This window comes from Prionailurus bengalensis, chromosome D2 (assembly GCF_016509475.1).
Source record: "Prionailurus bengalensis isolate Pbe53 chromosome D2, Fcat_Pben_1.1_paternal_pri, whole genome shotgun sequence".
NCBI lineage: Eukaryota > Metazoa > Chordata > Mammalia > Carnivora > Felidae > Prionailurus > Prionailurus bengalensis.
In genome coordinates, this window is record NC_057351.1 from 53,039,074 (window position 1) to 53,273,219 (window position 234,146).

Genomic DNA, 234,146 nt, shown 5'->3' on the forward strand with positions numbered 1-234,146 from the left:
TCCAGGCTCCGAGCTGTCAGCACGGAGCCCGACGCGGGGCTCGAACTCACGAACCGTGAGATCATGACATGCCGAAGTCGGACACGTAACCGACTAAGCCACCGAGGCGCCCCCAGAGTGAGTACTTCTGATAACTGTTAGCTTTTGTGATTTATTATATTAGCCTCAGTTTGGCCCACTGGCTAGGATTTGGCAACACACATATATAAAAGGTTTACAGCCAAGTGGGATGCTGTGGCCTTGCATCTGCTGAGACCCAGAGGACTGGAAACTGCGTCCTTCCCAACTCAGCCCACAGCTACAATAAACAGCTATGTGTCAAAGGTGAAATGTTTTTATTTGAGTCCATCACGAAGGTTGAATAGAGTCTCATGACATTTATCCGTATAAAATATCGTAACAATGGCTGCAGGCATAAATAAGAATTACTCTAGCTATGCTAAATATTTTATAATGCAGAGTCCTTTTTGTTGATTACAAGTAAGCATATGAAGTTAAGGTGCAGAAATTTTTCCACTTTGATTTCAGCAGTTTCTAAAAATTGAATTATAAAATTAAGGACACGTAAAAATGATGCTTTTTTAAATGGAACCAGCCACCTTGAAAAATATCCTGAAAAACATGGTTAAAACTTTTTAATACTTCACAAGATAAGAAAATAAAAATATTGCTTGTTGGCCTGACTTTCCAGGACCTAGACCCTCCGGGAACTCATGGCCTCGGTGAAGTAATGTGACAAGTCATGGCGATGTTGTCTCAGACACAAAATCACTCTTGGTTTTGGTCCGTAACAGAGACAGGATTCCCTCATTGCTGGATGACTTGAAAAGAAGCCTTTGCTTTCATTATGCATTTGGCCTCACAATCTTCATTGACAAATAGTTCTGAAAAGGAAACAAAAATGTTAAAAAATGTATATATTTTAAGTCAGGGCTTCTCAACATTGGCACTACCAACATTTAGAACTGCGTGATTCTTTATTGCTGGGGACTGTCCTGTGCATCGCAAGATGTGCAGCTTTCCTGGCCTCTGTCTGCCTGATGCCAGGGGCACGCAGGCACCCCTAGGTGTGACAACCAAAATGCCTCCAGACATTGCCAAACATCCTCCTGAGGGCAAAATTGCCCCCAGTTGGGAATCACTTGTTTAAGTCAATAAAATCTAAATCAGTAAAAATAACTGAGGAGTTTTTTTTAAATGGTCAAGACAGATTGGACTACTTATAACTAGAAAATAGTGTGTGTATGCATTAACAAACAAAGTATACTGGGAAAAAATAGAGACTTAAAATCTCTGCTGTTGGGGTTGTGACTATGCCACCCTACACAAAAACAGCTGTATTATTACTAATATGAATCGAAGTAAGGGTCTTTAAATGCCTGGACTATCCCTTCTCCACTTGGCAAAATGGGCTTAAATGCCCCCTCCTTGGTGAAACCATCCTCAGCAATGAGGTCCTATGATAATCTGTTCATATGTCCATAATAGCTTGCCTTTCATAGTAATTGACTTGTTCCTATGTCTGCTTGTCCTCAGGCCATGAACTGCTCATGGGCAGAAATCATGCCTTGGTCATCTCGACATCCCAATTCCTAGCCTATAGTAGATGTTCAATAAATTCCTTGAATGAAAGAATGGAGGTACTACTTCTAGGCACACTGGCAAACCTCCCATTTAGACTCCCATTTATGACTGAGGTGGTTAAAGAAAACTTAAGGGACAGGTTATGTGATGCAGGCCTTAAAGAACAAATAAGAAAGTTTCGATAGACACGACACAGGCAAGCGAATAGCATTGGCAAAGGCATCCTGTCAGGTAAGGGCAATACCTGCTGGGGGTTGGGGGAACTAGCTAGTTTGAGTGCAGTTCAAGATTAGTGTAGACCTACAATGAGCCCATACTGGGGGGAATCTGTGAATGCTAGGATAAGGAGTTAGCCTACAGGATGGTTTGGACCAAGGAAGTGTGAAGGCAGGAAGATCAGTCAGAAATGCTGGCTCTTGTCCTGGTACATACTGCTAAAGGTCTGAGGGGTTTCTCCTAGAATTCTTGAAACCAAAAGTTTTTTCTTCCAACCAGGAAGTTCTGCCTGTAACTATGAAACCCTAAGAATGTCATGCTTATCACAACACGCATTACTGCAAAATCTCCGCATGTTGAAGGGCTGCGACACCACAACCACGAAGTAGGTCAGTCTGCTGAAGAGCAACCAAGGCCAGACCCAAGTTAGGTGACAGACTGTGATTCACACACAAAACGCCAAGACGAGAGGCCAAGGACTCGCACCGGTAAGGAGTACAGGAGCACGGCCACGAAGAGCAGCAGGATCAGCAGGATCAGCAGGCCAATGATGACCCACTTAAATCGGCGCCACACGATGAACTTCATGGTCTTACACGGGTTGGTGAACCACAGGAAGGAGGTTTCTGGCCGGCTGCATTGCAAAGAAATGGTTTTACCTACCCAGTTCAGGTGGGACAGGAATTTTACCTCAGAACCTAACACAGTTTAGAGAATAATTAATAACATTTATAAAGTCAAGGAAAGATATTATTCCCCGTAGTTGGCTGAGAAAGATTCTTTAACATTTTATAGCCTCCTAAGATGCTGAAGATACTCTGCACTTTGGTTTTGTGGGAAGGGACAAGGGTTAAAATGAAGCCAGATCACCGGGCTCTTCCATCCCCCACCCCCCATTAAGTACAAAATTAAGACAACAGTGAATCCAGTCCATTAAGCGCATTGGAAGGGGGGCTTTTCAGACTGCAGGTGTTTGGGGATCAGACGTTGTGAAGAACAAAGAGGGCCTCTCACTTTGGTGGGTCCAGCTTGGGGTTCATGTTGGGTTCATCCCGTCCCTTCCCGGCTGGCCTCTCGTCTGCCTCCTTCTCATTGAGGATTTCCAACGTCATCTCCACTTTCCCCTTCAGTAAAGCAGAACAGGTTAAACACATGACATCACGTTTCACAAATATTTTCACTTCAACCGAAGGAGTATTCCCTGAGCAATGATTTTTATTCTTGTAAAACAATCCTTAGATTGCCTTAAATTTTCCTCAAGAGATTTCATTGCATTTCCTCTTCCATGTGTTTCTGAACCGACTCCTTGTGGGAAAACTGAGAGGAAAAATTGCTTTCCCTCCCCCCAGTCCCTGCTTTTCATTCTCTGTACCCCATCATCTAACTCTCTCATAGCCATCTCCTTGCCTTCTCACACACTACCCTTCGTAACTTTATTTGGACCCAGATTAACCTAAATACTGCTAATACCAGTATCTAATACTTCTTGAGCATTAACTGTAGGCTCCAAGAGAGTCTGCATGCTTCCTGCCTAACCATGGTAGCCCCACTGCTTGGAGCAGGGCTGACACTTCATGGGTACTCGATGCACACTAGCTGAATATATGAATGAATGAGTGAACGAATGAATGCTGCCTTCGTGTTTATACAGGTTCCTAAGTGATGCACTGGATGCTGTTTAAGCCTTCTACGTGGATAATCTCATGTAAGGCTCACAGCAACCCTATACAGCAGGTACTGCTATTTCCTTCATGTGCACCCAAGGACACTGAAGTCGAAAGACGTCTAGAAAGTTGCCCACTTCTATGGCCAGGCTCGTAATGGGCTTTCTAGGACCCCAGAATGCCCACTTGGTCACGGCAGCCTAAGAACCCCCAACCCCAGCACTTGGTTAGGGGGTGGAGCCAAATGACTCCTATGCTAATGAGTCGGACAAAATGAGGTGTCTGCCCTCAGCAAGTTGGTACATCTCTCCAAGCCCGTTTTGGGGGCTTTTGTTTTTGTTTTACTTAGTTCAGCAATATTTTTTATTCTTTTTTTTGATAAAGAAAACTTTTAAAAATTTTTAACTGAAGTATAGTTGACCTATAATATTATATCCAAGCCTGTTTTTTAAATCTATAATTTGGAGATAATGTCTAGAACGAAATGAGATTCTGTGTAAATTACTCTGTAGAAAACAGATAAGTGGTTTCCTGGGCCAGGGGTGGAGGGGATAGTAGGCTGCAAAGGGCACAAGGAAACTTCTGGAGCAGCGGGAATGTTCTGGATCCTTGATTCTGGTGGTGGCTTCTTAAGTGTCTATATCAGTCAAAACACATGGAATTGTGCACTCTAAATGGGTGTGGTTGATTTTATGTAAATTATACCTCAAAGTTATTTTTAAAAACAAGCTTTGAGCATAAAGCAGTCACTTAGCATGTTGTCTGGCTCATCATCAGTGATCTAAAATGTTAGCTGTTATAAGAATGACAATAATACATGATGAAATAGGTAGTTTTTGGTGACATGGCATGGTAACCCAGACTTCTGCTTCTCTACCACAATCTATCTTGAATTCTCCAAATTGTAAGTTATGGCCTTCTTGTTCAGTGGATGTCAGGGCTCCCTGCTTCTTCCACCTTTTTAAAATTTACTTTTTTTTAAACAAGAGTTTGAGTTTGAAGTTCCCTTTCCTGTACTGAATTGTACTGGAACTCTGGATAAATTAGCATTCTCAGGGAAGGAGGGTCCTAAAGAAATATGGTGCAACCACTTGGGCTCTCAGCTTTTTACCATTCCAATCTCTCCACTTTCCACGCAACCCCAAACATACACTCACGGCATCTACCACCTTCTCTTGTAATCCCAGTACAAACCATTCCTGTAGCTTAAAGCCCCATCAATGTAACACTTCTTTATCTGGAGTAAATCGATTGATAGAGGGCAAAGCCTGAATGATGAAAGAAATAAATGACCCCGAATTGGGAAATACTCATACAGCCATCACACGGGAGCCATCTTTATCCGCAAAGCATGGCCACCATCCTTTCATGGACTTCTGCTCAAACAGTGAGGCAGTTTTTGCTTTAAGGGGGTTCATGGCTTTGAGGTCTGGAACCATGTCCAAATTGCATTTCTCTGATGATTTTGCTGGAATGATGGTGTGGTGCAAATCAAGTTCCAGGAAACCTAGCCAAGGAAACAATTAAATCCACATAAGCTTCCACGGATCAGCCGTTGTTCACAAGTGAACACAATGTTCTTGTCAGAGGAGAGGCACACAATGATCTTGAGCAGGTGATGGGTGAGTTAGAGAAAGGGATCCTGGTAGACATTTAAAATTCCTTCCAGATAGGATGGAAAGTGGTAGAGAAATGTCTACCCACCACTCTGCATCTCACAGAGGTTGACACGGTTTATTTCTCAAAGACACAAACATAAACTGAGCTCTTCTACAAGCTCAAAATAATTAAACATCTATAGACTAGACTAGACATCCACTGAACGCAAATTTGAAATTTGCTCATAGTGGTCTCAAGCTGCCCTGAACAGAGGCACTGTGAGTGGTCAGGCTCCTTGTGCTGGTTTAGGAGTCATACCTTGCTGACAGGTGAACACTGAAGCTTTACCTTCAACTGAGTGGGGAGTGTAAATTGTTTGGGGGAAGGGCCAGAGAACCCCAGGGAAGGCAAAAGCCTGTATTTAAAGAGGGGGAGGAAAAAAACAGAGCTGGCCAACCAGGCAGACCCCGGGCCTGGGAAAGTAGAAATCAGAAGAGCATTATGTACTGGGGGTGGGGGTGGGGAGCATGTGTGCCAAGAAAGGGAACATGGTGGTGGTGGGGGGGGGGTTGTTTAGTAAGTGCCTTTAACCACAGAGGAGGATGGACCTGGGGGAAGGAACAATGGCTGATGACATTAAGGAACCTCAGTAATCTTGGAGAGCAGCATGGAGGAGGGAGCCAATTCGGAGGTGCTGAGGAGGTAGAGTGGGTAGTTTGGAAGTGGAGGCAGGAGTGTGGGATCCCCTTGTGAAGACAGGATTTGTGTCTTCATGGCAAGACAGGAGCTGGTGCAAGAGCCTCCTTAGGGGCCCTTGAGAGTAGATGGGGCCTGCAGAAAAGGGTGACGTTCATTGCACGAAATTCTTGGAGGACCTGGGACAGAAGACAGGCAGCCCACACCACCCAGGGGACATCCAGGCAGTGAGTGTGCCCCAACCCTTAATTACCCACAGTATTGGAGATTTGAATAACTGACTCCAAATTTTAATTGATTTCACTAAATCAAAGTAAAATTTCTTAGAGAAAAGTATCCAAATATAAGTCCTACCCAAATAGTCATCCAGAGAAAACTTGTCATTATCCCATATCTGAATGATCAGCCTGGGTGGGACCCGAAATTCAGTTTGGTCAATACTCCAGAAATGCTCCTAAAATGACAAGATAAACAGAAAAACCAAATGACACCACTGAACTCTGAAACCTTCCCTTTGGGCCCCTCGAGACCCCAGTATCAGGGCATGGGGCTTTTTCTCTCCTTTGCATCCCACCTCTAACACCCCTTTCCCTTGCCCTCACCCCTCTACCCCATGGTATGGAGGGCAGCCGGTCTCTCCCGGAAGTCTCAAGGCCACCAGCTGGGTGACAAAAAGGTTGCCCCAGGCAATCCCCAAACAGAAGGTTTCCTGCCTGCCATGTTCCTATCAGCGTGACTTCCTGCTGCCATTCCTGGGGTTTGGGGAGTGATTATTTCTGCTTCCCCACCCTGAGACCACTAGGCCAGCTCAGACTAACAGCCAGGCTGTCCGAAGCCAGCCCACAATATCACATTTGCTCAGTGTCACATTTGCTCGGTGACCTTCTTCCCACCCCATGTGGGTATCTGAGCACATCATTTCACATGATGGTGAGGAGACTGGGACCCAGCTTTCTCCCTTTTCTCAGTGCCGGTTTAAAATGTCCTGACATTTTTGGCTTTTGACAATACTGCTGTTTGTTACACGCTGCGGTCAACCAAGACCCCCGGATTCCTCGTTCTAAAGCTGGGTGGAGGGAGGACTGGGTAAGGGTCCTCTAAGTTCTCACCTCTGGTCTCTGCCTCTGCCCAAACAGTATTAGCCAACCACAATAACACCTCCACAGCCTAATCACACCTACGTAATGGGAATCCCCCAGTGATTCATGAATTCAAAGAAAAGATGGTTGGATTGTTTCTTGTTTTTCAGATGACATTCCATGAATGTTGCCCTTTGCAGGGCTCAGGGGGCCTGGCTCTGAGGGGCTAGGAAGCTCGTCCTGGCCCCACTGACTGTCCTGTGTGGGGTCAGGCTCCAGGTGACACTCAGGGCGCTGAGGGGTCCAGCAGTAGATGTGGGTAAGTAAGAAAGGCCTACTTGACCCTAAGTCCCTCCCCTTCTCGCCAGTCTGCCTCACCATCTGGAAGTGTGCAGGATTTGACATCTGGTTGAACTAGTAGGTCTCTAGACAGTGCCCTTTGAAGGCATTTCTCTCACTAGGCACAGAAAAACGCTCCCCACAGTGTCAGCACTGAGCAGGGCCAGCAGAGGGACGGGTCTGGTTATATGGGACATGATGCAGATGCATTTTGATCAGGTGTGGGGAGAGAAGGTGAGCAGGCAGAACTAGGAAAAGTTTATAGAATGTGGGGGACAGGAATGGGACAGGGGACCCATAAAAGACATCTGTTATTATTGCCTGCCCAGACCTCAGGCCTCCTTTTTGGAGGAAAAAAAAAAGCATCCAGATTTTCCTTGGGGACTGACCTCCAGTTTGGGAAGAACTAACTCCATTCCTAACCCCAGAACCAGTCAGAGCACTGCATCCCCAGGCCACATTGGTTGGTTCAGGGATGGGAACGTGACCCCAAACAGGCAGAGGCACTGAGGCCCAATTCCAGAACTCTGGTTGGCGCCATTGGGGATTAGTTCTTCTCTTTCTGCTGAGGTTTCTGGGAGGGCAGGAGGTGGCTGAGGCTGCTGGCAGCCATCTTGCCTCCACCAGAGAAGGAGGGCCACAGGAGAGGACAGAGAGAGAGGGGTGGAGAAAGTGAGAACAATTTCTAAAGACATCAGTTCAACTTGGGATCCAGGCATTCCTAAGCCAGCCATCCCTGGACGTTTTAGTAATGTGAACCAATAAATCAGTTTTTGGTATAAGCCAGTTTGAGTTGAGTTCTGTAACTAGAGTCTTATCAACCACCCTGAACCCTTAGGGAAGTGCTTCTGAGGGAGGTAAAACAGATGCTGAGTTTTAATAAAGAAGGTAAAAGGAAAATTTCACCTACTTAAAATTTTTTTAATGTTTATTTACTTTGAGAGAGAGAGACAGCAGAGAGTAAGCGGGGGAGGGGTAGAGAGGGAGACAGATTCTGAAGCAGGCTCCAGGCTCTGAGCTGTCAGCACAGAGCCTTCCACGGGTCCCAAACCCATGAACTGTGAGATCATGACCTGAGCCGAAGTCGGATGCTTAACTGACTGAGCCTCCCAGGCACCCCTAAATTTCACCTACTTTAATATTTCACCTGTTTGGTTAACGAGTCAAACAGTTCTGCTTATCGTGGGAAGAAATCAGTCTCCCTGTGATATAAAAACACACTTAGGTGGTTGCCTATATTAACACAAGACCCCCGGATCTACCCTTTACTAGATCTTTCACCCTGCTGTCAACATGTTAGGGAAGGACAGTTGTGTTCCAGATACTTCGTAATTGCACAAATAGCTGTCCTAGCTTTGTGAGCCTGGGCAAGTATCTGCACCTCTGTGGGTCCCAGGTTCCCCGTCTGTATCACGAGCTGGACCCATGACCCCTAAGGGGCTGAGCAGCTCCTACATGCCCTGTATCTGTCCATGACACCCACTTCCCATGTGCCTATTTCAGAACTCACTTTTTTAGCAATGATACAGAGTTGTTCAGCTGGGAGGTAGTCAAACGGGAAAACAAATCTCCAGTTAAAATTCCCTTCACCATCCAAGGACCTGTAATGGACATCTGTTTTCTGTTTGTTTTCTTCACTGCCAGGAATCCAGCTGAAAAGCAGAAGCAAACAGACTTAGCTTCACGGGATTGACAGGTAATCTAGCCACAAAACTGTGCAGTGATTAAGGAAGTGAAGGGCAGAAGAAATTAATGCACTTTTCTTGGGTGGGTTCCAGTTATCTGCGGAGCTGGGGGTGATTTATTAAGGGGAGGCACTCTGTTGCATCCAACACAGGTTGTAGCCAAATAAAATATAATTCCCCTAAAACCAAAAGCAGGAAACCCTTTAGACTTCAGTTAACAGGGATAAGGTGACATTTTCTGGAAAATATCAACAACTTCTATTTTGGGAACGCTGAGGCTTGCTGGCTACGCTGCTGGTCTTTATAACTATAACTCATCAGTGTCTGTCATCACTGCTGATAGGCTTAATGAATATGAGTTAGTTCAAAATTTTAGCATTTCCTCTTCCATATTTCATTTAAGCAAACAAAACAGGCATGACTCAAGTAATCTTACAGCTTCCTTTTTTTATTATTCTTAAATGCCCCATGATCACATTAACGAGACTAGCAAGGGAGACGTAAGCCAAGTTATTTCCATCTGCATATCTACGAAAATTCACTTCCATAAACAATTTAACATCTTAACTTTTGACATCAGAAGAGTTTCCTTTGCCTTGTGGCTGGCATGTAGTAGGTCCAGTGAAGGAATAAATGAATGAATGAATAAATGAATGAATGAACACACGAGGGAGGAAACTGTTGTCATATCTGCCGGCTGTTGGGAGGGTGTGTGTTTTAGGAACCATGGGAATGCTGGAGGTTAGCCTGGTAAAGGGGTAGAATGCATGGTTCTGCAGGCTGACGGCACCTAGAATCACAGTGGAATCGACTGTGCAGTTTTTAAAAAATACTGATGCCTGGACCCCACAGATAGAGATTCTCAGTAGGAGGCAGGCCTGGCTATGAAATCTGCCACTTCACGTTCTGGGCTTCATCTCCCATCTGTAAAATGTGGTTAACAATCTGTGCTCCCTTCACTTGGTCGACATGGGGACAGAAGGAAAGATCATGGCTTAGAAGGGCCAGAAGAGGGATATCCTTAACTGTGTTACGGATCATCTGCTGTGAACCAGTACTAATTAGCATGCCTTGTTTTATTCTTCTCAACAATTGCATAACTATCTCCATTTTTACAGATGAGAAAACTGAGGTTCAGAGAGAATAGATAACTTCCACAAGGTCATACGACCAGCAACAGACAGAATTAAGTCTTAATTAAGAATTATGAAGCCTTTGTTGGTCTGACTCCAAAGTCCAGGCCTGTCACTCTGCCTCAAAGGACCATGGAGACTAGAAGGTCACGTAAGGTCACGTGCTAACATTAGATCCTATTATTAGTAGTGGTATTACTAATATCATTCAACTACAATAGTTGTAGTTTTTGCTAGTTAATTAACTGACTAGCTAGATGAGTTGAAAGATTCCTCTTTTTCACTTTTAAGGTTTTAAATTAACTTGCTGAACAGAGTCCACACTCTTTGGCTAGGATGTCAATGGCTTCGCTTCCTGATAACATCCTGAAAGTGCTCCCGTCTTCCTTCCCCAGAGCGCTTACCCTCTGAAGCTCTTCCCGCTCTTTTTTTTCCTGAATCTTTTCACATTTAGTTTTAAAAAAAAAATTTTTTTTAACGTTTATTTATTTTTGAGACAGAGAGAGACAGAGCATGAACGGGGGAGGGTCAGAGAGAGAGAGAGACACAGAATCTGAAACAGGCTCCAGGCTCGGAGCTGTCAGCACAGAGGCCCACGCGGGGCTCGAACTCACGGACCGTGAGATCATGACCTGAGCCGAAGTCGGACGCTTAACTGACGGAGCCACCCAGGCACCCCTCACATTTAGTTTTAAATAGGAATCTTTTCACATTTTTTACTTTAAAACAAGTTGAACTACTCCATGTATTTGTGTGCATATGTGTATAACTTTGTGTGTAACACCCACATGTGCACAGTGCTAGGCATGCTATTTACACATAATTCATCTTTTCACATATAGTATTTGGATTTTAATTGCAAATAGGACATGGTACTTTTGGTTGTGCTTTTATTCTTTGATTAGAAGAGTTTTCTCTCAGTCCAGTATTACCTGAGTTTGTTTCCGTGATTTGAGAAAACATAATGCTTATGATAGTCAAATAAATTTGCATATATATAATTAGCTAGGATTAGTTTTCCTTGGGGAATGGTAATAAGTTTCTGAAATGAGAAAGAATAATGAAGAACTTGATGAAACATTCCTTGTTTACAGTGAGCCCAAATGATAGTAATTATGTCTTCAACAAAGTTTTGACTGAGGGCCACTTGGGATCGTAAGGGAAACTTTGTTATCACTTTATGAATGCATTAAATTTCAATAAATCTTATCTTTCGCATATCAAAGAACCAAACCTGGTCTATGTGGAATAGTAGTAATACTAGCTAACACTTACACAGTGTGATAGTTCATTTTTTGTGTCAATGTGACTGGTCACAGGGTGCCCAGATTAAACGTTATTCTGAGTGTGTCTGTGAGGGTGTTTCTGCATGAGGTGGAATCTGAATTGGTGGACTCAGTGAAGTAGATTTCCCTCCCCCGTGTGGGTGGGCCCTGTGCGATCTGTTGAGGCCTGAAGAGAGCAAAAGGCAGAGGAAGGACTCATCCTAATCTATACCACGGGCTTTGCTGGGTCTCCAGCTTATGGATGGCAGAATCACTTCTTAGCCTCCATTATCATGTACACCAATTCCTAATTATAAATCCCTCTCTCTCTGCCTCCCCCTCCTCCCTCTATACACACACACACTCACTCTCTCTTGCTCTCTACTTGTTCTATTTCTCTGGAGAACCCTAAGACACCCAGTGTTTACTATCTGCCAGACACTGTCCTAAATGCTTTGAATAACTCAATGTTCTGAATATCCCAGAGCAGTGGGTTCTATCATTATCCGCCTTTTACGATGGGAAACAGTGAGTTTACTAACTTGACCAGCTGGTAGGAAAAGTACCAGGATTTCAATCCAGGTAGTTTGGCTCCAGAGTCTGGCATTTTAATCATCTATGCCATTCTGTACTCAACATCTTTGATCCAGGGCATAACATGAAACTAACATCAAATGGGCTATTTAGAATTGAATGATACGAGTAACCGAATAATGAACAGCTATGACACTTCACATGTTGGATGCAGGCATCCCATAAATGCCGGTAGAATCAATGATTTTTTTGGAAATATGCTAATGTTTCCTCTTTCCCCTGGACTTTAGCTGCTGGTAGTAAAATATATACAAAGTGAAATTTAACAAGCCTTACTTATGTTTCTAGGGCTAGTTACTCAAGGTATCAAAAAGGAATAAAAATGAACTGACTAAAAAGAATGACTAAAGAGCTGACTAAAAGAATGACTAAAAGGAAATAATAAGTTGGCTTAATAAACTTAACCCATTTTCTTAAAAGAGAAATGTAGAACTGTTTATCAGTTCCTATAGTTTACTAGATTGCTCATAAACAAGATACACAGAGATTCCTCTTCTCTTTCTGTTCTCCCTCCCTTTGTCCTGCTGGAGTTTCCTGAGCAGATTGCATTAATGGAATAGAAGAACTTCAAATAACCAAGGATCCTCAAATAACCATGGACACCTTTCATAATGATGACTCATGAAGGAGAGCATCTGTTTCGTTCCTTGAGTCTGTCAGAGGCAAACTAGCATGCTAAACTTACCCTTTGACATAGATGTCACTCATTTCCTCTCCTGTGATGCTTTTTTCATCCAAGAGAACATCCTTGGTATTCCAGATGATCACACGCAGGTAGTACCTGAAAGGAGCACATTTTGACAGTGATTTTGTACCCAGACCCCAGTCCGATAGAGCAGGGTCTCATGGTTACTTACTTTTTGGCTTTCCGGGGGGTGATGTTGAAAGGAGGGCCTGGTGGTCCCAAACTCTTGGGGAAAACATCCACCCACATCTGAAGTTTCCCCTAGATCATTTAAAAATGAAAAGAGAAATTAAGTTATATGATGAGCAGTGAAGCCTATAGCTTTCTTTCATGTCTTCTAGGTGAAACTGTTTCTTTGGGCCTGCTAACTATTAGTCCATATGGAAGGCAAAAAGAGTAGAGTAGGAGAGCGAACCAAGATAAATCATCTATCTTCAATGGCATTTAGGGCACCCACTTCCCACTCTCACCAGAAACCTCTGATGACTGCATGCACCCACTCTATCATCGTCTGAGTGTTCCCTGGTTAATGAAGGGGCTTCATATCACTAACACCTCCCCCCCCCCACCCCAAACATGCTCACATACCCTCTTACAATGACTTAAAGTTGAGTCCCTCACTCAGAACTCTATTCGTCACATTGCCTACTTGCTATCCCAGTTTTGTAACATCCAAGGGTTTCTCCACTTACCTCCGGATAGAAAATCAAAATAATGTAAAATGGTATTTAATTTGTTAAAGAAGGACTTACAACGTGGCACGTTCAGAGTAAAGACCCAAACAACGACAAGAACATTACTGTTCCCCAAAGTTGAGGACTCCCTGCTATTGGCTGGCTAGTGCCCACCACCTGGGAGGAGGCTTGCAAGAAGGGGGAGGCTGAAAGCCCAACTGACCCTTGTGGTGCCATCTTGGTGAGGTCCCGAGCAGGTCTTCTCCTGCCACAGACCAGGTCCATCTATCTGACTAGAATGTTCTTCCAGATGGGCTAGGGGTGCCATTAACAAACTATGTCAACCCCATGAAGCAACTTAAATTTCACAAACTGATTTCAGATGTTTTGTTGACTCTGCCTTCAGACTGGTCTATAAGAAGTTTACCAAGGAAACTAGATTGGCTTCCTAATACGCTATGATCAAAATGACTTAACTGGAACTCTTAAAAAGGATATATTTTCCTACAATCCTGGCTCTCTTCTAACTAACCTCTAGGGTTCAAGGTTCTATAATACATCAAGCATGATGCAGAACATGAGGCATTTGGGTGTCTCCTAAGACCCAGCTATAGTCTGTCCAGTTTGGTAGGTAAAAGGGATTGAGGGAGGGGTGTAGGGGAGATGTGGATTGTAATTTGTAATCACAAATTTGTAATTTCTTAAGACTTTATTTAAGGTGTGGGAGGAGAGAGAAGAGGAGGAATGGGCTCTTTGGGGGAAGGAATAATAAGAAAAGGAAGAAATGAAAATGTAGAACAGAATAAAAGCAAGGAGTGAGTGACAAACTAGTAGGCCCAGGGCACCTGCGGCCACTTTTTATAGATAAGCTTGTCCACAGTTGTGTGGGGTCAACATGATTTGCATCCATTAGATTAATATTTCTTAAAGTGTGATTTCCTGGCCACCTGCATTAGAACCCCTCCAGGTACTTGTTAAAACTCAGATTCCAGCCACCCCAGACCTACTGAATCCAAATCTCCCAGGCACATCCCAGGAGGCTTCCTTGTAACAAGCTTCCACCCGGATCATTCTGTCATTTGCCATGTCTCTCCTGGTTTCTCTGGAAACTGTTCCCCAGCTGCTGGAAACTAATTCTCCCCCATCATTATGCATGTGGTCCTGTGATGAGCCATCTTGTGCACTGAGCCCAGCTTCCTCCCTGGCAATTTGGTCTCACAGAGTACCGCCTCACCCAGGTAGGGCCAAGTACAGTGCTTCCCCAGACCCCACCTGCTTGGCTGCAGCTGAGTAGTCCAGTGGTGGAGAGTTGGGCCAAGTTGGGGCAACCAATCCTTTCCACATTTGGAAGTAGATTGGGGCTACATTATAACATGAAAACCTTAGAAACTCTTTACAATATTCCGATTCATTGGAAGGGGATCACAGGAAGTGCGTAGAACAACAGAAACTCAGAGAGAGAAACAGGTAAGAGACAGGGAGAGATCCTGAGCCGTAATCACCCTCCTGTCTGGATTTAGTGAGCTACCTGGAAATTCTGACAATTTATTTCCCCTTTGGGATAAAGCTAATCTGAGTTGCCCTTCTATTTCTTGTGTATCTAAAAGTGTCCGAAAGAGATAAAAGAGGCAAATCTGTGTCAGCTGTTGCCACTGCGTTTGGGATGCGGAGGATGGGTCTTCAGACGGAGCGTTCTTTTACCTGGGAAATGTTTGGCTGGAAGGTGCTATGCAAAGTCCTCGTTTCCACGTGCTCAGGGACCAGTCCCTGAGTCCTGAGGATGTGAAGGGCAAGACGCTCGTCGGGGGCCCCCAGGTGCTGGTGCAGAATTTTGTTGGCCTCTGGAATAGAAAGTGGCATTGAAACAGTTGCCCTGAGGGGCATGTATCCCTTCCAACCAGACTCTGCAAACTGGACAGGCAGGGCCAGTGTGCGAACTTTTGATTTGTGAAGGAGTCATTGATAGTAATAGCTCTTGACCATGGGCCCTACCCCAACCAGTCTCACACCTGACCTGTGGGCTGCCAACACCAAAGGGGCCAGAACATACCAGAATGTGTAAGTAAGAGCAGCCTGTATCTACTTTTCTGGCAGAGGCTCACAGCCAGATTCTGTTTCCCAGCCTCCCTTGCAGTTAGGTGTGGACACACTACCTAGTTTGGCTAGAATGTAACACAGGTAGAAGTGACACGTGTGTCACTTCTAGATGGGGCACAATAAAGCCCTCTCGTGAAAGATACTCTATGTGCTGTTGCCTTTTGGATGCAGAAGAAACAGCAACCTTAGGTGCCCGCGTTGAAGAATGGCAGAGCTGCAAAACGCCAAGGGCTTGTTGCCTATCGGAATACCTGTTGTGAATTTCTGAGAAGTAAACTTCTATTGTGTTAAGCCGCCGACATTTGGAAGTTTAATTGTTATAGCAGCTAGCATTACTGTGGCATTTTAAAAACAGCCCTCAAATTCTCTGACACTTCTCCCATGAGAGGTTGGGTCTATGTCCTCTTCCTTTGAGTCTGGAGACATATCTGACCACTGAAGTGTGGAGAAAGAATGCTGTGCGACTTCTCAGGCTGGGCATACAAGGCCATGTGACTTGTGGTTGGTCCACGTGGGATGCTTGCTTTGAGGGAAGCCATCTGCCCTGGAACGAGCATGAGTATCTAGAGATTGCCCTTCTGGAAAGGCCTGAGTAGGTGCTCTGATCATTAGCCCCAGTCAAGAGCCAGCATCAACTGTCAGCCATGTGTGCGAGCCATCTTGGACATCCAGCTCCGTGGAGCCTGGATGCCTGTCGCCTGGCCCCTCCCCCGACATCTGACAGCAGCCAAGCACACGAGGTACTCAGGTGAGAACTGCCCAGTGGGTGAGCCCGTCCTGACCTGCAAAACTGGGAGCAAAACAAAATGGACATTTTTCAGCTGCTAAGTTTTGGGGTGATTTGTTAGGTAACAATAGTAATTGGAATGATCGTTGTGACTTGAGACAGTTTTGGGGAGAGTTGTTTGATTATCTGGGGGTACTCTTAACTATGAGGCCACGTTGCTTGCCAGTTAATTCCTTATCCCTTTTGCAGAAGTCCTCTTCAAATGGGAAGACAAAGCATAGTTTCTTGCAATGTCAGGAATAAACAGTGCAGGATCAGGAAGGCACCTTCACCCCCGTGTGTCTTTATTCAGCCTTCTCTGGGTATCCTGTGCACCCTTCAAGGCAAGCTCCACTGCCACCCCCTCTGGGAAGCCCTCCCTCCCTGCAACACCGTGAATAATGCCACAGCTCTTATGCTCTATTAAGCTTATTTCAGGCTTTGTCATAGCGCAGCTAGCTGGCTATGTGTCAGGACCGATTGTATTATAAATTACTGCTGGAGAAAGAGCAAGACCCCAAGCTCAGACGTGAGCCAGATGTGAACTCAGAAGAGTCCTCAAACAAACCCCCTGCATCCCCGAGCCTTCTCAGAGAAGGGCTGGAAGAATGATGGAATAAGCCTGGAAGAGAAATTCTTGCACTACCATCTGAGCACTTTTGAGCTAAATTATGAGCTAATTATGCACTACATAGAAATTAGTTAATTACTAGAACTTTGTGTTCAAAGCTCCAGTGGCTATGACCTAAAAAGGTCAAGTGAAACCTAAGACAGACAAGAAAATGTGTACACTTTGACACTTGACAAGACAGCAAAACCCTGCTATAATGGGGCTTTTGTTAGATAGTCATGTGTGCGGAGTCTCCTGTGGTATAATTAGGGCACTGCTCTGCCCATCCCCCTCCCAAAGCAGACCCAGCAAAGTTGCTATACTTTCTAACCAGCTTGCAGCCTATGGTTTTGCACTTACCAAATTCATCCAAACTATAGTCTCGACCTCCATATCTGATTCTACTTCCATCTTCGGAAAGGATGGGTGGTGGGAAACCTTTGAATCTGGCTACATTTTGAAGCAACTGTGTTGGTCTCAACTGATCTCGCCAGGTATTTACTCCAGAACTGTGAATAACAGTCCACACTCAGAGTTATCACAGGGCAGAGAGGTTCTTCTTGGATTCATACACATATACTCCTATTTATTCTTACAGGCGTCCCCATGTAGTGACGGAGCAGGGAATGGGCTCTACCCTTTGGCTTTTGCCTAGAAATCTATTTCAGAGACCTAAAATCCGCAATTACTTTGGCCCCGGCCAGTTAATCCTTTTTCTCCCCCCTCAGTTTCCTCCTCCATCAAAATGAGGGGTTTGACTGCAATCACTGTAATCGTAATAGGCAAGCTCATAAACCAGAAAACGCAAGCTGTATCTCATTAGATACCATAGAAAACACTTAGGGAAAGAGGGACATCACAAAATTGATCGGGGGGTGGGGTGGGCATTGCCCTGGACTTGGGCAATGCTGTGGCCCTATTCTCCCGAAGATAGTCCAGTTATTAAAAACAGTATATATCTGAGTCAGAGTGCTTCAGTGAAGTCAGGCACAGAAGTAGGGACCCAAGGCTTCCCCAGGTATTGACGATAGATGGGACAAATTGTCTACTTTTATGGCCAGGACAACTTACACACAGTATTGTTCAGGTATGCCGCAGTGGGACCCAAACCGGGAAAGGAATCGATTTTCCAGATCGATAATTGTTTCTCCCACCTTTTCGTCACGGGTAAAAGTGTCGTAATCGTAGACAGAAATTTTCAGATCTTTTTCTTGAGGTAAGTAGCAGCTGAGCTCATACATTCTAAATAAGCAAATGCAATGTTAGAATCTCCATGATTCTATCCAGACCTCTCAAAAACAAAACAAACAAATAAACAAAAACAAACAAACAAAAAAAAACCCCAGGGCTCTGGGGCACCTGGGTGGCTCAGTCTGTTAAGCAACCTACTGTTGAGTCTGGCTCAGATCATGATCTCACAGTTCATGGGATCAAGCCCTGTGTCAGGCTCTGTACTGACAGTATGGAGCCTGCTTGGGATTCTCTTCCTGTCTCTCTCTGCCCCTCTCCCGTGCGTGCTCACATACGCACGCTCTCTCACTCTCAAAATAAATAAATAAATTAACCCCCCACCCCCAAATCAAGGCTTTCTGCAGAGAGTCCCCAGGTGGTGACTGTGGCTGCTGGAGGAGGACATGGTGACTGGGACAGCCAGGTGGGTGGCAGTGGGTAGGAGCACTTGAGAAGCAGTACGTGTTAGAAGTAAGAATAATGCAACGTTACATGCTTGCTCAGGGGGAGAGCTCGGGTTTAAATACATGTGTCTGAATCCTAACCCTGCTGCTTACTAGCTGTGGGACCCTAGGCCAGTTACTTTACCTCTGTGTGCTCAGTTTTCTCATCTGTAAAACAGCGACAGCAATACCTACCATCCCATGTTGTTATAAGGGTCAGGCAAAGAAATGTTTAGAAAGCACTTGGCATGACTGCATTGCTGAAAACCCAGTAGCTGTGATGTTAAAAAAAAAAGAAAGAAAGGAAGAAAAGAAAACCACTTGTTTTGGAGTTCCTCTGGTCAAACTAAAGGCTTTGAGAAGTCCTGCAGCTATTATCTGTTTTCACCCAGGTGTCTTGGTTTGACGAAGGAATACTTTTTTTCTTGGAACACCAATTAACATTCTATAGAAGACACACATTCTGTTGAACATGATCTGGATGTTGCTATGATGTGACGGGAATATACTGAACGATGGCTGAGCACACAGGAAAGGTTGCCCCTTTCTGAATTCCTGTCCCAGAACCCCTGAGGGTCTCCGCTGAGAAGAAAGTCACCCCCTAAGAATCAGCCTAGGGACCAAGAGCCATCCACGGGCCTGCAGAGGCGGCATCTCCTTTGAGAGGGGGCTCCACACACACACACACACACACACACACACTGGGCACAGATTGGCTGAGCACAGCCTGACAGCGTCGCTTCCTCCCGGGGGGGGGGGGGGGCAGGGGGGCTCCAAGCAAGACTTTTCCTGCCACTTAATTAAGCCTGTGCTTGGCTCCTCAGAGACGCGCGATTCAGACAGGGCTGCCTTTCTCCCGTGAAAGCTGGCTTTCCCCTGCTTCCCTGTCTCCCTCACATGGAGCCCTCCTTCCTGCCCTGCGTGCCTTTTCCTGTCTAGACCTCAGGGCTGGATCAGCGGAAGAAAAGGAAAATGATCATATTGCCGTGCCAGAGGATTATTTCTATTCCCTGGCCCCGGCAGGCAGCTTTGGGGTATGCGGCAGCATGTGTGTGTGTGTGCGTGTGCACGTGCGTGCACAGGTGTGTGCACGCGTGTGCTCAGGAGCTGAGAGTGCGGTTCTGTGTGTGTGTGTCACAAGGTGTGAGTGTGTGTGAGGGAGAACAGTGCATGCGAACCTGAGAGACTGTGATGAAGACGGGTGTGTGTGCACACAGATGGGTGCACACACGAGAGAGCGCGTAAGGACGCGAACCAACAAACGAGTAGAAAAGAGGAGGATGGGCAACATAATAAAGCCAGAAGTTAAAATATAGGCCACACATCAAACAAGAACAAAGTATTCTCTCGTTTGGCAAGGTTCTGGGAAAATAACACTGTTTTCACAAGCGTTTTGTACAAAGACCATTTATTCTACAGGTGGTGGCTTTGCCATGAATATGAAGCATTACCAAGGGTGTTGGAAAAAAGCCTGGGGCTTGGTCAGGAATTCCTACCTAAATCTTGGCTCTGTCATGTACTAGCTCTGTCGACAGAGCTCTGGCACCATGCCCCTCCCCTGTAATGTGGGGCTGCTGACCTCTGCCCTGCCCTGCCCTGCCCTGCTGATAGGCTGACCATGGAATGAGATGGTGGCAGCCACAGAGAGCCTCACGTGGATACCACACAGATGCTACGGTCAGATGGCCTGGGTTCGAATCCTGACTCCACCTCTTGCCAGCTGGGCACATTAGACTCTTCCTCCCTGTGCCTCAGTTTCTTCTGTTGTCAAGTGGGGATGAACAATAGCACCCCAGAGTTGTGAAGTTGAGATGTTTCATATAAATGTCTCTGGAGGGTGCGTGCACCCAGGAAAAGTTCAGCAGTTATTAGCTTTTATTAAATGTGGATGCAGCCAGTAGCTGAAAAATCCGGGTCCTTTTTAGAGGTGACTTGGATGTGCCCTCCCCTTGAGAAGGACCTCATCTCCTTGAAGAGATAGATCGGTGTAGCAGCCCGGAAACAAGTCTGATGTGGTAACGGTGGAGAAACTAATGCTTTTTTAAGAGTCTTCAGGAACAGAAGACGGAGGGGCATTTGGACCCCATCATTTTCTGCCCCCTCCTCAGTTTTGGTAACAGGCACATTAATACATTCACTGGACCAATATGGTGGAATTAGAATGTCCCAGAGAACAAGCACAAACTGGATTCGGGGAGTGAGAACCAACACGTGGCTACAGGTGAGTCACTGCCCATCCTTCTGGTCTGCAACCCACAAGCGTATTGGACTTCTGGGTCTTGTCCCCTCCCCCTTCCCGGGGCCCTGGCCCCCTTGACCTCCCAGGCTCAGAGCAGATCTCTCTAAGAGAAGCCCATCTTATGACTTGGCTTTATTTTCTTCATGGTGCTTTTCACTTGCATTTGTGACCTTACGTGTTTACTGCCTGCTCTGCTGACGAGAATATGTGCCTAGTTCCTAGTCACGGTCCTGGGGCCTAGAACAGAGCTGGGCACATGTCACATCCTTAACTCAAAAGCCGTGGAGAAACAAAGGACAGAGAAACGTTTAGAAATGTTCGTTACCTGCCGAAAACCGGGTTGAGGGTGTTGGGGATGTAGTGGTCTCGATCTTCAATTACTTTTTTGCCCAGTGTTATTTTTATATAAGGGTCACACTGTGGGGACAAAACAGATGGCATGCCGTGTCACTGTCAGGTGCAAGTTCAAGGCAGTTTCCAGGGCAGACTCAGGTAGCCTCCACACCTGCTCCCACACTGACGAAAAGGTGGCGTCCGCGCCTCAGTTGAGGTCTGAGCAACACGGCCCTTGGTGCAGCAGACCGCCAGCCGCCTTCAGAGAAGTGGTGAGGGGTGAAGGGGCGGCGGCAGGGAGGAGGCACCGCGCAAATCTCCTCGAGGTCACATTTGTAAAATGAGAAGCATGAACCAGAGGAACCAAAGCCCCTTCAAGCTTTCGGATAAATCCCCATTGGGACAGTCCTCCTGAATACATTGCTTGGACAGAGTATCTTTCCCCTAGTGAGATAACAGACGCCCCAAAAGAAAGAACATGACAATTATTGTGGCTGATGACTGTAATTATCTTGCTACAGAAGGCCCCACACCCAAACTCTTACCAGGCCATTGTTGTCTTGGGGCTGGAGCTCTAAGCCTCGAACAATGTAAATCCTAACCGTGCATTCCTGTGGGACGCTGTCAGGTAATTCCCGAAACTGCCTGGGAGGGGCCGGCACGCTGGGGTCATCCGACAGGGAGTAGATTCTAAAGGAGCCCTAAGAGAGAGACACACAGGTATCCTCACAAGGCCCCTGGTGACCCGGGCGGAGGACTCCTGCCTTCCCCTGCCACGTACATTCTGGAGCAGCCACAGGGGCTGCCTTTCGTGAAGGGAACAGTGTCTATTACACTATACACGTTTCCAGTAGGGAAGGTAAAATGATGATAAAATAAGTATTTAACTGATTACAGAGAAGAAAGGGCAGGGCAGAAACAGGAAGACCAGGCACAAATCGAGGCCAGAGCTGGACCAGTATGGTGGCAAAGGAGGTGGTGAGGAGTAAAACCCTGCACATATTTTGAAGATAGGAATCAAAGTGATTATTTTTTATTTATTTTTTATTTTTATTTAAAACAATTAAAAAAAATTTTTTTTTAACGTTTATTTATTTTTGAGACAGGGAGAGACAGCATGAACGGGGGAGGGTCAGAGAGAGAGGGAGACACAGAATCTGAAACAGGCTCCAGGCTCTGAGCTGTCAGCACAGAGCCTGATGCGGGGCTCGAACTCAAGGACCGCGAGATCATGACCTGAGCCGAAGTCGGATGCTTAACCGACTGAGCCACCCAGGCGCCCCAAAAGTGATTATTTTTTAAACCGAGTAAAGTGCTAAGGGTGATTTCCCTTTTCTGGTGTCACCCCTGTAAGCCCCCTCCCACCTCCCAGGCAAACTCCTGTTCATCCCTCAGGTCTCAATTAAAAAGTGTCTCTTCTTCCAGGAAACCTCCCTGATTGCCTCTGGGTTGGATGTGTCTTCTGCGCTCACCCCTGCTGCAGCACTGACCTCTGCATTGTGCTTGTTTACTTATTGTCTACATTCTTCATGAGACTGGGAGCTTCCTGAGGGTGGGGACTGGGTCTTGTTTATCACTCTGTCTCCAAGACCTAACACAGGGCCGGGCATGTCTATGGGGCACCATAAATGTTTTTTGAATGAGTGAGCCATCAGGCCAGCTTGACAGGCCATACATCGTATCCTGGAATGAGCTTAATTAAGTACAAGAGAAAGCAGTCAAGTTGGATTCCAAACATGTGGGTCTTAGTTCCAGCTACACTCATCCAGCAAAGCAGTGTGAAGTAATAAGCACTTACTACTATGTGTTGGGCATCAGGGACCCCAAAATGAACTCAAGGAACCCGGTCTGGCACAGGGATATTAGATAGGTTTGATTCTTAGGCCTTCTTTGATTGCTTGCTGGGAAGCCGCAGTGAGAAGGATGCCGAGAACATGGGTAGGGTAGGTAGGGTATAGTGTTCTGATCGATTAGCAATGTCTGCTGTTGGAAAGGGTTGGGAAGTAGTAGCACAGGTGCCTGGGATTTGCGGGCTGTGGTCGGAGGGAGGGGCGGTCACGAAAGCCGATACTCCCAGTGTGAAAGGCGCTTTAATGGTGGCAGGAAGCAGACCTGTGGGAGCCCAGAGCGGGAGTGAGTCACTCTGCCAGAAGCAACCAGGGAACACTTCACAAAGAATGTGACACTTGAGCTGACCTTGAAAAGGATGAGTAGGAGTTTGTCAGACCACAGAGAGGGAAGGCAGAAGAGCCTGTCCCAAGGCTCCCAGTTGTGAGCAGACGAGGTGTGTCTGGGGCCTGGGAGAGGTCCTTGAGCAGCAGCGTGTCAGGGCGAGGGAGCAGAGGAGCTTGGGGAAGGCCAGCTCCACCTTAGGAAGGAGTTGGGACCTGAGCCATCGTGGAAACCCAACATCTTTTAGGAGTCAAGAAACATGATCATGTTGGGCTGCGTGGGGAATGGACTGGAGTAGGGCAGAAAGGTCAGGAAGTTGCCTGGTGGTCCTGCTGGAAGGCGGGGAGGAGGCAGTGGGGGCAGGGAGCAGAAATGAGGTCTTGACGCTGCATCTGCAGGACTCAAGCTTGGATGGCACAGGCAGGATGATGGAAATGTACTGAGAACGGCTTTGAGGTTTCTGGCCCCCACCCCATGGCCCGTTTTCTTGTCACCACCTTATAGCATCCTTCAGATGTCAGAGGACGTGTCCCTGCCCCAGAGGCTGGCTGTCTATTATCCTAGGTCTCTAAAGAAATTAAAGGTGGATTTGAAACAGAACAGAAACACACGTTGCTCACCTTAAACTCTCCTACCACAGAAGGATCTTCATTTTCATCGGATTTGCCTCGATACAGCTTGAAAGTATCTGAAAAGTCGGTCAGACCGCCGAATTCTGTTACATCCTCCAGTTCACAATCATATACCTGAAAACCATCAACAGCTTCTTAATTTCTCATTAAAATGCAGGTGGGGTCTAAACCAAAAAGACTGGCAATACCAAGTGGGCGAGAGGGTGTGGATGCAGTGACGGGAACCCTCACATCGCTGGCAGGAATGTAGAAGGGCACAACCACTTGGGGCAAACATCTGGCAGTTTCTTATTGAGTTAAATACCCAGTGACTCTATGATGCAGAGACTGCATTCCTAAGTGTTTATTAAGAAAAATGAAAACACGTCCACATGACACGAGAAGGTCTGAAGCAGCTTCATCCTCAGGAGAATGGATACACAAATCGCAGTATATCCGTACAATGAACTGCCACTCAGCAATGAGAAGAGACAGAGTACCGATACACAGGATAGCGTGATGGATCTCAAAACAACTGTGTTGGGCTAAAAAAGCCAGACACACACAAAATACATCTGGTATAAGCCTATTTATATGGAGTGTAAAAACAGGCAAAAGCAGTCTATGGTGATAAACCAGATCAGCTGTCTCCAAGAGGGATGGGCGATGGTGGATAATTGGCTGGAAGGGGTGCACAGGAGCTCTCTGTGGTGATGGAAATGTTCTCTGGCTTGTTTTGGGGGGCAGTTTACACGTAGACGCATACAACTATCACAACCCATTGAATGGATTCCTTTATTGTAGGTAAATTATACCTCCATAACAGAAACAGGAGAAGAGGAGGAACAAGAATGAGAATGAGGGAAGAAAGGAGGGAGGAAGGGAGGGTGGTTCGGGGACTGATCTACCTGACCAGTTTGATCATTTTTCCAAATTAGTGGTTCTTTACATGCTGGTGTTTCTTGAGCTGCACTGAGATGTTATGATAATAAGGTGAAAATATGTGGAGGTTTTACTACTTTGATGGGGAAAATCATTTTAATGGCTAGATATTTCTCATTTAAAATTTTTTTTCCTCCCATGCAATGTTCTGAAAACTTTAGCATTTGCTTCTACTTAAGCGCATTAATTATAGCCTGAAACATGGAATGAAGAATTGGAAACTCAAAACATTAAACCAGGAGATCACAGATAGCCAGATCTGCCTAGCTCAACAGTTCACCTTCCTCCTGGACACATGTGTCCATGGTTGTGATGGTATGTTATACCCATGTAACAGAATCAACTTTTCAGCTGGTGAAATGGATGCCTGTTTGGAGGACAGGCATGTTGACATTTCACACTGTTCTGTAAGAGCATGACTTTTAGGGTTCCTTGGGTTGAACTGGATAGTTGGCCTAATTAGTGTGGTGCCAACCCATTCCCAACCCTCTGTCAGATGCCCCCAGCCCCAAAGTGGCAGTCACATAACCATAAATCAACAGCTGTCCTCAAGCTCCTGGAATCTTGGCAAAGCCAAAGCCTATTGCAAGAGGACTCTCTAGGAAGCCATAGGTGCCCCGGGCCCCTCCCCATCACCTCCTTTTGTCTTCTACTTAGCTCTGCCCATGGTCAATTGCAATGGATGCGATTCCCTCACCCACAGCAGCACAGGCCCAGGTACCTTGAGTTTGGAATAGCCCTTCTGAAGGTATTGTCCACATTTTTCATGTTCCCCTGTGGAAGCATAAAATTTGCTCCACCAGTCAACGATTTCTTCCTCCTAATGAAAGACATCAAAATGGAAAAACCTTTATTTAGTATTGATGTGGATTTCCAATCAGTGCAGGAAAACCCATATGTAACAGGTAAGAGAAATAGGTACTTCTGAACCTGAAACAGGGGAGATGATAGGATTTTTGTTTACATGTAGATTCAGACTCAGCATTCACGATTCTTCTACCCAGAAGCTACAGGTGAAATGACCATCCTTGGTGGGATCTAATGCCCAGAGCTATAATAGATTCTTTTTTTAAAAAATATTTTATTTTATTTATTTTAGTTTTAGAGAGAGAGAAAAAGCATGAGTGGCGGAGAGGGGCAGAAGGATAGGGAGAGAGGGAATCTCAGGCAGGCTTCATGCTCAGTGCAGAGCCCCACATGGGGCTAGATCCCACAACCCTGGGATCATGAATGACCCAGCCGAAATCAAGAGTCAGACGCTCAACCTGCTGAGCTACCCAGGTGCCCCTAGATGATTTCTTACAGCCTATAGACACAATATATTCATTAGTCTGATTTTACTTTTTTAGCCTGTTGACTTGATATTTATATATACAAATTAATTAGATAAAACTTCCCTTATATGTTTTCCACTATTTCATTTCTTTAGTCCTTATAGCCAGCAATGCATTATAAAACAAAGCTAAGCTGAGAGGTGGAAAAACTGGTTCTAATTCCAGTCCCATCCTTTACGTGATAAGCTGTACTCTCACATTATAAGCCACATCGGCTTGGGCAAGTTATCCAACATCTCTGAGCATCAATTTCTTCATCCACCGAGTGGGTAAGAGCACTACCTGTCTCCATCTACTTCAGAGAGTTGTTTTGGAAATCAAAAAAGATCATTAGGAGAAAGAGCTTTAAAAATGATAAAATGTAAAACACAGTAGGGAGGCATTATGGGTCATTTAGACAAGTGGCTCCCAACCTGTCCTTGGGGTTTCTAATTCAATCAGCCTGGGGGAGTCCTGGGCATTCAGGAATGTTTTCTTAAATTCCACAGGCGATCCCATTGTGCGGTCAGTGTTCAGAACCTCTGGTTTAGACGGGTGGCTCTTGGTTGGGCAGAGGGGATAGCATATCAGAGTCACTTGTACAACAATTTAAAACTGCAGAAACCTATAGTTTATTAAAGGCTGCTATAAGTTCCACTCAAATTTTTAACAAGAATAGAGCCTCATCAGACCCACCCATTGCTTATTTTAACATACCTGGGAAAGAGTGATCTTGCTGGGGGGAAAAAAAACAGTGCCACCTGTAACATAGACTCTTAGTCTGGGTAGGGGCAGGGAAGGAACACTCAAGAAAAGCTATTTCCTTTCTGTGTACCATAGACATGCAAACACACACACACACACACACACACACTATACAGAATTATTTCCCCTTTATAGTCAGTAAACTAAGCCTGGATTTAAAAAAGTTTCTTTACATATCAGCTATAGGCAGAAAATCTAAAATGAATCTTAAATCTAGCAAAGCATGTACAATAGTTACCTTTTCTGTCAGCTGTTTATCACATATATGCACAGGAAGAGGGCAAACCGTGTCAGGTCACACAGATATGGAGACCCCATGAGCATCAGGTTTAAAGAGAAAGAGAGAAGGAGAAATTAATTTTCATGCATGCTTTAGATGATCAACATTTTGATGGATTATTTAACGTATTCAAGATGATCTCATAATTAAACACACCTTCCTGGTTTCTTCTCTGAAAACATGCACATGAGTTACAAATAGTATTAAAATGGAAGGGTTGGAGGTAGCCACCCACATCCCATGTTCTCAAGGGTTAGATAATCTCATTGTCTGCCAGCACAGTGGTCACAAGACGGGAGGGATGGGGGTGCATGGAAGTGTGGCCACTCATCAGTCTGCCCCCAACCTTTCATTTCACTTAGCTCCTAAAGTATTCCCCAAATTGGCCTTATTCTTATCCCTTCAAAAACTCCTCTGTCAGGGGAAAATCATGTCTAGCATGGCTGCAACATCATCATGTAGCTGCCTTTCCTTGCCTTTTCCCCATGCCTCTGTTACAGCACCAAATACAGATGCGTCCATCAACACTGTTCGAAGATGTCAAGTTTCTCATGGTCAAATGCTTCCATCTGAGCTTCTGCATAGAGAATCCACCCCTGATCTCAGGGTGCATCCAAGAGATGAGGGAATGGTGAGCTCGGATGCTGGGCTTGAGTTTTCTTTCCGTGCCTGCTGGTTGTCACCCAAGTTCACCTTCAGGGGCAGTCTGAGGAACTGCTATCTAGACCCCCTTTCTGAAATCCTAACTTCATTTCTTATGTGAGGAGACAGTAGCTCCTCATTATAGGCCCTTCCTGCAGCTGTTGTATGAGGCGGCCACAGGGCTTCCTCTGTTAAGTGCCCCTTGGTGTTTTCTGATTGGCGTTTATTCAGTACACAGCATTGCCAAGAGAGGCAGAGAGATAGACAGATGTAACAGTTTGTTATATTAGATTCATACCAAAGCAGGATTAAAGGTTAAATCGCAGCCAGATTGAGATTTTGGAGAGAGGGACTTTATGCCAAAAGTACATTCACATTCTGAATGGTTCCTGAATTTTTTAAAAAGATTTTTAAAGTCTGTTTATTCACATCTATTTTTAGCTATTTGAAATCATTTCCAAGAAGAGAATAGTTCATGGTTTAAAAAGCGTGACTCAAAACAAATGTCTGGTTTTAAAAGTTAGGATTAATATGGGAGAATTTATTCACGCCCATTTACTCAGGAGTTCATGTGGAAAAGGGATGCGAGCATCTCAAGAAGCTTGCTTTTTGGTATCTGCATGGCAAGAATCTCCCCGGGCTTCAAACAATCACATTTGCTTAAAGATCACCTTTCACTCCAAAATCTAGTATTAGAAGGAATCTGAAAGGAGAATTCAAGTCTTTAGACCAAGGTCCCCGTGGTCCCAAGCAGCTTCATGCATTTTCTCATCATACATACATGCACTGTCGTTGGAGAAGCCATTTTGCTGAGTGCTGTTGACATACTGCTTAAACACTGGAATTGGAAGGTAATTGTTGAAATGGCCATGTAGGAATGCCCATGTTATCCGGCTAGCACTTACCAATTTGCCCCAGGCACCACCTTTCTTGTGGTAATGCTGAGCCCATTTAAGAACTCCCAGAGATCTGGGGCACCTGGATGGCTCAGTCGCTTAAGAATCTTTGGCTCAGGTCATGATCTCATGGTTTGTGAGTTCAAGCCCCATGTCGGGCTCTGTGCTGACAGCTTGAGCCTGGAGCCTGCTTTGGATTCTGTGTCTCCCCCTCTCTCTGCCCCTCCCCTGCTCGCACTCTGTCTCTCTCTCTCAAAAATAAACATTAAAATTAAAAAAATAAATAAAAAGGAACTCCCAGAGATCTCACAGGGCAACGGTGTGAGTTTCTGTGAGCACAGGACAGTCACCCAAAGCCCTAGCCTCCAGCTCACATCAACAGCAGTTAGTTTTGACTTACTCTCTCAATTTACCCAGATTAGTGGTAACGGACATACATTACACATATATCACATGTACATGTAATGCACGCACATCATGTACATGTAATATAGGACATCAGCAAAGTTGTTATTATTTGCTCTTCCAAAGCTCAACTTCATTCATTTGCCTTTGCCGAGATGTGTACTGTCTTCCCTAATGAATGGGTGGAGTCAGTTTTTGAGGGGAGATTCCAATCGGCCTTTCCTAACACAGTGTGCCTCAGCTAGGTGTTAGCAGAACAAGCTGATTAAAGTCATGTACAGTATAGTAGTCCCCACTTATCAGCGGGGCATACGTCCCAAGACCTTTAGTGGATGCCTGAAACTGCGGGTGGAATTGAACCTTGTATATATTACGCTTTTTCCTATATACACATACCTATGATAAAGTTTAATGTATAAATCAGGCACAGTGAGAGATCAACAATAACTAATAATTAAATAGAACAATTATAACAATATACTGTAATAAGTTTTGCGGCTATGGTCTCTCTTTCAAAATATCTTATTGTACTGAACTCACCCTTCTGATGATGCGAGATGATAATATGCCTAAGTGATGAGACGGGTGAGGTGAGTGATGTAGGGGCTGTGACGCAGTGTCAGGCTACTATTGCCTTTCTGACAGAAGGAGGACCGTGTGTTTTGGGACAGTAGTCGACTTCGGGGAAAGTGAAACCTCAGATGGGGGTGGGGGGCACTGAACAATGGCGGTTCCGAGTGCTACCACCTCCAATCCTGTTCCGCTGCAACTCAGATTCTATGATGTAAACTAACCTTTCACAATGTGTTGTTCCAGTAGCCCAGTCATTGGTCAACTACTGTTACGAAATGAGTGACAATATCAGCATAGATTGGCCTTGATTCTTCTTGATCCCCCATATGTAGGGCTACTGAGGACACAGCAGGCACGAATAAGAATTGTTTGGCGATGGAAAGTAAGAAAACTGGAGACAGGTTACAGAACAGGATCTAAAACTGCCTTTTTCCTGGGCCGTTGTGAAAATGTATTATCAATCAAGGTTCTTAAGTATACAGTACTTAATTTCTCCCTAGGCCACCACTGTTTTGGTGGGAATATGTGAGGTCGTTTGCAAAGCAAATGTGGTGTTTCGCAGATTTGATATTGTCATTTATGACTGTGGAGGATTCCCAGGGAACAGAATCAAATGCACTGCGACACAGAGCTGGCTGTGGAGACCACATTTCATATGGTCCAGTTGTTAGTGAGCTTAATGAAGTGGGAAGGAAGTGAATTTTTTAAAAGGCACTGTTTATGGACATAACATATTAAAGTGCAATCATGTGCATTTTTTGGCCAGTTTGCACATTAAAACATGCTGTGAAAGTCCGTCCTAAATGCCAACACAAACAGGGAGATATTTGATGTTTTCTTTTTTCTGGACTGAGACCTTTCTTCCCCCCACCCTCCCTTTCCTTCTTGTAGAACTGGCTGCAATGGTTCTAAAATAGGGTCCTGAGTGAGCATTTCCACCAATTTCTTCACCTCAAAACCACAGTGAATATAAAAATCTTAGATAACCCACACACGGGCAAATAGGGTCATTAAAAATCCATGACATTTCTACTTCATGCATGCACCCCTTCTTTGGAATGTTCAGTGCTACAAACCACTTCCTGAAATTTCTCTTTCTAGCAAATGGTATCATTCAGACTGTTCACACCAATGGTTCTCAGACCTGCCTGCACATTAGAAGCACTTGGAGAGATTTTTTAACATACTGATGTTTACTAGGTCCCTCTTCCTCTTGGAGGGTGGGGCCTGGTCCTGGGTATTATTTTAAGTATCCCGGGTGACCCAGGGTAGAGGACATTAATCTACACAATATCATTTAATTACTGATGAGTCTAAGATTCAGATTCTTTATTCTACCTCCATAAATTGGCTTGGTTATTATTATTTTAATTGCATTGAATGGCGGTTTGCCTGAATTCGCCCAATGCCTAAGCACCTGGAAAATAAAACTGATATTATCCGATGATCAGTTCTGAAACCTACCTTTGAAGCCAGTAATGGTTTGGTGTCTTCTATTTCAATAATGACGTCCCGGCAGGGTGGGGTAGACAGAAGGGAGGCTACAAGACAAACAATTTCTCACCCAAGATACTTAGGAAAAAAACAGTACTGAACATTCTAGTTGAAGTTCAAGTTCAGCAGCCACAGTGGAAAGTAGACTTTACTCATGGGTAGGACTCACTGAGTGTACAGGACCATCCCTGAATGGAGAAGGTGACCCAGTAACTCATCACTTTTCCCAAAATGTGATGTAGGTTTAGACATTTTCTCTTGTCTTGGACAATTAGCCTAGTGCCTGTACACAGGAAGTGCTCAAAAAAGAACGGTTCAATTGTATCAAGAAAGACCAATGTCTCTAGAGGACATGAGCGGAGAAGGAAACACACATCGGAAGGAGCTTCAGCTTCTTAGAATCTGTTCCCAAGACACAGCAAAGCAAAGCAGGGCAAACAGTTGCACATTTCAGGCCTGAAGCTGCAGGCGGCTCATTCGGCTCCGGTTCCCACAGTGGGAGCACAGGGAAGAGGCGTCAGCCTGGTTTTATGCAATTCCCAGAATACGGCTGACCCGGAACAACACGGGTTTGAACTGTGCAGGTCCACTTATGTGTGGAATTTTTTTAATGCACTATGGTACTGTAAATATATTTTATTTTCCTTATGATTGTATTTTTTTTTAATTTTTAATGTTTATTTTTTGAGAGAGAGACAGAACATGAGCGGGGGAAGGGCAGAGAGAGAGAGAGGGAGACACATAATGTGAAGCAGGTTCCAGGCTCTGAGCTGTCAGCACAGAGCCCGACACAGGGCTTGAACTCACAACCGCGAGATCACGACCTGAGCTGAAGTCAGAAGCTTCACCGACTGAGCCACCCAGGCACCCCTTATGATTTTCCTAATGTCTTCTTTTCTCTAGCTTACTTTATTGTAAGAATACAGTGTATAAAATATACAACATACAAAAAATGTGTTAATGGACTGTTTATGTTATTGGTATTTAAGGCTTCTGGTCAACATGAGGCTATTAGTAGTTAAGCTTTAGGGGAGTCAAAGTTGTACATGGATTTCTGACTGCATGAAGGTCAGTGCTCCTAACCCCTGCGTTGTTCAAGGATCAACTGTATTTGTGGCTCTGGATTTTGGGATTAGTGCAAGGGCTCAGGGGTAGCCCCTGGGCTCACCAGGTTTGCTTCCAATGAAGCCTCAGCCTAGGGCACGGGTGTGGGTGAGGAGTATGTCTACCCTTTATGGAAGATGGCATTGGGCAGTCAGACATTCAATGGGAGGCCAGCACCCAGACAGAACAAACTGCAAAGCCAAAAGAACTTTCTGTTTAACCCACCCGTGTAGGACCAAAAGCAGGGGAGGGAAGACGCATATTTTAGGTACATACCACGTGCCAGGGAGTGGACTAAGCCTTTTACGTACTTTATCTCATTTAATCCCTCAATAATCCTGTAGAATATGCACCATTATCCCCATTATAAAGATTAAAACACGAATTGAGGCTAAGAGAATCCAAGTTACTCACTTCAGGTTAAACAGCCAGTAGGAAGTGGAAGTAGATGACCTAGGGCTGTCTGACCCCAGAGCTTGTGTCTTACACGCCAGCGCCCAGGGCAGAGTAAATGCTCAATGAAATGGGAAAGGATTAGGGGGACACTGGGGAGACAGGGAGAGTGACATTTACTAAACATCTGCGATACTCCACTTGCTGTGCCAGCTCATTCTATATCCACGCAGCACCCCCATCCCTACCAGCAGTCTCTACATTTCCAAAACAGGCTCCCCCCAAAACTTCTGCCAGCTATAACACAGGACGTGACAGCCAGTTGGGTAGGTGTGCGGGAACACAACTGTATGCAAGCTCCTTCTTAGCAGTTCTCTGCTTTACCAGCCTCACGTAAACAAAGCCTCAAGGACAGGAGGAAAGCTATTCTGTATGCTTCTGACACTAGGCCAGCCAATTACATTCCTCAACTCTTACTCTATTTTTGGTTTTAAGAAAGTACCAGATTCTAGTCTTGGGAACATTATGCTTTGCCCACCCCATACTCCTTATGGATTTTCCTTTTTGAAGAGTTCTCTGAAACCTTGACCATATTTCACATTAATTACAGAGTCACTAACCAGGAGACCTCTGCCTGAGCCCCATCCTACCCGCCTCCCCCGCCCCCCCCCCCCCCCCCCCCCCCCCCCCCCCCCCCCCCCCCCCCCCCCCCCCCCCCCCCCGCCCCATAGACACCAACAAGTCCACACTCGGAGGCCAGAGAAAGATTGCAGATTTTGTGATTTCACGTATTTGGATCAAAGAACTTTGTCTCATGAAAGCAGCAGGGGCAATGCTAGGACAATGGTTTCTCTCCATTGAGTAACCCCAAATTAAACAATGCTGCAGTTATAGTAATCCTTGTTGCTATAAAAAAAAAGTTGCTATTTTAGGTACTATCAATTCAACACAAAATGCTTGGCATGGGAAATTTCTGGATAAACTCATGTAGGTTTATTTTTGCCCACGTGTGATTGTGGATTTTATTTTAGCCTCTTCTCTGAATCAGGGCTATAGGATGCTGAAACAGATGAGTTTCAGATGCTCTATCAAATCAATACCAAACCTTCTGGAAGATTAAATAGAACTGGTTAGCAGGACAGCTGCTTAAACAGAAGACATCTGTTTCAGTCTTGAGGCACCGACGATCAGCTGAATGAATGTGTGATAGTTCCCCACGGCATCTAATCTCATGAAGCCAGGGGCCCTGGAACTTTATTCACTATGCTGACCCACTCCCCAGCCCCTAACACGGACCCTGGCACACAGTAAGCTAAAAACAAGTCATTATTGAATGGGCAATAGCAAAATGCTATTCATTAGCTGTTATTTATTTGGAGCCCTAAGGTCAGCACCATGCCCCACTATCATTTACCTACGAATCATGTGACCTATGGCAGACAAGTCCCCAGCTTTTCCTCCGCGGATATAACAATGAAATAGTATCTTTCCAATGACATTGCGATAACAGGATGCGCTCATGAGGAAGACAGACAGAAAGCAATTCGAAATGAAAATCCTCCCCCCCACCGCTTCACTGCTCAGGAGGGGACCGCTGTATTTCTGGCTCAAAGCATTTATCACACTGACTGCAACTACTCATTTCCTTGTTTGTCTTCTCTGCTTGACTACATGAAAACATTATGAAGCACTTAACATCTCCCAAAGAGACAGCTTATGTTCAGCCAGGGATAGGTTACTTCAGAAGGTAACAGTTTGGGCGCTGGATGCCGCCCCCCCACCCAAACAAGGTGGGAATTCAAATCTAACTTTACCACCTACTAACTATAGCACCTTGGGAAAGTTACATAGCCCACTGGATATCAAATGAGTTCTTCATCTGCATGAATATTTTTTATCTTGAGGAGGTCTGTGAAGATTTAATCAGATCTCACATGAAAAACCCAAAGGGATATCCCTTTTATAGACGTGAATTTTACCTTTTAGCTGTGGCACAAGATCCTCCTTTCCCGCATAAGGGTCGCAGCGAAAGCGGTCCAGGCGGTCGATGGTGCACTGCCCAACGACAGGCTTCCGCCCAAACTGCCTGTGGTCAATGACCTTGATCACCAGCGGAGGCATGTACAATTCTTCCTTGGGCAAGAACTGGGGATTCACAGAGGTAGGCGTCACTTCTCTGTAGCAGAACTTCCCAGTAAATTCTCCCAAAGGGACCAACCCAGACTTTTTGCCTGATTGGTATAGCCCTGGGGACTCACAGTACGTAGTTCAGGAATTTTATGTGCTAGGCAAACAGCATAGTGCTTCAGGACGGGAGCTGAGCCAGACTGCCTGGGGTCAAATCCTGGCTCTGCTACTAGGAGTCGCTTGGCCTCAGGCAACTTTTCAAAGCCCCAGTTATCTCCTCAGTAATAGGAGGGTTGTTTAATTGATGTGTGTGAACTGCTTAGAATAGGGTCTCAGTGCCCAGTCACAGGATGCAGACTCAGCATTTAAAAGTAACTGAGATCAAACTGAATCTCCAAGGGAAATAACTGTGGCTTGGGAATCTTTTAGTCTTGGAAGTTCGGTGTCCGAATGGAATGCTCATTTTTCCTCGACTCCTCCTGTTCTTCCGTGTGGAATTTGGTGGCCTCGATGACATTGCCTGATTAGGGAATCATGGGCTGGTCTTGGGGTCTGCCTGGTATGTGGTTCAGATACATTTCCATCTCTGGCCTTGCAAAGGAATCGAAGTGGGGGTTGACTGAGTGGCTTTTCTCCTGCTGACTGAGACTAGATTCAGACTAGAACGTGGGGGGTGGGGGAGGGGCTGGGGAGCAGGCAAGGGTGGGTGGAGTGGCCTGGGGCGATCACTTCCCGATTGGATTCGGGCTTGCAGCACCCAGGTGGCACTCCATCTGCACATTGCAGGGGGGAGGAGGACGGGCTTTGCAGCCGGAGGAACCTAAGTCCAAACTCTGGCCGCCTACTTGCCAGCTATGTCCCTGGTGTAAATTACTTATCTTCTGGGTTTCCGCTACAGTGGGTGTTTAAGGAGTGAAAAATGCCTGTCTTGCAGGGTGAGAGCAAAGACAAAAGGCAGGGAGTATGAAGGCAGCCGGCACCCAGGGCTGCTGCTGTCGCCTCTCCACATACCCACTGCCGCACAGAAGGTGTGGCCTGACACTCACTTGCAGGACCTGAATAAGGTGTCCCCCTCTCTAGGCCTCAGTTTCTTCATCTGTAAAAGCCCACGTTAAATCACGGGACCCTAGAGTTTGAGAATGGTGTGCTAGCGACACCAAATGACTAGGGAGAGAAAAGGAATGTGAAGGTCCTGGGCTTTCTACTCCATCAAAGCCAAGGAAATGCCTTGATTTTATCTCTTTGATATAGTACAGTAGGATAAGGATTTAACTGCTTTAAAAGCAGGAGGACTGGGTGACCTCTTCTTGCTCCGATGGGGTCCTATGATGGAGGACCGTGAACCGGATCTGACACTGTCCCATATTCCTAACAACCCGTGGAGCAAGGTGGGTGCCTTCCAGAAGCACCTGGAGGAGGGGCGCAGTCACGGGCTGTTAGGGCATGGCCCCACTGCCCCAAATGGGCTCCGCACCTGCCCTTCCCCAGCCAGCCAGTGCCTGTCTGGAGGCTTCCAGTCCATACACACTTGCAAGGGCAGGACTGAGGGTTAGTATTCTGCCCTCAGGGGACTGACCCAAAGCCTGAACCTGGTAGCTGAGCAGATGAAAAGTTTATTCTAGAAATACGTATTCTCATAAATATTTCTGTATCACTGGGGATGTCTAAAGCTTCAAGAAATCATCACTATGGTGTGAGAGTCTAAGGGACAAAAGTCACTGGCAAGCTGAATCCAAGGCAAGGTTTTTCTATTTGCTGTCAGAGTTTGGAAATATATAAACTTTGTGTGTGTGTGTGATTATATATATATATATATCTCCATATTTCAGATAAAACTCAGGTACTCAACACACATGGACTATTACAATCTTGATACTGTACCACTTTCATGAAGAGAACAGAACTTGGGAAGTTGGGTGTCTTCTTAAGGTTTTTGATCACCACTGATTCTACCCTTTCGCCTCCACACTCCACAATGAGGCTGGGGGATGTGATAGAAGCCATCTGGTAGTTCTTCATATTTCTTAAGCCCCAAGCTAGAATCTAAGAAAACAATATAAAGAGATAGAAAGAAAACCCAGTATATTAAAAATAATATTCAAAGGAAACATTCTTCCTTAATAACTGAGAAATTCTTTAAGGTTGACTGGTGCAGATTTGCCTAAAATCTCTGAGACTCTTATTCTGGAAAGCCTGTAGGTCATGCAGAGAAAGTGGTTTTGCCCCTTTTCCTCTGCCTGAGCTGCTAAAAAGCAGAGCAGTGAAGAGTGCAGGAATCAAATCCTGGCTGTGAACCCAGGCAAGTTAGTAACCTCTCTATGTCTCATCTGCAAACAAGACTGACAGCATTATCTACCACAGGGTCATCCCGAGGATCAAGTGTAAACTTCTTAACACAGCGTCTGACATGTAAGCATTCAAAAATGATAGCTGTTGTTTAAAGCCATCTCTTTGGTCTCTGGAAACTCTTACCAAGACAGCTTGAGAATGGAAATCTCAAGGTAACATCAAGGAAGAGACCTTGAGAATGGACCAGACCTGTCCATCAAGCTACCTGTTAGCTCCATCAGCCTGTGTCTGCCCTGATTGTCTGGCATGTCAGCATTTCCTGTTACCCCCATGCCTCTCTCCACCTTGAGTCTCCTCTTGAGTCTCCTGCTCTCTGTGCACACGCGCACACACACACACATACACACACACACACTGCTCTTTGTCTGCCTTCCCTCTCCCAGCTCTCCAGTGGACACGGGAAACTGAGAAATCTCCTGGATCCTAGTAAATGAGAACCCCAAATTCCCTCAGTAAGGCCGGGATTGACCTGTTCTTCTTGTTTCAACAAGCCTTCTATGTCCATGAATATTTCAGATTTTTGGACAAATGCTTTAGGAAGTTGGACACAGCAAGAGAACAGGTGACAAGATTTCATTTCCCAGGTGAAGGATTCCAGTTCTGTAGCTATGTCATTTGACTTGATCCATAAAACGTAGGGAGCTGCATACCTCAATGGCAGTGAGCTGGACCACAGGTCTGATCCCCTGGGGAACCATGTATAGATTTGGCGCCCTTTGTGAGGGAAGGATGGGAAGGTTGGAGCCATCCTGTAAAACAAACATGGAAATGTCAGTGCCTCTCTTTAGTTCAAGGGAATGGTGTCGCGGGTTGTTAACAAGTATTTTAAGCAGTTGCTATGAAAGAATATGTAAGTGAGAACTCAGTAAGTACCTTGTGCCTCAGAATCAGTTCTGCGGTTACAAGGACGTCCCCACAGGCTTTGTCTCCATTCATTAAGGGGTGCCAGAGAAGTTTGGGCGTGATATCCATTTCTGAGTTTAGCTTTACCAGAGGGGAGCACAAGCTTCGTCCTAAAAATTCATCTTTGCCCTAGAGAAACAAACAATCCTTAAATTCCCCAACAAATATCCCTATAAACTTCCATTATTCCCCAAGCCATCTTAGAAATTCTAAATTACCTACCACTTGGTCATTGTCAAAAAGTTCAATGACAACTTTGGGTGGGTTCTGTAGGACTGTCTGGGGCTCCCCATAGATTTCAATTTCATCAAATATAATCGTTTGGTCCCATGTGGGATTCAGAGTTGAGTGGATGATCTCAGTGGTTTTGCTTCGATGGAGGAAGGAGACATGAGCATATGGATCTAAAACAGAAGAAGAGAGGGGCGCCTGGTGGCTCAGTTGGCTAAGCGTCTGACTTCTGATTGTGGCTAAGGTCATGATCTCATGATTCATGAGATTGAGCCTTGTGTCGGGCTCCGTGCTGGGCATGGAGCCTGCTTAAGATTCTCTCTCTCCCTCCCCATTGGCCCCTCTCCTGCTCACATTCTCTCTCTCAAAACAAAAACAAAAACAAATTAATAAAAATAATAAAAATAAGAACTAAAACAGAAGAAGAGAGTAACAGTGAGGCCATGGCTAAAGTCCAGCTCCTCAGGACCTCTCGTTTCAATTGCATGTTCTTCCTCCAGGTGCACTGATCACAGACCCTCACCACCACCTGGGAGGTAGATTGCCAAAGCAATCATGAAAAAGAACAGAACTGGAGGCATCACACTTGCTGGTTTCAAATTATATTACAAAACTATAGTAATCAAAATGGTATGGTAGTAGCATAGAAACAGACACATGAATCAACAGAACAGAATAGAGAACTCAGAAATAAATGCATGCATATGTGAGCAACTAATTTTCAATATAGGTGCCAAGAATGCACAATGAAGAAAGGATAGTCTCTTTGATAAATGATGCCGGGAAAACTGGATAGCCACATGCAGAAGAATCAAGCTGGAGCTCTGTTTTATACCATACACAGAAGTCAACTCAAAGTAGACTAAATACTTGAATATAGGACCTGAAACCATAAAACTCCTAGAAGAATGTATAAGGGGTAAGCTCCCTGATATTAGTCTTGGCAGTGATTTTTTTTTTCTGGCCTTGACACCAAAAACAAAGGCAACGGAAGCAAAAATAAATAAGTGGGACTATATCAAACTAAAAAGCTTCTGCACAGCAAAGGAAACAATAAACTGAATGAAAACCCATGGAATGGGAAAAAGACATTTGTGAACCACATATATGATAAGGAGTTAATAACCAAAATTTGCAAGGAACTCATACAAAAGAGCAAACAGCCCAAGTGACCCAATTAAAAAATGGGCAAAGGACCTGAATAGACATTTCTCCGAAGAAGACATATAGGTGGCCAACAGGTACAATAAAAGGTGCTCGACATCATTCATCATCAGGGAAATGTAAATCAAAACCACAGTGAGATATTAAGTAACCTCTCTATCCTGTTAGGATGTCTCATTATCAAAAAGACAGGAGATAACAAGCGTTGGCGAAGATGTGGAGAAAAGGGAACCCTTGTGCACTGTTGGTGAACATGCAGACTGGTGGAGCCACTGTGTAAAGCAGTATGGGAGTTCCCCAAGAAATTAAAAATCGAGTTGTCACCTGATCCAGCAATCCCACTTCTGCGTATATATTCAAAGCAAACGCAATAATGATCTCAAAGAGATCTCTGCACTCTCATGTTCACCGCAGCGTTATTCACAATAGCTGCGGTATGGAAACCACCTGTGTGTCCACTGATGGATGAATGAATGAAGCAAATGTGGTGTGTATGTGTGTAGTGTCTATATATAATTCAGCCTTTAAAAAGAAGGAGATCCTGTCATTTGTAACAACATGGAGGAACCGGGAGGGCATTATGCTAAGTGAAATAAGCCAGACCGAGAGAGACAAATACTGCATGGTATCACTTACATGTAGAAGTTCCCCCACACCCCTTCAAAAATCAAATTAATAGAAACCGTGAGTGGAATCGTGCTTGCCAGGGGCTGGGGGGTATGTGTGGGGGGGAGGGGGGTGAAATGGGGAGAGGCTAGAAGAAGGATACAAATTGCAGTTATGAGGCGAAGAAGGCCTGAGGACCTAATGTGTAACATGAGGACTACAGTTGACAACAGTGTATTGTATAAGTGACACTCGCTAGGCGAGGAGAACTTAAGTGTTCTGTCACACACACAAGTGTAACTACGTGAGGTGACAGATGTGTTAACGCAATTGTGGGACCCCTTCCATCACATAGTTAGTTGTATATCAAATCGTCACTTTGTATACTTTAAGTGTGCAACTTTGTAATTTATACCTCAACAAAGCTGAAAAAAGATAAGGAAAAAAAGAAGCAATCTGTTTCTCCTCCATGCTAAATAACTTCACCAAAACTTTTGCAATTGCCTGGGAGCTGATCTATTTGAGCAATAGCCTAATATCTAACCTGAAAGTGTTGTATCATCGAAAATGCTGCTTAATTTTTAGCATTGCGGCATCACATGAATGGGGCTCTTTGTTTCTGCTCCGATCATATATCTTATGTCTCAAACTGCAAAGAATGTGCTTGAGTTTTAGGCAACTTCAGTCAAGAATTTGGAGAAGATTCTAACTTCAACTTTCAATGACTGAGTGCCCTCTGGTGGTGAATATTAAAAAATGTCTTCAAACCCCATTTGGAGATCAGTAGTATAGAGATAGCTTTGAATCTCCTCTCATTTGTCAGAAAAGGAAACCACTCACAAATGTTGGTTACATTAGTGCTTGGAACACACCTCACAACTGATGTGAGCGTGCCAGAGTGTCAGGCAACTGCTTTAAGAGCTGTTTCCATAGAAGCTCTGCTCCATTCAAGTCCTGAAGGAGAAATCTGCCCCAAGTAGCCCAGATGGCCCCTGAACTATTCATGATCCCACCAGCTACAGCAAAAACTCCCAGCAACCTTTTCCTCAGCCCTGCCTACAGCCTTCCCCTTAGATCCAGTCCAAAGGCCACAAAACCAGCCGGGTCTCATGGCTTTATGGTGCTGCTGGGAATCGGGGGAACAGGCTACGGAGAGGTTGAAACGGACTCTCAATGACCTCAAGCCTGGTGTTGTAGACAAATGCGTGAACTTGTGATCTGTCAACTTGAGAGAGCTACAAAAAAGATATAAAGGATCTTAACTTCCCAATCAGCCCAAGAGCCCAGGGTATATGTATATATAGCTGTGTGTATAAGCAGAGAGCAGAAACTGCTTTTCTTCTTGGGCCTTTTTATTAGCTGATCAGTTAATGATTATTAGTATTAAAAGACCACATATCTTCTGTGTATCTCCAGCACCCAGCAGGAGTGCTCGACATACTCAGTGATTATTTAATGACTGAGCAGTTTACTTCACACAAATCGAACTAATCTCAATATGGAAAGCCTTTTAGTTGTTCTCTGAGAAATCACTAAAAGCATCCACAAGCTAGCCTGCTATGTAACAACATGCACGATGGAGATTTTTGTGTCTTTACCTGAAAAACTATCCTTGTCTAGAGCCATGAGGTTTCTGGCCTGATAGATATAGCAGCGCAGATGGTAAATGTAGACTCCTGAAAAGAACAGGATGGAGGTTACTTACAAGAAACAGAACACTGGAATATTTGGAGATATTACATATTTCAGATCTACTTCTCCACAGTAAAGAACACATAGACTGCTGATGACACGTGCTCCCAAAGTAGTTCTGTTTCCTATAAAATAAAACCAACTTTAAAAATACTACAGTAAGGTTGGGGCACCCGGGTGGCTCAGTCGGTTAAGCATCTGACTTCGGCTCAGGTCATGGTCTCACAGTTTGTGAGTTTGAGCCTCACGTCGGGCTCTGTGCAGACAGGTCAGACCCTGGAACCTGCTTCAGATTTTCTCTCTCGCTCTCTCTTTCTCTCTTCCCCTCCTCTGCTCGCACTCTGTCTCTCTCTCTCTCTTAAAAGTACACATTTAAAAAATACTATAATAAGCTCAATGCAAGTGTTATCACTCAGGAGAACATTACTCCTGTTGTAGAATACCTGGATTTAGGCTATTGCTTGTCATCACAGACCTTTAAAATGAAACTTGGTTTTCAGGAGTTATAGAAATAGGGCTTTCTATACTATTTCAGCCCCAGATCTAGGAGACAGTTATCTGCTAAAAGCTGCTTTGATAGCTCAAAATCTTTATACTCTTTATCCTTATTGTGTTAATGTGTATACCCTCCCACCTCCCACACACGTGATCTGAGAGAGAGAGTAGGGCACTGTGATTCGGTGCACAGATCTGGGAGTCAGACTATCTTGTCTATAGTGTTTCCAAGCTGTAAGATTTGGGGCAACTTATTTAATCCTTCTGCATGTCTACAATGAGGACAATAATAACACCTACTTCCTCGGGATGTTACAAGGATTAAACGAATTAATATATGCACAGTGCCTGGCACATGCTAAGCCCTAGATAAGCATTTGCTATTATTATTATTATTATTATTATTATTACACAGCAGGTCTGCCTCATCCCAGAATGCCTAAAGATTATCATCGGAACCAACCTTTACTTAACTTTTTGAACCTCTTTTTCTAATTAAAATAATCTTTTGGGGGAGCTTAACAGATAGAATCAGTACAGACTCTGTCAAAGTCAATGATTTGACAACCCTCCACCCCAAATACAATTTTTAAAACTATATTTTAAAAAATCCTCTCATCAGGTGAGGGCAATGGAAGTCACACTTGCATGAAGACATTTTAATCATGTTTGGGGATGCAAAGAGTTTTCTAGAGATAAGTCATAGCAGCAGAAGGCACAAATTCATGTTTAAGACTTACTGTCAAAGTTACAAGAAACAATGGGAGTGTTTGCCCCAAACACGGTGGTGGCACTGTACTTCTGCTTTTCTGTGCTCTTTTCATCTCCTTCCTCAGTAGTGTCCGCACCCTAAAGAGGCAGAAAAGTCCATGAATGGTGCCTCAAGACAAACAAAGAGGCAAGAATTACAAAAATCTGGAATGGTGGCTTTCAAAATAGACTCTTTTCATCCGATCACTCCATTTTTAAAGATGAATGAAGCCCAGCACAGCAAGTGACTTGCCCAAGGTCACTTAGCTGGAAAGCAACAGAGCATGAAGTTGAAGCCAGTCTTTCTGCCTCAAGGTCAGCCTTACCAAACCCAGATGCTGAAAATTTTAAAAAGGAAAAAATAGCGCCTGGGTGGTGCAGTCGGTTAAGCGTCCGACTTCAGCCAGGTCACGATCTCGCGGTCCGTGAGTTCGAGCCCCGCGTCAGGCTCTGGGCTGATGGCTCGGAGCCTGGAGCCTGTTTCCGATTCTGTGTCTCCCTCTCTCTCTGCCCCTCCCCCGTTCATGCTCTGTCTCTCTCTGTCCCAAAAATAAATAAATGTTGAAAAAAAAATTAAAAAAATAAAAATAAAAAATAAAAAGGAAAGGCATAAAGGATAAATAAGGGGATTAAAAAGGTGGGAGGAAGACAAGAATAAGCAGTGGAAGCACAGAGCAGGGTCAGTGTGCAAAAATATAAAAACAGGCTGTGTTTGGAAATGGCTCCCGACCACCATGTTGTTTTAGATGGACCACTGCCATTTTCTTATTCCTTCCTTCCACCGTTCTGCTTTCTCCCTCCCTCCCTTCATTACTGTGAGTCCATATAAATTATTCTCTAATTCCGTGAGCCATCCTTCTGTTTTCCTCCCCCTCATATCTGTATACTTAACACTCTTGATTTGTTGAACATTTGTAGTTTCCAAGGTATAATCCAAGGAACCTGTGCCTGGGAATGTTAACAGATGTCACCTGCGACCAGGGTTTTGGAACAGATGCATTTGGAAAATGCCCGATGAAACAACATTAAACAGGTGTGTCTGCAGTAGAACTTCTTAGAATCTTTCCTATATTAATGGTCTATTCATTTAACAAGAGTTACTGAGCATCTAGGATGTGCAGCTTTCTCCCAAATTATCTGCAGTCCTGCAGTACTGGAGGGATCTCCATGGCGTCCCAGGTGTATCCAACACTCATCTATTTTCTCTACACCAAAATTTTTGAGCTTTGAGTATTTATTACTTACGAGGGCACCTTCAAGTTTAAAGATGGCAGCTGCACCATGTGTTTCTGAAGGAGCCATTTTTCTTCTCCAGCGTCTACGGCGAAAGGTATCCGAACTACGCTGTTTCCAATGAAATTTCCAGCCAATTAAAGAAGCATATTCCCAGCCCTCCCGGTCTTCATATTCTTCCATGGCCTAGAACAGAAGTAAAACTTTGAATGCTAATGATAATCATAATAATAACAATAATAATACCCCTTAATTGATAAGGCAGATTATGTGGTCAATCAACAAATACGCATTGAAAATCTACTCTGTTCCGAGCACTATGCTACGAGCCAGTGATACAACAAAGAAAGAAGCAGACACGCTGTCTGTCCTTGCAGAGCTGATGGACTGTGGGAACACTGAGAGATAACCAAGCAATTGCAATGAAATGAGACATTGCAGGAGAGGCACCTTATTCAGATTTGGGGAGGGTTAAGGAAAATGGATTCTTTCTTAACTTGCTTTCTATATTGTCATTTTCATTAGCTCATAAGACATTGCAATTGTGATACGGTTTATGAAACATTATTATCTCCACTTTATATAGGAAAAAGTGACACCACGGTCCCTAGGATTTAAATGTCTCATCTAAGCTGATAGCCGGCATAACTGATAGATCAGATATATTACTTCCGTAATAACTAATAACTTATGAGTATAGTACTTTTCATCTTCAAAACAGTTTATACATAAATGCCCTCAGTGTTCAATGTTGTATGCAGTTCAACAAATATGCGTGTCTACTGTGTGACAGAGATTGTGTTAAGCGCCAAGGAGGCAGTGAAGGACAAGACAGGGTCCGTGCCTTCGTGTGGCTGACCTTTACTGGTGGACATTTTCTGTAAATACCTTAAAAGTATTACTAGATTTAATAAATGCAAAATAATACTGAATCATATTTATGATCTCAGAAATAAGAGCTCTATGGAGGCTATAACCATTGTAGAGATTCGTTTTTCAATTTTGAATAAACATAATTGCAGGTCAAGCACAATCTTGTAATCGCTGCTCTAGTAGTATTCACAGTGGCACTGAAATATTTCAGGTAGCCAAGAGTGAGGAGGTTAGGGAACAGGATCAAAGTCTCAACAATACTTTTTGGTAGGACTGAGCCAAGTTTCTAGTCTTCTTCCCATCCCCTCTTGGTGCTCTCCTGTGGCAGGCAGGAGGGAGCCAAGTGCCTCTAGGAACTTCTCACCCCATCAGAATACGGGTAGTTGAATGAGAGGTATTCGTTTATCAGTTTATTCATTCTCCTCCATTACTTGTTAGGAACTAGTTTCTGAGGTGGCAAGAAGGATACAAAGTAGACGGCTTCCAATTTGTGTCCAAGGAGCTCCCTGTCTAATAAAAAGTAATTTCGTTGCATTTACTATGAGTCAGGCACTTTGTGGAACAGCCTTGCCTGCGTTCAAACATGGCTGGCTCAGTCATTTTAGACATGTGGCCTAGAGGCCATTTAACCTCTGTGAGCATTATCTAAAAAATGAGGATAAATGTATATCTCGGGGATTACAGATAATGCGTATTCAGTACCTAGCATTAGAGAAGGCACATAACACATTCCACTTATTATTATTCCATTTCACTTACTATTATTCCACGTAAGCCTTATACTACCCTAATTAAAAGCATGGTATTATACCCATTTTGCAGATGAGAAAGGAAATAAAGCCAGGATTTGAGTCCTCGTGTATCTTATTCAAGGGCTGAACTATTGCCACTACTTTCTTATGCCACCAAAATAATTTCTATTGCTACCTCTACAGTGGTTCTCATTATTCAGCCGACTTCAGGGTCACCTGAAAGACATGTTGAAGCACAGACTGCTGGGCCGCACCCCTGATTCTTAAATCAGTAGGTCTGGAGTGAGGCGTTTCTAACAAGCTCGCAGGTAATGTGTTGTGGCTGGTTGGGGTGGGGGGCACATTTTGCAAACTTCTTTGAGCAGGCATTAGGCCCTTGACTGGCGAATGGTTTCTGTAGCAAAAGCAGAGTCACTGGAATTCTGTGTGGGCCCCCCCCCGCCCCGACTCCCCGGACGTAGCTTCCTCCATGGTAACTCTTACCCTTGCAGTACTTGAAGTGCTTTGTGTTAAATCTTTCTTGCGTTTTCGGACCAGCCTTCGCCGCCTATGAGTATGATACATTTTCTCTGCTGCAACCCAGGATTTGGGCTTATTATCAGGAGGAATGGTAATTCCATACTCCCAGCCTGGAACAGAGTTTGCCAACGGTTATCCCAAAGAGATGCATTTGCCAGACTGCTAGATAAACTTCCAGAAAACATCCAGCCAATCTCTCTGCTCCCCCATCAACATTCTCTGTGGTGACAAGGAATGCCACTGCCCCTTTCACTTTGCTGCAGCTCAGCCAAACTGAATACAGCTCTGTCCCCTTCGATCCCTCTTCAAACTGCTTCCTTTGTGCCCACGAGGTTCTCCTTCCCCTTTCTCCCTCCAATCGCTCATGGTAATTTAGTGCATCTACGAATAAAGCACAGTGCAAGAGGCAGATGGGGACAGTGCTGAAGGGTGTCGTCTGTGTAGCTGCACAGCCAGGGTTTAAATCCCAGCATCACCACCACTGGATGTTCACTAAAAAACATCCTTGCTGGTTAGTAAACCTGCCTATGGCCTAATTTCCCCAGCAATAACGATAAAGAATACCTTTTTAAAACAGAGTTCATCAAAATAATACATGCAAATAACTAGGACTATGTTTGTGCTCAGTGCTAGCTATTATTATAAGGCCTGGCGTGTGCATCAAGATCAGTAAGAAATTTATTATCTAGTTGAACCCTTCTGTATTATGGTGGTTTTTTTCTTTCATAAGGGAAAAAAAATCAGATTTTCTCTTTTGATATTTCCAAATATTATAGTCATTTAACTTTACATTACTATTCATTGAAAAGGATAAACACCATTAACAGAATCTATGTCAATAATCTACATTATTGTATGTCAACCTTACTTAAAAACAACAACAACAACAACAATCTGCATTATTGCTGAATAGGTTGACTTTTAAGGCATTTTACAGTCTTTCTTCCTGAGCTACAGGGTCCTGAGTGTGATGTTCCCAGGGAAGCTATGGGTGTGATTAGAAAAGAGAAAGTCTAAATTCCACTTCCCTCCCAAATTCTCGTCCTGGATCCCCAGCATCTCAACGTGCAGCCACCTGGCCCCCTGTGATCTTGTATTTTTCACTCTTGATGCCCCCCCACCCACCTGTCCAAGCACTTGCTCGTCCTTCAGATTTTGCATCTGAAGAGTCACAGCTAATATCCAAGACCTGATTGTCACAAACCAACAGAAGTAAGACTCCTCCCTGCCAAGGAAACTTTACTCTGGTTAAGCAGGGCCTTGCCGCAGACAGCCCGGCATGTAACAGATCTAAAATGTTACCTTTCTCATCCACTGCTCGATTTATGTCATATACCCATGCATCATCTTCCCATTCCCAACCTGGAGGGCATGTCAGCTCGCTGGGTGATGCTGCTTTATCACCGTTCTTTAAAACAGAAACGAAAAAATGAAGATAAGTAAGTCATAGGGTCCAATAAGAAGCAAAAGTGAGATGGTACCTCACATTTAACAATGGTATTCACGTGCTAACTTAGATGCTACACTCAGAAGAATCTTTAATCTCTATGCACAACTGCTACACGAAATTAGTTTTTTTAGAATACCTTCTATTTCCACTGGTAGGGGGTATGTTGGGTTGAACCATGGGAATTGCTTTGACCATCAAAAATGTCAAATATCAGCAATTTCCTGTGTTCAACTTAAAATTATGAAATGGTACAACTGTCTTTATGAGGAGCTAGTAGGAAAGAAACCATCAGAGATGGAAAAAGTGTGGGGAAAAAACATGTTTTTAAGTACAAGGGAATGTCACTGGAGGTTCTAGATGCTAATTGTGTAAGATTAAGCAAAGTTTAGGTTAAATACTCACTTAAGTACTGACTGCAATAAAACCGACAGTTATGAAAAAAAAGTTCCTAAGAACAGAAGTAAAGGTGGTCCATAAACACATGGAAAATTACCCAGCCTTACTTTAAATTAAGAGTGAGATGGGGCGCCTGGGTGGTGCAGTCGGTTAAGCGTCCGACTTCAGCCAGGTCACGATCTCGCGGTCCGTGAGTTCGAGCCCTGCATCAGGCTCTGGGCTGATGGCTCGGAGCCTGGAGCCTGTTTCCGATTCTGTGTCTCCCTCTCTCTCTGCCCCTCCCCCGTTCATGCTCTGTCTCTCTCTGTCCCAAAAATAAATAAACGTTGAAAAAAAAATTAAAAAAAAAAAGTGAGAAAATGGAGATGACATCAGGGTACCACTGATCATGCAGTGACAAGGCTGTGGCAGTGGGGTAGTCAGTGTTTAGGAAAACAGGCCTCTAAGAAGCTGTTGCTGGACATGCAAACTTATACAACCTATTTGAAAGCTGTTTGGCAATACTTATCAAAATTGCATATGTACTGAAATCTGACCAAACCAATCCGGGGATCTTTCCTGGAGATAAATTTTCACAAGTGAATAAAAATGTACGTATAAAAACATTTACTGCTGCATTGCTTAAAAAAAACCTAAGACTAGAAAAAAAAAATGTCCACAAGGAGAGGATCACTTAAATAAATTAGAGAGTTGCATATAATAAAACACTCTGCAGGCATTTTTTAAAAAAGTTCATAGTTCTATATGTACTGATATCAAAAGATGTCCACGATACACTGTCATATGGAAAATACAAGTTGTTGAACTGTGCACACAACACAATTCTATTTAGGTGTGTGTGTGTGTGAGAGAGAGAGAGAGAGAGAGAGACAGAGAGATAGAGAGAGAGAGAGAGGAAGGAAAAAGTTATATAGTTGAGCAAGAACAGAAACATGTTTTCAGTAGTTACCATGGGGCGGGGTGGGGGTGGAATATAAATCTGGGAGAATCACTTTTCATTTCCTTTTATGCTGTTTGAATATTTTAGAGACATACACATTCCACTTGTTGTGCTTCTTAAAACGAGTTAAATGATAAATATTTATTTATTGCACAACTCAAATTTTACCTTGTACCAACATCTAAACAGGCCCAGTGACTTCTCCAGAGAAAATAATTTATAGGTGCACTTGTGTGGCTTAAAGTTAAGGTAAGGCTGTTCAGAACACGAGACAGAGCAGAAGAGAGGGGGAGGCCGCGCCTCATGGTCGGCGGGTTCACGGGTCGTGGTTCCAAAGAGCTAGGGTTGAGGCTCTCTCTGGGGAGCAGCCCGCTCACCGCATCGGTGTAGGTGTCCTCGGCTGCCTTCCACTCGCCCCCGGGGTAGCGACTCTCATTCTGGTACACTTCATCCGTGAACTCCGTGTGACCTGCGTCCGCCTCAGTCAACAAGCTGCGGGTGAGGCTCGGGTTACCAAAGGAGCAATGGAAGCCAACCACCCCAGCTCGGCCCAATGGTCGGGAAACATCTACACCGGTTCCCTCCTCACTCTACCCCTTGGGTTCTCCACTCCAAACTCCTCTTCCTGCTAATAGCTTCTGACATTCCTTTGAAGAAGGGGTCTGCGGGAACAAGGAGACCTAAATTATAGAGCACGCCTCCAGTTAGCAGGCCTGCTCCTTCTCAGTAATTAGGGTGGGGACTGGGAAAACAGTTCTGTGGGCAGCTCCTTATAGAGATCTTATGCTCCATATTTTTGTTTCAGTTCAGGACCGTTCAGCTTTTTTTTTTTTTTTTTTTTTTTCCCCAGCAAAACTCCTGGCTAACAGTTCAAAAGAATAGGATGTTGTCCACCCTCATTCCCCCTATTTTAAAAAATTGAGGGGAGACAGTCTCATGAGGCCAAGTGTGGAAATTTTTACTCATGGCTTGCATGGTCTACGTAACACAAACTGAAGGGAGGAGTTTACATTTTCTGGATAGTTCCTAGGTTGACAGCCAAACCAGGTCATTTAAGACTCCAGACTCCATTTAGGTACTTAAGAAATCCATACTGACTCTCTGCCAGGCCAATTTTCCTCTTGGAGTTGGAACTATTTTGACAACCCATAATGGAAAGTATGGAGGCTCCAACTTTGACTGGAGTGTTCTGCCAGGTACCCACTCAAGTGAGGTTTCTTTTTCTTTCACCGTGGCCCTACATCTTTTCCCTGCTGCATCCTCCCCTAGAATCAAGCACTGGAAAGAAATCAGAAAGTAAGTAGTCCCAACTCTTTGTATAAATTGAGCTCATCCCATCATTTCTCTGGGCCCCCGAGAAGGAGAATAGAAGACCTGGCTGCCGGCCTCTGAGGTCCCGTCAACCCCTGACATGCTTTGACCCTTCTACTTTTCCAAACACAATGCCTCTGCCTTTCCCTGTCCTCACTAACCTTTCTTCCTTCTGTCCAATTCAGATCCCATTTCACTTCTCCTCACCAGCAACCCCAACCCCATCCAAAGCAAGCTGTTGTGGGTTAAAAGCAATCATGTGGAATCATCCGGTCTTGACAGACCAGACCAGACCCAGCATGCTCATTGGCTTCCTTCCCCAATGCCTGTGATCACAGGAAACAAATGTGGACAGAGAGGAAGAACTCCAGCTTGAGGCCTTAAGATCCAGCTTCACAAGCTCGTTTCCTCCAAAGTCAAGTATGCTGTGATGAGGTGGGGAAGGGGAGCTCTGGTTCCAAGGGTGTTGGCAACTTGCAGAAACCCAAACCCCCCGGGGACACATGCTTGCCTCCCCTCTACTGTTTCTTTCATTTTAACAATGAGCTTTTGAGATACAATTCACCCATTTAAAGCATAGTCTCTACTGTTTCTTACAGACATTTTAGCAAAATAGTTGAGTGGTAGTTTTGGTGCCCAGGCTGGACTGGTACCACTCACAACCTATGTGTGTTTGGGTAAGTTATTTAATTTCTGTAGTTCTCAGTTTCCTCACTTGTGAAGTGGAGATAATGCTATTATTTGTTGGGAGATAATTCTCTATGAGTTCTTGTGTTTCTGCACAGTTAAGGATGTTTATATGAGGAATAATCTTGGAAGACAGAGAGAGTGTCTCTCTCTCTCTCTCTGGAGCAAAGGGTCAGCAGGCTTGCTAACCAATTGATTCTGGTTCCCTAAGCTCAGTTTCCTCTCCTGTTACACAAACCACTTCATGTTTAAGTACCATCTGACCATCTCCTTGTCACTCTGTGGGAACTGACTCCCTATTGCCACAGAGTGACTAGAGCAAATGTTAATTCTGGTACAGCTATTGGGGCTGGCCGTGAAGTCCTTTGTCTCTGACCCAGGAGTCCTGAATCTCCTTCCAGCATCCATGGAAGTATAGCAGGTGACCTTGTTTGCTTGTTAAAAATCTCAGACCCTTCATAATTTCTGACACTACCTACCTTGTAGAGCTGTAGTTCAGATTCAACAAAGTGATTAGTACACTGGTGCTTAGTACACTGCTTGACACATTCACACATAATAAGTTCTCAACAAATGTTAGCACTAGGTGCTTTTTGTATTTCCTTGTTTTATTATGGGGCACCAATGACATATTGCAAGTTTCTATGGACTTGTGTTCAGTGAGTGTTACATAAATATTTCCAAGAATGATGATGGAGAAGATTCATTTAGCACTTTCTAGGGAAAGGCTTCATTGTCATCCCTGCTTTCTCAGAAAGTGGAAAAACTTACCTTCTTTCAGGATCAACTATCCAGTCTCCTTCCCATTCCCAGCCTTTTGGAGGTAAAAAGAATTCCCTCTTGAGTTTTATTTTTCCTGTGACATCCGAAAATTTATGACGACCGACTAATCCAGAAGTGCCCCATTTTCCAAACATAAGAGCCTGATTTTCATACTGTTAAAAACAAATTAGAGAAACACCATCAGAGAGCAAGAAATAAAGTCCGCCTCTAAATGTTTAAGCCCATTTAAGCTAAACAATGATAGAAAGTGAAAAAACTTTATACGTAGAAGGTAGGGACCTAACTTGAGCTGCTACTGATTATGTAATTTTGGGCAAATCACTCATCTTTCTAAGACTCAGTGTTCCCATCTGTTAATTGGGGATAATACTACCAATTCTCATAGAATTGTTCAAATGTGCAAATGATTGTGAACAGTGGTATATCACACTAGTTGTTTCCATTGTTATACTGAATGGCTCCAAATGGTTCTCTGAACCTAATTTTTATTTTAATTAAAAAATTTTTTTAAATATAATTTATTGTCAAATTGGCTTACATACAACACCCAGTGCTCATCCCAACAGGTGCCCTCCTCAATGCCCATCACCCAACTTCCCCTCTCCCCCCACCTCCCATCAACCTTCAGATTGTTCTCTGTATTTAAGAGTCTCTTTAGTCAACCTAATTTTTAAAATACCCACAAAAGTCATCAATTTATGAATGTGCAGGTTTCTAAGAGTTTACTTGTAAACGGTCTACTGTCTAGAACTTAGGGCCCATTTCCCCACAGAATCAACATTATAATTGATGGTACATTTCCTAGGCAGTCTACAAAGAACCTGTCTGACATATGAAGGTCCTTTAAGGGCCCAGCCTTTATGGAGCCTAAAAGTTCTGTGCCTTCATCCCCTCTGGAATATAGTGGGGATGAAGATCAAGATCTTTCTGGAAGCCCAGGTTCAGTGGCAATGACAGACTTTGGTTTACAGGGCATTTCTTTCTAAGTTGGAACTTATAAATCTACAAAGGTCTGCTCTTCACTCTGTCAACCATCAAAAAGGTTGTGATTTGCCAGTGGTGAGTGTCCCTGTTGGGGTGCAAGCTGAAATTTCCATTTTTCTGCTGATGAGCCCACTGCAAAGATGATTTGCAAGTGACAGGGAAGTTTGACTGAGGTTGAAGAAGGAAGGAACAAGTCTGAATAGACGCTTGATGGGGAAATTGGGTTCAAGCAACCACAGTAGTTCCTGTCTCAGATATGGGCTCTGAGCCTTGAAAGGAGATAAGCTTCAGGAAGTAGCTGAAGAAGCTATTGTTACAAGGGGCTGTGAGACTTGGGGGCATGTGCATGGCTTCTCTGGTTTCTAAGTGACAAGGACACAGAATAGAGAGGAGCAAGGTGTTCCCACTACTTCTGCTTGGGGGCCAGCATGGCTAGAATAAAATCCAGGCAAGGAATTTGGCAAGACTGTTAACACATGTGAAGCACCTCAGAGACCTCCAGAAATCTGGTAGGGGATGCAGGGTGATGGTGGATTCTGCAGAGAACAGAGGTGTGGTTTTAGCACAGGAGGGCAAGAACCAGTTGAAATGTCCATTATTGCCGTTAATGTGCCCCTACTGGTACTCATAGGTTGTGAGAATCTAAGGAAACTAGTCACACAACTAAGATGTGTGGATCACCTCTTTAATGTGAGTTGAAATTAGAGTCTGAGCTATCTAGTCTGAAAGATCTAGAAAGGGTGAAACGGAGCCCTGGACTGGTTGATCCTTGCTCAGTGCTAGCTAGCTTCTCCCAGCTGAGCTCCAGCCTCAGAGCTGGAGACAGGCCGATGTCAAGAAACCCTACGTGAATGTTGGAGCAAGCGTCTCCTGCACGTGCCCTGATGCCATGACTCCACGTGGTCCAGATGACTGTGCATAAGTATCAGACATTCTGGGCCTTCGTGTGGCTTGTAGCACACCCTCTATTGATCTCCAGTGGCACTTCCGAGCCTGCTCTGTAAGGGCTCTGTGTGTTTCCTATGTATCTCACTGTTTCTCAAAGTGGTCCACTGAGGTCTCATATCCACCCACCCTGGAATCACTGCTGGTGCTCATCCCTAACTCAGTTACAGAATCAGAATCTCCCGGGTGGCCCTGGCAGTCAGCATGGTCAACAGGATACCCAGTTTTACCACCACTTAGAGAGGTTTCCCTATGTGAGGAATGAGTCTTCTGTGGTTCAAAGACCCCCACTCCCCAAGCACACCTCTCAAGGTCTGCACCTGCCCAGTGTCCTCATTCCTGGGTTGTCTGTGTATGAATCACTCTGGTGGGTCCGTCCCAGTGTGGCCAATCTTTCCCTATGCCCCCAGAGGAAGGTCCCTCGGATGGGATTCTAGGTAGTGCTGATGGCTGTGGCTGTTTTTGATCTGTGAGCGTTTTCTCTAAGGAGGACATGTAAAAGGACTCCCCCCCAGAAAGAAAAGATAGTCATGTCATGAAATGTACCATTTCAGCAAAGACGGTGAATGTTCCTTCTGCGAAGCTGTTGAACTTCTTCTCAACGGCACTCAGGCCCAGCCAGATGTTCACCCGCAGCTGCACAGGCACCTTGGGTCCGTGGTTGTTTTCCCGCGGATACTGTGAGATGCACAATAACACTGGCTGTCGCACACGCGGTGACGTGAAGTTCAAGACACAGACTGAACATCCAATCACTGTTCTCCTGTTCTCCCCAGCCTACTTTTAAGTCAGCTTAGTTAAAATGTTTCCAAATGACCCTACAGCAGAGATTGTGATAACAACGAAAACGGTGGTTGTCAAAATGTAATCCCTAGACCCCTGTGTGTCCTTGAGACCTTCTCAGGAGGTTCACGGAGTAAAACTATTTTCCTAATAATACTAACGTGTTACTTGTCATTTTCCGCTGTACTGGCATGGGCACGAAGGGCACAACAGCAGTGGTGGATAAGACTCTGGGCACTGCAGCAGGAATTGGGGCAGTGACACCAAACTGAACCTGTGGTGATAGTTTTCTTCATCACTCGCAGTAAAGAAAAGAAATGCCAGTTTTAAATAAATCAGTAAAAGTTACTAATCTTATCAAATCATGATCCTTGAGTATATCTTTTTCTTTTAACTTTTTTTTTTTTTTTTTTTTTAAGTAGGCTCATGCCCAAGCTGCGGCTTGAATTTATGACCCTGAGATTGAGTCACATGCTCTACTGACTGAGCTAGCCAAGCGCCCCCTTGAGTACGTTTTTAAAACATTTTGTGTGATGAAATGGAAAGTATACACAAATTATTTCTGCTGCATATTACTGTATAGCTTGCGAAAAATCTCTTATGTGGTTGTTTGAAATGTGAACTGAATTAGCCTTTTAAAATTTACTTTTTAATTTTTTTAATGTTAATTTATTTTTGAGAGAGAGAGAGAGAGAGAGTGCGTGAGCAGGGGAGGGGCAGAGAGAGAGGGAGACACAGAAGCTGAAGCAAGCTCCAGGCTCTGAGCTGTCAGTGCAGAGCCTAACACAAGGCTTGAACTCACAGACCGTGAGATCATGACCTGAGCTGAAGTCAGACGCTTAACTGCCACCCAGGCACCTCTGAATTAGCGCTTTTATTTTTTTATTATTTATTTATTATTTTAAAAAATTTATTTGATTTTTGTAATATGAAATTTATTGTCAAATTGGTTTCCATACAACACCCAGAGCTCATCTGAATTAGCCTTTTTAAAAAATGTTTATTTAGTTTTGAGACAGAGAGGGAGAGAGAGCAAGAGAGCAAGAGAGCAGAGGGGGAGGGGCAAAGAGAGAGGGAGACAGAAGATCCAAAGTGGACTCTGTGCTGAGAGCTGAGAGCCCCATGCAGGGCTTGAACCCATGCACCATGAGATCATGACCTGAGCCAAAGCTGGATGCCCAAATGACTGAGCTACCAAGATGACCCCTTTTTGTTTTTTAATGGAAACCTTTTTTACTTGAAACAGTGATTGGCAGACAAAAACGGCCACTCAGACTTAGGTGTGGGGCAGACGTTTTTTTGAACATAAACCAAGTGAACCTGTCACTTCAAGGACGATGACTGACTGTATTCTATAGCCAATGATAGAAGTCAGTCTTCCAAGTAAAAACAAGTAAGAATTTTTTAAAACTTGTAGCTGTCATGGTGAACTTCATAGCATCCTGATACATAAAGACTTTCCTGATGAGTAGTATTAATAAATGTGATTTTTTCCAATGTCGTAAGATAAAATGTGTCAACATTAGGAAAATCTGCATAACTTCATGAACTAATATTTTCTAAATGATCAATGCTAAATGTTACAACATCAGGGATGGATAAAAGAACCATTCAAAGTACAAGAAAAACCAATGGATTTCAATGTAGCAGAGAATGAAAAGGTCATTGATACAGTTTCAATTTCATACTGCAAATAGCCGTTTAGAAGCTACTACTTGAGTCTGGTGTTGTATCAAAGATGTGTTTCCACAATTATCTGAAAAAGATATTAAAATACTCCTCCCTTTTCCAATTACATATCTATGTGAGGCCTGATTCTCTTCATGTACTTCAACCAAACAACTTATTCCATCAGATTGGATGTACAAACGGATATGAGAATCCACTTATATTTCTGTGAAGCCAGGCATCAGACTACTCTCTGGGAATTATCACTCCAGGAGAAGATGCCAGAATGGGTAGGAATTGATCATGATTGCCCTAGTAGTCCTTCAACGGTCAGAAAATAAAACAGCCCCTTCTTGGGAATGTGGGGTTTGCATGTAAGTATCTCACAGGACACGGTGTTGAAGCCATACCTTCAGCAAGATGGTCTGGGTTTTCCCACAGTATTTCCCAGATGCGTTCTCACCACTGGTGGAGTATAAAACCTGATGTGCAGGAATGCGTGCATAGGCCAGTCTTTTCTCTCCCCGGATCATCCAGATGATAATGTCAGGCATACTGTTCTGTGGCTGGTCACATGGGTGGATGGAAAAGTAAGCAAAACTGGAGTTAGTCTAAACACAGAGGGACTGGAGACCCTGCAGGCTGGCTCCTCAGGGCTCCCCTTAGAAACTCTGTGATTAGGGCTCTGTCTGAATTCCTGAGTCGCACATCTTCTGGGACCACAGAGTCTGTAGGGCGGGGAGGCAGGCTGTGGCTGGTCCAAAGGGAATAGAGTGAAGCAGGGTGGGGGCGGTGGCTTCACCTGCCAAAAGTCTGACCTACACAGCTCTGAGAGGTAGATTAGGAAATACCCCCTCTTTTCTTGCCATCAGTAGTCAAGGGTTATTGGTTTCATATATTTCACTGGACACTGACCAAGTATCTCCACCTCAATCCAATATTTGCCAAATCTGAAATATTAATTTAGTCTCTTAAATCCCCCTTTTTTCTGATTATAAAGGTGATATAAGTTGTCACCATAGGAAACTTGGAAAGTACCAAAGCATAAAAAGTAGAAACTAAAAATTACCTATAATCGCATGTTTTTTCAAATGTATTTCTATCCACAAATATATTATGACCCCCACCCACCCAAATCTCTGAAGGTCAACAGGAGGGGTCTTATACTCTCGTGTTTCCAGTACACAGAGGTTAATGGCAGCCAATATTTACCCAGCACTGCGATGTGCCCTACACCATGCTAAGCCCTTCATACTCATCATCTAAATACAATGCTATGAAGTGAGTACTACAATTATCCCATTTTATATATGGGAAACTGAGGCCTACAGAGGTTGCCCAAGGTTACATACAGTAGATCCAAGATTCAAAACCAGGTCTTCCCGGTCCCAAGAACAGGTGGCACTTCAATCCTCTGTGCTACATAGATTTGCCACTTTCTCCCTCTACTTGACATACTCTCTGATCTGTCCACTTTGAAGATCTTTCCAGAACCACCAACTCAAAATTCTTCTGTTCTCACTTCAGTGATATTCACCCCATTACCCATTACTATCCCAGCCCAGTAACTTCTTGGTCTCACCTCTGTCAGATTTGCTCAATATCCAAGATAATATACTACATTCTCTTACCACCTTCTCTGTCCTTGGTGCCCCTCCACAGAATCCCTCTTCCATATCAAGTGACCTTTGTGTAGTTTAAAAGTCCTACCTCTTCAGTCAGCTGCAGCAGTTTATCAAGCCAGTCCTCAATTTCCGCCAGCGTGGACTTCACCTCTGTGGCCTCAGACCTCATCCTCACAGCTGCCTCATGTATCTGGGAGAGAGATCGGGACCGCAACTTTCGGATCTGAGTGTCAAGAATTGTGACATTAGCTTTTCCTTCCATGAGAGGCAACGTGTACCTAAAAAAGAAAAGAAACAGATAATATGTAGAATAGCTTTTCAGGCCTCAGAACTGTCAAAGTCATTTATGTTTGATTTCCATCTTGCAAGCCACACCAGTTTCCTGACTCATAAGCGTGACCAGGTTTAAGCTGAAGTTGAGTGTATGTGGCATTGGCAGAGCAGACCTGTCAGACAAACCCTCCTTACTCTCACAAGGAATGCAGGGGGATTAAAATTCCAAAGCAAGTTCTTGGGTTTGACTCAAGGCCCATGGAGTCACTGGAGAGAAGATGGCAACAGCTGCAGCCTTTGGGAGGAACAGGCCTTCCCTTCTTTTGCTTCTTAAAACTACTGTGCAGATTATTTTGGCGAGGAGAGAGGGAAGATGGCGGCGTAGGAGGACGCTGGGCTCACCGCGCGTCCTGCTGATCACTTAGATTCCACCTACACCTGCCTAAATAACCCAGAAAACCGCCAGAGGATTAGCAGAACGGAGTCGCCGGAGCCAAACGCAGACGAGAGGCCCACGGAAGAGGGTAGGAAGGGCTGCGAGGCGGTGCGCGCTCCACGGACTGGCGGGAGGGAGCCGGGGAGGAGGGGCGGCTCGCCGGCCAAGCAGAGCCCCCGAGTCTGGCTGGCAAAAGCGGAGGGGCCGGGCGGACTGTGTTCCGACAGCAAGCGCGACTTAGCGTCTGGGAGGTCAGAAATTAACAGCTCTGCTCGGAAAGCGGGAAGGCTGGAGGACAAAGGGAGGGAGAGCTGCTGAGCCCCCGGACGACAGAGCTCGGTTTGGTGGGGAACAAAGGCGCTCGCCAGCGCCATCTCCCCCGCCCATCCCCCAGCCAAAATCCTGAAGAGAACCAGTTCCTGCCAGGGAACTTGCTCACTCCGCGCAAACACCCAACTCTGTGCTTCTGCGGAGCCAAACCTCCGGCAGCGGATCTGACTCCCTCCCGCTGCCACAGGGCCCCTCCTGAAGTGGATCACCTAAGGAGAAGCGAGCTAAGCCTGCCCCTCCTGCCCCCGTGCACCTTGCCTACCCACCCCAGCTAATACGCCAGATCCCCAGCATCACAAGCCTGCCAGGGTGCAAGTAGCCCAGACGAGCCACACCACCCCACAGTGAATCCCGCCCCTAGGAGAGGGGAAGAGAAGGCACACACCAGTCTGACTGTGGCCCCAGCGGTGGGCTGGGGGCAGACATCAGGTCGGACTGTGGCCCCGCCCACCAACTCCAGTTATACACCACAGCACAGGGGAAGTGCCCTGCAGGTCCTCACCACGCCAGGGACTATCCAAAATGACCAAGTGGAAGAATTCCCCTTAGAAGAATCTCCAGGAAATAACAACAGCTAATGAACTGATCAAAAAGGATTTAAATAATATAACAGAAAGTGAATTTAGAATAATAGTCATAAAATTAATCGCTGGGCTTGAAAACAGTATAGAGGACAGCAGAGAATCTCTTGCTACAGAGATCAAGGGACTAAGGAACAATCACGAGGAGCTGAAAAGCGCTTTAAACGAAATGCAAAACAAAATGGAAACGACGACAGCTCGGATTGAAGAGGCAGAGGAGAGAATAGGTGAACTAGAAGATAAAGTTATGGAAAAAGAGGAAGCTGAAAGAGAGATAAATAATCCAGGAGTATGAGGGGAAAATTAGGGAACTAAGTGATACACTAAAAAGAAATAATAGACACATAATTGGTATCCCAGAGGAGGAAGAGAGAGGGAAAGGTGCTGAAGGGGTACTTGAAGAAATTATAGCTGAGAACTTCCCTGAACTGGGGAAGGAAAAAGGCATTGAAATCCAAGAGGCACAGAGAACTCCCTTCAGACGTAACTTGAATCGATCTTCTGCACGACATATCATAGTGAAACTGGCAAAATACAAGGATAGAGAAAATTCTGAAAGCAGCAAGGGATAAACGTGCCCTCACATATAAAGGGAGACCTATAAGACTCGTGACTGATCTCTCTTTTGAAACTTGGCAGGCCAGAAAGAATTGGCACGAGATCTTCAGTGTGCTAGACAGAAAAAATATGCAGCCGAGAATCCTTTATCCAGCAAGTCTGTCATTTAGAATAGAAGGAGAGATAAAGGTCTTCCCAAACAAACAAAAACTGAAGGAATTTGTCACCACTAAACCAGCCCTACAAGAGATCCTAAGGGGGACCCTGTGAGACAAAGTACCAGAGACATCACTACAAGCATAAAACATACAGACATCACAATGACTCTAAACCCGTAACTTTCTATAATAACACTGAACGTAAATGGATTAAATGCGCCAACCAAAAGACATAGGGTATCAGAATGTATAAAAAAACAAGACCCATCTATTTGCTGTCTACAAGAGACTCATTTTAGACCTGAGGACACCTTTAGATTGAGAGTGAGGGGATGGAGAACTATTTATCATGCGACTGGAAGCCAAAAGAAAGCTGGAGTAGCCATACTTATATCAGACAAACTAGACTTTAAATTAAAGGCTGTAACAAGAGATGAAGAAGGGCATTATATAATAATTACAGGGTCTATCCATCAGGAAGAGCTAACAATTATAAATGTCTATGCGCCGAATACTGGAGCCCCCAAATATATAAAACAATTACTCATAAACATAAGCAACCTTATTGATAAGAATGTGGTAATTGCAGGGGACTTTAACACCCCACTTACAGAAATGTTTAGATCATCTAGACACACGGTCAATAAAGAAACAAGGGCCCTGAATGATACATTGGATCAGATGGACTTGACAGATATATTTAGAACTCTGCATCCCAAAGCAACAGAATATACTTTCTTCTCGAGTGCACATGGAACATTCTCCAAGATAGATCATATACTGGGTCACAAAACAGCCCTTCATAAGTTTACAAGAATTGAAATTATACCATGCATACTTTCAGACCACAATGCTATGAAGCTTGAAATCAACCACAGAAAAAAGTCTGGAAAACCTCTAAAAGCATGGAGGTTAAAGAACACCCTACTAACGAATGAGTGGGTCAACCAGGCAATTAGAGAAGAAATTAAAAAATATATGGAAACAAACGAAAATGAAAATACAACAATCCAAACGCTTTGGGACGCAGCGAAGGCAGTCCTGAGAGGAAAATACATTGCAATCCAGGCCTATCTCAAGAAACAAGAAAAATCCCAAATACAAAATCTAACAGCACACCTAAAGGAAATAGAAGCAGAACAGCAAACAAAGGCAGCCTAAACCCAGCAGAAAAAGAGAAATAATAAAGATCAGAGCAGAAATAAACAATATAGAATCGAAAAAAACTGTAGAGCAGATCAACAAAACCAAGAGTTGGTTTTTTGAAAAAATAAACAAAATTGACAAACCTCTAGCCAGGCTTCTCAAAAAGAAAAGGGAGATGACCCAAATAGATAAAATCATGAATGAAAATGGAATTATTACAACCAATCCCTCAGAGATACAAACAATTATCAGGGAATACTACGAAAAATTATATGCCAACAAATTGGACAACCTGGAAGAAATGGACAAATTCCTAAACACCCACACTCTTCCAAAACTCAATCAGGAGGAAATAGAAAGCTTGAACAGATCCATAACCAGCGAAGAAATTGAATTGGTTATCAAAAATCTCCCAACAAATAAGAGTCCAGGACCAGATGGCTTCCCAGGGGAGTTCTACCAGATGTTTAAAGCAGAGATAATACCTATCCTTCTCAAGCTATTCCAAGAAATAGAAGGGGAAGGAAAACTTCCAGACTCATTCTATGAAGCCAGTATTACTTTGATTCCTAAACCAGACAGAGACCCAGTAAAAAAAGAGAACTACAGGCCAATATCCCTGATGAATATGGATGCAAAAATTCTCAATAAGATACTAGCAAATCGAATTCAACGGCATGTAAAAAGAATTATTCACCATGACCAAGTGGGATTCATTCCTGGGATGCAGGGCTGGTTCAACATTTGCAAATCAATCAACGTGATACATCACATTAACAAAAAAAAAGAGAAGAACCATATGATCCTGTCAATGGATGCAGAAAAGGCCTTTGACAAAATCCAGCACCATTTCTTAATAAAAACCCTTGAGAAAGTCGGGATAGAAGGAACATACTTAAAAATCATAAAAGCCATTTATGAAAAGCCCACAGCTAACATCATCCTCAACGGGGAAAAACTGAGAGCTTTTTCCCTGAGATCAGGAACACGACAGGGATGCCCACTCTCACCGCTGTTGTTTAACATAGTGCTGGAAGTTCTAGCATCAGCAATCAGACAACAAAAGGAAATCAAAGGTATCAAAATTGGCAAAGATGAAGTCAAGCTTTCGCTTTTTGCAGATGACATGATATTATACATGGAAAATCCGACAGACTCCACCAAAAGTCTGCTAGAACTGATACATGAATTCAGCAAAGTTGCAGGATACAAAATCAATGTACAGAAATCAGTTGCATTCTTATACACTAACAATGAAGCAACAGAAAGACAAATAAAGAAACTGATCCCATTCACAATTGCACCAAGAAGCATAAAATACCTAGGAATAAATCTAACCAAAGATGTCAAAGATCTGTATGCTGAAAACTATAGAAAACTTATGAGGGTAATTGAAGAAGATTTAAAGAAATGGAAAGACATTCCCTGCTCATGGATTGGAAGAATAAATATTGTCAAAATGTCAATACTACCCAAAGCTATCTACGCATTCAATGCAATCCCAATCAAAATTGCACCAGCATTCTTCTCGAAACTAGAACAAGCAATCCTAAAATTCATATGGAACCACAAAAGGCCCCGAATAGCCAAAGTAATTTTGAGGAAGACCAAAGCAGGAGGCATCACAATCCCAGACTTTAGCCTCTACTACAAAGCTGTAATCATCAAGACAGCATGGTATTGGCACAAAAACAGACACAAAGACCAATGGAATAGAATAGAAACCCCAGAACTAGACCCACAAACGTATGGCCAACTCATCTTTGACAAAGCAGGAAAGAACATCCAATGGAAAAAAGACAGCCTCTTTAACAAATGGTGCTGGGAGAACTGGACAGCAACATGCAGAAGGTTGAAACTAGACCACTTTCTCACACCATTCACAAAAATAAACTCAAAATGGATAAAGGACCTGAATGTGAGACAGGAAACCATCAAAACCTTAGAGGAGAAAGCAGGAAAAGACCTCTCTGACCTCAACCGTAGCAATCTCTTACTCGACACATCCCCAAAGGCAAGGGAATTAAAAGCAAAAGTGAATTACTGGGACTTTATGAAGATAAAAAGCTTCTGCACAGCAAAGGAAACAACCAACAAAACTAAAAGGCAACCAACGGAATGGGAAGAGATATTTGCAAATGACATATCGGACAAAGGGCTAGTATCCAAAATCTATAAAGAGCTCACCAAACTCCACACCCAAAAAACAAATAACCCAGTGAAGAAATGGGCAGAAAACATGAATAGACACTTCTCTAAAGAAGACATCCAGATGGCCAACAGGCACATGAAAAGATGTTCAGCGTCGCTCCTTATCAGGGAAATACAAATCAAAACCACACTCAGATATCACCTCACGCCAGTCAGAGTGGCCAAAATGAACAAATAAGGAGACTATAGATGCTGGAGAGGATGTGGAGAAATGGGAAGCCTCTTGCACTGTTGGTGGGAATGCAAATTGGTGCACCCGCTCTGGAAAGCAGTGGGGAGGTTCCTCAGAAAATTAAAAATAGACCTACCCTATGACCCAGCAATAGCACTGCTAGGAATTTATCCAAGGGATACAGGAGTACTGATGCATAGGGGCACTTGTACCCCAATGTTTATAGCAGCACTCTCAACAATAGCCAAATTATGGAAAGAGCCTAAATGTCCATCAACTGATGAATGGATAAAGAAATTGTGGTTTATATACACAATGGAATACTACGTGGCAATGAGAAAAAATGAAATATGGCCTTTTGTAGCAACATGGATGGAACTGGACAGTGTGATGCTAAGGGAAATAAGCCATACAGAGAAAGACAGATACCATATGGTTTCACTCTTATGTGGATCCTGAGAAACTTAACAGAAACCCATGGGAGAGGGGAAGGAAAAAAAAAAAAAAGAGGTTAGAGTGGGAGAGAGCCAAAGCATAAGAGACTGTTAAAAACTGAGAACAGGGGCGCCTGGGTGGCGCAGTCGGTTAAGCGTCCGACTTCAGCCAGGTCACGATCTCGCGGTCCGTGAGTTCGAGCCCCGCGTCGGGCTCTGGGCTGATGGCTCAGAGCCTGGAGCCTGTTTCCGATTCTGTGTCTCCCTCTCTCTCTGCCCCTCCCCCGTTCATGCTCTGTCTCTCTCTGTCCCAAAAATAAATAAAAAACTTTGAAAAAAAAAAAAAAAAACAAAAACAAAAAAAAAAACTGAGAACAAACTGAGGGTTGATGGGAGGTGGGAGGGAGGGGAGGGTGGGTGATGGGTATTGAGGAGGGCACCTTTTGGGATGAGCACTGGGTGTTGTATGGAAACCAATTTGACAATAAATTTCATATATTAAAAAAAAAAACTACTGTGCAGACCCACAAAATGAAGGAGGGGAAGGCAGATTACAGAGCATTTAGCAGAAGGGCTCTTAAGGACCATGCACCCCTAGGCAGTCCTAGGGTGGGGGGGGGCGGGGTGCTCAGGAGGTCTGCAAATCCCTGGAACTTATTTAAAAAGTCAGGCAGTGTGATGTATGATGAGGACGACATGCTTTGCAGCTATCTGGGTAAAAATCCTGGCTCCACCATTTACTAGTCCCGTGATGTGACCTTGAGCAGTTACTGAATCTCTTCTTTCCCTATCTTCAAATGCATGAAAATATTGGGCTGTTGTGAGAAATAAATGAATTAATATATGGAGAGCATTTAGAACACTCCCTACTGCAGAGTAAGGTCTGACTGAGGTCATCAAGCACTGTCTTCTTCATTGTCATGGTCTCATTAGATATTCAAAGGGGCCCATTAGCTCCCAAAAGGTTGAGAACCACTTGTATAGGCAAAGCTCCCATTAAAGTGAGAAGTCTAGAACAGCTGAGTTGGGGCCAGAATTAGCCTTCTTCTGCAGGGTCTTCCTCTCACTATGGCAGCTGGTGGGGGCCACAGGGTGAGGTTGTCATCAATTCCAGGAAGTTCTACTCACATTGTCTCTACTAAGAATTTCCATTGGTTTGAATTTCCCCTAGCTTCTTAAATGGAGGAAATCCTAGCACGACTTCTTTTAAACACAAGTTTCCTGATACATGAAGTTAAAAAGATTCCATTTGATTTTGAAAACACAGTTCACATCAATTGGGTACTTCAAAAACTGTGTAAATAGGTCTTTCTGTGTTTTGTTCAGCAAATCCTAAAATTCATAGAATTTTCTACCTGAAGGTATTACCAAATGTTTCTGTTTGGTCACATTAGTAGTTATGGCAATGCATTGGAAAGGTTAAGTCCCTGGAATGATCTGAGGCAAAAATGCATATGGAAGCAGCTAGCTCAAAAGTCACATTTGAGACGTTCAATAAATAGAAGTTGACTGGGTGTAGCATGTAGCAGGAAAAGTTGTGTGGATAAACCCCACCCTGGACGTTAGATGCATCGTTCACCCCCTTGGGCCTCTGTTTTCTCCTCCATAAAATAAAGGGGACTGGAAGAGATGACCTGTTAGGACCCTGATTTAAATTTTCTGAATTTAAGCGAGAGCCCACCAGTGCTCTGATTTCAGCTGCATTTCAATGACCTAGCTAAACCACTAGAAGGCATAAGAAGACCTGGAGACTGAGGGCATTAGCCCCGAGGGGGACAAAAAAAAGCGGTCCTGTTTCTTGCTGCTCGTGAGAAGTTTTCAATATGCTTTTCTTTTGGAATTTTCCTGTCCACTGCTGTATTAGCCAATATTTAAACTGAGTTTGGAATGAATCACTTCCCCTTTTGAGTTCCAAATGCCCAGAGTTCTGAGCTGTTTCTAAGTCACAGTTCTAAAAGGTTCTCCGGCTCAAGTCAAATCTACTGGCTTTGGGAAGGGAGCCTTAGATACAGTCTCTTAGGCATTCAGCAAAAAAAAAGCAAGTAAAAAGGCTACTTCTAAAAATGTGTTTGTGAATTAGGAATGTGATTCTGAATGGCAAAATCAATGCTCCACCCCTAGACCCCACTCTCTGTGGGAGCCAGGCTTCACCCTTCTCCAGGAGGGGGGCCCACAAGCACAGGCCAGCATCCTCCTTCCTTGTCCCCACCGCTTGCCTGAGGCTGCCCTGGGATGTTTCCTTCAGGGCCCTCAGCCTCCCCAGGCTGCTTTAGAATTGGCACCAAATCAGAAAGTAGAACTTTTCCTGGTGGTGATTCAGAGACTCCTCCCAGTGACTAGGGCCTTTTGAGAAGCTTGACTAGTTCAAATTCATTTTTCAGGCCAACACTGGGAACAATCCTAGAGGCTCTCCCTACAGTTTCAGGGAGGAGAGCATGACTGGGAATTCTGAGATAGGAACAAGATCACTGTACCTTGTGTCTTCTATAACTTCGTCAATCAGCTTCAACCATAATTCGGCCAACTGGTTTGCAGGAATTTTACCTTGAATCCCTGATTTTAGAGCCTCTGTGTTTGATTGCTGGAGAGTTCGGAAAGAGAGGAAATAATCGGTTAATTGTGCGTCATGCCATTAAACCTAGTAAAGGTTTAATGTTTCTTTTCAAGAAAAAATACACAAAAGACTTGACAGAAAAACCAGTGCATTTAATTTTTTACGTTTAGTAATGCTCACCATAGCTTAGCACTATTTACTTTTCTTCAAAAGGCAATCAACGCTGACATCTATAAGTAACAGGGCAATCTTTCATATATCCTTGACCTTTGAAACCATGTAAATATTTTATGTATTTAAAAAGTAAATAAAATAAGACCAATAAAGATGGGAGAAGGAATCCTACCATGGAATATAAAACAGAAACAAATGAACTATATGACTACACCAAACTAATCCAAATAACTTTTGAACACAATATTTTGATGATATACTCTCAATTTAAAGAAAAAGACCATTGGGGCGCCTGGGTGGCTCAGTCGGTTAAGGTTAAGTGGCTGACTTCGGCTCAGGTCATGATCTCATAGTTGGTCAGTTCGAGTCCTGCATGGGGTTCTATGTTGACCGCTCAGAGCCTGGTGCCTGCTTCAGATTTCTGTGTGTGTGTCTCTCTCTCTGCCCACCCCCCCACTCACCCTCTCTGTCTCTCAAAAAAATGAATAAACGTTAAAAAAATTTGAAGAAAAGAACCATGAACATATCAAACTCTAAATTTGTTTGTTGCAGTGGTTTATCTATGGATACTAGGATTGAACAAATGAGCAAATGAGGTTTCTCACTGTTGGAGAAAAGAGTTATAAATATAGAAATAGGAAAGACTAGAACAAACCTGTGACATTAGAATGGATTTGGAGTTAGGCTTATAAATTCATTGCTTTTCATATATTGATAGATCTAGAAATAAATCACACGTGAATATGTGTGTGCATGTGCCCGTCATTAAGCCTATCCACCGAGAAGGCCTAGAAGCAATGGCATCTAAATAGTAGTGAGCATCTAATACCCAGATCTTGGTTTTCATATGATATTCCCGCTAAGAGGAAACAGAATTATTCAGAAAATTGGCGATTTGAGAATTAGGGCAGAGCAGTACAAGATGAGCCCAGAGCATACTATTGTGTCACTTTGAGCATCTGCTGACACAGATTGAGAGAGTGCCCACCATGATCATCAAAAGTCCTGATCATGGAAAGCCACCATGTTGTCCAGATCAGCATGGAATAAGGATAGCCTGATCAATGCTGAGGAGAAGAACAAGGAAGAAAAAGGCCTGAAGAATACCCAAAACATAATCAGAATAGAGGGGTGACCAGTTCTTTACTAATTTCCTTGAGACGGAGGACTGGAAGTTAATACCACAACCAGACTGCATGTCAGGTGAACAATTATGCTTAAGTTAACTTAAACTACAATTCTCCTTCAATATCATCTTTATAATATAAAGCAATATATATTTTTTAATGTTTATTCATTTATTTTGAGAGAGAAAGAGACACAGAATGAATATGGGGGGCGAGGGGCAGAAAGAGGAAGGGGAGAGAGAATCCCAAGCAGGCTCTGTGCTGTCAGTGCAGAGAGAGACATGGAGCTCAATCTCATGAACTATGAGATCATGACCTGAGCCAAAATCAAGAGTCGGCTGTTTCAATCCGTAAGAGACTCTTAAATACAGAGAACAATCTGAGGGTTGATGGGGTGGGGGATATGGGAGAGAGGAAAATGGGTTATGGGCATTGAGGAGGGCACTTGTTGGGATGAGCACTGGGTATTGTATGTAAGCAATGAACCACAGGAATCTACCCCAAAAACCAAGAGCACATTCTGCACGCTGTATGTTAGCCAACTTGACAATAAATTATATTAACAAAACAAAAAAAAAGAGTCTGCCGCTTAACCAACTGAGCCACCCAGGCGCCCCCATAAAACAATATGTTTAGATTTTGCTGTGGAATCTTAGATCAGGTATATTCCAGGACCCCCACATGTATTGGTCTTACCCTGACAGAGGTTAGACCTTAGAAAAAATTAATACTAATATAATCTGGAAATCAAAACACTAATCACTCCAATTTAGTATCTTTGACTTAGAAATATCCCAACCATGTGCCCCTCCTCATCAATATCAACTAGATGGAAAATTACAGATACCACATCTATGCAGTTTCTGCCAGAGGGAACTCCCAACTTCCAAACAAGGAAAGTTCCCTCTAGTTTACAAAAAGAGCATAAAATGTCAGGCTCTGGTTCCTCTGAGCCCACCTCTTCCCACAGTGGAGATTTTTACTCCTTTATCAATAGAGCTCTAAGGGCTGCATATTTCTATTGGCATGAACCATTCTCCACACCACTCCTAACTGTGGCAGAACCTGTGGGTTGTCCTCCCACTTCGATATCCACCCCCCTCTTCCTCAGGAAGAGAACTTTTATCTGGCCTATGCCAACCCAAGCATAAGACGGCACTTCCCAGTCCCCTTAGAGTGAGATGTAGTTGTATGACTGGATTCTGGCCAATGGAAAATGAGTAGAAATCAAGTGTGTGACTCCTGGGTCTTTCCCTCCAAGGGAAAGGTCTGTGCCATCTACTTCCCCATTCCTCTTCCCTCAGGCTTGAGGGCAGGCTTAGTGGTGAGCAGCCTCAACCATGCAGACAATAACAACTCCTTAGTGATGGCAGAGCAACAAGAGAGAAGGAGTGCAGGTCCCCAACATCTCTGAACCTCCATGCCAGCCTTGGATCGCTGATGTCAACTGTTACTAAAGAAATAGCTCTTATCTTGCTTATCACTATATTCTGATGTCACTTACAGGGCCTACCTTGTAACTAATACATAATTCACTCTGTCCAGGGGAAAGGAAATATAGAAAAGATAAACTTACCAGCCGTTCTGCCATGGCTAGGAGAGTGTTCACCGCATCCAGGCGATGACTAATGTCCTCCCAGTATGAAGTCAGGGTAACAACTGGCTTTGTGTGGGCCCAAGGCAAGTAATAATAGTAGTTTCCTGGTGTAGAACATTGAGGGTCAGTGAACATTGGACACTTAAACAACATGTCTATTAAGAGATGTGTAAAATGGGGTACAGGTTAATCTATCCATATGCTTGGGGAATGGTTTGGGGTGATCTTGTTTTTAAATTTTATTCAATGAAGCCACCAAGGGATAGACAGAAAGTTTTTTATTCATTCAACCTGTTGTGAAAATCTCTCTAAAATACCCTAGTAAGCCGAACTCAACAATTTTAGGATCTTGCAGTGGTTCAGGATCACCGATGATTACATAACACTGCAGCAGAAAATAGAGATGGGAGTTTAGATTATATGTGTTTGTACCTGAAAAGTGCTATTCTAAATATTTTTGTTGGAATTGGGGCAAGAAAAAAAAATGATTTTCTATTTTGTAAAGCATGGATTCATGGGGTTTGGTATTACTTAGAACCTTACAGGGATTAACAATTACCAGCCAACTTTTTTCTAGTACATTTTATATTTTCACACTGCTTGTACAGAAATTAGGTAAAAATTATGGCAATACTGTTGGAATATTTGATCCGAATGTCTCTCTCCTTTCTATATACTCTTAAATCATTTGTTGATATCTTTACTTGCGCCTTCTCATACTCCACTTTGTTATTTTATACACTAGAATATACACTCCTTAAAAGTAGAGACTGTTTCTCATCCATGTTTGTTCAAACACAGCTATTTAATCCTCACAGGAGCTCTGGAGAAGATAATGAAACTGAAGGTAAGAATTGGGTGATGTGGCTAAGGTCATAATGCTGGAGAGTAACAGAATGAAGACTGGAAGCTTGATTTTCCAGGACCTGAGCCAGTGTCCCATCCATTTCAACTACTTAATCTAAGAGCAGTTTGGGGCTTGGTAGGGTGGAGTTGGGCAGGGTGGGAGCTGACTCTCACCAGGTGGGAACTCTGGGGACCTCAGAGTTCAGCAAGTCACCATCTTGTGATTTTACAAAACAGAGCCAGTGTGAAAGCTGAACACAGCAAGGGGGCTGGGGTTCAGACCCTGGCAAAGGGCCTGCAACTTCTTGGGTTTGACCTGTCTTGAAGGTGCTCGAACTCTAGCCACCTGTCTTCCCCATTTAATCTTTTCTTTCCACTAAGCATATGCTGAAGATAATGGCTGCCAAAGGGAGAATATGTTGGATGCTTCTTGTCCTGTGATGGACCCACCGTGAACTTCTGAGAAGAGGATGGTTAGAGGCAGTCTTACCATCAAATACGGCACGGCTGTATTGAGTAGTTGACGCCAAAGGCTTACAAGTTGTGTCAAACTTGTTGCCATAGTTCCCAATGCTGACTTCAAACTGAATGGCCTCGCCAACATCTTGCAACATGGTGGCTGAATGGAACACGGCAGACAGGCTATACTTCCGCCTTCGTTGGTATTTCTGTAAAGTATGGGCAGACGTAAGGCTCAGTGAAACTCCTTTTGCTCTTATTTATATGTGGGTGTCTAGCAGATGTAATTTTAAAACTAATAATTAGTATTGAATTAAATGCCAGTAGAGAATGTTCTTAAATCTAGCAGTTTTTCTTGTATTCATACAAGTGGGCAAAGATAGAAGTACCAGGATATTCATGGCAGTGTTCACTGAAATAGAGAGAGAAAAAAAAAAATGAAAGCAATACAAATGTCTAGCAATAGGTCATTGGTTAAACAAACTATGTTACATCCATATAATGCAATAAAGTTAGTAAAAAGGCAGATTCATATGTGTAAATGTATTTTAAGTGAACTCATTAATTATATATTTTAATATTGGCATATGCATGGAGAATGTGTAGAATAGAAATAAAATTGTTGACAGTTATATTGGGAAGGTAAAAAGATTATGGCTAATCGTACTTTCTAATTTATATGTTTTTAATTTTTTGAATTGCTTGAGTATTAATTTTCTTTTTTTCTACTTTTTAACAAAATGTTTATTTATTTTTGAGAGAGAGAGAGAGCATGAGGAAGGGGCAGAGAAAGAGGGGGACAGAGGATCCGAAGCAGGTTCTGCACTGGCAGCAGAGAGCCTGATGCGAGGCTCAAACTCACGAACCCTTAGATCATGACTTGAGCCGAACTCAGACGCTTAACTGACTAAGCCACCTAGGTGCTCCTTAAGTATTAATTTTCAAATAAAAAACAATACAGATTTTTAATGTAAGACTTTAAAATTAACTGAATTTAGGTGAACTTATTTTCCTGTTTTCTGAAACAGAAATCAAACGTTATTTTTTCTTTCTCTCTTTTTAAAAAAATTACTGGGGGAGTGCCTGGGGGACTCAGTCATTTAAGCATCTGACTTCGGCTCAGGTCATGATCTCACGGTTCATGGGTTCAAGCCCCGTATTGGGCTCCCACATCAGGCTCTGTGCTGACAGCTTGGAGCCTGGAGCCTGCTTCAGATTCTGCATCTCCCTCTCTCTCTGCCCCTCCCCTGTTTCCACTCTGTCTCTCTCTCTCTCGAAAATAAATAAACATTAAAAAAAAATTACTGGTTTATTGAGTGTGTGTGTGTGAGGGAGTTGAACATAGGGCCAAAAATGACCACACCGAGGATCTTTCAGCCTGGCAGAAATGACCATGAGCCCTTCAGGCCTTCCTTAATCCAAGCACATAAAGTCTCCTGAATCCACAGATTGCTCAGATGGCATCTCTCCTTCTTTGTGGATCATATCCTCACTGATCTTTGGGTACTCTGCCTTCTTTAGTCAAACAGAGCCGTGCAATGGTTGAAATTGATGTACCTCATTATGTTCTAGGCATTCTGCCACTTAATACCGTCCACATCTAGACTCTGTTCCGGATCTCCATCAGTATCCAATCTCTGTAGACACTTGTCAAGCTTAGGGGTGAGAATACCAGTGGTTACACTTGGCTACATGCTTCACTAGAGGGTTCATGGAGACCCATGAGTGATAATACTCAAATTGTTTGACGAATTTCTCACTATGGCAAGTTTACTTTGAAAGCCCTTAGAGAAGGAACTCCCAGATCTGGAGTCCTTCAATTTGAGATTTGGAGGCCACATTGCTATCAAACTTTGGCATATGCTGAATCTTATTGTCATTGGATTTGCTCTTTTGCATTCCCACCTTGCTACCAATTTGTGCAGCATAATCTACGTAGCAACGTAATGACACATTTCACCTTTAAGAGGCTAACAAAAATTGGGGCACCTGGGTGGCTCAGTCGGTTGAGCGTCCGACTTCAGCTCAGGTCATGATCTCATGGTCCGTGAGTTCGAGCCCCGTGTTGGGCTCTGTGCTGACAGCTCAGAGCCTGGAACCTGTTTCAGATTCTGTGTCTCCCTCTCTCCGCCCCTTCCCCGCTCACGCTCTGTCTCTCTCTGTCTCTCAAAAATGAATAAACATTTTAAAAAATTGTTTTTAAAAAGAAGCTAACAAAAATTACGTGATCCCAGTAGGATATTTGTCAACCGATTTCCTTTTCTTTTGTTATTCATCCATACCATGGCCTTTATTCTATTAAATGTATCACAATCATGGGCAGTTCTTCTGCCTTGTATGATGTAAGAATATGTTCTTTCATTCACAGAAGTACTTGGACAACAGTATCAAAAATTTCTTTTTTCAAATTGCGATGAAACACACATAACATAAAATTCTCCACATGAGCCATGTTTAAGTGTGCAGTTCGGTGGCCTTAGGGACGTTCACATTGGTGTGCTACCATCACCACCATCTATCCACAAAACTCTGCCCATCTTATAAAATTGAAACTCTGTACCCATTAAACCCCAACTCCCCATTCCCACCTCCTTTCTGTCTCTCTGAGTTTGGCTACTCTGGGTATCTCATGTAAGTCAAATCAAACAACATTTGTCCTTTTGCGACTGGCTTATTTCACTTAGTTCAGTGCCTTCAGTGTCTAACCATGTGGTAGCACATGTCAGAGTTTCCTTCCTTTTTAAGACTGAAGAATTCTCCATTGTACTGTTGAAAGATAAACTGGGGCATGTTGAAAAGTTTTAAGATTTTATTTGAGCAAACATAGATTGGATTGGGCAGCGACAAAGCAGAAGCGGTTAAGAGTGCTCCACCTACAAGAGCTGAGGAAAGACTTTCAGAGAGCAAATGTGGAAGGAAGGCAAGGAAGTTATTTGACTGGCGCTGGCTTAAGTGGTTGCGTTATTTGGGAAAGTCTAGTTGGTTATTTGCGCTTCATTGTCCTTTGGTTTTGATTTCTTAACCTGGAAGCATTTACAGGCCTAAGTTCTGGTTTGCTTATGTAGGCTGCCCAGGCATTACGGCCACTTCTGTCTAATGGCATCCTTGTTTAATAAGTTTAGCAGTGTGTATATACCACATTGGTCTGTCCATCCATCTATTGAAGGATTGCTATCAATGGGCGACTTCTATCTTTTGGTTATTATGAATAATGCTGCTAGACACATGGGTGTGCAAATATCCACTTGAGTCCCCGCTTTCAATTCTTTTGGGTCTATACATAGCAGTGGATTTTGGAATTACATGGAAATTCTACTTTTAACTTCTTGAGGACTGTTTTAAGAACATCTGACAGGGACTGTAGTTTGTTGTCTTGAAGAACCACAGGACATGCCACTATTACAAACTCTCTGTTTTGGTTAAAAGGATTTTTGACATGGTACACTGGAAACCCTCAATAGGATTTCATCAGAAATCCTTCTGAGTTTCAATCTTTCTTGCAAGTCTTTCCAAAACATTGGTTTGAAAACTTAGCTGCGTACTGAATCACCCGAAGGGCTTTGAAATATCCTTATAGCTGGGTGCCACATCCCAGAGACTGCCTAGCACTGTGAATTTAAAATTTTTCCTACTTACATTAGTCCACCGTCACTTTGGCAGAGAGGGGGTTGGAGACTTTTATCGCTTGTCAGGAGTCCCTTTAACTATCCACAACTAAGCCTCCTGAACTATCCATGGTTCAGGAATGCTGTGGAAATTCTGGGTTTGGTTTAAATTGTGTGAAAATTAGAAAGCAGGAAGTTATTTGTATTAGTCAGAACTTCTATATACAGCATAACTTCTTTGTAAACCATCTGGGATGATCTAAGAGAAAGGAAGGAGCAAAAATATGAGACATAATTTGGGGCCTAAGTCAGGGGTCCCCCAAATGACCAGCATTTAAGCTGGTGCCATCTGCTAATACAGAGGGTGCAGAGAAGAGAGAAAGTGCACGGGGAGGCTGTGGAAGGGGTGGGGATGCCACTTCCGGCTGGGCTGGCTCTGCCTTGCACACCTCTACGTGGCCACGATTCCATTAGATCTCCCTGGGTTTTCCTGAGCATAGCTCGCAGTCACCTGCACCCTGGTAGCACCCTCACCCTGAAGAGTTTGAGCTCTAAGACAGTAATTTGGGCTTTGGCCATCACCACACCTCGCAACAGAGCGGCCCACTCTGTGAGCGAGCCGCTCAAGATGGAGCTGCAAACTGGGTCGCTTCCCAGGTCCAAACTCCACAAGGGGCAGGGGATCTACATCTGCTCACCTGCCCCAGAGCCAGGCTCTGGACTGTGAAGCCTAGAATTCTGCCCCCCCCCCCCCCCCAGCCCTTTCTCACTTCCCCTGTGCCTCAGGGCTCAAAGAGGGGGAGAGAAGAAGGAACAAGCAACAAAGTTTAGAAAAGTCAGGAGCCTCAGCTTTTGTTCCCTGTGTTGCCTTTGGGCAAAACTGCTCCTAATGGGGAAAGTTAAAGAACATAAATTATAATCTACTGAACACTGACGGATGTTTCTTTGACTCTGTAGGGCCTTGGGGCTCTCTTTCCAATCATCAAAGACCGGTGTGTGTGGTAGATGCAGGTGGTATCAGAGTTTTAGGAGTAAATCTGGAGGTGTGATTTTTGTCAAGCAGAATACTGAAAAAGGGGTAACGAGTAACAGCTCTTAAAAGTGGCCGGGGGACCACCAGGCGTGGGACATCAAGGATCAGTGACAAGGAGACTGTGCCAAAGAAAACTGCCCGACTCGCCACCTTTGGTCTATTTACTAAAGGCGGCTGACAACTAGCGGAGCTGGTGGAAGAATCTGAACGTGTTATTTCAAGCAATATTTGTTGAGCACTTACGTAGGCCAGACGAATGGGAGAACTCAAGGAGGTTCTAATTGATCAGAAGACAGAATGCATGTTCATAAAATGGTCCCAAAATATGTTAGGTCACACATGAGAAGACTGGGAAGGAGTAGGGTGGAAGTGGTCTAGGAACAGATCCCAGATGGTGGAGACAAAACGATGGCGTCCTTTAGTGACTGGGCAGAGGTTCCAGAAGCCAGCAGGTGTCTGAATAGAAGTGGGATGCCACACTTCATCTTCTTCTACCTGCCTGATTCCTTAGGGAGGTGGCCACAGGTGGAACCCAGCTGCATCTCTTCAAGGGTCTCTCGACTGGAGCCAGTTCAGCTCTAAGGAGGTGGGGCAGCTCTATGGCGACTGAGTAGGAAAAATTCACTCTCCCTCCTGTGTTCCTCCTTTACTCTCACAAGACTACCACACTCCGAACACTTCTGATACCAGACGTGTAGCGGATTTTCCCACACCACACAATTCTGCAACACCAGTTGGGTGTCCTACAGTTGAACTCAATTCTGACACTATCTACCCAGAGACAGAACGTCTCAGTCCCACAAGACTCCCCATCCCCACTTCAGACCCCTGTCGAAAGTCCAGGTTCTGGACTAAATTGGAGGCTCCCATGACTTCCTCCTCAGAGTTGATTAACTTGCTAGAGCAGCTCACAAAACTTGGGAAAGCAGTTTACTTACTGGTTACCAGTTTATTATAACAGGATATGATAAAGGCTACAGGTGGACATCCAGAAGGAACTGCTGCATAGGACAAGGTATGTGGCAGGGACGCAGAGCCTCCACGTCCTCTCTGGGCACAGCACTCTCCCCAAACATGCATGTATTCACATCCCAGAAGCTCTCTGAATCCTGTATTTTGGGGATTTTTTATGGAGGTTTCATCACATAAGTGTGATGGATCATTAACTCAATTTCTAGCCCCTCTCGGGAGAACAGGGGGTAAGGCAGAAAGTTCCAAGCTTCTAATCACGGCTTGCTCTTTCTCATGAGCAGCTTCAAACTAGGAGCCCATAAGAGTCACCTCACTAGAACAAAAGACTCACCTACCACCCAGGAAGTCCCAAGAGATTTAGGAGCTCAGCGTCAGGAACCAGAGTCAAAGAGCAAATACTAGCACTATTATTTCACAGCAACCAAGTCGCCCTCTTGAACACGACCAGAAATTTCATTATTTGCATATGACCTGGAACATGGGATCTTTGGAAATGGGAAAAGGGTCAGGATCATCTTCGAGGCCGATGGTTCCCGGTGGTTACACAAATCTGCTCATCTCACTCTCTTACTGTGGCTGTGTCTTCAGAATCTCGGCTCCTCTCCTGCTTTTTAATGTTACTGGGATTTTAGTTTATAGATTTCGTTTTTGCTTTTATTAAATTTATGACATAAGCCATTTTGCTATCTGGGTTTAATTATTTGGATCAAAGAAAAGTAACTTTGTTTTCTATTTCAGTTTATAAAAAGCTGTTCTTTTATACTGTTGACATACACTGTGGCGACTGTATACTGTTGGCTCTTTGTTTTTTGCGTTTCTTTTTGGTTTTATTTTTTACTAAATCTATGACACAGGCTTCTTTGCCTGTATGTGTTTAATTATTTGGAGTAAAATAGAAAAAAGAATTCAGTTTTGCATTCTAGCTACCATACTTTGTTGAGTCTCTTCCTACCCCTTCCCTCTCCCCCTCTCTATTACAAGTGCTTAAAATAAAAAGAAAGGCCATGAACTTAAATTCTGTTCTGGTGACAGCACAAAGTAAAGAGGCACTGTAATTGCTGAGAACCCATGGCCGCATTTCTGCCTAAACCCAAGTTGTAGCTGGACTCTTCAAGAGCCAATCTATAACAACTCAAGTCCAGAACCACCCAGGCCATACCATATGTCTCCATAGAGGCCTTTGGGGGTTTTTAGCTATTTTCTTGCACGATCCTGGCAGTAAATGGCATGTAAGCTGTTCCACTTTCCCACCCACCCTCTCTTCTTTTTCCTTTTTCTAAATTTGTTCTTAAGATGTGTTACGATTCCTCACCTTCAGAATTGATGGTGGTATGGGGTGGATAGAAAGACTCACACCAGGATCTTATTGACCGGGGGAATTTGTTTTGGCTCTGTGTCTCTTTAACAAGTAAACAACCAAAACAAAATGAGTATACATTACATGATCCCACAACATACACTTCTTATAGAGATTCGTCTTGATTTATGACCTCATCTGCAGAAGCAAGGTTGGAAAAGTCAGGATAAGTCCAGCACTCAAGGTCTTCAAGTGTCCCCTGTTACTCTGTTATGGTAGATTTATCATTTGCAAGGATTATGTTCCTGAGATCATAGCAAATCCCGAAAGTCAATAATGTCACAATATTCTATCATTACCCCCATGAAATATAACAAAATAACTGAAAACTCTGGGGGACTGCTTCAGACCCTATGTAAGAGTTGTGCACCGGTGTCAGGAATAGAGAAGCACAGAGCCTCACTCTCATGGACATGCAGACTGGATGATGGCTAGGTGCACTGACCAGCACTCACACACCTGCTTTTCTGCACACCTGACTCAATTTCTCACCTCAGCAAAATCACTCCTCGCTACACATCAGAAACTCCGGATAACTCAAGAGTGGTCAACACCATTAATGCTAAATCCAAGAATGGCATTATGGCACCATTGGTGGCATGATATGTCGCAAATGGTATTATTTATGTGTCTGTATATCAGTGGGAATAGGTAGGATGACAAGGAGTAGAGTGATGGAGAGACACTTGATAATTTCTTGAAGACTTATCTCCCAAGAGTTCTTAACATAATCTGGCCTTTATATCCACTTGTTTGATAGGCTGATTCAGGAAATAGAAGCAAGTGCCCTAGAATTTTTTATTGGATACATTAATGTATAAAAACTGGGAAAACTATGACTTAAAATTTCTAAGCAGTTTCTGATTCTAGGAGTCGAGATATGAATTCACATTCAAGGCAGACCATTGCTTTGCTTAGGAAACTTCTTTGGACGGACCTTTAACTATAATATAAAACACACAGCTACCGGGGTTCTTTCACCATTTAAATAACCTGACTTCAACTGTTCCATTTGGTCACATGCACTGTTAAGTGTATGTTTTAGCCAGAACTATGTTATAATCTGTGCTCGTAGAAGGGGGAGAAGTGATCCTTTCCCTGTGAGAACTTGGACTGATGCCCTGTGGCTTGCCGGTGGTAGGTGTAAGGTTCCTTCTTGAGGCTGAGGGGTGGAGACAGAGGTAACCTGTGAAAGAATGTGTGGCCCAGTCTTCGCTTACAGGGGAAGACACAGGCACTGGATTGAAATCTGTGTGGCTCGTGAATAACTGGACTCCTAATGTTCCAAACACGCCAGGACCGAAAATTCCAGAATATACTGCTTTGGACTCTAACCTCCTAATATTGTCTTCTTGGGAGTCCATGAACAAGGCTACAATGGTCTGGGGGAGAAGGGAGAGTTTCCTCTAAAGGGAGTAGATATTTTCCTTGTCACTCATCCTGAAAGGGGCAAATCTCACAACAGGCAGACATGAAACTCCTAGAAAGGAGACGGCCTTGTTTGGCTGGGAATTCATGGCACTTGACATGGACGTTGAGGTGGCCATGTGTACAGGGTGGTGTTGGGAATAGGGGCAGGTGGGGAGCCGAGCCCTGCCACAGTAAGCAGGCTAGAGAGAGACAGGGAGGCCAACTGCAACAGACCCAGAAAGCTGGTCTGAGCCCAGAGCTTTGAGATTAGCCATTTCAAGTTACTCATTTCACGGTTTCCCTACTCTTACCTCTTACTGGAGGTAAAAGTTTTTCTAAAATTGCCGTTTGGTTTCTGACGTTAATGTGGAGACATAAGAGAAGGGTCTATCCCAGGCCTGGGACGGAGGGGAAGGTGAAGGAGACAGCTTCAAGAAGCTTGTTGGGTCAAGGGTGGAATCCAGCAAAGAGTGGCCCTGGGCAGAGAGCCATAAGTGAGCTGGATGCTCTGGCAAACAGTTCGGATTTCCGGAACACATAAGCATCAACCCGGGATTCTCAGAAATAGGTGGGGGAAGATGTGGTGTACACATACAAAATGGAATATTATTCAGTCACGAGAAAGAAGGAAATCGTGTCATTTGTGACAACATGGACGGACCTGGAGGGCATCATGCTAAGTGAGATAAGCCAGACCGAGAAAGACACTGTATGATATCATTTATACGTGGAATCTAAAAAAGTCAAACTCTGGGGCGCCTGGGTGGATCAGTCGGTTAAGCGTCCGACTTCAGCTCAGGTCACGATCTCGCGGTCCGTGAATTTGAGCCCCGCATCGGGCTCTGGGCTGATGGCTCAGAGCCTGGAGCCTGCTTTCGATTCTGTGTCTCCCTCTCTCTCTGCCCCTCCCCCATTCATGCTCTGTCTCTCTCTGTCTCAAAAAATAAATAAACATTAAAAAAAATTTTTTTAAAAAGTCAAACTCATAAAGACAGAGAGTAGAAGGGCGGTTACCAGGGGTTGGGGAATTGGGAAGGTGTTGGTCAAAGTGTACAAACTTGTAGTTAGAAGACAAATTCTGGAGATGTAATGCAGTGCGTAGTGATTATAGTCAACGATGCCATATTACATGCCTCAAAGTTGCTGACAGACTAGATCTGGAGTGTTCTCACCACAAAAAAGAAATGATAATTATGTGACATAATGGCAGTGTTAGCTAACACTACAGTGGTAATCATATTGCAATATGTAAGTATACCAAATCAATACACCATGTACCTTAAACTTACACAGTGCTATGTGTTAATTTTTTAGAAGTCAAAAAATAAAAATATTAATCAACTAGCATATTTATTTTTTTTTTTAATTTTTTTTTCAACGTTTATTTATTTTTGGGACAGAGAGAGACAGAGCATGAACGGGGGAGGGGCAGAGAGAGAGGGAGACACAGAATCGGAAACAGGTTCCAGGCTCTGAGCCATCAGCCCAGAGCCTGACGCGGGGCTCGAACTCACAGACTGCAAGATCGTGACCTGGCTGAAGTCGGACGCTTAACCGACTGCGCCACCCAGGCGCCCCTAGCATATTTATTTTTAAAACTCATAATAACGGTATAGAATGTGTTGGAAATGATTCAGTGGGCAACAGAGACAGGGCTAACTTAATATTGGGTTATCCATCACATATGTTAACAAATCTGTATTGCAGATGTCAATTAATTGACAAGGAAAAAAAATGAGCATTTTACAGCTTAATGATAGTAATATTCTTTTTCTGGGATTTATTACCTTGAGTTAGTAACACTGGCATTTGAATTTACTAGGAAAAAACTACATCTGTAGCTCTCTACCATATGGATCATGGGCGCTTAAATTGTGTCCATAGAGGAGAAAGAGATGATTGGAGGAAAAAAAAAAGAAAGAAAAAAAGAAAGAAAGAAAGAAAGAAAAAGAAAGAAAGAAAGAAAGAAAGAAAGAAGAAAGAAAGAAAGAAAGAAAGAAACGGTTGCGGAGGTGAATTTGGAAGACTTCTGTCTTCAAGGAGGAATTAATATAAACGTGCCCTCAGACGCTGGGAAGCTTGAGATATGCCTACTTCTGAAAGTGGAAATGATTAATGGTGGCACCAATGCCATTTGGGATGGCTCTTGCGGCCACTTCCCCAGGACCACACAACCCCGGTTAGCAAACAGGCCATTTGGTTCAGAGGTATCACTGCTCCTGCCAATTTTCGGTAGGGTATTAACATCACAAAAGATGAAGCAAGCCTCACTCACCATACAGCTGTTCTAGACAGATCAAGAGGGTGTTAAATAGATCCAGAGGTACTTGCTATGACTCAGCTCTCCAACTCTGCCACAGCTGATCCTGCAGTCCCTCGATGTCCCCACTTGCTCAGGCAGGCCAGTACTAGCCACCCACCGCCAATCCCCTAACACCCCCTTTTCCATACCAAGCATCATCCACACTCCAAAGTTACCTCCACAACCAGCAGGTCATCATTTGAAATGGGCTCAAGTTTTTTGTCTGGTGGTGTCTTTTCAAGAAAAGTGCTTAATTCAACCAAGATTCTGCCTCTGTAGGCAACTCCTTCCCCCTGAAAGGCAACAACGCGAAATTATTCCTGCAGGCCTGAACAACAGCAAAAAGAACTGTCTCTCTAGTCAGGCTAATGCAGCTACAGTTTAGTGTTTCCTTCCTGTGGCCCTAACCTCCAAATTCAATCGGTCAACAACTCTCTCAGTTGGGTTCAGGTCTTTGGTAGCTGAAAGAAAAGTCAGTGACTTCAGGAAGGGATCCAAAGAGAGCTGGGGAGCCAGGGCTGAAAGGTATCTTAGCTATGACTAGGTCAGAGGCTTTCAAGCCATGCTCTGGATCCTGAAGAGGTTCCCGGAGGCTGGGGGTGGGAGTGGAAGGTATTCAAAGTCTCCCTCACCCTACTTCAGTAGAGCAACTCTACGTAATCTGTGTCAACTTGGCTCCTTCCCTATTCTTCTCAGGAAGGGAAGGCTGCCATGTTGGCAACCAGGGCAAGTCTCGGAGCAGCCAGGAAATAAAAGAGGAAGATGTTTTGGGTGTAGCTAAGCATAAGGATGAAGAGCGGATACTCCTCTCTCCATATCTGGCAGTGCTGGCAACAGAATTTTCTGGAGAGGAAGGGAAGGCTTCCACTTCCAGAGCCAGTCCATTACCCCTGCTCCCTCAGGGGTTTATCTCTACCTCAGTCCCTTTCTTGGGTCTTCAGAACTGACTCAAAGACATTACTTTGGCTTCTAATATGCTGGAAAGAGCATTTCCCATCTCTGGGCCTCCATATCCTCATCTATAAAATGAAGATGTTGGATTGGATCAGGGATAGCAGTTTCTTCAGGCATGTCACCTCCAATCATTTGGTAAATTCCTAGAACACAGTTTGCTTGTTAGGAAAGAGCCAGCATTGATCACTGACATCTGCCCTAAGTGCAGGACAGGGGGAATGGCCATGCTGTGCATTTGTAATTGCCAAATTAGATGGTCTCCAGGATCCTTTCCTAGCCTTGTATTCAAAGACTTGAGGAGTGTGGGACTTCTGTCCTTCAACACTTGATCAGTCACATGTCGGGTCTATCTGTGTGTGTGTGTGTGTGTGTGTGTGTGTGTGTAGAGATTCCCTAGATATGAGACTTAATTATAACCATTATAAGAAGGAATCACATTAATAAGTGTTCCATTAATAATAAATCTTAATTGAGACACTAACCTTGCCAGTATTTAGCTCATCATAGGGGTCTGGGAATCCTGTGTACTCTCTGGGGCTTCCGTAAAGGTTCAGGTAACAAGGTCCAAATGTTGGCACAAAGCCCACCTCTGTTTCTCCTGTATTTGCTGAGAGATAACATCATTATTAGATTTTAGGCTTTTACCAATTAATCTATTGAAATAAATATTAGTTATTAGTTAGCTGAGTGAGACTATTTTCCTCTAATTTGTGAGTTAGTTGTATTAATGCAAATTATAAGCACTTGTGAGACTTGCAGTATTTCCCTTTTCTTATTGCTATAAAACATTAAACAAAAAATTCAGGTGATAGTTCAGGTAAACTTATGTTGTTATTACAGAGAGATAATGCTATGCAAATGAAAGAATAATAAGGCTTTCGAGTTGATCTTCACATTTTTTGCAAGTTTATAATTGGCCTTGTATTAAATGTGTCATTGGTAATTGGGATAGTTTGGGGTAATTGGTAATTTGGGGAAGTCATTTAAATGATATATACCAGATGAACTGCATTTGTTCCCCCCAAATTCCACTTAGACTAAAATAGTTAGTACAAATATGGCAGATGCTATTAAAAATATGAGACATTAAAATTTTTTATATATAACAATGAACTGCCTGCCTTTGGTTAGGACCATATGATATTTATAAGCAACATAAAGTCCCCATTCAAACATTCTATCTCTGATGAGAATCCAATATGCTCCATATTTCTGCTACTTGTCTTAGCAAGACTGCTCCCCAGTGCAGTGAGGGGAACTGAGGGCAATGTAAGAAATAATGGAGTCAAAGGGAGACTGTGGGTGAAGATGGGGAAATGTCTCCAACCATCTGAATGGCTCCCATATGGAAGAAGGATGGATTTGTTTCCAAAAACACAGTAAGGGCCACTGATGGGTGCTACGAGGAGGTATTCTTTATTTCACTCGATATAAGGAAGATCTTTGTAGGAATTAGAGATGTCAAACAATGGGACAGATCACACTGGTGACAGAGGAAATGTTGAGGCTAGGGTTTTCAGGATTATCATCAAGACAAGTCCTTTATGAATGAGAAGTTAACCACATCACTCCTATGGCCCTTTCCAACTCTATGATTATATGTAAGGGAGAAAGATAAATGTGGATTAGCAGTTGAGCAGAATGCCCATTAGTGAACAGCTGACCAGACTGTATACAAATGTGCTCTTGCAATTTTTAAAAATTATTATTTGAGGTTCTTACACCATGTATAAATGCGCTTGGGCACTTTTGAGAAGAGGTAGGAACCATGCACACTGGCAGAGATTAATTAAAGTGCAATCTCGGTGAAGAATGCACGAGAAAAGAAACATTTAAATTAAGATTTAGGAAAGTAACAACTGACAGCCTAAGGGTGAGACTTGGTAATGCCCTGGGGTGCCATACTTCACACCTGTTTGGAAACTTCTTGTGAAACCCAAATGGGGACCAAGAATTTTTCCAACAGAGATTTCTCTGGATTGTGCTATCCTGTTACCAAATGATCAGGGTAAAAGGAATATTATATCTGGACATATGGCTTGGTTTGGCTTTATCTAATCTGCCATATGGAACATGGACACAGTTGACTACTTGATTATTAATAAGCAGGGTTTTGATTGCTTTCCTTGTGCTAGGATATCCATTGTGAGGAACTACAGCAGAGGACTAAAGCAGAGATCCAAAGGGAGAAAAGGAAGTCACTTTCAGGAGTTGAATCACAGAATGTTCAAGTAAGGATGGCCATTAAAACTCTTGCACCATAGTCATGCCACATTATGGATGGCCAAATTGAAGCCCATAGAAGTGACATGACTAGTCAAAGGTCCCTGAAGATGACAGATTGAGACCCAGATCTCGAGTTTCATAGTTCTACTACACCACCCATCCCTCTGGCCTAGCCCTACCTCACCCCCAGCCAGTTCCCCTGGGTGACTTATTATGTTGTTTGTCATGAGTATTTGTTTTTCATTAAAGATTTCCAGGGATGCAGACAATCATTGTCAATAATGATCTATTGCAAGTTACCATGATATCAACAGCTTAATTCTTTTTGTCCAAGCAAATCTCTTTTCAGGTATTTTATACCTTTTGACTTGCTGGCTATGCATTAACATGGAGAACCTTCCTTCTCTGGGTTTATGCCTCAGCATGGTCTCCAGGGAAAGCGTATTCTCTCACAAGGTAAGTCTCTTCCTGCCTCCAAACTTTCCTCACCAAACTTTTCCTGCACAACTGTCACATCAAACTTCCAAAGACCTTCCTCAAAAGCCTATACTACATAAAACAAAAATTCTTTAGCCTGGCCATCAACCTTTTCCTCTGACCTGCTTTTCTTTCTTTCTTTCTTTCTTTCTTTCTTTCTTTCTTTCTTTCTTTCTTCTTTCTTTTGTTCTTTCATTCTTTCTTTTTAAAAAATTTTTTAAATGTTTATTTATTTTTGAGAGAGAGAGAATGCAAGCTGGAGAGGGGCAGAGAGAAGGGGAGACACAGAATCTGAAGCAGGCTCCAGGCTCTAAGCTGTCAGCACAGAGCCTGATGCAGGGCTCAAACTCAGGAACCGTGAAATCATGACCCAAGCCAAAGTCGGAGGCTTAACCGACTGAGCCACCCAGGCAGCCCTCTGATCTGCTTTTCAAACATTATTTTTCAGACTTCATTCACCTCTGTGAGGCTCCTTTGTATTCTGGATTTGTATAACGTATCACTTTATATTTTAATTTTTGAACCTTAAATAGCCGCCTATTTCTGTGACTACATTATAAATTCATTTGGTGAGTGGGGAAGGATTCAAATATATTTTATTTTGATTGCTTAAACACTGAGAACTGGTTCTACTATGGGGAACTACCACATAAATATTCTTGGATTGATTGGAAAAATGAATGAAGGAATGAAGAGTTACCAAATCTGCCAAGTTTGTTATAAACTTAAAGGACTACTTCAGGGGCGCCTGGGTAGCTCAGTCGGTTGAACGTCTGACTTCGGCTCAGGTCATGATCTCGCGGTCTGTGAGTTTGAGCCCCGCGTCGGGCTCTGTGCTGACAGTTCGGAGCCTGGAGCCTGCTTTGGATTCTGTGTCTCCCTCTCTCTCTGTCCCTCCCCTGCTCATGCTCTCTCTCTCTCTGTCAAAAATAAGCATTAAAAAAAAAAAATTAAACTTAAAGGACTACTTCATATTCATATTAAGTCCGAGTATAAGATATTAAGATTGATTCTTAAAAACAAATATGAATGGGGCATTGTGCCAGTAACACAAAGGCAGACAATAATAATGCTTTGTATTCGCACAGAACTTCTGTTTGCAAAGGTTTCTCAGTGCAGTATCTCTTTTCCCTTCTCACCACAAGCCTGGGTAATTAGCACGGCAGGGATTATCGTGTTGACTTGAAAAATGACAAATTTCTGTAAGCCTCAAGTCCTCATCTATTTGGGGAACAATAACATTAGGGGAGTTGTGATGGTCAAATGTGAGACCATTGAGCAAACTTGCAAAGAATGGCCAGTGCTGTGCAGACGAAAGAACATGTTATGATCCCCCCTGTTTGAAAGATGAAGCGCTTCAATGTACAATCGTTCAGTGTCTTCCAACCTAGAGATCCACGTTCAAAGTGAGGGACAGTTACTCCATACATTTTGAACAACTGATCTCACGCCCCATATCTCTACCTACTGAACAAAAACAACAATAACAGACACAGTTATCTCTCACAGTTATTTACAATGGCACCCAATAGGATGATATGCATCTAGGTGAAAACGAGATGCTAGCAAAGCCTGATTAGCACATCTGTTTTAATTTTAGCCATGCAGGACAACCATATAGCACAAATACAAAAATTAAAATTATAGCAAAACTACTTTGGAGACAGCAAAATGTTAAAAAAAAAAAGGTTCTAAAGATAGTCAATTGATACATTCTTAATAAGACAATAGTAAATAGGAAAATCTAGAAGATAGCAAAATTACAAAGCATAAACCTGTATACGATGCAGCCCCAGATCCCGAAGATGATAAATCTATATAGTAAAAATACGACTGGTTAAACCACAAGAGAAACATGGGCATTATAAAAGAGACATTGAAAAAGTTAATCAAATCCAATGCTAGGTAAGTGGTTTAGCAACACCAGAAAAACACCAACTTCAGACCCAAGTGACATGACCCTTTTGTAATTTATACCAATCTCACCGGTTATATGCAAAATGGCTCAAACATTTGTGATAATTGGCAGAAGCGCCACACATTAAATAACTCAAATCCCTCTGGTCCCAAGGCAGCGAAGCATCTGAGAAGAGCTAGCTTCTCACCACCAAAGGAGGGCCTGGTGAAGTTACCAACATTTCATATTTTTAATAAAACGTGTACTTGTCTTATATCTGACTTAACTGGGACCAAGGCCAGAAAACCCAAGTTAATTTAGTCTGAGGCTGTGCAGGTCAGAGTGTGCCGTTCATGGTACATTATTTGTTTCTTTTGTGTGTGTGTTGGGGGTGGGAGGCAGGGGATGCTTGCTGCCTCTTGTTATTTTGAGACCCATAACAGACAGTCTGCAGGGCTTTCAAGGAGAGAAGGCCTCAGAGACAAGGCTGAAAACTGCATGTAACAATTTCTGGTTTTAATTCTTCTGGATGTTACTGCTATATCACTAAGAAAAATGCTTATGCCAGTAAATTTTGAATAATTACCTCCAGGTAATTATTGAATGACTTCTTGCCAATGATAAATGGATGTAACTCATTTTGACCCTCCCCACCCACATAGTTTTGATATGATTTTTTAACTACTCTGTGGGTTACCATTATGATTTAATCTAGCCTTTATTTCGGGATTCCTCACTTGATAAGACAAGGCTACCGCCATGCCTACCCTTCCTCCACTCGCCTTCCTCCTTCTTCTTCCAGTCTCTATCTTCCATACTTTTACATTGCAATGGGCAATAACATTTACATTCTGCTCAGAGCTTTGGCTATAGGCGTCAAAGAAAAAATTAAAAAACAGTGCTAACAGTATAGCAGCCATATAAATACTGTTCTCTGCAGAGGAAAGAGTCATGATTACATTTCCTCTGTTACAGTTCCAGTTGTATGGTCCCCTCTGCCACTCAGCAGAGGGCACGCAGACGGGAGCTTTCTTAGTTTCTAGCATTTGCTTAAAATAACGGCCACATATGACTTTATATCTGAACTATATCTTCTTTGTTCAGTATTTTGTTTTTCTTGGAATTTCAAATTGCCTTTTTTTTTCTTCTAGAGAAAGGAAATCTCTGTTTTCTTCACGATATCTCTAATATCTTCCAGGTTCTTATCCATGCTATACATTGCTTGGATTAATATATGTTTTAACACCTATAAAGTTTCCTCTTAAACAAAATGAGGATGAGAGGAACCTTGAGTTTCTCAAGACCATATTCTGTCTTGAATTCTTTCACATAATTTACTCAACTCAATACGTTGAATACATTAGTAATTACAAGCATTTTTGTTATTTTTGTTTTGGTAACAAAAATCAGCTGCTGATATTATTGATATGTCAGCATTAAATTTTTCTCTCTTACAATCTTTGCTTTTCTCCTTCATTTCCTGTTACAATTTCTGGTGTATGCACAGAATCCCAATGCCAGGTATAGGCAAGTAATTCTCAGTATGGAGAACAACAGAAAGAAAAGTGTATTTGTTATCAATGCTTTTAGCACGAAAACAAAATACACATTATCTTAAGGAGTGGAGATTTTATGGCTCATTGCTACCTGACATCCTTGTTCCTGCTAAGGAAGTCAGTGGAGAAGGGAGTATTATTTTATATTTGGATGGACTGGAGTCAATACCATTCTAGCAGATAGGTTGCCAACACTCTGTATTGGCAGTCAAAAATTTATAAAATAGCTACTGGGAAGAGTTTTTGGATGGGCGCAAGAAAACCAAATTCTTCCAACTGTTAGTTGCCTTAATTATTAGTTACTAATTAATTGTTCTGCTGGTCATCACCAAAACATCACTGAAATAGTTCACTTGGCTCATCACTTTTGGCTTTTGAGAAACCAACTCCATTGCCAGGTGGCCATTCCAGTTCATTCTGCTTCAGAAGTTCTGCACCCTGTCTAGTTCCAGGTCTGCTGACGGACTTACCTTCCACTTCCCCACCAGAGGCAGCAATTTTGGAGAGGTATAGGTATGTTGTTCCAACGACATCATTTTTAGTAAGACGGTCCCTGTGTAAAAGAATAGGTTAAGGCTTCTACCTATGAAGACATAGCTTCACTTCAACAATAATAAGGTTGAGTTGGAAAAGACGCTATACCTCAGAAATCATCCTGTCCAGCGGGCCTCAAGCTTTACTGTACTTTAAGAATTACTTGGAAACCCCAGCTCTCATCTCTTATCCAAGCTTTTGATTCAATAAAAGCAGGGGTGGAGAACAAGTACCCACATTTACACAAATATATATCTCAACTGATTCTGATATGGATGGTCCTCCAACTACCTATTGAGAAACATTAACTGGGCAATTCATTTCAGCTATGGAAACTGAGGTTTTTACAGACAGGTCAAGGGGTTTGCCTTGTCAATACCATTGTCATAAAATGAATGAAACAATTATAGGTAAGTTATCTAATGGGTGTAATGTAATCACATTACATAGGATAAGTGTGTGTGTCTGATTTTATCATGTTCATACAGATTACTCTGATGGTTTAACAACTACAATGAATGGGTCTTTCACAGGGAGAACAATTCCCTTCCAATTCAGTTCAAATATTTATTGAGCACCTATTGTGTAACAGCTGAGGGCAGCTGAGGGCAGTTGCTTGCCTAGAACCTAAATCTTATTTGTATAGTAGGGACAAATATTCCCACTACAAGTAAATACATTATTATTAATGTTTCCATGGATATCACAGAAAGTATGCAAGTCTAACCCATGAAGTGGCCTCTGGATGGGCTCAACAGTAGGTGTAAAAAATGAGGTTTCTATGAATAACATCTCTGTGCTTAATTCAACCTATTCTTCCTTTTTTTTATTTTAATGTTTATTTATTTATTTTTAGACAGAGAGAGAGGGAGGGAGACAGACAGAGAGAGATTGGGAGGGGCAGAGAGAGGGAGAGAAAGAGAATCCCAAGCAGGGTCTGTACAGAGCCTGATGCAGGGCTCGAACTCACAAACCATGAGACCATGACCTGAGTGGAAACTAAGAGTCAAATGTTTAACCAACTGAGCCACCCAGGTGCCCCATTTCAGGCTCTCCTTTATTCAATCTAATAGTATACCCACTCTGAAATCTAAGACCCCATGGAAGAGAGGAAAGGTTCAGTATTTGGGGGAAAGACAATACTACAGTGTAATATTATTATACTGCATTATAGTAATGGTCTATGTTACATACAACCTTATACATTGTACAGTATAATAGTATTAGACTATAAAAAATGACTAATGAAACACAGTTTTCCTGAGAAGAAGTATTACTTAAGGATATTAAGTCACAAGCATGGTTCTTGAATCTTTTCTGTTCATCCAAAAGGATCTAGACTACATTTGAAGAACTCTTAGCTTCCCCCCAGTTGTGCAACTACCCTACAAAATATGTAACCTAAGATTTGGATCCAAGGATTCCTTAGTTAAACAGGGCCTGTCTCTGCATCCTAGTCTACACTATTGCTTTGGAGGGGGCAGATTAGTTCAGAAAGTAACCACATTTGCAGTGACCACAGACAGGATGGCTGCATCCCGTCTGGGATGGCTCAATCCACAACCACTCACTGCAAAGCCAGTCAGCCAGAGTAGTCACCTGAACTCTATAGGTCCACATTCACATTCCTGAGAGTTCCTGAGGCCCATGGAACACATTCAGAATGTTGCCTGAGGGTCTCAAGTGCTAAAATCAAGCTTACACTCACTGGAAGGGGTTTTCTGTCTTCACGACCCTTCCATGACCCTCAATAAACTGTGATGTGGTCACTGAACAAAATGAAATTTACTACCTCCTCCCAAAGTGCCCTTTTGCCATAGTACTGGGAGGGTGCCAATGAAAAAGCCAAATACATTCTGTCAAAGGAAAAACTATGGGGACAGCCAGACAGGGCAGGGGCCCAACTCAGTCTCTAACTTTCTGAGTGACTGTGAGCAAGTTACCTGACCTCTCTGAGCCTTAGTATCTTCATCTGTAAAATGAACTGATAATAGTCTCCAACTGAAAAGGTTACTCTAAAGACTAAATGGGATATTACAGTTAAGTCACATGGTACAGCACTTAGAGTGCCCAAAAAATGGTAGCTAACACCAGTATAAACGCTGATGATGAGGATGATGATGGTATTTGCCATTTTCAATCTCAAGGAGTTAAGGACTGCCAACTGAATGCCTCATCCAGCTAGAACATGCACAAAAATGGCCTTATTATGGTCAATCCCCGCTAGAAGGGTGATCTAGTTAAAATTCCACCAGAATTCTCAATGAATTTTCTTTGCATTCAATCAGACAGGTAGCTTTCTCCATTTTCCTTTCTAACAATAACAGAGAATAGCTGTTGAAATGTTTTGGTGATTCTTCTCAAGTAATGGTTCACTCCATTTCTGAAGTTTATTTTGGACAGCCTAAACAGTATTTAAATCCTTGATTTCTTATCTTGGGGTGTTTTCAGATTATTTTCCCCTTCTTTGTTTACGAGCCAATGGAACGAAGATACACAAAGCTTTTCTGTAGCAATACCATTAATAATTTTTTTTTAAAAGAAAACACCCAATTCCAGGAGCAGTTTATCACCTCCCTCTAGAAGAAAAAGAAACAGGCTGAAAAGTAAGAGTTAGACCATCAGAGTAATGTTCTGCAATATCCAAGTGTTCAATTCTTTAATTCTGAATTAGACACAAATTTGTTTTTTAACTCACCAGTCATATATTGTTAGCTTTATTTTTTCACACATCGAAGGAAACTGTTAAAAAGAAACAGAACAAAGTAGTTGTTTCTCAACTTATTCAGTAACTATTAAAGTAAATAGTCTTATTTTTCTGCAAGAAAAAAACATCAAACCTTGATCTGAAGATTAATGACTTGGTTCCACTCAGGGTTTGCATTTTTCTCAATTATATTTGTGCAAACCTGTAAAATCATCAAAACAAAACAGTAGATATTCAAGATTCTAATTTCTGCAAGTTCACATGTATGCATACTACATTATGACTCTAGCAGTCTATTTAGCCAGTTACATACTTAGTAACCTGGTTAAAGTCTATTTCTCTTCTAACTATTAGGTAAAATATAACATGGGTTTAATATTAATCTTTGCTTCATCTATGCACTAAAAGTTACTTTTCAATCGTCAGATTTTTAACATTGGATTAGGGTCATGTTGCAAGAGTTAATGTTTATTGAGCACTTACTGCATACTACCTAGTGGGCATCTCTTCATTAACATATGCACACAGATCTTTTGATCCTGCCCACAAGCCCCTCTCCCTGCTCCCCAAACCAGCTCCTGTTAGAACCAGTCACCACATCTCTCTTCCCCGGACATGCCTCACTCCTGATACCACAGCTTTGTCCAGATGCTGATCTCCCCGGGGTGCCTGCCGTTGGCTCCTGTCTGATGCACACACCCTCTCCTGCCTCCTTACTTTCATGGCACTCCCTGTGTAGCAGTCTCAGTGAGCTCTGCAGGCATGCTTAAAGTCCAGACCCTACTCTGGCTCATAAAACCCTGCCTACCTTTCCCCACCCCAAATCTGACTTCAGCTCTTAGCTTCCCCCGGCTCACTGCACCCCAGCCACATGGGATGTCTTTCACTGCAAATGTGTCGCCTCCTTGGGAGCCTTTACACCTTCTCTTCTCTCTTCCTGGAAGCCCCTGCCCTCCAGATCTCACATCATCCAGGCCTCTGCTCAAATGTCACCTCCTCAAAGGTGTCCCACCTGCTAACCTAGCAAAGCCCACCTCCTCTCCCCAACCCCCAGCACCAATCACTCCTTGTCCTCTGCCCTCTTTTCTGCGTTGTACATGGTATTATCTGAAATGATTCAAATACTTATTTGCTTGTTTATTGCTGTTCCTTCTGCTACAAGGGAAGTTCCATGAGAGCTGAATTCTCTATCCCTAGCACACGGGACAGTTTCCATATTTAATAGGCTCACAATAATTACTTAACCTAATTAATTAACACTTTCAACAATCCTATGGGATTATTATTATCTTGATTTATAGCTCAGGAAATTGAGACTGAGAGCTAAAGGAATTTGCCTTAATTGCCTCTGGAGTGGGCTCAAGTCTAAACCGTAAATCTTGCTCCAGAACAGAGGGCTTTTCCACCGCCTCCCTTCCACCACGCACTGCCTCTCCTAGATAGCAACACCTGGTCCATATGCGTGTGGTTGACCAAATCTCGCTTTCATAAGTAAATGGTTCGACTGTACAGAAGACGCTAGGTCTTCATGCCTATAACTAGGTATGGTGGTCTCGGATGTGCCTATACCAAGAGTCTCCCGGCTCATCCCTGTGGGCTGGGATGGAGCTCTCCTGCCTGCTCTCCAGTTCCGGTGGCTGGCTGGGCCTGGGAAGTGAGAAGCATGTGGGGAGCAGGCAGCTGGGCTTCGGGGGGCTATCCCCAACATTTACTGAGGATTGTTGTTGCCAGAGAGGAAGCTTGCCTTAGATAAAGACAAGATTTGGGTCTGAGAAGTAATCCAAATAATTCAGTGATAGTTTTCACATTCTATTCTTTCAAAAGACTGAATTTTCTAATTTGAGTCCTGCAAACTTTCCACTCCAAAATAAACCTGTGGAGAAGTCTGGCATGTTCCGACTCAAATAATCTGTGTTCCTGCAGACTTCCCAGATCATCAGGAGTCAGCTACTTTCACAAAGAATAAACAGGAATTCACTCCAAGGAAAGCACAGTGGTTTAAATATTTTTTCCTAGAGGCGTCTGCATTTAGATCACATACAAACCTTTTTCCCAGCAAAGGAAACTTCTACAAAAGGATCCACTAGGTTTTTTTTATCTGCATTGCCTCCGAATATTTCCTTTACCGTCTGTGAGAAGGCATCATCCACTAGAAAGCAACATGTCGCACAGCAGAGATTAAATTTGATTTTCTTAAAGGAACAGAAATCACTCAGCAAAATTAAAAATTTTCTCCTAAACATGAAGACAAGTTGCAACAAGAATTGTTCTCAAAGGTGGCAAGCAGGAGTAGCACTGTATTGCAGAAATTTTGTCTTAGCTAAGAGAAAAAAATGTGTTCTCCCCACAAAGTTTAAAAAAAAGAAAGAGCACCTTGAAAAATAAACCAATAAATTATTATATTGAAAATCAGTCATCCATGAAGAAAAAGTAGAATAAAGACAGTCCATCCATATAAGGTCAGCGGCAGTTCAAAAACTCATCCTGGTTTCAACTTGGAAATACGTTTTAGGTCAAAATTGTATAAGCCTAGTCGAGGCTTATTTCTTTTTCAGAGAAATCCAAGGAACTTTGGCATGATCACACATAACATAATCATAAATAACACATTTAAGCAACTATAAACACCATGTCTCTGTTTTAACAAACTAAGAAATGAATGGAGATCAATTAAATAGTCCATGTAGGCAGTATAATGTGAGGTTTAATTTATTTACTTCATTTAAGATATCTCTGAGCAGAGATGAGCATTATAGGATGTTAAAAAAGAGACGGGGTAGGTTCCCAGGGAAAGTAGCAAATCCTGAAGAGATCCATGGCTTGTACACAGAGTGCTATCTCCTGGGGACTTGGGAAGGGTTCCCATGTCCCAGGGCCCAGCGGGAAGCAGATAGGCTGGACAAGGCAGAAGGTTGCTGGGTCCTTGGCAATGACAAAGGAGTGGCTGGGCCAGTGTCTATGAGTAAAATCACCATAAGTGATTCTCTTAAATGCATCCAATCTCTTGTTACACGTACCTCGCCATGCAATATTGCCAGATTTCTAGTTACTGGCACTTAACCATGTTTTGCTCAGCTATTTTTAATAATCCAATAACAAACACATTATTTGTTTCAAAAATGTCATATTTTCCCCTGTGATGAAAGGAGTCGGAAGTGCTGACTGCTGGCCACTCTTTTGTATCCTCTAGAATAAGGAGAAGATGGAGAACACAGATGGAACAGAATGGGCCAAACGCTCAGTTAGGAGCAAGGACCAATGACCAACTGGCTTCCCCATCAGCCTGCTCAGGAAGCTTTCAGTGGGGCCAGAATGAATGGAAAGAAGTCCACGAAGACCTTCGCAAAGAAAAACCAAGGATAGATAGCAACCAATCACTATTCAGAGCATGATGTTAGCACATGTGATCGTGCAGATAACTGGTCGTCCTGGGGAAGGACTGAATCCATACGTACTCTGGGGGATGTCCTCTGCTCGGTAGATTTTCAGCAAGAAGGTCACCCACCGGAGGGCGATGCCAGCAGGGAGTAGCAAATTACTCTCCACGTCATCACTGTCATTATCACGATCTCGTTTCTCAGCCTATTGGGGAAACATGATTATAAATGATACCCATAGAAAAGCAGCACTTGGAAGGAGCCAAACTGATGCTTGTAAAATGAAACCAATTGGAACTGTTTCCATTAGGATTTCCTGTGCTTCAGGCTTAAGAGTTCAGCCACCAATTCCATGTCAAAATTAGTCTGCATAATCAAAGCTCGTATGTCTCTTCCATAAGAAAATAACGTCACCTTTTGTAATTTTATGAGCACTAAATAGGAGAAAAAAGAGAGACAGTTCCTGAAGTTTTGTCAATTTCTCTTGGGTACTACCTGTCTCCCAGTTTGCTGTCTAGTTTCCTAGAATGACAACTGTCCCTTTAGGTAGCAATGCCTGGTTTTGCAAGTGAGCCATACTTTATAGGTCAAATGATGCAAGGGACTCTTGAAAACACACATATCTTTACTAAATGAAAAATCCACTCCTGGACACCAGGAAGGAGTCCAAGTGAGCTGGAATAATAGTTCTACCATGGAGAAAAGAACAACTTCCAAAAAATAGGAGGAACTGGAAGGTTGGGGTTATTGATTGGAAGTTGTGTTGCATTTCACAACTACTGACACCTACTTGCTTAGCTCTTGGCCCTCCCTTTTTAGTGAAAACATATAAAAGGTATAGAATGTAAAGGCTCACAGGAGGCTCATCTCCAGTTCCCAGGATGAACATGCTGACTTTCATGTAACCTTTAGCTCCTGAGCTGGTATCTTCGGGGTCATTGAGAAGAAGCCATTTTCTCATGATAGCATGACCTAAAATAAAGAAGGATTAAAAGGACAGGGACCCACTACAGATAAGTTGACAGGTCTGTGATTTCATCTGCTATAAGACAAACAATAATTTTCTCTGAAATATCATAATGACACCAAATTTGCCAGATGAGTCTCTAGATTGATGTCCTCTGCTTTGCACTGACTAGCCCCCAACCCCAATCCTGCCCTGGGGTGACTCAAGACTCTCTCTAAGCTCTATTAACTGTTTTTATAATTTGATTTTGATAAGATCAAAATACTCTCACAAAACAGAGAAATTGCCTACTTGTGAATGTTAGGATAATTACTATCAGATTAAAAAAGATGTCCATATTAAGCTGCTATTACTCATTCCTAAGTATACTTCCCCCTCCTCAATCAAGAAAACATTTTTATTATTCCCTTTTTGATCCCTCAGATTTTCTTGATTCCCAGAATGTTCAAGTTCATGGGGAGAAAAAATATTACTTACCAGGTTCATCATAAATGAATCCAACATCAATCTGGGAAAAAATAATTTAAAATAGTTCAAATAGATTTTAAAATCAGTTTAGTCATTTCAAAGAAACCATAATTGTTATATTAAAAATGTTTTTAATGTTTTTTTTATTTTATATTTTAAAAAAAAAAATTTTTTTTCAACATTTATTTATTTTGGGGACAGAGAGAGACAGAGCTTGAACGGGGGAGGGGCAGAGAGAGAGGGAGGCACAGAATCGGAAACAGGCTCCAGGCTCTGAGCCATCAGCCCAGAGCCTGATGCGGGGCTCAAACTCACGGACCGCGAGATCGTGACCTGGCTGAAGTCGGACGCTTAACCGACTGCGCCACCCAGGCGCCCCTTTTTTTTTTTATTTTTGAGAGAGAGACAGAGTGTAAGCAGGGGAGGGGCAGAGAAAGAGGGAGACACAGGATCTGAAGTAGGCTCCAGGCTCTGAGCTGTCAGCGCAGAGCCCAATGCAGGGCTCGAACTCATGAACCATGAGATCATGACCTGAGCCAAAGTCCCACACTTAACCGACTGAGCCACCCAGGTGCGCCATTATTATATATTAAATATAAGACTCTTGCCAAGACTTCGGTTTCTTTGAGAACATTTCCTTCTTACCCTCTCCATACCTCCAGTGCCTTGCCTGACCCTCAATCAATCATTTCGAATGAATGAACTAACTAGTCTTAGAACTGGAAGGGACCACGGAAGTAGGATAACCAGTATGTCCTGGTTTGCTTGGGACTTTTCCCCAAGCACAGAAAGTCTCACATTCTGTGAAATCCCTCAGTCCTGGGCAAACCTGGACTTTGGTTACCCTATGAGAAGTCACCTGGCCCAATTTCCTATCCAATATTCCTCTTCCTCTCCTCTGGCTAATGCTAATGCTAATGCTAATGCTAATGCTAATGCTAATATTAATATAACCATCAGTTGGGCACTTCAATGTGCCAAACAGTGTACTAGTCTTCACATTGACTCCTTTTTACAGAGGAAACTAAGGATCAGTTGGCATGTGGCTAGTTGGTGGCAGACAGGTATGAACACATTCAGGCCTGACCCAAATCATTCTCTAGGACTTCTAATGACTGGGAGCCCTGAGAGGCTTTGAGAGGTAGTCCATTCCACGCAGAATTGCTGAGAAGCACCCACCAAGTATTTATCTTTAATTCCAAGATGGGTTACTTGGAAAAGCACCCCGATTCTCTTTCCTGGTTTGCTTGCCTTTCATATTCAAGATTTACAATAATTGGCTTTGTAGATGGAGCTCTGGGGCTGCCGGCGAGTGGAGCTGGGTGATGGGCTTCTTGCCATCAACAAGCACCCCTTCCCTCTGCAGCACTGCACTGGCTTCCATCTGCAGCTGGAGTGCTGGCAAGGGCCCTGATGTGGCAGCTTTCAGGTATTTGCTTTAAGGTATCGCACGTGTTGTACTTGGAAGTTGACTAGACCCAGGCCAGAGGACGCTCAGCTGGTTTCTGGCCCCTGGGGCATTTGTGTCCTGCTGGCATACCAGCCCTCAGCAAAGACCGTGACATGAATCCCTCACACGTAACTTTTAAGATCACCCAGGTAGACAGCCGGATATGTGGCCAGGAACCTGATGCCTCATTATGAGAGTGCCCATCTAAGTTGAATGAAACAGACTGTTGGCACTCACCTTAAATTCCCCCATCAGACAGTCTGCCCGCAAAGAATGGGAATTATAAACCTGAAAGAAAGAAGAGCCATGAGAAGCTTATCGGCTTTATCCGGCAGTTAGAGAGCACCACCTTCCTACTCCGGAGCCCCCTTACCCGAATGCTGATGATCTCATCCATCAGTTCAGAAGGAGTTATGTGGACATTGTAGAAAAATAACTGTCAAAACAAAAGAGAAAAATGTTTGAACGTTTACAGGGGTGGACTCAGGTTTGGTGTGATCTAATGCTATAATTTGAGGGCCCTCCTAAGAAATTATAAAAACATAACCCCCAAATAGGTGTGACCATGAGAACACATTGCAGGGCCTTCAGAAAGACCCATAAGCTTAAGCTTCTTGAGCTTCATGGCAAACTCACCTTTGCACGTCAGAAAAAGGAAAAAGGGTTAAGTAACAACGGTAGTGTTTATGTAATGAAACAGAATTGTTCCTTTGGGGCCAGAAACATATTAGCTCACATAAAGATCTAAGGTGATTGCATGTTGCAATCCCACTAAAATGGGTGCTTAGGGCTTGCATGACCTGGAAAGTTGAGTTGAATTCCCTACAATTGTCCTGAATTTCTATAATGTCTACAATTGTCCTGAAAAAAGTTCTTTTTTAGCTTTTTTAAAAGACATCTAGGATCCACTCAAGGATTATATGTTACATTTGGTTGTTGTGTCTTTTTAGTTTCCTTTTATATAGAACTGTACTCCTGCCTATTTTTGTGGTTTATTTTTTCTATCAAGATCAGTTGTCTTATAAAATATCCCACACTCTGGATTTGCATGAATATTTCCTCGCTGTTAGATTCAAATTGGTCATTTGACAAGAAACAACACAGGTGATGTTGATACTTCCATTATATCACATCAGGACACACACTTCAGTTCGTCCCATTATCAGTGATACCAAGTTTAATCACTTGGTTAAGAAGATGTAGGTAAACTAGGGATTTTTTCTTAGTAAAATTCTTTTATTGATTCCTGAATTGGTCTGCTTGGAGCCTCAGGTATTTGATCTTTTCCCTTTTGCCCAGAGTTCTCATCTCAAAAAAATTCACTATAATGGGAAATTCTAAGATGGAGATTCTTGCTAGGCTCCTGAGAATGTGGCTGAGTAAATATTTATCCTGCCTATGAATGCATTACACCTTAGGTGTCCAGTCACCCGCGGCCTGCCCTCCCTGCAGTCTGGTCTTCTTCACAGTGAACCTCTTTCCCAAAGTCCACTTTCCGGAAGTGCTCAATGCACACCCATGTCTCATGTCTGCTTTGACACTACTCAGCTGCGTGCTGGTGTCTACAGTTCATCCAAGGAAGAGAAGTGACAAGCAAGAAGATAGGTCTTTTGTGAATGAAGGTAGGGCCAGCTTGAACATAGGGGAAGAAACTAGAACACAGGACAGAAGCAACTGGTTCCTTTTACACATAGGGGTATGGGAGAGAACAAAAGTGGAGCTGAGGCTAGGTCTGGAAGCTGTAGGGAGGGATCTCAGGGGAATGGGGATAGGAAACCCTGGAAAGAAGGCCTGGGCTCACAGAACAGGCAGTGGGACACACGCCTGAGGAATCTCAGAAATCTCCTCAGAGCAAGGCCGGGCTTGGAAAAGTCCCCAAGCTTATCATTTCTCTTCACAGCCCTGATCGTGGGGTTTGTGCTACCTGAGATGACTATCAAGGTATTCAGTGTTTTTGAGGAGTGTTCCAGAAGAGGTCAACAGAAGGACTATGTTCTCGATATTCAGGGACAAGAAAAACCTTTTGGCTCCTAACTGCTTTCCTTTAACATGTATTATTTTTCTAGCCATGTAGGTTTTGACATCTTTAAAAAGCCAGCCATGGTTGTCCTTGTGAAAACTGTAACATCTGCCTTAGAGCTGGGACTGAAACTCGGTATTTTTTTCTTTCATGGGCGTCCAGCATCAACTGGTCTTAATTGTGAAAATGTGCTGGGCATGCTGTTTTAAAAGTAACAAAACAATCACAGAAACGACTCAGTCACATGGACTCATCCCTCAGACACACCCTGCTGATTAGAAAGAGCAAAGGCAGATGTAGGTGACTTCACGGGCTCCATCCTAAGGGGTACAAGGATCCGTCAGGAGAGGCGCCATGGGGAAGTGGTCTAAAAACGCCAGCAAGACCCCGGCAGCTCTGAGAACCAATGATGACGCAGGACATGTGGTTTCAAGACCCAGTGGTCCTTAGAATGTTTAACGCGGGAACTTTTCGTTGTCTTTACCAGATCTTTGTCCACGAGTTCCCCTCCCACACGGAACAGGAGAGAGAACGCTGGGAGGTGCATATAAGTAGAACAGACTCATTGAGCAGAAACATGCATTATGCCCATTTACCTCATCAAAAAATGGGTTGTTCCCTCTCTTGATTCTCGTCCGGTGTGTCTGACCACAGACGTGGACCTTGACCACGGGTCTTATATTGTTGCCACTTAACTGCCGGCCCTCAATCACCCGGACACGGATCTGGAAGCACAGAAGGGGTGTTGTTACTGATCCTTCCCCAGTAAGGAGTCCTCGGATCCCCGTCAGCTCGCCTGCCTGTAAGGACCGCTGAAAGTAGGCCAGGGCAGCTTTGCCACACAGCGGCGTGCATGGACTGGGGTGGCCCCCATGCTCATTCCCAAGGTGGAACTGGGTTCCAGAAACTGAGAGCAGTAGTGGGACTGGAATAGTCCAGAGCTGGCCCTGGGAAAGGGCGGGACAGGGCAGAGGCCGCTGCTCCAACCCCAGCCTCCTCCCTGGTCTGCCTGAGCCTGGGACGCATTAACTCACTCCACGGCTGTCCGCCAATGAGGTGCCTAGAGCTACGAAAATGCAATACTGTGATTCTCTTCTCTCCTACCACCAAAGGGAAGGAGCGGTATAGTTTTATTTCTCTGACGAGCCTCATCTGGCTTGACTACATCTACTTCTGCATGCAGAACAGAGACGGACAGCTCTTCTTTTCGGGTTTATGCCCTGATGTCCCCTTTTGCTAACCGAGCTGCTGCCCATAGCAATGGGTCTCTCCCGGAACACCGCGACTAACAGAAGCGGGACAATACGGCAGTAAAACAAACGTGGGGTGCGCTGGCTGTTCCTACCTGGAAGTCCTGGGGCTTGTTGGACAGCATCCGCCGGCTCTTCTTTCCTTTCGTGAGCCTCCGGGCAAGCTGAGCCTCCGACACCAGCCCACCTGCCCCCTTGGGCCCAGGGGTCCTGACTGTATTGTCCAATCTGTCTTCATCACCTCCATCTTCCTCCTCTTCTCCTAAAACACCAAAAAGGAATGCCGTCAGAGATGGCCCTCACACTGTAAATGTCTGAACTCGGGTTTCCTGGACTCCGAGAGTTTTCAGTGTTCCTGAGGCAGGTGGTGAAGGAGTTGCTCCTTTGGTGACACTTATTTGGGATGTGCTGACTCAGATACAGTTTCTTAGGAAAATGTGTTCATGGTGCATCAGGGCGCTCATTCGGGCTGTATTCAGAGTGGCCAAGAGAACACCAGAGACCAAGGGGAGAGTGATAGAAGTCTCAGTCAGACCTAGCCAGAAATCACCCGGTTCTGATCTGGGAACCCCCCCTGAGGTCAAGGGACCTTTCTGCAGTTAGGACACAGAGGTGAGAAAATGCCGGGGGAAACTGGAACTTTGCACAGGAGACTTCAACTCCAGTTTTCTTGCCAAGCAGACCAAGGTGGTCTCATGCTCTCCCTTTGCCCACCTAGTCTGTCACTTCCACACACATCTGTCTCCTCGTTATCCCCCTAGCTTCCCTTCATACTCGGGGCAGGGCGGGGGAGGTGCTTCCTGATTCACATAGTGAGAGCCTACTTCCTTCTGATTCTTTGGAAAACACCCCAAGTGTCCCTCACTCTCTTGAGTACCTCCAGAGGATCCTTCCCAACGGGGCCTCCCCTCTGCCTTCACACAGGCACAGATCTTTCTCTCCTTAAAACAAAAACAAAAACAAAAACAAAAACAAAAAACTAATTTCTGCCTACTATGTCTCCCCTTTCTTTCATTCACAGACTCTTTTAGATTCGTTGACAAATTTCAGTTTTTCTTATCTTAACAAACAAAAAGTGTGAACTCCTGCTAACCTGTGCAGTATAATTTAAGAGATCCTAGAAGACTAACTTGTCCAAAAAGTACCGGCATTTGCACTCCCTACCTTTGGATTCTGAAACTCCTCCTTTACAATGCGAAATCATGCAAGAGACTGAATTTCCATGCGAACACATCTGTCAGTCACTCACATGATAGTATGAATTAGTTCAATCAAACTGCCATGTAGCACAGCTCTTAAAACTTGGGCTCTGGGGGTGCCTGGGTGGCGCAGTCGGTTAAGCGTCCGACTTCAGCCAGGTCACGATCTCGCGGTCCGTGAGTTCGAGCCCCGCGTCGGGCTCTGGGCTGATGGCTCAGAGCCTGGAGCCTGTTTCCGATTCTGTGTCTCCCTCTCTCTCTGCCCCTCCCCCGTTCATGCTCTGTCTCTCTCTGTCCCAAAAATAAATAAACGTTGAAAAAAAAAAAAACAAAAAAAAAACTTGGGCTCTGGAGTCATATGGCTTAAGTTCAAATCCCAATTTTCAGCTATGTGAGTCTGAGTAAGTTTTATAATTTCTGTTTTAGTTTTCTCATTTGTAAGAAGGGAGAAATAATAGTATTTACCACAGGGTTATTGTAAAGAAAATTAATGTATATGGAAATCTTCAACATGGTGTCTGGCAAAAAGCCAGCCTATAAATTCATCTTTTTTTTTTTTTTTAACTTTTGTTGATGAATCAGTTTTTGCAGGAGCGAAGGATTCTAGAACACTTCCTGGAGAGCAGTCATGAGGTGGGGCGAGGGCTGGAACAGTCAGTAGGCAGCATGGGGGAGGGGGGCTCAGCGTGAGGAAGGGGCAGTCACAAGGAAGTAAAAGCCGCCCACCCACACCACATACTGCTTCAGAGCTCAGCCCAGAATGAACCCTCCTCCTCACCACCCCTCATTCATGCTTCGCCTATCCACCCACTTCTGTCTATGAATGTCAACCATGACCTCTTCTCACTAAGCTCAGGACCCTTTTCTGAGTCCTCACATTCCACTTAACATGGCCTTGGGCACTGGGACCCACACACACTTCTTTGCATCATGCCACTCTCTTCCTGGCACTCTGACTGAACCTTCTCGGGTTCTGCATGGTCCCCTTTTCATGTCCTACTCCCCAAGTGTGACTTCCCCCTCTGTTCCTCAGCCCTCTGAGGTCTGCCCTGACACCCTCTGGATCTACGCTTTGGAGTCACAGCCCCTCAGAGCGTTAGGCTAGAGGGGCCTCAGAGGTCCCGGGTTGGACGTGCCCCTCCCCACGGCGTGCAGACGAGAAAACTAAAGTCTGGAAAGCTGAACGAGCTGTGAGGTCATTGGGAGCTGAGCTGAAATGAGCACCCGGGTGTTCACCCTACCTCAATGGGTTAAGACTGGGTCTAAAACCAGGCTGTGGGTGAAGGAGCTGCAGTCCACCTGGTTCCTCAGCACCTCTGTCAGGACACCAGGATACCCCAGAGAGGCTGAAGGCAGGGAAGGGCTACCTTTGCCCTCTGCAAGGTAACCTAGGTCTCGTCTTCCCCATCCCTGAAGAGGCTTCAGAAGCAAGGCTTGCCTGCCACCCATCTCTGGGAGCCCGAGTCTCAAAATGTCCCTCCCATTCTTCACCAAGTGAGCTCCTCAACTCCCTCAAGCCCCAGGTGAATACCCTGTCTCTGGACAGCACCACACATCATCCTAGCCAGGGGCTTGGTGAATGCAGAATGAATGAGGGGACATGGGCCCCTGCCTTCCCGAGTTCCTGAGCAATTTGTACAAGTGGCAGCACAGCTCTCAGGGAAGAGCGCCCGGACACTAGAAGGTGCTCCTCCGAACTTTGCTCCATTCTCAGGAGAACCCAGAAGGCCAGGCCCCCCCTGCTGCAAACCTGTTCTGGACTGGGCAGTGGCTGGGCTGGATGCTCTGACAACTAAGACAAACTCCCTTCCATTGTCCTGGGCCTAGGCAAGGCTTCCTCCCTGCTGTGGACTGTTCCATTCGGGGTTGGTGGTTATGTATAGTGGCAAGCAGGAGAAGGAGGGGTAAGTTGTACCCCTTCGCGGTGCTGGACTCTGTACAAGTCCTCATTAAACTCTTGATGGATGCTTTAGAAAGACAGCAGGCAATGAAGAGCCAGTTTCTTCTAGGAAATACCTTCTGCTATTCAGACTTTAGGCTCAGCGATGCGTCAGAGGAAACCAGCCAAAGTCATGGCAACAGCCAGCATCTCTGGGTAGAACAGAAGGATACTGGAGCAGGAAATTCCCCCATTAGGTGGCAGGAAGTTGCACGGGGTTAAACAATACCACCCTAAGTGTTCCACAAACAGTGAGGGGGGCCCTTTAGGCCCTGCCAGGCACACCCTTCTGTGCAAGCTGTTTTGTTACCAAATGTGAGTGGTTGTGTGGGCATGCGCCATCACTGAGACCCAGGCATGCATCCGATGCACAGCCAAGTGGACCTACAAAGGATGACCGTTCATGACCACAGAGGGCAACACTGAGTTGGGAACCGTTGATCAAACAGAAAGCTGCTGCGTGTATTTATTTGCTTGTTTTTGCTGGTTAGCACGAAGAACCACAAACTGGGTGGCTGAAAACAAGAGAAATATATTCTCTCACGGTTCCAAACTCTAGAATGAGGGTGTTGGCAGGACCATGGTCCCTCAGGGCCACCACCCCATCTAATCCTCTTCCATTCCTTGATGAAGAGTCCTTTCCAGAATAGTTTATGTTTCTTTGGATGGGGGGGGGGAGGTGTCACAGTGACCCAGTTTTTCCAGAATTTTGTAATATTTTGTAATGTTAATTTTGTAAATATTAACTTTATAATTAATTTTGTAATTTTAATTTTGTAATTTTGTGAAATTTTGTAATATTAATTTTAGACAAAAGTCCTTCCTTGCCTCTTAGTTGGTGGCCCATGGCAATCCTCGGCATTCCTTGGCTTGTGGCTGCATCCTTCCAACCTCTGCGTGTGTCATCACATGGCCTTCTCCCCTGTGTGTCCATGTATCTTCTCTTTTTGTAAGGGTACCTATCACTGGATTTAGGGCCCACCCCATCCCAGCACAATTTCATCTTAGCTAATTACACCTGCGAAGATCCCATTTCCAAATAAGGTCACCTTCTGAGGGTCCATGTAGGAACTGGGCAGTGGGGACACTATTCAACTCATTCCAGAGGCCATTTTTTGTATCTTTCCAGTGCGTTCCATCTATTGCTCCAGTCCACAGTCTGCAGCCACACGGGTAGCCCCAATCTATGGACATCACCCCCTCCCATCCTCCTTCACTGCATTCACACCCTTTTCTCCTAATCTGAGCTGGAGTCTGTGATCTAACACTGCCATCTCTCTTCTCTGCGCTCCTCAACCCCTTCCCTTCTCTCACTTACTGTGCTCACCTGGCTCATTCAACCTCCCTTGCTCCACGCCTTCACCCAGGGAGCTGCATATGGCTGAACACTCACCTTCCTGACTATTCCCACTTAAATGTCATGATCACACCCCCAAAGTGGACTTGCAGGACTCCCTGGCCATCTATCATACTTCCAAGGCATCTATTCACAGTTTTCCTGGACCCTGGTCTGAGAAGGCCACTAATTAGCCAACAAGGTCAAATCACTTTACCTTTCTGAACTCCCACCTTTTTTGCACCTTGAAAACTTCTAACACCCTCTCGTATCCTTCTCACTGCCAGCTCATGACCTTGCTTATTTCATGGACAAAACAGGCAATCAGAAGAGAATATCCTCATCGTCCCATGCCAAGGCAACCTTCCTACCCGCATCTGCTGTCTGCCTCCTCTCTTGCTACAGTCATTGAACTGTCTGTGCTCCCAACCTGAGGTCAGTCTTTCCACATGTGCACACATCTCCCCTCTCCTCCACCTACCCATGGATTTTGCTTCTGCAATTTCTGCCTCTGTATGTACTCCTCAATCTTCTCCCTCTCAGCTGCATCATTCCCATCAAGATATAAATGTGCTGAAATACTGCCCACAATAAAAACAAACCAAAATCTGTCCTTGATTCCATAGCGCCCTCTATAGTTACTATTTTTCTGCTCTCCTTATCTGTCACTTTGGTAGTGAAAACCTCCGCACAATTTCTTTATATGAACACCATCCTGCCTCTCCAACAATTACCATGCCACTCAGTCAAATCCTGCCAAGCTTTTGAGTGCAGCCAACACTGGCCTGTCTCCTTTCTGAATGTCAGTAACCCTCTATGTGACTCACCCTTGGTTATAAGTGAGCTTCAATGAACACTTAGGAATGGCTCTCCATTGCAACTCCAGCAGCTCAACAAAACACGTCTTCATAATTCCTGAGATGTAATATTGGCCTCTCTCCAGAAGCTCAGTTGCAATATTCCTGCCAGCTGCCCCTGTGTGTCATCACTTGTGATAGTGACACTTCCCTGGAGGGCATCTGTTTGTCCACCCAGTGCTGAAGAGTTGGCAGCCCCTAGGGGACCTTAGGATACAGTTAAGTTTGCCTCCGGCATGCCCAACTGTGCCCTTCCCTAGCAGGGATCAGCTTCTCTCCCTCCACCAAGCTCTCATGCTATCCTACTCTAGCACTTACTCTTTCTGAGCTTAAGAGAATGAGCTATCAGTCACTCAGATGGCACCAGATATGCAAGCCAGCCTTTCCCTGCCATCGCTCTCATCCTGTTAGAGCTTCCCAATGAAGGCAATTCCTAGGAATGGCTGAAGAAGAGAGACACTTACCCAGTCGCCACTGGTTTTCTCCTGGCCTGAAATACAGACCCTGTGCCCTGGCCAGCAGGCCTCCAAACACTGTTCCACGCCCCTCATCTTTCCACCTAGGCTCTAACTGGGCCACCATTCCATCTAATCTTCTCCCATTCCTTGATGAGAGTCCTTTCTGGAATATTTTACGCCTTTTCTTTTTCTTTCTTTCCTTTTTTTTTTTTTTTTTTTTGGTCACAGCAACTCTGTTTCTCTAGAGTCCTAGAATGCCAATCTCTGCCTGTGATATTAATTTTGCTTCTAATGACAAAATTTTGTTAAGTGGTTAAGGCAGAACTTAATTACCTTGGGCCAAAGGTCACTGCTAAGTCAGCACAAAGGGCTGGTATAATACCATCAGTGTAAGTTAAAAACGTACAAAGCAGAATGGGAGAGAGGACGTCTTTAAACATGAAAACATTTTGGAGATAACGTGCTGATTTAGCTGCTATGTTGACTAGTAACTTTTCTGGGTTTCTAACCCAAGAGAAGTTATATAAATACACATCTGCACTCAACCATAAGCACTTCATTACCCTCCACCCCGATTCTTGGGTAAACAGCACTATATGTGCACCACGAATTTTCTGGAATGGTTCTAATGCGTAGCCCAGAGCACAGGTGTCATGGAAGAACCTCTAACCATACAGTAATGCAAAGAGAGGCTTGCAGGGTAATCTTGGCAGCAACTGCTTGAATTAACTGACCTGTTATCCAGTCTAGGAAACGTTGCCCAAAAAGCTCTGGCTGCATCTGGGCAAGATACTATTAACGAGGTAAAATGCTCAACTCTGGGACTTCTTACAGTGAGTTCCCAACTCTGCTCTCATCAGGATCTCCTGGAAGTTTCTACCAACTGCACAGATTGCAGGGGATCCCCTCCAGACCAGCTAAATCACACTCTCTGGGAGTCGGTGACAGAAGTCTGCACATTTAAAGATCTCCCTTGATGATTTTCCCTGTGTCTAAAGTTTAAGAACCCCTTGTTTATTATGATCACTTTGGCTTTCTGAAATAACTTGGAAGAAAGATAGGTTTAATACAATCAGTTTGCTGGACAAAGTCAAATAGAGGCCAATCCTGGAAAGAGTGCCTCCAACAATCCTCTAGCAAACTGATAATTTTCCAGTTCAGTTCTGACGAAGTCAGTCCCTTCTTCACCATGCTCCATGGATCCCCATGATGTGTCCCAGAACAAATGTCTCGGCTTGGCATTCCCAGCCCCTGGGAACACACTGCCTTTTGACTACATCTCTGAATGAATTCTTCCCTTTTGTCTATTCACTAGTATTCCCCCCAAAATGCCCTTCTTGAAAGGAAACATTTAAACAATATCCATTGCCCATCCATCATTCACTTACTCACTCAACCAACCAAACATTTAGTGAGCAATCATGACTTAGTGGTAGGCGCTAAGAACACACAGTTGAAATCGATAGCTGAAAAAGTACTTTCTCTAAAAAAATTATGTTCCATGCAATAATTTGCTTAATCCTCTGTTGGGGAATTTATTCAGCTCTGACCTATACTTATTCATGTTTATATCTTACCTTTTTACTGAAATGCAAGCTCCTCGGTGGCAAACCATGACTTTATCACCTCTGTATGCCTCAGGTGTCAGTTAAATGTTTTCTAAACTGGATTGAATTTTTTTAATGTTTATTTATTTATTTTTGAGAGAGAGAGTATATGTCGGGAAGGGTCAGAGAGAGACAGACACACACACAGAATGTGAAGCAGGATCCAGGCTCCGAGCTATCAGCACAGAGCCTGACACAGGGCTTGAACACATGAACCGTGAGATCATGACCTGAGCCGAAGTCACAGCGCTCAGCTGACTGAGCCACCCAGGTGCCCCCAAACTGGACTGAATTTAATCTTAAGCACAGTGACTTTAGTATTTGTGGAAAAAAATAAATTCGAAGTGGCAATGCCTAATGATAAATGAGTTTTTGCCCTTCCGTTGTTGAACACAGCACAAATTTAACAGATGACTCTTCAAAAATAGATGTGAGATTTTAAAAATAGTTCATTCCGGCAACAAGAATGTAGGCTCCATTCAAGCTAACTGACATCTGGTGAATCAAGTTGGGAAGGTAACAGGTTTTTGGGAAGTCAAGCCTGAAGTCTGGGTCATCCCACCCCTCTGTCACAGGAACAGTCTTAGAGGTGGGTCAATGAAACAAATAACTTTGATACTATACATGTTCAGTCAAACCACCAATGCCCTGGGTCTGTAATCTTTGTCATCCTGATATAAGAGTTCCAGAAATGCATTCCTTAAAAACAAAACCCTTAGCTATACCACCAAAGACACGATCCAAAAAAAGAAATAATTGATAAGCTGGACTTCATTAAAATTAAAAACTTCTGCTCTGCAAAAGACAATGTGAAGATAATAAGAAGACAAGCCACAGACTGGCAGAAAGTATTTGTAAAAGACACAATCGATAAAGGACGATTATCCTTTATATATACAAAATAAGCAAGAATTCTTAAAGCTCAACAAGAAAAAAACAACTTGATTAAAAAATGGGTCAAAGACCTAAACAGACAGCTCACCAGAGATACAGATACACAGATAGCAGATAAGAATATGAAAAGAGGCTCCAAATCCGATGTCATCAGGAAATACAAGTTGAGACAATGAGATGCCACTACACACCTATTTAAATGGTCAAAATGCGGGACATTGCCAATACCAAATGCTGGCGAGGATGTGGAGTGACAGAACTCTCATACGTTGCTGGTAGGAATGCAAAATGATACAGTCACTTTATAAGACTGGGGGCTTCCTGCAAAGCTAAGCATACTCGTGCCGTGTGATCCAGCAATCATGCTCCTTGGTCTTTACCCAAAGGAGTTGAAACTGTATGTCTACACAAACCCACACACGGATGTTTGGAGCAGTTTTATTCATATTGCCAAACTTGGAAGCAACCAAGATGTTCTTCAGAAGGTGAACGGATAAATAAACCATGGTGTACCCAGACAATGAAGTGAGCTATCAGCCCCTGAAAAGACATGGGGAATCATAAATGCATATTGCTAAGTGAAAGAAGCCAATCTGAAAAGTCTACATACTACGCGATTCCAGCTCAAGGACAATCTAGAAAAGGCAAAGCTATGGAGACAATGAAAAGATCAGGGGTTACCAAAGGTTGGGCAGGTGGATGAATATGCAAAGCACAGAGGATTTTAGGGCACTGAAAATACTCTGTATGATATTATAATGATGAATATATGTCATTATACACTTGTTCAAACCCATGAAATATACACCACCAAGAATGATCTCTAAGGGATACTATGGACTTGGGTGACTATGATGTCACATATGTTCACTGTGAGCCCCATAGGTTCTTCCTTTGTAAAACAAAATGTCATCATTCTGATGAGTGACATTGATGACAGGGAAGGCCATGTATGTGTGAGGCAGGGTGTGTATCTGAAATCTCTGTTATCTTCCTCTCAATATTGTGGTAAACCTAAAACTGCTCTAAAGAAAACAAGTCCTTAACACACACACATACACACACACACACACACACACACACACACACCTCCTATATCCAATTCCTGGGATCTGTGGTCAAATTAGTTTTTTCAATTTCCAGCGGTGAATTTTCCTGAAAATCTTCACTTTTGTGTTCTATCATTAGTGTTTCAAATTTCTTCTATGCAAGACTCACTATGTGGTTGGTAATCTTTACAAACGATATTGGTAATCATGAACAGTGGTTATCTCAGGAGGGTGGGAGTGTGGAAGATGTGCACTTTCTGTGTTTTATATTTCTGCAATGTTTATGTTTTTACAAATGGGTATTGCTTTTGTACTCAAAAAGAAGATCAACAAGTTCAAATCTTTTAAAAAATTTTTAAAGATCTATATAAATTAGAGGAAGCCAACCCATTACTTTCACATGGAATGGTAAAGTTTTTTAAAAGAGTTAATTAAAAAGAAGGGAAAAAAAATTCTGGGCCAGATGTTCTGTTTTGGTTATTAAAGTATGTGGCGGCAGAAGGTATGGCTCTCGAGCGTCCGACTTCAGCCAGGTCACGATCTCGCGGTCCGTGAGTTCGAGCCCCGCGTCAGGCTCTGGGCTGATGGCTCAGAGCCTGGAGCCTGTTTCCGATTCTGTGTCTCCCTCTCTCTCTGCCCCTCCCGCGTTCATGCTCTGTCTCTCTCTGTCCCAAAAATAAATAAACGTTGAAAAAAAAATTTTTTTTTAAATAAAAAAAATAAAAAAAAAGAAGGTGTGGCTCTCTCACCATTATTTCTCTGCCTCATATTTCTTTGTCTTATCTTCCCCCAAGACTGCAAGTTGTTGGGTTTTTTCCCCCTGGTGTCTTCCCTAGCACAGAGTTGTAGTGAATACTCAAAGATATCTTTGCTTAGTTTAATTGAATTGTCTTAAGACAAAAAAAGGTTTTCCCTTGAAACATCCAAATAATCCAGGATACTGAAAGATTTTCTTAAATGTTGAAGAAAAGGTTCTTTCAGTGGGATTATGAAGCCATCACTCAGAATGTCACCCTTAAAACTGTTTTTTGTTTTTTGGGTTTTTTTAAGAAAGAAAGAAGGAGAGAGGGGTAAGGACGGGGGGGGGGCGGTGAGAGAGAGAGAGAGAGAGAGAGAGAGGAGAGAGAGAGAGAGAGAGAGAGAGAGAGAGAGAGAGAATCCCAAGCAGACTCCACGCTCATCACAGAGCCCAGTGCAGGGCTGGATCCCATGACCCTGGGATCATGATCTGAGCGGAAATCAAGAGTTGGACACTCAACCGACTGAGCCACCCAGGCACCCCAGAATGTCCCCCTTGACCCAACTTTGGTGAATAGTCATCTTATACAGCAAAGATAGTACTTTCAGGGCAAAGAACCCTGTATGTTTTTTAAATAAAAAAGTTTCATGTTGTCATCTCACACTTGAAAATGAAACTGGCCTGCAGACACTGCTCATTTCCTGGCCAGCACCTAGTAACACACCCTTTGTTTGAGATCCAAATGAAAGGAACTCAGGTTCTGGTTTATTTCCTATCTCTATCCAGTATGATCAGGCGTTCTATAGAACTTCTGAGGACGACTTTTGCCAACTGCCATGGCAGAGCCTGCTGGGAGTGAGCTTCCAAAGGGAATGGGTGGGCTGTCAGTCCACAAACACTGCTGGAGCATTAGCGTTGCCAAGACAATCCAGGAGCTGAGGAGAAGGAGCCTCAAGCAAAGGGAGCCTAGATGACAAGGATTTTCTCCCCATTGGGTCTACAAGTTCAAGAGTTGGTGCTTTTCTCATTTTTAAGCAGCCTTGGCTCCAGGGAAATTGCATGGTTTCTGAGCTTGGTCTTACCTGGGTCTGTCTCAGGAGATGGGACCTCCCCCTACACTGTCAATAACTTGAGAAGTTACTTATTCTCAGTCTTTCTGGTCCACTAGGACACAATCTTTTTCTTTTCCTTTGTTTAAAAGATATTTAAAAATAAACATTTAGTCATCCCAACATGACTTTGAGCAAAACCAGATCATTCTTTTCCAATAGCTCTGATTTTTAGAGGCAACAATCCGAACGTTCATACAGAGGGTACCACCCAACTGAACTCATGACTACATATCACCAGGAGTTGTTTTTGTAAAAACACTAGATCATAAAATAATAAATCATAAGAAAAATCATAATAATAACAATAGCCACCATTAAGGTAGCATTCTAGGTACTGGGCGAAGTACTTTATATACTTTATCTCATTGAATCCTTGCCACAACTTTCTGATCTAAGTGCCACTGTTATCCCTACCTTACGGTAAAGAAAACTGAGATTCAGAGAGGCAGTGACTTACCCAAGGTTACACGGCAAATAAACAATAGACACAGAATCCAACTTAGGCATTCTGACCCCAAAGCCCTTGTTCTTGTTCATAATGTTACAGTTTCAAGATAAAAAGAGTTTTTTCTCTAAACTCCAGAGTCAATGTTTTTCTCTAAACTCCTCCGAAGGCAGGAGCCATGCCCTTATCACCCAGCACTTCAGCTTCCAGCAATGGCTCAAGAAAGCCAGCAACCACTTTCTTTACTTAGTAACTACTAAGAAATGGAGTGCTGATCACACACTTAGGAGGTGAAGAAACACGAAGAGAGTAGAGGCCACTCATGTAGCTTTACCACCAGGGACATTCCAACCAGCGGTAGAAGGTACAAACGTGAAGCAAAGCCTTGCTTGGGACCTTCCACTAGAGTCTGTGTGTGCTGGACGGGCCCACTGCGAGGCTGGTCAGGCAGGGGCTGTCTCACCCCTCTCCTCTCCCTTGAAGGGCATTTCACAAACAACTGTACTGTCCCAGTTTGGGGCAGCTCCGCCTGCCTCACGGGGCCCTGTCTAGGTAGGCAGGGTGCTACCGATAGAATAATGACAAAGAAGGCTTTCTTGGAGACTCCCTGTGTGTCTTTGATAGATGGCCCCTGGCATAGGTTGGGCCTTCAAAAGGGTCAGCTTACCTTCCATGACTGATGTACTGGTCCCACTGGGGTCATTCGGATGTGGAGCCGAAGGTGGAACATAGCCAATCACCAGGTCAATGGTGGCCTAGGTAGAAATAATTCATTGCAGACAGAATCAGTGCAGGGTAACAGACTCAAAGCAAACCAAATCAGCAGGAGCAAAAGTTCTGGATGGAATAGGCAGGGGGAAGGGAAGGTGAGAAGAGGAGAGAAAGGTCACACACGCTCCATTGTATCCTCCCTCATGTAAGCCAGGCAGGCAGGAAAGCCTGGGAAATGAATTACCTGTTACAGGTTGCCAAGTGTACCACTGCCAAGGGGCAACTCACAAACTGGAGCAAAGTTGTGACAAGCAAGCATGAACTTGAAATTAGCCTCCATCGGAGACTTGAGATGGCTTCCAGTCACAGAGGCTCATTTGAAACGGCTGAGTTATTTGTTTGCACACTGACCTCTTTATTCATTGCTGAAAATTATTGTTCTTTCTCTCTCTCTAAAAAGAACTTGAGCGCCTAACAAAAATTATATAACAATGTGATTCATAAAACAGGATAAAAAAGGGAATAGAGTCTGATTAAAGAGGAAACCAATATGCAAATCATGAAGTTCAAGATAATTGCATCTTGCATAAAATGTGACTTCAAGATGGCTAGGAGCCAAGGCAAGAAGGAGGGCAGAAAATGTGGTGTAACTTTCATTATCGGAAAGGAAGAAACATACTAGTTCCTGATAGGAAATCAAGTTATTCCCATTTTTAAAATCTGAGATAAAATTCTCACCTTATTTTAGGGCAGAGTTTCCTATACTTATATATTTCATGAACCTACAAAATTTCAAACAAGTTTATGCTAGGGGGAGTCGACATAGGGATGCTAACCTAAGCCCACAACTGCTATCTACTATTATGAGAATTTCACAAAAGAAATGAATTTTAACAGCAAAAACGAGAAAGGACAAATCTCAGAATAAAAGGAGCCTTGCAAATAAGGATGGCTTGCGCACACACACACACCCCCCTCCAAGTTACCAGTTAAAACACAGACATAATATTTATGTTCTACTGAAAAATTATTCATTGTTTACCTGAAATTCAAATTGCAATGGGCATCCCATACTTTCAACTGCCACTTTTGCTACATGCGGCAAACTCTAGTGTGAGCGCATACACACGTGCACGTGCGCACGCACACACACACACACATACACACACACTATATTGTCCTTATTTTTTCTCATCTGTCTGTTCATCAGTGAATACTCCCTCGTGGATCAGCACATTGTGTGGTCAACTTAGGAACCACAGATCTGAGAGATGCTGAACAGAACAATGAATCGGGCCCCGAACAACAGTTTCATGGCAAGTGAAGAATCGTGAGAGCAGCACCTCATGGCTACCCATGCTAAGGACCCAGGCCACAACCCGAAGGCCGAATGCAAGGAGCAAGAGGGGCTCAACTGCTAAACTTACCTAAAGAATCAAACTTTCAAAACTTAGAAAAGGACATCGATGGCTCAACTTCTGGATCAATGATTTTCCAATAACGTCAGGATTCCCAGAAGTGCTCCCTAACGGCAGGTAGGAACTACCAGAAGATAGGACTTGAAGCCCCTCATCTGCCTCACTCCACTCAATCATCACGGCACTGCCATTTCAGGCTTCTACATGTGCTTTCTTCTGTGCTTAAGAAAACAAAACCCCGGGGCGCCTGGGTGACTCAGTCGGTTGGGCGTCCGACTTCGGTTCAGGTCATGATCTTGCGGTCCGTGAGTTCGAGCCCCGCGTTGGGCTCTGTGCTGACAGCTCAGAGCCTGGAGCCTGTTTCAGATTCTGTGTCTCCCTCTCTCTCTGACCCTCCCCCATTCATGCTCTGTCTCTCTCTGTCTCAAAAATGAATAAACGTTAAAAAAAAATTAAAAAAAAAGAAAACAAAACCCCAAACAGCCAGAAACATCACTGACTTGTACTATCTTTCCTAAGTATCATTTCCCTCAGCCAGGTTTTGGACAAATAGATGACAGCTGACATTCTGAATTTACGTTTTAGGATTAGAAAGATTCACAGCAAGCCCATAAGTTTTGGAGCCTAGACCAACCAAATCGATATTCTGAATGGGCTCTGAGAAGCCTCACCTATATATTCTTGCCAACAGGGATGGCCTATTTTGAAAAATTTTTTAAATCTTTATTTATTTTTGAGAGAGACAGTGTGAGCAAGGGAGGGGCAGAGAGAGAGGGAGACACAGAATCAGAAGCAAGCTTCAGGCTCCAAGCTGTCAGCACAAAAGCCCAATGTGGGGCTCGAACTCACAAACTGTGAGATCGTGCCTGAGCCAAAGTTAGACGCTTAACTGACTGAGCCACCCAGGTGCCCCTATATTATTATTTTTTTAATGTTTATTTTTCAGAGAGAGAGATACAGACAGACAGACAGAGCATGAGTGAGGGAGGGGCAGAGAGAGAGGGAGACACAGAATCTGAAGCAGGCTCCAGGCTCTGAGCTGTCAGCACAGAGCCCAACGTGGGGCTTGAACTCACAAAAGCAAGTTCATGACCTGAGCCAAAGTTGGAGACTTAACCGACTGAGCCACCCAGGTGCCCCAGGGATGGCCTATTTTAGTATAAAATTTTCTCCCTTTGTCCTAGCTCCCAAGCAAAATAAATTGATTGGAAAATGAAGGTGTTAGAGAGTAATGGGATAAGCATGGTAGGTAGCTTTATGAGCACTTGTTAGCAAACATGAAATCTGAGAGCTATGAGCCTTGAGTCCATTTGTTTCTTTTAAGTGCACTTGAGAAAGAGAATTCTGGACTCACATCAGACAACATCAATATGTACTCATTTAGAGGCTGTAATCAGAAAATAGCTAATATTCACATCTTGATGTTCCAAGGCAATATTAATGAAATACCTTCTATAGAGTGTTTCAAAGAGTGTCTGATACACAGAGCTATACTCACCACACAAATGTAAATAAATACCTGAGCAGATATGCACAGAGCTATACCAAGAGAGGGTGCCACCTAACTCTAGAGCATTCTGTTGAAGAAAGTCAAGTTTATCTAATCCACTAGTTCTGTGATTGCAAGTATAAACCTGTAAGTGTGTGTGTGTGTGTGTTGATCTAATATAATTTCATGCTTTTCTTTTCTTTTAATGCTTACTTATTCTGACAGAGCGAGTGAGGGAGGGGCGGAGAGAGGGGGACAGAGAGAATTCCAAGCAGGTTCCGCACTGTCAGTGCAGAGCCTGATGCGGGGCTTGATCCCACGAACCATGAGATCATGGCCTCAGCTGAAATCAAGAGGCAGACGCTTAATGGACTGAGCCACCCAGGCGTGCCTAATGTCACACTCTTCTTAATGAACTTTTGTTTACTTATCTCAGTTCAAAGCCATTCAATAAGACAGAAGATGCTCACCCCAGTCTCTTGACCCCTTTCATTCAGCAGGGAGATGAGTTTGTATGGCAGAGATCTGTTCTGGTCGCCAATTAGGTCCTTCAGGGATACCGTGGCCGTGCCAATTAATCTGTGGGTGAAATGAGAAAGCACACAGTAACCTAAGTGAGGGACATGCTTCCATGCACTCAGCGGGTCTCCCGATTCCCTGCCTATTCATGTTATCATTAAAACCACTCACAATGAGATGAATTTGGGGGAATTTTGGCAGTAAACATCACTTTTCCACAACATGTAGTCATTTCGAGAGTCCAACTATGGTGTCTATGAAATCTGAAGTCATGAATGAGATGAGCAGTGAATGGTGACAGACAAAGACGGAATAACACCCTCAGAATCCAAGAAGAGAGAAAATTAGGACAAAATTCAGGCATTCCTCTGTAATGAAAATGTAAAAGAACCCATCACACATGGCCCACTGTAAAAATGCCCCTCCCCCAAGGAGATCTTCTGCACTTGTCAATAGGTTGCCAATTTACTGATGGGGCCAGCTTACTAACATGCATAGTCTGGAGCAGAATTCAAAAGTTGGATATGCGCATGTCTCCCTCTTCCTAGACACTGAAGGATTCTGTTCAGCCTTTACTGCCTCCCCATCTACCTTATAGTGCACATAACCTACTGTTACAGAAGTATGCATGTGTCCCTGCTCACCACGGTTAGGCCCCCTGAAAGCCAGGATTGCTTCCTTCCGTGCTCTAACCCCAGTGCTTGGAATATACTACACTTGTTCATAGATATTTACTAAATGAAGGAAAGAATAAATAAGTCGACATACATTAAAAATGAATATGCAAGACATTTTTTTTAATTTTGTTTTTAAGGGGTGCCTGGGTGGCTCAGTCGGTTGGGCGTCTGACTTCAGCTCAGGTCATGATCTCACAGTCCGTGAGTTCGAGCCCCATGTCGGGCTCTGTGCTGACAGCTCAGAGCCTGGAGCCTGCTTCAGATTCTGTGTCTCCCTCTCTCTCTGCTCCTCCCCTGCTCATGCTCTGTCTCTTTCTGTCTCAAAAATAAATAAAAACATTTAAAAAAATTAAAAAAATTTTTAATGTTTTTTATTATTTATTTTTGATAAATAAAATAAAAACATTTAAAATTTTTTTTTTAATTATGTTTTTTTATTATTTATTTTTAAGACAGAGAGAGACAGAGCATGAGCAGGGGAGGAGCAGAGAGAGAGGGAGACACAGAGTCCGAAGCAGGTTCCAGGCTCTGAGCTGTCAGCAGAGCCTGATGCGGGGCTCAAACTCACGGACCGTGAGATCATGACCTGAGCTGAAGTCGGACACCAAACCGACTGAGCCACCCAGGCACCCCTGAATCTGCAAAACATTTTTGTGGTTAGGGCACATGATCAACAAAGTTCATAAAACACGCATTCCCTGAGAGTTGGTGAATATAAAAATGTAACCTGTAGAATACAGTCTGTAAATTGGGAGTTATAGTGACAACGGGGCATGAGATTGGGGAACTGAAGAAGTTCCCTCTGAGAAATTCAATCAAAAAGCAAAGAAAGCCCAGGGGTGTGCTCTCAGTATGGATACTGAGAAAGGAAAAGAAAAACAAGAAGATTTAAAAAATGTTATTTACTTATACGTAGCCTACATTTGCAGTGACTGATACTAATAAATGGCACCTATGACAGCATAAATATCATTAGCATGGAAATAGAAAACTAAGTATCAAGTCCTCAAAGTCATAGAAGAGATTCCTTACATCAAAAAACCCAGAGTGTGGGGCGCTTGGGTGGCTTGGTCAGTTGAGTGTCTGACTCTTGATTTTGGTTCAGGTCATGGTCTCATAGTCATGAGACCAGGCCCCACATCGAGCTCTGCAAACAACCCAGGTGAAGAAACCATAGTTGGGCATAAAACATAACTGGGCTTTTGGGAAAAAATAATAATCTGGAGAGTTCATCTTGTGCAGAAATATTTATTGTATTTTAACATGTAGTAGTTTCTTTAAAAATTAGGAGTGAAAATTGATGTCAACATGGAAATGCCATTTTTGAACTGACAAATATCCATATTCTCCTTCTCCACTCAGACCCCAGAAATAGAACTAGATTGTAGATCTGGAGACTGTCACCCAACTACATACATCCACTGACTCAACAATATGAATAAATGACTTCACTTTCTGTGAATAGACATATTGCACAAGACCAGGAAACTGCTATGGCACCTGATTTCACCTGATTTACCCCATGGCATGACGCACTGCATATGGTTTCTTGGAAGAATACACTTTCTTGGACAGAACACCGCAAAAGATGCTCAACAACCATGATGGGTTCTCATCTCTTCCAATACCACAAGTAGAGTTAGTTACTGGAAATGGAAAAGAAAAATTCTGCCTCCAGAGGGTCAAGAGTAAACTTTTCAGCACTTCTAGGTCAATACAGAAATTAGGGCTCTCAGTCAACACTGGGAATTGACAGAACCTTTATAAAGTAATTTCTAGATAAGTATGTTCACTCACGAAGTTTGCTAGAATTTTTTTTTTTTTTTGTACATGAGTATAAGTTTTCTCCTTACTTGGGTTTTAATTCCCCTGACATATTGAGGAAAAGAGTCCACACATGATTCCATCTCCACCAGATGAAACAAGGAAACCCACACAAGGTGAGGGCCCTGGCAAAATCTCTTCCATATCTCCCTCAGCCCCACATAATATGAGCCTGACGAGAATTTTGTTCCAAGTTTTAAAAATAGCACAGTAAGCTGTGAGGTTGGCTAATTGAGTTTTTAAGGACAAAATGTGAAAACTCCAATTTTAAAAGTCATCTGACTGGTATTAAATGTCTAAATGAGGTACTCGCCTTGAAAGACATGGAAATACACTGGATTTTTTTTTCTTACATACCCTTACATACCCTGATTCATAACCTAACTGTATGATTAAAATAATAACATTGTGGGGTGCCTGGGTGGCTCAGTCGGTTAAGCGTCCGACTTCGGCTCAGGTCACGATCTCACAGTTCGTGGGTTCGAGCCCCTCATCAGGCTCTGTGCTGACAGCTCAGAGCCTGGAGCCTGCTTCAGATTCTGTGTCTCATTCTCTCTCTGCCCTTCCCGTGCTCACACTGTCTCTCTCTCTCTCAAACATAAATAAGCTTTAAAAATTTTTTTAAAAATAACAACATTGCACACTTGGACATGGACAGATTTGCTGTTGCTGAAACCAAGATGACCTGAAACTCTATCAGCAATAAATAATTCTTAGAAGAAAACAACGTGTAGCATGTCAGAACAATGTGGAAAGAGGGCTGGCCTGGGGTTGGACTAGAATTTATTGACCTTGGCACTACTGACATTTTGAACTGGACAGTTCTTTGTTTTGGGGGTCTGCCCTGTGCTTTGTCAGATGTTCAGCAGCATCCTTGGCCGCAACCCACTGACAACTCTACACCTTGCCAATTGTGACCAGGTGGGCAACATAGCCCTAGGTTGAGAAGCATGGAATTAGATGATTTCTGTTCTTGCCCTAACTCGGTGTCCCAACTTCCCCCAAGCCTTGGCTAAGTCACTCAACTCTCTGAGCCCACTTCATTCATTATCTGGGCAGACTGAAGTAAATCATTTCTCAGACCCTTCTCAGCTATTAAAGTCCTGCTAGGCTTGTACGTGTGATGTTTTCTACACATATCTATATAGGACACTATCTCATGTTAAATATTTCTTTTCTCTTTGTTCATTGATTTAGGAAGAATATATCTTAAAGTCTGTCCACGTTGGACAATCCGGAATAGTTTCCTCCTTCCACCAGTATGACCTACCATTTCACGGATCAAGCTTAAATTCACACAGAGTGTCAGGAGAAAGGTTAGGCCAATCACAGAAATGTGGAGTAAGTGTAAGACAGTAGGGAGTGGTGACTTGTGCTAACCAGAGGGAACAGGCTCACCTGAAACACAAATCCCATCACTGGCCCTTCGTGGTCCTGAATGGTTTTACACCCTCCATTGTGACTCAACCAATATCTGTGGCTTTCCTTCCCCCCCCACCCCCCAGAGGGTTTGAGAGGGTGGTAACGGATAACAGACCAGGAATGGACTAAAATAAAAGCAGCCAATTATAAACTCAAACTTCAATTCCTTCTTTCAGAAACCCTTAGTCCCATTTCTTAAATCTGCTTTTTCATCATACAATTCTGATGCTTTTGTGTTTGTGTGTGAGGGAGGTGGTTTAAAAGAAAACTTCACTTTCTTTTTTCTGAAGTAAAGATAGTGTGTTTAGATGAAAGCCTGGAAAGATGTTAGTCCCCCAAAATATTTTTAACAGCTAGGTTGTGTTGAAGAAAAATGCAGTTACAACTTCTAACACCTTTCCCTGTAAACTGGAGAAAGCGCCCCCTATGGGCATGTCTGAGCTCCGCAGGTCTCCGAGGGCCCCCGGCAGCCTGTCGTGGGCTGTTTTCTGTGACGTTGCCTGGATACAGAATACCATGAGAGGCTAGGAAATGATGGCCCAGCCTCCTACACAGAGGACAAGAACAGTGTAGTCAGGCCAGTTTCCTTTAAAGGAGGTGACACTAAACCAAGAACCCTTTTTCTTTCATATTACTAATGCTATAAATATGCTAACATGTTACAGTGTGACAGTAATGTGGACACTTTGCCCTGGATTTTCATGGAAAAATAAGAGTCTCCTGATGGACTCCACCCAACACTAAAACAGATGGACCATGTCTCAAAAGGAAGCTTTACAGTGAAAAGAATCTCAAAGTCCTTCAGCTCTCCAGCTTTATTTGCAGAATTAATAAACTGCAGATGTATTCTGAGGGGAAGAAAAAGTCAGTCCTGCTCTCATCCCTTACAGTTCTCGAAGGTCTAGTGGTTTTGAGTTGGGTCTCCATGCCTAGAACTAGTTCTAAGCAGCGGAACTATAAACTAGTCAACTTAGTCATGCGAGGGCTAGTTAGGAGCTTCTTTAACTTGTTAAGACAGAGTCTAGCGTGTTTCAAAAAGAGAAATGGGAAATGTTCTCCCTGTAAGCACAGACACAAACCTTAACAGCCACATGCCACTGTGGTGAGTAAGGGCTTTGCTGGCTGAGTTCTTAATCATGGGAGCTCGCATATATCAAGTTGTTCTGTGCAGCAGGGGCACAGCCCACACGGATTACTGGAGGAGGGTTTACTGGAAATTCCTTCATGAAGGAAAGGAAAAATACATTGGACTCTGGAAAGTAAATCACATGTTGTACTGTTTCTGCCCCTACGGACTGCAGCACATCTCACTTCCCCTCCTCAGGGAGGGAATAACAATCCCCAGCTGGGCTGAACACAAACACTTCTCCAAGCTGCTCCCAGGTCCCTTGTAGAAAGGGCCAGACCTGCCCACCCTTTGAAGCACTGGGCTCTCAGCCAGCTGAGCCTTGTCATTTCTACCAGGTCTGTGTGGCCTTGGTTCCTTGGCTGGGCAGCATCACCCATCCCCTCACTTCTCCTTCCCCCAGGACCAGTATCCGTCAAGCTCTTTCCTGGCTCCACCCCCACCCCCACCCCCAGCTGAACCCAAGGGTGGGAGAGCCAGGCCTACACTTTCCTTATGACCAGATTGGGGGGGGGGGGTGCGAGGGGAGGAGCTGGGGCAGCCATGACAGCAAATCCTATCCCAGGAAGCCCTGTGTAAGCAAAAACTCCCTCAAAGGACACAATCTGGGTCTCCCATCCACTTCACCAGTGGGGAACCTTCCTGAGTCTCCCAAATGGCCCACGCTGGCCCTTTGGATTAGCTCATAAACCGTTTCTGAGATTGTATTTCCCCAGACCTCCCTGCAGCAGAATCGCTAGGGCAGTTACAGATTCCCAGGACCCTGAGTCACACTTTTTCTTTAGTTAATTCTTATACCCAGGAAGTCTGAGAAACAATGGCCTAAAGCAGTGATTCTCAGTGGCAGCAGGGCAAAAGTAGAGGGAAGGGGGGGGGAGGGGGGGAGGGGGGAGGTAGGAAAGACAGCTGGCAAAGCTAGATCTGGAGACAGGGAGACATGTGCAGTTTTTAAAAGCACATTCAATATGATAACACAGTTCACATTTGAGAAATGAGCATAGAAATCCAATTATTTAATAGAACAAAGTAGTAAGCAAAACTCAACTAAAACCACTCAGCCAGCCTCGTTATCTGTATCTTTCCTGTGACCTCTCCTCCTTACTCGCCACCAGGATTGTCAGAGAGCCTTGGGGCCTTTGTCTGGTTCATCAAATGTGGAAACACTGGCCCAAACTGTGGTTCCCAAATTTGGCTGTGTACCAGCCCCTCTAGGCAGTGCTCTGTACTTCTAGCGAACTCCATTCCTGGGTTTCAGAATCACTCACCTAGTCTAGAGGCTGTGGCAGGTTTGGCAGGATTCAGGGCCAGCAACAACTCCCTTTTTTCCAGTCCCTCCCAACCCCACTGCCCTGAGGCCAATGGCGTCACTTTAACAAGGGAAGGAGCTGAGTAGAAGCCCAGGCCTCTGCACCTAGGTGCAGGTGAGGCACCTACGCCAGAGGCAGTCACCCTGTGGCTACAAGGAGCAGACAAACTAGCCTAATGCCTGACATGCAGGCAATGCTCAATAATTATTTCTAGAATAAGTGACTATAACCTGTAACCTGACCAATTCTCCTGTTCATTCAGTCCTCAAGGGTCTGAATCTGTGGTTGTCTGCTTGTACAGTTTAGAGCAACTCCCAGGCTCTGGCTCTGTCCCTGGCCCATTGGAATCAAGGTAGTAGTTTTCTGTTATTCATTCATTCATTCTTTCATTCATTCATCAAGAACTTGGACCTAACAAGGAAAGGGAGACAGAATAACAGTGATTAAGAATTTGGAGCTAGGCAGGGCTGACTAATTCGGACTCATCCTTGTACTAGAGGCCAGGTACAGGTTGTTTTACTTCTCTGAGCCTCAGTTTTCTCATCTGTAAAATGGGGTTATGACAGCTACTACCTAACAGTATTGTAAGGATCAAAAGGATGATGTGGTAAGTGCTTAACAGTTACTTTTTATTATTTCAGACATTACTCTAGAAAAAGGAATCAAAAGAAAGCATGTGACCCCAGGCCAGTACTGGCAGGGAAAGCTGGTCTGAACTCATGCACAGTCTAAATCACAGGAAGGTGGGATATCTATGCAAGGATATGGGTAGGTACCCACTTCCATTTCTGTGCAATCAATTGTGCAAAGTTCTTAAAACCAGTCCTTTCTCTTACATACATGAAACAACTCCCTCCCCAACGTCAATGCTGTTGACCAGAAGTCTGCTTGGAAAATCATTTTTTATTTTCAGGGTTAGACCAGAAGCAAACTTCAGCTATAGCTGAATTCTCATAAAATCCAATTAGTGGAAACTGAATAAAGGTTTTAAAGGTCTCATAAAATATTTCATTATAAAATTTTTTTGAATGTTCATTTATTTTTGAGAGAGACAGAGACAGAGCTTGAGCGGGAGAGGGGCAGAGAGAGAGAGAGAGACACAGAATCCGCAGCAGGCTCCAGGCTCTGAGCTGTCAGCACAGAACCTGACGTGGGGCTCGAACCCATGAGATGTGAGATCATGACCTGAGCTGAAGTTGGACGCTCAACCGACTGAGCCACCCAGGCACCCCCATACTTTTAATACTTTTATGTCTCCTAGTGACAAGACTTCCTGCTGACATTGCCACATGTAATCATGGCCATGGGATTTGTTGAAGTGGCCCAGCTGTGGTTGGTCAGGAGGGATGGACAGCCCACGGGTTGAGGCAGGCTTTCTTTCCTTTATTTATTTATTTATTTATTTTGAGAGAGAGAGAGAGAGAGAGAGAGAGAGAATGCAAGGGAGCAAGCAGGGGAGGGGCAGAGAGAGAGAGGGAGAGAGAGAAAGAGAGAGAGAGAGAGAGAGAGAGAGAGAATCCCAAGCAGGCTCCATGCTGTCAGTACAGAGCCCTTGTGTTCCATCACACAGTGAGATCATGACCTGAGGCAAAATCAAGAGTGAGTCAGATGCTTAACCTTAACCGACTGAGCCACCCAGGTGCCCCAAGGCTTTCCGATTGGAGTAGCTTCTCAGGCTGTGTAGACATCTAAACCAGAGGCCAGTGTTACTGTGGAACAGGATTCTCAGTTCAGTTCTTTTTAGTTCCATATTTTCAGTGGCGTGGCAAAGGTATGAAAAGCTGGCAATTGGTTTGGGCTGGCTGGGTCTGGGTACTGGAAAAGCTGAACCCCAGCGTTTTGGGGAGGCCAGTGAAGTAGGTGCCACAGTCCTGCTGATGTCTGTCAACATCTCATGAGTAAGTAAAGGTGGGCCAAAGCTTTGGAGAAAGATGCCCAGAGAGACTGAAAGAGAAAGGCATTTCATAATGACAAGAGCTATAATTATCTTCTAATTGCACTTGGAGGACCATCTCTTAGGAGAGGAAGCTTTACAACTTGTAAGTCATTTGCAAGGTTATTGGACTACCTTCAGCGATGTATCAATTAATGTATTCATCTGACAAATAATTGCTGATGCTTATGTGTGCCCGACACTGCTCCGGGCACTGGGAGTACTCCATGCCTTTCATGGGGCTTACATCTGAGTGGACAGAATGTGCAGTGTATCAGATGGTGTTTAGTGTGATGAAGAAGATTGAAGGGGAAGAGAGGAGAAAATGACAAGATGAGAGAGAGAGGCAGAGTGTGTGTATATGTGTACGTGTGTATAAATATTTGTGTGCTGGTTTAGGTAGGGTTTTTGTTTAAAGGTTTGTTTTCGGGTCTGTTTTATAATGAAATATCTTAGGGGTGCCTGGGTGGCTCAGTCAGTTGGGCATCCGACTTCGGCTCAGGTCATGATCTCACCATCCGTGCGTTCAAGCCCCGCATCAGGCTCTGTGCTGACAGCTCAGAGCCTGGAGCCTGTTTCAGATTCTGTGTCTCCGTCTCTCTCTGCCCCTAACCCACTCGCATTCTGTCTCTGTCTCTCTCAAAAATAAATAAACATTAAAAAAAATTTTTTTAAGTATTAAAAGTATGAGGACAAGGTCTTTTGTATATGAGGGAATGAAAATTTCTCATAAGCCTTACCATACTGCTTCACCATATTAATTTCATTCCAAACTACAGTATCTGTTTTTATTAATAAAAAACAAAAACAAAAAACAAAACAGAAAAAAACACCCCACAAACCTTTGTTCAGGGAGTTTGTATATTTCACAATCCAAACTTGTCTTTTTTTTTTTTTCTAAATTCTGTAGCCCTTACTACCACTCTGTGTGTGTGTGTATGTGTGTGTGTGTGTGTAGCTCCAGACTCCCACCTGCACCTCCCCAACTCTGGGAGACAACTGGGACTTGCCTCACTTCTCTCTCCCTGAACTGCAGCCTGGAATGCTCTCCAGGCATTAAGTTGGGCACTCAAAGGGCTCATTTCATTTATGTCCTCTTTCTTGGGGTCATTATCCAGTCCAGTATCTGAAACCATGGTTACATATGTTTTATCTATTTTTTTGGTGTATCAGGTGAGTATGTAGATCTGGTCCCTGTTATGTTATCTTAGCACGAGCAGAACTTCCAAACTATGGTCACTTTAAGGATAAGACTTCTGAGGCCCAGAGGGGATAAGTCACTTGGCTGAGGTCATCAGTAGTCACCAGTAGAGCGGAGTCTCAAAGCAGCCTCTGTCTGGCTCCCGAATCTCAGCTTTTATGCACTATGAGTTGCTACCTTCCTGTGAATTCAGGAGTAAGCTCCACGTCTCTCTACAAAAAGGCATGAGCTTTGGGACTGGCGTTTGTTTCCCTTGTGACTTGATCCCTTTGTGTTCTGACTCCTTTGCAGCTTAAACCCGAGTTGGAACCAGAGAGCTGTTCAGAGAGCTGGGTTGGACAGATTCCACATCAATGGCTCGTTACTAGTGCGCTAACTGTCCAATGCAAGGCGCTTTAGATACTATTCGTGTATTAGTATCGTGAACTTACTTGCTCATTCATCCAACAAACACTTACTGAGAGCTTATTATGTGCTAGGCACTATGCTAAGCGCTGGTGTTACAGTGGTGAACCAGACAGGTGTGGAGCTTACTGTCTAGTAGGGGAAGGCCGCGTGAATAACAAAACAGATATGGACGTGTCAGATGGTGGTGAGCGCTGAGCTAGGCAAAGCAGGAATGCGGGCCAGCACATATTTTTGAGTACTTATCTAAAACCCAACATAAATGTCCACACACCCAGCTGGGCTCCCTCCACCATTCCCACACCCACACAAGCTTGCTAATAAGCAGGGCTCTGAGGAAATGAAGCAGGGCAATGAGATGGAAAGCAACGGTAGGCGCTGCTCTAGATTGGAGGGTCTGAGATGCTGAGGCCGAATGACAAGATTTCACATCTACTGCAGTTAGAAGGAAAGAGTATTCCATGCAGAGTGAACAGCAAATTCAAAAGCCTGAAATGGTAACTCTTTTTCCTCCTTGGCATGCGTGCATGTGCACACACACACACACACACACACGCATACACACACGCATGCACACACACACACACACACACACACCTGAAAACCTGTAAACACCTTTCATTCCTACATTTCCAGGCTCCTGAAGCCGATTCTTCTTTAGGAACTCAGGTGAAGTGACAGCAGGGCCAGGAATCAGGGTCCCAGCCTCAAATCTCATCTCCACCACTCAAGGTTACAGTGAAGAGCACATGAGATGAGATATGCTCTCCAAATTTCTCGTGTCCACTGTAGAACATGAGTATCAGTGACTTACTATTCAATAGTATAAAATTGCCTGCTTAAAAGTGTTACGTAGGGAGGGACTGCCAATACTCTGATAATGACTGTCCATTTTTTTTTCTTTTTTTGCAAAATTAGAAAGAAAAATTACTTCCATTCTGGCCAAAAGTTAATCAATAATTGCATCCACATTTTGGTTCCTGCAGGTGGTTCACAGTTTTCAGTATAATGTGAAAGTCCAGAACACAGGCCTGGACATAAATGCTCACTCTGACACATGCCTGCTGTGTGACCTTGAGCAGATTACCAAGCCTCTCTGGGGAAAAAGAGGGTGTCTGTGAGGATTAAGTAGCATAATGCACTCAAAGGGCTTGGCATAGCCCTTGGCACTCCCTAAGATCTCACTAAGCTATAGCGGTATTGGCTATCTGCAGAGGGAACTCCGATTCTTCAGTGGCTGGGAAAATCCTTCCACTCTGACATTTCGGCTAAAAATAATTTCATTTTCATCACGTGATCAAGAGGCATTTCTGGCTCTTCTCTCACTCTCATTCAGCCTGGATGGCTGGCTGGATGACTATGGAGGGGAGGGCGGGGGGGAAAAACAGAGTCTGCACTGAACAGCCCAGCCGGCTCCCAGTGCCTGAGGAGGGATGTTGCTGACGCACCAGTGCTATGCTTGCATGATCTGGACCCTGCAGTCCGCTGTGGGTGTGGGCACGGGTGCACAGGCAAACCTAGGCAGTCCAGCGCTGTTTGTTTCCAGGCCCCAGGCAGCAGATGCAAAGTGAGAGCCCTGTTTGCACAACCCGTTTCCATGGCAACAGGAACGTCAACAGGCAAGGGATTCCTTAAGCTGGTAGAAAAATCCTCTGCCCCCACCCTGCACATCCAAGTGAAAGAAAGTTCCCACACTGAGCAGTGAGCAGATCCCCAAAGGCCAAATTTTTAGTAAAAAAGCCAAGAAAAAAAAGCTGGGACCAAAGTACACAAATAGTTTGGACAAACATACAGCTTATTCCCAGATGGGTTTAATTTTTTTTTTTTCTCCAGTGTACTTACAGGCAAATTTGACCAAGGTGTATGCATTGTTTAGTTGGTGACAGCAAGGTCAAAGTTCACAATTCCTGGCTGACGGTGGAGAAGCATGAAGCTTAGCACAGTAAGCTAAGTAAGCATTATCATTCGCACTGTTCATTCCAAAGCAGACTCGGGGTCGGCTTTCACTGGAGGATGGTCAACAACTATGCAGCGAAATTTGTAGGACACACAACTAATCTCCCAATTAAAAAGACCTTCCCGGCAATTCCTATCAAAATAACACGAGCATTCTTCACAGAGCTAGAACAAACAATCCTAAAATTGGTATGGAATCAGAAAAGACCCTGAAGAGCCAAAGCAATCTCGAAAAAGAAAACCAAAGCTGGAGGCATCACAATTCCAGACTTCAAGCTGTATTACAAAGCTGTAATCATCAAGACAGGATGGTACTGGCACAAAACCAGACCCTCAGATCAGTCCAAGTAGTAGGACCAGAACCTGCAGAGTATATTTATGTAGCTTAAGAAAAAAATGCATCAGTCATAAGGGGCATTGGTCAGCAACTGAACACGAAAAAAAGGATCTCATCAAAGGTGAACATGTATAGTACCTATCAAAGCACTGTCCAGGGGGTAAATGTCTGTCCAGGATCTCTTAGCCTGACACCATTAAGTAGAAGACTCCAGTCATTAGGGTGACTATCTAATTTACCGTCCAAACCAAGTCACTGTTGACAGCAAAAGAGGTGTTATTAACCCTTGTGCTAGGACAATAAACCAGGACTGTTCCAAGCAAGTCAGGACATAAGGTCACTGCATTTCAACTAATTCTTTCTGGTTTATGCCTCTCATTGCAGCCTTCTACTTATACCAAATGTGCTTAAGGCTAAGGTATTCATTTTTATTATTTTTTAAATTTTATTTTATTTTAAGTTTATTTTGAGAGAGAGATTGAGTGCATGGGAGCGAGTGCGAGTAGGGGAGGGGCAGAGAGAGGGAGAGAGACAGAATCCCAAGCAGGCTCCATGACGTCAGCACAGAGCCTAATGCAGGGCTCAATCCCACAAACCATGAGATAATGACCTGAGCCAAAACCAAAAGTTGGACACTTAACCGACTGGGTGCCACCCAGGCACCCCTAAGACATATTTTTAAATGTATTGACATTTCTAAAAACTTGGATGCTTCTTACAATTGATAAGGGCATTTAATACCAGTCTCCTTCCCCACCCCAAACCTGTTACTAATTTAATAATACATCTATGGTCAATGATATCTTATAATCAAGGATACAGAGTAATTTGGCTTTCCATGAAGGATGACACAAAGTAGAATTCATTAATCAGAGAATGTCCTCCCACCACGCATTTATTTCCACTGGAAAATAACACGTAAGTAACTTGGTTTTAAGCACTGGTTTCTTGTAAGCTTGGTTAGTTTGAATTGGTAACCTAAGACTGGTTTCTGAGTCTGTAAGGCCAAAGTCCAGATCAAGGGCTGGGGTGAATTTACTGAGGTCATTCTGTCCCATACAGACCTGTTTTGGAAATCCCCAAGCTTTACTCAGGGGACAACCCTCAGTCCCACCATGGGCACGGTCGTGACCCTTCCCATTTGAAACTAGTAAAGGGGACAGGAATCTGACTTAGATCTGTTGAGTTTAAAAGGCCAATAACACATTAAAATGAAAGTGGGGCTGCAGGTAGAACTTGAATGGTCACACATAAGTGGAAGAAGAAATGATTTTGCTTGTGTTTAATATAGCTACCGTTCAGATAAACCACCCGGGGTAGGAAGTGACTAAGTACAGTCAACAAAGATGTTTTAGGAATGTAAATAGATTTCACAACAAGTGCCAAATTGGATACAGTAATGGTGGCTTAGTGTTTGCAGCCTCTTAGGAATACAGTAGTTCCCCCTTTATGCATTAGGATATGTGCCAAGACCCCTGGTGGATGCCCAAAACCACAGATAGTACCAAACCCTACATACATACATACATACCTATGATAAAGTTTAATTTATAAACTAGACATAGTAAGAAATTAACAATAACTAATAATAAAATAGAATAATTATAACAACATACTGAATGAGTTATGTGAATATGATGTCTCTCCCTCTCTAAATATATTGTACTGTACTCACCCTTTTATGCATGATGATGTGAAATGATAAAATGCCTAAGTGATGAGATGAAGTGAGGTGAATGATGTAGGCACAGTGACGTAGCGTTTGGCTACTATTGACCTTCTGACACTATTTCAGAAGAAGGATCATCTGCTTCTGCACCTCAGTTGACCACGGATAACAGAAACCACAGGTAAGAGGGGACTACTATACAGAAGTTTGGGGAAAGCAATGTGATCATTAATCACATCTGATATTGGCTCAGAAAGTTGTGTGCATGGGGGGTGGGGGAAGGACACGGAACTGAAGCACGATTATATTGCAAATATCATAAAATGTTATTAACGATACGTTCCTTCAGCAAAATAAACAGTGGTAATATAATACGTAAAATGAGAAAAATAGTTGAAATCAACTTACTTATTTTGTCCAATCGTCTCAAAATCTTTTACAACAATTGTAAGGGAAGATGAAGAGTCGAGTGGTATACCCCTCAAGTCAAACTCCAAAATCTGTCCATGGAAAGGTTATAAAAACAGAAAAGTTGTTTAAAGGGTCAGGAAGTATAGTATAATAAGACATACAGACACTAAATGACTAAATGTCATTATCTTAACCAATGTCAGTCTTGTGAATCATCAATTCTATAGTTAGTAGAAGTGACCAAATTCCAAACCTGGAGGCTGCTGAGAGCTGTGGGAAGGCAAACCAGACAGCCTCAGAGGACCTGGGGGTGACCTCTGGCTTCCCATTTTCTAGGCTCTGTGACTATGGGCAAGTCACCAAACCCATCTCAGAGTCAGAGAATTTACCACAATTGGTTATAAAAATAAAATAAAATGAAAATGCTTTCTTCATTGATTGTTTTTAAGTTATTTGCTTTTCCTAGTCATATTATTATCAAAGAGATAGATAATCTAAAAAAGCATTTTCTAAAATGCATCAGCCTTTTATTTTAGGCTTGATTAGTCTGCACCACCATGATTAGTCTGCAATCAGATGAGACTTTCATCTTAAGGCAATAATTGCTGTCTAATGGCAAACACACAAAAATAATTTAACATAACACCGCTGATGTTTTTGATTGATCGTGTAACATAGGAATTAAATAAAGCAGAGCCTACTGAAGATTTGATTCTCCTTGCACTGGGTTTGGAGTGGGTGGTGAATGTGTCAGAGCTCATATTAGAATCCTAACCCTAATAGGTTTGGGGTTAGCATTTCATTTGGGTTAGATTTCCGTTATAAAACTAGAGTTGGGAAGTTTACTTGATGAACACAATTGCAATTAGAAAAAAAATACATGTTAGATGGGGAGCCTGGGTGGCTCAGTCGGTTGAGCGTCCAACTTTGGCTCAGGTCATGATCTCACGGTGTGTGAGTTCGAGCCCCACGTCGGGCTCTGTGCTGACAGCTCGGAGCCTGGAGCCTGCTTCAGATCCTGTGTCTCCCTTTCTCTCTATCCCTCCCCTGCTCACACTCTTTCTCTCTCTCAAAAATAAACAAATAAACATTAAAAGAAAATACATGTTAGAAACAAAACGGGGTGAGACGGATGATACCCTGCAGAGGATGTCTGCTCACGAGACCATTTCCACCTCTGCCATCAGCTACATGGATTGACCAGATATAAAGAAGCATGTGAGAATTACTCAAAACCGGAAGCACTATATGCATACATAATGTACTTTCAATTTGTTTTATTCTTGGAGATCTGTGTGAGGTGCTAGGATCCACACACAGCATCCACCGGGACCAACCAGACTGGCCTCTTGCTTTTACGGAGCTGGTAGTCCAGCTGGCTGGGTTCTGGGTTCCAGTGAAACTGCAGAGAAGCAGAACTGCCTTTCAACTTTCTGCTTCTCAGAAAGGCATTAAAAAGACAGTTCATCTTCACCTCATTCAATGAAAAGGTATGGCTTTATTTTAGTTTCGGGACTAGGAGAGGAGGGGGATTTACAGTTGGTGGAGAAGTCTTCACAGCCTGGTGACTTAGTGACAATAACAAAGACATTTATCACTACGCTTATCCAGGAAAGTTTGACCAGCTTTTGGGAAAAACAATGGGGCTGATGATCATCTTTTAAAAAATTAGTCAGCATAGGAAAATCTACTCAGTGGAAAGAATGAAAACTTTCACATATCTATAAATATATTCAACACTGAACTGCTTATAAAATAGATATAAAATCAACACTGGGGGAAGTGAATATATTATAGCCCTTCCATAGAATATTGCATAGAGTTAAAGATACTTCTGAATGGAATGATATGGTATATGCTTAGGATATAATAGTAAGAAAAAAATAGGAGAGGAAGCTGTATCTGCTATATGTCAAGACATCATATTTTATTAATTTATTTATAAATAATAATTACTTATACATTACAATATACTTATTCAATAAACATTTATTGCTATATCCCAAATGTTAACAGTAATTGCTTCTGGATAGTGGGTCCAAAGGTAAATTTTTTTGTTTATCTAAAGCTTTCAAAATGTCTACATTAAGGATATTCTACTTTATCAGCATAAAACACAGTAAACGTCATTACTCAGTCAGACACACAGTGTCATGTAATGTACTCTTGGTTAGTCACATGCAGATACATTTTTAAATATGGAGCTTTCCCTCCACAACTCTTGAGATGATCTAAGCCCACCCCTTGCTCTACAGATGTGCCCCAGATGTATAACATAACTGGACCGAGGTCACACAGCAAGCTCAAAGCTGCTCCCGGCTAGAACATAAGATTCCCACTCCCTTTCCAGACTTCACTTACACCACTATTATATAGGAGATGTCATTGTGGTATGTCCCCTTGAACTGTTCTGCTATCTCTATGGCCACAAAGAGAGATAGAGTGGTGGGGGATGCAATGTGGAGATTCTTCTTTCAAAGGGAAAAGCTAACCTTTGACCGAAGATAGGACAATCAGATGTGGCTTATCCACTGAAACAATGTTAAAAAAAAAAAAAATGAAGTTACCTCATTCCATACAGGGTTGAGTTCATTGTCAACTTTCTTTGTTTTCTTTTTCTCATCTGCAAATAAAAAATAAGAAATATCAATTAATTAGAAATATTTCTAGAACTTGTCCATTCATTCGTCCATTCAAAGAGCATTCCCTTGAGGGCCAACCGTGTGCTTGCATTTCCCCATTCATCAGCCTAGAGTGAGGACTACAAGAGTCAAGGTTCTCCAAACTGAATGGCATTTTTTGACCTAAAACATTTCTCCCACCCCAGGTCTACGAGATGTTGGGGAATGAAGGACTCACAATCATGGAAATGCCGTGATCCCCTGAATCTCCCTCACCAGTTCCTATAGACCAAGGTTACCCAGGGCTTCTGTGTCTCCAGTGTGTTACAGAAAGAAGCCAACAAAGCTAACCTTTGCCAAAAGGTGTCACCATTTTATAGATGTGGCTACTGAGACTCAAAGGAACTGAGAAATGTGTCTGAGCTAATACTTGGCACTGGTTCCTATATAACCTGCAATTTCCTCTCTGACGCCCATGCTGCCTCTGCATGTGATAAGACCCCACAGCTTAAAAACTGAGCTGGACTCCCTCCCATAGGCCTCGGCACAAGGTAATTAGTAGATGAACACTTTCTATGACCTTCAAAGAATGTAAGGTTTCCTTTACAACAGGTTCACCTTTTCTGAAGACACAGGTTTTCTTTCTGTGTGTCTGAGACCTTCCTGCGTGAATAAATGTTCCTCCAGCTAGTGTTGAAAGTTTCCTTAGAGAAGTCCAAAGCACAGAGAGGCGTCTGTTGGATCTCTAAGTCCCCAAATACTCATCAAAATAAAAGCTAGTGTTTGAGTACTGAATGCTTTGGAGGCATGAGATATCTGTTTTCAGGGGGAAAAAAATAAAACAAGTTCTCTTCCTGTGTGAATTCTTTACCATCACATAGAGCATTCATCACGCTTCTGACACCAGATGTATGGTGGGGCGTTCCCCAGCCAAGAAATTTTCTGTGACACCAGCTGGGTGTTTTACAATTTAACTCAATGATGATACTATGTACCTGGAGACAGCGTCCCACAGGTTAAGGGCTCAGAGGACAATAGCAAGTCCACGCTGTCACCTGTGCTTCTGACCTAGCAGGCTATAAATCTGAGGTTCCCATAACCCCTGTACTGGGTTCAATTAACTGGATAGAGCAGCTCACAGAACTCAGGAAAACATTTATGTTTACTAGTTTACTAAAGGATAGGATAGAGGGTACAGATGAACAGCCAGATGAAGAGATATATAAGACAAGGTCTGGGAACGTCCTGTGTACAGGAGCTTCTGTCCCCATGGAGCTGGAGTACCTCAACCTCCTGGTACATGGATGTGTTCATCACACACCTGGTACCCCATACTTCTGGGATTTTTGATGGAGGCTTCCTCACATAGGCAAGATCAAGTATTAACTCTATTTCCAGTCTCTTTCTCCAGTCTAGAGAAGCCGGGAGGAGGTGGGGGCAGAGCCAAAAATGCCAAGCTTCTCATCATGGTTTGGTCTTCCTGGTGATCAGTCCCCATCCAGGAGCCATCCAGAAGCCCACCCAGAGTGATCTCATTAGAACAAAAGATGCTCCTACTCTTCTCACTTAGGAATTTATAAGGGTTTTAGCTCAGTGCCAGAAAGTGGTGGGGGAAAGGAGCAGAGACCAACACACATACTTTTTTCTCATCTCGTATCATCTAACCTCTTAAAAACCCCCAGGAGATATGTATAATAATTTTCATCCCCCTTTTGGAGCTAAGGAAACCGAGAAGTTAAGTGGCATATTCAAAGTCCCAGTTGGTAAGTGGCAGGGATAGCAGCCTCACATTGGTGGCCACACTGGGAACCACTCCCCAGTTACCCCTCTGCTGCTATGGAACGTAGGAGGTAGTGGGTTCCGTTCAGCTGAGTGTCATGTTGCGAAGGCTCCCAGCACATGCCAGTTGTGGGACTAACCACCTCATTCTTCCAAGACCTCAGCATAGACAAAGCATGAATCATCACCCTTACTCTGCTAAGCATTAACTTTTCCACTTGAGCAGCTCCCAGAGCCCAACCGGCTTCCCTTTTTAAACTTCAGCATGACCCTGCTCATCGGCTCATGCCGGGGCCTGTATTGATGCGTTCTAACTGTGGTCTCTATGTGGCCTACAGAGTGCCTCCCTGCATATGACTCTGATATCACCTAGAAGCTGTCCTGTCCCTCCCACATTTCCATACTGACCCCACCTGCCCCTCCCATCATCTGATGAAAAGCCTCCCAATTTTCCTCTCTGGTTGCCACACAAGCGAGTACTTTTGAGAGTAAGAGGGGCCAGGCAAAGTTTAAACTGACAGAACGGGACACATGGCTTCTTTGCACAATTGGAGCAGCCTGTTCTATATAACCATCTACAGGTGCCAGAAATCACATTCCTTTGTGTTTTTTTAATGTTTGTTTATTTATTTACTTTTGAGAGACAGAGAGAAAGCACAAGGGTGGGGAGGACAGAGAGTGCCAGGGATACACAGAATCTGAAACAGCCAGCCTGATGCGGGGCTCGAACTCACGGACCATGAGATCATGACTTGAGCCGAAGTTCAACACTCAACCAACTGAGCCACCCAGACGCCCCGGAAGTACATGCTACTGCAGTGTCTCTAAGTCGTTCCGATAGCCCTGCAAGGGTAACATTCTCATCCCCTTTTTATAGACAAATAATTGAGAGAAGCTGGTTAACTCGCCTAAGGTCACACAGCAAATAAAAAAAGAGAGTCAGAAACAACCTACGTCTCCTTGGCTCCAAAACCCGAGTGTGTGTTCACTATCACACCACAGTGTCTCATTGGAAGCTGTCAGAAACACTGGATAAAGAAAATGCATGAATATCATATGAGTGACGGGCTTGACGTCCTGAGCAGTGGCCACAGGAAAGTCCAAGGTCAGATTTCAGAGTATCCTGAGACTCTCTAAGACTATTTGCTCCAACACACACAATGTGACATCTGTGAGTTTTTCTGGGGAGACAGTTTATTCCCTCATCAGATTCTCAAATGAGTTCATGACCTTCACCAAAGTTAAAAATTCCTGACTTCGACAAGCATGAAATGGTACCATTAATATCCCTCCAGCTCACCACCACCCTTGCTGCCATAACCAGGCCTGGCGGTTGGAGAACTGAGTCAGGAAAGAGTGACTCTGGACCCTGGGACCACAGCAGATCTTCAAGAGAAAAGATGGAAAATTTTAAAAGGCCATTGCAGAGTAAGTAAAGCAAGGAGAAAGCAGCAAATCATTTATAGAAATTGGGTACGGGGGCTTGAGGCAGAATGTGGGTCCCTGATGGATGGTATTGAAGGAAAATCTCAGTCTCCAAGTCCCCAAGATTCCAGGTAGGGAGCTAAAGCAAGGACAAGGGCTCCAGAGAGGCTGTGGAAAGAGCCAGTACTTGTCCAGTTGAGCTGAATCCCAAGCCTGGTTACTGGCCTGGGAATCAGCATACAAGAAGAAATGCTGCACTGGGACATTTTGGTGCTGAGCCTGGTACTGATCTCCCTCCCCTTCCCCACAGGAGCAGGACTGTCCCAAAGTCAGCAGTTGGGGGGCGTGAAAAAGGGAGTGCCACTTGCTCATTCATTCATCTTCCAACATTTATTAAGCACCTGCTGTGTGCCAGGAACTGGGGAAACAGAAGAGTACAAGATAGTTCTTGGTCTTAAAACGTTCCACAAAAGGAGGTCACGGCCTATGGCATAGAAGACCCAAATGAATCTTGATGACTATTTTCAGCACACAGCAAAAAAGCCCACCATGCTCTTGTCTGCTTCATTTTCAGGTTGGAGCTTCCTGCTGCCAGAGGGGGATAATGGGAATAAAGCCTGCCCAGGTCAGGCAAAGGGAGCTCGTAGCCCAGCCCATGGAAAGGGTCCACTAAGTGAGTTCTTCCACCAGCAGTAAAGCATTTCCTCATTCTTCTATCCAACAAATATTTTTGAAGTATCACTGGCCCAGACACTGAGCTGGACGCTGTGGGAGATACAAAGGTACCCAAGATATAGTTCTCACCCTCAGGCGCTCCAGCAGGGAGCTAGATGTGGCCACGGGGGACTGATATAGAAAGAAGGCGGCAGTTGCCATCAGAGGGGGTACAAATGAAAAGGGGAGGTGAGTTCAGGCTGAGGGCACCAGATAAGGCCTCAGAGAGGAAGCAGAGGCTGAGCTGGGGTTTGAAAGACAAGGATGGATTGGAAACGTGGAGCTGGGAAGAAAAGGTCACTCCAGGTGGGGGCAAAAGGGTGAGTGGGTCAGTCACAGGGGAGAGAGAACCAGTCATGTTTGGGGACACTGCACACTTGGCATTCGTGGCTGCACAGTGTGTGCGAGAGCGAGTGTGAGAGTAGGGGAGGACTCTGTGGGAGGGAGGACACTGCCCTCCATTTGGCTGGAGCCAAGGGAATATGGAAGGGAGCAGAGGCAACCAGGCCGTGTGGGAAGGTTATGGTCACACTGTGCAGCCACGAATGCCAAGCTAAGCTTCATTTGGCGGATACAAGCCACTTAGTAAAGAGGGTGTTAGACACTGGGCTTTATGGCTTCAAGAGGTTCATAATCCCCATGAGAAAAACCAAGTTGCATAACAACTCTTCCAATATATGCTCCTGAACACATGATTCCATTGTGTATTGACGAACAAAGGGAACCAGCCAAATCCTGGCAGGTGCAGGTTGACCAGGGCCAGGTGGGTCTGTTCAAGTGAGGCCACTTGAAACACTTGCATTAATGCCAAGGGTGCCACTCGATAGGGGGCGCTCTCTTCTGGCCAAGCGTGTGCTAAATCCTGCCCATAGGTCATTCCTTTTAACTTTCTCAGCAAGCCCACGCATCTCGAATTTGCAGATGAGCAAAATGAGCCCAGAATGGTTAGGTAAGTTGCGCAAGATCACAGAGCTAGGAAGAAACACTCTAACTCAGGACTAGTTTAATTCTATAGGCCATGCATTCAACCGCTGTTCCTCGCTTCTCCCTGGTCAATAAGTAAAGATTACATGCTAACATTGGCTCCTATCCTTCTGGAAAAACCCAGCTCAACCTCTTCTAAAAAAGGAGATTCTATTTTTTATCAGAATGTGTGCACATTATATTTTATTGAAAACCTATTCACACATAAATGTCAGCCAAAAAAAACAAAGGTAAATTTCTTCCTCTCTCTCTCTCTCTCTTTCTTTCTTTTTACTTTAGAGAGAGAGAGTGTGTGCGAGAGCGAGTGTGAGAGTACGGGAGACAGGCAGACAGAGAGAAAGAGAAAATCCCAAGCAGGCTCTACACTCAGCAAGGAGCTGGACTCAGGGCTCGATCCCTCGATCCTGGGATCATGACCTGACTCGAAATCAAGAGTGGGACGCTGAGCTGACTGAGCCACCCAGGCGCCCCAATAAATTTCTTTCTTACCAACAGCCACAGAGTCACATATTTATATTATTTAATTATTCAATTCCACCACATTTTTTTTTAAGGTCTAAATTGCAGAGGCTGATCATCAGATTAAATTACAGGAAGCTCTTTTCCCCTTTTCCACATCACCTACCTCCCCCTGTTCTCATCTCTAATTTTATTAAGATGACAGTTTCCTCCTATGGAAAGGAATTAAATACTTTCAACCCAGAACATAACAACGGATTCAAAAGCAGAATACACTCTGGACCATGACCCAAGGCATTCTCTGGGACATTTCCTGTTTTTTGATAAGTCACGCCTGCCTGCTTCTCTCTCAGTTCGCTGAAGGTCACCGCTGCAGTAATTAACCTGCATGCCAACCTCTGAATACGGTTTCCCTGAGAACTGAGCAAGCACTCCTTGCCAAGCCACCGCGCCCTCCCGCACGGAAACATTTCCTCTGCTGCTCGCCTATCACACCACAAGCCATGCTGGGCTCTCCGGGACGGGATGAGGCGCCACCATGACTCCTAAGACCGGACTGCTACATTTGTGCTGAGAGGGCCGGTTCATTTCATGTGTCACTTGTCGAGGTTATGGTGCCACTTGTTTGGTCAAACTCTAGTCCAGAAGTCACTGCGAAGGTATTTCATAGATGTGATTAACATTTACAACCAATTGTCTTTATGTGAAAGAGTTTGTTCTCCATCAGGTGGATGTGCCCCATCCAAACAGCTGAAGGGCTTAGAGTAAAAACTGAGGTTTCCAAGGGAAGATGGAATTCTGTCTTGGGGCTGTGACATAGAATTCCTACCTGTTTCCAGCCTGCAGGACTGCCCCTCAAATCTCAGATTTGCCGGACTCTATAATCACATGAGCCAATTTCTTAAAATAAGTCTCTCAGTCTCTCTGTCAACACACACACACACACACACATACACACACACACACGCCCTACTGGTTCCATTTCTCTGGAGAATTCTACTACAATGAGTACCACCAGGTGCCCATGGAAATAATAGCATCTACAATGGTAACACTTTTTCAGTACTTCCAAAGACATGCCATCTCACTGATCCTCATACTCCTTCAGGGCAAAGTGCAGGACTTGGCCCAGCTCTTCTTAATGTTTCTTTATTTTTGAGAGAGTGAGAGACAGAGTGTGAGCAGGGAAGGGACAGAGAGAGAGACACACACACACACAAAATCTGCAACAGGCTCCAGGCTCTGAGCTGTCAGCACAGAGCCTGACGCGGGGGTCAAACTCACGAACCATGAGATCATGACCTGAGCTGAAGTCGGACGCTCAACCGACTGAGCCACCCAGGCCCAGCTCTTCTGACTGGACTTTCAAATCAGTGAACTCTCCAATTCTTTGAGATTTGATCTCAGAGAGACATAGGCTCAACCACTGAGCTCAGAGTCCCTCTTGTAAACACCGGGGAATTTAGACTAGATGATCTCTAAGTCTGCCTCCAGGTCTAGTGGAACATGTGATTTATGAAGCCCCCCAAGTCCTCCCTAGCTAGATTTCTGTGTCTTAGGACATGGCCCCAGGAGAAGTGGGGGTCAGAGGGCATTTACAAAGCTCCCCCAAGTACCTCAGCTTTTTGGTAGGCAAAGTAGATTAACAAGATCTCTAGGTCCAGCCATGCATCTAAACTTGACCTCCCATTCAGAAATACTTCTTCATCTTCTCTGGCTCCTGGGTTGTGGCCACTTTTGTCTTGAGAAACATTCATAGACAAATGGAGAGTCATCCGCTAGTTGGCCTAGAATATCACAGACCTCCTGAAGCCATCCAATCATGGCTAACGGTTACTAAGTGCTCTGAACTAGTCATTGTTTCCGGAGCTTTCTATAGATTGTCTCACTAATCTTTACAACTACCCTAAAAGGTAATAAGCTTCCCCAATTACAAAAGGAGAAACCAAGACAAGAGAAGTTAAGCAATTTATCAGAGGTCACACAGCTATTAAGTGGTGGAGCTGGGATTCAGACTCTGGCAGACAGGAGCCAGAACAATCCTATGAGGATTAAGACCAGACGGTGACTCCTTGAAGGCTGGGACTATATTTTACTAGTGTTGGTATTCCTCTCCGCGTAATCGTTCCATGATTTGAGTGCATTTGACTTCGTAAGCTCATGTATTATTACTAGGGTTGCTTTAATGATTAAGTGAGAAAACGAATACAGAGTGCTCAGCACAGGGCCCAGCATACAGGAAGCATTGAACCAGGAGCTTTTATTTTGTATTATGGCACCTGGGCAGCACCCCTTGCATGCCCCAAGGGCACTCCCAGGCTGTGGAGCCCGCCCTGGAGGGCAGGGCCCAGTGACCAGAGTAAGCGCCCAGTGACGCTAGGCCCAGGCTTGGTGTAGCAGTTCTCTCACGTGGCTCGGTTCCAGACCTCCGAGGCCCGCCCGGGACAGCTGCCAGACGGGCAGCGACCGCTCCTCCCTGGCAGTCAGTCTGGCAGCCATGAGCATCTGGGAGAATTTCCACCATAAGCAGAGAGGTCAGAGAAGGCTCTGGGAAGGGCCAGCAGGAGATTCCTCCCACCCTCAGGACGTAGAGGGACCTGGGGGGAGCACAGAGACATGTGGCCCATCCAGGTCTACCTGGCTAAATGTGGATCTCTGACTTTTTGTGTCTCCACCCTGGCTGCCCTACTGCTCCAGGCTATGTTGTCAAACGAGTTCTGGGGAAAGGCATTTATTCTGGCCAAACGGCAACTATGATAAAAAGCAAAGTTGTTTGGTACATTTCTGACATAGTCACTGATATTGCTGATAAACAGAAAGGCCCAAACAAAATTGCAGGCGGGATTACCACTCTGCTTTCCATAGCCTGTGCGCCCACTGACCTCTTGAGATGTCCTGACAGGCATTTGAGCTCTTGAATCAAAACCAAATCCTCCAAGGGAACTGCGGTGAAGCCCAATTGATCTGGACAACCCCCTACAGGATCTTCTTCCTAAAAGCGGCCCCTGGGGTGGGAATGCAAGCTGGTGCAGCCACTCTGGAAAACAGTATGGAGGTTCCTCAAAAAACTAAAAATAGAACTACCCTGCGACCCAGCAATTGCCCTACTAGGTATTTATCCAAAGGATATAGGTGTGCTGTTTCGAAGGCACACGAGCACCCCCATGTTTATAGCAGCACTGTCAACAATAGCCAAAGGATGGAAAGAGCCCAAATGTCCATTGATGGATGACTGGATAAAGAAGATGTGGTATACATATACAATGGAGTATTACTCGGCAATCAAAAAGAGTGAAATCTTGCCGTTTGCAACCACGTGGATGGAACTGGACAGTATTATGCTAAGTGAAATTAGTCAGTCAGAGAAAGACAAATACCATATGACTTCATTTATATGAGGACTTTAAGAGACAAAACAGATGAACATAAGGGAGGGGGACAAAACAGAAGAGACTCATAGATATGGAGATCAAACTGAGGATTACTGGAGGGGTTGTGGGAGGGGGGATGGGCTAAATGGGTAAGGGGCATTAAGGAATCTACTCCTGAAATCATTGTTGCACTACAGGCTAACTAATTTGGATGTAAATTAAAAAAAAAAAAAAAAGCTGCCCCTGGGGGTGGTTGTGTTCCAGCTCTGCCATCTGCCAGGGCTGCAGGTGGAGAGATACCAGGTCGGCCAGGCACCTGGATTAGCTGCCTCGGTAGAGGACCAAACTGTGTGACTCTTGGGCTTGTCTGTTTATTTTGCATGTGAACATCCACTCCATGCCCGGCACTTTGAACACATTCACATCTAATTCTTACAACAGAGGTATCAGTATTGCCATTTTACAGATGAGGAAACTGAGGTTCAGTGATGTTAAGCGACTTGCCGGAGACCACACAGCTAGTGGGTGGCAGAACTGAGCTGTAGCCCCAATCCTGCCTCATTTCCAGACCTGTGCTCTTAATCTCCGAGGGCTGAGGATGTCAAATGACCTGCTGTATATTTTCACCACTTACCAGCCGTGTGACTTTGAGCCGGCTCTCCAGATCTCTGTATCTACATTTTGTTATTAATAAGTATTGGTACCAGATGCCCAGGAATAATATCTCCCATCCATAGGGCTCATAGTATACCAGGCACTCTTCTAAGGGCTTGGTGTATGTTACTTGTTACTACTATCTTTATTTTGAGGCATAATAAAATTAAGTAGCTTGTTCAGGGTCACCTGCTACTAAGAAACAAAGCAAGAATTTGAATGCTGGTATCCTGGCTCCTAGCTTTTTAACCTCTCCTTCCTTTGCCTGGTATGTTTCTGAGACAATTTGCTAGAGAATGAATGCAGGCTGGTACTGGGCAAATTCACTTCAAATCTAGCTTGAGGTGGAAAGTTCCTAGAGTTTCAGAAGGGTCTCTCAATGCCTGGGTACCCTGTAGAAGAGGATGAAGAAGTCCCCGGCACGGCTGTACTGAAGATCAGATGAGAAAGCCTGAGGCTGTCTAGGACACGGGAGACATTCCTTTGTGTTGGATCAGAATCAGAATCACAAACTACTACCATCAAACAATATAAAGAGGATCATGTTCCTCTGCTTTCCTTGGTTCCAAGATCAAGAGAAAACGAAAGTCACAGAAAAGAACTCTGAAAGTAAGCAGAAAGCACTGAGTCAAAATCTTAATAATTCAATTCCATCCCTTCTAAGCAACGAGCTTCTAGCTGTGCTTTGCTGAAGCTCAGATCTCGGTGTCCCATAGTAAATAACCTCTTTCAATGGGATTTTTGCCATCGCCAGTGGTTTAATCCACTGTCCCCAGTGCTCCTTCCTAAACTGGGGCTGGCTTTGACATCTAGGCTCTTTAGCAAGCTAGGCTGATCAGTCACCACAGGTACAAGGTAGAGCTGGGAACTGGGACTGTCTGGGATGGGGATGGAAGTAGACTTAGCCCAGAGAGATGAAGCACAAAGAAAGCCAGACATGCACACAGCAGTGGGAGAGAGCATAGAACTTAGTCTCAGTGCCCCGGGAGGAGGCCCTTCCTCAAGCTATGTCATACAGGGGACACCACCATAATGTGCCCAGCACACTGGGACAAACCAGAGGAGCCCCAGACAAGGGTCTGGAGCCCCAGACAAGGTCTCTGAGGTCAGAAGTGTCAGGCCCCAAGGCACCAATGTCCCAGGCCCTGGCACTGCTCTGGCTACCTGCCCCAGGGCTGACTCTAGCCAAGGAAATACAATGGGAAGGCGAGAGCGCCTGGATGCCAAGCAGAGGGGTCTGAACCCTGAGCCTCTCTGTGCATTACCCCAGGGTGGGCCGGACCCTTGGCCAAGACCCAGCCTCTCACATGGAGTGTTACAGTCTCAGCAGTGGGCATGTGCATGGTACCTGCTCCAGGACCCTGACCAAGGCCGCGTGCCCTCCCCAAGCCCCTAAAAAGTGGGACTTCAACCGTAAAAAGAGGGAGTTCATTTATTCGGTAAGAATAAATATATATGAAGCCCTTGCTGGACTTAGTAGCTCTCATCACCAATAGAATCTGCAAATAATGAGAAACAATTTTTTTTTTAACTTTCTGGGAGTTTAAACTCACTGAACTCTGAATTCACTGACTTCTGGCTGGATTCACAGCTGCACTAGGAGCTTCTCGGGCAGGGGCAAGTCTGGCTAGTTCCCAATCCCACCTGCAGTGCTGAGCGCCCAACAGAGTACACTCTTGGTCAACACTTGTTGAACGAATTTATGTTTGGGAGAAGCAGTAAAGAGACACAACAGCAAAAGAGAGAAGGGAGGGAAATAGGGACCGTCCAAGGCAGTCATTTCCGACAATGAGGAGAGGTCAGCAAAACGAGCCTTTTTTATTTTTTGATAATGAGAGAGAGACAAAGAAAAGGATTTTTAAAAAAATGTGTAAGTTGTGCCACTGGAATGTAAAAGGTAATAAACCAGAGAACTGAGGTGAGGTTAAGTGGAGACTCCCCTTCCACTCAAATATTAGATTAAAAAAATTTTTTTAATGTTTATTTATTTTGAGAGAAAGACAGACAGACAGACAGGGCATGAGCAGGGAAGGGGCAGAGAGAGAGGGAGACACAGAATCCGAAGCAGGCTCCAGGCTCCGAGCTGTCAGCACAGAGCCTGATGCGGGGCTCAAACCCACAAACCATGAGATCGTGACCTGAGCTGAAGTCGGAAGTTTAACCAACTGAGCCACCCAGGTGCCCCTCAGATATTAGGTTTTTAATACTTTACTTGGAATATGCTAGAGTTTTAGTCTCCACTAATAAAATGGCTCCAACTTGACTATCAGAGGAACTGATTCACTGCTAAGCTATTTCAGCTCTGAGCTTCTGAGTCACAAAGTCATAAAGGCTTTCATTACCCTGTGGAAACTCACCCCAAGAGGGCTGGGTTTTACTTTTATTCTTCTTTAAAAGTTTTTGTGTTCTTGGTACATGTTCTTCCTCTTTCAGGCTGGGTCTGAAACGATCTCCCCACACTGAACAACGCAATCCATTCAGAGTGGAAAGGAAGCATTCATAATTTGACTTGGTTGTTTAAGGCACAGGGTGTGTGTTACCTCTTTACCCATGTTGACCTCAGGGAATACACATTGGAGACTCTGGAATCAGACAGTCCTGAGTTGAATCCTGACCAACCTCTGCCTCAGTTTCCCCACGTGTAAAACAAAGATGATAATAAGACTTAGTTCCTAAAAATGCCATGAGGATTAAATAAGATAATACACACAGGTGTGGGCCTAGTATAAGAATTTAATAAATGGTGGTGGTGGTGTAGCAGGCGGTTGGTACTCAGGCTATCTCTCCCACCATGCCAGAATCTCCGGAAGACCTAAGTAGCAAGGAACACTTATAGCACTTTCTATATAAGTGCTTTCCTTTAATCATGCTAACCCTCACAGCCACCCTCTGAGGTGGGGACTGCTATCCTGTCCATTTTGTAGATGGGACAACTGAGGTTCAGAGACGGTGGGCAGCAGTGAGTGACAGGAAGTCCCAGGCCCCTCACGGCTGTGACTGTCTTCTGCTATCTGTGCTGTGCAATAACCACACGTGGCTGTGTCCATCTAGATTAATGAAAATTAAGTATTATTAAACATCCAATTCCTCAAGTCACATTGGCTGCGTTTCAGTGATCGGCAGCCACATGTGGTTTGTGGCTACCATAACACACAGGGCAGACCTCGAACATCTCCACTGTCCCAGAACATTTCAGCAGACAGTTCTGCTCTCAGCAATTGAGCACACAAATAAGTGACTGCCGAAGGAAGTAAATACAATGAGTACAGCTCTATTTTATTTTCACCAACTGACTCATTGTTTTGACAAAATAATGAGCCCAACCTAGACCTCTTTCCTAGATTAGTAGCTTCACCTTGTAAGAGGAGAACATAAAGGCCCTGCATCAGCTCTCCTCATTTGATTCGCAAGCTTCATACTTCCTTAGTCCTTAACCTACACCACTAATTTTTTACTTTTCCACATGCAAAAAGAGCCAAACTTCAAGAGGTGAGATCAGCGTAAAGTTTAAGTTTATTTATTTATTTTTAGTAATCTCTACACCCAATGTGGGGCTCGAACTCAAAACCCAGAGATCAAGAGTTGCATGAAAAAAAAAAAGAGCTGTATGTTCTTCCCACTAAAGCCAGTCAGGCACCCCAGTAAACATATACTTTTAGTCCAAGTACTTTTTTATTTTTTTAAATGTTTATTTATTTTGAGAGAGAAAGAGAGAGAGAGCAGTGGGGGAGGGGCAGAGAGAGGGAGACAGATCCTAAGCAGGCTTCATGCTGTTAGTGCAGAGCCCAATGCAGGGCTGGAACTCACAACCTGTGAGATCATGACCTGAGCCGAAACTGAGAATCAGATGCTTAACCCAGATGCGCCTAGTCCAAGTACTTTAAATATATCTTGTTTGACTTTGACAACCTTCAGAGGTAGGTCTTATACCCACTTCACAGCCGGGAAGACTGAGGTTCAGAGAAGTTTCTTGCCATTAATAAGACCAAAGCCCAATATCAAAGTCAGAGGTAGGCTGCAGTTCCTCTGCCTTCCAGCTTCCTTTGAGGTGCAGCCTGTGGAAACTCTGAAGCCTTAAGAACCCAAGATCAGTTTTGTACTTTGTGGGCAGAGGGATCTGGTCGCCTTTGGTCCCATCTGGTCTGTGAGACCCTGTCACTGATAAGACCCTTTGACCCCTGAATTCACCATTGACCCCCTGAACTCAGGACTGACTTTCTGAACTCAGCACATTCCTAAAAGCTTCTGCCTCACTGTCGATTTCATCTTTTAGAAGCTAACTAACAAAATGCTGAAACAGGAAAAGAAACAGTTGAGGAGGATGCCTACATGGATGAGCCAGAAAGTGCCCGACAGTTACCTCAGTTTCACTATAATGTTAAAATCCCCTCCCCCTGAGTATTCATCCCAAGCCCTAATAAAAGGAGTCTGCCGTGGCTATGGAATTATTCCTGTGATCTCCTTATTTGTACAAACAAAGATGATGTTGAGAGGCAACTCCACATATACAGTCTTTGTCTATAACTCCCCAAGGAGGGGACCCACTTTGGTCTGGTGACATGACCTGAGTGAACGAGGGGAGAAGCCAGAGGCACTCATTCAGTAACTCCTTCTTGATCATTTACCGTCTGCTTGGCACTAACCTAGTCCCTGCCCTTCAAGAAGGTTACTGCCCGATGGAGGAGGCAGACAAATCAAATAAGCCAGCAAATGTACAACTGTATGTTCTGATAGGTGCCATGAAGGAGCATAGGATGTTATGAGAAATAAATACAGAGGGACCTGTCAGGATGTGCTGCTGGGAAGCACAGATGAGTGACTGCTGGTTCCAACCCTGGGCTGGGGAGCCCCGACCAACCAGAAGTCCTGGAACTGCAGGAGACCAAAGCTATTTTCCATTTGCCTTCAGCCTATAGCTGATAGCCTATAGCTATCATTGCCTTCAGCCTATAGCTCTTGGCACGACCTCAGCCACAGACATCACAGGGTCAGGGCTCCACTGGCTAACAGGCCATCAGCCTCTCTCAGGCGGATGCTGGGCCCCTGCCAGGCAGACGTCCCTTCACAAGAGGGCTACCTTGATGCTGGCCACCGAGGCTACAGAATACAGAATAAGGCAGAGACCCTTATTCGGAGTTACTGAAGTAAGTGCGGGTTGAAAATCCAAGTCAACCGAGAGTTGCTAAGAATCTAGTATGTTCACATCCATTAGGATGACTATTACGAAAACAAAAACAAAACAGAACCAGACAAACCAGAAAATAAGTGCTGGCGAGGATATGGAAAAATTGGAACCTTGCACACTGCTGGTGGGAATGTTCTTAAAATCATGCAGTCAGTATGGAAAACAGTGTGGTAGTGGCTCAAAACATTAAACATAGAATTACCACATGATTCAACAATTCCACTTCGGGGTATATACCCAAAAGAATTAAGAGCAGGAACTCAAAAACAGTACCGTTCAGAGCTACACTACTCACCATAGCCAAAAAGTGAAGCAACCCAAGTGCTCATCGATGGATGAATGGATAAACAAAATGTGGCATATACGTACAGCCTTACGAAAGACAAAAATTCTGACACCTTCTACAACATGGATGAACCCTGAGGACATTATGCCAAGTGAAATAAGCCAGTCACAAAAATTGAATGATTTCACTCAGATGTGGTACCTAGACAGTCAAATTCACAGAGACAGAAAATAGAATGATAGATGCTAGGGGCTGGGGGTCGGGGAGGGGGGAATGAGGAGTTATTACTTAATGAATACTACAGAGTTTCAGTTTGGGAAGATGAAAAAGTTCTAGGGACAGAAGACGGTGATGACCGTACAACAACACGAATGTACTTAATGCCATTCGACGCACACTTAAAATGGTCAAAATGGTAACATTTATGCTGTATACACTGAACCACAATTCAAACACCACCACCAACAAAGAACGTATAGTGGGCCCGGTCAAGAAGTTACAACGTGCTCCCACAGATGAATCTAACACTGGCTCTGCCTTCAAACTGCTTGTGCATCCTAGCTACTGGGCATCCCATTTATTCCTCTAAGTTTGGGCCACCCCTCAAGTGTCCCCCAGCGTTTTGTATTGCCCCCCCACCCAGCAGTGGGGTAAAGAGTGGGGCATATAAAGGGGGAGGAAGTGAGTGCCGTACAGCGACCGATGTCTCCTAACTTGCGATGGTACAACTCAATTTTCCAACTTTATCAAGGTGCAGAAGCGATATGCATTCAGTAGAAATGTACTTTGAATTTGAATGTGGATTTGTCCAGGCCCAGCCCTATGCAGTGTGATACTATCGTGGTGCTGGGCAGGGACAGCAAGCCACAGCTGCCAGTCACCTGCACAATCACACAGGGAAACAACTGATACACTTACAACCATTCTGCACCCACACAGCCATTCTGTTTTTCACTTTCAGTACAGTATTCAATGATTACATGAGATATTCAACTCTGTATTATAAAATAGGCTTTGTGTGGGATGATTTTGTCCAGATGATGAAGGCTAATGTAGGTGTTCTGGGTATGTTCAAGGTAGGCTCTGCTAAGCTATGATGTTCTGTACATGAGGTGTATTAAGTGCATTTTCTTTTTTTTTTAGTGTTTATTTCTTTATTTTGAGAGAGAGAGAGAGAGAGAGGCAGAGAGAAAGGGAGATCTCACAAACTGTGAGATATGACCTGAGCCGAAATCAAGAGTAGGATGCTTAACTGACTGAGCCACCCAGGCATCCCTATGCATTTTTCAACTTACGATATTTTCAACTTAGGATGGGTTTAATGGAGTGTAACACCCTCATAGGTCAAGGACGGTCTGGTATTATATGCCAGACCCTATGATACTGCTTTAGATATTTTATCATTGTTGATCCTTACAATGTCCTTGTGAGGTACATATCATTCTCCTCATTTTATACATGAAGAAATAAAGGCTCAGAAATATAGTTGTTCAAAAATATTTAGCTTCTGGGGTGCCTGGTTGGCTCAGTTGGTTAAGCTCTCGACTCTTGATCTCAGCTCAGGTCATGATCTCAGTGTCATGGGATTGAGCCCCATGACCAGCTCCACCCTGAGTGTGGAGACTGCTTGGGATATTCTCTCTCACTCCCTCTCTCTCTCTCTTCCTTTCTCCCTCTGTGCTCGAACTCTCTCAAAACAAACAAAATACAAAATATTTAGCTCTTAATGACACATCCAAGAGTGAAACTTGGTCTGCCCAGTCCAAAGCTCATCACTTTACCTGAATTGTGTTGATTACGGAAAGAAGGAGGCTCTTTTAGGGGATGTGGTGAGGTTGGTCAGATAGTAACCAAAGATGGCAAAGCAGGTCAAATGCCTAAGCTGGAGGGAGGTGGGCCAGACAGTTCATGGTCTAGGCCATCAAAGCTCATCTTGTGTAGTAGAGACATCTGGGATACCCATCTTGTGTGTGTATGTATCCCTTGGCACAGCTGATTGGACCAGGAGTGAACACCTGATGAAAACAGAGCCAATTGGTATCTTTCTCTTAAAGATCCCCACCAAGAGACACTGAGGCCATAAGAGATGTAGAGTCAGGACCAAGTCACCTCCATGGTAACCCAAAGCCCCATGCATGCTGCCAATTGCACGCATCCATTGCCAATGGAGTAAGAGACTCCATGAAGGCAGCCAATGTGCAGAGAGAAAATGGACGCCCTGTGCAGGAAGGAACAGAGGCATGAGGCCTGATAGTCCCCTGGGGAGAGAGAGCGAATGCCACCATGCCTAACACCATTATGGCTCCTGTGAGGCCTGTAATTTAGATTCCATGAGATTTCTCTCTAGCTTTGGGGAAAAAACAGAAAGACTAAACCACGCTTTACTTGAACAACCTTGTGGGCATGTGTTCCTTGAAATTAAACAGTTGCTGGCCATGACACCTCACCCTTCAGGCAGGACACTTGGCTAGGGGGAGAAGGACTTTATGTGAATGAGACCTCAGCTCAGCTTGGTTGAAGAAATGCACCCTGTTGGCCTTTGGGAAAACAGCGAAATTTGTCTTTCCTGCCACTTTTTATTTCTATGTTTTTCTTCTCTTAGTGGCTACCTTCCCACCGGTCTCAGGTAGCTAACATTCTCATGCTGGCCTTCTGCAGAGCCACTCCACCCCCCACCCCCACCCCCAGCCCCACACTCGCCTACAGGGTGAACACCCTGGCTGGGAGGAAAAACAGGCTGATGTTCTGTTTCAGAGAGGAGTGTGAAGAATTAGCCTGCCCAGGGCAGTTTTCTTATTAATTTAATTCAGTCGGATTGCTTTCTTAGTATCTTGCATGTCAGTCCTTTCCTTCTCGTTCTGACCCTGGGATGAGCTCCCTCTGCCCTGCAAAGCATTTGCCTCAACCAGTAAACCTGTTCAGTCACCTTGACTAGAACTAATCTCACAGTGCTGCCTAGTGTCTCACCACTAGTTTATAAGCAAAGTGCAATCCCTAACCACACCGGATTACCCTCTGGCAACCTCACCACACAGGCCCATGCTCCCTGGCCTTTCTGTGTTCTTCCAAAGCCTAGAATGTCTTCCTTTTCATTATTTCTGTCAAATTACATCATCCTTTAAGACTGAGTCAAGTGATACTTCCCCGCAAAGCTTATTCCTCGTCCATCTTCTCTAGCATCGTAATTCCCTCTGTCTATTCTGGTTTGTATCTCGTTCTCGTGTTCTAACTAGTTGATTTGCTAGGCCTAGGAGGCCTAACCATGCTATGTATATTTTTCTAGACTTACTCCTCACATACTGTCTGGTGCTTGTAGATCTCCATAAAAGTAAATGTTATCAAATGGGGAAGGAAATTTAGGGGTTCCCATGTGCAATATCACATGTACATTCATTTAATCCTCAAACAACCCTGGGGGGGGCGGTTATTAAGAACAGTGAAGCCAGAAATTTTAATTCATTTGCCCCTGAACACGCAGGAAGTAAGGGGCAGGAGACTGGATTCTCGTTCAGGCCTCCTTGGCTCCAAAGCCCAGAGGCCTTGCACCCTAATGCCCGATAGGCTTTGCAATCTAATGCCTAATTCTGTTAGCTGATAAAACTTAAGGTGCCAGATGTCCAAGAAGTTGTTTCTGGGTGCTCAGAAACACTGACAGCACACTCCTACTGAACAGAACAGTTGTTCAATAGAAATTATACAGAGGATAGGTGATCGTTGACACGTCGTGGTACATGCACTATCTGGTATACACCACTGCACAGTTCACGTATGAATTTGCAACATAAAAGCTTACAACTTCACATTTTCCTTGCAAGATCAAGAATGCAAAAAGCACTACAATACCGGGGCGCCCGGGTGGCTCAGTCAGTTAAGCGTCCAACTCTCGATTTCAGCTCAGGTCACGATCTCGTGGTTCATAAGTTTGAGCTGATAGCGCGGAGCCTGCTTGGGATTCTCTCTGCCTCTCTCTATTCCCCACCCCTCCTCAAAGTAAATAAATAAACGTTGAATAAAAAAGTACTACAACACCGGTTTGCCCCTGGGTAGCAGGTACTAGGAATTGATTATGCTCAGTGTTCAGACATGTGCGAAGTGACCCTTTGCCAAACCTCATCCACAAAGCACCTAAGAGAATATTAAGTTTAATTCTTCCTGAGAGAAGGGAGATGGGGAGGCTTCTGAAGGTCCCTTTCAGGACCAAGAATCAATGACTTTATTGCACTAAGCTGTCTCAAATCTTCTGCCAGCTCTTGCTTCCATGGTCAACATTTAAAATGCATATTCAGCATCAGTGATGTGCTAGAGGTTGCAGAGGATATAAACATCTCATTCCTTTTCAGCAGGGCCAAATCCCATGGGGATGGGGAAACTCACCAGTAAACCCAAAACAGACAAATACCAGCAACTTTGGGCATGCCTTGAGGGCACACATGTAAGTAAGATACGTTGTGGAAGAGGAGAAGAAAAACAAACCACAATAATTCATTTTTAAAAGGCATTCGTGGCTTTATAAATGACTGGGACCCTGTAAAATGTGCCTTTAGGAAGAATAGCTTTGAGAGTTCCCATGCTTCATTCACTAGAGTGGGGACACTTTCCTTAGGCGGTGACTCTCCAAGTTCTGTACTCCCGGAAGTGAGGGAAATGACTCAGTAAATTAAACACTTCTGCTTTCCCGAGTGTTTAGTAAATGCAGGACAGTGGTTCTATGGGGGTACCAGCACAGCATCATTGTCAGTTGAGCCCTGACTCGTCCTATGGTGTATCTGGGTAAACCAAGTCACCTGTGGGTTGCTCATCCGGCGCCTTCACGGATGACAGTGAATGAAAACCATTGGCTCTTTTTCCCACCATGCTTCATCCTTCTTAAATGGAATTTCATTTTCCTTTTCTGCTTATTTAAAAGGTTATTTTTGAATATTTAACTGTAAATTTTCAAATAATAAAATACTTTTTGCTAAAAATAGAAAATTCTTTGTTACATAAATCACAGCCTTGGGGGATCTCTGCAGATCTACTCCCCTTCAAATAAGCCATTAAAACTCTATTTTTCTTTTTTTTTTTTTAATTTTTTTTTTCAACGTTTATTTATTTTTGGGACAGAGAGAGACACAGCATGAATGGGGGAGGGGCAGAGAGAGAGGGAGACACAGAATCGGAAACAGGCTCCAGGCTCTGAGCCATCAACCCAGAGCCTGACGCGGGGCTCGAACTCCCGGACCGCGAGATCGTGACCTGGCTGAAGTCGGACGCTCAACCGACTGCACCACCCAGGCGCCCCTAAAACTCTATTTTTCAAATGAGAAAAGAAAAGGATTCTTAGAGGGGTCAAGTGGTCTCCTAAAGGCTATAAAGTCGATAAGCTCTTTGAAAGGAGTTCCTAGAAATATCTAGGTTTCACTCCAAAAACATGTACAAATGAAACAACAAGTACCTGGAAAAATAGGTGATAATAGGACAATTATGTGGTGACCATTTGGACAATAGCAGAGCCATTTCACAAGGCAACGATCTACACAAGACCAGAAGAAAAAATTCCAGCTGACAGAATGGACAATATCACAAGGATGGAATGAGAAAAATGCTACAGTTGCAACAATCCTGCTCCCTAGAGTTGGATGTTTCATATGAATGCAATGTGGCCACATTGGAAAAGCACAGCAATATAAAGGCCTGCAAGAAACTTTCCTCTCAATCAATTTAATGCTGAGAGATTTGACACCAAAGCCAGAGATGAGACACAAGGAAAATGGAAATCCATGGCAATAATCTGCAAAACCATCTGTAAAAATAAAAAAGAAAGGGGTGCCTGGATGACTCAGTTGGTTAAGTGTCTGACTCTTGATTTCTGTTTAGGTCATGATTTCACAGTTCGTGGGTTTGAGTCCCGTGTCAGGCTCTGCGCTGACAGCGTGGTGCCTGCTCGGGATTTTCTGTTTCCCTCTCTCTCTGCCCCTCCCCCCATCCTGAAAAATAAATAAATATTTAAAAAGATAAAAGAAAAAAATACAACCCAAACCCATAACCCAAAAGGCAACAACTACCAAAAAGAGAATCTTGTCCTTCAGTAATGCACACATTCACAAAGATGTGCACTGTTAAGAACATCCATTGCAGTAAGAGCACTGCTAACAGGGAGATGTTGGAACAGGTTACATATCTAAAGCAGAAAGTCAAGAAGAATTCAAATCAAACTGTTCTAAGTAGTTATTCCTAGATAGTAAGAGTGGAGGGAGAGAAAAAATAGGAAGAACGTGGCGAGAAATTTTACTTTTGAGTTGTACAATCCCTTCTGGATTGTTTGTTGTGTTTTTACGTTGCATTATTTTAAGATGTTTTAAATATCATTAAAAAAAAGTTTTTCAAACCTGTTATGTTTGGGAGAATCATGAAGTCTTGGAGTTGAGAGAAGCCACAAGCATCTGTCTAATCTAATCTCAGCCATATTTAGCTTCATAGCCTGGCTCTTGGCATAGAACTCAAGAGAGAATGGCCACTTTTGGCTTGCAGGTGCTCTGGCCTTAAGATCCAGAGCTAGTTTACAGAAGCTGGTGCACCCCAAGGATGTGAAAAATCAAATAACCTCTGTGGTTTTAATAATCTACTCCTGAACTGGAAAATATCAATGATATCTCAACGGGGATTCGAGTAACTTCCAAATCCTCCTGGTTCATACCAGGTCCTAAGAAGTTCGGTAGTCAACCTCAGAAGAGGAGTGAACACCACAGACTGAGGTCAACTCTAAAACAGTTGGTTGTCAGTGCATCACATTCCCTGCTGGAGTGTAACTAGTCTCACAGGTCCTCAGCGTCCATACACTCATCGCCGCTAACACCTGTCACTTGGACATTCTTCCTACCATCTTGAAATTTGAGGAGAGTTGCCTTTTGCCCTGACCTTACTATGTGATGTACTCGATAGTCAGAATTTTACACGTTTGAGTAAGCACAGGGGCTTTCTCTGATCTTCTCGTAGGGCCTTTTACATCTCACTCTCCACACTCTACCCCTCCACACCACATCGTGAAGCGCCTGTGGCTCTGTTCCCTCTGAAGGACATCTCATTGTAATAAGCATCCTTAGTCCTGTCAGCACTTACAGTGCTCAAAAGTGGGATGCACACCTGGGAAGGGCTTGCCATCCCAGTGTTCTCAATCTGTTACCATATATGCTCCAGTACCTAAGTCTCTGCCTTCCACATCTTGCTGAGCACAGGTATTCAATACATGGAACTATAAAACAATAGGATTTTACAGCCAGAAGGAACCTCCAGGAGATCAGTTCCCATCATTCCACAGCTGAGAAAGGTGAGGCCCGGGTGGTTAAATCTGGGTCATTCTGGAAATATCAGCCACAGTCCGGGTGTTCCTACTCTGAGATCAGAGTTTCTGCTGCTAGGTTGCTGGTCAGATGAACGATTGACTGACTTTCCCACTTAATTTGCACAACCAAAGGAAACTGGAAAAGAGACTCAAGTTAAATGATCTAATAAATATAATTGGAGAGACTACATTTGCCCAATTTAACTGAAGTTTTCCACTTTCAACTGGGTGCATATGTTGATAGTTTCAGGCATATTTTTAGTCATTTAAAAGTTTGGACCAATGCACACCCTTTCCAGACAAAATACAAGTCAGATTTCAATACAGTATTAAACTCCAATTTCTCTATCATCTATATGACTTGCCTCAAATAATGACATCACCAGGTTGAACCCAATGTATTTTTATGTGTCTTTACATGTCAATGGTGAAGGTACAAACTTTTCATGTTACATCCTGTTATGCAATTACTTCAAAGAAAAACAAAAGACTTAAGATCCACTAATACATGTAAGAGAACATGGTTGTAACATGAGTACATGATATTTACTAAACAGATTCTCAAACCAGGTTGTCTTTTAAGAATTGAACTTTTGGGGCACCTGGATGGCTCAGTCAGTCTGATCTGACTCTGGTTCAGGTCATGATTTCATGGCTCGTGAGTTTGAGCCCCGCATCGGGCTCTGTGCTGACAGCTCAGAGCCTGGAGCCTGCTTCAGATCTGTGTCTCCCTCTCTCTCTGCCCCTCCCCTGCTCTCACTTTGTCTCTTTCTCTCTCTCTCTCAAAAATAAATAAACATTAAGAAAATAAAACATAAAAAATAAAAAAAGAATCGGACTTTTGCTCTCTGAATCTTTTTTTTTTTTTATAAACAACCATCGACCGCTTTGGGTTTCATTTCATTTTCTTGCTCATTCTAATGGAGAAAGGTTTGAGAAGAGAAATAGATAAAATAGACAAATGAAAAGAGAGAGGCATAGATAAATCAGAAACTGGAAGGGAGAAGTAGTTGGTTCCTGGAGGAAGAAAGAAATGTTCGAGGTGTGGTCAGAGGCGTGGTCAGGAACCCTGTGCCCATCAAGCCTTCCCTTCTCTCTGTTCTCCCCTCTGTCTCTCATCCCTCCTGCCAAGAAGTAAATTGGATACCTTGCCAGTGACCTTGGATAAACAGAAAATGATAAAGCTGCTAAACTCAGATTTAGACACATCACCAGGGCCCAAACTGGAATCACTTACAATGCCCGGGAGCAAACTCTCACACTAGCCACTCCTGTCCCCTTCCACTGTAATTCAACGTCATAAAAAAAATAACCTTTTGGAATTACAGTAGGCCTTTTAAAGATGATCTAATCTAAACCCTTCTCACTGTTTTACAGAAAAGAGAACTGACATCCAGAGAAAGGAGGTCACTTGCTCAAGGTTATTCAGCAGAACCAAAGTAGATGCCCAAACTTCAGACTTGCTTTGTTCAGAGCTGTTTCCTCTATGAGCAACCTAAAAGCTATGGAACCCACATTCTCCAAGTTTGGAGACGAAGACAAAATGGCACAAAACAACATGAAGACAACCTAATCCAAAATAATAACTTCGCTCCACCTCCCAAAAGCCGGTGACAAAGTAGCGGCAAATGGGCTGTGTTAGGCAGTAACAGTACCCAGAACAACTCAACTGCACTTTTTCCGCGGTCACCCACTTCTTGAAAACAGACAATAAAAATGCACACAAGACTGCTCAAACTTACTCTGAACCAACACAGCCCTTTTTAAGACTTAAAACTTGGGGATTAACAAGTACATATTTCCCTACAAAGGCTTACAGAAATCACATTATTAGAATTAAAACATCCAGTCATTCAATGAGTCTCAAAACCCTGGAGAAAATGAAATGCCTTCCACAGAAATCCGTCCTCTCCGCTCACCTGCACAGGTAGCAATCCAGTTTAAAGCCAGAGAGGTTTTGCTGTATCCGTGGACTAAACGCAGCCTGTTAAAGACTGTGACCCACGAAACTAACTTTCCAAAGCAGGACCTGAGAAAAAGAAAACTCTTCCTTACCCTTAAAAATAACAGAAACAATAGGATCCGGTTTCCCAAATTTCGTTTTAGGGATATTGCTGGCAGACTCCACAATCACGCGAAGCATGGCTCTTCGTGGGCAGAAGGCAAGTGCCAGCCAGCCGAGTTGACACGGAGTGTGCGCTGGGGCTGCGCGCCGCGGGGGGAGAAGGTAAGATTTCTCCAGTCCAGAGCGCAGGGGTGGGGTAGGGGGAGGCGAATGGGTGGATCTCTGACGGATTGTGTACTGAAGGCTACGTGTAAACTGATACCCAAACTCCCGGGGCCCCCGCAGTGCTGCAGGCACCCGCTTATGAATTTGGGAAATGTGGAAGTGAAAAGGGCGAAACCTCAACTAAAAATAATTATGTGCAACAAATGAAACCGAAGTGGTTTGGCGCTAATAAATGCAGCCAGGTCAGGAGACCGCCAAGACGCCGCTGACTTTTAATTCGGCAAAAGCCGAATTAATTGGTGTTCCACACCACCCCGTTCATTCTTTTTTGCGCTTCGTGGAGTTTTAAAACTTTGCTTAGTCTTTTTTTTTTTTTTTTGGAATTTTACTTTTGCTGTTTTCTCTCTCATGCTGCTGAACACACCCACTCAGTAATCACTTAGAGGAAGGTTTGGAAAAAAAAAAAAATCAGTTAAAGGATGCCCCCTATTGGAATGCAGAGGAATAACTGAGTTTGTTCCAAGCAAACCCAATCCGGAGGGTTTGCAAAATTGGTGTAGTAGAAGCTGATCTTTTGCTTTACAAAAGGATTCGGCTTAGGATTTCTTTAAAAAAAAAAAAAAAGCTGGGCACTTACGTTTTCCTCGTCCATCCAAAGCTGCTAATAGTCTTCAATGGAAATGGAGAAGTGACTCTCCCCTCTTTCGCAGCTAATCCCTAGCAGTGTCTTCCATTCCTCTGCTAAAGAAAAAAAAAAAAAAATCAGTGACACTTGTTAAAGCATGATATGGCTTTATTCAAGAGAAGGGGACCTTTGCAATAGGTATAGGGACCACTGCAATGGAATTTTGCAGTGGAGGGGAGAGATTGGGCTCAACTTGAAGTACATCAGGGGCAAGTGGGAATTCATAGTCAGAGTGGGGGGCCAGGATGGAAAGTTACTAGGAAGAAATGTCAGAAAGGGGGTTCTGGTTAAACAGACCTAACAGGATTGTTGCTGAAGGTAGGTCAGGATGGCCAGATATCAGCTGGGTGATGGGAGAGAATGAGAAACCCCATCAGTTGTCAAGAGTGATCAGATACGGAAGGTGGGGGGTTCTGGTTACAGTGACTTTTACAAGGAAGTGCACAGATAGGCCCATGGGAAGGTTCAGAGGAGCCTGACTACAGTTTGGTCAAATAAAACTCTTTGTGCCCCTGAGGGTGTGTTGGGTGGTGTAACCTGATGATTACGATCCTAGAAGATGCCTGGGGTTAGTAGCCAGCCCGACCTGAGTATGGGTCCCTGCTTCACTTTGAGTTATGTCACCTTACAAGGTTCTAACCCCCTCTTTTCTGCGGTGATCTAACCTAAGGTGAAGTTGTCATAAGATAAAGGTCTTAGTGTGGGGTCCTGGCACGGAGCATGCACTAAGTCACACACGTACAGAACCAGAAGTTCATGCTTGAACATGATTTCATAGCATGTCCCATAAAGTAAATTGGCTTTAAATCACTGTGTTTCAGAAGAATAGGCTAAGAACTTAGGGTGAAGAAACACAGGGTTTCTTTCTGGTTTTGAACATACAACCAACAAGACTATTTGTAAGCAAATGCTTCAAGTGCATTGAAAGAACATGGTTTATCTATAGGAATTCTATCTCTGTGAGTTTCTCAATGGCTTATACAAACAACCAATGAAGCCAACGCTATATACATTATTGACGAAAGGGACCATATTAGACTCAATATATTTAGACACACAGACTAAATAGACTACATTTTGGTGGAACATAAACAAAATTGTGTTTATTTTGCTTGGCTCATTTTTATATCTCCTTTTCATTGTGAAATATATTTTTGAAAAAATTCATAGAACATAAATGTGACAGTTTAACAAATGAGCATCCAGGGGAAGATAGAGAACATTGCCAACACTCCAGCAGCCCCTTGTTATAACCCATATGTCACATCTAACTTCTTCCCTTCCCCCCAGAGGTAACCACTATGTTGATTTTTATGGTAACAATTTCTGTTCTTCATAGTGTTTACCCCCAAAATAGTTTGCTTGATTATGACCTTTATATTATAATATGAATTGCTTTATACATTATTAATTTTGTATACATGTATATTTATACCTATATATGTAATACACACATATATATTCATACAGAATGAATTCTTGGCTGTATTATGACCTTTGTATAAAAGGAATCATATAGTATGAATTGTGTTTGGCTTATTTTTTTCAACATTACATTTTGAGGTTCATCCATGTAACTACTTTGTTTGCTCTTTGCTATCTAACATTTCACTGTGTGAGCATACCACATTTTATTAATCCACTCTACTTTTGATGGACATTGGAGTATTCAGAGTTTGAGGCTATTACAAACAGGGCTATTGTGAACATCCTTGTGCCTGTTTCCTGCTACAAATGTGCATGAGCATATTTAGGATCTAACCTATGAGTGGAATTGTATCAAAGAGTGCATGCATTCCACTATGTAGTTGATTATATTCTACTTGTAATTGACTATGTTAGAGGTCACGTTTCATCTTTTCAAATATGGATATTCAAATGCTTTATTACAATTTATTGAAGAATTTGCCCTTTCCCCAAATATAGGTCATATGTAGATGTGTGGGTCTGTTTCTATGTTTCTGGGGGGTTTGGGCTGGGGCTTCAGTGGAGAATAAGCCGAATTTCTGACCTGATGGAGCTCCCCAACTATAGTGGGGACTACATGCCAGCTCTCACATGTCTATCATTTACTGCTTTCACCAGAGAAAAAGAAACAGAAAAGAGGAAGTCTTCGCAAAAACTCTAGATGTAAGGAACAAAGTAAGGGGTAGAAAAGAGGGGTTAGTGGAAGAGAAATGAAGATTCATAATACCTTATTCCAATTCCAGTTTTGCAGAACGTTAGGTATTATCTAACAGCAGTTTTCAAACTGGCACACACAGAGGGTCCATTGTTAAGATCTCTTTGCTGAAATACTTCTTTACGAATTTTTTTTTTTAATTTCAGGGGTGCCTGCCTGGCTCAATCTGTTGGGTGTCTGACTTCAGCTCAGGTCATGATCTTGCAGTTCGTGGGTTTGAGCCCTGCATTGGGCTCTGTGCTGACAGCTCAGAGCCTGGAGCCTGTGTCTCCCTCTCTCTCTTCCCCTCCCTTGCTCATGCTCTGTCTTTCTGTCTCAATCTCTCAAAAATGAATAAGCATTAAAAAAAACCTTAATAAAAAAAGAATTATTTCAGCTGATAACTAAAATGATTTTTAGAACAAAAATGCTATTTTTTGTAGTTTAATTATAGGGTTTTGCACAGGAGTAAATGATACTTTTAAATAACTTAATATGTAGTATATTTAAATTTTATTTCTTTAAAAAAGTACCTGGCAGTGACCTAAATCTACATGGAGGGCAGGAGAGGACAAAATATTTTATAACATTTGGCACCATTATAGCATCATTATTCAAGGCAATTGAGGAGCTAAATACAAGATAGGAATGAATCTGAACTTCTCCAATTCAGTATTAACATATTTTAAAATAAACCTAAAAAAAAAAACAGAACAGGTAAAAGTGGAATCATTTTAAGCCTTGTGCTCACTTTTTTGGAAGTAACAATTCTTCATCAAAATGTTTGATAGACAAGTGCCTCCCAATCATTCTTCTGTAAGGATGCTTCATTCATGCACATGTGCCTTTATTCAGCTAACAGCTACTGGAAATCCACTTGGTGCCAAGTACAACGTTAACTACAAAGATGAATAACACACATGTCCTCTCTGCAAGAAGCTCAAAGGTAATTATAGTCCAGTGGGGTGAGTGTAATGATAGAGGGAGACAGAGAAGACAGGTATCTAACAGGGCAGGCCAGGGCAAACAGGGTGGGCTTCTGGAGGAGGTGGCAGCTGGACTGAATACAGATCTTCCTCAACTTACAATGCAGTTACACTCCCATAAACCCATCATCATAAGTTGAAAATATCATAAGTCAATATTTAATGCTTTACATATCGTAAATGCATTTAACATGCCTAACCGACCAGACATCATAGCTTAGCTTAGAGCACCTTAAATGTGCTCAGAACACTTACACAAGCCTGTAGTTGGGCAAAATCATTTAACACAAAGCGTTGACTGTTTTGTATGATTTACTGAATACACTACTGAGAGTGAAAAACAGTGTGGTTACATGGGAGCAGAATGGTTGTAATTTGTATGGGTTGCTGGCCCTTGTGATGGTGTGGCTGACTGGGAGCTGCGGCCTGCTGCTACCCAGCATCATGAAAGAGGATTGCAATGGATTGTGCCAGCCCGGGAAAAGATCAAAATTCAAAGTATGGTGTTTACTGAATGCATATCACTTTTGTACCATCGTAAAACTGTTAAGTCGGGGACTTCTGTATTAATGGTTGAATCGACATATGTATGATTTGAACTAGCATTAAACAAATACACATGGTGAGCATTAGAAACTTCAAGCCATTTGGTGTTGGCAGAACATCACGTGTGAGGTGAAGCAGTCAAGCAGTGAGCCTAGGCAGGCAGGCAGACAGCAGCTCAGAGACACTTGTCTGCTCTGTTAATAACAACTTACATCTAATGAGTGCTCACTCTGTGCCAGACGCTGTCCTCAGCCTTTTATTTTGTCTCATTTAATCCATCTACTGCTGTATCTTATGAGGTAATTACCACTTTATCATCCCATTTTACAGATGAGGAAACTGAGGCCCAGTTTGGTTAAGTAGTGCCTAAGTTCTCCCGGCAAGAGGAGCCGGGATGTGAACACACGCGGTTATCCTCTAGACTCCATGCTCTTACCTCCTTACACCATGCCTCAGTGGCAGTGGGGGTTTACTAAAGATGCATTTTTCTGCAGGGAAGCAAAATGATTAAATTACATGCCAGTTCTCTGGATACAAATGAAACATTTTAATAACCCCACAGACTAAAAGTTAATTTAAAAGGAGCTAAAACAGGCAGAGCTGTCAGTGCTCAAGGAGCTGCTCTCATCAAACAGAACTGAAAACAGAACAGAACTGAAAACCATGTCAGGAGGATCACTGACTGGCTGGTAAGAATTCTCCCAAGTGAGATTAGTCAGCAGAGACTAATCTGCCAACCTGCCCCGGAAATGGCTTTCAAACGTGTTACTTACTGATAGGGCTGCTTTGATCTCAGTTAAATGCTAAGGGTGTCTCCTTATTTACAGATTTAGAACGCAGCCCTTCGTGGCTGACTATGAACTCTATCTAACCCAGGAAAGAGCAGTGGGTCGACCCAGAAAAGTGCCGGGCTCTAAAATGATGCTTTTTTGTGCCTGTTAAGGAATATTGAGAACAGAAAGGAGGAGAGTAAAGAATTTGTCTATTTCTCCACGGTAATCTAGGGCAGAGAACACCCAGGTCAGTTCATTCATTCATTTATTTATTCATTCATTCATTGAGCAAATAGTTATTAGCTTCCTAATTTGTTCAAGCACGGTGATGGTAGGTGCTGAGGATACGATAGTGAGCAAAATCAGACAAATTCCTCAAGGAGTTTGAAGTCTAGTGAGGAAACAGGACACCAAAGAATCATTAACAAATAAATGTGCGATTATAACTACAGCGAATGTTTTGAAGAAGTAGCTGGTAAAGAAGGAAAATCTCCTTCTCAGAGGCAGGAAAGCCTTTCCTAAGGCAGTGAGGATTAAGCTGAGATCTGAAAGGGAAGTAGGAAAAGATAATAGTGGCAGCATCACAGATGTGGGAGCTTCCTGGGAAAAAGCCCTGAGGCAGGAAGAAACCTGCCTGGTCAAGGAATGGAAGGTGTCAAGTTTGAGACCAGGCTTAGCCCTGCTAAGCCTGAGAGAACAAAGAGGGATTTGCTTTTTTATGCCAAGAACAAAGGTGGGTCAGTAAAATGTTTTAAGTGTGTTGGGGAATGTGTGACATGATTACATCTACTTATTCCAAAAAAATCCCTACTGAAGGGAAATTGGATTGGAAGGAGGCAAGAGTTTACTTGGTCCTTTTCTTCCTGCATTTAAAGAACATTTATCGTGTACATATCGACACTGTCCAATAGAAATGTAACAGAAGCCACATTTATTGTTTTGAATTTTCTAAAATTCACAGTAAAGACAGTAAAAAACAGTAATAGTGAGATTAATTTTAATATATTTGATTTTGCCTGAAATATCTATAATAATACTATCTCAACATGTAAAAAACTTTTTTTAAATGTTTCTTTATTTTTGAGAGAGAGACAGAGTGAGAGCAGGGGAGGGGCAGAGAGAGAGGGAGACACAGAATCTGAAGCAGGCTCCAGGCTCTGAGCTGTCAGCACAGAACCCGGTGCGGGACTTGAACTCATGAACCACGAGATCATGACCTGAGCCGAAGTCGGATGCTTAACTGACTGAGTCACCCAGGCATCCCCATCTCAGCATGTAAAAATATAAAAAATTACTAGTGAAATACCTTATGTTCTCTTTTTCATACTAGTTTTTGAAATCTGCTGTGTAGTTCACACATCCCAATTCAGAAATGAAATTTTCATTAGAAATACATCTGTATTTAGATTTCATAAACTTTACAGTTGAAAAAAATAGGTTTGCAGACCCAAGTTGTTCCAAACATAGTTAAAAGTTTTCCAATAACTGAATCAACTACCAGGTTTTAAATTAAAATTAAGTAAAATGAAAAATTCAGTTCCTCAATCACAGTAGCCACATTTCAAGCACTCAACAGCTGTATGTCTAGTCCCACATATTGGACAGAGCAGAAGGAACTTTTCCCTCACTGCCGAAAGTTGTATTTGGAAAGTACGTGGTATCTGCTGGTGAGGCCCTGGGCATTCATTACTATCCTTTTAGGTCTTGGGAAAGACCTAACCTTTCAAAGGTGTTGATCATACTCACCTACAACAAACAGCCCCACTATTTCTTTTTCTTAAGGCTAAACATATTCAGCAGACTGTTGGTACCATTCTGGTTTCACAAGTAGATTTTCCTACTGGGAAGAAAATAAAATAACCTGCTGAAATAAATATCCAGTCTGCTTGGCTGTTAGATTGCTCTCTGAATCCTTGCCCTAGGATTCCTCAGAGTGAAGTCAGCATCAAAGTCCTAGCACCTTTGTGAGGCCTTATACAAACTACAGCTCCTCACACTTCATGCCTGGCGGCACCTGTCGGTGAAGAGCAAATGTTGATTTTCAGGTCTAATAATTAGGAAATTACAAAATTACAAAATTCAGCAAGCCATGGGGCCAGTGAGTCTCCTGCCTGCTCTTCTTCCTCTGGGGTCCCCAGTCACAGAGGGAGCTCCCACCAGAAGAATGTGTAATTGAGGTGTCTGGCCCAGCAGGTCCCCCACTGCCAGTCTGCCAGGTGCCACCCCTCTTCACAGAGTTGTCTCCCCACCCCCCAACTCCCTCTCTTCTTTATTCCCATTTTGGTTCTAAACTGAGCAGGGAGATTTCTTTCTCTGTCACTCCAAAAATTTTTGCAAATTTCTATGGAAACTAATTTTGTCCTTGTAACTGTGGGCAATGCATATCATTCACAACCTCCCTTATTTTGCCAGGAATTCCTCCCACCCCAATCCCATCTGACACTTTAACACAACAGATGTGAAAGAGCTCAATTCTATTCACTTTCCCATCAGAAATGTGAGCTCTTTGGAAGCAGGGACCAAATGTTATCTTCTTGCGTTATTAAAAAAAAAAAATCCTTAAAATTCTCTACATGGCTTCTCATCCATTTTATTTAGTTACATAGGAGTTTGTTACTTTTTGTGTAATAATGGGTAATGTCAACTGGGCATTTACTAAATGCCAAGCACTTTACACAGATTCTTCCATTTAATTCTTATATCCATTCTAGAGGGTAGATATTATTATTTACATTATTTTACAGATCAGGAAACTGAGGCTCAGAGAGGTTAAATAACTTATTTAAGATCACACATCCAGTAAGAGGCAGTCAAGCCAGGAGTTAGATGCAGTCGTAATCTAGAGTTCTGGTGTGTGACATTGGTTTCCCAGGACGTTTTGCTACTGTATCCTATTATTAAATCTTGGTGAGTTTATGCTTGGTCTAAGAGAGAAATGTTAGGCTCTGCCAAACACTCTTTGTGCCCCTTTTACAGCAATAGAGCCCTGTAGGCAGTTAAGAATGACTCAGATTTGACCTACAGACATCAAGCCGGAGGGCAGCAATCTGGAGCAAAGGGCTGCCTGGTCTCCTGCAAGACTCATAATCTAGGAGTTCAGTCTGGGCGTGCCTATCAGTTCTCCCACCTGCTACACTCTCCAATGCTCCACCCCTAACTTTTGGCAGGAGAAAGCTTCAGCCCAATGGGAAGACAGGCTGTGCTCTCGGGGAAGGCAGTTCTCCCATTCCACAAAGGGCAAAACTGGTACCTAGAAGGGCAAGTGACACTCAAGGACACAGGACGAGTTAGTCCCCGTTCAGTTATTGGGTTTAACTCACTGAACATAGTAATGTACTTCATCCCCAAAGCAGATAAACATAAATCCGCTGCTTACAAAGAAACACCGAGTCTGAGGTTTGAGACCTCAAAAAAACCCAGAAAAAAAAAACCCCAAAATAGGACTGCGGGACCTTGGGCCGGAGTTCCAGTCTTCCGTCCCTCCCCCTGACCCCGCCCCGTCGGACCCACTTCGTCCGGTCTAGGCCCCGCCTCTCGGAGGCCGCAGCCAATCGGGGAGGCGCGGGCTCGCCGCGTATGCCGCTCCCCCCTTCCTGCCGGCCGCGCCCCCGCCGGCAGTGACGTGCCCCGCCCCGCAGCCGCGGGATTCAAACTCCCGGAAGCGGCGCCCGCGCTGCAGGGTGTGACTGGGCGGACTCGAGCGCCGCGCTTCGCCTCAGGTGCTGGCTGGCGGCGAGGAGACGACAGCCGAGGGTGGCGAGGGCGGCCAGGGTCCACAGCCCCGGGGCCAGGCTGGACCGCGAGGGAGGCGCGGTCAGCGGGCCGATCGCGTCCGTTTGGACTCCATCTCTGCTCGCCCTGATATATGTCCCCTCTCCCTGGCGCTCACTTCGTGCCTGCCCCGGGTTGGGAGCCTCGACCGTCAGCGGGTCGATCCTTCCTTTCATCTTTGCGGTGGGTATCATCACCCTCTTTGCCTTCTTTTTTTTTTTTTTTTTTTTTTTTTTTGGTGCGGAGAGGCCAAGTGACTTGGCCGAGGTCTTTTCGTGAGTACAGCATTTTGCCGACTAGCAAGCACGTTCATGTCTGTTCTACAGACATCTTCACTTTAGAGGTGAGGAAAAAAAAAAGTGCCTCGTTTTGCAGTTTTTCTTTATTTCTGTGTTTCCCCACGTAGATCTTATGTGAGGGTTTTTGTAAGATTCGCCTCCACTTGGAGCCCGAGCAGGTTGTTGGGTTGCAAGATTTCTTTGGCCATCTCCTGTCCAGGATGCCTTAGATCACTTCAGCCAGTCAATAAATATTTATTGAACAGCGGCTGTTAGATTCTGTGAGTGACAAAAATAATTCAAGGTTCAGCCCCCGAAACAACTGCTGAACAAATTTAAGAAGTGGGTGTAGGGTGGGAGTAAACAATCGAGTACCAGATTGTATCCTGTGACCAATGTAGCTTATAAAGAGGGAAGGCGTCCTGGAGAAGATGCAGCAGGGCCAGATAAAGTTTGAACAGTGTGAACTCTGTGAGTATTGGCCTGATGGGAGTAGAAAAAAAAAAAAACAAACCAGGGAAAGGAGGTTGGGAGGACTAAATGGTGGGGAGCTGGGAGATCCCAGCAGGGTCTATGTAGTCCAGAAGCTAGAAACAATAGTCATTTGTGACCAAAGTTCTGTCCAGAGGTCAGGAAGCGAACGTCCATAGGTTCCTTCCCGTTCTACTGATCCATGTGGTTCCACCATTCTGTGTTTCAGTGACTTGGGTGAAAAGTAGTTTTCTGTCATATCAACCCATTATAGCAAGTCAACCATGTGTTACTAACAGAAGCATGTAGGAAAGAACTTCCTGTGGCGGCAGGTTCTCAAGATGCCATAGCCTTGCATTGGTCTTAATCGGTTTACTAGTTACCTCAGCCTTTCACCTTAGAGTGGGCAAAAATCCAGGACTAACCTTACGCTAGATGGTCTGTTCCACTCAGTTTTCACAGCTCTGGTGTTTTCAGACTGATTTCATACAGGATGACCGTAAAAGTCACTTCCACAGGCAGGCCTTCCCCCGTCACCTTAACCGAGTAGGTCTCCCCTGTTTTTTTACCAGAATCATTTATTCCTATAGAGCATCGACTTTACAATTTGAAAATCTATATTGTGTCCTTGCCTCCTTTACTAGATTGAAAGTTCCATTATGTAAGGGAACATGTCTCTTTTTCTCTTGTTTCTTTGTCTTTTTTTTTTTTTTTTTTTGCCCATTTATACCCAGCACCTATGATGTTGCCTGGTAAATTAGGTTTTCCAGTATTTTTTAAATGCATGAATGGTCACACATCCCTCTAATTTACCTGAGTCACCACCACTATTTTTATCTTGGGATCCATAATGTAGAAAAATGCTTTTTAATCTCCCTAATTAAAGCTACTTTTATTATATGCACAGTATCTTTCACTATTTTGCTCCTAGAGTTAATATTATACATTTCTTCTACACTGTTACCAGATACTGTTAGCAGATTCTAAGTTTCTTACTCAATTTGGCCACTGTTCTTAATTCTTGAATATTGTGCCTCTTTTTCCTAGAAATGTCTGATCTTAGATTCTCCTCACTTCTGCCCCACTGTACTCTCTCAACTGACTACGTAGATCTGAACTAGGCCTATCTTCTAAAACAGGACATATCATTATGTCAGGTAATGATATTTCAATGCCTGTGTGCTCAGAATTATATACTTATCACTAGCTTTTTATTCCTGGGTAAAATGTCTTTGATTGTGATCTGTTTCATTCAGACTTCATTTGATGGTTTAATCATTGATCCTTTTTCTTTTATTTTTTATTTTTTATTATTTTTTTTTAACGTTTTATTTATTTTTGAGACAGAGAGAGACAGAGCATGAACAGGGGAGGGGCAGAGAGAGAGGGAGACACAGAATCGGAAGCAGGCTCCAGGCTCTGAGCCATCAGCCCAGAGCTGGACGCGGGGCTCGAACTCACGGACCGCGAGATCGTGACCTGAGCTGAAGTCGGCCGCTTAACCGACTGAGCCACCCAGGCGCCCCTGATCCTTTTTCTTTTAGATGAAACTTTTTCATTGAAGTATGACACATACAGAATCCTGCACCAAACATGTGTCCATGTTTTTTAACGTTTTTATTTTAATACCAGTATGGTTAACATATAGTGCTATTTAGTTTCAGGTGTATAATGTAGTGTTTCAACAATTCTGTACATTACTCAGTGAGCATCAAGGTAAGTTGACATATTTTTAAAAGGTGAATTCTCCCCATGTATCCACCACCCAGATTAAAGAATCGGTATTGTTACCATCAAACCAGAAGCCTTTCCCAGTCCCTTGGTTTGGCTGTATCTCTTCTATTGAGATAGAAATGTTCTTCTATTTAGCAAATAGGTTATTACCTTTCCAAGCCTTTCAAACTTAGACTAATAAAGTATCATTGTATTTTTATTTTTACGGTATCAGAGATGTCTTCCAGAAGTCCCAAAAGTTTAATTAAAGGTAAATGGGGATCGAAGCCTAGTAACTCCAAATCAGAAACTGCATTAGAAAAATTTAGGGGAGAAATTGCAGCCTTAAAAACATCAGTGGATGAAATCACAAGTGGAAAAGGAAAGCTGACTGATAAAGACAAACACAGACTTTTGGAGGTGAGTGGCCTTATAAACCTTTTTTTTTTTTTTTTTTAATTTTTTAAACGTTTATTTATGATTGAGAGACAGAGACAGAGCACAAGCAAGGGAGGGGCAGAGTGGAGGAGACAGAATCGAAGCAGGCTCCAGGCTCTGAGTTGTCAGCACAGAGCCCAATGCCGGGCTCGAACTCACAAGCCTCGAGATCATGACCTGAGCCAAAGTCAGACGTTTAACCGACTGAGCCACCCAGGCATCCCTATCTCCAGTTCTTAAACACAAAGATTATTTTGCAATCTGGTGATGGAATCTAATAGCTTCTCTGAGAGATCTCTTTCCAGTTCTTTCCACTTTAAACAAGCACTCATTGTCAAAACTTTGTTCCTTTGTAATCAATTGAAATTACACTTCCTGTAACTTCTACCAATTTGTTCTAATTGTACCTATTACAGCTGCATGGAACAAGTCTATTTTTTTATCCATTTGACAACTTTTCAGATATTTGAGGAAATCTTGCTTTCTCTTACTTTTCTTTAATATAGATTTTTAAGTTTATTTATTTATTTTGAGAGAGCGAGCGAGAGAGTGAGCGTGTGTGCACATGGGGGAGGGACAGAGAGAGAGAGAGACGGAGGGAGAGAGAAAATCCCAAGCAGGCTCTGAGCTGTCAGCACAGAGCCTGATGTGGGGCTCGAACTCACAAACCGTGAGAGCATGACCTGAGCAGAGGTCAAGAGTCAGACACTTAACTGAGGGAGCCACCCAGGCAGCCCTCATCTTACATTTCTGTAGACCAATCCCATTTCTTCAGCTTTTCTAGCTTCTTATCATCCTGGTTACTTTCCTGAACATTTTGTGACGTGTTCATATTCCTTCTGAATTATGCACCCAATATCGTGCACAGTGGCAAACACGGGTTGAAATGGCAGTATTATTTCTACTAATTTGGATGTTGTTTTCTACAAAAGCCTAAAATTATGTGGGCTTTGTTTTGGTAACTGTATCATACTACTGCTTTATCTTAAGCTTGAGGCGACTTAAATCCCTTCATTTTCTCAAGGTCACCTAACTCAGTTTCCCCATTATATTTGAACAACTGCTTCTCCCCTTCATCCTCATGCAAGTTTGAAGTTTTATGTTGTTTTTACCTTGTTAGCATATAAAGTCAGTTAACTTTTTATGGACTCTCCATAGATGCTTTCCCACCTCTGTAAGCAGCCGCTTAACAAGTGTGCCTTCTTTATCTTTTAAATCCTTGGAAATGTGAACAGTCCTTTGAAGGTCAGCTTTTAGATTTGTTACCAAATCATTTATTAACAAAAACAAATTAATGAATGCATTTTTATCCAGCTGTAATTTTCTGTAATTTTTAGGTTCTGTTGCTTTGAGTTCAATGATGAGCATGTATCTCTTGTAGGACTGACTTTTAGCCTTTAAGATGATCGGAACTGGTATGATGGAGGGGTGATTATCACATACTCATGTGGGAGCCAGCTTTTCGTTAGCTTTCTCTTACCACCCTTGACAGAGTTGGTTTCTCCCATTCATTTTATATGTGTCTTAACTACAGCACCGACCATATTGCATTCATGTATTGGTTTCCCTCTCTGGAGCTCTCTGAGCACAAGACATTGGCTTCATTTTCTTTTTGGCCCTGGTGTCTAGTGTAATGCTGACTTGATGTGTGATAAACCCTCTGTAAATGCTTGTTGGATGTTGTTTATTTCCATGTTTGACCTGGCTTTGTTCTAAGATTCTTCTTAGTTTATATCTAGAAAATTCGAGTCCTGGAAGCTGAGAGGCAGAAGAATGCTTATCATCTCACAGAGAAAGACAAAGAAATACAGCGCCTCAGAGAGCAGCTGAAAGCCAAATACAGTAGTACCGCATTGCTTGAACAGCTGGAAGAGAAAACAAAGGAAGGCGAAAGGAGGGAGCAGCTGTTGAAATCCTTGTCTGAAGAGACAGATGTATTGAAAAAAACAGTTGTCTGCTACAACTGCAAGGCTTGCTGAACTTGAGAGCAAAGCCAGTACACTTCATTTATCACAGGTACTTGCCGTTTCTTTAAATCCAGATTTTTTTTCCTTTCTGATACAATCTGTAGTTCTTGTGAAGAATGAGTTTGTTAAAACACACTTGTCAAATGTTGAAACAGTATAGTATACCAACAGGTTATTTTTTGTTTATAGCCTGATACCCTCTCCATAAGCAAAAATAGTTAACATGGCTCCCTCCATTCCCCAGACCATTGTTTTGCACGAGGGAATATTCGGAATACAGAATCCACTGTGTATTTACAACATCCAAGAAGATTTTTGGGGGCTGTTTTTTTTTTTTTTTCTGTAGTTTGTATCATGAAGACAATAGGCTCCCTTTTGTTATTGTTTTCAAATTTGAGATATACAATGATAATATCAAGCATGTTTTTTGAAACTACAAGTGCTTTTGCTTCCCTCTTTTGTTTTAAAGTTTCTAGTGTGGCAGAAAGAGCAAGACTTTGTTGGTAGGCAGGTCTGAGTTCAGATTTTGGTTCTGCCACTTGCTAGTTGTGTGACTGTAACCTTTCTAGTCTTAGAGGCAGTGCTAGAGAGAATTTACCAGACCCTTCTCCTTAACCTCAGTTTCCACAGTGGTAAAATCAAGATAAGAATACTGGAGATTAAAATAGGTGAAGGAGATAAAGAGGTCCAAAAATGGCGAAAGAATACTGGAGATTAAATGTGATAATATATCTAAATCCCCTAGCACAGTGCCTGGTATATAGAAAGTGCTCTGTAAATAGTTTCTTGTTGATCAGATCTTTGATTCTTTAATAAATTTGGACACTTGGATAATACTAACGTTACAACTATTAATAACACCTATAGAAGAAAATCTGTTGCTTTCAGATATAATACCTCAATGTTATTTGGGGTCTTTGCACTTTCTCTTCCATTCAGAGTAGTCAGAGTGATCAGACGTATACATTTATGTGTAATCATGCACCTTTATGTGCCCTCTCATAGAATGGCAGTTGAGTATTTTTACAGGTGAATTCAAAGAGGTTAAGTTTTTCTAGGGAATTTCCATGCAGCTAAAACTCATGAAAATTATAATCAGATCCAAAGTGGTTGCCTAATACTTTTCCTTAAAGCTCAAGAATTAGTTTCTCTACTCTCAAATATGGAAAGACAAACCCTGGTATAAACGATAACTTTTAAAAAATGTATTCTTATAGTAATTGTGTAGGCTGTCCACTATTAATTTCTGTATTAGTCAGACTGTTTTATTGCCATAACAAACAACCTCCAAATCTCACGGTCTGACACAGTAAATGTTCATTTTTTTCCCCTCATGTCACAGTTTAGTGCAGGTTAGAGTGGAGGAGTAGAGTTAGAGTAGAGTTAGTGCCTTACTCCAGAGGGTCACTCAGATCCAGGTTCCTTCCTTCTAGTGGCTTCCCTGTCCTTCCACCAGATCCTCTATGTACAGCTATGTAAGCTAGAGAGACTGTGTGGAGCATCAGGCGAGGGCTTGGGGGCCAGGCCTGGCATTGGCATATTTCACTTCTGTCCACGTTCCATTGGACAGAATTAAGTCTTATGGCCTCACTAAGCACAGCGAAGGCTGAATGTGAAGTCCAGGTATGCCCAGGGAAAAATGGAAAGGGATTTGGTGAGCTATCTCTGTCCTAGTTTTTACCAAGAGGACTAAATTGAGAGAGAGGAAGGGCCACATACTAGGGTGAGTATCTAGAGTACCTTTGGAGAAAAATATTTTGTGATTTGTTGCCAGTGTTCACACAGATCTGTTTCCTTAAGCTGTTAAAAAGAGTGAAATATAGCTGCTTATGAGTTTTGTTAGCATGGGTACCTAACCATCTATTTCCTCTCTTTTTTTTTCCTCTATGAGAAAATGAACCAAAAAAGAGGGGAGAAACTATGTTTCCAGTTCTATAAAATCTGTTTAACTAACACTAATTAATATTTTTAATACAAATATAATTCTAGAAAACAACTTTTATCTTTTGAAAATTTAGTATTTTCCAGATTTCATCTAAGAGCCGACTTCTATTTGTTTTATCTCATTTTGGTAAAAATCACTGGGCAATTCATATGCACTGAGGTATTCTAGTGATCCAGAGGCCCTAGGAAGTCAAATTAGTTATGAAATCTCAGGGCTTCCAGTGTGCTGAGGAAGCTTCCAGATCTTCATTCTCTTCTGGTACTCATGACCTGGCATGATGGCTCATCAGCATATACTAGATCTGGATTTTGGGGATGCCCTTGTGAAGTATACTGTGTTATTATAGAACTAAATATAGTGAGGAAACTTCTGTTGTTAAATTTGTGATATTAACTAATACTGGTTTATTTCAGACTGTGGCCACAAGCTGCTTCAACTCATCAATGAGTAATGTTCATGAAATGGAAATACAGCTGAAAGATGTAAGTTCAGTTTCCTTTTATTAAGTTATGGAAAAAGAGGACTGATTCATTCATTCTTAAATTTCATGGAAATTGACAGCATTGATTTTGTGACTTAAAAACAGTCTGTTGAGACAGAGAACTGAATGGTGTGAGATCATCTCCCTAGATTACTATCTTTAAATCTGTTTCTAGGCATTCAAGAGGGCCAGTTCCTCTAATCATGGTCTCACAAATAGGCTAGAAAGCCTTAGAAATCACCCAAACACCCAATCTGATTTGCCCAATTATTTTATTATTATGGTATAATTTAATTTATAGTTTTTTCTCTTTTTGTTTATCCATGCAAGATGTACCTATTCATTTAAAATTCTTCCCTTGGAACCAGGATTTGCTTTCATAGTTTGAAAAGGAAACACATTCTTAGTATACTCAGTACGTCTTCTGTAGAATTTGATATGAGGTTTTTCTACATATATGGTAAAGCTATATTATTTCAAACTTATGTCTTAAATACAAGAAGTGTTTCATTAGGAATTGACTAAATTCAGGACTGTATTTTTTTGAGTTTTAATATCAGATATACAAAGTATAAAATTCTTGAGTTAATTATTAGGCCAGTAGGTAGGTATTTTGATTCCAGAAATATTACTGGCATGTCTGCCCTGCTCTAAGTTGCTCTTAAGATTCCTGTTTTATTTCATCTGGCAGGTGTACCTTGCAGTCTATTTGATCTTCAAAAGAATTTAAATCTGTTGAGTGTCTTTATAGCAGAGTACTATAGTAGCCTTATCAAAGTAATTTACCTAAAGGTAACTAAGATAAAGAAGAAACACAATTTTTAAAGATCTATCAAAATAAGTTATTTGTGTTGTATGTTACCCTGACCTTTATCATTCTGTGTATATCAGCTACTGTTGATATACTACTCCTGCATTACACTGCCTTTTGTCTTTCTAGCTACTCCTGCATTACACTGCCTTTTGTCTTTCTCTTCTCTCTGCCTGGCTCACTGCCCTCAGATATCTTCATGACCCACTTCCTCACCTCATCAGATAATACTCAATTGTCACTTTCCGGAAGGGGGAAGGGTGGGGAGTGGGGCCAGAGGTTTACCTAGCCATTTTTCTAAAATTATAGCTCCCAGACAATTCCTATTCCCTTTTCTTGCTTTGTAACTTCTCCCCTCATCACATATAACTGTTAAACTTATAATATGTTTTACTCACTTTATTACATGACTCTTACATTTGGTATATATATTTTTTTCATTTTACTTAAATTCAAGTTAGCTGACATATAGTATAATAATGCTTTCAGGAGTAGAATTTAGTGATTCATCACTTACATGCAACACCCAGTGCTCATCCCAACAAGTGCCCTCCTTAATGCCCATCACCCATTTAGCACATCCCCCCACCCTCCTTCCCTCCAGCAACCCTCAGTTTGTTCTCTGTATTTAAGAGTCTCTTATGATTTGCCTCCCTCTCTTTTTATCTTATTTTTCCTTCCCTTCCCCTATGTTCATCTGGTTTTTTTCTTAAATTCCACATGAGAGTGAAATCATATGATATTTGTCTTTCTCTAACATTTTAATTAGCATAATACATTCAGTTCCATCCACATTGTTGCAAACGGCAAGATTTCATTCTTTTTGATCACAGAGTAATATTCCATTGTCTGTACATTGGTATATGTTTTATGAGGGAAGGATTTCTGTTTTTTTCACTGCTATATCCCCATTATCTAGAACATTTGAATTTTATTAGTACCTGAAAAAATATGCTGTCATCTTAAACTTCTATGTAATTTTTAGGCGTCTCAGCACCAACTGCTTCAAATATCAGCTAAGGTTATTTTTAGATAATGGCAATTCTTTATGTTAAAGTAACTTTGAAATGTTATGCATGTATACCCAGTCTTTTTGTTCTGTGTTATCTTCCTGGCTTACTTAAGGATCACATTGTACTTCTCTGCTCTGTTTACCTTAAAAAGGCTTTTAGACAAGTAGAGTAAAATTTAACCCAACTCACCTTCAATAGACTGAGCAATGCCTCCCAGACTGTCATGTGCAGATGAGACTACGCGATTTTTATAAAATGCAGATTCTGATTTCATTGGTCAGAGTTAGGGCCTGAGATTCTGCATTTCCAACAAATTCCCAGCTGCTGCTGTATTAACTTACATGTTTGAGGAGCAAGAGATGGTTTAGCTCTGATTGTCTCTGAGCCCAGGAGGAGACTAGGGAGCCCAGAAAGCGACCTGTCACTCCTCTGAGCATAGGCACTGTGGCATTATTCTGCTTTGAGAGCCTAGCAGTTCCAATCCCTCACCGTTCCTCCAGTCTCCTGCAAAGCTTCCTGGAGCAAAGCTTCCTGGAGTGCTTTGCCCACCTATTTTAAGAATCAGTATTTGTTTTGCTAAAAGAAGCCCTAAAAACTCATGTTTACCTTTCTTAAAGCCCAGCTGTATCATTTTCTCAGCTGCCATTTAGGTCTGGCTGACATTTTGAAATAATTACATGGCATTCATTCTGTAAACATACAATGTCATTAACTTGCAAATCAAATAGCTAAGAGGCAGTTGAAATAGGCATTTCTTGCTCTTAATTTTAAAAATCTGATTTTTAAACAGAATTTAGGGAACATAGGTAATATTTATTTATTTAATTTTTTATTTGGAAAAAAGTAAAATTTGCAGGAAAGTTACAAGAATGAAGACGATACATAGAACACCCAATACTAATTACCAGAATTCAAACATTGTTAACATTTTGTTCCACCTTATACCTCTCTCTTTCAATATCCCCCCACATATAATATTTTTTTCTAAACCATTTGAGAGTGAGTTGCATATATTACAGCCCTTTAAACCTATATACTTCAATATATATTCCTCAGAATGAGGATGTTCTCTTACATGATTACAGTACAGATTGCAACTTTAATAAATTTAACAAGGACACTATACTTCTATGTAATCTACCATCCATATTCCAGTTTTGTCAATTGACCCACATTTTTTATTTCTCCAGTATAGGCTAACATTTCAACCTGCGTTTCAGTTTTTGCCAAGAATTACGTAATGCATCTCTGGGAAGCCAGGAGGAAGAACTTTAGTAGCATTCCACAGGGCTTCTCTTTCGCCCACTTCTGTCCCATATTTTTATTGATAACTTGAGTGGAAATGTTATATGTATGCCTTAGAAATGTGTAGAAGACACAAAGCTGGAAGAGATAGTAATATAATGATGGCTCTAAAGATGCAAAACTAATATCAGCATTTATTGATAGCCATCAAATCCATTAATTATTGATACTATTTAGAGAAGAAAGCAAATGCAGAGTCAGTGAGAAGAGGCCCTAGTAAAGAAACGTTTGCTACTTTAATAAAGTAATATTGCCACCACGTGGCTTTTTAGAATATTGCACCTCAAATCTTAACCTGTAGTTCTGTTTCTCATACTTAAGTAATGTATGGACAGGTTCATTTATTATATACATATATTATATATATTAGTATATATATTAATTAGTATACTAGTATATATACTAATTAATATATATACTAATATATATAATATATATATACTAATATATAATATATATATACTAATATATATAATATATATATATTAGAGCAAGTGTGAGCAAGGGAGATGGGTAGAGGGAGGGAGGGAGAGAGAGAGAGAGACAGAGAGAGAAAATCTTAGGCAGGTTCCATGCTTAGCATGGAGCCTGATGTGGAGCTTAATACTATCACCCTGGGATCATAATCTGAGCCAAAATCAAGAGTCAGCCGCTCAATCAACTGAGCCACCTAGGTGGTCCTGGGTTCATTTAAAAGAAGAAAATTTTCATGACCATCCAATGTTAACTTGGATTATTTATATTGAAATATTTCTTAAAGATGGACTAATTTAAAATTTGAAATAAAATTAGGTTATCTTTAGCATCTAACTAATATGATTTATTAAGTATTTGGATATGTGCCTGCTTTTTGAGTCATACCTCTTTCGGCAACTAAATTTGAGTATATAGTACAGAACTCTTAAGCTCTGTGAGGAGAATTAATGTTGTAACTGCATGACAGGTGCAGAGAGAAAAGTGTGTGGTCAAGTGACTGGAGGGCCCTGGACTAAGTCTTTGATTCCAGATGCTATCGTTGTCTTTGTAATCCGTTTCTTAGTTCTACAGAAAACAAGACACTGAAAATTCTTTAAGCCCTATGCCTAGATGCTCATGAGTTTGTAGGATGCTCATGGAAAGAGCCTAGCAAAGTTTAGAGGAACTCTATAGACGTAAGGGTTTTTATAGAGAGAGACCTTTTTAGACTTGAGACTCAGTCGTTTATGTCTTTAAAGATAGAAATTCTTGGGGCGCCTGGGTGGCGCAGTCGGTTAAGCGTCCGACTTCAGCCAGGTCATGATCTCGCGATCCGTGAGTTCGAGCCCCGCGTCAGGCTTTGGGCTGATGGCTCAGAGCCTGGAGCCTGTTTCCGATTCTGTGTCTCCCTCTCTCTCTGCCCCTCCCCCGTTCATGCTCTGTCTCTCTGTCCCAAAAATAAAAATTAAAAAAATAAATAAATAAAAAATAAAAAAATAAAAAAAAAGATAGAAATTCTTATCTGAAAGAAGATGCCTTGATATACAACCAAAAACGTCCAGTATGTTCCTTACCACCTTTCCCATCTCGCTCCCCGGGGGAGATGCCAGCTTGTAGGGAAGGGGAGCCCCTCCTTTTTCAGCACACCTACAACAAATGCAGCGTGAGTAAAAAGAATTGAGCACTTTTGAAGATGTATTCCAGTATGTATGTTTTACTTCAGTGTGATTGGACCATGCAACATTTTTGTCAAGAACTTTATGTTTGTACCATCTTTATTTGGCACCCCTGAGGATATGAAATTTTACATCCTGGCTGTCACTTCAACCATTGATAATAGTAAATTCCAGCAGGTCTGGGATGAATTATGACACAAGGTGTATATATTATGCACTTGTTAAAATCACAGAAATAACTGTGATAGTTCCATTACAAAGAGGTTTGATTACATTTTCATACATTCCTTAGTTAATGAGTAATAGATTCTTGAGGGTGTTTGATTCTTTTTGAATCATTCTAAATGGATTGTTCTACTGTGTGTAAGGAACTTCTACTAGGTTCTTTCATGCCATTTCCTCCCTTTCCTGAATACTCTCAAACTTCAGTCTGGGTCTAAAAGCCTTGCTTGGATGCTTGACTGATTCTGTCAATCATTGTTTCTCCACTCCATGTCGTCACCATCATTCATGAACATTCATCAGGCAGCTGCTTGCTATGGAAACATCAAACACATGAGTAGAACCTATGGACTCTAAACAAGCCTGGACTCAGCTTTCTGGGGGCTCATGTTCTAGTTCAGATAAGAACTATCATCAGGAGGCAATCAAGATCATGAGTGTAAGATGCCAAATAGATTGAATAGACATTAAAATCACTGTTGGCTTACAAAGGAGAGGGAACTTGGTGAGGGCAGTTATGGTGAGGAGTCTTGAAAGACAAGCCCGGATGCACTGGAACTTGCTGAAAAGGTGGGATTTAAGTGAGCAGGTGATATAGGAAGGAGTTCTAGGGCATTCTGGGCAGAAGGAAGAGTTTAAGCAAGGCACAGAGTGTGTATAGTTCTGTAGACAGCAAGGTGGCAGTGGAGGCCAGAAATGGCCAGGCTGTAACTTGAAGAGATGGGAAAAGGCAAATTGTGGACCATTTTAATGTTAGCCTAAGGGAACATAGCTTCAGTTTTAGCAAATGGTGTTATGAAGCTTTCAAAAATTCTGTTACTAATATAATTAAAGCAATTTAGCACTTTGGGGGACCAAGGGAAAGGTTGAACTGAATTTATTAGGAGTAGCTGTTTTTCCCCAAAACACAGAGTAATCATGGTATTGATTAACCTGAAGCTTTTGGTGATGACCTGTGCCTCTTCATACTCTTTTAATGGGGAAATCACTTTCAAACTGAGAATCTATTGTTGAGCAAAAAATGGACACATTTTTTTCTTTTTTCTCTTAATCCTCTTATCTCCAGGGTTTACCAAGATCCAACAGTGAATAATTGCTCAAGTAAGCATTCCGACAGGGGCAGACAGGTCATAGCATGAGCACCAGGGCCAGAGGACTCAGTGCAAATGAGCTTGGCTATCAGAAACGGATGTTCACATCTCTGTGTGTGCCCCCTTCTGGGACCCTTCATCTGTAACATTTTGCACAGGTGACATCAGGTTTAGATAATGCACAGCCTCTCTACACAAATAGTCATTGAGACTTGTTTCCCTAGCCAGCCTCTTAGGAGCAAAGAACGAGAAAGGGACAGTCCCGTCTTCTTGGACTGAACTTCTAGATTAGAAGGGAGAGAAGAGTTATCTCATTGCATAGCGGTGCTATTTAAGAATTTCTAGACTTTTCCCCCCAGTGCCAGCAGATGAGTTATCTTTTTTCCTAGCTTTCAACTTGAATCTGGGCCCCACTTTCATGAACAAAACTGCCACCTCCCCTGGCAAAACTAGGGCAGGGGTCAAGGGGGTGGGGTAGTGTGCAATTGCTGGGGATACTAGGCTGTCCTGGCAGACTCCTTTGCCTTTCACTGAATTTCCAAGGATCCAGTGGTTAAGAACAGTGAGAGCTAGAATCAGAGGGGATATGAACTTGTCCTGATTGATAATAATGAACCACCTTAGAAATCTGCATACCTTTGTCTATGTATTACCCACTAAAGCTTGTTTACCCACTAAAGCTAATGTAGCTTCCTATAGGAGTGTTTGCTAGTGTCTTGCCACAGATCAGGTGGGGTCAGGTTTTCAAACTTAAGCTAGGTAGCCTGGTAAGGCTATCAGAGCATATCTAGTTTCTTGAGGGAAAGATGTAACCAAAATGAAAAACTTGTGTTAGCAGTAATGGTAAAGTGAGTCAGTTTCCTTGTTACCAGCTAACTTAAATAGACACTGCCTATTTTATTAATATTACCCTGTCATTCAAATAATTTCTTGAGTATACATATTGTACATAAAAGCAGATTCCTCAGAGGAATCCTCTGAGAAGAGCATGGTCTACCACTTCAAGAAACTTAGTATTTGAAAGACATAGCAAGCATAGATAAACATCTGAAGATGTTTGGTAAAATACTTTTTAAAAATATGTAGATCTATGTAACAACTGACTTCATAAGCCCCTATACAAACCAAGTGAATGATCCCAGCTTGGGATTTTTGCTTGAGTTGTAAGAGATGTAAAGGATGAAAATTGGTGATCAAAAGGGGGGCGGCTCTTTAAGTTGATTCTCCGAGAAGCAGCCACTGAGATGGAGTTCGGAGGTCAGTTTACTGGGCAGCAACATCTGTGAGAGTAGAAGGAAGGTGGCAGGACTGGCAGGAGCACCAGGCTGCAAGCCTGACAGGGTCTATGTCCCCATGGAGAGCTCCTGAGCAGAGTTATGTGTTGAGTGGAAATCCCTCTTTCTCAAAGGGAGCCCAAGCAGTGCACCTCGCCTCTGCCACAGAGGCATCCTAGTTTACAGAGAATGACATGGACACAGATACAAAGCAAGTTGTGTATAGGAGACAGCAGAGAAATGAACTTGACCCCATGGAAACATGACTTTGCCATGGTGTTAGGTGCTCTGAAGGAGCCTGATGTTCGAATGGATCTCGAGGTTGCAAGCCATGCGGTGGCGGACCAGACTTCTATGTGAACCACAAGACTGTGCACTGAGAAAGGCTACATCACTTTGGCTCCCTTCTCCATTTAAAGATTTTGGTTTTTCGTTTTAATGGTTTGCTTTCATTTTCATTTCAAGGCTCTGGAGAAAAATCAGCAGTGGCTTGTGTATGATCAGCAGCGGGAGGTCTACGTAAAAGGACTTTTAGCCAAGATCTTCGAGTTGGAACAGAAATCAGAAACAGCTGCTCATTCACTCCCACAGCAGACAAAAAAGGCTGAATCAGAAGGTACTGGTGTAAAAATGTTCTTTTGGGGTAGGCCTGCCTGACATTTTCCAAAAGCAGAGATTCATCAAATTTAGATTTTTATAAATAAGTGTTAGAAAGTAAATTAAGCAAATCTTCTAACCTTGAAGTAAGAAATACTGTGTTACCAAGTCTGTTTTCTCATTGTTTTTTGATAAAAGGGGGCACAGCCACAGAGTAATGGGTCTGTGGCAGTTCTGAAGGCACATTAAATTTTCTCCTTCATGCATGTCCTTCTCTGCCTTCAAAGATCTTCTCCAGCTTTATTTCCCCCAGGGTCAGCCTTGTTACTGATTAGCTTTTTACTCTGCTTCCTTGCATGTATTCATATCAATCTCAGGAGAAAGAATACCTCTTATAGATGATTTTTCAGTCTTGTGAGTCTCCCACAGAATTGAAATGAAGGCTCCTAAGGATGATTCAATCTTTTTGTCAAGTTCTTCGCAGCTTCTCTGACATTGAGTTTCACAAGAACTCTAAGAGGTGGAGCAGGAGGGGACATTATTCTCATTTTACAGATGGGAAGATAGGTTCAGCAGCTCCAGGTGGCGAGCTAAGAAGAGAAAAGAAACCCCCTTCCAAAGCACTTGTTAAAAGACGGATAGCACGGGGCGCCTGGCTGGCTCAGTCAGTGGAGTGTGCGACTCTTGATCCCAGAGTTGTGAGTTCAAGCCCCGCATTAGGTGTAGAGATTACTTAAAAATGAAATCCTAAAAAAAAAAAAAAAAAAAAAAGACTGATGGCCCTAATGGGACTGAAGCCTTGAATTATATAAACAGAAGGCTAAAGAAAGGGAGACAAGACTCCTAATCTTGGAGCTTCACATTTGAATATTTAAAATGAAGCTAATGCTGAAAAAGAAAATATAAAAGGAATTGGGCACAAAGCTACTTAACTGTAATTCCTTTATAAGTTTATTACACATAAAAGTAAGATTTTAGTTGTGGGCTAAGTCTAATTTCTTCTTTGGCAATATGTTCTCTATGTGTATATGTGTTTTATCAGAGTAATGTAAGCTCTTGTTAAAGTAATTTAATAGTAGTATAAGAGGGCTTGCCCCACTCTTCATAGTCCATCCCAGTTGCTATTTCCTCCTGCCATTAGGGCAGCCGCTTTTAATATTTCTGGTTTTGATTTTGGTGAGTACCCTATAAATAATGAGCTTATATTTCTATTTGTTGATTTATCTTTTTTAGACATTGCTGATTTTCCCTTCCCATAGAATAGCTATATTACTGTTTTCAGTTCTTCTGTTTATTAGTTTAACTTCAAATAATGTTCCTGAGCTTCTGTTTCTTGTTCCATCGGATGTCTACCCTATCTCTTGACTTTTCGTTTCATAAGAACTTATTTACAGAAATGTGTTTAGTTTTAACTTCTCAGGATTATTATGTTTTGTAAAGTGAGTTGTGACCCAATGTGTTTGTCATAGGTTATCTTCAAGAAGAAAAGCAAAAATATTACAACCATCTCTTGGCAAATGCAAAAAAAGATCTTGAGGTTGAACGACAGACCATAACTCAGTTGAGCTTTGAACTTAGTGAATTTCGAAGAAAATATGAAGAAACCCAGAAAGAAGTCCAAGATTTAAATCAACTGCTGTGTTCACAAAGAAAGGCAGATGTACAACATCTGGAAGACGATAGGCATAAGACGGAGAAAATACAAAGGCTCAAGGAAGAGAATGATATTGCGAGGGAAAAGCTTGAAGAAGAGAAGAAGAGATCTGAGGAGCTCTTATCTCAGGTGAGCCTAACTAGGAAGACTTTCCGTGATTCAGAATTCAGAATTGCCATTGTACTTACCAAGCATCAGGAACTATGTTAACCACTAGGGAACCAACAAGGAACAAATGCCCTGCCCTAGGATTCTTATTTAGAATGGAAACAGACCGTAAACCAGTACCTAAATAACCAAGTAAACTCAGGAAAATAAAGCAGGGCAATATGACACAAGAACTGGGGGCCGGGGGAGGCTTTACTGCAGAGACGGTATTTGCACGAAGGTCTTTTGGGAAGAAGGAGCCTGTGAAGAGAGTGACTGGGAATTCCCTCCTGTGGAGGAGCTCGTGTACAGAGGCCCTCGGGGAAGAGGAGGCAGGTATGTGTGAGGAGCCGAAAGGTGTGAAGCAAAGAGGGGAATCGGTGCTGGTTCCCAGGCAGGCACCTTGATCTGGATGATACCGTGCTCAAGTTAATTCCTTCACCTGATACCGTCCACCTTCTCATTGCGCTCATGACCTCCTGCCAGGGTATCTGTGCCAGTAACGGAGTTACTAAGTTAGGATTGTTAGAATTGAATACTACTTCAGCAGAAACTCATTAATTTAAATCTTGCTTGGCAGCATGGAATAATGAAAAAAACATTATTTGGGGTCCACACCTGGTCTCTAGTTCAGGATGTATGGCCTTAGGAAAATCAGCTAACTTCCCTGACTTGAAGATTATTGATGCCAAGTTAATAACAGCAGTCTTTTTTTTTTTTTTTTTTTTTTTTTTTTTGCCTCATAGGGCTTTTGTGAAGGTCAACTGAGAGAATGTGAAAGTGCTTTGTAAAATAAAGGGCTGGGGTCAATGTTCGTTATTGCTGCCATTAGAATAGTAATTTTTTTTAATCATCCAGAAGTTGAGAGGGAGAACAAAGCAGTCTGTAACATTTGCCTTCTTAGTCTTTACCACCCTGGTTTGTGCCTGCAGGTGTGAGCAGTGATCTTCACAAAAGATTAACCAGAAATGGTGGAGAGGGAGCGCCTGAGTGGCTCAGTCAGTTAAGCATCCAACTTTGGCTCAGGTCATGATCTCGCGGTTTGTGGGTTCAAGCCCCACATCTGGCTGTGTGCTGACAGCTCAGAGCCTGGAGCCAGGTTCGGATTCTGTGTCTCCCTCTCTCTCTGCCTCTTCCCCAGCTCACGCTCTGTCTCTCTCAACAATAAATAAACACTAAAAAAATTTTTTAAAAAGAAATGGTGGGGAATTTTGTTCCAACTCTGCAGGCAAGGAGGCAGGGCACCTCCAGCTTTGTTAACCTATCAGAAATATTAGCAGATGTCAGAACCTCCAGGAAAGTGGTGTGTGCACTGCAGAGTTCAGTGCTGTTTATGGACTCACAGTCTCTGCCTCAGGGAGCCCTCAGCCAGGGTGGTGCTGCTCAGCCCCTTGTACAGGTAGCCATCAACCAACCAGCTGCCGGGACTCACCCCAACTAGCAGGTGTCGTCCGGAGTAGAGATGGATTTGGGAGCCTCCCCTGCATCCCAAGTCAAGCAGTAGAAGAGTGGATATGACAGTGTTGGCTCTGTTTCCATCCTACAGGTCCAGTTTCTTTCCACATCTCTGTTAAAGCATCAGGAAGAACAAACAAGGGTAGCTCTGTTGGAACAACAGGTACCGACTGGGGCTGCTTCTAAATTCAGCTTAACTTGTTAGAAAATGGGATTGTTCCTCATGTTTACACTAGTCTATGAAGAACCATTTGAAAGTCATGAAAAATGTTTTTAATAAACTTTAACAACCATAGCAAAAAATATAAGTGACCATCTGTGCTTGCCATTTATTCCTATCTTTAGGCTAAACCAGATCCTGAGGGGGGATGGCGGTTGTTTTGACAGGGTAATGTTTGCCTCGGTAAATCTTACTGTTCCCTGCATGGCTTCTGTAGTCCCTACTCCAAGTGAGCAGGATCTCCTCAAGAGGGCCATCTTATAACTTCAAGTAGAACTCAGAGAGATACCACTTGTTCTCAGGATATAGACCAGAGATTTTTAGTGTATTCCAAACCAGGGAACAGCTATCTCTTTCCCTTCTCCCCCTGCCCCAGAACAGAAGGGGGTTCAGAGAGGACACACCCCAACCAGCAACTTCTTAAGTTGCTCCTCACTCACCTCAAGCCCTGGCTTTGCTCCTTGGATAAACCAACCCCCCAACCAGAAGCTTTTCTATTTATCAACATCTCACTGTACTCGGATGAATTCTTGCTGTGAAGACACAGCAAATGTTTGCCTCTTGTGCTAAAAAAAAAAATGCAAGCATCTAGTCAAGGGAACTCGACAGTATATACTAACCATAATTCTCTCGGCCTGGGTATTTGTTCCAGATGCACGCATGTACTTTAGACTTCGAAAATGAAAAACTTGACCGTCAAAATATGCAGCACCAACTGCACATAATTCTTAAAGAACTGCGAAAAGCAAGAAATCAAATAACACAGTTGGAATCCTTGGTGAGTCTGGAATGGTTAAACTAAAACTTATTTTCTTCTTTCTCTTGCTGCCATTTTCCCATTTATATATCAAACCAGTGCCCAGACTGAGAGGATACAGCTTCAAGCATGGCTATTTCTCAGATCAACAGGCAGAACCCTGCTTCGTTGGAAGCACCTGCCCTTTGAGCATCAGCCCAGAGCACTAGAAGCAGGGGCCCTGTGTGCCTCTGTGTAACAATGACATTACTGGTGCCCGGGATCACCTCTCCCTACTGTGACTCTAGACTCACTAAACGGGCTGGCCTGGGGCAAGGTGGGGTAAGGGAGGGCAGTTGTAAATCCTGAACTGAAACCATGTTTTTCTATTTAGAAAGAAAGAAATGTCGTTTTTAGTGACAATGGATGGTTCTGTTAATACACTGTTGCAGGCATGTTGAGTTAAGCACATTTTGTGGGTTACCTTGAACACATAATCTTTTAAAACATAAACATTTTAAATAAGATTGTTTCCATGAGGAAGTGATTTTTGACTTACTATTTTCATCTCACTAAGAAGCTTTTGAACCAAACCTGTTGGTAACTGTGTGTGTGTATTATGTCCCATTAGCACATATTTTATTTATTTTTAATTCATTTTGAGATAGAGACAGGGAGAGAGAGCACGTGCGTGCATGGGTGGGGGAGGGGCAGGGAGAGAGAGAATCCCAAGCAGGCTCAGCACTGTCAGTGTGGTACCTGATATGGGGCTGGAACTCACAAACCTCGAGATCATGATCTGAGCCGAAGTTGGACTGAGCCACCCACGCACCCTGGCACATATTTTATTCATGCCTAGTACTGCAGAGTATTTGCAGATGGTAAAATGTAGCAAATAGAATTCCTCAGTTTTTGGAAGAGGAAAAAAAAAATTGTTAAAAAAATCATTTGTAGCTTCTTTATGAGTAAAAGACAAAATATATCTTGACTCTGTTCTTTAGTAGTACGTCATTCATTTTGACCACATATAATATTTGAAATTGAAGTTTATAATTCATTTCTGTTAATGACTATTTTTCAAAGTATAGGAAGCCGGAGGGTATAAAAAAGATTCCATAATTTTCCTGTACTTTTCTTTGTTTTCCTGCTGTCCATCATCTTTAGAATATGCTATAAAATATTCATTTTAAAGCTGTATTGACTATTCTGACTTCCTCAGGGGGAAAAAACCATAAAGAAGGAAAGTCACAAAGATATTATACAATATTGTTATGATTTCTATGTGTAACCTATTTGATCTGCTAACATTCTTTGCTACTCTTAATTCTATGTAGTTTCTTTTTTTTTTACTTGCTGAACTTGCCCTTTTTTTTACAAAACTATCAAACTTTGCCAGCCTTGTATATAGGTCTACCTTTATATCTGGCTCTAAGCATTTTTTTAAAAAATTTTTTAACATATATTTATTTTTGAGAGAAAGGGACAGAGCATGAGCAGGAGAGGGGCAGAGAGAGAGGGAGACAGAATCTGAAGCAGTCTCCAGGCTTTGAGCTGTCAGCACAGAGCCTGACATGGGGCTCGAACTCCCAAGCGGTGAGATCATGACCTGAGCTGAAGTTGGATGCTTAACTGACTGAGCCACCCAGGCATCCCTGGCTCTAAGCATTTTAATAAACTCTATCCATGTAAATACCCAATCCTGGTATTTCATGGGTAATTTGGGTAATTTATAACTACCTCGTATACATTTATTTTTCAGAAGCAGCTTCGTGAATTTGCCTTCACAGAGCCATTAGTCACTTTCCAAGGAGAGTCCGAAAACAGGGTAAAAGTTGCCTCACCAAAAAGTCCCACTGCTGCACTAAATGAAAGCCTGGTGGAATGTCCCAAGTGCAATATACAGTATCCAGCCACCGAGCATCGAGATCTACTTGTCCACGTTGAATACTGTTCAAAATAGCAATATAATTATTCTTTGTTTTTTGTGGCAAAAGATTCAATACTGTATCTTCTGTTAGCTTATGGACATTTTGAATTACTTATTTCACCTCTTATATAAGAAACTGCCTCTCTACCTTTGAGACTCTGGCATGGGAGTGAATCATTGTTGTTTTTTTTTTGTTTTGTTTTTGTTTTTGTTTTTTTTTTTGGCTGCTTTGCATTTTCCTTGGTAGTGATACCTCTCTGAGATGGTTCATCTTCAGGCTTCAGTGATGGAATGAGGTGAGCTGAGACAACTAACATTTTGCACTGTTAAAGTACTTGATAAGGACGAGATAGTTCAGGTTATTGCTTGTGGGCTTAATCTGTTGCACCAGCAAGCAAATATTTTATGTTTTTTGTAGGTTTTTAAAAGTCAAAGTTAACTACCCAGGATCTTACTTTGTTGGCTTTTTGTTTTTTTATTCAAACTTCATAAACCTACAATTCCAATTTTCATGTCCATTGTTAAAAGCTGGTAATAGTTTTTACATTTTTTCTCTCTATAATAAGGCGGTTATTAGAAAAGTTGGAATTTTTCTTGATCTTTTTTTGCAGAGCTGTGTTCTAATAGAAGCACAAGGCAGATTCTGCTTAAGCAACACTCCTCAGTAGCCACACACAATGTTTTCTTTCATATTAACGGGCTGTAACTTTAACTTGAATTTCATTAGCACAGGTTGCTCACTTAAAGTTGTTAAAATGAATTTTAACAAAGCCATCTAGCCCTCTCATTTGATTTGCAGGTATTTTATTTATTTATTTTTGGCACTCTTAAAGTTGGGCAATGTGATGAACATTTGCTTATCTGAATATATATTTTTATATGTGTGTGTGTAAACCCCCAATTTTTTTTATTTCTTCAGGTTTTCTAAAATGCTGAATATGGGCTACTGTTAGTAATATAAAGGAGAAAAGAATAAAATTATTTAATAAGTTTTAATATGTCTTGTATATATGTACCCAGGTATTCTAAGATTTCTGTCCTGAGGGGTGTGCCAGAGAACAGCGGATTCACTTACAGTGTAAAGGGATAAGAGAGTTAAGGATCCACGGGAACCAAAAACTACATGAGGCTCAGAGAGATAAAGCAAAATCCCCACAATCACTTAAAAGAGAAACATATTCGTGGGTTTCAAACTCCCAAATCAGCCCCAAAGCCCAACTTCACTCTACCCTGCCAGAAAACTTTTGTGAATTCTCCAAACTCAGTACACGTCAGGTGATGTTATAACCAGAGTAATGGAATGTTTCTTGAGTTAGGAAAACAGCAAAGCAGAACATCCCAACTGGTCTCTTCCATCCCTCTGGTCTGAGAAGTCCTGCCTTGTCGAACCCCTCCACCTGTTCCATGGGTCTCTGCTGTGCCAGTTCTCCAACATCTTTAATCTCATTCTCCAAACACCTATTAAACACCATCTACGTGCCAGTCCCGAGGCTAGGTATTAGTGACACAGTGATAATAAAATGCAGCCCCATCTTCAGCATCTAGTAGAGGAGGCCAACATGTTAACAGATACATATAACATGTAGGAGGTGCTATAATCAAGGTATATGGAGGGTACAGAAACTGCCTTATTCGTTTTTTGCTTTTAAATTTTAGGGAGAGATAGAGAATGCACACACAAGCAGGGGAGACAGGCAGAGAGAGAGAGAGAGAGAGAGAGAGAGAGAGAATGTTAAGCAGGGTCCACGCTCAGTGCGGAGCCTGATGCCAGGCTCGATCCCATGACGCTGGGATAACCTGAACCAAACCAATTGAGCCCCCCAGGTGCCCCAGAAACTGCCTTATTCTAATGAAGACTGAAGGTCTTACTCGTGAAAGATGCAAATCTTATATGAAGATTTAAAAAAAAAAAAAAAAAAAAGAGTAAAGGTAGACGAAGAAATAAAATGGAGCCACTCCTAAGGGTAGCCCCTGAAAGGCAGGCCATGGAGTGCTTCTAAGCCATGAGCCTGGTGCTGAGCACAGGGCAACAGTCCTGCACACCAACAGTCCTGCATGCCATTCGCGTGATTTAAACACAAGAGCTGATCTCTGAGGGAAACACCATTACAGCGGTCCTGGTGCTGTAGAGATTTGTAGAAAGAGATTTCTCCCGTGTGCGCTTGTGGAGAAGAAACCATGTAAGGTAGAGGTCCACAGCCTCAACACAACGTCGCCATAAGCACAGCAATGGTGCCAGCTTGCTGCTTTCTCACCAGTGTTCTTCTGCATAGGCGAAGAAGGTTGTGCCCAGAGGCCATTCCATAATCCTCGAGGGCAGGCCATGTCCTACTCTCCCAGTACGTAGCTTTCTGCTGCTCTTGCTTATCCCAGAGCAAATTTTAGAGTCAGGGGAGCCGACTCAAAAGCCCCCTCTGACAGGAGCTGGGTTGTGTGAGTGAGGCAGCTGGCCAGCCGGAAACTGTGGAGACCGGAAAATGGTGCCTTTACGGAAAGGAGGTACCCGCTGCTCCGCTCCAGCCAATCTTCTTGTGCAGGTGAGTCAAATGTAGCTGATCTCTCAGATTTTCCAATAGAGATCTGGAATATTTAAATGTGAAACCTCCCAATTTTTAAATGTTGGAAAATTAAAAACAACACTGCGTGGGCCACATTTCCTGTCCATAACCTTTGTTTAGAGCATCTCAAAGGGGCAAAAGAAGTAAGTGGTGGTTAGCTTAGCCTGAGATAGGCAGGAAGCTAAGGCAGGCTTTTGGTCCGGTCTGCTGTCTTGAGACTGAGGTCTGTCTCCCCAAGTCCTGTTCCAACAGGCACTGTTAGAGAGACACAGGGAATATGGCCCTCCCTGACCGTTTCCTTCCACGTGCCATCTGGCTTTCTTTTTGTGGCTACCTTCCCAAACAGAACTGGCTGGCTGACAGCATTTCCTTGCTACCCTCTGCTTCCCAAACATGGCAACTGAGAGAATGTCCAGGCTGGAAGGGAACTAGGAGATCATCTACTTGAGCATTTTTGGTCCAGAAAATCACCTCACCCTCGGAGCGTGTTTGAAAATGTTGATCCTTGGCCTCTCCTAGTTCTATTTCCTAAATCAGAATGTCTGGGGGTGGGGAGCATGGAATATGCATTATTAACGAGCTGTCCAGGGCATTGTGGTGTTTTAGTGAAGGCTGAGAACTGCTCATCTAGTTCAACCTTGACTTTCTGATGAAACAGAGTCCCAGAGAGTGGACTAGCTTGTCCATAGTGGGTTGGCAAGAAAGCGAGGGAGGCCCAGCTTTCAAAGGCAGTGGTCATGAGAGCTCTTACCACTTTGGCTTGTGTACTGTGATTCTAGCAAAATTACCCTTTCCAAGATCTTTAATGCTCTGTCTTCCTAAGGCAAATCCAGTGGTTTGTTGGCCTGTCTTTATTTCTCCTTATTATCTCTGTGTTGTGCTCTCTGCTTTGAATCTAATGATATTTTGGCTTTGGACAGTTCAGTGGGAAATACTGGCAAGACATCCAAGTGGTCAATTTAGTGGTGGCACCCAACCAAGGGTGAAAGGTCAAGGATTTGCATAGAATCTGGAGACAGGAAGAAAGGATCAAATAACACTGAGTCCTGGGGAGCTTGCTGCAGTCCAGAAGGAGACAGGAGACCTCAGAGAGAATCTAATTAACGTTGTATCTCCCAAACGAAGCAACCAGAGAAAGAAGGAATTGTATGCACCCTAGAGAATGAGTTCGCATCTGATAATAACCTTCACCTTCTTACCTACCAGACTCAGTATATTGATTTAACCCCAGGATCAGCACATCTTCCGCTGCAGTGTTTTAACAGGTATTACAGGTAAGTCTCCTGAAGAAATCTTACCCATTTCAGGGGATGTACTAGGCACTGATCTCCTTACTTGATTCAGCAAACATTTAGCCCATGTGCAACGGGTAAGATGCCTTGCTAGACACTAGAGGTGGAGAGAGGGTATGGCAGGGCCCACCTTTAGCAGAGCCAAGGCAGGGCGGATATCAATGCAGATCAATTACAGCACAGTGACATCAGTGCCCCATTAGAAGTCACCCCACTGTGGAAAGAGGAGAGACTTTCCAAAGGAGGTGATGACAGAGCTAAGTTTAAGAAAACAAATAATATTCAAGTTGTAATAGTGTTTGTTCCTGGACTTATGTTGAAAGTGAATCATTAGGCAGAACTTAAAGAAAACGGCCTGGGTTATACTGGTCACTTTCTGATGACAAAGGGTGAGGGTGTAGAGGAAGGGCAGGAGCGTGGATCCAGATTCTGATGCAGTAAAAGGCGTTCCTTCATATCCTCCTAACTTGCTGTCCAGAGTCACGTAGCCACAAAAGCCACAGAAAGCAGACTGTTTCGAGTGATAAAATATCGAAGGAGATAATAAACAAAGGTTTTAATGAAGGAGAAGAAAAAGGCTTAGAAAAGTGGCAGGTTTGCTGTTTGATTCACAAATTCTACAGACAGCACCTCTGCCTCCTTTCATAGACTCTTGCGAAGGTGTGCGTTTTCTCTTGGTTTTTATAAGGTGGCGGTAGGTGGCGGGGAACTGATACTGGAGGACTAAGAACAACATCCAGAGTATATTTTTCAATATAAATTTGACAACCTCACATTTGCACATATGCTATGGGAAAAACTCCCTTCTCTTGAAAGAGTGAACTTCACGGAAATGATTCTGTTCATTGGAAATCAAAAATGAAGCATCTCAACATTTAAATCTTATTTGGTTTTACGTCTTTGGCAATTTCAACGAAGCGCATTAGTCCGGAAAGACCCGCGAAATGGGAAGCACCAGACTGTGGGATGAAAATCTGGCTCTGACTTAGAGCAAGTCATTTAACCTCCCTAAGCCTCAGTTTCCTTCACTCTGCGTTAGGAATGGCAGCACCTGCCCTAGCTGGCCTGCTAGGATGTCATCAAAACCAAAGTCCAATTTATTGTAAGGAATCCTGTGTCTTAAGCATGTTTAGTGTCCCAAGCAATATGCTAAAACTTCCTATGTGTGATGTCATTTTGTCCTCACAGTAACACTATGTATATGGGAGTTTCTATCATCATTCCATTATACAGATGAGGAAGCTATGGTTTAGAGAGCTTAGGTCACTTGTCCAAGGTCACACAGCAATGAGAGTGGCAGGGCCAGTACTTGAAACTGACTGTGTCTTCCTCTAGAGACTGAGCTCTTAGCCCCTACATAATGCTGCCACTCCTCTCTCATCTTAAAGCCAGAAAATGAACTTGAAAGTACATCACAGCTGGAGAAATACTGTCCGGGATTATTTTTGTTTTTCAGCAATGACTGTGGTGCGGATGGGGATGAAGAGAAGACAGGAGATGAAAGTGACATTCCCTACCCCCAAGAACCTCCATTCGTTTTACTTATCCATTATAACCAACTCCTCATCCTCATTTGCAACTAGTATCAGGGCAGATGCATCCAGATGCAGATACAGGTTTTCCCCCACTTCCAAAAGTAGAGGGGCCCTATGAAACCTTTCCTAAACCAAAATGGTGGTAAGTGAAGAAGCAATTACCATTAATTTATATGGAAATTTTTTTAAGCATTCCCAGACCAAAAAAACAACCTTTCTTAGGTTTTTCTGACACCTTAGGACACATCCTGCTAACGGATGCAGAAAATCAATTGAGACAGAGCGGAGATGTTCCCAGACGCAAGTTTTGGCAGCATGATGCCGAGATGCTGAGTGTAGCTCCTGGTGGTGCCACTCTCACTGCTCAGGGGGGTGTGCTGCCTCTATAATGGCTTTCTTTCAGTCATCAAAAACAGATACTAAAGTTGGTCCTTCATGAAAGCAAAGTGGCTGTAACACGAACTTTCAAGAGTGGGGATATTTGTAACAAGAAAGGCTAATACCATTGGGACATTTGTTGTTTGTTTAAAAAGAAATATGGAACCAGACAATTCCAGTTTCACAATATGAAGACTGTGGCCTGTCATCTTTATAATTCCCTTGGTCTTGTACTCATGCTCACAGAATGGCTGCTGCAGTTCCAAACATCACATGTCTCTAATGAGATGTATTTTCAAAAACCAAGAAACAGACAGCCAGCCTGGGTAATGAATGAGTACTCCTATATGCCGATATCCTTTTTCCAATAAAAGAAAATGTATTGGAAAGGGAGATATCCATCTAGAAACTGCACAGTGTACTTTCCTACATCTCATTAACTAGCATGGGATTGCATAGCATATTAGAACAGGCCAGGCAAAGCTTAGGTAACAAGTAAACCCTGAAATCTCAGTGGCTTAACACAGTATAGGTTTACTTCTTGCTCACCTCACAATTTTTGTGAGCTGGTGGCCCTCCTTTGTCTTGTGGCCAAACCCCTGGGACCATGAGACCTCTAAGGTCACTGCAGCAAGGGAAAGAGGGAGGAAAGCGAGGGCACCAGCTCTTAATTGCATGAAACTGGGATGTACTCTGTTCACATTCCTATTAGTTGAACTTGATCTGATGGCCCACCTGCAAGATGGCTAGGAAGGACAGTTGGCCCCACAAAGGAAACAGTGTGAAGAACACAGAGCATTGTGTTTTGCTAAAGGCCCCCCTGATGCCAGAGAAGGAGAGGCTTGGGAATGGCTGCTGGGTGGGAATCTGTCACCAGGTCTCAGGTCCATCTGCTCCCCCATCAGTGTTCTCTGGGATTCCATGATTCTTATGCCTTTCTTCCATTGCCCTTTCCTCCCAGTATTATGATTACCTTTCACTTGCCTGTCATTCTCTCCCTCCATCTACTCCACCCCCAACAAACTGTGAGCTTCTTAAGGTCAGAGGTTGGGTCATCATCCCTTTCCATCTCTTATGCCCAGACTAGGGTCTGGCACGTAGTAGGTGCTCAATAGATGTTTTTAGACCAAGTGAATGAGGGCCTTTTAGAAACAGCTGTTTGACTGTCTTTAAGAAATACCTGGCTTGGGGCGCCTGGGTGGCGCAGTCGGTTAAGCGTCCGACTTCAGCCAGGTCACGATCTTGCGGTCCGTGAGTTCGAGCCCCGCGTCAGGTTCTGGGCTGATGGCTCAGAGCCTGGAGCCTGCTTCCGATTCTGTGTCTCCCTCTCTCTCTGCCCCTCCCCTGTTCATGCTCTGTCTCTCTCTGTCCCAAAAATAAATAAACGTTGAAAAAAAAAATTAAAAAAAAAAAAAAAGAAATACCTGGCTTATCCCTAAATACCTAAACTTTAGAATTTGCAGAAGAATCACTGAGGAACAAGAAGTATGATTCAGCCCTTAAACAAACATGGGTGCGAAAGATAATGCAGAGCAGACTTCAAGAATGTGACCATAAATCAAGTAAATATTTGATCAATGACGTCAACAAACGTAAAACATTTCTTTAAGGAAATTGATTTTTGGAAACTCATTTAGAAAGAAATACCTTCAGTCTGGTCTTGGGACATTAACCCAAACTACATCTCCAAGATTGGAAATGTTGAATATTCATTCCCTGAATGCCCAGAGAAGACGTCACAGGGATGGTGGTTCAGGTGGGGGGTGGGGGATAAAAATATAGGGTATTTTGATATATACTCTTTAAGAAACTTAATTAAGGAAGCCAAGTAAGTGAGGCATTTCATCAGCAGGGATTATCACCACCATTATAGTTGAAATGTATGAGGACCATGTGCCAGATATTGTGCTACGGACTTTATGTGCATTATCTGATCTGATGGTCTCACAGTGCCATGAGGCAGGTCCTATTGTCATGCCCATTTTACTGATTGGTATAGTAAGGCTGAGAGAGTTTAATAATTTACCCAAGATGATGTAGCTGCAGACAGATTGTTGGCAAAAATTGAGAATCAGGCTGTCTGGTTCCAAAGCCACTTTTAACCATTAAGCTTTAGACGTGCTCCCAGATTCAAAGTACTGGAAGATTTGGCAGATGTTTCACTTATCATTACTGCGTAACAACACAGCCCTAAACCTAGTGGCTTAAAACAAACATTTATTACTACCTCTCATGGTTTTGTGGACTGATAGGGCCAGCTGGGTGGTTCTCTCTTGAAGACGCTTTTATAATTTTAGATAATCTCGTGGCCAGCTTCAGGAGTCACACGGTGTCACCTCTACTGCACCTACCGCTTAGAAATAAGACTCAGGACCAGCCAAGACTCAAGGGGAGATGCCTACACACTAGAGAATGAGTACCAGGAAGCATCCCTCTCCGGGGCCATCTGGGAGACTGACTTCCCTCCTGGACAAATGCGCAAATATGACCCTCCTGGACAAATGCGCAAATATGAAGCGTCCTGGGCAGGTGTGCAGGAACTGACTTCGTCAAAGGGACTTTCACACCCACTTCTCATTTGATCTTTCATAGCCTGTGAGGCAAGCAGGCCAAGGGCAGGACTTGATTTCTATCTTATAGACATGGACACTATTGTTCATTGAAATTAAGTAACTTATCAGAGGGGCGCCTGGGTGGCTCAGTCGGTTGAGCATCCGACTTCAGGTCAGGTCATGATCTCACGGTCCGTGAGTTCTAGCCCCGCGTCGGGCTCCATGCTGTCAGTTCAGAGCCTGGAGCCTGCTTCAGATTCTGCGTCTTCCTCTCTCTCTGCCCCTCCCCTGCTCACGCTCTGTCTCTCTATATCAAAAAACAAATAAACGTTAAAAAATTTTTAAGTAACTTACTAGAGGTCATACGTGGGTGTGAACTTTGGTCTTCTGAGGCCACCCCCCCCCCACCAGCAGAAAGTAATCAAGGGGAAGTAATCATGGATCTAAATTCAAAAAGAAAAAGGATATCAAAGTTGTAAGAGTTTTAAAACATGACAACACCTATTGTAATAGCTGATGCAGGAATGAACACAGATCTCCAATTTGCAGGAGCATAAGTTGGTACGTTTCTGGGTATATAATAGATCCCAAAGCCTGAGAGTGTTGCAAAATCTTTGACCCAGAAATTCCACATCTAGAAAATTTTCTTAGGAAATAGTCATGAATATGGACAAGTATTTAGTTATTAGGATGTATTCTGTAGTAGTTTTGTTATTAGGGAAAAATTAGAAATAATCCCAATGTGTAACAAGAGGAGTTCTGCTGAACAATGGAAGACCATTCTGCTATGAAATTAATGTTGTGGGAAAATATTTAATGCCACATATCAATGTGTGCAACATTCCTTACGGGAAAAAGCAGATTTATAAAGTGTATTATAATGTGCCACTTTTGTTTTAAAACATACATGTGTCCATACACACAGAAAAAAAGACAAGGAAGATATAATACCAAAATGTTAGTAGTAGTTATTTAAAGACAGTGAGATTATAAATCATTTTTCCTTTAATTTAATTTTTTCTCTATTTTTAAAAATTGCTTATAGTGTTGGTTGCTTTTGTAACAAGTTTTATTATTTAAAAAAAAGGTTTTTTAAAAATATTTATTTATTTTAGAGAGAGAGAGAGAGAGAGACAGGGGAGGTGTGAGCAGGGGAGGAGCAGAGGAAGAGGGAGACACAGAATCTGAAGCAGGGTCCAGGCTCTGAGCTGTCAGCACAGAGCCCGATGTGGAGCTCAAATCCATGAACCACGAGATCATGACTTGAGCCCAAGTCTGAGGCTTAACCAACTGGGCCACCCAGGCACCCCAATGCAATGAGTTTTTAAAAAGGGAAATAAGAAAGGGAGTTAGGAAAATATGGAAGGTATTAAGCTAATTTCAACAAACCAAATGGAAGATATACAAAAGAATAATATGATACTTTACATTTAACTCTTCAAAGTGCTTTTTAATTCAAGGTCTAACTTGATATCTACAACAACTCTGTGAGGACAGTTGGAGAGGTATTATCTTTATTTTGCAAAGGAGGCAAGTGAGGCTCTAAATGGTGAAGTCCGTAGGGTAACCCAGCTAGTTAGTGACAAAAACAGAACTAGAGTCTGGCTCTCCCAGGTGGTTCATGGACTTGAGATGAAGTCATAGCAGCAGATGCTCACACACTTTGTCCCCTGCTGCAGATTCCCCCAGCCCCCCGCCCCTGCTGCGGAACCTCCAACCCACCCCCTGCTGCGGATCCCCCACTACCACCCCCTGCTGCAGACCCCTACCCCCCCCTTCTGCAGACCACCCCCCCATCGGTGCAGACCCCCTGCCCCACCTTCTGCTGCGGACCCCCCCTCCACTGTGGACCCCCCCACCCCCTACTGCAGACCCCCCTCCACCTCCTGCTGCAGATCCCCCACTCCCCACCCCCTGCTGCGGACCACCCCCTCCTGCTCCTGCTGCAGACTCCCCCCCCTTGCAACACCCCCCTGCCCCCCCCCCCCCCGCCGTGCTGCGGATCCCCTACCACCACCCCCTGCTGCGGACCACCCCCCTCCCCCCCCCCACACACAACCTGTCTTTGGTCTCAGCTCTCTGACTCTTCTCTGTGGAACCTGCCCTCCCACAGTCTCAGTCCAGATCCCAGGGCTGGGCATGCGACCCCAACCCAGCCCATGACAGCCATCTTTGGGAATTCTGCCCAAAGTGCCAGAAAGGAGCATGATGAGTTGGTAGGAAGTAGGAAGAGCTGCTTGGGGCCTCTGTGCTCCTGCTGGGGGGCTGATGGGCTGCCTGAAACAAAGCCAATCAGAAAAAAAAAAAAGAGGCACAAACAGATGCCCAAACGGGTCATTTGGGCACCAGGGTCCCGGTGTGCCTCAGGCTAGATCTACCTACTGGACTTTTGCTTACCTGAGCTGGTACATTTCTCTTCCCTCTTTTTCTTTCCTTCCACCTCCTCTCTTCTCCCCTCGCCCTCCTCCTTACCCTTCTTTTTGTTCAAGTTGGGTTGGATTCCTATTAGTTGTAACCAAAAGACTCCTGGTAGGTGCAGTCTCCCATCTCCGTTTCTCACCTGTAAAATGAAGATGCTAATGGTACCGATCACCTCCCACACAGGATTGTCATGCGATTTACATCAATGGGTGCACATGTAGTGCTTGTCACACCATGAAGGGCAGTAAATGGTATGTGTTATTTTTAAGGAGGTAGAAGAAACTGGATCCAGAAAATCTCATCCTCCCATCCCAGAAAGAAAGAAAGAGAACAAGACTGCCCCATGCATAAAACCGTAGAGAAGCCAGGATAAGAAAAGAGAAAGCACCGTGTCAGCAACTTCCTCCAGGGAGATGCTCTTTCCTAACTTGTGGTCAGGCAGAGGCAGCCTGGGAAAGCCACCATCTCCTGGGGTGTGAGCCAGCGCCCCCACCTTGCCCCACACTCACTCACACACTCACACGCTCCCTCAGGGCCCCTCTTCAAGGCCAGGTGATGCTGGGCCCCATTCTGCTGGCAATTGCTAGAAACAGCAAGGGTTGCCAGAGAGGAGGGGAAAGGGGAGGTGAGTGGTTGGCAAGACAGAAATGGCTGATTTTGCAACGCAGTTTGGACAGAGGGAAAGCAAACTGGGAGAAAGTTAGCCAGGCCTCTTAGCCTCGTTCCTGCATCGCTTGCGGAAAGAAGGGACACGCTGCCTGCACTCAGAAAATGCTCAGTTAAGGCTGCTTGCTTTCCCAGGTGGTTGGGACTGGGATGAAGCCAGTTCACAGGGCTCTGAGGCTGAGCAAACCTGTGTGTGTGTGTTAGCACAATGGGGGCAGCATTCCTGCAGGAGCCCAGTCGGCTGGATTCATCAGCAGAGGCGTTATGCAGCTCGCAGGGTCTTGGAGGGGAGGGCCAGACAACCAGTGTCAGACCTCCAGCCCGGGACAACGCCCTCACGGCGGGGACTACCCCAGGGCACAGGCACCATGCCTGGCTTGCACCGTTGATACTGGCCCCTGGATGCTAGGAACCCCACAACTGTGCCCTAACCCTTACCCCAGAACGGAGTCCATGCAGCCTCGAGTTTCTCTTGTCCTCCCCTGGAGGCCAAGTCTATCCCGAATGTCTGAATGGGTAAGCCTAGGGTTTATGCCTTGTTACAAGGGGGTTAGGAAAGCCAGCATCAATCAGCCTTTGATCCTGGGAAGTGGGACTCATAATGTGGGAAATTTACCAGTCACAGGATGGAGTTGGAAAGGACAACCAACAGGGATGTATGCATCCTCCTGCAGCGTTTCTATAGTGTGTGGGAGTGCATATGGTCCGTGCCTCCACGTCCCCTTTCTAAGGTGCTTTCGTCCTTAAAAACTCATTTGAGGCCCCGCCAGCAACAAGAGCCCAGTCTGTTCATTTGGGTGTCACTCAGCACCTCTGAGTTCCAATTTCAAATGCAGCTCCAGGGACCATCTGGTCACCCCCTTCTTCTTGTGGCTCTGCTCTTTCAGGTCATTATTGTCCCTAAGACATGGACCCTGGCCTCTCCCCCCTCCCCCACCCCCCTCCATATGGAGAGCTGAAACAGTCCTCATAGACATACCAGGCCCCTGGGAGGAGACGCTTCCCCTAACACACCAGAGGAGTTGGCTCTGATTTGTCACAGACCCCTTAGGACTTCCCTCTGGTTTTCCCTCTGCAGAAACAAAGACCTTTTAAAGTGGCCTCAAAAGTGAATTCAGCCACCAAACCTAAGATACCAGGACAGAAGAAATGTTTTTTAAACACTGGGTTTTTGTGTGTCCCAAATGAAACCCCATTTGGGGGGAGAGAGTTGAGAAACTGCTCTAATAGTTTTTTCCTTAAGAAAAGCCTAAGGGCACCTGGGTGGCTCAGTGGGTTAAGCATACGACTTCGGCTCAGGTCATGATCTCGTGGTTCATGAGTTGGAACCACACTCTGTGCTGACAGCTCGGGATTCTGTCTCCCTCTCTCTCTGCCCCACCCCTGCTAGCCCTCTGTCTCTGTCTCGTCTCTCTCCTTCTCTCTCAAAAATAAATAAAAATTTAAAAAAGAAAGGAAGGAAGGCAGGAAGGAAGGGAGAAAGAGAGAGAAAGAGAGAGAGAGAAAGAAAGAAAAAAGAAAGAAAAGGAAGGAAGGAAGGAAGGAGGGTAGGAAGGAAGGAAGGAAGGGAGGGAGGAAGAAAAGCCTAGAAAGCAGATTAGGGCAATGCTCCAGAGTGGTCCCTGCTTCACCCTCCCAATGCATTCCTGGGTCTGCTATTCACCTTCTGGTGATGTTCATGTGCTGCCTGAGTTAGCACTTGCCATGCTCCGCCCCAGGGCATTTCTGTTTGTCACTCAGTGCTTGCCTGCTGAATGACCAACCAGCTCTTCTGTGAATTCTGCTTGCGCCCCTAGGAGAGCCAGCTACCATCCCCGTCAACCTCCCACAACATTCAGTCTAAGATCCCTGTGGAGTAGTTACTTAATGGTTTTATATTTATCCATGTTCTGTGAGTTTCCCTTTAGGACAGAGACACTATATCATTTGCTATGGGGTCCCCAACAACTGGCAGAGTGTTTTTGAGTGGAAAGAAGGAAAGATGGATGGATGGATGGATGGATGGTTGGATGGATGGGTGGGTGGGTGGGACAGACGCCTGAGCTTTGACAAACTTTCTGGAGCCAAGTGCCACTAGGGGGCAGTATGGAGAAGCTTTTCAAGGTCTTCCCAAACTCTTCTACCAGACTCTGGCTGGTGAGGTTTCCAAAGAAGTTTATTTTGTTCAACATTTTCATTGCGAGAGGAGCTGGTGCCTGATGGCTTGTGCAAGGACACACAGCTCCTGAGCTGGCCACCTGAGTGGGTCTGGCATCTTTCCCTTACAGAACACCCAGCTCCCTGGGTTCTGACGGCCCCCGTGCTGGTAATCCTCCGACAGCTTTGTACCCCTGGAGCCCTTTCTGGGACTGCCTGTTGGCCCCTGGTGGTGAACGTGTGCATCACAGAGGAGATGGACCACTGAGTGCGCCATTCAGGGAGGGCCAACTGTGTCTTCCAGCCTCTCAGCGGGACCCCATGTTTGGTGACTTGAGCCCCCACCAAACTCCCTCTTTCCTTGACATGTTTCTTCTGTCCTTTTAGACCTTCATCACCTGAGCTTATATTTCTCAAGAAAAGAAGGCCCCCATGCTCAGAGCATGTCCTACACTGTGCTTCTCCTCTTCAAATTTTCTTCTCTTGTGTACCTTGTCCTCTAGCCCTGACTTTTAATTTCCTCTATCTCTTTGTGTGTTGTGGGGGGGGGGGTGTTGGAGAGAATGCTAATATGGTGATGGCTCACTCCCTTCCCTCCTGGCTGTCCACACATTGTCACAGCAGACTTTTGAGATCCATGCCTTAGCAGAGGGAGATATCCAGACTGCAGAGAAAACCTCAAAATTTCCTTTTCATTCATTCGTTCACCCATCTATTTAATTACTCAATTATTAAAAAATATTTTAAGCATCCTCTATGTGTCGGGTGCTGAAAAAATTATATATAATCTTTACGTTTGTTAAGCCTTTAAGCACTTATGTGCTAGGCACCATGCTAAAGGCCTGACAGTCATTATCCTTATTATGCAAGCCTGTGAGGGAGACATTATTATTCCCATTTTACAGATGAGGAAGCAAAGGTCTAGAGCAATCACATCACTTGACTGAGTTACAGAACCAGGAGTCAAGCCGTGAAGGCGGCCACCCAAATGGTCAGGCATTTCTGTTGAAGTTCACTGTTGGGCTTGTGGTTGCTTGTGCCCAGGATACTCCCAGAGTCTGCACCTTCACAGGCAGCTGGGGAGCAGTTAAGCACATAAGCTCAAGGGATGAGCAAGAGCTACAGAGACCTCCAGACCTGGGTCTGTGTTCACTTAAGTGTGTTATAGCTTTGTGGCTCCTAAAGTAGAATTATAGAATGTTCCAACAAGTTCAATTCTGCAACTGTATATTAATACTCTGTGTAGGACCCAGCATCACCTCAAAGCTGTGGCTCAGAGTCCCTCCAGGGTCACTGGGATGGGAGTCAGGAACCTGGGTCTGCTTGACTGGGACCTAACAAGCCGCTTGAGCTGGACCCCCTCCTCTTGCCAGATGGCCTTCTGCTTTATCTGTAAGTATATAAGACTTCATCTGTAAGACTATAGTATCCCATGTAAAATATACTTCGTGTCCCGGAGAGCTGTCCTCAAGATGAGATAAGAGCATGAGTGTGAATGTGCCCTTACATAATCCGTGTGCCCTCATTATCACCACAAGCTGGGCTGCTGTGTTTTGATTGGGTCCCCTGGAGGCCTAGTTGTTCCTAGCCTTCAGGACTGCAAAGGTCAGGATCATTTTTTGTTATGAATCTCCATGAGTTCCATAGCATTGCTTCCTTTTAAAAATGACTGCCATAAATACTCTGCTCTAAAAGAAAAAGAAGCTTAATACAAAAGTAGGCAGGATATAACCTCCAAAAAAAAGTGGATGTATTTAGCCTCGTGAAAAGCTATGTGGTCAACAGGCACCTGGGTGGCTCAGTCAGTGGAGCATCCGACTCTTGATTTTGGCTCAGGTCACGATCCCAGGGTTGTGGGATCCAGCCCTGAGTCAGGCTCTGCGCTGAGAGTGGAGCCTGCTTAAGACTCTCTTTCTCTCTCCCTCTGCCCCCTCTCCCCTGCTCGTGCGTTCCCTCTCTAAAATAAAAAATAGCAAAAACTAAAAAGCCCCACAAAACTATGTGGTCTATATTTTTTTTCATTTCGCTTTAGATCAGTGGGAATTGAAGCAAGGACTGACCTCTGGGAGACGTCGCTGGAGAGTGTATGTAGTTTACAGGGGCACTCTTGGATCTTGCAGCCGAGCCCTCCCTGGGCAGCGAGAGGTGCACTAAATACGTCATGGGGCAGCCACGTGCATGAGAGAACTGAAGGACAGAATAGAAAAATGAGTTCCAGGAAATGTTTTTAATGTGTATTACAAAATAGCATGTGCAGGGGCACCTGGGTGGCTCAGTTGGTTGAGCGTCTGACTTCGGCTCAGGTCATGATCTTGCCGCTCGTGGGCTGGAGTCCTGCGTCGGGCTCTGGCTCTGTGTTGACAGCTCAGAGCCTGGAGCCTGCTTCATATTCTGTGTCTCCATCTCTCTCTGCCCCTCCCCCACTTGTGCTCTGTCTCTCTCTCAAATACGAATAAAAACATTAAAAAAAAAATAGCATGTGCAGCATGAATGAACTCCCAACCCCCCAATTTGTAAAGTGCCTGTATGCCAACAGGCAGCCTTAAATGCACAGAAAACAAAAACAAAAACAAAAACAAAAAACCACCAGAAGGCTATACAGCAAAATCCCATGGGGTTATCTCTGTATGGAAGAATGATGTCTGGGTTTATTTTCTCTGAGTTATTTCTTGCATTTTCCAAATCTTCCTGTTTTGTAATCAGAAACCTAGAACAAATAAAGTAGCCAAAAAAAAGAAAGAAAAATGACACAAGATGAATTATGCCACACTCTGTGTGAGACTTCGGTCTCCTTGGGACCTGCAGAATTTCAGTGAAGCCACATCCTGGACTGTAGAAGGCTCTTCTGGGCTTGGGCTGGCACCGCTCATCTCCTGCCTTTGCTTTTCTCGGGCTGGGCCTCATGTCTGGCTTGCGGTAAGTGCCCCATCTGTGTGTGCCGAGTGGACCACTTTCCTTCCTAGGAGGGCCAGGGTGGCTCCTGGCCAAGAGGGGACCACAGAGAAAAGCTGCCACTTAAGTAGGGATGGGCCATCCCTAAACTGCATTCCTTTCTGAGTTTAAAATTGTGTGTCTGAAGCCTTTGATTGCTTCTCTCCTCAGAAGCCTGGAATGAGGTAACCAGCAACATTCCTTTTTCCCGTTGCCATTAAAATAAAGACTCTGTCTCAGAGTGCCTGGGTGGCTCAGTCAGTTAAGCAACTGACTTCAGCTCAGGTCATGGTCTCACAGTTCGTGAGTTTGAGCCCTGCATTGGGCTCTGTGCTGACAGCTCAGAGCCGGGAGCCCTGCTTCGGATTCTGTGTCTCCCTCTCCATCTGCCTGTCCCCTGCTCATGCTCTGTCTTTCTCTCTCAGGAACTGAATAAACATTAAAAAAGAAGAAAGAAAGAAAGAAAGAAAGAAAGAAAGAAAGAAAGAAAGAAAGAAAGAAAGAAAGAAAAGTCTCTGTCCTTAAAACAGCAGCAGGGTTTGGGGAGGATAGGTCTCTTCCCATTGATCAGGCTTCTTGCTGACAAGCAACAGGAGTTCATTCCGGCCAATTTAAGCAAGCAAGAAATGCATTGGAAAGCCTTCTGGTAACTCCCAGTTTGGACAGGAAGACTAGAGCCCATTGGCAAAACGAGCAGGACCCAAGCCATTGGGACCACTGCTGAGTCCCCCGAGCTGTGTCTCTGCCACAGGTCTCAGTCTTCTTATGATTTTGAGTCCTGACAGATTTACCATAGGGCTTGAGAGCACGGGCCCTGGAGCCAGACCGCCTGGTCTCAGATCCCATCTACCAGGACCTAAAGCAAATTCCATGACTTTTCTATGCTTCCGTTTTCACATCTGTAAAATAGAGATAATAAAAGTACCAGCTGGCATTCCTTATCTTTTGCTATGAAGCAAATTACCCCCAAACTCAGTGGCTTATAACAACAATAAACATTTATTACCTCAGTTTCTGCGGGTCAAGTATTCAGGAGCAGCTTAGCTCGGCGACTCTGTCACGAATTCTCCTGAGGTTCCGTCAGAGGTAGGTTGGGGGTATAGTAGTCGAAGGCTCAGCTGGGGCTGGAAGATGTTTCCAAGGTGGCTCACTCCTATGGCTGGTAAGTTGGTGCCAGCTCGTGCCAGGGGGCCTTAGTTTCTCCCTAACTGGGCTGCTTGAGGATCCTCACAACATGGTGGCTGCCTCACCCGCCAGAGCAAGAGATACTGGAGACAGCGCCAGCAGAAGGTACATCCTTTGTATGACCTAGCCTGTGACGTCACATCACATCACTTCTGCTATAGTCACTCTTTAGAAGAAAGTAAGTCCAGCCAGTGTGCAAGGGGAGGAAAATTAGCCTCCACCTTTTGAAGGGAGGTATATGAGAAAATTTGCAGCCATATCTTATAACCACCACAGTACCTCACAGAATCATTACAAAGATTAAATGAGTCAATAGTAGTGTTTAAGATAGCACCTAGAATATGGTAATTACCACATAGATGTTTGATTGCTGGTAGTAGTAATAATATTCTTATTCTCCCCCACCCACCCTGCCAGTCAGCCAGTTCCTCACTGTCCTCCTCCAAAGTTACCTCAGAAGTGGAGGTGATCCTTGACTTTACTGGCTCCTAAGTCTCCCTCAGGGAAGCAGGAGCTGCTTTCCGACCGGTCCCACCCTTTTTATCTACCTCAGGAAAGAGTCACGCTGGGACTCCAATGACAGTGGTCAGGCCTGGCTGTTCAGCACAGGGGAGTCAGCCCCTTTGTACATCTCAGTCCTCACAGCTGCTGCAAGGCCGACCCTTGCTTTCCGCTCTTCAATTCCTCAGGGGAGACACCCGCAACAGGGAGCAGGAGGAAATTCCCCGGGCAAACGATTGGCCCAGTGAGACACACACGGGGCCTTGCCCAGTTGGTGATAGGGTAGGGGGTGGCCTTTGAGAGCCTGGACAGAAACCAGTGGGCAGGAGGAGCCAGCGGGAAGGACCGTTGCTGCCACAAGCCCACACGCTCTGAGGCAGAGCCACAGCGAATGAACGAGCCGGCTGTTCCCTGCAGAGGATGCCTGCCTGAGGGGCGCGTGCACAGGCTGAAACCCAGCCAGGCCCCGCTCGCCAAGCCCGGAGCCTTGGCTGCATCAACCCTGAGGAAGAGGTGCCTTTTCCTAACCGTCTGCTCAGAGGGGGCACTTTTTCTAATTTATAGGACACTTTGCATGTGCTAGCTGTGGTTGGGCCACCAGATCTTGTTTAAAGATCCCTGCCCTGGGCTCTGGTATGTATTTCACCACCGGGGACTGATTACTTGTCCCTCTGGGGTTTAGCGTTTCCATTTTCCAGCTCCTACTTGGGCTTCCTTCTTTCATCTCACAGGTACAGGCGGACAGTGGAGAGGACCACAGGCCTGAGGCGCACGAGAGCACCTGCCCTTTCCCAGGTGCGGCTTGGTCTCCAACGCCTTCCGATGTGCCGGAATGCTGCTCGGAACTCGTCTACCTGGGAACTCTGGGGCGGCCTGGAAGAAGGAGCACGAGGGGCCTTTCTCAGAGCACGAGGCGGCCTTCACCTCCCCCACCCACCCTGGCCTGGCCTGGCCAAGGCGGTTACCCAGCTGGGCATGGTCAGGGCAATTGGGTCTGGGGTGCGGCGGGAACCCTCCTTAGCAGGATAGGAAGAACAGAGGTAGGAGGAAGAATTAAAATCTTTATATGAGGGCAACACCCTTTGCATTCTGCTCTGGAGTAGATCCTGACTTTGCAGGAGACACTCTGATGTCTGCAAGGACTTATGTCTCAACTCGGATTGATACAGTCAGGTGAATAGGGAGATGACAGATGACGGATAGACTACTCACAGGAGAGGTTTGCAAAGGAAGCGATGGGCCAGCAAGCATTTTTATACAAAGTTTGTAAACTTTTTCTAGAGGAAAATGTGAAAAACCACATGCAGAAAAAGTCCTCTGCTCCTGTCTGGTTAAAAATATAAAATAAACAGGCACAGAAGTCATCCTTCAATGTGGTCTTCCCTTTAGCCCCAAAACCAGACTGTTCATATTTACACTTGGTGAATCCTCGTCTCCACTTCTATCATTTTATCTAGAGTGGAAGAAGCAGAGGAGCATGATAATAATAGTATTTTTTAAGCCTAATACCATTTTGTTTTATTTTTTATTAAAATAACATTAACAGGGGCGCCTGGGTGGCTCAGTCAGTTGAGCGTCCGACTTCGGCTCCGGTCATGATCTTGCGGTTCCTGGGTTCTAGCCCCGCGTAAGGCTCTGTGCCGACAGCTCAGAGCCTGGAGTCTGCTTCGGATTTTGTGTCTCCCTCCCACTCGCCCCTCCTCGTTCACGCTTTGTCTCTCTCGCTCTCAAAAATAAATAAACATTAAAAAAATTTAAAAAATAACATTAAGAAATAATATATTAGTTTTGGGTGTATAAACATAATGACTTGATATTTGTATACATTGCAAAATGATCACCACTATAAGTTTAGTTAACATCCATCATCTAATTACAATATGTTTTCTTATGATGAGAACTTTCAAGCTCAGCTCTCTTAGAAACTTTCAAACAGGCAATACAATATTGGTGACTACAGTCACCGTGTTGTACATGATATCGCTATGACTTACTTATTTTATAACTGGAAGTGTGCACCTCCTGATTTCCTTCCCTCATTTTACCCACTCCCCAAGCCCCCTCCCTTCTGGCAACTACCACTATGTTCCCTGTGAATTTGTTTTTGTTTTTCTCATTTGTTTTATTTTTTAGCTTCCACATATAAGCAAAATCATTTGGTATTTGTCTTTCTCTGTCTGACTAATTTCACTTAGCATAATACCCTCAAGGTCCATCCGTGTTGTTGCAAATGGTAATATTTCATTCTTTATGGCTGAGAAGTACTCCATTGTGTGTGTGCGTGTGTATCTCACATCCTTTTTTTTTTTTTTTTCACATCTTCTTTATCACTTCATCCATTGATGGACACTTAGGTTGTTTTCATATCTTTGCTATTGTAGACAATGCTACAGTGAACATAGGGGTGCATATATCTTTACTTTTTTTTTATTTTAGAGAGGAGGGTGGTGGGGAGAGGGAGAGAGAGAGAGAGAGAGAGAGAGAGAGAGAGAGAGAATGCTAAGCAGGCTCCCTGCTCAGTGCAGAGCCTGACATAGGGCTTGAGATCACGACCTGAGTTGAAATCAGGGGTAGGATGCTCAACCAACTAAGCCACCCAGGCACTCCTATATCTTTTCAAATTAGAATTTTCATTTTCTTCCCACAAATACCCAGAAGTAGAATTGCCACATCACATGGTAGTTTGGCTCACTAAGAAAAAAGGAAGAGGGCTTAAATAAATAAAATCAGAAATGAAAGAGAAGTTACAACTGCTATTGAAAAAACACAAAGGATCATAGGAGACCACTATAAAAAATTATATGTCACATATTGAACAACTAGAGAAATGCATAAATTCCTAGAAATAGACAATCATCTAAGACTGAATCATGAAGGAATATAAAATCTATACTAGACCAATTACTAGTATGGAGATTCAATTAATAATTAAAACCCACCTAACAAACACAAGTCCAGGCCCAGAAAGCTTCACTGGTGAATTCAACCAAACATTCAAAGAAGATTTAAAACCTATCCCTCTCAAACTCTTCCAAAAAATTGAAGAGGGGATAAATCTTCCAAACTCATTTTATGAGGTCACCATTATCCCACACCAAAACCAGAGGAGGACACACGAAAAAAGAAAATTGCAGGACACTATTCTAGATGAACATAGATGTGAAAATCCTCAACGAAATATTATCAAACCAAATTCAACAATAAATTAAAGAATCATTCACCATTATCAAGTGAGATTTATTCCAGGGATGCAAGGATGGTTCAATATCCATGAATCAATCAAATATCACATTAACAAAATGAAGGATAAAAATTATGTGATCATCTCAATAGATGTAGAGAAAGCAGTTGGCAAAATTTGGCATCCATTTACGATAAAGACTGTCAATAAAGTGGGTATAGAGTGAACGTACTTCAACATAATAAAGGCCATATATGACGAGCCCACAGCTAACATCATACTCAATGGTGAAAAGCTGAAAGCCTTTCCTATAATACCACTACAAGACAAGGACACCCATTCTTGCCATTTTTATTCAACATTGTATTAGAAGTCCTAGCCAGAACAAAGAAATAAAAGGCATCTAAATTGAAAAGTAAGAAGTAAAACTGTCACTATTTGCAGACAACATTATTTTATTTATAACCCTAAAGACTTCACCAAAAATACCTGATAGAACTAAGAAACAAATTCAGTAAAATTGCAGGATACAAAATCAATATACAAAAATATGTTGTGTTTTTATATACTAACAATGAAATACCAGGAAAAGAAATTAAGAAAACAATCCCATTAACAATTGCATCAAAAAGAATAGAATACCTAGGAATAAATTTAACCAAGGAGGTGAAAAACCTATGTACTGAAAACTATAAGACATTGATGAAGTAAATTGAAGAAGACAAAAATAAATGGAAAGATAGTTCATGCTCATGGATTAGAAGAATTAATATTGTCAAAATGGCCACATTACTCTAAGCTACAGACTCAGTAAAATCTCTATCAAAATTCTAATGGCACTTTTCAGAGAAATAGAACAAACAATCCTAAAATTTGTGTAGAACCACGGAAGACCCAACTCGCTAAAGCAATCTTGAGAAAAAAGAACAAAACTGGAGGCATCACGATTTCAAGCTATATTACAAAGCTATAGTAATAATAGCAAGTAATGACCATGAGCAATAAAAGCAACTCTCATAATGAGGGCTCAGCCTGTAGTTTCGGGCCATGTTGACTCTGAGGAACTTGTGAGGTCAATTCACCCTGACGACTTCACATCCTGTCCCACGGACCAAGGATATTTTGCAGCCATGCACACCTGGGGCCAGAGCACAAAGCTGAGGCTCACCTGTGGTTAGAGGGATTACAGTTTCCTAGGAAACCTCAACAAGGAAAACAATACCATTTCTGGCTTTTGCCACTAGGTGGGACTTTACAACAGAAGTCAAGTCTGGTGAGGCAATAACATCTGTTACAGGGTTCTTTCTTTTTTTTTTTCTTTTTGTATTTTTTTTTAATGTTTTTATTTATTTTTGAGACAGAGAGAGACAGAGCATGAGCAGGGAAGGGACAGAGAGAGAGAGAGACACAGAATCGGAAGCAGGTTCCAGGCTCTGAGCCATCAGCACAGACCCCGATGCGGGGCTCGAACTCACAGACTGTGAGATCATGACCTGAGCTGAAGTTGGACGCTCAACCGACTGAGCCACCCAGGTGCCCCTGTTACAGGGTTCTTTAACTTCAACACTATTGGCATTTGGGGGCTGGACAATTGGCTGTTCTGTGCTTTGTGCAGTGTCCAGCAGTAGCTCCCACCTCTCCCCTACCCATTGAATTCCAGTAGCAACCTTTGAGTTGTGACAACCAAAGTGTCTCCAAACATTACCAATGTCTCTACAGCCACAGTGTGTGTGTGTGTGTGTGTGTGTGTGTGTGTATTTAAAAATCACCCCTGGTTAAGAAGCACTGCTCTGGGGGTGCCTGGGTGGCTCGGTTGGTTAGGTGTCCGACTTTGGCTCAGGTCATGATCTCACGGTCTGTGAGTTCGAGCCCCACGTCAAGCCTGTGCTGACAGCTCAGAGCCTGGAGTCTGCTTCAGATTCTGTGTCTCCCTCTCTCTCTGTGCCTCCCCCGCTCACATTGTATCTCTTTCTCAAAAAATAAATAAACATTTTTAAAAAATTAAAAAAAAAGAAGCAGCACTTCTCTGGTGTTTAAGAGCAGGGGTCCCGTAGTCAGACCACTTAAATTTAAATCCCAGTGTCTGTGGCGACTTAATGAGCACCCAACGAGCTAATAAATGTAAGGGTACCATGGTCACAGAATTTATCCTCCAAACCAGGGCAATTTGAGAAAGAATGAGGGTTCTAATAATAATTTCATAAATGGAGACTGTCTCAGCCAACAAGGATGTGTGGTCAGTCCTTAAGTCTATAAACAGTGTCGAGCACTGGATGACTTGTGTGTTAAGTGCTTTTACTTGTAGGAGCTTCATTTAATCCCCTCAAGACCCAGCAAGATCAGTTCTATTATTATTCCCTTTTTGTATATGGAAAGACTGAGACACTAGAAGCTAACTTGCCCAACATCCCAAGGTGAGTTGTACAGTCTGAATTCTGGTCTTGGCAGGTGAGTTTCCAAGTCTGTGTTCTTAGCCACATGCCCACATGTGCTTGGTTGGGTGCCCAGGGAAACACGGTGCTGCTCAACATCCATTGGTCTCCATGTGAACGACTAGCTCCAGGTCATTCACAGCTGCAACGTGAAGCCCATTTAAAAAGCTCAGTTTTCAGAGGTACTGTGATAAAAAGCAGACACATGAAAGTCAGTGTGGAGCAGGAAATGAGAGTGGCAGTGCCCCATCTGATTCCCAGTTTTGTAGAGCTCAACAGGTGCACTCATCCCACTGGGAAGTCACCATGTCTGCTTAAGAATGAAACAAAAAATTATTTTTGGTTTTCACAGATGGCTACTGAGCTCTCAAGACATAAAGTCTTAGTAAGTCATTTGGATCCAGCTGCTTAATAAATTCAACTGTTAGGTATTTCTTTTGGCCTGAGGGGTGCCATGAAGGCAATGTAAAAGGAGAAAATTTGGGAAGCTTTGCACTCACCATTTTGCCATCGGAAGAACTCTGGAGAGTAAATATCGAGAAAGCCCTCTAGCCCTGACACCCCACCCCGGTTGCCCACTCTGAGGAAACCTATCCTGTCCTCGTGGCACGTTAGTCTATGATAATGGGATCCCCCCACTTCTGCCAACCCCCCTTCTCTCCTTCCCTCTCAACACAGACAACTCCCTTTTCCCTCACACAAAAAGCGAACATACCCTGACCCCAGAGAGTTGCCAAATTCCATAGGAGTTCCCTTTATTTCAATCTCTTGCCCTTTTCCAACAGTGTCAGAAAACAAACTCGTTCTGTTTGATAACTTGAATTTACTCAAGGTTCCAGTTGAACATCTTCCACTGACTTGCAATCAAACAGATCCTCAGTTCAGAGGTCACACTGTCAACTGAGACACACATGACACAGCGATAAGCAGACTGCATCTCCTCCCCACACAGCACCTCAGGCCGCTGTGCCAAATCCTTAATAAGTACACAGACAACTACAAGACAGAATGCACAACTGGGAGAGGCCTAGCAGTGTGGCAAAGGGGAGGGGGGGTGGCTGGCCAGGGAAGTGGTCACTGGGTCTAGGGCCACAGGCACATTTTTCATTCTCTAACGGCCTAATTTAACAGAAAACTAGACACGACGGGTGTGGTGGAAACTCGCGGGGTAGGGGCAGGGGACCTGGCTTTTATTACTAGCCAGGGGCCACCTTGGACAAGTCGCTTCTTGCTATGCCTCAGTTTCCTTATCTGTAAGCCCTGGATTGCCCAGTGCTTCTCAAACAGGGGTGCTGAGACACATTCACAGCCTGTGTATACACCTCGAGGTCTAGGATAGTTTGCCTTTCTGGGGTGTCAAGTTTATTCAAGATTTTTCCTTTTACACGAGAGCATTTTTATATCATCGCTCGTTGCTCAGAATGCAAAATTGACATGCATTTTTATTATAATAACTAATAATTGAAGACTAATAATTTATTATAGTAAATAATAATTGTGTGTGAGAGCAATTACTATATGCCAAGTGTTAATCTCTTTATAAAATCCTTACAATTACTCGATGAGATATTTTATTCTCTTTTTATAAATTAAAAAAAAAAACAACCCTGGGTAACAGAGAAATAAAATAATTCACCCCAATGTCACACGTTACTAAGCAATGCTAAAACAAACGATTCCCTCCCCCCCCCCCAAAAAAAGGTGTGGCCCCATTGCAAAGTGCTTTGGAGTCCACCCCCGGACCCGAGGGGCTTCTTTGATGAAGTCTGGGCAACACAGGACAAAATGATCTCCACAGTCCAGCTCTGACACTCTTAAATCAATTTTACTTAAATCGGTGGTTTCAAGGTTTCCGACACAGGATGCTCCTGGAGGATGAAGGAAGCTGGGGAGGTCCTGCAGGGGTTCTGGGGGCTCTCCAAGTGGGGTTTCCAGGACCCTCGGGCGCTCGCCGAACAGTCCGAGGGCGTGAGGCCTCCGCAGCAGCCGCCGCCTCTCGCCAGGCCGGGGTGTTTCCAGCGGCGACGCCTGGCACTTCCTCGTTCCCGCGCGCCCCAGGCTCAGCTCACAACGCCCAGCGCCGGCGCTCCTGCGGCGGGAGGGGGCCAGAGGGGAGATGTCGCAACCGCCTCCCTCCCTCTTTCCCCGCCTTGGCGCTCAGTCGCCTCCCAGATGAGCGCGCTAGCAGACGGCTGCGGGCCGCCGGGCACAGGGCATGTCCCCTGAGTGCGCGCAGGCGGCGGGCACTGGGTCCCCGCGCAGTCTGGAGCGGGCCAACCGCACCCGCTTCCCATTCTTCTCCGACGTCAAGGGAGACCACCGGCTGGTGCTGACCGCTGTGGAGACGGTCGTGCTGGCGCTCATCTTCGCGGTGTCGCTGTTGGGCAACGTGTGCGCCTTGGTGCTGGTGGCGCGCCGACGGCGCCGCGGCACCACCGCCTGCCTGGTGCTCAACCTTTTCTGCGCGGACCTGCTCTTCACCAGCGCCATCCCGCCCGTGCTGGCTGTGCGATGGACTGAGGCCTGGCTGCTGGGCCCGGTCGCCTGCCACCTGCTCTTCTACGTGATGAGCTTGAGCGGCAGCGTCACCATCCTCACGCTGGCGGCCGTCAGCCTGGAGCGCATGGTGTGCATCGTTCGCCTGCAGCGGGGCGTGCGGGGCCTGGGGCGGCGGGCGAGGGCCGCGCTGCTGGCGCTCATCTGGGGCTACTCGGCGCTGGCCGCGCTGCCCCTCTGCGTCTTCTTCCAAGTCGTTCCGCAGCGGCTCTCCGGTCGGGACCAGGTGAGCGCCGGGCGGTGCGCGCCCCGCCGGTGTCTGGGGCGGGCCGGCAGGCGGGGGTCCGACGGAAACGGCGACCAGGGACGATGAATAACAGTACCAACAAAACAATCACAGGCCATTTGTTGCGCTTAATAGTTGTGACACTGTGCCCGGCGCTCTGAAGTTATAGCTCTTACATTTCACCGCAGCGACGTAGGTCCCATAAACGCCCTCCAAAACCTTGTAAGTGGAGTCCCCCAAATGCCTGTAAAGTGCACCCTTCATTTAGAAGTCAGTGAAATAACGGAGAGCTTAGCGGCCAGTCAGATGGAATTTCGAGGGTCCGGAATGGCTAATCGCATTGCCGTATGTTGAATTCTGCTTCCTGGCAGGGTGCTACGGTACTCTTGCTATCATATCTACTTTACATATGGGGAAGCTGAGGCACACAGGGGAATGACTTGCTCAGGGTATGTCATCCTTGGTGCGAGTTGGAGTTGAGATCGTGCACGGCAGATTCAGTACAGGCTGGGTAAGTGTCCTGCTTTGCAGAGTCAGGGAGAAAGGGCATTGGAGACCCAGGGACCCCAGACCCAACGCTGCCACCAGGGGTGTTGTGACTCCCTCTCCCAGGGCCTCAGCTTTTCCAACTGCAAGACAGAAGGATTACACTAGACCGCAGGACCTTACCCTGGGAGCCTTGGGGGACAGGAGGCTTCAGAGTACCCTGGGCGCCCCAAACGTCCTGCAGGTTCCAGAGGCTGCCAGAGCTTTATTCTGAGTAGTATGCCCAGAGTTGTCATTAGGATCTCAGTGGGGGTCCACAACCTGACAAAGGTTCTGCGGACAGTTCATGACATTGGCTCGAGGGTGACTCCAGGTGCGCAGTCCAGAATCGAGGTCCAGGTCTGTCGGCGTTGCTGCCCCACTCTGCTGTTGCAGTTTGATTCAGCTCATGACTCGTGGGCGCGGGCCGGGTGTAGGACAGTGGCCGCCTGTTCTGGCTGGCATCCCAGTGTGTTGGGTTTTCTACCCCTCATGGGGAGAGACAGGGAGAGGACATAGGTCTGTGCACCGTAAAGGAAGGGATGAGTCCTGCTCTGGGCTCAGCCTCTCACAGGGTCTGCCCTAAGCTGGTTTCTTCGCCCCCTCCCTTTCTCTACAACTTGCTGGGTTTCTGGCCTGAGCAAAACCCTCACAAACCACAGTCCCAAAGAGAGGCCTGCACAGTGACCAGAAGGGAGTGAGAAGGTAGGAAGGCACGGGGATGAGATGTAACCAGGGGGAAGGCTTCTCACTACGGAAGTGGACAGTCCCACCAGGGGATGTCCCGCTGGGTGTATCCTCTGGAGCATGGACACAGAGATGGGCTTCTCTGGGGCTTTCCCCAGACCAGTCTCTCACACACTCCTCTTAGTGGGGTGTGGGGAGAAGTCTGCATCCTGTATAAGCACTATCCTTTTTTATTTTTTGTTTTTCACACAGATGAAATCTACAAGTCTCTTTCCTAATAGTTTGTTTTTTGCATGGGATACATTGTGGGCTTTTTATTTGATTGTTTTGTTTTAAGGCCTTGAATGACTAATAGGCAGGAACCATGTCAGGCCCATGGCACTTCATCAAAGAACATGTAAGCCTGTGGCCATACCCCTCAAGTGGGGGCCAGGAGAGCTGGGATCGGCTGAGTTGGTGGGGTGTCTTTGGTGTGGTGGGCCAAGGACCCTAACTTAGTGGGCAGCCCTGTCCTCCTCAACCCAGCTATACCTGAGAATCAGGGTGGGTCACTTATATGCTTCTAGAATAAGTGGAAGGCCAGGCTCACCCCAGATCCACTGGATCAGCTGGAGGCTAAGGTTCTGCCCTCAATCTTTGGATTTTTTTTTTTAAGTTATTCTCTCACTGAGTCACAGTGTTTCTGTATTTTCACAGATCTTGAGGGACTTCTCCCCATTTTCTTCTTACAGACAAAATGACACTCAGGAAATTAAAGATCAAATTGAATATATCTTACGGGTATCTCATGTTCCAGACATATGCCTTATGCCCTTCCCTTTTACAATTGCTTCAGGTACACTTATACTTAACTGGCAAATAGCACTAAAAAAGTGAGGTTCTTGTCCCTTCCCAGCCAAAAGCCCAGACTGTAACTGCTTGCCTACATGGACACAGGTGGTTGTTGAGCAAGAAGGCCTTCGCTCAGATGGAGGGATCCTCCCTGTTTGGTCACTCTGTAGTTGTACCTCTGGTGGAAGGTACCTCTGGTCAGAGCCCTATCCGGCACTTCCGGGATGACCAGAGCTGTGCTGCAAAGTGCTTCCATGGAGATTCATGTTGTGGTGGCCTTCACTCCGTCTCCTTTGGGGCTGAGCACACAGCCCTCTCTTGTATTAATGCAGAAAAACCTCCTTGATCATAAGAGAGGGAGAGGGATTGGACAAAACCACTGGGAGAGCACCGGAGAAGACTGGGGGCCAGGTGAGTCGGCCGCAGGAGCCCTCTTCCCTGACATTAGTAGAATTGGGGTCAGGGAGCTTGGAATGAAAAACCAGCATGGTCCTTTCCAGCTCTCCATCCTCTTTGTCTTTGCCCCACCCGCACCCCCACCACATGCACCTGCCAGTAAGCCAAGGAACAGAAAAACTCCCCTGTCCCTCAAGGGCTGTGACCTGAGCATGTACGAAACAACTCATTTTATAGGTGAGCAAACTGAGGATGAAGCGTTGAAAAAATCAGTTGGAAAGAATAAGAAATGGGGGGGGGGGGCGGAGTGTGGCCATTTTAAAAAAGAGAGAAGGATCTAGGCTAGACTGAATGGAGTCTCACATTTAAAATTAGCAAAAGCTTGTTTTCTCAATCCTCTATTCCCAGCTTCCTGTCTAGATTCTGCCTGCCCCTTCCCACTTGGACACTAAATATGGAGGTTTTGGATGGGAGACACTTTCCTACCCAAACCACCGGCTGAGGAAACTAAGTAACCCCAAGCACATACTGGCTGCCTCCTCTCAAGGAGCGCTGGCCAGGGAAACAGTACGTCTCAGAGCTTTCTGCTATTCTGAGCACCCCTCCGCCTCCCCAAAACAGGAACATGAGTACCTTTGTCCATTTGGGCAGCGGGTGCCCACAATCCAGGGTGACCAGGCTCTCTAACCCTTCCCTGAAGGGATGATGAAATAATAGGCATGCTGAAAACGCTAGATAATTCGGTATTAGGAGCGTGCGTGCGCTTTGGAGTCCGATGTTCTGAGTCTGAATTCCAATGTCAGCCCTTTAGGAGCTGTGTGCCAGAGGCAAGCGGTCCCACGTCTCTATACCTTCCTTTCCCCATTTGCAGAATGGGCGTGATAACAGTCTAACAGGATTGCCATGGGGACTAATGTTCGGTAAATGGGCCACCACCTGGCACATACACAGTTAAGCACTCAAGAATTGCCAGCTATTATTAGTTTCCTTATCTTTGGTTATAAATATTTCAAACATTCTTCAAATAGTGTAATTCTTCTGATTGCAGTAAGATAATAGGCTGCCGTTTTAAGGGGGTGGGCACATCCTGGCAACACAGACATCTCAGCCAGGTCACCTCAGCCTGGTCCAGAGGGATTCCTGCCTGTGTATGCTGTGGCCCCGGCGGGGCGCCGGCCTCAATGGCAGGTTGGGGGGGACCGTGCACCCCGGCCAGAATGTGCTGCCCATTCATTGTACAAACATTTACTGAGCACCCGTGCCCCCTGCCCTCATCATGAGTCATGTGACCGAGACACTGTCCTGTTCCAGGAGGTGCAGGTAATGAGAATGCAGACGGTCTCAGATCCTGGCACAGTTTGGTTCTCACAGAAATCCTACAAACAGGTGTTTGTTTGTTCATCCTCCGAAGGGGAAAATGCCTAAAGTCCCAGAGCAGGCAAGGGATGGAACCAGAATTTAGCCTGGCTCTGTGTCCCTCCTCCACCTCCCCCCACCCCACTCCTGTGCCATTTCCTGCAAGTTCACATTTCCTTGGGAGCCCTTGGTCCTAATGCTCTGCCCTGCCCCATTTTAACACCAGGCCAATCATGTCACGGTGTCTCTGCTGAGTGCAAACTAGCTGAGGAGATCAATGCAATTTGCTTGCCTTTGTTAGTAGTAGAGGATCCTTTAAGATATAAGAAAGTTCATCTCGTGCACTGATATATTCTTTCTTTTCTGGCTGGGAAGTGGAGAGACAAGGACATATCCACTAGGATTCCCAGTTCCTTCAAGTGATCTCGAAGTCTCCCATTTTGTTTGAAGAGGTGGAACAGGGAGAATGATTTACAAAGGGATCCTCGACGGTACTCCAAGAAGCGTCATTACAGAAGGATGACGGGGAACAGCTGGAATCAGGCGGCATCTGCAAATAAGTTAGCCAGTGTGGAGAGGGGGCAGCGTGGAGCGGTGCCTGTAGACAGATACCCCCATCCACCGGGGGTCTTCTTAGAAGAGAATGGGTGATGTCTCCGCTGCGTGTGAAGACAAAAGGCAGTTAGCCAGACAAGGACGTGGGGAACCTGAGGGACATTACAAGCAGAGGAAATAGTCCACAGGTTGGCAAGACATGGTGCCGGAAGGGTTGGTGGAGGCCAGCTGGAGAAGGGCCAGCTGTGGTCCTTTAGAGAGTTGGGACTTCCAAGGTGAGAGATGGACCAGGTCCGGGAAGGGTGGGCCAGTGAGAATGAAATACGTGGGTCCACTGGGTATCTGTGAAGGCAGAAGGTAGGGAGAAGGCAGAAGGCCCGTACTCAGGTTGCTGGCAGCATTGGGAATGGCTTCTCCAGGCCCCGAGTCAGTGACGGCAGGAGGTGGAGCCTTCTGGGGTGGGACATTGGAGCCTTGTCATACCTGTGAGGCATCCTTCAGAGATGTCCTCAGGACACTGGGACCTGTTTTGAAGACAGAACAAGACAGGGCTGGAAAAAGCAGCTGCAACTTGGAAACGAAGCCATGGCAATGGATGAGATTGCCAGGGAGAGGTAGAGGTTGGGATGGGGATACAAGTCACACTTAATCCCATAACACCCTTGTACGTGGCCTCCTGACCTTGTCCCTTCCTGTCCTGTCCCGAGCTCCAGCCTCCCCATTCTCCTGACTGAAGCCCCATGCCTCTGGGCACAGTGAACACAACCCCTCCGGGAGGCCACTCTCCCTGGTGACTGTGCTCTCCTGTCATCCGTAGTTCTGGGCATTGCCAGCTCGCTGCCCTGTATTGAAGTTTCTTAGCCCTTCTCTCTCTCCTTAAGCACATCATAGCCTCCTCGAGGGCAGGGGCCTCACCTTGCCCATCCTCACTGTGACTGCCACTGTGGCTGGAGTCAGTGAGTGATTGAACAAACCAATTAAAGGACAGTTGTTGACTCGGCCACTCTGCTTCTGTACCTCTGTCATAAATGGGCCTAGCATGTCTGGTTTTCAAATTTCCTGTTTAAAATCAGGAAACACTTCCAAAATGTGCAGAAAAAGTACAGAGAATATTATAAGACTCATGTCTCCGCCATCCAGAGTTGACTCACTGCCACACTCCCTCTTAAGTCACAGCCTGGGTCAGAATACCTAGAATCAAAATAACGTAAGTCAGATGGATTTTCCCACAAAAACGCAATTATAATACCAAGCCAGCTCACTGACTTTGGGCCTGGCGCCTGCTGTTAAATTTCTTAATGAGAATAAACTCTGCGCGTAAACAATGGTACCATATAAAGCTTTCTAAAGAGCATATAAATGATTCAGTCCACACAGGCCAGCCACACTGTCTCTTCGGTCATGTGTGAGGTGCTGTGCAAAGTTCCTATCTCACTTCCTTATCACACTCTGGGCCTGAGGTGAGTGCTACAAATCAAAAGGTGAAAGAGCATCTTCCTCAGAGTCATGAAATTGGGATGGGTTCATTGTTTTTGAAATGAAAAAGTAGCTGGTTAGGTCTGCTAAACTATCATGGTTTCATGTTTGATCATCATTTTTTTAAAAAATTAATGTTTATCACCCTTTTTTGGCACATTCTAGAAGATTTAGAAAGAACAAAAATAACTCGAGTCCCACCTGGAAACAGACACTTAATTTTCTGGACTGTATCCTTCCAGTCTTTTTTCTATGCATATGTGTGTATGTGTGTGTGTGTGTGTTTGTGTGTGCACGTGCGTAGGTGTATATCTGTTCATTCACACCTACACATTTTCTTCAACAGCACTGGGCAAAGCAGATCGTTTGAGGATCTAGTTTTTTGCCCCTGTTGAAGGGAGAACACCCAGCTCTATCATTACGTATTCTTCTACAAAATCATGTTAAGCCTGGAGAGATTTTGGTAGACATTCTGGAGAAGGCTTTTGGAAAGAGTTGGGGGCCCTTGGGCATTCTTCCCTGCTTGACTTGCCTTAGAGTTTTCTTGGTATGTCTCTGGATTTCTTTTATAACTACTTAGCTCTCATGGGAAGATATTCTATGATTAAAAAGTACTACACCTTTAAACTATTGTTTTAGGAGGGTGTTTCTAAGCCTTAGTTTTCTGCTCGGTGTAGTGGGAAAAATAGTAATATGCATTTCAATATGGATGCTACAAACATTCAATGAGGTAATGTATTTAAAGTGTTTCCTGGCATAGATAAGTGCTCAGTGAATATCAGACTTACTATTTTCTGTTAATAGGAAAAGAAGCGACTATTTGGCTGCATTTTGAATTTGACCACTCAGTTGTGATATACGTGATGAAAGTTCTTTGCCTTTACTTAGTGTAGCATTCAATAAATATAGGCTGAATGAATAAATGAATGATGCTATAAGTAATACTACTACATTGGGGCGCCTGGGTGGCGCAATCAGTTAAGCATCTGACTCTTAATTTCTGCTCAGGTCATGATATCATGGTTCATGAGATCAAGCCCCATGCTGTCAGCTCAGAGCCCGCTTGGGATTTTCTGTCTCTCCCCGTCTCTACTCCTCCCCTGCTCACTCACTCTCTCTCAAAATAAACAAACATTAAAAAAATACTACTACCCCATTGGTTAAGATGCCTTGTCCACCAGAGGTCAATAATGTGCTCTTTGTACACAAAATGTGCTCTTAAAAGTCTGTTCTACACGTCCAGAAGTGTTTAGGGCAACTTGCTTTCTAAAGTTCTGTTCCTACAGTCAAGCACGCATGAGGAGTTTGTTTGGGAGGAGAGACAGACAGACAGACAGGCAGACCATTGACCTATCGATGGAGTGGATTATTCCAGCAGCTCCCAGTAACCATGTAAGAAGGTCCCTATATGCTTCAAGTTGTGTAATTACTGTCAAACGTTTGAATTCAGCCCAGCCTACTGACAGCAGCAAAGGCCACAAAGCATGCTTTTCCACCCCTTTCCAGTGGTTTTACATCTTGAATGATGGAGAATTGTACGGGACTGTAGCGTGTTCCCCTGGAGGAGGGACACAGGAGGAAAGAGCTTCCAAGTCTGGGCACCAGTATTGTCTTGGAGTAAGCCCCAGCCTTCTCTGATGCAGCTTGACACATTTTAGACATCGTCATTCCCCTAAATGAACACTCAGTGCCTCAATGGTGTTTCTGGTGCCTTCAGCAGTCCCAGTGTGACTGCACCGGAACCTCTTGCCTGTTTTCATATGCGTGTCGCTTCCAGTCTGTGTGGCCTTTCAGGGCTCAGGTTCTCACCTGTAAAATGAAGAGAAGGCTCAAGGGCTCTTTGCAGCTCAGTTCAGGAGGGGAAAGAGCACTGGGCTTGGAGTCCTGCCTGCAGCTAACTTGAGCTGTTACCTGCATGGGACCCTGACACCCAGTTGAGTCTCCTGGAGAACGGGAGTAATAATTGCGGGTATTCTGAGGGCCTGTAGGGGTGTTTGTGTGGGCAGGGGAAAGGATGCGGGGGGTTGCTGTCAACCTGGTTGTGTAACGGTGACACAACAGTGTAACAGGGTTAGGTACCCTCCTACTGGGACTGAGCTCAAGCCAAACAAGAAGCCACCACTTAACTGACGTTTTTTTCCTTCTTGTAACCAGGAAATTCCGATTTGCACACTGAGTTGGCCCAGCATCGCTGGAGAAATCTCCTGGGATGTGTCGTTTGTTACTTTGAACTTCTTGATGCCGGGATTGCTCATTGTGATCAGCTACTCCAAGATTTTACAGGTATGTGTGCTTCAAGGGCCACAGCTGAACTGCACCGAAGCCGGGGGTATTTCAGATGGAATCTTAGCCTTTCCAGGGCAAAGTTACCTCAGAGTTCACGCTGGTCCAAGCCTGGCTCGCTGCCCAGGTCTACCCCCTCTGCAACACCAAGGAGTGAGAATGTAATATTTTTTTAAAGTTATATCTTTGTGATTGTTATTATTATTAATTTTGCTGATCACTAAAGTAATACAAAGCTCATTATAAAAAATTAAACTAAAGGGGTGTCTGAGGGGCTCAGTCAGTTAAGCATCTGACTCTTGATTTTGGCTCGGGTCATGATCTCATGGTTTGTGAGTTTGAGCCCTGCATCAGGGCTCTGAGCTGACAGTGCAGAGCCTGCTTGGAATTCTCTCTCTCCCCTCTCTCTCTGCCCCTCCCCTGCTTGTGCTCTCTCTCAAAATAAATACACTTAAAAAAATTTTAAAGAAATTAAAGACATATAGAAATGTGTGATACAGAAACTAAACATCTACTCCCATTAACAGTTCAAAGTATATTTTTCAGGTTACTTTTTTTATAGATGTGCCTATATGCATATCTTTATGCCATGAGTATAATGAATGTATGTTATATATGTATGATAAACCATATAAAATGGTCGAATATCAACTACTCACCATGGGTCAACCCACTGTTTGTTTGTTTGTTTCAGATTTGAGATAACACTCTTTGCTCTGTAATTTCCTTTATCGGCTTAACACTATACTGGAATATCTTTCCATGTTTGCTCTTATATCTCTGCCTCATCCTTTTTAATGGCTTCATGGTCTTCCATCATACAGATGTGATATAATTCACTTTATGGGCTTTTGGGTTGAGTCCATTGTTACCCCATCACAGATAGCAATACGGTGATAGAGAACGTACACTTTTAAAAACTTTTTATTGAAGTATAATATACATTCAGAAAAGCATCCCCAGCATGCGTGCACAGCTGACTCCTAGAAGCAGCTTCCAGAAACAGACCGAGAAACAGAATATTCCCAGAAGCCCCTTCCTGGTACCTTCCCATTGCTACCCCACACTCCCAGGGAAGGTGCTTTTCAAAAGTGCGCTGAGCCAGGAAGTAATGTCTACTTTGGAGGTATGTACAGGGACGTAAAAAGGATGCTGCCAGCCTGTGTCCCACCTCCTGAGGTGGCCCATTCACATGTATGGCTCTGGCTTAGGCAAGTAGCATGTACATATATGTTTATGCTCATCTCAGAAGATTTCATGCAAAACCTTGAATCCTCTTGAAGGTTTACAGTTGTTGAATCTTGGTTTTATTGCATGTTACAGGTCATGTGGCAAACAATTTTATCGAAGCGGAGCCCTGTAGGTCCTGCTTGTTATCTGGCTACTTTTTATGGTCTTTTCTTTGTAGCTGAGGATCTAGAACCTTCTTAGCTGCTCAGAACCAGGCCAGCCTCTATCCGGGTCTGTTAATCCTGGGTCCTGTGGGAGGTGGATCCCCAATCTATTCCCTAGACTGTTCCCCACCGATTGACTTGTGACCCACTTTAGTGACATCCAGCCTGGGGCTTGTTCAAGGGTATGAGGCAGATTCAGGCCTGGAGCCAAGGTCTGTAAAGCGCTTGCAGTAGGGGCCTGGCATGTGTAAATGCTATGTAAGTGTTAGCTATTATTACCTTAAAAGAAAAGAAGTGAGGGAATAAGGAAGAGAAATTTAAAATGAATCCTTTAAAAAATGATTTAACAAATATTTGTGTAGTATCTAAAATGTGTCAGGAATGAATTCATTTAATTCTAATAAGAATTACAGATGAAGAAGCCAATGCAGAGAGGCTAAGTAACTTGCCCAAGATCACATAGCTCATAAGCAGTGGTATCAGGATTTGAACCCAGGCAGTCTGGCCCCAGCGTCCCAACACTTTAATTCCTCAGACATTTGTTGAGGATCTACTCTCTGCAAAGTGCTGGTGGGGAGTGGAGATTGGTCAAGAGTGAGCAGGTCGCGTTTTTCTATTCAGAAGGAGCTCCAACACAGGAAGAGGAAGGGGAGACAGACAACAGGACTGCTGCTCGATGCAGTGAGCCTCTAGCACACTGGACAGAGTGATGCTAGAACTCAGTGTGAAAATGCTTGGCAAACCATTGAACACCGCACGGACTTAAGAAGTGAATAAGGGGGAGAAGAGAGAAGAGGAGAGGGCTAGGAAAGGCAGACATGGAGACATACAGGGCTCTTCCAGTAACCCGGCTTTTGAGTCCTTGTTGTGTGGCCTTTAGCAAGTTACTCACTTTCTCTGGACCTCTGCTCCCTCATCTGCAAAATGGTGATGATAACTCAGACGGTGTAGGATTGTTGGGAGACATGTCAGGGATACTACCGGGGACCCACAGAGCCGTGCCTGCCTGTAGGGGGGTGGTGAGTAGACTACATCTGTTGTTATTTGTTAGGCATAGCTGTTCCTCTGACCCTACCCTCAGAGCATGCTGGGAAAAGGTACCCCTGAGATTTTTTGAGAGAATAAACTGCAGAGTCCAGATTTGGAGCGTGGCAAGAGCTAGGAGCCGACGCTAGGGCAGGGCGGTCACGCTCCTGAGTTCCTTGCAGGCCACGAGGGCTCCGTTCTGCCCCGCTGCACTTTACCTGAGATGACTCAGCTGCCTTCTGAGGGAGGATTGACTTATTCCATGGAAAGGTTTTCCCACCCTCTTCCATCTTTTTCTCAGGCCAGGGCCCACACGGAAACATTCCAGGAGACCCCAAGAGCCCTGATGAGTTGGGGGAGGGGCCTCATATCCATCAGCCTTTAGATTCCTGTTCATCACTTTCCAGACACTTTGATATAAACCCATGGCCAGCCTTCAGTTCCTCCCATCACAGACCCCAGGACAGCTCCTGGGTGAAAGAGAATATCTACCATGACTCACCGTTATGAAACAGTGCTCTCAGTAGTGACTCGAAGATACCATTTAGACCCCATCACTTCCCTCATGTGTGGAGCAAATCTCAAAGCCCTCACCTTGATGCCCTGTGTGATCTGGCTCCTGCCTGCCCTCTCACACCATCTTCTCACTCTCTCTTGTGTCCACCTTGGCGGCTACTCCTCACACATGCCGACACACAGCTGCCTCAGGGCCTTTGCACCTGTGATTTCCTCTCCCGGATCTCCATTCCCCCAATTTCTGTGTGGGCCACTCCCCCCACTCCATTTAGGTCTCTGCTCAGAAGGCTCTTCCCCAGAGTGCCTTCTCATCGTTCTCTAGTCCCTCATTACCCTGATATATTTCTCTTCTGTACACTTACCATGCCTGTCATATTCCATTTATGTGTATTTATTTGTAAAGCATCTGTTTTGCACACTAGAATGCAGTCTCCATGAGGGCCGAGACTTTCTTATGTTTACTGCTATAGCTCCATGCCTAGCACAGAGCCTGGCTTATTCATTGTGGATACTCAGCAAACACTCACTGAATGAGTAAGACAAACTTTGGAACACAGTGAAACAGCCAACTCTACCTTCTCCTTTCGCACAGTGGGGAAACCACTCAACAAAAAGTCCTAAGACCTAGCTTCTAGTCCAAGCTTTATTCCTGTGTGACTTTAACATAGGCAAGTCATTTAACTACTGCGGGCCTCAGTTTTGTCTGGAGGTCGACAGGCCTCAGTGGGTTGTTTAACACAGTAAAATGAGAGTGTAGATATGATAATATTTTGAACAGGCTGCTAGAATTGAATTTGAAAGCTATGTAACGTTGTGATTTTGAAAATCATGTTAATGCAAATATAAGACCTTTAAAAAAGGACTTTCCACCCCAGGAGCTCATACTCGTTATGATACTCATAACTCAGAGACACTGGATCAGCTTCCCAGCTGAAATTTTTCTGTTATGAGCGTAACGCTGTAAAATGAATTGACCATCAGCGTTAATCAGCAGTTTTCATAGAGACCCAACTAACAAATCATCAGAAACCATAAGACACATAACTGCATCTGCCAACCCTTTCCCACCAGGTCTACCTCTTCTTACCTGTCGGTACTGTCTCTGCCTCAGTTTCCATCTATAGGCGTGAGAAGTGCCTCTTTGAAATCACCCTGATCTTTTATTCCTCTAAAGCAGCGTCTCCCCTGAAGCACTCTCTAGGTCTCCATGGGCTGTTAGATATCAAAAAGGGGTCCGTGATCAAATGAGTTTAGGAACCCCCAATGAGTCAATGTTAAATAGGTGTCTTTGCAGCAGGACGTCTGGGAGGCCTCAGGCTAATGTTCTTTGAGAGTCTCCAACCCAGGAATAGAGGAGGCAGCACTACTAAATCTGACCACAGACCCCCTTCTCCCCACAGAGCATCTCTTTGCACTGGTGCTCTGTGGGTCTCCTTCGGGAAACACTGCTCTAAAGTCCCTGCCGGGGTTGCTGGCTCTGCCCTGGGCAAGGACTGGAGAGCAGGCTTCACCTGGGCACTTCCCTTCCAAAGCTGCTTCATGTGCTCAGGGCAGTGGCCTTATCCACGGTTCTGCCTTCCCTGCTTCCTCTTTCCTCATGACTCAAGCGTGCTATACATCTCCAGTGGCTTTTTCCAATCAATAGTTTCCCAGGGTAATAGTCCCCCAGTCACTCCCAAGTGATTTCAATCAGGCTGGCAATGCTAGCTTCTGGGGCTTGGTTTACATTGTCACCCAGCAACCACTGCCATGGCAAGAGGAGATGCTTCTACCCTTTCTTGTTGCCCTCCTCGTTCTCCAGGTACACACTAGGATGGGAGAGCAGGGAGGGGTGGGGCAGGGCTCCCTTCTTTCCGGTTGTATATCCAGCACCTATGAGAGTACTCGGCACAACATGGTAGGGGCTCAATAAATATTTGCTGAATGAGAGAATGAGGGTACTGCTTGAAGTTGGAAAACTTTCATGCATCTCAGGGCTCAACTGAGAAATGAACTCTGTTTTAGCTAAGCACCAAGGTGTTAGGTAATGAACATTCAGCCCCTTCTCCATGCCTGGCCCTCATTCCCCAGGTTTGGGGCCTGCTTGCCAGTGATGGAGAAGGAGGTGGGCCCTCTAGAAAGATGGAGTCTGTTGTCTGAAGATTCAATCTGTGTGTTGCTGATTGACCAAGCAGCACCCCAAGGAGAGCCAACCCCCAGGTCCCAAGCATGTCAGTGAGGAACCACCTCCCCCTGCACCCACCTGTCAGCACCGTGGTGTGGTGGCCTGGAGTGGCAGAGGTGTGAGATAGAGGGAAGGTGCCCTCAGGACCATCTCAAAAGGACTGTTTAAAAAGTGACTCTTTATGAAGAACTGTGGGGCAATTCCAAATCTGCCGTCCTGTATAAGTGGTTCCCATACTTCAGTCAGCAAAGATCACTCAGAGTTTGTGAGAAGTACAGCTTTCTGGGCCCACTCAGACCCACAAAAGTGAGCATCTGACGGTGGTCCCAAGTGCTCGCCTGGTGACTCTGACACAGGTGGCCATGGACCACATCCCTGGGAGCACTGTGCTCCCCCGTAGCCCCATGATGAAGAGCTCAGATGCCTCCCCAGAGGGGCACTTCTCCTCCACCTTGACCATGAGGCCTTGAGCGTGTTCCTTCACCTCTCAGAGCCTTCATCTTGCATACCCAAAGTCGGGTAATGACAGGACCTGCCCCCTAGGCTTGTTTTAAGGATTAAAGTGAATCCTCAAGTTAGCTGAGCATTTAATTTCCCCTAAAACACATGAAGCATTCTGTGCAATGACAGAGACATTTTAAAGCCTGGATAAAAGTCACCCAGTCTTGTCATCTAACATGGGGTGGGAAGCAGCAAGGAGCCACATTGGATTATAATGAGCCCGTTTTCCTTCTCACGCCCTGAAAGTCATGGGAACCATGGGCAGAGGAAACGGTGGCATCAGTCAGTGCTAAAAACAGACCCGACCACTTATTCACTCGGTCCATGAGTCAGTCCATTTCTCTGTCTGTTTGTTCATAGTCACTGTCAGGCACTTGCTAGAGCCCCAGGCCACAGAAGCCACAGGGCTGCCCGTGGAGCCTGCAGTCTGGTGGTTGAGGTAACAATGACGCTTCAGCACCTACCACATGGTCCACGTGGCAAGGGCCACGTGAATGCTGGAGACAAAGTACTGCAGGATGCCTTGTGGGAGATGAACTAGGAAGGCTTCTCAGAGTCTCTGGCATCAGAGCATGGAGTTATAGGCCAGGCAGAAGGATTTCCATTGGTGGGGATTAGCAGAGGGTAGGAAGAAACTCGTTTAAGATGAAGAGCATGGCACGGAGTGGAGCGTCTGGGTGGCTCAGTCGGTTAAGCGTCCGACTTCAGCTCGGGTCACGATCTCGTGGTCCGCGAGTTCGAGCCCCACATCGGGCTCTGGGCTGATGGCTCAGAGCCTGGAGCCTGCTTCTGATTCTGTGTCTCCCTCTCTCTCTGCCCCTCCCCCGTTCATGCTGTGTCTCTCTCTGTCTCAAAAATAAATAAACGTTAAAAAAAATTTTTTTAAAAAACCAAAAAAAACCAGGAGTTTATTTGTCACACTTGTGGAGACTGGAGTTGAAGGCTAGGGTGCCAGCCCAGTCAGGTTCTGATGAGAGCCCTCTTCTGGCTGCAGACTGCCAGCTTCTTGCTGTCTTCACATGGTGGAAGGACTGAAGGAGCTGTCTTGGGACTCTCTTAAGGGCCCTATTCATGAAGGCTTTGTCCCCATAATCCGATGACCTCCCAAAGGCCCTGCCTCCTAATACCGTAACCTTGGGGGTTAGTTCCACCATATGAATTTAGAGGGATGCATTCAGACCATAGCAATGTGCTTCCATTCACATATTTCTCTTCTAGACCATTCAGTTCAGCCTTTCTACTCCTCTGCATCAACTGTATTTACAATACGGATGGGGGCCGTATATCCAGGGGGCCAGCCAGGGGCCCTATTCCCCAGAGTATCCTAAGTATGGGCAGTTGCGAGGCCACTGAGACCGGCCCTCTCCACACAAAGTTCCAAAGTTGCCCCAGGACAGCAGGGACGGCAGATTCCAACTCCTAGATGCTCTGTTCCTCCTCAGCCCAAATCCCCTACATCCTGCAGTAAATTGTGGCTCTGGCTTTGTTTTGTGTTCCTGCAGATCACAAAGGCATCAAGGAAAAGGCTCACGGTGAACCTGGCTTCCTCGGAGAGCCACCATATCCGCGTGTCCCAGCAGGACTTCCGGCTCTTCCGTACCCTCTTCCTGCTCATGATCTCCTTCTTCATTATGTGGAGCCCCATCATCATCACCATCCTCCTCATCTTGATCCAGAATTTCAAGCAGGACCTGGTCATCTGGCCATCCCTCTTCTTCTGGGTGGTGGCCTTCACGTTTGCCAACTCAGCCCTGAACCCCATTCTCTATAACATGTCACTGTTTAGGAATGAATGGAGGAAAATTTTCCACCGCTTCTTCTACCCAGAAAAGGGAGCCATGTTTACAGATACATCTGTCAGAAGAAATGATCTGTCCGTTATTTCCAACTAATTAAATTTTTCTCTATAGGCAGAGTTTATCACCCTCTGGAAAGCTAGGATATGCTTTCAAAGGGAGTTTATTTCCAGGACCATCACATCACTGTAGCCTGCTTTAAGAAAATGTAACCTATGCAAATACACATTTATAGCACCAGTAAATTAAGGGGTGATCATTCAGTATGACAATTTTACCCTTCATAAAAGGATTTGTTATGGGCTCCCTTTAAATATGAACTTTTTCCAGTGTGTTTGTAATATGATTGAGTTTAATAAATTTTTATTTATAGCTGTTCAGCAATCACATCTCTTACATATAAAGCCACACCATGCTGGTTTCTGGAGTGAGTCTTGAAAGTGATCTAATACTCAGGTTTCTCCCTGAAGGTTCACTGCCACTGTAGGTCCCCACCCTGGACTTGCGAGGCCTCAAGACTATTCAATAATGTCAACAAAACTTGAGGAATTTCCAAAGAAATTCAAAAAAATTAAAGTGACTTTAGTTTTTCACTTGTAAGAAATGCCATGTACCTCTTTAGGGGAAGTCATGTTATGGAATCAGAGAAGAGACAGAATGACTCAAAACATTGAGAGTGAGAGCGTAAGTGATTCCCTCCATGGATCCACCTGTCAGGTGCCTCTTAAGCCCATGGTGTGGCCAGTGTTCTTGGTGCTGGGAACACAGCGGTGAACCAGACAGCCATGGCTCATGCCCTTATGGGGCTTACTTACCTTCTATTTTGGGGGAGAAGCACTAAACAGAAATCAGTAAATAATATAGCATTATAGAGTGGATTCACATCATGAAGAAAATAGGACAGTGATGGGGCACCTGGGTGGCTCAGTCGGTTAAGCGTCCAACATCAGCTCAGGTCATGATCTTATGGTTTATGAGTTTGAGTCCTGTGTCAGGCTCTGTTTTGACAGCTCAGAGCCTGAACCTGCTTCACATTCTGTGTCTCCCTCTCTCTCTGCCCCTTCCCTGCTCATGCTCATACTCTGTCTCTGTCTCTCTCTCTCAAAAATAAATAAACTTGAAAAAAATTTTTAAATAGGACACTGATGGCAATTTGGATGGGATGGGGGGAGGGGTCTAGGAAGACCTTTCTGGGGTTGATATTTGGGCCAAAAGATAAACCACCAGAAAGAGCCAACCATCAGAATCCAGGGAAATAGGGCTTTGCAGACATTGTCAACACTGGTCCTGGTGCAAAGGGGCTGGTATACTTGTGGAACAGAAAGAAGACTGGTGTAGGCAAAGCAAACTATTGACTGATCTTCTTCTGTGTTACACACTGTTGTTGATGCCAGGACAGAGGGGTGCCCTGCTGGAGCCCATTGACTGAAACCAGAGAAGGGACAAGGCTGAACTATATTGGGCCTGGGAGGCCACATAAGGAGTTTATTCTGTGTTCAATGGGCAACCACTGGAGGTTTGCAGTTGGAGACTGATATGACCTGATATCTATTTTTAAATATTACTCTGGCTGATGTGCAAAGGATGGACTTTGAACAAGAGCAAGAATAAAAATGTGACAAATTAGGTGGCTGCTGAGGTAGAAAAAAAATGGGAAGTCAGAGGTGGGTGGCCTCAGTAGGGGGTTGTGAGATAAGATCTTGGGACTACTTTGGGAAGGCAGAGTAAGCCCGATTTACTGACAGACAGGATGTAGAACATGAGGGAAAGAGAGGATTCGAAGGTGACTCTTGGATGAACAATGATTGGATGATCCAGCAGGCCAGAAAAATGGGGAAAGACTAGGAGAAGAATGGGGGATTGAGAGAGCCAGGAGTTTCATTTGGGGATAAATCTGAGATCCCAATGAGATCCAATGGAAAGTAGGCAGTTGGAGGCAGGGATGGGGAACTTGGGCCCAAAGATACAACATTAGGAGTCATCACATTGTGTTTACAGGTCTCCATTTTTATGAATTATCTCTGCGACAAAGAGGCGGTGGAGGGGGGAGGGGAGAAACAAGAGCCAAAGAGATCCCAGGGATATGTCACCACTTGCAGTCTGGGCAATGGCAGGACCGCACAAGAGCTCGGCTACTGGCACACAGTAGGTGTTCAACAAATCTTTGTTGCAGAGTAAATCAGTGCCACTGGTTGCCATTGCTTACAAAGTTTATTGAGTAGCTTGCTTCCGAAGGAAGATTTATGGTGATCACAAGCTTGAGAACAAGAGGACGGGGATGTTTTGTTCATCTTTGGTTGACAGATTTGGTAAATTAAAGCTGTCTTTTGATGTGATGTGTGGCTACGTTATGGGTGTCTGGAATCATCAGACTGAAGATGAAGAGCCCAGTTCTGACACCTGTTGTTCCGTGTGAACGACAGGCAGGGACTACCCCTACGGGGTTACCTTTCATCTGCCTCTTTGATGGGAGAACACACAGTGAAGTGGTGGACCCGGAAGCCCCTTTTGGCTCTGTGATATGCCAGCCCCCAAGCAGAGATCTCTACACATATGTGCCCTTCCCCACTTCCAGACCCAGTTCATGAACATCAGTCTGGCATCATCTCCGGGCTTGCACAGTTCCTGAGTGGTCTAACTGAACCCTCACTGCACCCTATCAAGCAAATACTATTTCCCCATATTTCAAAAGAGAAGAGTGAGGCTCAGAAAAGTCACATAACCAGCTCCAAATCACACAGCTAATACATATCTAAGCTGGATTTTGACTTAAAACCAAGACTCTGGTACCAAAGCCTTGATGCCTTTTCCAAATAAGAAACTGAAGTTCCTGGGAGCTCCTGGGAAATGAAGGCAAATGGCTCTGAATGAGGTTAGGCATTGTGTTCACAAGTGCTACTAACTGTGGGACACTGGTGTTCCATTCCAGCCCCACTGCTTCTATCCCAGCTAGCCCCTTTCCGGCACTCCAGTAGGGGGCGCCATGATCTTCCCACAGATCTCTTTTCCAGGGCCCCCTCTCCTAACTCCCCCAGGGAAGCCCACAGCAACCTGTCCCTCAATATTTTGGCCATGCCTGAAATAGGAACTAAATTAAGCAGCACCTGGGTGACTCAGTCGGTTAAGCATCTGACTTCGCTTCAGGTCACGATCTCGCAGTTTGTGGGTATGAGCCCTGCATCAGGCTCTGTGCTGACAGCTCTGAGCCTGGAGCCTGCTTTGGATTCTGTGTCTCCTCCTCTCTCTGCCCCTTCCCTGCTCGTGCTCTTTCTCTCTCTCAATAATAAGTAAACATTAAAAAAATAAATAAAAAGAAGT

At 43.9% G+C, this 234,146-nt stretch overlaps 3 protein-coding genes across 6 annotated transcripts; 2 read left to right on the forward strand and 1 right to left on the reverse strand.

The window, feature by feature from the left end:
- Positions 1 to 318: 318 nt before the first annotated feature.
- MYOF (myoferlin) lies at positions 319 to 158,540 on the reverse strand. Of its 4 annotated transcripts, XM_043596998.1 has the most exons (55): positions 158,300 to 158,540; positions 134,013 to 134,068; positions 131,443 to 131,534; positions 117,129 to 117,237; positions 113,708 to 113,795; positions 101,501 to 101,667; positions 100,752 to 100,880; positions 98,509 to 98,571; positions 98,373 to 98,423; positions 96,695 to 96,725; positions 96,107 to 96,222; positions 95,329 to 95,455; positions 93,919 to 94,022; positions 92,007 to 92,075; positions 91,865 to 91,908; positions 89,103 to 89,185; positions 86,955 to 86,993; positions 82,959 to 83,083; positions 81,699 to 81,815; positions 70,875 to 71,052; positions 69,518 to 69,642; positions 66,561 to 66,667; positions 57,873 to 58,065; positions 56,573 to 56,728; positions 54,258 to 54,389; positions 51,771 to 51,934; positions 49,379 to 49,493; positions 47,518 to 47,623; positions 46,180 to 46,325; positions 44,084 to 44,257; positions 42,829 to 42,937; positions 41,500 to 41,577; positions 38,123 to 38,304; positions 37,871 to 38,029; positions 37,648 to 37,746; positions 36,530 to 36,691; positions 34,501 to 34,666; positions 30,995 to 31,071; positions 28,438 to 28,494; positions 26,973 to 26,984; positions 25,378 to 25,476; positions 23,724 to 23,849; positions 21,477 to 21,632; positions 20,924 to 21,015; positions 17,758 to 17,928; positions 17,047 to 17,195; positions 14,915 to 15,054; positions 12,712 to 12,800; positions 12,540 to 12,635; positions 8,688 to 8,829; positions 6,114 to 6,213; positions 4,781 to 4,971; positions 2,815 to 2,924; positions 2,287 to 2,434; positions 319 to 884 (listed from the first exon to the last, which is right to left on the reverse strand). In XM_043596998.1, exons 1-55 carry the CDS (start codon positions 158,385 to 158,387, stop codon positions 846 to 848), a joined length of 6,243 nt encoding a protein of 2,080 aa, XP_043452933.1. In that variant the 5' UTR covers positions 158,388 to 158,540; the 3' UTR covers positions 319 to 845. The 4 variants fall into 4 exon arrangements, 3 of the variants coding, with proteins under 3 accessions (XP_043452933.1, XP_043452934.1, XP_043452935.1); XM_043596999.1 differs by lacking the exon at positions 28,438 to 28,494; XM_043597000.1 differs by lacking the exons at positions 26,973 to 26,984; positions 28,438 to 28,494.
- Positions 158,541 to 167,279: 8,739 nt separating this feature from the next.
- Positions 167,280 to 189,768, forward strand: CEP55 (centrosomal protein 55). The gene is given in 11 exon segments (XM_043597001.1): positions 167,280 to 167,739; positions 169,193 to 169,302; positions 170,094 to 170,278; positions 172,036 to 172,236; positions 172,238 to 172,312; positions 174,622 to 174,690; positions 182,502 to 182,652; positions 184,103 to 184,416; positions 185,981 to 186,052; positions 186,762 to 186,887; positions 188,605 to 189,768. Coding segments are annotated over 10 exon segments (1,401 nt in total). The 5' UTR covers positions 167,280 to 167,739; positions 169,193 to 169,295; the 3' UTR covers positions 188,806 to 189,768.
- Positions 189,769 to 214,312: 24,544 nt separating this feature from the next.
- FFAR4 (free fatty acid receptor 4) lies at positions 214,313 to 231,212 on the forward strand. Its single transcript, XM_043597002.1, has 3 exons — positions 214,313 to 215,322; positions 223,303 to 223,431; positions 230,535 to 231,212. The coding sequence occupies exons 1-3, from the start codon at positions 214,756 to 214,758 to the stop codon at positions 230,922 to 230,924; spliced, it is 1,086 nt and encodes a 361-aa protein (XP_043452937.1). The 5' UTR covers positions 214,313 to 214,755; the 3' UTR covers positions 230,925 to 231,212.
- The last annotated feature ends 2,934 nt before the right edge of the window (positions 231,213 to 234,146 follow it).

Bases quoted from the DNA above. Each gene is read 5' to 3' on its own strand.
- FFAR4 (XM_043597002.1), top strand. From the start codon at position 214,756: ATGTCCCCTGAGTGCGCGCAGGCGGCGGGCACTGGGTCCCCGCGCAGT. The intron at 215,323-223,302 runs GTGAGCGCCGGG...TCTTGTAACCAG, and splicing joins GGCTCTCCGGTCGGGACCAG to GAAATTCCGATTTGCACACT. The intron at 223,432-230,534 runs GTATGTGTGCTT...GTGTTCCTGCAG, and splicing joins GCTACTCCAAGATTTTACAG to ATCACAAAGGCATCAAGGAA.
- MYOF (XM_043596998.1), bottom strand. From the start codon at position 158,387: ATGCTTCGCGTGATTGTGGAGTCTGCCAGCAATATCCCTAAAACGAAA. The intron at 89,186-91,864 runs GTGAGTTAAAAA...TCTTTTACACAG, and splicing joins AAGCTAACAATATATGACTG to GGACCGTCTTACTAAAAATG. The intron at 66,668-69,517 runs GTAAGTTTATCT...CGAACTCTCCAG, and splicing joins TAGCCATGGCAGAACGGCTG to CAATCAAACACAGAGGCTCT.